Source organism: Mirounga angustirostris, unplaced genomic scaffold, assembly GCF_029215605.1.
Source record: "Mirounga angustirostris isolate CCGP_5_RB_7025 unplaced genomic scaffold, mMirAng1.0.hap1 SCAF_9, whole genome shotgun sequence".
NCBI classification, from domain to species: domain Eukaryota; kingdom Metazoa; phylum Chordata; class Mammalia; order Carnivora; family Phocidae; genus Mirounga; species Mirounga angustirostris.
This window is the reverse complement of record NW_026991717.1, coordinates 21,553,109-21,841,466: the sequence shown is the minus strand read 5'-3', so window position 1 is coordinate 21,841,466 and position 288,358 is coordinate 21,553,109. Positions and strand designations below refer to the sequence as shown.

Sequence of the window (288,358 nt, the reverse complement as noted above, 5' to 3'; positions counted from 1 at the left end):
TGTGGGGTAATGTGCAAGCCAACTCTCCCTCAGGGTCACAGATGCCCTGCACCTGCTTGTAAAGGAGATGGAGGGAGCACTCCGTGATGGAGGCATTTAAATGCCGCCTGAGACAGAACAGACATTAATAAAAACAAGCACTCTCCTCTGGTCTTTCATGTCTAGTTGTACTTGACCACGATGGAAGCCCCAAGTCCTTCATCAACCTCAGCATATTAAATCCTGTTGGGCAGGTGACATTTCCCCTTTTGATGATGTGGGACCTGAGCCTAGGCCTCCAGGAGCCGGACATTGGTTTTCTCATTGCCAACTGCGTTGCCACAGGTTTCCTAGAAGTGCCCGCCGGCTGGTTCGTTAGGCGAGGGCAGCTGAGAGGGAGGACCTATGGGGCAGGCAGAGAGGGCGGGGCCTAGCAGGGAGCAGGGGGCGGGGCCTAGAGAGGGAGCAGGGGAGGAGCTGAGAGGATCGAGCCGAGAGGGCAGGGCCAAGAGATGGGAGGGCGTTCCATGGCCCTGTGTCTATAGCCTCTAGAACCATTCCTGGCCTTTCCTTGTCTTTCATGGCCTTGACATTTTTGCAGAGTACGGGTCAGTTATTTTGTAGGATGCCCCTCAGTTTGGGTTGTCTGAGGCTTCCTCCTGATTACATCCAGGTTATGTAATTTTGGCATTTTTGCATTTTATCGGGAGGCTCAAGGTGAGTATATGTTCCATTACTGGGGATGCTCACTTGGTTTTAGGTGGTGTTCCCCATATTTCTCCACTGTTAAGCCATTAATTTCCTCTTTGTAATTAGTAAATATCTGTGAGAGATTCTATGAGATTATGTAAGTGCCCTGTTACCTATTATGTAAGTGCCCTGTTACTCTTCAAACTTTTAGCCTCAACTTTTAGCATTCTGAAACATTTGTGATATCCTGATATTCATGCCTTTGAAATTGTTGTGTTGGTCCCAGCCTATTGCTAGTGATGCTCCTGGCTCGGAATATCCGAGGCACTTGCCAGGGCCTGTGTTACTTACAGCAAGCCTGCACAGATGTTCCCTCCCATGGGACTAATGTTGTGGCTGGACCAGCCCTTGTCATTCTTATCATGACTGCACTATGCACTTCAGCAAAAACCAACAAGAAACTTTGAGGAATGAGATTTATTACTCACAAGCCTGGAGGATATATGGCACACCTAAGGACCACACAGCAAGGTCACAGATAGAGATTGAGGGCAGACCTAGAACTCTACCTTTATTAGAGTCCAAAGGTGGGGTGTCTAGGGTTTTGAGGGTTTACTCTCTATGTCTAATTTCAAGCATGCAAGTGAGAACTAGGGCACAGGAAGGGCAATGGTCAGGTATCTAGGTCACCCAGGGCTTTCTGAAAGAGGGAGCTTGGTGAGTGGGGGGAGCCCAGTTCTTTATTTGGTTGTTTTGCTAGTTGCTGTGTCACGCACCTGGCAATATGTTTATTCGAGATGGATGTCTTTAACATGGAAGCCTCAGCACTCAAAGGCTTAATGTCAGGCACTCACACTGTAATAGAAAAAGTTTAATGTCCACTTATCCTACAGTAATCCTTTCCATCTGAGTGTGAGGGGCAAGACTGGGGGACTCTCTTCCAATGCATGGAATATAGCAAAAGTGATGAGATATCACTCTTTAAAGAGACTGTGGCTTCTGTCTTGTGTGACTCTTATGCTCCCCCCTCTGATGGAAGTCACTCACCATGTTGTGAGGCACCCTGTGGAGAGGCTCACATGGTAAGAAACTGAGTGAGGTGCTGGGCCACAACCCTTGAGAGGAACTGGATCTTGCCAACAGCCATGTGAAGGAGCTAGGAATGGGTCCTCCCCAGTGGATTTCCTTCGGATGAGACCACAACCCCCACCCAGGGCTTGATTGAATCCCTGAGAGAGACACAGAGTCAGAAGCACCCAGCTAAGTCTCATCCAATTCCTGGTCTGCAGAAACTGTGGGATAATAAATTTTATTGTTTTAAGCCCCCAAGTTTGGGGACAATTTGTTATATTAAGCAATAGGTAACTAATACAATATGTTATATATACTCAGTGTGTGTGTGTGTGTGTGTGTGTGTGTGTGTGTGTGTGTGGAGAGAGGGACCACACACACTTATATCTATATAAATTTTTCTCTCTCTACACATTAAAAAACCATGGGTTCATACTGATCATCTCGATTTCAATCCCCTGCTACAGGGATTTGTTCTAACCTTCCCCACTTCCCATGTTTGTAATCCTTCTCCAGTAGTGAGGAACCCAGCTCCCATTATCCACAATATACTGATTTCTTTGTTCTGTCCTAGAATACACAGAAAGTAATTTCAGAATTGCTATCTTATGTCTCTGTGAAAAACTAGCCTACTCATAGGAGTTCAATATTTGTTAGAGCTTATTGTCTTTAACTGAAGGCATATAGTCCAAATACTGTGAACTCTATATAAAAAGTGGGGGGCCCTCCAACCCTCTCTGGGAAGTGAGGAGGGACATACAAAAGGGAAAGCATATTTTCTCTCCAGACAGCAGATTCTCTGCTTAGCTATTTTGCAGGATTGTTAGAACACTCCACATGAGAAGGGGTGGGGCCAGGGCTTGCCACTCTGAACTTTCTCCTCTGGGCTGATGTGGCCACTTTCCCCTCATTAGCAATGTAATTTTCAAGTTTTAAATTATTTGGAGAGAAAGGCATACAGCACCGCTTTTTTGAAGGCCCCTAGGGAAGATTTTGAATTATAATCCTTCCTATTACTTAAAAAGAAGCCAAGTGACCGGCTGACTCTACGATCTTCCCAGAAAGGCTTGGGGCCCCATAGGTCCCTCCAGAAGGATGAAAATCCTGATTAGACTGTCTCTGTATGCCTAAGACTGGGGCTAGGACTCCCTGTGGAGCAACCAATGTGGCATTGGGTCCTTGACATGACCTCATTGGGGAGAGCCTCTGTGACGCGTGGGTGTTGCTGCTACCCTCTGAGGAGGTGACATCCATGGACACGAGGGAACCCCTAAATCAGCACTGCTGCCCAGGCGGGTGAGGGCCACTAGACCCTCAGGTCATAAGTCACCCTGTGATGCTCCCTGGACTGTGGGACAGCGGCCAAGAACATGAGGCTCTGCCCTCCATGGTTTCTCCAAGATCTGGCTCAGGATTCTCCAGCTTTCACATGCTAGACTGTTCCATTTCCCTGTGCCTGCCAGCCCACCCTCAGGGACACACTCATATTATATACACACCACGTGATACATAGCATACATGCCACATGCCTGACACACACCACACACATTGTGCATATCACACCACACACACACACACATGCACCATACACTCTACACTCATATGCCACACATACATCCTACACGTGCACAAATACATCACACAAGCACACACGTCGCACATACACAAATGTCACAACGCACATTGAGCCAGGCCTCGAGGAGATACAGAGAAGGAGGCTGGCTCCCCGGTAAAGTGGTCAGGTCTTCTTCCTGCCTCCCTCGGCTCCAGAAAGCCACCCCGGGCTGCCAACCTCCTTCAGCACATGCGGGCGCTACCCTGTCCAAGACTCAGCACAGCACCTTGCACAAAAAACACGTTCCACAAACGGACATAGATGAATAAGAGGTTGGCAAATGAAAAATGACAGCAACCCAACTGTTAGAGGGGCACAGGGGCTTTTCTCTTTCTAAAAATTTGCTTTATTTTACTTTTGCATTTCAGACAAACTTTTTCTATTTTTAAATAGTTAATACATTGACATACTTCAGAAATTTTAAGGGGAAAAACCCCAAAATTTTAAAAGGGAAAACTTAAGTCCACCCCAAAACCTACACATAGGTGTTTACTGCATCTTTATTTGTGTTTGCCAAAACTCGGAAGCCACCAGCCTCAGTGGGTGAAGGGATAAACGGTGTTCATCCAGACAATGAAATCTTACTCTGCATGAGAAAGAAATGAACTATCAAGCACGGAAAGGCATAGGAGAATCTTAAATGCATATAAGTAAGTAAAAGAGGCCAATCTGAAAAGGCTACCTACATATGATTCCAACTATATCACATTCTGGAAAGGGCAAAACCATGGAGACAGTAAAAAGATGAATGGTTGCCAGGGGCTGGGGTGGGGGAGGAAGGGATGAAAAGCAGAGCACAGAGGATGTTTAGGGCAGTGAAACTGCTCAGTATGATAGTGTGATGGTGGATATGTGTCATTATACATTTGTCAAATCTATAGGGTATATGACACCAAGAGTGAATCCTTCAGTAAACTATGGGTTTGGGGTGATTATGAAATGTCGGTGTAGGTTCAACCTTGGTAAACAACCAACTTTGGTGGACAGTGCTGATAATGACAGAAGCTATGCATGTGTGGGAACAAGGAACTGTGGTTAAAAAATAAAGTCTTTTTCAAGAATTTAAAAGAGCACCCAGTCTGTGAGTGTCTCCTTTTCACCCATGTCCCCCAGGCTTCCAGATCCCCCACCCCCTGGAGGAACCGTGTTAGCTGCTCCTTGTGAACCCTTCCTAGGATATTGTGTCTATCTTCAAGCAAGTGTATTTTCATATATGTATTTCTTCCCCGTAACAGAGTGACAATACCCTAGAGATTATTCCATGTCTTCCTTTTTCACTTACTATAGCTTGGTGATCTTTCCCTATTGATACAGAGAAAAAGTCTTATTTTTTTTTTTTGATAGCCACAGAGAATTCCACAGATGACTCTTCCATAACACAGGTAACAATTCCTTACCGGTAGAGAGTAGGTGATGTCCAGTCTTTTGATATCATAAATAATGAATGCAATAAATGAACTTGAACGTGTATCATTTTGCATGTGTTCAGGCATATCAGTAGAGTAAAATACAAAGTGTCCAAAGATATATGCTTTGTAATTTTGATATTATTGCCAAATTGCCCTTGATAGAGACTGTACCAATGTCCAGCTGCAGCAGCAGTGTTATATGAGTGCCCATTTCCTTACAACTTTCAATAGTTTTAATTATAAAAGTAACATTCAGTGAATCTGAGCATGAGTTAGAGTGCACTTGTAAAATTACTATGGTGTGTGGGTGCCTAGAAGCCCACAGAAGATGAGGTTCTTGACAGCAAAATGAAGTCTTAATCAGAGACTCGCAGAATTTGTTGGCTTCACCAATAACTCACATTCACACCAGGGCTTGTCGGGGCACTGGCTTACTCCAGGGTGGCATCATGCCCCCTTTGCAGACTCTGACTTGCATGCAAAGCCTAGGTTTTGTAGCCCTAAGGAAACCATGAATACATACCTCCAAGCCATTTCTCTGAAAAGGAACCAGAGCTAAAATCCTTGAAGAATTGCATCCACCATTACTGGAGGCGTCTATTCAGATGTTTTGGGCAGAATTCCGGGTAGTGGCACAGTGGTCTTATAAAAGTAGAAGAAAGAACTCTGACTATAGTTTGGGAACATATCAGTCTAATTTTCATTTCTTTCTCTTCCAGGGACAGAAAGCTTGGATAGAGAAAACCTTTTGCAAACGAGAATGTATCTTTGTAATTCCCAGCACTAAAGACCCTAACAGGTAAATTGGAAGTCACAACTAAGACATTATCCAAACCAGCACTTGTCTACCAGGCACCAGCAACTATTCTTTGTGTGTTTGTGGGAGGGGGGAGAGGATACAAGAAGAATGGCCAGAATCCATTCCCCATGGGAGGCATTAACTGGGGAATACTTCAGCTAAGAAGCTTCTCTGTTAAGATGCAGAAAAGATTGCTGTCCAGCCCTCATCCTAATCTAGCATGAGCTCTCATAACCAGATGGGCCCACAGTGTTCCTCCTAGTCTTAGGGAGATCGAGATGCTGACAACTTTAGACAGGTTTCCAGGGTAACTTCATAGCCTCCTGTTAGAGTTTCATAATGTTATTTAGATAAACAGGTACCTCCACCATGGGAAAGATCTGAGTGGTTAAATGAACTAGATGTAACTCTATGAAAAGGCTGACTTTGTACACAAAATGTCAATTTCATTCACCTACATGAAAATGAATCTGTTATAAACAGTATGTCTTCTGAAGCTGTGAAAGTAACAGGAGATGAATTTAGCTAAAGCTTCCCATCTCTTAGGACAATAGCTATGAGCGGAGTTTGGAGAGCCAGGGAAGGACGATTTATCCATATGTTCACCCAATATGAAATCCATGCATGTAGGATCACTGACACAGAGCGCACTTAGGTCAAATTTGATGCATACATCCTCAGCCCTGCCATGTCCCCAAGCTCGCCCTTTCCACCACCACCCCATAGATTGCTCTCCCTGCTTAAACCCCAGTGATTACTCCCCAGGGCAAGAAATATGCATTAGGGGAACAATGCCAAAGATCTTAAAAGTCTTCCTTTTGTTGCACATAAATGTCCTTTCTTATTTCAGTGGCACCTAGATCCTCCTTGATGGAAACTACCTATGCCAGCCCTCTTTAGCACCTGCTGCTTTGCAGTCCCCCACACAGCCAAGTGGCTACGCAGGGGAAGAAGCAGAATGGGCCTCAGGGACTCACACATGAGAGTCCTCTGTGAGTTGCATGCATTCTCTAGCATGGGCTAAAAAAAACCCTGGAGTGAATAAACAACCATTTAAAGTCCCTGGAAATGGTCCCAAGGGCCAATAGGAAATAAAGAAATATCTATTCAAAAAAGCCAACAAAAATTCAGTAAGAAAGGCTAGACTCTGTTTGTACCAAAAGAGCTCTGCTCCTTCCCCCTCTGGGACCAGTAAGAGCAAATTAAATCTTAAGGAAGCAGAAGGAAATAATAAAGAATAAAATGGAAGGTAATAAAATAGAAAATTTTAAAACAATAGAGAAAAATAAATGAAATCAAAAGCTAGTTCGTGGAAAAGATCAACAAAGTTCATAAACCTTTAACTAACTTGATGAAGAAACAAAGAGAGAAAACTCAAATTACTAAGATCAGAAATGAAAGGACATTACTACCAATCTTACAGAAATAGAAATGTATACAGAGAAATGCTATGATTTATACACCGATGACAATAAATTAAATAACTTAGGTGAAATGGACAAATTCCTAGAAAGACACAAACTACCAGACTAACTCAGGAAGAAATACACAATCTGAATAGACCTATAAGAAATGAAGACATAGGATTAGTATCAAAAATTAGCCACAAAGTAATGGCTTCACTGCTGAATTTTACCAAATATTTTTAAAAGAATTAATACCAGTTTTTCACAAAAAATTAAAAAAATAGAAGATGAGAGAACACTCCCCAACTCAGTTTCCAGTTTCATGAGGCCAATACTACCTGGATATTAAAACCAGACAATCACAAGAAAGGAAAGCTATACAACAATATCTTGTGAGTATGGATGCAGAAATCCTGAACAAATATTATCAAACCAAATCTAGCATCATATAAAAAGAATTATACACCATAATCAACTGGGATTTATCCTAGGGACACAAGGTTGGTTTCACATCAGAAAACCAATTAATGCAATACATCACATCAATAGAATAAAAAACAAAAATCACATGATCATCTCAGTTGACAGCAAAAAAGCATTTGACAAAATGCAACACCTTTTATGATTAAAAAAAAAACCCTAGGAAATAGGTATAGAACTTCTTCAGTCCAATAAAGGACATCTATGAAAATCCATAGTTAACATCCTACTTAATGGTGAAAGATTGGATGCTTTGCCCCTAACATCAGAGAAAGACAAGATGTCCACTCTCACCACTTCTATTCAAAATTGTATAAGAGATCCTAGCCAAGGTAATTAGAAGAAAGACATAAAAGGCATCCATAGTGGAAAGGAAGAAGTAAAGCTATCTTTATTGGCAGATGACATTATGTTATATATAGAAAATCCTAAGGAATCACTAAAAAAAAATTGTAACTTACAAGCAAGTTCAGTAAGGTTGCAGTGTAAAAAACAAAATCAATATACAAAAATCATATGTATTTCTATCTACTTGCAATGAACAATAAGAAAGTGAAACTAACAAAACAATTTCATTCACAGTATCATCAAAAGGAATAAGATACTGGGGTGCCTGGCTGGCTCAGTTGGTTAGGCGTTGGACTCTTGATCTCAGCTCAGGTCTCGATCTCAGGGTTGTGAGTTCAAGCCCCACCCTGGGCTCCACACTGGGCCTGGAGCCTACTTTAAATTTAAAAAAAATTAAAAATAAATAAATAAAAGAATAAGATACTTTGGAATCAACTTAGAAAAGAAGTGCAAAACCTCTACTCTGAAAAGTACAAGACACTATTGAAAGAAATTAACAAAGATTTAAATAATTGGAAAATATAGCCCATATTCATGGGTCAGAACAGGTTAACATTGTTAAGATGACAATATTCACAAAATGATCTACAGATTCAGTGCAGTCCCTATCAGAATCTTAGCTCACTTCTTTGTAGAAATTGACAAGCCAGCTGATACGGAACTGCAAGAGATGCAGAATAGCCAAAGCAATCTTATTTAAAAAAGAACAAAGTAGGGCGCCTGGGTGGCTCAGTTGGTTAAGCGACTGCCTTCGGCTCAGGTCATGATCCTGGAGTCCCAGGATCGAGTCCCACGTCGGGCTCCCTGCTCAGTGGGGAGTCTGCTTCTCCCTCTGACCCTCCTCCCTCTCATGCTCTCTGTCTCTCATTCTTTCTCTCTCAAATAAATAAATAAAATCTTTAAAAAAAAAAAAAAAGAACAAAGTAGGAGGACTCACAGTACTTAATTTCCAAACTTACTATAAAGCTACAGTAATCAAAGTAGTGTGGTAGTGACATACTGAAAGACATACAGATCAATGGAATAGAATTGAGAATCCAGAAATACCCATACAACTATGGACAATCAATGCTTCAGCAAGGTTGCCAAAACAAATGGAGAAAGAATAGCCTATTCATCAAATGGAAACGGAAACAACTGGATATCAAGATGCAAAAGAATGTATTTACACCCTTACTTCACATCGTATATAAAAATTAGTTCAAAAGGTCTCAAAAACCTAAATGAAGAGGCTAAAACTATAAAACTCTTAGGCAAAAACGTAGGAGCAAATCTTCATGACTTTGGATTTAGCAAAAGATTCTTAAATATGATAATAAAAGTATAAGCAGCAAAAGAAATATATTCTCAATGTGACTTATGTAGAGAAATGTTTTACAGAACAACAGAAGAATTCAACAATATTGAAAAATCCTGGGAGGTCATCTCTATATCTGGAAGGCATGGTTATACTTTGTCACAGAATGTTCAACAATTGATGCCCATATTGATGTTTTCAAGACATCAAAAAGAGTTAAAATATCTTCAGTAAGGAAGGGCAACCATCCAATATATTTTAAACAGACTGGTGTATAAATAGATACATGTTGGTTATCTGGAAAAGGCCATCATAAGGGGCATTTCTATCCCTACAAAGCCAGGTAAGTAAGGTGTTAGTCTGCCCCTATTCGGGTGCTACCCTTCTGTTTAGATTAACTCATCTTAAGGAGGAAAATGTTATAGAAATACTGTTTTACCTTTGTTTTCAGGTGTTGCTGCGGCCAGCTTACCAACCAGCATATCCCCCCTCTGCCAAGTATAACATCCAGCAAAAATGAAGAGGAAAGTAAACAAGTGGAGACTCAGCCCGAAAAATGGTCTGTCAGCAAACACACCCAGAGCTACCCAACAGATTCCTATGGAACTCTTGAATTCCAGGGTGGCGGATACTCTAATAAAGCCATGGTAAGAGAGGCCTTCGGAAGGGATGCTGCTGAGCCCACAGTCTCCATCAGAGGCCCAGCCTCCCAGACCCCCAGACACGCAGACACCTGGGTCTTCTTTCAGGGATGTGGCTCAGTCTTCCTAGATATTTCATTGCAAAGGCAAGAAATATATCTGCACATTCAACTTTTTAGTCATGAGATTTGGAAACTGAGCACTATTATAAAAATAACAACAACAACAACAACAAACATGTAGTGTCACTAAATTCATACCAGAATTGTGAATCCACAAATCATGCTCCGGCCCAAGTCTGCAACCATACTCATCACTCCATCTCCAGTGATGAGTGAGAAATTATGCTATTTGTTTTTTGGGGTTGTTTGGGGTTTTGTTTTGTTTTTTTATGGCTGTGGACCTTCAAGCCCCCACCCCCCTTAAATAGGTTAGGAGTGTCTGGAAATAAAAAAAACTTCCCTCTGAAGTCCATCCACAGCCTCCCTGGGCCGGCATTCAGCTGGCCCAAGAAGACTAAGGTCTTTCACATTTGCCTGTAAACAGGGAGTGCCCTCTGCCTTTCTGATGAGCCCTGCCAGAGAGGGGAGGCGTTAACACTGTGAGTCCTTTCAGCTAATTCTGAATAATACTCCCACATGCCCAGTCAGATCATTTTTGCAATTTCATTTTATTCCACTTGCCCAACATCATTGTGCATAAAATTCATTTGTATTCCAAATAGCACAACATAGGGACTTCTGGAATGGCACCTTACATATCGGCATGGACACAAAGAAGTGGTTCATAGGGGTCAAGGCAGATACCTGACCATTAACCTCTTCTTCACCTTGGGGGGAAGGTCAAGTCCAGAGGTTGGCCCAGGATCCCCTTTCTCAGCACCCACTCAGTGTGGCCAGTGGACCACTCCCTCAGCATTGCTCTGTCCGACCTCTGGAGCCATGGTTCTAGCTGAGTCAAATTTAGAATTGATTTCTTCAAGATCAAGGGTTGCCAGGTAAAACACAGGACACCCAGTTATATTTGAATTTCAGAAGAACATAACTTCTTAGTATAAGTATGTCCCAAATATGGCATTAAGTCATACTTACAATAAAACATTTCTCAATGTTCACATGAAATTCAAATTTAACTGAGTGTCCTATATTTTTATTTGCTAAATCTGGCAACTCTTCCAAAGTTTCCTTCCCTCACTTGGCCACAGACTCACACAGAGGAACAGAAAGCCAAGATAGCTTTTGCTTGGACAAGAGCAGTAGCCCTGTTTCCCTGTGCTACGAGAGGAAAACCAAGCACGGGGCTGAGTGTCACATACTCTTTTGCAGTTTATCAGAGTATCCTATGACACCAAGCCAGATTCACTGCTGCATCTTATGGTGAAAGACTGGCAGCTGGAACTTCCCAAGCTCTTAATATCTGTGCACGGAGGCCTCCAGAACTTTGAGATGCAACCCAAGCTGAAACAGGTCTTTGGGAGAGGTCTGATCAAGGCTGCCATGACCACTGGAGCCTGGATCTTCACTGGGGGCGTCAGTACCGGTAAGAGCAGCCTTATTCCCTTGCAATAAACATACAAACCCAGAAGTCATAGTGGTTCCCATAGAGCTTTCAAATAATTAAGATAAAAAAATGAAACGTATTGCAACCTAACAATATTTATGACAGAAGTGAAATCTTTATCCAGTAGTTCGTTTGTTATTTTGATATGATTGTGATAATGGTCAACCTTTCTGGCACCCATGATGTGCCATTCCTTAAACTGAGCCCTGAGGCCCTTGACAATCCTTTCCACTGTCCTATGGGAGAGGAAACTGAGGCAGGGAGAGGTTAGGGACATGCCAGGCAGTCTGACTCCCAATTTTAGCTAAATGCAGCCAAGAATTGCCAAGGAACCCCACTTACTTCCATCTTTAGGCCTCAGAAATTTGTAAAGGAAGTCCATGCACCATTGCTTTGGTTTTTGGGTTTTGGTTTTTGGTTTCCCTTTTCTAAGAGCTAATGCAGAATGACTAGTATTATGAACTCAGACTTTCGATATACTTTCTTTTAATGATGAAGATCATTATGCTTCAACCCTATTCCATAGGGAATGGAGTGGCTCAGAGAAGGGGTCCCTAAAGTTCATAAATAAAGATATGATGGGAGGTAATGGGTCTAAAAATATGATTCATGGCTGCTTACAGGTGTTATCAGCCACGTAGGGGATGCCTTAAAAGACCACTCCTCCAAGTCCAGAGGCCGGGTTTGTGCTATAGGAATTGCTCCATGGGGCATCGTGGAAAATAAGGAAGACCTGGTTGGAAAGGATGTAAGTGTTTTCTTCCCAGATATTGGCAATTTTTTTTAAAATCAAAGTCCTTATTTTCAGATAATTGTGGATTCCCCTGCAGTTGTAAGAAATAATAGAGGTCCCATATGCCCTTGCCCCCCTTTCCCAGTGGTAACATCTTACAAAACTATGGTACAGTATCACAGGCAGGATACTGACAATGATACAGCCAAGATGCAGAACATTTCCATCACCACTAGGATCACTCATGTTGCCCTTTAATATCCATACCTAATTCATTCCCAGCCCTATTACCTCCTTAACCCCTGGCAGCCACCAATCTGCCCCTTATATCTATAATTTTATTATTCCAATAATGTTCTATAAATGGGATCATGTACTCGTAACCTTAAGGATTTTTTTTTTTACTCCACATTCCTAGAAATCCATCCAGGTGGTCGTGTGTATCAATAGTTCATTCCTTTTTATTGCTGAGTGGTATTCCATGGTATGGATGTACCATTGTTTGTTTAGCCACATACCTGTTCAAGTGCATCTGAGTTGTTTCCAGTTTGTCTATCACCAATGAAGCTACCACAAACATCCATGTACAGGATTTTGTGTTACTGTCAGTTTTCATTTCTCTGCAGTAAATGCCCAGGAATGCAAGTGCTGGGCCATCACTATCTAAAATGCTGGGTTGTCGTTATCTAAAATAACTTATTTTTTTCTAATGTAATATAGAAATTTACAAAAAGAAATTCTTCAATAGAGAGGACAGGGAAGTGGAAGTCGGTTTAAGTGCACGATCAGACCCAGCAGCCACTGTACACATATCTGTTCTTCCTGCTTCCCCTGTGGGTCTTCACGTCTGAGTTCTGCAGCTCGGATTTGTGTTGTGCATTTTGTCAGGTAACGAGAGTGTACCAGACCATGTCCAACCCCCTGAGCAAGCTCTCATTGCTCAACAACTCGCACACTCACTTCATCCTGGCTGACAACGGTACCCTGGGCAAATACGGTGCTGAGGTGAAGCTGCGGAGGCAGCTGGAAAAGCACATCTCTCTGCAGAAGATTAACACAAGTAAGTTCCAGGGAAGGCCATGGGCACTGGGCTGCCGCTGTTGTCATGAAACCTGGGCTAAAAGGAAACTTCCCAAGGGTGTTGAGAGCTTTCACCTTGCTTCTTATCAGATCAACAGATCAACAGACTTGTCTAGCCCCCTCACCCTGGCCACCTGTCAAATCACAATCCCTGAGCTGTATGGTGATGCTCTGCCCCAGGTTCACAGGGAGGGACGGTGCAAGAAACAGCCCTGCAGCGGTTGCCATGGTGATGGCATTGCCCACCACGTTGCCCAGTATAATTACCGTAGTTATTTTTGTAATGTCTGAACAGGAAGAAAACTTGTCACTCAAAGACATAGTAGGATTCCTTCCATCAACTAAGTGTTAGTGTGATCGTTACATTAGATAGCTGTGTAGACTAAGGCGGGCTGGGTGGGGAAACCTGTAGACACGGTTGCAGGAACCGTCTGCTCCTCAGGGCTCCACCTGTGCTGGTCCAGATGGTACAGCCCTGCAGTGGAGCTGCCGCCCACAGGGAGATGGTGAGCTCAAGCTCAAGAGAAAGGAACAAACCGCAACCAGATGAAACAATACCAGTTAGAATGAAAATAACTGGTGTCATCTCTTGGAACACGTTCATACTCCAGCGGTTCTTATTGCCAAAATATTACGAAAAGATTTTAAAGAGTATTTTGTTTTTACCATTACTGATAAGATTTTTGTGAAAGCCACTCTAAGCCCTGGAGATGGTCATCGTCAAGGTTAATGAGGGGGCCTATAGTGGTTAGAACACTTGCCTGCTAAGGGGACTGTGGATTTCCAAGATTCAAATCTCAATTGATAAACTGCTTGAAGACTGACTTTTTTGTCCTCACATTTTTCATTGTCTTGGACTTGTAAGTTTTCACACTACCCAACTTCATCTGGCCATGTGACTTGTGGGCTTCCCTTTGTCATCCTTTGCCTAGGGCTCTGAGTGGGGCAGGGACAGCAAAGGGGTGCTCAGTCGTCACCTCTCACAGCTTGGAGCTTTGGGGAGTCCAGTGTAAACCAAGAAGAACCAATTTTACCCCGTTTCAAGAAAATAAAGTGATTTGGCTACCCTATTCCTGAGGATCTAGAATGGCAAGCCTTGATTGGGTTGGGAATCTCAAAGGCAGGGTCCACATCATCTTGATCCATTTTTCCAGTATCTGTTGGCCAGGGCCTGGCACAAGGCAGACCCTAAGTGCATATTCACTGAAATGAACTTAACTGAGATTATCCTGGTGGGAGAAGACAAAGGTGTTCAAAAAATTTTTAAGACTTCCTGACTATAGAAATGCGTCATGGAAGCAAACCAGAAACTCTGAATTTGGCCACTTGAAATGTTTAGATTTCCTCCTCCTATGCTAGCAGATTTTATCTGAAGGCCTTCAGAACTATGAGACAAAGGACATTTCTCCTACTTGCCATTCATTAAAATGCTTGTCAAGTAACTCCCATCACAACCAAGGGACCCTGGGTGAAACATGCTCAACATATAACCTTGTCCTGCCCAGTCTGGGGTAAAATTGTTAAGTAGACAAATGTGTCTTGGTGGTTCCTCCACTCCCACTGTCTTTGCTCTCCAGAATCTCCGGTTCTTGAAGTCCTCCAGCTACCTCCTGCTTTTCAGAGTTCACCCTGTGGGTTCTGCCTCCCTAAGTTAGCCTATTCCTCCTGGGTTCTTGAAGAGTCCTATTATCTGACGGAGACAGAGGGAGGACTCGGGGAACATGTTAGTCACTGACGGACTGATGATGGTGGCCCAAGTTCGCCCTCCCACATAACGTGTGCTGTGACATCGGTCTCTACGATGAATGTGTTTTATGTTGCAGGACTGGGGCAGGGTGTGCCCCTCGTGGGTCTGGTGGTGGAAGGAGGCCCTAACGTGGTTTCCATTGTCTTGGAGTATCTCCGAGAAGACCCTCCGGTCCCCGTGGTGGTTTGTGATGGCAGTGGACGAGCCTCGGACATTCTGTCTTTTGCACACAAGTACTGTGAAGAAGGAGGGTAGGATTTCTGATGTGCTACAGAGGGTGGGTTTTTAACTGCCTTCTTGTCAGGCCAAGAAGAAAACTTTAATGATACATTTAGCCATTCCAAAAATGCTAAATAATGAAGATTTACTAGAGCTCTGCCTTTTTCTGAGGTCAGCATGTGAGGGAGCCGTCAAGAGCCTGATGTTTCTTACGGAATTCTTTCTCTAGGGGGAATACACTCTCCTCCAACTGCATTTTCCCTTATAAGGTTTTCAACAAGCCTGGAATTTAGGACACGTGTGAATGCAGTTTTTGACTGCAGTCCCTTTTTGTCTACTACCCTGGGATTCCCTCCAATGGTAAAGATTCAAGTCAAAGACACCAGACGGACATAGAGCTGTCTGATTTACTCCCGTACAGATTTAACTCGTGCTGTTTTCTTCCCTTTCGCGTTTCCTTTGAACAGGGTAATAAGTGAATCCCTCAAGGATCAGCTTCTAGTTACCATTCAGAAAACATTTAATTACGACAAGACCCAATCGCATCAGCTGTTTGCAATTATAATGGAGTGCATGAAAAAGAAAGAACTCGTAAGTGTCTTGAGTTTATTTCCAAACCAGCTCCACAGAGAGAGTTATGTTTCCTTGCTAATTCTACCCATGTGTGCATGATGGACTTGTTCATATTTTAGTTTAGGCTTCGCCAAGGGGCAGTTCACAAATCCCTACCACACTGGCTGTTTTGCCCACGTGATGGAAGCAGAACACGCATGCGCAGAGGAGGGACCCGGGTGCTTTCAGATCTTAGCAAACGTCAGCTGACACCATGCCACCCACATCACACCCGTTCTGAGGTTTATGACATTAGTCATATGTAAAGGCTTGAGGGGTGACAGACACACCCTCTTAGGTGTGCTTACAAAATTCTGTTCCTTCACTTTCCAAATACAGTAATTATTTCCCACTCCTTGCCCTCCCGAATTATGCTGGTAGGAGAAGACACTCATAAGGCAGCCCCTTAAAATTCTAAATCTACAAATTTCCTACGAATGGAGCATGTTTCTGAGTAGAAATGATTGTGTCATCTCTGGTAGCGATTTAGAGATTGGAGTACATAGATCCTGAATGGGCTTTTTCCTCTTGAGGGTGTTGAAGCAGATTGGGTAAAATAATAAAATAGGGATCCAGGCAAGGACTCAGAGCCTGGATGGGCAATGCTGGCCCTCGTGGAAATGAAAAGCACCTGGTTTAAAATTATTGCACTCTCAGAATCATTGCATCACACGTCAGGCTCTATGGTCCTTTTTTTTTTTTTTTTAAGATTTTATTTATTTATTTGACAGAGAGAGACACAGCGAGAGAGGGAACACAAGCAGGGGGAGTGGGAGAGGGAGAAGCAGGCTTCCGCCGAGCAGGGAGCCCAACGCCGGGCTCCATCCCAGGACCCCGGGATCATGATCTGAGCCAAAGGCAGATGCTCAATGACTGAGCCATCCAGGCGCCCTTCTATGGTCCTTTTTTTAAAAAACACCCCAGTTCTCCCTTTCATTTTCAACTTGGCTTTACCTAGTCTTTTCATGATTAACCCGTTTTCAGGTCACCGTGTTTAGGATGGGTGCCGAGGGTCAGCAAGACATCGAGATGGCAATTTTAACTGCCCTGTTGAAAGGTGAGCTCTCAGGAAAGAGTGACTCCTGGCCTCTTGGTGCTGGCCTAGCCTGGGGCTTTGCTCATGGCCAGGAAACCCCACTCCCTCTTCTGCCAGGAACTGTGTCTATTGGTAGATAGAATCCCCAGCCCACCAGGCTGCCTAGAGTTATCTCAGTATAATGTCATGGAGAATGACAAAGTTCATGATGGGTTTCCCGGGAAGGTGTGTTTTTTGTTGGTGCCAATGGCCCGTGATGGCTGAAGGCAGACCAGTTTCTATTCGTCTATCATTAAAGGGTTTCCTCATAGAGGTGACCACGAACCATTTTTCATTTGTTATCACTGCATCCCACAGGGTTGTGTTCAATTTCCCCATCCCGCTCCTAATAACAGGCTGCGACCTGGCCACTCATGGGGTCGCTTTAGGACACACATTTCCTCCATGCCTCTTGGCTATTCTGGGACAATAAGGGAGCAGGGAGGAGAGAGGAGAATGTCACCATCAGGCCAGAGGCCTGGTAGTCCTGTGCTGGTCTCCCTGCCGCTGGGGGCTCTTGCTCTTGGCCTGTACTCACCTTTGGTTTGGAGGGGCAACACCTCTTGCCCTGGCCTGGCAGATGCCAGGGCAGTCCCAGGGCTCCTGCCCTCTTGCAGATGAGGGTCCTGGAGTCACCGGGTACCTCCTCTGTCCCTTCTAGGGAGACCAAGCCAAGTAGGCGTGGAAAGAGGTTGCCCCCAACCTCCTCCCAGGCAACTCTTTGAGAACATGAACTTCTTAGCTTTGGGGCCTGAGTAGTCACTCAGGCACAAGAGAAAAGACAAGAGTGCTTGGTTCCAGGCTGGTGTGAGCCAACCCAGGGAAGCCCGTGCTTACCACCCAGCACCTGCCAAACCAGGGCGGTCCAGGCCTGGAGTGAGAAAAGCCTCGTTTCTTGCCTTTCCAGGAACAAACGCATCGGCCCCAGACCAGCTGAGCTTGGCACTGGCTTGGAACCGCGTCGACATAGCACGAAGCCAGATCTTTGTCTTTGGGCCCCACTGGCCGGTGAAAATAAGTGTTTTTCGTGTTATACCATTTACCATGACCTTGTACAGATGATATATTAGTATATTCTCCCTCATGACACAGATCTTAGGAAATTATCTGGGGTTTCTGATGATCCCATGTATAATCATTAGAATCATTAGGAGCTGTTGCTGTTTAACTTCAAAGAACCAGCAAGAAGAGCCTACTAGCAGTAGTTACAGATTCAAATCAGTGCTCTTGAAGAAATAAAGAGTAAATATTTTATCTTCGCTGGTGAAAAGTGGGGCTTACCCTTTTCAAGAAAAAGAAGAAAGAAGATAGCCCATTAAAATTAAATACAATGATTGCATTGACAGCATTTTTTTAAAAATTCAGTTCCATGGTACCCTGGAGGCCTAGAGAATCCTCTGTGTGTGTGTGTGTGTGTGTGTGTGGTCTTTGGGGTGTGGGGTGTATGAGTCTGTGTGTAGCATGTATGTGGGTGTATGTTATGTGGGTGTGGTGTGCTATGTAGTGTGATGTGCATGTATGGTTTAGTGTGTGTGTGGTATATATCTGGGGTATCTGTGTGTGTGTGATATGTGTAATGTGTGAGAGGATGTTCGTGTGTGTGATATGGTTGTATATGTGGGGGTGGTGGGGGGATGTGTGCAGAATAAGCATATGTGGTAAACAGCTCTAGGCTTTCTTACTTCCTGATGGTTCCATTCTCATGCCAGCCTATTTTCATCTCATGAATGCAATACCTGAGGATACAAATTGGATTTTTGTAAGTCCTCTTCTGTTCCCTAAATTATCTCTGTTTTTCTCCCTGGTCAGCTGCTCCCATGAAGTTCATTTTGTCTTTTTCTGTTGCAGACCTTGGCCTGTCCATCCCCATTTCAGAGTGAGGGATGAGACTAATTAGTGTAGGAAGCCTACTTTGTCACCGAACAGCTTTGCTTTGCCCTGTGCAGATTGGAACAGACTAGTGAAGCTCTGGGCCTCTCTAAGCAGGTCCCTCCAATTCTTTAGCAGCTATTCTTGAGTTTCTGCCTGGGGATGAAGCCCAGGAATGCTATTATTCTGCACCTGCCCACTGAGCTGGTGGCCTGGCACACAAGAGGGGATGAGTGGTCTCCTGCTCTGTAGACAGTCCCTCCACTAATCACCATGCTTTCCACCCATCACTAACTCTCATTCTTTAAAAATCTGGTCCCACCTCGACTGCTACCTCCACGTTACTCCTTCTGGGCTTCAGCTTCCTCTCCATGGTTTTCACTGCCCATCAGTATTTCCAGAAATTTGCTTTTTTTTGTTTTTAAGATTTTATTTATTTATTTGAGAGAGAGAGAATGAGAGACAGAGAGCATGAGAGGGAGGAGGGTCAGAGGGAGAAGCAGACTCCCCACCGAGCAGGGAGCCCGATGCGGGACTCGATCCCAGGACTCCAGGATCATGACCTGAGCCGAAGGCAGTCGCTTAACCAACTGAGCCACCCAGGCGCCCTCCAGAAATTTGTTAATAGCTCTTGTCTGCCTATTCTTGAAATATATTTTTCTCTCTCATTTTCTCTCTTCTGCAGTCATTTCCATGGGGAGAGAGTGCAAGCAGGAGACGTGATCAAGACTGCAACCTGGAACCAAAATCCTTCTGTCTCCCCACAATGCAGTATATGGTCTCCAAAATCTTCCTTTAATGGTTGAAGCACTCGATTAACTATGTGGCTGTGAATCTATAGTTTTTCTAGAATTCTTGACATAATAGAGAACTCATGGTAGGGAGGACTTGATAATTACTACATGACAAAGCAATCTTAGGTCTGATTTGTTATATTTTACTAGTCAATATTCTTCTATCTAGATTTTTTGTTAAGTACAAAAATCAAAACTGTCCCAACAAAACTCTTTGTTAAAAGGTTTTGTTAAAAACAACAACAGCAGAGAGAGAGGGAGTATTTTGATATGTACATATAACAAGGTAATTTATTTATATTGAGTCTCAAAAACTTAGACTAGCAATTTTTTTAAGGGAATAGGCCAAACTCAGTCTGAGCATCCAAGAGCAAGGTTTGGGGTGTGGGATGTGGGGATCTCTAGACCACTGCCCATTTTAAAGACAAAAATCTACAAGCCTTAGCCAGCCTCACCGAGATTTTTGAAACAGAAAGAAATGTCTGCTTAATTTTCAGGATGAGAACTATTTAATTGGCTACCATCTGTAGGCAAGGGCTTGCCCTTGGTAAAACACATGAACTAGAATCTTAAATTCAAAGTAGAAATTGATAATAATGCCTGATGTTTAGATCATACACTGTGCTTTACCCCATGTGTTCACATCCATAAGCATTACAGCCTTCACAACTCTGAAATAGATCTGATTGTCCTCATTTTATAGTTTGGAAAAAAATTGGTGCTCCCAAGAGGTTAAACGTATTTTCCCAAGTTTACTCATCATACTTCTAAATAGCATATAGATCAGAGAAGAAGTCTCAAGAGAAATTTTAAAATATTTTCAACTAAATGAAAATGAAAATACAACTTACCAAAATTTGTGGGAAGCAGCAAAGGCACTGCTTAGAGGGAAATTTCTAGCATTGAATGCATATATTAGAATAAAAGTTAAAGCACAAATCAATAACATTGAAAACATGAAATCAATAGAGAAAATCAACAAAACCAAATCTAGTTATTTGAAAAGATCAATAAAATTAATAAGCCTCTAGCCAGGCTAACGGAGAATACTAATATCAAAAATGAAAGCAGGAACATCAATACAGACCCCATGGACATTAAAAGGATAATAAATGAATATTATGAACAACATCCCCAGCAAGTGATTGTTTAACCTGTATTTGAGGCTGCTAAGAGGAATTTCCTCTCTCCAGTCATGGTCCATGCCATCCCATATCCTTTTAAAAGAGTAGTGCCTTGGGGCGCCTGGGTGGCTCAGTCGTTAAGCGTTTGCCTTTGGCTCAGGTCATGATCCCAGCGTCCTGGGATCAAGCCCCACATCGGGCTCTCTGCTCCGCAGGAAGCCTGCTTCTCCCTCTCCCATTCCCCATGCTTGTGTTCCCTCTCTCGCTGTGTCTCTCTCTGTCAAATAAATAAATAAAATCTTAAAAAAAAAAAAAAAAGAGTAGTACCCACAAATTAACACCTTGTGCAGCCCAGAGTATGACTGCCACTTGCCTTGTTCTGAAGCTACACTTCTGGTAATACAGCAATATATAATCATTCACTTGTACTAAGTTTCCACCTGCAGAAATTCCCAAGAGTTGTATCATGCTCACACCTGATAAACCACACCTTGCAGTTCTGAGGTTAGCTGTTCTTGGGCCCAGGTGGACCCGGGTGGAAGACATCATTCCTTGTTACATCTCAACTTGATAGATTCAGTCCATCTTGTCAACCTATCAAAATATTTAAAATTGAAATTATGTCACTCAATGTACTTACTATCTCACTTTCCTCTCAGCCTACTCAAATGCTACAAGACCTTACCTACCCTGATTCCTCCAGAATGGCTGTTTTTAAGGTATTCTAGTTAGAAGAGCCCTTTCTACAAGTGGCATCTTGAGTAGAGCAGCAACATACATAGTAGGTAAGAGCCCACCCAGTTGGCAACCTCCCCCCAGGCAGCGCCTGAAGCCTGTCCTCAAAATAAAGAATTCTACTGCCTCAGGCTAAAAGCTACCCCTCTAAGATTACCAACCATGCTCTTAGAATCCTAGGGTATAACCCTTGAAGGAAGAATGGGTGAGCTTGTTTGAGCATCTAGGAATTCTCTCACGATGCCTGACCACATCTACTCCATCTTTAATTCTCTCCAGTGGCAAAGACAGAAGTTAAAAGAGAAGAGGAGGGATTCTGCTCTTCTCATTCACCCAGCAGCAACAAATGGTAGAACTAATCTCTTCTTTGGCTTTCTTGAACCAAACCAAACTTTTTTTTTAAAAAAAATCTATGTTTTTACTCATTCATTTACTTAACAAATTTTGTTCAACAACTTCTGGTGTGCCAGGCCACTGTGCTAAGTTCTGGGGACACAGGGATGAATAAAACAGACCTGCCACAGCCCTTACAGAACTCTCTGTGTGGTGTTGGTAAGGACATGGTGTGGGAGGGAGGACAAGAAAAGGGAGGCAGACAAGAAACACATAATCAAATGAATAAATATTGGATCATAAATTATAGTAATTGCTAAGAAGGAAAAATGCACATTTCCATGAGACAGAACGTGGGGGATGGGAGGGCTACTTTTTTATTGAGACACCAGGCAAGACCTTGCTGGAAAAGTAAAACTAACACTGAGACCTAACAGGTGACTAGATGCTGGCTGGTGAAGACTGAGGGGTGAGCCCCTTCCATACAGAGAGAAGAGCATGTAAAGGGCCTGAGGCAAGAAAGAACTGGACATTTTCAAATAATTTATTGAAGAGAGAAAAAAGGCCAGTGTGGCTGAAATGCAGAGTGAGCAGGGGGTGACTCGGGAGGAGGCTGCAAGTCAACCAGGAGCAGTGCATTACAGAGTACTGCAGACCAGGTATAGGACAGAGGCTGGGGCCAAGAGCTTGGGGAACAACTTAAGGACTTTTCTTTTTTTGAGCAACAATAAATATTATCTCACACATTGTCCATGGGTCAGGAATTTGGGAATGGCTCAGCTGGATAGTTCAGGCTCAGGGGCTCTCATGAGATTGTAATTAAGCAATAGACTTGGGCTGCTGTAATTTGAAGGCTTGACTGGGGCTGGAGGATCCTCTTCAGGATGGCTCACAGAATAGTTGGCAAGCTGATGCTGGTTGTTGACCTCAGTTTCTCCCCACATGAACTCTCCATAGGGATGCTTGAAGCTCTTCACAATAGGATGGCTGGCAATTTTTGCTCTTCCTTCCAGTCTTTCACCCTTTGTTACCTCAACTGCTATATCATCCTGTTTTTGCTTTTTTTTTTTTTCACCCAATCTGCTTATTGTGGTAAAATACATTTTTTTTTAAGATTTTATTTATTTATTTGAAAGAGAGAGAGCACAAGTAGGGGGAGCAGCAAGGGGAAGGAGAGGGAGAAGCAGGCTCACCGAGCAGGGAGGCCAATGCAGGGCTCAATCCCAGGACCCTGGGATCATGACCTGAGCCAAAGGCAGACGCTTAATGACTGAACCACCCAGGAGCCCCTATTGTGGTAAAAGACATTTAAATAAAATTTAGCATCTTAAACCTTTTGAAGAGTACAGTTCAGTGGCATTAAATACATGCCCATTGTGGTACAAACATCACCATCCATCCACAGATTCTTCATCTTGTAAAACTAAAATTCTATACTTGGGAAACAATAACTCCCCATTTCCTATTTCCCCCAGCCCCTGGCACCCCATTCTACTGTCACTATGAATTTGACCACTTTAAATACCTCATACAAGTGAAACCATACAGTATTTATCCTTTTGTGACTGACATATTTCACTTAGCTTAATATACTCAAGGTTCATTTCTGTTCTGGTATGTATTAGGATTTCGTTCCTTTCCAAGGCTTAATCATATTCTGTTGTATGTATAGACCACATTTTCTTATCCATTCATCCATCAGTGGACACTTGGGTTACTTCCACATTTTGGCTATTTTTAATAACACTGCTGTGAACATGGGTGCACAAATACCTCTTTGAGACCCTGTTTTCAATTATTTTGGATATATACCCAGAAATGGAATTGCTGGATCATATGGTTATTTTATTTTTAATTTTCTTGAGGAGCTGCCAAACTTTTTGATGGCAGCTGCACCATTTTACATTTCCTCCAACAGTGCACAAGGTTTCCAGTTTTGCCACATTCTTGCCATCACTTGTTTTTGATAGGGGTCCTCTCATTGTGGTTTTGATTTGCATTTCTTTAATGATTAATGATGTTGAGCATCTTTTCTTGTACTTGGGCATTTGCAGATATTCTTTTAAGAAATGCCTATTCAAGTTCTTTTCTTGATTTTGAGTCAGTCTGGATTTTGTTGTTGTCGAGTTTTAGGAGTTTTCTATAAATTCTAGATATTAATCTCTTATCAGATATGTGATTTGCAAATATGTTCTTCATTAGGTGTGTTGCCTTTACTTCGTTGATACTCTCTGTGAATGCACAAGTTGTTAATTTTGATGAAGTCTCATTTGCCTATTTTTTCTTTCACTGCCTTTGGCACCATATCCAAGAAGTCATTGCCACATCCAATGTCATGAAGCTTTGCCTTAGTTTTTCTTCCAGAAGATTTGTAGTTTTAACTTTTACATTTAGATTTTTGACCCATTTTGGGTTAATTTTTATATAGGACGTTAGATAGGGTCCAGCTTCATTCTTTTATGTGTGAATGTCCAGTTTTCCCAGCACCATTTGTTGAATGCTGTGTCACAGTTTCCCTGAGGATTATAATAGTCTTGTCTGCATGAGGAATCAGCCAGGACATTCATCCACATCTATGTGCTGACCAGGAACCACACAAACATGCATGGTGTCCTCAATATGATCTCTGCCCTGCCCTACTTAAGGATTTTAAGCAGAAGAGTTACATGGTCTCATTTACATTTTTAGGATCATTCTGGATTTAATGCGGAAAATGCATTGGATGGGTACAATGGCAGATGGGAGGAGCCCTGTTAATAGGCTACTGAAGTAATTCAGGAGAGAGACATCACCTTGGGCTGGAGCAGAGGCAGGGAAGTCAAGAATGGGACAGAATAAAGCAATATTTAGCATTAAACACAATTGCACTTCGAGATAGATTAATCATGGAGGAGGGCAGTGTGGGGAGTGAGATGTCAGCAATCACCCTCAATTCTCTGGCTTGCCACTTCACTGAGTTAAAGGACACTGGAAGATGAACAGGTTGAAGGGAGTGGTTTTGAGTGTGGATTTGGACATTATGAGCTGAAAGATCAGGCTGGGAGACATCCAGGTGGAGGTGCTAAGTTGGCAGCAGGAACTCTAGGAAGAGACGCGGACTGAGGCTAGAAAGGACAGGTCATGTGCAAATACATGGGGACCAGCAGTATGGGCCTCGATAAGGTTGTTGAGGGAGAGTACGGAAGAAAGGAAGGCAGCTGAGGACAGAGCCCTAAAGAGCCTCAGCATTTACAGCCTGTGCTAAGAAGCAGTGGCCTGATAGGAAAGCCGGAGCATGCAGACAGCAGAGTCAGATGCGCTAAGAGCCCAGCATAAGGACTGGGAAACACTCGTGGGGTGGCACCAGAACAACCATCCATGGCCATGGCCAGAGCCATGGACAGATGGGAAGAAGCAGCATGGAGTACATGGAGCAGAGCGTGGGAAGGGACGGGATGGAGATTTGCATGCAGTTCACCAGAAGAGCTTGGCCAGAGGCCACGGCGAGTCTGGCGAGATATGACAGCAGGTGGGAGTCAGCTTTGTTTCAATGTTGGTGTCTGCACCAGGGCCAGATCCCCCATCACCACATGCATGTTCTCCAGGTGACCGGAAGACAGGCCCAGGGGCCAGCTCCCACTTCTGCACTCCTTCCTGTTCTCTGAGTGGAGCACATTCTTCCCTTGATGCGTTCAGCATATCACCACATTGCACACACCTCAGTAACACCCAGGAGGACTTTTTCATCCACCAGTAAGCTCAGTCACAGTTCTACGCAAACAGGCCTCCTCAGGTATACCAGATGTACCCATTGTCTGAGATCCCTTCACAGGCATTTTCTCCTCTCTATTAGCAACTTCCCTTTGGTGCATACCTCTCAGCAATAACACGCCTGAATCAAAATGTCAACCACTTTAAGTACATAAGTGTGCTTCATCAAGCCCGTAAGTAACAGTGGTTCATGGTATCAGGGCCTCCTGCAGGCGGCAGGCCTGCAATGGCTGAGTGTGTGCATGCACGTATATGTATGTGTGTGCACGTGTGTGCATGTTTGTGCCTGGGTGCCTGTGTGCTTCTATGTGCATGCAGGCGCATGTGCACGTGCGTGTGCACCCAGAGGTGAGGGGGGCCCGTGGGACAAGGGGCAGCTTTAACATCTTTTCCCATCTCTGCTGTGGACTGCAGCCCCTGGGAAGCCTGGCGCCCCCGACGGATAACAAGGTCGCGGAGAAGGATAAGAAGCCTCCAACAGCAACCACCAAGGGGGGAAGAGGGAAAGGAAAAGGCAAGAAGAAAGGGAAAGTGAAAGAGGAGGTGGAGGAAGAAACCGACCCCCGGAAGATCGAGCTGCTGAACTGGGTATGTGCAGCCTTTGCTCCCCTTTCCCAGGATCACAGCAGTCACAAGTGGGTCACCCTCTTTCTCCAGGGAAAGGGGCAGTCCCTGTCGCCTTTGCTTCAGCCCCACACAGGCCCTGGGTCCCGGGAGGCAGTAGCAGGGCACTAATGGGATATGTCAATATTTCAAAAGGCAATGGTAGGTTTCACAAACACCAGACTTTCCTGCTCTGTGGGAGAACGAAGCCACTCAGGGAGGTGCCCAACATGGGCTCGCTCTGCCTGGCAGACACGTAGATGTTTGATGCCTGAAAATATGGAAAAAAACCCAATTATTATAAAACAAACACAGTTCAGGGAACAGAAGAAGGAGCCCACGACTGGGATGTGCAGGTAACAGCACTCATCTGGGCCGGGAGGCTGAACCACACACTGCACAGTGCTCCTGGCTTGCTGCTCTGAGGACACAGTCAGGAAGGTGCTGGGCTTCTGCGGTGACATGTGACGGGCATTGTCACGGCCACTAACCCTGGTGGCATGCTGCATGCCCCCAAGTTCCAGCCGGCTACCATGCAGTCATCCTCAGTCGGAAGACAAACTCTCCCCAGCTGCTCTCTCCAGAAGGCTCCACATTACACTGAATGCTGTCGGTTCCATCATTTTTAAAGGACAGAGGCACACGCAATAGATAATGGTGTATAAAATATTACAATCCACCGCCTCAAAATACATCGTTTATGGAGTCCAGAGCTTGGAGGTTCAAGTACTGACTGTCGTTGCATTTTGCAAAGAATGCTACAGCTTATGTGGTTTTTCTTTCCCATCTTTATTTCAAAAGAGAAGCAAATAAATTCAATTTTAATTAAAACAAAACTGAAACTGGGGAGAGCAGCCATTTTGGCTGTAATTTTGAATCCCCTTCAATTTGTTTTAAAGAGGAGAGAAGGATTTACTTTTCTCCTTTTATCAAGCTTTGATACTTTGATAGGCAAGGTAGGGGCCAAACGGAGAAAAAAGAGGGGAGATGGGGTGTATTTACTCAAGACAAACAGCAAAGAGAACCAGGTTCAGCATGCTCTAGGGTCTGGGGGAGGGGGGTCAGACTGCGTTTTCCCAGATGCTTCCAGTCTGCCTCTTGCTGGAGTCCCTCTGAGAAGCCACTCAGCAGCTCCCTCTTGTTGCTTCGTTCAGGTCAATGCTCTGGAACAAGCCATGCTGGATGCTTTAGTCTTAGATCGAGTGGACTTCGTGAAGCTCTTGATTGAAAACGGAGTGAATATGCAGCACTTTCTCACCATTCCAAGGCTGGAAGAGCTTTACAATACAGTGAGTGTTCTAGAAGGAGGGAGGGCAGAGGGGGAGCTAGCCATCTGATTATATTTATCACCAGTGCATATTTTGCATAAATGCCCTTAGATAAGCGCAGACTCCCTGGAACACTAGTTTCAGCTGGGAGGCCCATCATTTAATGGCAGGTGGCTATTCTCACCCATGCTGGCCACTGCTTAGGTTCACGCCACGCCTCACCAGACAGCTGCAGTAAGAACTCAGGTGCGGTATATGAAGACTAGTTTATACAAAGAGGGAATCTAGCTTCCTAAATCATTAGCAGAGTGAAAAGTTACCAGGGTGAGCAGTTCCTTGGGACCCCCACTTTTTTAAGCAGCTTCAGTGAAAAATGTACAAATAAGCTTTCACAGCAAAGAGCTCCACTATCTGAGAATGCAAGTATACGGGCGAAATCCTCTTGGCGTATGTTATTACAATGTGATTTTGAGAATTTACATTCCCTGTCTCCATTCTAAAATTTCCCATAGTGAAAATGGTCCTCAGCAGTTGTTTGATCCTTGCTGAAGTTTTCACACAATATTGCACACCATAAGATGCTCTTTAAAATAATTCAATAGAAAGTAGTTAACATATTTTTGAACGTGTTGATACTTCTTAACCACAACCAGTCCTATCTTGTAAAATAAATATACTGATAGTGGGTTACATTCCAGTTCTCACAAGTCATTAATTCTATAGAGTAGGGTAGGATTTAGCTCCAAGAGTTCAAGAGAAACATGTATTTAATATGGCTGAATGCTTCTCTTTCAGAGGCTGGGTCCACCAAACACACTTCATTTGCTGGTGAGGGATGTGAAAAAGGTCAGTCTGCCATTTTGATATTCTTACCCAATGGCATCTTTCAATAAGACATTTTATAAAGCAATTTTTACATTTCTAAAATGTGTTGTCATCTTATTGACGTCATCAGAAATAATGAACTCCTCTCTCCATAAAAGAGTTTACTTAAAACTAATATATATATATTTATCTTTTCTAAGTTTCACGTTCATCCCCACACATGTAAGGCTCGTGTTGAATGACAGTTTGGTTATGGCACCTTGGCACCATCTCCAACGCCTGGGGCAACAGCCCAGGGAGATGTCATCTTACCGCTGACCTGAGTCTCCATCTGTCCGTGGAGCCTCATGTTCTGTATCTACTTTAAGATCCGCTGCTCACTCCTTCACTGAGCCAGTTTCCAGAAGGAACATGCGTCCTGTCACTGTGTGTGTTCTGCGGAGTGAAGCGGTTGTTCTTCCTGTCCTTTCATTAGTGAGTGATAGATGTTTTCCCCCCTTTCCACTGCTACTAACTACTTACAGTCCGTGTTCTTGTAGGATCTCGTTCACTCACTGTCCTGTCATGTCGCCACAGGCTAGAGGATTAGATTGAGTTATCGTGTGAGTGATTCATTTCTCTAGGATGCTGTCCCTGGCTTGCAAAGTGTGGGACATGTATTCATATTCTGAGCAAGAGAAAATAATTCAAATGAAAGAATAGAGTTTCCAGAGTCCTAGATAGTCTGGCCATCCTTTACACAAATGTCTACTTCTAAGAATACAAGAATTCAGCTTCTACAGATACTCACTGGATCAGTGCCTTATCAGTGGATCCCGGAACCAAGAGGGACTAGTGCCCTTGCTTCCTCCATTAGGAATCTGATTTCCCAGATTTCTTAGATTAGGAAGAGCACACATTCAAAAGCCACAGCTACCCAAGTTCAGACCCAACCATTTCTCACCTAAATGGCTTTAAGAATCCTCTTTCCCCCTCCAACCCCACACCCCCTGACCATCCCAGTCACAGGACTCCCTGATTTAAAATCCTCCAAAATCTCATGAAATTCAAGGTCTTCTAAGAAAATAGTACCCCACTGGGCCTAGGTCCATCAATATCCCCTACTCTTTCCCGTCACATCCCCACCATGGGGTACACATGCCAGACTCTCTGGGGCTCACAGAGTGGGCTATGCCTTGCTCCTGTCTGCAGGGCCCTTCCTCTTTGTCCCCTGCAGTTTCTGCTCCTCCTGCTCCTAGCTACCTCAGATGTGCCTCCTACAGGAAGTCCCTGCTTACCCTCCCACCCGCCCAGAGTTCAGGAGTTCAGGCCCAAACTCGCTGTTTGTGGCTTTGCCCCTCCTCTGGAACAGTGAGCTCCCTGAGGGCAGAGCTGCATCTCCTTGTGTCTGCAAATGGAATCCCTGACATGGGGAAGGATCACGATAGGAGCTGAACAAACTTGTTAATGCCTGAGTGGAGTATTTGGTAAATGTGGCCAGTTCTAAAGTAAAGGGAGGACATTTGGAATGTGTAATCTCCATGCAATGGACCCTGGGTTCCCACCATCATTTCAGCCATGTGAAATTAAACAAGCAATAATACATAGCACCCCCCCCCCAAAAAAAATCCTTACAATCGACTGGTCCTGGGTAAGTCAGCTGTCCAGGGACATGAATGACTGGCCAACATCGTCTCAACATACCCTGTTGTATTTTGTTGCAACCCTCCGCCCCTTCACTGACTCCCAGTCACACCAGATATTTTGTGGAGTTTGTGTTCTTACTGAAATCGGAGGGGGTCCCGCAGAAATTCACAGGGCACCATGTGGAGCTTTCTCTAAGAAATTCCCAGCCCCAGGGATACTCTGTCTTCCCACTGCCTCCCGTGGAGTCCTCCTTCCTGTCATGTGGGTCACTTCCTCCGTTAGCATGAAATCTGGACTCCAGGCTCCTGAAGCAGGCTTCTCCCCTGCAAGCAGCTATGAAAACACCTTCTCAACACAACTCATCTGCTCTCACAAAGGAGGTCCCAGGCCAGGTGCACCATATCTCCTCTACATCTGCACGTGCACACTGCAGGCCGTTTTGAATCAGCCCACGGACAAGCCTAGGGCTCTACCCTGCAGTCTCATGGGTTTCTAACTCTTCTCACTGAGAAAGTTAAAACCATTTTCTGAAGTATGGCTTGCCCCTTCTTCTCCCTCAGTCATATGGTAATGGACTGAATATTGTTTAATGCTCCATTCCATATATCAACACCCAAGTGGTGGCCAGGAATGGCCCCTTACGCCCAAGGTGTGTGATGAAGACCACACTTGGAATGCATTCTTGCAGGGCCTGAGACACGGCTTCTTTTCTTCCAGGGCAACCTGCCACCGGATTACCATATCAGCCTCATCGACATAGGGCTTGTGCTGGAGTACCTCATGGGCGGGGCGTACCGCTGCAATTATACTCGGAAGAGCTTTCGGACCCTTTACAACAACTTGTTTGGACCTAAGAGGGTAGAACAAAATGAACTTGTGATGTTCTTGCCTTTCTTTCCAATATAACTCAGCCTGTTCAAAGCCAAGTTCAAGCGTTGGTGGTATAGTGGTTAGCATAGCTGCCTTCCAAAGCCAAGTTCATCACCCCATCCCCAAGTGCACCTGTCCTTCCTCCTCTAGGGGGAGGGGCTAGGGGTGAGGCTGCACAGTCCCTAGAGTTGCCCATGTTTCACCCAGAGCCTTTACCCTCTTAGCAAGGCAGGCCCTCGCCCATCAATTACATCTGCCTCCTGTCCTTTGTCTATAACAGGCTTCCTCCCGGACTCCCTTGTCTCTGCCCTCTCCAATCCATCCTACTGCTGTAGTCACCTTCATCTTCCAAAGCAAGGGACCGTGCCCTCCCTGCTCAGATACTTACAGTGCTCCCCACCACCTGAGGAATCACCACCAACCTCATTATTACAGCATCCAAGGCTCTCTGATAGCCTGAGAACTGTCCCACACTGTCATGGGAGACCACAAACCTCTGCCAAAATCAAATTGTACTACTGTACCAGCCATGTCTTTCCCCTGATCAAAATTCCACGCATATCGCAAGCCCAACTCAAATGTCAGATCTTCCATGAAGGCCTCCTCTCTCGCCCCCCACATAGAGCCCCGTAAGCTCCGTTAGTTAGTGAACCTCTGGTTCTACCTGGAATAAGGATCACGTGTCTGCACATCTTTCTCCTTAACTGATTTTGCCTGTCCAGAAGCAGTTTCCATATTATAGCATTTCCTTTCCTTGGGTATTGCCCTTCATTGTTAATGATGCAAAGTACTTTTTAACCCAGGATTCTGTCCCTTACTAACAACACAGCTAACGTACTACTAACGTGACCACTGCTACCATTACTTATCTGATTAAATGAATGTTTTTTCCTCTTTTATTATGCAGCCTAAAGCTCTTAAACTTCTCGGAATGGAAGTAAGTAAGATACGTTTTCATTGGCTTTGTATCTTCATCAAATATATTTAGTCCTCTTTGTGTTGTATTTGTTTAATTTAAAATTGAGGTTGCTTTCCATCTAATGGATCAATCCACTACCCCACACACCAACATGTATTTAGTGTAGTCAAACTATACAAAAGGATAATAAACATTCCAAAAAAGGTAAAAACTACTTAATTCATTTTATAGAGTTAGCAAAACCATAGTTTCAAAAGCAGAGATTAAACATACAAAAAAAAAACGCAAAATCATAAATAATAGCAAAAGGAATTCAGTGGCATATTTTAAAAGTTCCAAATAAGTAATTAAACTCTTCTAAGAATGCGAATATTATTTAATGTTAGTAAGTTTTTAGTATATTGCATCACATCAAGAAGTAAAAGAAGGAAAACAGTGTAACAGCATTTTTCAATAGATGCTAAAGAGGAATTGAAAAACAGATTCCTATTATGTCATGTTAGTCACCATACAATACATCATTAGTTTTTGACGTAGTGATCCACGATTCATTGTTTTTGTATAACACCCAAAATTTTAAAAAATAAAAAAATTAAAAAGTAAATAAACAAAAAGATTTTGGAAAGTTTGGAAGGAAGCTTGAGAGTAATGTGAATCAGTTATTTAATAATAAATAGTAAAGAATACTAATTATAAACTATTAGAAACTGGTGAGTCTTGCTCAATTAAAGAAAGGGTATAACATTAAAAAAAAGAAAAACAGATTCCTTAAACCTGTTTAAAAAGTTTACTAGAAAGAGAGTGAAAAAATAGAATGATAAAATAAAAATACCCTCTGATATGATTAAAATACATGTATACTTCATAGTAAGAGGAAATCTACTACTGAATAGTGGTGCCCTGGCATCATTTTTATTAAAATCAAGAACAGGGCAAGCATGCCCATTATCGTTGGCATCATAATGAACCCCATTAGTTTTTTAAAATCTTCTAGAAATTGTACCACATGAAAAATAAATGTTACAGAAAGAATAAGTAAAAAGTGGAGAAAATAATTACTTAAAAAGAATAGTTAAGAGGGAGAGAAAATGATTAGAGCTTGGGGCGCCTGGATGGCTCAGTCGGTTAAGCATCTGCCTTTGGCTCAGGGCATGATCCCACGTCGGGATCGAGCCCTGCATTGGGCTCCCTGCTCAGTGGGGAGTCTGATTCTCCCTCTCCCTCTGCCCCTCCTCCCTGCTCGTGCGCACTCTCTCTCTCACTCACTCTCAAATAAATAAATAAAATCTTTAGACTTTCCTAGAAAGTCTAAATTTATTTCATCTAGACTTTCAAATTCATTGGTATAAACCTTTATATTATATTGTTTCAATCTCCTCAATATCTTAGTTATGCACCCTTCTGATTTTTTAAAATTATATCTTCCTTCTTTTTTTATTAACCAAACTGGTCTACATATTTGATTGGTATTTTCGCTGTATCAAGCAACTTTCTTTTTTTTGTTTTTGTTCTTATTGTTTGCTTCATCTTTATTCATTCCTTCCATATACTTTCTATAGTTACTGTATTGTTTTTATTGACTCCATTTGAAAGTGAGGTTCACTCATTTTCAATCTTCCCTTTATTGCAATAAACGCATGAAAGGTACAAATTTTTCTCTGAGCATTGTTTTCATGATATCTCACACATTTAGGTAAGTAGAACCTTCATTGCCATTCATTTCTAAATTGTTTATAATTTCCTCTTTAATCCAAGAGCATTTAAAGATTTTTTTTTATTTGAAAGAAAGAGAATACAGGGGGAGGGGTGGGAGGGAGGGGCAGAGGGAGTGGGAGAAGCAGACTCCCCACTGAGCAGGGAGCCCCACTAGGGACTCAATCCCAGGACCCTGGGATCATGCCCTGAGCCAAAGACGCTTAACCGACTGAGCCACCCAGGCGCCCCTAATCCAAGAGCATTTAAAATCCATAAGTGTATTTAAATTTTTCCAGATGCAGACTTTGTTTGTTGTTATCCTACTGTTGTTGATTTCTGGTTTTATTCCTTGATATGTAGACTATATGATTTCTAGTATCTGGAATCTGTTGAGGTAGACAGTCTCAAAGGACTTGGGGTATAATGCCTGGTGGAGTTTTGTTAATGATCCACATATGCTGGAAATATATGTGTATTCTTGGTTTGTTGGGAACATTTCTTACATTTAGCTGTCAGATCAAACTTGGTAATTATGTAATTTAATTTGCTTCTATATTTAGGAACTTTTCAAGTTCATTTCTAAGTGAGGTACGTTCAGGGACTCTTACTGTGATTGTGGATGTATCCATTTCTCTTTATACTTCCAGTTCATATCTTTTGTTATTTTATTGAGTTGTTTCTCTTTTTCTTGTTGATTTGTAGCAGTTTAGGAAAATTAACTCCTTGTTTGTTATATCCTCTCTTTAGCAATCTTAAAACTATTTTAAGAGAATTTACATGCAATTAGTATTTTGATAATATTATATATTATTGAAAGGTAAGCTTAAAGGGCTTCTGTTCTTTAACATTTCAGAGCCGTTTGTGGGTTTTTATTTAATTTGGTATATTATACATATGTATATATATTTTTTAGAGGTGGGGGAGGGCAGAGGGAAAGTCTTAAGCAAGCTCCACTCCCAACATGGAGCCTGACACAGGGCTAATTTGGTATATTCTTGAAAATAAAGCTATGTTTATTTTTAAATTTCTATATGGCAATTTTTAACCTATATAAAACAACCTTCCCTAAATTGCTGTAACTATGGTTTTACTGTGACAAATTAGAAAATTAGAACAAAAATATTTAAATCCAGGGCAAGGTATGGCAGTTTCAATAGAAATGTTACAACTCATTAAGAGACTACAACAATTAGGTCAGTCATGAATAACACATGATAGGAATTGGGAAAGCCAGGCCCCTAGCCCAACCACTCCAATTGTGTGAATGTGGGCAAGTTATTCAGTCTTTGGGCCACAACTTCCTCATCGGAGGGAATGGAAGAAATTCACAACCTCTGAGTCATTGAAGAATAAGTGTAGGTAATTGATGGGAAAGCTGTTTGCAAAAGAATAAATAGCCATGTCTATTATTCCACTGAGTACTGAAGTCTTAGCCTGCAATAAGCTGAGCCCCACATATTTTCATTTTGCTCCCATGTTTCACCCCCAGTTCTCCCTGTCATGACCCACCTTTCTTTCGGATCCTGTTCTATTTTCAGAACTGCCCCTCATCATCCCTTTAGAAAATGGAAATTTTGGCTTTCCCTTTGCACCACACACATGAAAGGACAAAGCTCATTTAAAAGGGAATGTTTGCTTCCTTTAAACATTGATAGGGAAACCTAACGACGTTTTTCTCTATCCCCTTCTACATTTTCCCATTAATCTCTGCTTCACTTATGTCTGATATTGATATTGGGAGACTTCTCCGAGGAAATAAACTTTACCTCTCCCGTGGTGCTGTTTGTATTTTAGTGTATTCTTTCAGTTTTGCAGCGTGTCCTCAGGCTTTTTTTTTTTTAATATTTATTATTGACATACAATGTGATATTAATTTCAAGTGTACGACAGATTCAACAATTCTGTATATGACTCAGTGCTCACCCTGATAAGTGTAGTCACCATCAGTCACCATACAATGTTATTGCAATGTTATTGACTATATTCCCTATACTGTACTTTTCATCTCTATGACTTGTTTATTTTATGACTGGAAGTTTGTACCCCTGAGTCCCCTTCACTTAGTTCACCCACCCCTCCACACTTCGCCTCTGGCAACAACCAGATTTTTCTCTGTATCTAAGTCTGCGGCTTTTTTTTGTTTGTCTGCTTATTTATTTGTTTTGTTTTCTAGGTTCCACGTGTAAGTGAAGTCATGTGGCATTAGTCTTTCTCTGTCTGACTTATTTCACTTAGCATAATATCCTCTAAGTCCATCCATGTTGTTGCAAATGGCAAGATCTCATTCTTTTTGATGGCTGAGTAATATTGCATTATGTGTAAATACCACATCTTTATTCATTAATCTATTGACGGGCACTGTGTTGCTTTCACATCTTAGCTATTGTAAATAATACTGCAATAAATGTAGGGGCTCATGTATCTTTTCAAATTAGTGCTTTTGTTTTCTTTGAGTAAATGCCCAGCAGTGGAATTACTAGATCATAGAGGAGTTCTTTTTTTTAATTTTTTGAGGAACCTCCATACTGTTTTCCATAGTGGCTGCACCAGCTTGCATTCCCACCAACAGTGTAAGAGGGTTTCTTTTCCTTCATATCCCCACCTATTTTGTTATTTGTATCCCCTCAGTTTTTAAAGGCTTGTGGAAAACAAAACAAAAACCTGTCAACCCAGGAGTATAAATTCATCAAACTGTAGCATGCCTTTTCAGTCCATTTGGGTTTAGATGGTTTACTTATTATAATAAACATGTGCTTCTTTTCACAAGAATTAATATACTGAGTGGGAACCGCAGATGTATTTACAAAATCTCTTTATTACCGATGACAAAGGGGTTTTCCTTTTTTTGGTAGTCATAAAATCCTTTGTTGTGCACTTATGGCAGAACCGTGAAAAAATGTGCTTGTCTCCCCTCAGGATGATGAGCCTCCAACCAAAGGGAAAAAGAAGAAAAAGAAGAAGGAGGAAGAGATTGACATTGACGTGGATGACCCTGCTGTGAGTCGGTTCCAGTACCCCTTCCATGAGCTGATGGTGTGGGCCGTGCTCATGAAGCGCCAGAAAATGGCGGTCTTCCTCTGGCAGCGAGGTGAGGAGAGCATGGCCAAGGCCCTGGTGGCCTGTAAGCTCTACAAGTCCATGGCCCACGAGTCCTCCGAGAGTGAGCTGGTGGACGATATCTCCCAGGATTTGGACAACAACTCCAAGTTAGTGTCTCGAGGGAATTTAAGAACCAGGAGAGACTATTGTCCTGAGGACCTGTCCCTTTGGGGGAGGGTGGTAAATGTATTTCTCACTTAAGTCCAATTATGTGTAAAGCTTGATCATAAACTCCTGTTGTCCATCATGTCGATATTTTTTCTTCTGTCTCTCTGAGGTATTTCTAGACTGCCACTGTTTTGTTTTTTTACTGCCCTCTCATGGGAACTATTGAAACATAGTTTTAATGCAGACAGTGAAACAGATTTCCATACAGAAACACACAGAAGAGTATAACTGTGCCTCTGAACTTGACTTTCCCAAGTGCTCCTCTCTTTTTCTCCCCTTTAGGTGGGACAGGACAGCTAGAGGGTCGTGCACTTGGGTATCTCCCTTCTGCCAGGCCACTTAGGCTCTGATCATACCCCAATAAGTGAGGCTGGGGCTAACTCATTTCTCCTTTGGGCAGGCCTTGTTAAGAAGAACAGAGTACACGGACATATTTCTCTGTCTGTCTCTGCAGTTTTGGGAGCAGTAGTTTGCCCTGTGACCTCAATTCCCTGATAAATTTAGAAGAATTGTCAATTTTCAGTTTGTCCAGATTTCCACTTATCTTTAGGACAGAGTGGTCACTTCCAAGCCCCTTACATGCAGAACCAAAAACCAGAAGTCCCAGTACAACTTTATAGACCCATGAACTTGAGGCCTACATAAGCAATTCTGCCGACATCTGACATTTTTGTTTTCCGAGGCACACTGCTTTTATTTTCTAAGTAAAATTAGATTTAGTGATTTCCAAAGTCATTAGCTGATTTCTAAACATTGGGAATGCAAGGTTATCTAAAAAAATGGAGCGGTATTCCCCTGTCTCAGTGGGTTGGTAAACAACATCCCTCTGCTTCCTTGAGGATTCTCGTGGTGATATGTCACCCCACAGCCTCTAGGACCTGAGGCCAGAGAGCATTCCTCTTCAGGGACAGAGAAGGCCATTCCCCCAGACATAATTCCTCCCTTCTGCAACCTTCAGTTCATCATTGGAATGAAATCTTACAAAAAAATGGAGACACAAAAACTTCATGAAGGGTGATCACTATGGAACTTTATCTTAACCACATTCCATGAAAAATGTTGAAGGAACAGGGAATGTTTATGACTGTCACTGAATATTTGAATGAGGGTCATGCAGAAAATGGAATAAATTTTATGTTTACAGGGGCGCCTGGGTGGCTCAGTCAGTTAAGCGTCTGCCTTCAGCTCAGGTCATGATCTCAGGGTCCTGGGATCGAGCCCCGCATCGGGCTCCCTGCTCAGTGAGGAGTCTGATTCTTCCTCTCCCTCTGTGCATGTTCTCTCTCTCTCTTTTTCTCTCAAGTAAATACATTTTTTAAAAATCTTTAAAAAAATTTTATGTTTACAATTCAACTTATGTCATCCTCTCCTCCCCTCTCCCCAACCTGGCTCCCATTACTTTCTTGTCCTCCACCTCCAACGACTAGGCCCTCGCTGCTCTAGGCCCCCATGACAGCTAGAACCTGTCTCTTTCATAGCGCTGAGAGTGTTGAATTCTCTTGTGACCAGTGTGTTATTGAAGTATTGCTCACAAGCTGAGAAAGGCATCCATACAAATGTATGTGTTCACATACAGAACACACTGGTATGACCAGAACCTAGATCAAAGAATAGGACCTTACCCAGACCCGCCAGCCCTGCTGGTGTCCCCTTGCAATGTCTACCTGTACCCTCCAAAAAGGGTAGTCATAATCTGACTTTCATTGCCACAGGGGCTTTGCTGTCCTCTCTGTCTTCTATGAACACTCGAGGGAAAGAACTTTGTCTTCTCATCTCCGTGTCCCCAGGGCTTGAGGGGGCAGATGTGGGGTCCATCTAAACTCCATTTGCAGCAGGAGGAGTCAGACCCCCAACATGACTGAGCACAGAGCCCTGGTCCCAGCCATTCCCATCTGGGGACATACCCTGTGAGCTTCCTGACTGCAGAGGACTGGAAATCAAGGATTCTGTGTCCTGTAGCTCCGTGATGGCCCTGTGGACACGTCTCTCTAACAAAGAGTGCGTGGCCACTGCAGCTTCAGCCCTGATTGCGTTTCTTTCCCTCCAGAGACTTTGGCCAGCTTGCCGTGGAGTTGTTAGACCAGTCCTATAAGCACGACGAGCAGATCGCCATGAAACTGCTGACCTACGAGCTCAAGAACTGGAGCAACTCCACCTGCCTCAAACTGGCGGTGGCGGCCAAACACCGGGACTTCATCGCTCACACCTGCAGCCAGATGCTGCTGACTGACATGTGGATGGGAAGGCTGCGAATGAGGAAAAACCCCGGCCTAAAAGTACGTATGACTTGTTGTGAGCTCTTACTCTGCACCTTGCTGAGCTGGGCACTTCCTGTGGGATTATTTCATTTATTCCTCGAACAACCCCACCAGAGAGATGCTTGTCTTACAGATGAAAATCTGATGCTTCAATATTAAGTAACTTGCCTAGAGTCTGAGCCAGTAAGGCGTGGGTCCAGTACCTGAACCCAGGAGGTCTAATGCCCGACCTAACCAGCGTGCCTGGCTTACAGAGCTTGGAGTCCACCCTAACTAAGCACATTCCCCTGGACAGGCCATCTACCTGCCATTAAAGCAGGCACCTGAACTCTTTCTATAGATCCCCTTACAATTCTGAAGTTGGGTGATACTATTTTAATTGGCGATGTTTTCATTACATGGGGTTTATAAGAGAATATGAAGTTATGAATGGGTTTGAAAAGGATGTAGTGGGTAGAAAAGTGTATTGTGATCAAATCCTAGCTCTGCTGTTTACTACTGTTAATGATAGGTTACCTTTCTTTCTTTCTTTCTTTCTTTCTTTCTTTCTTTCTTTCTTTCTTTCTTTCTTTCTTTCTTTCAAGTAGGCTTCACACCCAGCATGGAGCCCAATGCAGGGCTTGAACTCATGACCCTGAGCTCAAGACCTGAGTTGAGATCAAGAGTTGGATGCTTAACCAACTGAGCCACCGGGCACCCCAACTATTAGGTTATCTTGAGAAGGGATTCTAATCTTCAGATAACCTAGTCCCTAGTGGTAGTATTTTATCAATCTCATGGGATTGCCATGAGGGTAAAGAAAAGACATTGTATGTTATGCTGGGTGGTTCTGGCAAATAGAAAGCATTCCATGTCTTGAAAATACAAAGGTGATGTTTTATCTCTGAAAACTGAGCAGCAGGATTAAAAGTCAGTCAGATTAAATGAGTTTAAGGAGTCAGTGAGATCCAAGAGGAAAGTGCTGAAGAGGAACAGAAATGAGTCCAATAAATAGATGGAGTTACTGAGGAACTCTAAGTATCAGAGATATAGGTTAAGGCAACAAGAACAGTTTCTTAACAAGAAAATCCTTCATGAGAACATAGAAGGGGAATCAAATTTCAGGAAGAAAAAAATTGCACACAAAAGTTAAGGTTCAGTTATGATTCAAATTAAAATTCGGAATGATTCTGAGCAACTGGTAGAATGTAAAAAAAGACCATTTGACCTCTGATGCCAAGAACATGATCCTTTAGCGGTGCCAGATTTCTACATTAAAATTGCCATATGGCTTTGCAATAAACAATATTTATATAGTAATAAAAACGGAAATGCTTTCTCTTGGTTTTCAGCTTTTAGAATAGTCCCATAGGCAAAGCACTGAAAACTCAAGTATGATTCCTTAACAGGATACAAATGCCACCAAGTATGAAAAGACAAAGCAAAGGCACAGCTGGGGAAAACTGGGTGGTGGAAGGCAGAAGGAAGGGTAGTAAGAAGGATAATGTCCCATATTATAAAGAGGGCAATTGAGACTATCAAAAGTTGTTGAGACAAGAGATGAAGATTTCAGTTTATGATGTAAAGTTACAAAGGCAACTTTGTAGGAACTGAAAATATTCCTGTGCCTATTAAAAATGGAGCAGAGGAATAGGATGTCAATAGGTAATACATTAACAAAGAAATAGCAATATAAAATATCACTCGGGTTGTTCAAAATGTGAAATTATCAGTAAGGACTAAAATCAGAAATAGTTCAAAGTGATTATCTCAAAATATAATTCAAAGATTTCTCTTGAAGACAAATGATTTGACATTATATATTGAAAAAACACATTCCAAGCCTGAGTATATCAACCCAGAACAACCAACATCAACACACATTTTAAAATTACTGGGTATGGGCTATGGTGAGCGCTGTGAATTGTGTAAGACTGATGAATCACAGAGCTGTACTCCTGAAACAAATAATACATTATATGTTAATAAAAAAATAAAATAAAATTACTGGATTTTAGTGAAAAAAAAAAAAACTATCTGGGTATCCAGGCAAAACACAACAACAACAAAAGTGACTTACAAGGGAAAAAAATTAGATTATTGCCAGACTTTCAACAGCAACCACTTGTGTCAGGGAGAAAAAAATGGAGTGTATTATATAAAGATACTCCCAGAAGAAAAATGACAGGCCAGGATTTTATATCCAAAAAAGTGACTATTAAATATAAAGGGTACACACAAACTTTTACCAACAGGCAAGAACCCCAGGAAATATTGTTCCTAGGAGCCCTTTCTGAAGATTCTATTAGAATGAGCTTTCAAGAGCCAAAATAACCAGAGAGGCATCAGTATAAGGACTAATGGTAAGCTTCAAATAGATATTTATTTGCAATACTGAGACTAGGGGAAGGCTAAGAGGAAGAGAGCAGTAGTATGTAATGGCTGTGTGTTCTGATAATGTAGATATAATATAACCATTTTCAAAGGGAGAGATAATCAGAGCACCTACACAAAAGAAAAAAAAGTAACTGTTTTCAGTAATCATGATTGATTGTAGTAGTATTAACATTGTTATTCTGAAACTATAAAGTTAAAGCAACTGTGAGTAACAAGGGACATTTTAATTGTAACATCATGTCAGTCCTTGAGAAATAGGACTCGGTGTGGAACAAAAGGAAACACAGCTAGAATCTAGAAAGGGGTAAGCAGAAGGTCTATAGCACTTAACTGGAAGCATCAATATGAACTCACTCTATTTCTGACCAATGAAAAGTCTAGAAACAATGACCTACCCCAAAGCCACAAACATCTCCAATGCCCTCACCATTTCCCACAAACTGGAGCCAGAATTTCTTAGAGAAATGGTTCATTCCAGATCTGGAGCAAGAAATGTACAAGATAAGCCTGGAACATCTTCACACATCAGATGGCAAAGAAGCTATCAAAGACCAGTAGGGTAAGAACAGGGAGACCCAGGAGCCCACTTGAAGAGACTTCCACTGGCCAAAGATGGGACAATTTGACTTTCAATAATATTACTAATAGCAATAGGTGGAAACATATCATACATGTTTAAATCCATGAGTTTATAATGATATTTTAATACCTTCAGTGGATGATAAGAAACCAATTCATTATCTGGAAGATAATTAAATAAGAATCAAGCATTTAACATGCATTTCCTACATGAACTCAACCATGGGTAAACACTGAGTAGATGAAGGCAAATGTGAAAGTCTTCATGAATTTATTCCAACTAAGAAATGAAAAATAAGGGGTACCTGGGTGGCTCAGTTGGTTAAGTGTCTACCTTTGGCTCAGGTCATGATCTTGGATCCTAGATGGAGCTCTGCCTCAGGCTCCCTGCTCAGCAGGGAGTCTGCTTCTCCCTCTCCCTCTGCCCCTCCCCGCTGCCTGTGCTCACACTCTCTCTTTCAAATAAATGAATAAAATCTTTAAAAAAAAATAAATGATAGAGTTAGAACACCACCAATTCCCAACACCAAGCAAGTTAATGAATCTAACAAGCATAAATGGCTGCTAACATCACCAAGAGCTTCCTGATGAAAGAACACACTATCTACCTTCTCAGCAAGGTTCTTGAACCTGGGTCTGGTCAGGCCTCTGCATCCAGCTGCCAAGTGGACAGAGGAACACCTTGAATAGCACAGGAGTCATATAATCCCCTAATCCACTCTGTGATCAACTCTACAGGTCCAAATCCTCTAGCTCTTCAACAGATAAACAGCCAGAAGACACGCATATTAAAAAAACAATTTAAAAACATACCAGAATTTTAAAGAGCAAGATTAAACTGTACTCTCTACCACAGCACTGTCCAATAGAAATAACATGCAAGCCATATATGTCATCTAAAATTTTCTAGTTACAAAAAGTAAAACTTTTAATAGTTATAAAAAGCTTTTTAAAAATGCATTGTAATTAAAGAGTACACTTACCATGATGAGCCCTGAGTAATGTAGAGAAGTGTTAAATCACTATATTGTACACCTGGAACTAATATAGCAGTGTATGTTAGCTATACCAGAATTAAAATTAAAAATATAATAAATTAAAAAATAAAAGTATATTGTGAAAAGTAAAAAAGAAACAGTTGAAATTAATTTTAGTATTTATTTAAACCAGTATATACAAAATATTATCGTTTCAACATATCAATAGGAAAAAAATCATTAATGAGACAGTTAATATTCTGTTTCTGTACTAAGTCTTTGAAATCTGATGGGTACTTTGTACTTCCAATTTAGACCAGCCACATTTCAAATGCTCCATAGCAACATGTGACTCATAGACCCTAAACTGGACAACCCAGGTCTAGGGATGCACGCTCAGGAGACAAAGCTATAAAAGGACAGAAGGAAATTGTTCCTTTAGAGGCAGGATGGAGGTCCCTTTTGGAGATGGGCTTGTGATGGAGATGGGGTACATGAAGGGGCTTCTGCAATGGCTGACACCAGCCAATTTTATACCTTGCATGGATTGCAAGGGTGCTCACCTTATGATGATTCATTAATCTCTGCCTTTGTGTGTGTGTTTTTGTACCTGTGTTTTATGATTAAAAAAAAATACTTACAAGAGTTTGCCTCTGGGGAACAGGATTTGAGAAGCAGAGAGATGTGGGGACCTTCTCTTTTCACTCTGAGTCCATCCAGGCCATTCAGATGTTCAACCACGTGCCCATGTTTCTTTGATTTTTAAAATATGAATAAATAAAATTCAGAAAAGAGACCCAAGAAAGTTGATTAAGTTGCAATCGCTTCCTTTTTTCACCTAATGCTTCTCTTAAATATTATGTATGCCAAGAGGTATACATATTTTTAAGCACCCAATTTCCTTCAAAGCATTTCTACATTTGCAGCATGAAAATATACTTATTTTAAAGCAATAATTGTCTGGATCATTCTTTCTTGTTTTTGTTCTTTTTAACTAACTTTTTAAAGTAGGTAATATGATATGCACAAAAATTAAAATAAAACTATTTAAAAGGGTAAATGAAAAGTCTCCCTCCCACACCTGTCCCCCATCTGCCCTGTTCCCAGCCAGCAGCAACCACTGATACGTTCCTTGGGTGTCCTTCCATATATAAAGCTACTAGGAGTGACCATTCTCTTTGCATCCTCTTTTTCACATGAGTTGGCGTACTATTTAGTACCTTGCTTTTTCACCTAATCTGGGAGCTCTTTCCATATCATTATATAGGAAGCTCTCATTCTTTCCCAGCTGGGTCGTATCCCATTATTTCAGATCAATATTTAGCCAGTCCCCACTGAGGCTATGGAGGTCATTCCCGTCTTGTGGTATTATACCCACTGCCACAGCAAATCCTCTTGGACACAAATGGTATCTCACATATCTGTTAGATAAATGTCCAGAAGTGGAATTGGCGGCCCCGTGGGGATGTGTGCTTGCACTTTTGATAGGTTCAACCAGCCTCCCTCTGTGGGGATTATTCCAATTTACACTTTCACAACAATGTAGGAGAATGTCTGTTTTCCCACAGTCTCCCCAACACAGGGGAAGAGGAAACTTTTGAATTTTTCCAGTCTGATGGTAAACAACAACATCCTTGTGTACTGTGTACTTACCTCATTATGAGTGAGGGTGAGAACATTTTCCTCTTTTATTTTTAATTTTTTATTGTTATGTTAATCACCATACATTACATCATTAGTTTTAGATGTAGTGTTCCATGGTTCATTGTTTGTGCATAACACCCAGTGTTCCATGCAGAACGTGCCCTCTTTAATACCCATCACCAGGCTAACCTATCCTCCCGCCACCCCCCTCTAGAACCCTCCATTTGTTTCTCAGAGTCCATAGTCTCTCATGGTTCGTCTCCCCCTCCGATTCCCCCCTTCATTCTTCCCCTCCTGCTATCTTCTTCTTTTTTTTTTTTCTTAACATATATTGCATTATTTGTTTCAGAGGTACAGATCTGTGATTCAACAGTCTTGCACAATTCACAGTGCTAACCATAGCACATACCCTCCCCAGTGTCTATCACACACCCACCCATCCCTCCCACCCCACCCCCACTCCAGTAACCCTCAGTTTGTTTCCTGAGATTAAGAATTCCTCATATCAGTGAGGTCATATGATACATGTCTTTCTCTGATTGACTTATTTCGCTCAGCATAACGCCCTCCAGTTCCATCCATGTCGTTGCAAATGGCAAGATCTCATTCCTTTTGATGGCTGCGTAATATTCCATTGTATATATACACCACATCGTCTTTATCCATTCATCTGTTGACGGACATCTTGGCTCTTTCCACAGTTTGGCTATTGTGGACATTGCTGCATAAACATCGGGGTGCACCCCTTCGGATCCCTACATTTATATCTTTGGGGTAAATACCCAGTAGTGCAATTGCTGGGTCATATGGTAGCTCTATTTTCAACTTTTTGAGGAACCTCCATACTGTTTTCCAGAATGGCTGCACCATCTTGCATTCCCACCAACAGTGTAGGAGGGTGCCCCTTTCTCTGCATCCCCGCCAACATCTGTCTTTTCCTGAATTGTTAATTTTAGCCATTCTGACTGGTGTGAGGTGGTATCTCACTGAGGTTTTGATTTGGATTTCCCTGATGCCGAGCGATATTGAACACTTTTTCATGTGTCTGTTGGCCATTTGGATGTCTTCTTTGGAAAAATGTCTGTTCATGTCTTCTGCCCATTTCTTGATTGGATTCCTTGTTCTTTGGGTGTTGAGTTTGATAAGTTCTTTATAGATTTTGGATACTAGCCCTTTATCTGATATGTCATTTGCAAATATCTTCTCCCATTCTGTCGGTTGTCTTTTGGTTTTGTTGACTGTTTCCTTTGCTTTGCAAAAGCTTTTTATCTTGATGAAGTCCCAATAGTTCATTTTTGCCCTTGCTTCCCTTGCCTTTGGCGATGTTTCTAGGAAGAAGTTGCTGCGGCTGAGGTCGAAGAGGTTGCTGCCTGTGTTCTCCTTTAGGATTTTGATGGACTCCTGTCTCAAATTGAGGTCTTTCAACCATTTGGAGTCTATTTTTGTGTGTGGTGTAAGGAAATGGTCCAGTTTCATTCTTCTGCATGTGGCTATCCAATTTTCCCAACACCATTTGTTAAAGAGACTGTCTTTGTTCCATTGGACATTCTTTCCTGCTTTGTCAAAGATTAGTTGCCCATAGAGTTGAGGGTCCATTCCTGGGCTCTCTATTCTGTTCCATTGATCTATGTGTCTATTTTTGTGCCAGTACCATACTGTCTTGATGATCACAGCTTTGTAATAGAGCTGGAAGTCCGGAATTGTGATGCCGCCAGCTTTGCTTTTCTTTTTCAACATTCCTCTGGCTATGCGGGGTCTTTTCTGGTTCCATACACATTTTAGGATGATTTGTTCCATTTCTTTGAAAAAAGTGGATGGTATTTTGATGGGGATTGCATTGAATGTGTGGATTGCTCTAGGTAGCATTGACATCTTCACAATATTTGTTCTTCGAATCCATGAGCATGGAACGTTTTTCCATTTCTTTGTGTCTTCCTCAATTTCTTTCATGAGTATTTTATAGTTTTCTGAGTACAGATCCTTTGCCTCTTTGGTTAGATTTATTCCTAGGTATCTTATGGTTTTGGGTGCAATTGTAAATGGGATCGACTCCTTAATTTCTCTTTCTTCTGTCTTGCTGTGGGTGTATAGGAATGCCACTGACTTCTGTGCATTGATTTTATATCCTGCCACTTTACTGAATTCCTTTATGAGTTCTTGCAGTTTTGGGGTGGAGTCTTTTGGGTTTTCCACATAAAGTATCATATCATCTGCAAAGAGTGAGAGTTTGACTTCTTCTTTTCCAATTTGGATGCCTTTGATTTCTTTTTGTTGTCTGACTGCTGTGGCTAGGACTTCTAATACTATGTTGAATAGCAGTGGTGATAGTGGACATCCCTGCTGCGTTCCTGACCTTAGGGGGAAAGCTCTCAGTTTTTCCCCATTGAGAATGATATTCACTATAGGTTTTTCATAGATGGCTTTTATGATATTGAGGTATGTACCCTCTATGCCTATACTCTGAAGAGTTTTGATCAAGAAAGGATGCTGTACTTTGTCAAATGCTTTTTCTGCATCTATTGAGAGGATCCTATGATTCTTGTTCTTTCTCTTGTTAATGTATTTTATCACGTTGATTGATTTGCAGATGTTGAACCAACCTTGCAGCCCAGGGATAAATCCCACTTGGTCGGGGTGAATAATCCTTTTAATGGACTGTTGGATCCTATTGGCTAGTATTTTGGTGAGAATTTTTGCATCCATGTTCATCAGGGATATTGGTCTGTAATTCTCCTTTTTGATGGGGTCTTTGTCTGGTTTGGGGATCAAGGTAATGGTGGCCTCATAAAATGAGTTTGGAAGTTTTCCTTCCATTTCTATTTTTTGGAACAGTTTCAGAAGAATAGGTATTAATTCTTCTTGAAATGTTTGGTAGAATTCCCCTGGGAAGCCATCTGGCCCTGGGCTTTTGTTTGTTGGGAGATTTTTGATGACTGCTTCAATTTCCTTAGTGGTTATAGGTCTGTTCAGGTTTTCTATTTCTTCCTGGTTCAGTTTTGGTAGTTGATACATGTCTAGAAATGCATCCATTTCTTCCAGGTTATCTAATTTGCTGGCATAGAGTTGCTCATAATATGATCTTATAATTGTTTGTATTTCTTTGGTGTTGGTTGTGATGTCTCCTCTTTCATTCATGATTTTGTTGACTTGGGTAATTTCTCTTTTCTTTTTGATAAGTCTGGCCAGGGGTTTATCAATCCTGTTAATTCTTTCAAAGAACCAGCTCTTAGTTTCGTTGATCTGTTCTACTGTTCTTTTGGTTTCTATTTCATTGATTTCTGCTCTGATCTTTATTATTTCTCTTCTCCTGCTGGGTTTAGGCTCTATTTGCTGTTCTTTCTCCAGCTCCTTTAGGTGTAGGGTTAGGTTGTGTACTTGAGACCTTTCTTGTTTCTTGAGAAAGGCTTGTATTGCTATATACTTTCCTCTTAGGCTGCCTTTGCTGCAACCCAGCGATTTTGAATAGTTGTGTTTTCATTTTCATTGGTTTCCATGAATTTTTTTAATTCTTCTTTAATTTCCTGGTTGACCCATTCATTCTTTAGTAGGATGCTCTTTAGCCTCCATGTATTTGAGTTCTTTCCAACTTTCCTCTTGTCATTGAGTTCTAGTTTCAAAGCATTGTGGTCTGAAAATAGGCAGGGAATGATCCCAATCTTTTGGTACCTGTTGAGACCTGATTTGTGACCTAGGATGTGATCGATTCTGGAGAATGTTCCATGGGCACTAGAGAAGAATGTGTATTCCGTTGCTTTGGGATTGAATGTTCTGAATATGTCTGTGAAGTCCATTTGGTCCAGTGTGTCATTTAAAGTCTTTATTTCCTTGCTGATCTTTTGCTTAGACGATCTGTCCATTTCAGTGAGGGGGGTGTTAAAGTCCCCCAGTATTATTGTATTGTTGTTGATGTGTTTCTTTGCTTTTGTTATTAATTGCCTTATATAATTGGCTGCTCCCATGTTAGGGGCATAGATATTTACAATTGTCAGATCTTCTTGTTGGATAGACCCTTTAGTAGGATATAGTGTCCTTCCTCATCTCTTGTTACAGTCTTTGGTTTAAAATCTAACTTGTCTGATAAAAGGATTGCCACCCCAGCTTTCTTTTGGTGTCCATTAGCATGGTAAATGGTTTTCCACCCCTTCACTTTCAATCTGGGGGTGTCTTTGGTTCTAAAATGAATCTCTTGCAGACAGTCTTGTTTTTTAATCCAATCTGATAGCCTGTGACTTTTGATTGGGGCATTGAGCCCATTTACATTCAGGGTAACTATTGAAAGATAGGAATTTCGTGCCATTGTATTGCCTGTAAGGTGACTGTTACCATATATTTTCTGTGTTCCTTTCTGGTCTATGTTGCTTTTAGGGTCTCTCTTTGCTTAGAGGACCCCTTTCAAGATTTCTTGTAGGGCTGGTTTTGTGTTTGCAAATTCCTTTAGTTTTTGTTTGTCCTGGAAGCTTTTTATCTCTCCTTCAATTTTCAATGACAGCCTAGCTGGATATAGTATTCTTGGCTGCATATTTTTCTCATTTAGTGCTCTGAAGATACCCTGCCAGTCCTTTCTGGCCTGCCAGGTCTCTGTGGATAGGTCTGTTGCCAGTCTAAAATTTCTACCATTGTAGGTTACATATCTCTTCTCCCAAGTTGCTTTCAGGATTTTCTCTTTATCTCTGAGACTCGTAAGTTTTACTATTAGATGTCGGGGTGTTGACCTATTTTTATTGATTTTGAGAGGGGTTCTCTGTGCTTCCTGGATTTTGATGCCTGCTTCCTTCCCCAAATTAGGGAATTTCTCTGCTATAATTTGCTCCATTATACCTTCTGCCCCTCTCTCTCTTTCTTCTTCTTCTGGGATCCCAATTATTCTAATGTTGTTTCGTCTTATGGTATCGCTAATCTCTCAAATTCTGCCCTGTGATCCAGTAGTTGTTTATCTCTCTTTTTCTCAGCTTCTTTATTTTCCATCATTTGGTCTTCTATATCACTGATTCTCTCTTTTGCCTCATTTATCCTAGCAGTTAGCACCCCCATATTTGATTGCACCTCATTAATAGCCTTTTTGATTTCAACTTGGTTGGATTTTAGTTCTTTTACTTCTCCAGAAAGGGTTTCTCTAATAACTTCCATGCTTTTTTCAAGCCCAGCTAGTATCTTTAAAGTGATGATTCTGAACTCTAGATCTGACATCATACTAATGTCTGTATTGAGTAGGTCCCTGGCAGTCGGTACTGCCTCTTGTTCTTTTTGTTGAGGTGATTTTTTCCATCTTGTCATTTTGTCCAGAGGAGAATAGATTAATGAGAGAACAAAATGCTAACAGGGTAACAACGTTCCCAGAAAATATACTCTAAACAAATCAGAAAAGACCTGAAACAGTGGGAAAAGAAAGGGAAAGAGAGAAAAAAGAAAAAGTAAAAAAAGAAAAAGATAAAGATAAAAACAAACAAAAACAGAACAAAACAAACAAAAAAAAACAGAATGTGATCAAATATGATCAGGCTGGTATATAGATCAGTGCCACACACTAGATTTTGGGTGTATTTTGGTCTGTTAGAAGAAAGTGCCTCCCAAAATTTTAAAGAAAGAAAAACTTATATATGTACAAAAATAAGGGTTGATATGATGAAGGGATGGAATATGACTGTAAAGATGTAAATTATAAAAAATTTTATAAAAGGAATTGATAAGAAGTTGTTTGAAAAAAGAAAGAAGAGGATTAAAAAAAAAAAGAAGAAAAAAAGGGAAAGAATGTGATCAGGCAGGGGAGTAGAAAAAAAACCATACACTAGAGTTTTAGGGTATATTTTGATCTGTTAGAAGAAACTATCTCAAAATTTTAAAGAGAGAACAACTTATATATATATGCCAAAAATACAGGTAACTACTATGAAGGGATAGAATATGACTCTAAAAATTAAAAATAAAAATGTTTTTTAAAAAAGGGATTGATAAGGTGTTGGTTGAAAAAAGGGAAAAAGAAAAATTCAAAAAAAAAAGACAGTTAAAAAAAATAATAATAACTTTTTAGAAAGACTAAAGAATCATGGTTAAAAAGCCATGAATTCTATGTGCATTATTCCCCTAGCGCTGGAGTTCCGCCGTTCTCATTGATCGATAAACTTGGTCTTGGCTGGCTGTTCTCGCTGATCTTCTGGGGGAGGGGCCTGTTGCCGTGGTTTCCAAATGTCTTTGCCGGAGGCGGAATTGCCCCACCCTTGTCCGGTCCAGCTAAGTAATCCGCTCAGGTTTGCTCTCGGGAGCCTTTGTTCCCTGCAAGCTTTCCGTACAGCTTTGGAGGATGAGAGTGAAAATGGTGGCCTCCCAATCTCGCCCCGGAGGAGCCCAGCAGTCGGGGCCCCGCTCCTCAGTGCGCCCCCAGAGAAAAGCAGTCAGTCACTCCCGTCTCCCTGGTCTCCGGCCGCACTCCGTGCTCACCCGGCCTGCGACCGCGCGTTTCTATCTCTGGCACCCGACCCCGGGTGGAGTCTCCAAACCCAGCAGATCCCTGCGGTGCGCTCCCGCGCTGCTCCTCCCGGGGGAGGAAGGGGAGTCTCCCCGGATCTGCCGCTTGTTGGGTCCCTGCTGGAGGAGCAGTGGCCCGACTGTGCCGCGGATCACGGTCTATGGCCACCCCGAGCTGAGAGCCCGCGCCTGGGCTCCGCCTCTGCAGCCGGCTTCCCTGCTCCGTTACCTGGGAGCTCTACCACACTCAGGCACCCCTGTCTTTCTGTGACCCCAAGGGTCCTGAGACCACACTGTCCCACGAGGGTTCCACCCCCCGCTTAGCCACCAGAGTGACGTCCCTGAGCGGAGCAGACTTCTAAAAGTTCCAATTTTGTGCTCCACGGCTCTATCACTTGCCAGAAGCGGCCGACAGAGGCCCCTCCCCCACCGTCTATCCTCCCAAATATCGCCTCAGATTCACTTCTCCGCACGTCCTACCTTCCAGAAAGTGGTGGCTTTTCTGATGAGAGAGGTGCTGCTATTCTTTTCTTCAATCTCCTGTTGAGTTTGTAGGGGTTCAGAATGGTTTGATCCCTATCCAGCTGAATTCCTGGGACCAGACGAAATCCAGGTCTCCTACTCCTCCGCCATCTTGCTCCACCCCCCCTGTGGTGGTCTTAATAATGGATCACTGAGAGAAATTTTTGAAATTCAGCACTGAACATTGGGAACAGATATCCATATTGGAGACACACATCACAGCACTGATAAAAATGACAACAAAGTTTTCCATCCAAGAGCTAGGCCATCCTTTTGTCTAGATCCAGCCCAAATTAGATTTGTCTTTTAATTCTTGATCCATACATTCACATTTACATCTAATTTATTTCTATATAAAACATTTTCTATCTACTTCACTAAAGGTATTATTATATTTTATGTATTTATTTTCACTCATATTATTATATTTTAATTTAAAGATTTACCTGCTCTGAAACTCAATGGAAGCTCACTGCTTTTTAAGACAGGATTCCACACAATACTGCTTGCTGTCTATCTGAAATAATTTGGTGCAAGTTCTTAAATTTTTCACAGTTGTGACTCTACCAATGTATCAAACCGAATAAGCTACAGAACATCATAGCAGTGATAAACTTGTTCTAGGACTGCTCAATGTATTGAGTAACACCAAAGGTCATAATTTTAAAATTTCACATATACTAAGAAACTTATCTAGAATTGCCATAGCTTAAAAATCTAAAAATCTTAAAAAAATTTTTTTCTCATTCTATGTAGGTTATAATGGGGATTCTTCTTCCCCCTACCATTTTGTTTTTGGAGTTTCGCACCTATGATGACCTCTCATATCAGACATCCAAGGAGAATGAAGATGGCAAAGAGAAAGAAGAGGAGAACATGGTCAGTACTACCCTTGATCATAACAGTATCAATTCACTCTCATTCTCAAAATTGTTGAGATTTCTCTTACCATGAGTTTAGAAACCACAATAATGGGGGAACTCTGTATAATTCTTTATTCTTGAAGACACCTGTCTGTTAAATGCTGTGCATTTCCCATTTGGCAACCTGCTTGCCGTGTGCCATTCTGTTTTCCAGGACGCGAATGCAGACGCTGGTTCAAAAAAGGGTGATGAGGAGAATGAGCACAAAAAGCAAAGAAGCATCCCCATTGGAACGAAGATCTGTGAATTCTATAATGCTCCCATTGTCAAGTTCTGGTTTTACACGGTAAGGCTTCCTCCTCAGCATTTGCCACATAACTTGTTTTGAACACACAGAATTGTGAGACCCAAGAAACATGTCAAAGGCTTTTAAAAATATTTTAAAATTCACAGAATTAAAATGAATTGTGAAAACAAAACTGGAACTAATTCAGATCTTCAGCTAAAATTGTATCTGGGTATCTTGTCCTATATTTACATGCATGTAGGAATGTGGCCATCATAGCCCCAAATACACCACTTCATAAAGCAAAACAGTCCTGTTTCCTTAAGATGAAGGATTCTTTTTTAATGCCTTCAGTAATACAAACTTAGAGAAATACAGTTTTATTTTTAAATGAACATAGATGTCTTGTGATTTAAAGAGCAAACTCACAGACGCCATTTTTTTTCCCATAATACCAGTGGGCTTACCAAAGGAGTGTGGTTGAACCCAGATCATAAACTCCTAGAACAGGGGAGCAAATCAAGGCCTCTCTACTCTGAAATGCACACCAAACTGACCACTGCTTGGCTGCACACTCTCCTCCAGATGCCTTTGGTGGCCACTGTCTCCACATCCCCAAGAGTGAGGCACCATCTGTAACAAGAGTGGCCTTGACCTTACACATGCATGCTATGACTTCTGCAGATAGGCTCTGGCTTCAGGAGGTCCCAGCAAGCATGCAGAGGCTCCCACAACCATTGAAGTCTGGGGAAGGTGGGACAAGACTACTCATGAAGTCCCAAGCACCAAGCTACAGCCTACACCAGGCAGGTCCTGGCATGGGGTTCCATTTGTAACTAGGCAGGAGCAGGCGATGGGAGATGAGAAGATGTGTCCAAGGTTGTGAATGGGGCATTAGGCAATGGGGTAGGCCGTAGGCAGAGGAAGGCTTCATGGGGACCTAGATCAACCGTGGGCCTGGACACCCAATTTTTTGGTGGCCACGACTGGTAATATGGAGAAGCCACTGCTACCCACCTGCTCTGGTCAGAACCAGCTGAACACCACTGATGCCCCTGTCCTGCAGGAGAGCTCAGCACAGGGCCGAGCCAGGAGGCAGAGGAGCCCCAGTGTCACCCCGCACCTATGAATACTACCTCTGGCCTGTGGGAGGACATTGCACATTTTACAGCTTCCCAGGGGATTCTGATACAACCCAATTTTGAGAACTCTGGTTCTAATCCTTCTGCAAGGAACAGATCATGGATGCAAGGGATTTTACCTATGTTACTGGTAAATATTATACAACTGGGAGGGGGTGGAAGGTGAATCTTAAAAAAAACCCTGCTGAATCACAAATACACAATTGCTAGAACACCCCATCCCCACTCCTCAACCCCACCCCCATAACTCCTGAAGGGGCCTGGACCAGCAAGAGTGAAGATGATTCATCAGCTCCACAGTGAATCAACCTCAGACAATCAACTTCAGACTACCTCCCTCCACCCCATACCTCGCTTCCATATATCTCCAAACTCTGCATCTTTTCTTGCCACAAAGATAAGAGGCATGCTATGCCCACAGCAAACCATAGATATGTCAATCCTAATTGTGGGGACTCAGGACAGCTCTGTGCACCTGGGCAGACAGCTCTCACCCCCGCCCCCCACCCCCACCTTCTAACCTCCCACATCCATCAGCAGTGAAAAGATTCAAGAGGAAAATTTGCAAAGCAGGGAGAGTAAGTAACATTTTCCAACTTCCAGGAATGTAGAAGACACGTTAGTGAAATATTAAAATTTTCCTTATTATTTATCATAATTTTATGCAGCTCCATAATTCCCCCATGAGGGTGACAGTAGCCACAAATACATCTTCATTTATAAAATGAAATGCCAGTGTCCACATCATCCTAAAGTATAAAATGCCTCCCAACCTGCCCCAAAGTTGGTTAGATGAGTCAGTCCAGTTGGAAAGGCAAATTTGTTTTAGAAGAACTGTCAACCTGAAAATAGGATTTTCAAAAGTTTGTGTTTTTTTTTTCCAGTGCGTGTTATCTCCCCAAACACTGCTAATAGTTGTTCTGCCCTTCAGATATCATACTTGGGCTACCTACTGCTATTCAACTATGTCATCCTGGTGCGGATGGAGCGCTGGCCTTGTCTACAGGAGTGGATTGTCATCTCCTACATCGTGAGCCTGGCCTTAGAGAAAATACGAGAGGTGATTACTCCAAAGACCTGTCCCAGCCCCACTGAACACTGACTTTAGTTCAGATATAGCTTCTTATTGCAAAAACACTTCATGCAAATCATGAGTGCCATGGTACTTTTTTCTCTTTGGGGCTATCACAATCCCAAGTTTATTCCATTCCCTTGCTTAAGGTTTCTATGTCTTCTGCTTCCAACTGAAATTTGAATTTGCAAATCAAAACACAAAGCAAAATAAATGATGTTTAGTAATAAAAACAGTCTCAGTGCCTGTAAAAGCAATAGTAAATGCTGCCAGGAGATAAACCAATTACTACAACTGGGTACAAATTTTGGCTCTGTTTACTGCGAGATGAAACTAAAAACAGAGAGAGACACAAGATGATGTTTTACCTACAATTTAGGACTCAGAATCATGGCTCCCTACCACCTGCAATGGGGATTCTTCCTTCTTATTAAGGAAGGAGTCTCAGGAGACTCTGAAAAGTGGCTGAGGAAATAGAGCCAGGTACTTTTCTACAGGTTTTAATTCACTATATTAGCTTGTAGAGGGAAAGCTTATATCCAAGAAAAAATGAATCTGAACTGAAAAAGCACACAGAAGGATTTCACGTGCTTCTTCCAACGGATATAGACCCAGTACTATTATTTTGCAATTGTTATTAACCCTTTCACTGAACTGAAAAAAAAAAATATTACTGGCAATTTCTTCCCAATAGAGTGAGTTTGATAGTGGCAGTCTAACGAGAGCCCGAGGAACCAAAAAAGTGCCAAATCCAACATTTTGCAACCCATCTCCTTTGCTACTAGTCTTTCTTTTATAGTTGGGCTTCATCAGACTACAAATGTTACAACTGGGATTCCCCAAGCGGCCTGCCATGCCATCCCTATGCCACCGTGATCCCGCTGAGCATCAGCCATGTGCTAAGATACTGTTCTTTATTCTAGGAGCTCACCCTCTAGTTACAGCTCACCCTCCAGGCTACATTGTACATGGGTGGTTAAACTAGTGAATCCCTTCTGTGTTGGCCAAAAAATAGACACCACCCCATCCCACTTGTGGGGTCTCCAGGACCCCCACAGTCTCCATAACTAAAGGGGTACCACAGCAGACCCCCACCTTACTGCACACCATAGCTGCATCCATGGGGTTCACTCTCTGTGTACCTGTGCATGCTGTTTGTTAAAAATTTTTAATTTTACCCTGAGGAAGTAGTGATTTTTAATCAGTGGGGTTTTTTTTTTAAAGATTTATTTATTTGAGAAAAAGAGAGTGTGCATTGGAGGAGAGGCAGAGGGAGAGGGAAAGAACGTCTCAAGCAGACTTCCCACAGAGCACAGAGCCTGAGGTGGGGCTAGATCTCATGACCCTGAGATCATGACCTGAGCCAAAATCCAGAGTAAGATGCTTAACTGACTGAGCCACCCAGGCACCCCAAATCAATGGTCATTTTTAAAGGGTAATATCTCAAATAGGAGAAAAATCATTTAAGTTTCCCCTGACTTCTCATATCTAAGTTGCAAAGGAATTGTGGCAAACAAACATCTCCTAGCCCAATTCTGCCATCTCCAACAGGTCCCCTTTTGTGGGACCACATGGGTGTATCTCTGCTCTAGACTTTTCCTCCTGGACTAACTCTGGAACGTGGGCTGATGGGCACATATCCAGAGAATTAAAAAAGAAATCAAGAGGCAGCTGCTTTAATTTCACCCAGAAGGACATAATTTAGAAGGCATTTCCTGAGAATTTGTGAAACACTGCATCTAGGAATATAGAGGATTCCATGGAATTTCCCTTTCGAGATATCTTTCTCTGTCTGAGAAGATTAGTGTTTAAAGGTCTTAGGCAGGAAATGGGACCAGATGCCCTGGAATGTTCCACCAGTCCTATCTTTCCAAGATTCTAAGAGGCTTCCAATACAGCACTCCCTGTTTATTGTTCTTTGGCATTTGTTTTCAGATCCTCATGTCAGAACCAGGCAAACTCAGCCAGAAAATAAAAGTTTGGCTTCAGGAGTACTGGAACATCACGGATCTCGTGGCCATTTCCATGTTCATGATTGGAGCAATCCTTCGCCTACAGAAGCAGCCATATATGGGCTATGGCCGAGTGATCTACTGTGTGGATATCATCTTCTGGTACATCCGTGTCCTGGACATCTTTGGTGTCAACAAGTATCTGGGGCCCTATGTGATGATGATTGGAAAGATGGTTAGTACCGACACCCCATTAGGACCTAGAGATGCTGAGGTTATGGTTAAGACTTGAGACCAGGCCTTGGGTGTGGCTTTGTTAGACTTCATTTGGTCTTTCCTTTGCAGTTGGTTTCCTGCAGGAAACATTTTTGCTTTAAGATACATAGTTCTCTTACATGTTAATACTGTGTGTATATGTATATACACAGTATATACTACTTTATATAGGGAAATATATATACTGTATATATGTACAATACTCATACTGTGTGTGTGTGTATATATATATATATTTATAAATATAGCAATAACCTGGTTCATAACATAGGATGAAAGCCAGAAACAAATAGGGCCCAGGGTCACTCCCCCACCCGTATTCCAAACGGTCTTCAGCCCATGTACTCTGGCCTGGAGTGGACATAGTCAATTTATGTTATTAAGGCCAAAACAAATCCATGGCAACATTTCTTTCAGAGTAAATCATACAATATGAAACAAAAAAAAAATGAGTAAGCAGATCATCCTTGCATCACTTAAAATAGCTTCAGTGTTACAACTCACCCCGGAAGAAAGGAAGTTTCTTAAGTTTAGGAATAACTCTTTATATCGCAAGCCACTTTGAGTGAAGGGATATATGGTTTAGCTTATCCTGGCAAGGGCTGTCATCTTCAGGGATATCCAAAATTAGGAATTATACCAGTTCGGTACCCACAGTAACAGAGCATTGCTCACTGTAACCACTCAGCATTTGTGTAATGAATGAATAAATATTCTGTACTCTTAATTCATTATCTTGTTCCTTTCTTAGATATCTCCTCCTCTGTTTCCCTTACAAATTCCCATGTTTACCCCATAAGTCTTCCCTTTCTCCATTTGTTGTTGTAGTTATGAGAGGAATATTTGTTTATGGGCAACAATAGAGGAGAAGAAAGAGTAAGAGCAAATGAGGGAGTCAATGTTCTAGAATAAGATGTATGCATTGCATGGCATATAAAAACAAGGAGCCCATGGATGGGATAGAGAGAAGGGAAAGAGGCTCTCTTCATCCTAATTAAACACTCATGAAGTTATCAGGGAGAGCAATAGCAAGAGAACCTGGTCCATGAGTCAACACAGTAAGAGACACATTTTCTCTCTACTCAGATGATTGACATGCTGTATTTTGTGGTCATCATGCTGGTTGTGCTGATGAGTTTTGGAGTAGCCCGTCAAGCCATTTTGCACCCAGATGAGGAGCCTTCTTGGAAACTGGCCCGAAACATCTTCTACATGCCCTACTGGATGATTTATGGAGAGGTGTTCGCAGACCAGATAGACCGTAAGAATAGAATTGATAGTAAGATTCTCTTCCCTGCTTCTGAGGCAGATGATCAGTTCCAAATTAATGGAAGAGCGTGTGTTAATTTGGAAATAAATTATTTTTTATTCTGGCATGAGCATCAAATTATTTTATGAAGGAATAAGTGCAGAATATGAAATGTAGATTTTTAAGACATCAGTCATTTCTTCTATTCTAAAAACCATTAATCAGAATTTTGAAAGAGTCTCCCATTCCTTTAGCTGGACCTGGTGAACATCTTATCACATGAATGTAGTCCCAGTGTCAATATCCCAATATTTCTTCAACCTAAAATTCTTTCTACCCCAAGACAGAGTGGGTAGTGTTATTCCAATAGAATGAGATAGTAAGCATGACAGGGTGACTGGTGCCTTGTGTCATCCTCATCTTCAAGTCTCTTCTCCAAAGCCCATTATCCACATGGCTATCAATTTCCTCTTCACTTATGGAGTTCAACTTTTTAAAATTATTATTATAAACAATAATCTGGATGTTAGCAGAGGAAATGAGCCATAATCCTGTGTGGATTTCTGAGGGATATAGGACCCAGCTCCTCTCCAGGCTAAGCTGGCAGGTCATGCTGTCTCGTGTTGTAGGAAGCGAAGCTCAAATGTTCTTATACCTATTTCACCTGGCCAGTTAATGTCCCACCAATGAATGAGGCTCTTCAGATCCATTTTTATGTCCATACCCATACCTTCATTTGCATGTTGTGCTCTGTCACAAAGATACAGATACAACAGCATGTCTGCTCTTTCCAGTATTCTGCTTCTTGGGGATAGATGGTCTTGAACATCCTCCTCTTGTATGAAATGCAGGGTTCTCAGTACATCTTCTGCTACTGGGTTAGACTGATAACTAGTTCACACAATGCCTTCCATCTAGCTTTTATAATATGATTCCAAACATATCATTATCACCGGTATCTCAAAGTCAATTGTTGAATGTGTTTGTAGCTTGGTAAACTGGAACATAAAAATCTAACTTGCTTTCAAAAGAATATTTGCTTTGGTAAACATATGATCCAGACATAAATTGTAATATTTTTATTTTTTTTAATTATTAAATTGGATAATGAGAAGATAAAGAGGCAAAAGAGGCTATTTTCAGTAACACCGTTAAATGTTGGTTTTTGACTTTTGGTCTGACTATTGCATAATAATTTTTCATTTATTTGTGCCTATGAGATATTTGAATTGGGATATAGAGAATGCCTGATTGGCTAATCAGTTGGTTAAAATGATCATCTGCCAGTAGCCTCATATCTTTTTCACAGTATTTTTAACTAGTGAACTTTTTATTGCTTATGACATGGTAAAACCAATATTCATGAAATATATATGTACTTCTTAAAATTAATAATGTATACAGTTTCTTCTAAATAGACCACGGTTTCTAAGCATGAATCTATAATTCCCAAACTTGAGTACGTTGCATTTCTTGACACCCAAAACCGTTCTGTGTTGCTAATCATTTGTTTTACTTTTTTCTCGACTGTCATCTTATTTTCTTTCCTCCCTTCCTGTCACAACTAAAAAAAATAAAATCCTGCTTTCCAACTGCTATATAGTCTACGCCATGGAAATTAATCGTAAGTTTACACAGAATTGATGACTCTACTCCATGAAATGTGTGTACTAGTCAATCTTTCCCTTAGCTAATTAGTGACAGCCTTACACTTGTTTTAAATACTTCTCTTGTTTTCTGGGGTCAATACTTTTCTAAACTGTAAGTAAGTAAAAAGTAGGTAGACTATAAATTCATGGAAGTTACTTCACTGATCACTGTTGGGATCATTCTATTTTTTAGTTCAGGACATAGGTCCCAAAGGATCAGAGTGGCATTTTGAATGAGCTGAGAGAGAGAAAAGATGATTTTCCAAACATGACACCAGAACCAGTGATTAATGGATTTGAAGGTAGAGGGCACCCGTACCTCCTTCCTCATAACAAAATTATTTCCAAAGTTCATGTACAAGTGAGACCAAGGAGACAACATAAGTTGATGTTAAATTATCAGAAGACACAATAGCTTTCTAATGGATAACAGTACAGAAAAAAATATAAAGATAGATTTAGCTGCTTAGAAATTAAGAACTTCTGTATATGAAAAACACAAATACAGAAATGGGAAAATGTTTATAAATATGACAAGTCAAGTTTCTTGTTTTCTTTCTATGAGTTGATATTTTTCACATGGAAAATTATTGCTTATGGAATCAGGAAAAAAATCATCTTAAAAAGGAAATAGATCACGTAATGGCATATGTAAGTTATTCTATTCATTTTATGTAAAAAGTACAAAAAGAAAAACTTTTGTTTCAGCTCCTTGTGGCGACAACCAGTATGATGAGGAAGGCAAGCGGCTCCCTCCATGTATTCCGGGTGCCTGGCTCACACCCGCCATCATGGCATGCTACCTACTGGTGGCCAACATCCTGCTGGTGAACTTGCTTATTGCAGTTTTCAAGTATGTATCAAGGCGATGACCGGGTGCCTATTATTTATTACATTACAAATTTCCAGTTTAATCTTGGAACACTCATGCGGCCATGGATTTACACAGAATTTCAGTAGGGCTTTTAAATGTGTAGAATTTTTGCAATCTCTTTCATTCAAACTTAATCAGCCTTCATGTATTCATGAATCAAAAGTTGACACTTAAATACATTTAAAAATTTTTTAATGGTTCAATATTTTATTTTTTTATTTAAGTATAATTAACATACAGTGTTGTATCAGTTTCGGGTATAGAGTACAATGATTCAATAATTCTGTACATTATTCAGTGCTCAACAGGATGCATTAGTGTACTCTTAATCCCCTTTATCTATTTCACCCACCACCCCCCACCTCCCCTCTGACAACCACCAGTTTGTTCTCTGTGTTTAAGAGTCTGGTTTGTTGTTTTGTTTTTTCTTTCCTCTGTTTTTTCTTTGTTTGTTTTGTTTCTTATATTCCACATATAAATGAAATCATATGGTATTTGTCTTTGTCTTAAATACATTTAAACTTAATCTTGGTTAGTATTTTAACACTTTAACATGTATTTTAATCTAATGAAAATATTTCCTTAGATGAAAGTCTCCTGGAGTAGGGAAGATTTGATTAAGACATGCCTTCAATTCATTATCAGAGGCACAGAAAGCAATGTTAATTCCATAAGCTGTGACAATTACTGTAATTATATAAAATATTTTCCTAATTACAGAATAGAAGATAAAATGGCCTAGGAAAGACATGGCTTAAACTATAAAATCAAGTTTCTGGTAAAACTTGTCCATTTTGGCATGATGTGTTGAGCATGTGACTGTGCTTAATAAATGTTCAAAAAAAATTCTAGCTTCTAAGATGAAAAACATGAGGGAAAAATCCTTCCCAGAAATATAGAATCTTAGAGCTGACCAGGGCTTTGGAAAGAATCTGGTTCAAACTCTTGTTCAAGTGTATTGCAGGTTTAAATACTTCAAAATGCTTAACTGAATAGCTCCTACCTTTAAAAATATGAAATAAAATTTTCCTGAGCATATGAATCAGTAGGCTGTAGTATGGTGTTTCAAGAGAGCAGTAGGCAGCAGTTTCAATATACTTAATTCTTAATTATTTATATGCGTAAAATGTCCTTGGGTGTAGATAATCCACATTGATAGATAAACCGAAAGGGTAATCTAGGAGTCAGTACTAAGGGGCACTAAAAGGCCATTTCACTGTTTATTTTCATTTCAATGTGAGTGACCAATTGCCCTGGGAAATCAAAATGAAAAGTAAAATAACTAAATCTTTATTCTTTTTAAAGCAATACTTTCTTTGAAGTAAAGTCAATATCCAACCAGGTGTGGAAATTCCAGCGATATCAGCTGATAATGACATTTCATGACCGGCCAGTCCTACCTCCACCAATGATCATTTTAAGCCACATCTATATAATCATTATGCGTCTCAGTGGCCGCTATAGGAAAAAAAGAGAAGGGGACCAAGATGAACAGGATCGTGGACTGAGTATGTGCAGGACTCTTTCATTTCTATCTTGGGCGAATTTCAAGAGTGTTCCAACTGGACACCCTCATGGAAATCTCACTAAACTACTTAAATTGTGTGAAAACATAACACTCTAGTCCAACTGTTGTTCTTCACAAATGCTTCTCATTTTATGTTGATTTTATTCCAGTTCTGTTAGTTTATGAGTAATTAGTGTTACAGAAAGCCTGCTCATGAAGAGATCAGAAATTGAGAGAGTTCTTGAAAATGACTCCTCTATATAAACTCAATGTTCCTTTAAGAACGTTTCCACTTGTTGCATCTCAAGAGGATAGGAAAATAATTCTGTCCACCCGACTCCATAAAATACATGCAAAATGTTCTCCAGAAAATAGTACTTGGTTTCACCTTGCAAAAGCTATAATAGTGTTGTTTTGTGTTAAAAAGTAAGCCATTTTGCTCCAACGGAAAGATGATTGCTGCATATTACAACCTGTTTGAGTAATAAACAATTGGAATAGTCAGAGAATTGCCCACAAGTGACCGGCAAGGGAGCGTAATTCCGGTTGGGGTGTGAAATTCGCAATGGCGCAACTAAATTGATTCTTCATGGACAGGGCTCATTTCTCACTTGGCAAACCGTTCTCCCTTCACGCAGAGCTGTTTCTCAGCGACGAGGAGCTGAAGAGGCTGCACGAGTTCGAGGAGCAGTGTGTTCAGGAGCACTTCCAGGAGAAGGAGGATGAGCAGCAGTCGTCCAGCGATGAGCGCATCCGTGTCACTTGTGAGAGGTGTGCCCAGGGCGGGGCCAGTGCCAAGGGTGTGCGGGCTCCTCCGCCCCATTCTAAGGGGGATGCCAACGTTCGTATAAATGTTCACTCCAGGTTCTCTTGTTTGTTCAAACTTTGGATTCTTTACGTGTTTCCCCCCCGAAATAGTGTGAAAATATCTAACGTGAAATGGTGATTGTAAATTGTATATAGAAGGGAACGATGACATGTATTGCAAAAATTCCAGACCCCAAATAAACCAAACCAAACCAAAAACCCCTGACAGTTCCTGCCCACCCCCAGAGTGGGAGATTTTACTGCAATACCCTGCATCAATGAAGAGAAAAATCAGCTGCAGGCTGTGTAAATACTAGGGAAGCGGTCTTTTGACTTGTGGTTGACTTTGTCAAGGATGGTATCCCCCTAGGGACTGACCTGTCCATCCTACCTTAATGTTCTTGTTGCTCCGTTCCCAAACTGGCAGGGCAGAGGTAAAGGCTCCCTCCTCTTTGCTTCTATGAGACCAGGAACTACGGGAGAGGCAGAGGTGTCTGTCTCCCATGAGGATGGAAACTTCTAAACTAGGGCAGGGTGTGTTTTTCACACCTTTGCATCCCCGGTCCCAACAAAAGCAGCAGCATCCATATGGTAGTGCTTAATAAATGTAGAATGAACGAATACATGTGTGCACGAATCTGTGAATGAGCAAATGAAGGCAGGTGAGGGAGAGCCATTAAAGGGTGACATTTTCCGAACTTTTCAGTATTGCTCTTCCTGCAGCTGGGAACGAGTAACCAGCAAAGGGTAGACAGGAACAATAAAACTACACTCTCTATATTTTTCTAATCATATAATTTTTAAGAACATTTATCACTTAATAAAAGCAATGTAAGCTTTTATTATTATTATTTAAAGATTGTGATAATCGATAAAACATCGTTCCAAAGAGTTTAACCAACACTGCAGGTAGAAGGATGATGCCTACGGGGATTCTAGCTTATCATTCTGTCCTTCAGTACTCAGAATTAAAGTTTCCTGGTACAGCTGCATGTATATATTGATAAACATAAAGACATTCACAAGAACACAACAACTACAACAGAATTCACAGTACACCTCGAAGTGCACATTCAGGCCAGTGACTCTGCCACAGTCCACAGGAGAGACAATGCCCCTGGCAGCTCCAGGTCTCTTGTCCCTCTCCCCTCCTAGCCCTAGTCACCTTGTAATCCAGCCTACCAAATTCAAGGGTTATCTGCACCAACTTTTGGCCTTAATAAGGCACATTAAAAAAAAAAAAAACTTTTAAATACATCTTTGCTGTCTTAATAGTAATTGCTAAGCTTTCAAGATATAAAAATTATTTCTTCCTGAGAAAGATAAGCTACTCCCATTTTATAATCTAAAATCTCAACTTTTTAGTTAGACATTAACTTGGATTTAATCACAGCCAGTAATTTACAATGGAAATTGTGTTTTGTTTCACTCTGCCTCTTCCCTTTTGCCCTTCCCCCAGCATTGTTTGGATTTTTACCATTCTTGGAGCAAGCCTCCAAGAATGTGGTTATCAGGTCACTACCAAACTGCATTTTCCTCTTGGGGCTCTGTGCACACGTAATAGGAATGAAAGTGTGCTGGGCAGTAAAAACATCTACTTCCCGTTTCCCTTGGCTGAGATCTCCAAGAGTGATGGCAGTACATTCCTGCCCCTCCGGTTCCCTTGTTGACCCTTTCTAGGCTGAATCACAGGTGAATATTGGAGACAAATGGAGGAGGAGGTTTGAGAAGAAGGTACTTTTCCTTCTCCCTTAACCAGGACAGCTGAGGAGCAGGAAAGAGGGTGGAAGAATAGAAATAAAATTAGTTATTTTTACCTAAATTTAACACCAGTGATTACTTTTAAAATCAAATTTTTGAGTACTCAGATATTTCTGCCATTTTTAAAAAATCTTCTTTATATATTGGATTGTTTTTATTTTCCATGTCACCATTTGCCATTTGATGATTCTCCTGTCATCCCCAGCACCATTCGATCTGCGGGATCTGGGTAGGAGTGAGCCTCCATGAAAGGTGCACTTGGCATTAGTCCCTGCCTGGCCTCCCTGTTGTCTGGTACCTTTCAAAACCTGGGCCAGCAATTTGCATGACTCAATCTCACAAACGTGTTCACACAGGACGTTTACATACTTGTGCTCCTCCATGCAGGGTGTTTTGAGGGCTTACGTGCAGGAACCAAATTCATGCTCTTCCCTTAACATTTGGAAAGTAATAGATGAAATTCTAACAATTTCACCCAACTTCACCATTTTGTGAGATCCAACATTTAATCCCTCAATCAGAGATTTGTAATATGATTCAGTTTTTAGTTAGCACAACCCTGCAGCAGGGTATTTAACCCAAAGCCCCACCCAGCATGCCCACTTAGCTGATTTAGGGCACTGCACTCATGGTTTTCCTCCCAAATTTGGACATCCTCTTCCGTGCTCTGAGCTCTGAGAGCATCTGAGCACTCCGTAATCATTTCTGCTCTTCCAATTCATTTTGCACTCACTAGACTCTAATCTGGTTGCATCGCTCCCCGCTAAAAGTCTTCCAGTGGCTCCCATTGCTCCCAGGTCCAGCCTCACCCTGGACTGTCCTCCCTTCATGCTTGGTACTCCAGTCTTGTTGGCCTCCTTTCATTTCCTCAAAGCCACCACTCCCTTCCTGCCATAGGGGTTTTTGCACATGTTGTAACCTCTGTCTACTCATCCTTTGGATCTCTGCTCAAATGTCAATTCCTTATGGGAAACTTCCCTGACCACCCACACCTTAGACTATGTCAAGAAGCCTGCACATCTCCACACAGCAGGAGCTTGAGTTTTTGAATGAATGGATGATTAAAAAGTTCATGTCCTGACTTGAATGCAAATTTCCATCCTATCCTTAATGAATATCAAATAGAATGTCAACTATGCTCCCTCTGGGTTTGCAACTTTGACTTTGCTATCAGCAACTAGGAACAGTCTCAATACACAAATGATTCTGCTACCCATAACTCTCAGGAAGATCTTTAATATCAGCAACACCAAAACAACTGGTGGTGTTGACAGGTGTTGACAGGTGTTGTTTCTTTGCTTGAAAGGTTAATATCAGATAACCAAGAGGGCTTGTGGAAGAACATTTTACAAATAACTTCTGCCAGCACAACCAAGGTAGAATTTGTCAACCTAGATATTCATCATACCAGGCTAATCCCTAGTAACATGTATCTTTATCAATCAGAACTTGAAGGCCATCTCCGTGTGTCTTGAAAATTCACTGTTGAGTACATCATTCCTTTTGTGGTTTGGCATCCCTTGGTTCACAGGTTCAAGAGCAACTGAGTTGAAAAGAATCTTTTCTAAAAAAACTTTGTCAGAGATTCAACTTCCTTTTCTTGATCAATGAGATTATGTAATCCAGTGTGTTTTCCTTTTTTCCATGGCATCAAGGAAGCTTCACACCAAACTTAATATTTAATTGATACAGGTATATTATTATAGGTTTTTGGAATGCATGGTATACATTTCCTCCTTATTATCTCTTCTTCATTCATATCTTCCATTTACATAAATTTTTATTTTGCATATATGATATTTTCAAGTATGCAGGCTCTAATTCATAAACCATATATTTTAAATGCTCTTGGTCTTGTACTTAAGCATCTATGGGTCTTAGACTAGCCAAACCTATAATAGAAGATATGGATTCCCCCAAAACCTCTGGGTCAAGTGGTTTCTTGTCATATTTGTGGATCTGGGTTAAGGTGTTAGGTTTCCTCTAGGCTTGATTAGAAAAGCAGCAATTTGTGGTCTTGAGATCTTATTTGGTATCCTTTCCCTGAGTAATCAAGTAGAGATGCTGGTAACAGAGACCATAATAAGAAAGACAAGAAAGAGAGAAATGAGATAATCAGTAGAAGGAGACCTGAAAGAGAGCTGGGTCTCAGAAAGGAGGTGGGTAATTCCTCTGGTGTAGACAAGGTCATAGAAAGACAAACACACAGGGCATCTGGGTGGCTCAGTTGGTTAAGCGACTGCCTTCGGCTCAGGACATGATCCTGGAGTCCCGGGATCGAGTCCCGCATCGGGCTCCCTGCTCCGCAGGGAGTCTGCTTCTCCCTCTGACCCTCCTCCCTCTCATGCTCTCTGTCTCTCATTCTCTCTTTCTCAAATAAATAAATAAAATCTTAAAAAAAAAAAGAAAGACAAACACACAGTGATGGGAGAGACGTTTGGTGAAGATTCCATCTGAATGTCTTAATCTTAGAAATTAATAGGAGTCAAAGTTGCTTGGATTATGGGGAAGAGGTGGGATTAAATGTGGGAGTTTTAATGTTTCTAGTAAATGACAATCTTGTTCCTTACCTAACTTTGAGAGCCAATTCAAGGACAGATGGAGATATCAGGCAGATAGAGATAAAAATAGTATTGGCTGTATTAGTAATAAATGTTGTGCTAGAGGATGTGGTTCAGTTGTTGCCAAACTCACAGAATTAGCCATAGCTACTCAGTCACAGGCACCTGCAGGCCTTCGTTCTCACAGGCAGAATCAGCTTTCCCCACTAAGCTTACCATACGAACAAAACAAAGTGAGAACCCATGCTCTCTGCAGGCAGCTAGCGCCCAAACAGAGAGAGAGAGAGAGAGAGAAAACAAACTGGTGTCCTGGCCCCCAAATTCCAACCAGAAAATCAGTCCTCCTCAAGAATAAATAAAGGACTGGAGAGAGACCAAGAGTTTTACACTAAAAGAAAGTCCAGACACATAGGAAGAAATGATAGGAATGGGGAAAGAGTACCCTGAGCAATATTACAGACTTGAAGTCACTGAGGAGGATTTGAGCTCACCTTTAGGGGAAATATGATAGGAAAGGAGTTAGCCAGGAGATTGCTCAGCAGGAACAGGGAGGACATATATGAAATCAGCTAGCATGACTTTGTATTGGGCCAAGTCAAGGTGACTCCGATGACCTTCATCGGTGACTCTCTACAGCCCAAGGGCAAGAAGGCAGTTAGTGAATGAAGCATGGGGCATAGCAAAAGGGAGGCTGAAAGGGACCTATGATCCCAAGAACCAATCAGTGGGGATACCACAACGATGTTAGTGTTTGTAAATGGTAGCATAAACATTAAACTGCCTCAAGACACCATTTTACCCTGCCCAGCCGTGGAGTCCTAGTGGCAATAGAGGAAGGAGTAGAGTGGGCACTATTATGTTGAAAGTAAGGGAGAGAGAACCTAGGATATTACTAAGAGCTTCAGTGAGTGGCTGACCAGAGTCTCGCCTGAACAGAAAGTGGAATACAACCAGAAAAGTCTAATGATTTAGATGACTTGAGTTCTAGAAACCAAGGAGGTCTGAAGTGTGGCCATGCTGGTATATATAAATGATGTGGCCTAGAGCTAAAATCCTAGAGAGCTTAATATTCTTTTGGTAAGTCTTCAGTATTTTGCTTATTAAAAACAATGAGAAAGCCAGAAGATTGAAGGCTTAAGTCTTGTTCTGTGTTTAGTCTTTCACATATAAAAACTCTGTAAGTAAGCACAACCAGGTTCCATCCAGAGTGTTCTCACTATAATTACTAAACTTAAAAGGTAGCCTCATATGAAGAAGTAGATGGAAATTAAAATAGCTGGATATAAAATTTGGGCTGGATTAGACAAGTTTATGATCTGTAGACCTGGAATAAAATTACAGGGTAAGAATAGTCTTAGAACTCAATATGGAATACCACGGAACCTTGAAACATGGGTTTCTTCAAGTATAAACTGGATCTAGTTGTTCCACTAACATTATGTTTTTAGGTTAACATTGAGCTCTATCATTAAGGAAATGTTCCCATATAATTTATAAGATGCCTTGCAGGTGAAGGGTAATGATTGCACATGAAAAGATAACTGCACCTAAAACAGGTTTTGGTAACTACCATACTACACAACTCCAAATATCTAAGTTCTGCCCTTAGAAAACACACACAGGGACTCTTACCATGAGATCATGAATCTGGACCTTGTATTTAATAGATAAGAACCTATGAAACTCAATAAAGTTATGCCGTATATAGGTATTCTCTTAGAAGTTACTACAAAAGTGCCACAAATTATATATTGTTGTATCTATTAGTTGAATGAAATGCAAAACTTTATTTACAATGCCTTAACCAAAAAATGTGTTTCAATTAAGCTACTTTCAGGTTTAGTAGTATGATGTCTGAAACCAAATATCCTAAATAATAGATATAGGGAAGATACAGATGAAAGCATCTGGAGATTTGCAATCACACCTACTTCACATGGTCATGTTATTTTACACTTGCATAGCATTTACAGCTCACAGAGTGCTTTCATTTACACGATTTCACTTAATTCTCACAACACTATCATGCTATTTCTGTTGTTATTGCTGTCCTTGCTGATGTTATTTATTGTCACTGGTGACAGATACACAATAAAGAGGAGCTGGTGGAGCACTTCATCCCTAACATGAATGGGGCACATCTCAAACAGAATCCTGAAGTTGACAAAATGTTGATCCTAAACAGCCTTTCTTTTTTCTTGAAAACAAGCTAAAACAAAACGAGTACTGATATGCAATGTCAATTGCTAATCTGATACCATTATCTCTAACTTTCTTAATTTACAAAACAAGTAGAATTATATTGTGCCAGATTTTGAGACTGATTAGGGCATTGGGATGCGGCCTTTTAACAGAAAACACTGTAGGCCAATCTGTACTAATCTCTGAATCATCTTCAGATCGCATAAATCTTTTGCCTTTTACTAATCTCTGAATCAAACAAAGAGAAATGTGAGGGGGACAAATACAACTGTTATTAACTAGAACTGATAAAGCAAGTTAGGTTCTGGGTTGCCAGTGGTTTTAGTAGGAGGCACACATTAAATAGTAAAAGGCAGTGGAAATACTGTCATAAATCAAGTGCACCTTAAATTCTATTCAAAGACAGGAGAATGATTACTTTAGGCCCAGCCAGTTTATAGATTTCACTTGGTTCTAGTTTCCTCTGACATAAAAGTCTAGCCCTCACAAATTGTTCTTCTGGCCTGCCAGTTGAAACTCAGATGTTTGTAGTTAGAAAAAGGGCCTTCATGCCCTTTTCAAAAGTATTCTAAATGGAAGAATTTTTGCTGTGAAGTAAATGCTACCACAGTGTATGAAATAAAAACCTAGTGAAGTACATGTGATGTGATGAGCACTGGATGTTATACGCAACTAATGAATCACTGAACATCATATAAAAAACTAACGATGTACTATACATTGGCTAATTGAATTTAAATTGAAAAAAATTAAAACTAGTGAAACTACTTATGTGATCTATATGTAAATCCAAACACAGAAATAATTACGAGAAGCCATGAATTCAAACTGGCAAAAATAGATAGAAGTAGATCTGGTAAGAAATCAGTATTTCAGTCTAAGAAAGTGCATTTGTATAACAAAAATACTTACCATCCAGAGAAATAGTCCCTTTAAGTCAAATACTAGTCGTACTACAATAATAGTTACAAATGATTTGACCAAATGATTTGAAATAGTCAAATACTAGTCGTACTACAATAATAGTTATAAATGATTTGACCAAATGATTTGAAATAGTCAAAAGCAAATATTGACCTCTTTTATAAAATGAATATTATTTTGAAAAATAATAAACAATGCAGTCATGGTAATCTAATTAAGTAATACTAGAAGCCAGGGTAACAGCATAATTTTATATACAATGGCTGGGATCCCTGGCACCACCAAGGCAGTTTTCATTCATCTGGTTCTACAAACATCAGAGGTAGCAAGTTCTAGAACAAGTTTTCTCAAACTGAGGTCATCAAATGCCCTGGCATTTGGGGTTCTCAAGTTCTAGGAGAATTTTATTTTTCCATTTTGGTGGTGATGGAATGTTTGTGAAGCAAATTTGAGGATGAAGAACAAGATGAAACAGAAAGGGAGGATGGGGGCCAGATTCTGAAAAGTCTTGAATGTATATAAGAAACAGAAATCTTTTTTTTAAGATTTTATTTATTTATTTGAGACAGAGAGAGAGAGAGCTCAAGAGCATGCGGGGGTGGAGGGAGGAGCAGAGGGAGAGGGAGAGGGAGAAGCAGGCTCCCCACTGATCAGGGAGCCTGATGCAGGGCTCGATCCCAGAACCCTGAGATCATGACCTGAGCCGAAGGCAGATGCTTAACTGACTGAACCACCCAGGCACCCCTAAGTTTTCTTTTTAACACACTCCTTGGTACCCGACATTGCAATAAATTTGGCTTTTAATCTTAAGTGTTTTGAGAAGCTGCTGCTGTCATTAAGCAAGGAATGACATGATTGGGTACCTGTGTTAATATTTTAGATTGGAGCGAGAAGCCATTGGAGGCAAAGAGGTTATTCCTAACAGCTAATACTTTTTGCTTTATCACCCTGGGGTAAAATATGAGGTCATATCTCTTTTAATATTAAAGAAAATTATACTGAGACCTTATCCTGCTTATTCCAGGAGTGTCCTCTTTCCCTTCCTATTGTTCCCCTAACTGAGTCAATTGTAGGAGATCCAGTGGTCTATTGAAGTCCCTACCTATTGCATCAAGAATCAAGAGGGTGGGGCCAATTACTGCTTTTTGCTCTGTCTCTGTCCTCCTGCCACTTGGCCCTGGAAGGTGTGGAAGTGCAGGGCAGAGTGGATTAAAGCCCCAGATTTCTGATTGGAGGTTGGAAAGAGGGAGCTCCAGGGTACTGGAAATACCAAGCAGATTATAGAGAGGGATGAGCTGGGGAAAGTAACCCTATGAAGTTGCTTATGAACTTTAGAGCTCACCCCCAAACTGTATTTGTATGTGTATGTGTGTGCATGTGTGCATGCATGTGTGTGTGTGCGTGTGTGTGTGTGTGTGGTTCTGCTCCTTATTAGTGTACCTAAAGCACTGAGGGTGACAAAGTGAACAAAAAAATGACAGAGTAAGGAACTCTTGGATTCCATCCCTCCATAAAACTGGCAAAACTTTCAGAATCAAACTTTTTATAAAGATGGAAATGAACCAATGGCTTGCAACAATTTGTGGAGTGCTTATTCAAGAAACATAGCTGAATCTTTTTTTCTTTTTTTTTTTTTAAGGTTTTATTTATTTGACAGAGAGAGAGAGAAAGAGCACAAGCAGGGGGAGTGGCAGGCAGAGGGAGAGGGAGAAGCAGACTCCCTGCTAAGCAGGGAGCCTGATGTGGGGCTTGATCCCAGGACTCTGGGATCATGACCTGAGCTGAAGGCAGATGCTTAACTGACTGAGCCACGCAGGCACCCCTGAATCTTTTTATCTTAAGTGAGCTTTGTGGTGTTTCAATTTACCTAGTCCCATCCCCCACTCCTCAGTTCAGTGGCAGCCATGAAAATAACATTCCGAATTCCTGGTACCAGTGGAAGCAGAAAGGACCTCGTCCACAAAGAATTGTAATTCTTTGTCTTGACCCATCTGGTGACCCCCTAAAAGACTGGCTTACAAGACTTGTCTTAATTTCCCCTGACTTGGAACTAGCCCAGTGCTAAAACTGCTAGCCAGAGGTGGGGATGGGGAGAGGGCATTCATCAAAAACATTTACAGGCAAATGTTTTAGTCCCTACTCCCCAGGTGATAAATAACAGAATTGGGGCAAATGAGACTAACCAAAAAGCTTCAGAGAAAAGGCTGGGAAATGAGATATCCATAGGACTTTGAAAAGCTCTGACATATTCCTGGGAATCTAGAAGGCCATGTGCATGCATACAGCTGTGCACATGCTCATAAAATACCTGAGAAGGCAGAAAGCTTCCAATTCTAGCTGACCTAAAGTCTCTGTGCAAATAGGAAGTGAAGGCTAAGACAAAGATACAAACTCTGGATGAGTGTTGAAGATGTGCTTGCACAGAGCTCCTCAGCAAAGACTGGGAAATTTTTTTATTCCAGAGATTGAAGGAAATCTCTGTTCAATCATCAGCTGACCACTGAGCTAAAAGAACAGGATTTCAGTGACCACGCACAACAAAGAATACAGCTTTATAGAATCATTTCAGAAAAATTACTAAATAAGCAAAAACTACTACAATATGAAGCAATAATAACAAACCCTGGGGAGGAGAGAGAATCTGACTTCCAGAGTCGCCATGCTATATTACTCAAAATGCCCAGTTTTAAATAAAAAGACATGCAAAGAAACAAGACAGTAAGGTCCACACCTAGGGAAAAGGCAATAAAAAAAAAAAAAACTGGCCCTAAGAAATCCCAGATATTGGACTTTCTGACAAAGACTTTAAATCGGTTATTTTAAACACATTCAAAGAGCTAAAGAAAACCATCTCTAAAGATTTACAGGGAGGTATGAGAATGATGTCTCACCATATAGAGAATATGAATAAAGAGACAGAAATTATGTTTAAAAAGAGGAAGAAGTAGAAGGAGGAGGAGGAGGAAGAGAAGGAGGCGGGGGGGGGAGGAGGGGAAGGAGAAAGAGAAGGAGAAGGACAACCAAACAAATTCTGGAATTGTAAAGTACAAAAACTGAGATGAAAATTTTACTATAGAGTCTCAAAATCAGATTTGAGCAGGTGGAAGAAAGAATCAGTGAACTGGAAGATAAGTTGAGATTATCCAGTCTAAGGAAGAGAAATATAAAAGAATGAACAGAGTCTCAGAGACCTGTGGAACACCATAAGCATAACAGCATACACATGATGGGAGTGCCAGAAGGAGACAAAAGAGAAAGTGGCAGAAAATATCTGAAGAAATAAAGGCCAAAATCTCCCCAAATTTGATGAAAAATATGAATCTACACATATAAGAAATTTAATGAACTCCAAGTAAAATAAACTCAAAGACATCCACACTTATTCAAATCATATTCAAACTGTCATAAGCCAAAGGAAAAAAATCTTGAAAGCAGCAAGAAAGAAGGAACTCATCACATACAAAATGGCCTCAATAAAATAAAAGGCTTACCTCTCATTGGAAATCAGGGAGTCAGTAAGGAGTAGGATGAAATATTTAAAGTGCTGAGAGAAAAATACTATCAACCAAGAATACTATATCTAGCAAAACAGTGTTTCAAAAAATGAAGGAGAAATTAAGATTTTCCCAGAGAGCAAAAACTGAAAGAATTTGTTGCTACTAGACCTGCCTTAGGAGAGATACTAAGAAGTCCTTTGGGCAGAAATGAAAGGTCACCAGACAGTAACTAAAATCTACATGAAGAAATAAAGAGCACTAGTAAAGGTAACTACATACATAAGTATAAAAGACATTATAAATGTATTTTTTTGTTTGTAACTTCTTTTTATTCTCTATATAATTTAAAAGATAACTGCAGAAAAGCAATAATTACAAGTCTATATTGATGGGCACAAAACATATAAAGGTGCAATCTGTGATAACAGCATAAAGTAGAGGAAGAAGGAATAAACTTTAAAAAGGCAAATTTTTGTATACTATTGAAATTAAATTGACATTAATCTGAATTAGACTGTCATAAATTAAGATGTTCATTGTAAGGTGCCTTCTTAGCGCAGTAGGCAGCACGTCAGTCTCATAAGATGTTCATTGCAGTCTCTAGGGCAACCACCAAGAAAATAACTCAAAAATATATAATAAAAGAAATGGAAAGGGAATTAAAAAGGTACACTAGAAAATGTCTATTTAACACAGAAGGAGGTAGTAATGGAGGAATTGAGCAAAAAAAGACATAAGACATGTGGAAAACGAATAGTAAAATGATAGGTGTAAATTCTTCCACATCAGGCTCCACCCTTAGTGGGGAGTCTGTTTGAGATTCCTTCTCCCTGTCCCTTTGCCCTTCCTCCCTCTTGCTCTCTCTGTCTCTCTCTCTCTCTCAAATAAATAAGTCTTTAAAAACATTAGTATAGCTGTGGTGGGTATACTAATATCAGACAAAATAGATTTTAAGACAAAAATTGTTATTAGAAACAAAAAAGGACATTAAATCATGATAAAATGGTCAGTCTATCTAGGAGATAGAATAATTATAAACATATATGCACCTAATAGCAGAGCCTCATAATATATGAAGCAGAAACTGACACAATTAAAGGCAGAAACAGACAGTTCTACAATAATAGTTGGAGACTCTAATATCTCATTTACATTAATAATAGGACAACTAGAAAGAAGATAATAAAAACATAAAAGACTTGAATAATACTATATGCCAATTCAACCTAACAGAACACTACTCAACAACAGCAGAATATACATTCTTCTCAAGACCATATGGAACATTATCCAGGATAGACCATATGTTAGACCATATAACAAATCTAAACAAATCTTTAAAAGACTGAAATTAATCAAAGTGTGTTCTCTGACCACACTGAAATAAGATGATAAATTAATAACAAAAGGAAATTTGGAAAATTCACGAATATATGAAAATTAAACAACACAGTCCTAAATAACCAATCAGTCAAAGAAGAAATCACAAGTGAAATTAGAAAGTACTTTGAGGCTTCACAACAGTGTGAATGTACTAAATGCCACTGAAATGTACATTTAAAAATAGTTAAGATGGTAAATTTTATATTATATGTATTTTACCACAATTTAACATTTTTTAAGAGAAAAGAAAGAAAATACTTCATGAATAAAAATGAAAACACAACATAACCAAAACTTATACAATGCAGCAAAAACGGTACTCAAAATAATTATAACAGTGAACGCCTGTATTAAGAAAGAAGAAAGATCTCAAAGGCATTGAGTACTGAACTAATGAATAGACCACTACCAAGGTCCCAAACTGATCACTGGGCTATACATACACAGGACAGATTCCAAAAGCACTGCCAAGTCTTTGAAAATTGAACTGAAATTGGACCACAGCCCACAAAAATCATGGTGGAACTTGCAGCTCGAACCTAACTAGGTCAGTCAATTGCTAAAAGAAAAATATCAACATTTTTCATGGGATTTATACAAGACTCTGTCACATGACATGATATTCAAAATGTCCATGATATAATGTAAAATAATTTAGAATATGAAGAATTCAGAAAAATCTCAGTTTACCTGGTGAAAAAAAAATCAATAAATGTCAGGCCAAGGTAGTGAAGATGTTTGAATTATTTGACAGACTTTATTTTTTTTTTAAGATTTTATTTATTTATTTGACAGAGAAAGACACAGTGAGAGAGAGAACACAAGCAGAGAGAGTGAGAGAGGGAGAAGCAGACCTCCCACTGAATAGGGAGCCCGATGTGGGGCTCCATGTGGGCCTCCATCCCAGGACAGTAGGATCATGACCTGAGCCTAAGCCGAAGGCAGACGCTTAACAACTGAGCTACTCGGGTATCCCTATTTGACAGATTTTAAAGCAACTGTTATAAAACTGCTTGAACAAAATTGCAAAGAATGTTAAAACTAATGGAAAAATAGAAAGTCTTAGAAAAAATAGAAGATATAAAGAAGAACCAATGAAAAGTTTAGAACTGAAAATACAATAAGTGAAATTAAAATTTCACTGGCTAGGTTCAATAGCATAATAGAGATGACAGAGGAAGGAATCTGTAAACTTGAAGATATATATATAGAGAGAGAGAGAGATTTATCTATATATCTATATCTATATATAGGTATATATAGATATATATGTAGAAGTTACCTAATTTGAGCTAAAGAGAGTAAGTAAACTGGGGGAAAAAAGGAACCTCATGGAACTATGGGACAATAACAAAAGGTGTAACACTGTGCCATCAGAGTCTCAGTAGGAGAAGAGAAAAAATGTGATGCAGAAAATAATATTTTAAGAAATAATAACTGAAAAATTCCCAAATTGGGTGAAAGACATAAATTTACACATTAAAGAAATTTAGCAAACCGCAAACAGGAATAACTCAAAGAAATCCACACCCAGGTACATGTTAGAATCTTCTGAAAACAAAAGACAAAAAAAAAATTACATATAATGACATTATTTATAGGGGAACAGCTATTGAAATAAGGGCAGATTTCTCATGAGAAACCAAGAAGGCCAGGAAAAAGCAGCATCATGGTTTTAAGGCTGAAAAAAGAACTGTCAACCCCAAAATTCTATATCCAACAAAAATTCTTCAGGAATGAATATGAAATAAAGACCTTCTTAGAGAATTCATTGTTAGCAGTTGGGGTCTAAAAGATTACTACAAGAGATTCTTCAGACAGAAGAATCTATACCAGAAGTAAACTTGGAACATCAGGAATGAAGGAATGTTGGGGTTTTCAATACGTGTCTATGTTAATATCTAAGACAACCAAAGCATAAAGGGGTGGACAGAAAATGGACCCATATGGTGGTAATGTTTTTACATCCAACTGAAGTGGTAAAATATTGATGCTAAATAGACTGTGAAATGTTACTATCACCTTGTAGTCCCTAGAACAACCACTATAAGATCTATATAGTAAATGATATTGTCATTTTCCAAATTATTTCTGAGGCCAGCATGACCCTGACACAAAAACCAAAGACAGAACTAAAAAAGAAAACTATAGATCTTATGATCATAGATATAAAACTTCACAACAAATATTAGCAAGTTGAGTCTAGCCACAACCAGGTAGAGTTTGTCTTAAGAATGAAAGGATGTTCAACATTTGAAAATCCATGTAATCCATTACATTAACAGTTGAAAGAAAACATGATAATATCAACTGGTGAAGAAAAAAAATATTTCCACAAAATTCAACATCCATTCCTGTTTGTTTTTTTTAAAGAAAGAATAAAATTAAATTAAAAACCAAAAAACAGAAAATTCTCAGCAACCCAGGAACAGAGAGGAACTTCCTCAATCTGATAAATGGCATTTATAAAAAAGCCACAGCTAACATGGTAAAAGACTGAATGGTTACTCCCCTAAAATTGAGAGCAAGGCAAGGATGTCCACTCTACCACTGCTATTGAACAACATACTACAAGTCTTAAACTTCTGGAACTTAAAATTCTATAACTCTTCTAAAATTCAAAACTCAATAATATGGGAGAAAATGACCCAATTTTAAAAATGGGCAAAAGATGAAAATAGACACACCAGAAAAGACTTAAATTTGGCAAATAAGCACATACAAAGATGCTCAACATTATTATCTACTAGTGAAATACAAATTAAAACCGTGATAACTCTACACACATATTACAATAGTTAAAATAAAAACATACTGATAATACCAAGTTCACAAGCTCAGTGCCAACAAAGACACTGAGCTTGTGGAACTCTCCTACACTGCTGGTGGGACTATAAAATGGTGCAGCCACTCTGAAAAATGGTTTGGCAGTTTCTTATAAAGTTAAACATGCACTTACTGTATTCTGTAGATATGAAATGAAAGCTTACTGGTTCAGCCACTATGAAAAACTATATGGAGGTTCCTCAAAAATTTAAAAATAGAACTACCAGATGATCCAGTAATTCTACTCCTGGGTATATATCCAAAGGAAACGAAAACAGGACATCCAAGAGATATATGTACTCCTAGGTTTATTGCAGCATTATTTGTAATAGCCAAGATATAGAAACAACCCAAGTGTCCACAACAGATGAATGGATAAAGAAGACATGGTTTATATATACAATGGAATATTATTTAGCCACGAGAAAGAAGGAAACCCTGCCATTTGTGACAACACGGATGGATCTTGAGGACATTATGCTTATGTGAAATAAGTCGCCCAGAGAAAGAGAAATGCTATATGATCTCATGTATATGTGGGATCAGAAAAAGCTAAAGTCATAAAAACAGAGAGTAGAATGGTAGCTACCCAGGTGTTACCATGGGAATTGAGGATATGTTGCAACCAGTAGATAAGTAAGCCCTGGAGATCTAATGTACCTCATAGTGGTTATAGTAAAAAATACTGTATTATTAACTTAAGCATTGCTAAAAGACTAGATCTTAATTATCCCCACCACAAAAAATAAAGGCTAATTATGTGACATTATGAAGGTGTTAGCTGACACTACAGTGGTAATCATGTTGCCATATATAAATGTATCAATACACTTGACATCTTAAAGTTACACAATGGGTGATTCATACAACTGAAAACCGAAAGAAATAAAACAAGTTACTGTATGAAAATTTCTAAAAGAAAAATTAAAAAAGGAACATATGAAATTGGAAATATGGCATGTGAGAAATATGTCTTGAAGAGCAAATCACTTAGCCTTAGAATACCTTTGTATTCTGTGCTATGCTGAAAAATACTTCACTCCATGCTGAAAGGAAAGCAGGATTAAGACTTAGAAAGTAAGAGAGTTCATGTTTTGCTGTGAGCTCTATCAGAAATGACAGACTTCTCTTGTGTGTTTTCCTGCCACTCAGTATGTGAACAGATCTGGGACTCTTGTCAAAGTGTTTCCTAGCTAGCCTGTCTTTCCGCATCTGAAATGGAAATCACTCTTTGTAGGGATGTCAAGCTCTGTGAAATGTCTTAAGTAATTGAGGGAAGTCACAAAATATGGCTAGCACAGGAGATGGTTTATTATCCATCCTTTTTGTTCATCATTTCAGATATAAGTGAACTTAAACTCATGTATTTCTTTCTCCTTTCACACATACTAAAAAAACCAATACAGTGTCCCTTGATTTGGCATAACATTTAAACTTTGTTGTCTCCAACGCTGCAGCTGTTTACAGGCTTGAAATAAGCATCTGATCATTTTTCTTAATCTAAGCCACATTGTGAAACATCGTTTCCTCCATAGTTTCAATTAAGGAAGTGGCAGTAGGAATGGGAGGAGATTTAGAGACTGCCACAGAGGAGTCCTACCGCAGGGCTTGGTAGTTTATTCAATGCAGGGGCTGGGGGGTTAGAGAAGTGGGGAGACAGAGTGCAGTAAGGGAGACTTAAGGATCAGATGACTTTGAGATTTCCTTTTTATTTTATTTTTTTTACTGAAGTGTGGTTGACACAGAGTGTTACATTAGTGTCAGGTGTACAATGGTGTTTTGACAAGTCTGTACCTTATGCTATGCTCATTACAAATGTAGCTACCATCTGTCATTTCACAACACTAGTATAACACCACTGACTATATTCCCGATGCTGTACCTTTCATCTCCTTGACCTATTCTATAACCAGAGGCCCGCACCTCCCACTCCCTCCCCTTCACCCATTTTGCCCATCCTCCCTCCCTCTCCCCTCTGGTAATACCAGTTTGTTGTCTTATTTAGGGGTCTGTTTCTGTTTTACTGTTTGTTCGTTCACAGGTTTTGTTTTTTAGATTCCACATATGAGTGAAATCATAGGGTATTTGTTTTTCTCTGTCTGGCTTATTTCATTGAGCGTAACACCCTCTAGGTCCATCCATGCTGTCACAAATAGCAAATTTCCTTTTTATGTATGAGTGGCTGGCCATGCTGTTATCTGAATTAGGTAATACAGGAAAAACATAGGCAGAGAATTATAAAAGATTTGGGAGGAAAGATATTTATATTTTAAGAGTGTATTTATTTTTCAGAGTTTGCATTATCTCTTAATGTAGTATTTATTAAAGGATCTCAAGTCTGACTTGACAGAGGATAGTGTGGATTTTAACACAAAAAGAATCATCGAGGGTAACAGATTTGAAGTAAGCAAGGAGGCATGACATTTAACGGAGAAAATCAAGTCTTACTTGAAGTAATGTAAATTAATAGCTAACGTTCTGTTGGTCCCCGAAATGCAAGAGGAGAAAGAACCCTTAGAACATGTAGTATGTATGGTATGGAAGTCAGGACTTCTCATACACAGTGAACTTGGTCCTCCTGGTGGCAAATTTCCAGGAAGCCAGACCCTTCCTGCTAAAATGATGTGGTTTCCTAGGGGACATATAAATAGTCTTTTCCCCACAAAAAAAGTTAAGAATAGAAGCCAAGGACCCTCCCACACATCAGAGCGTGGCTGTCAATGTGACCAACAGAAGCGCAGCTTGGCAAAAGCAGCGCTGGGAGAATGCAGGGAAGGGTAACCACAGAGGTAGCAGGGGGGTGAGGAAAGCTCAGGAGACGTGGTCAGAGAGCAGAAACTTAGTGTAGAAAAGAGCAGTGGGTGCTCAGGAAGTAGGTAAGAGGAAAGCAAGGAGAACAAGTGAAAGGATTTATAAGGATATGTAAGAAGGTAGCAAAGATCTGCTAGAAACAGACTCAATGCAAACTGGGTGACCCTGGAGACTGCCAGTATGTTTCTTAGAAAAGATCGGAAGGTGGGAGAAAACAAAGCATGACAGAATCAGACCGAAGTATTGGTCTTCACCCAGGGATGAACTTGCCGGAATGGCCCCCCATACCACTGGTTCAGAGGGCCCAGAGGCTTCCAGCTGGGAGCCGTGATCCCCACTGCCCAACCCCACCATGTCCTGGGGGGCAAATTCAACTTTTATTTTTATTTTTTTAAGTTTTTTGTTTTTTGTTTTTTTTGAGAGAGAGAGCACACGCGCATGTGAGTGCGGAATGAGGGAGAGAGAGAATCCCAAGCAGACTCCCTGCTGAGTGTGAGCCTGAGGAGGGGCTTGAGCTCATGACCCTGAGATCATGACCTGAGCCAGAACCAAGAGTCAGACTCTCAACCAACTGAGCTACCCCAGGTGCCCTCAATTCACCTTTTAGAAGGCAGTGCTAGGTCCTGGGCATACCTCACTGCCTCTTAGAGTTAAATTTCACAAACCAGTTGAAAAAATTCATGTTGTACGTATTCTTGAAATATAAAACATAGTCTATACCAGCAGGTTTTAGTTCAGACAACATTATGGTTTCATAAGTTGTTGCCTGATCTTCTAGCAGTTAAAAATCTAACAGCAGATATTTATAATCTACCATGGTCTTTTTTTAAACACCCATTAAGGGAATACTAATTATTAAATATAATGAGCAATTTAAAGTTAGTGGCATTCTTCAGATAATTAAATGACCTTTTGTCCCTTAAGTAAACCGTCTGATAATCTGTACTTAATTACTAACAATTCGTCGTTTGAATCCCCTGAACTTCAAATAAGGACTTTAATTAGTTTTATCATTATAACCATTAATTGCTGACAGCTATAATCAAGCCTCAAAAACCTAAGTGCTAGTATCTTCCTTTATTCTCAGAGGCAATGCGATGTACCAGCTAAGAGACAAAAGCTGGAGCAAATGCTAGAATAGATTGTGTGCATTCAAATTGTACAGCCCCACTGCTTACCAGCCATGTGACTTTGGGCAAATTATTTACACGATGACTTGATTTCCTCATTAAAATGGGGATGATAATAGTGCTTACCTTATAAGGCTGTTATGAGGATTAAACCAGCCTAGAATAGTACCTCAGTAAGTACTTATTAATGAATACATAAGACACTTGGAGCCATGAATGGTAAATAATATGCACTGTATGCGTTAACTGTAATTCTATTACTTTCTGATACTCCTCACAGTCATTTTTAGTAGTTTGAAGTATGAAGTAGTATGAAGTTTGAAAACATGCCCAATGAGCTCCATGATTCTCAAAAGACCTGAAAATCACATAACAATAATAACATTATACTTTTGTTTTTAATATTCAGTTAATCTCAGCTTAATAAATCCATCCCTCTGTGTTCACCAGAGTTGAAAACATGTCAATAAGATTGGAAGAGATCAACGAAAGAGAAAATTTTATGAAAACTTCCCTGCAGACGGTTGACATTCGACTTTCCCAGCTGGAGGAATTGTCTAACAGAATGGTGAATGCTCTTGAAAATCTCGCGGGAATTGACAAGTCTGACCTGATACAGACACGGTCCCGAGCTTCTTCTGAATGTGATGCAACTTATCTTCTAAGACAAAGCAGTATCAATAGCTCTGATGGCTACAGCATGTATAGATACCATTTTAATGGAGAGGAGTTGCTCTATGAGGATGCTTCTCTCTCCATGCCACCAGGGACAGGATTCAGGAAAAAAGCCTGTTCCTTCCGAATGAAGGAAGAGAAGGAGTCAAAAATGCATCTGATACCAGAGCGTCAGGGCAGCCTTCACCTTTTATCCAGCACAAGCCCACCAGCAACACCAGACTGCAGTCAACTTGCATTAGACAGTGTCAAGAACTCTTCAGAGCTGACATTAGGTCCAGATATTGGGATTTCAGCCGAAGATGATAGAAGGCAGGCCGACTCTAAACGGGAAGAAGCTGTTCCCCCAAGTGTAAATCAAACAGATGTTATGCATGGACAGAACAAATCGGATTTTCAAAACCCACAGCTCACAGTGGAAACACCACACATAGAAGGCACAATTTCCTATCCCCTGGAAGAAGCAAAGTTGACACGCTATCATCCTGATGAAACGTTCAGTGCTTATAAAACAATGAAGTCCAGAAGCTTTGTATATTCCCGGGGACGAAAGCTGGTCAGTGGGGTTAACAACTGGAGCACAGAGTACAGTTCAATCATGGACCCAGCACGCCCCTCTACAGTTCAACAGTGGACAACAGAATGGAAGTATCAAGTTCAAAAGATCACACGTTCTCGCAGTACCGACATCCCTTACATTGTGTCAGAAGCTGCAATGCAAGCCGAGCATAAAGAGCAATTCGCAGACACCGAAGATGAAAACTGTGTGTCTGAAAGAGTCCCTCAGATCTCTCGTTTATCTCTAGCTGTCACTGACAGAACTGAAAAGGAAAATTTACTGTCTGTGAAACCAGACCAAACTCTGGGATTCCCATCTTTAAGGTCAAAAAGTTTACACGGCCATCCTAGGAAAGCTAAAGCCAGTCAGGACAAACCAGACAGACCTGGACACGCTGGCAGCGTAAGTAACTTAGCAGTTGTGTCTGGGATTACAACAGAAGAACAGAAGCCCAGGCAAGAGAAAACTTCCACAGAAACTCAAAGTTGACATGTTCTGTTTCTTTGACTTTTAAATCAAAACCACTGATGAATACCATCTTGGTCATCTAAATATCATCAATTTCTGGAAACATTTTCATTAAAAATGTTTGGCAATTTGGACTTAAGATTTAAAATTGAATGCACTAAATGTAAAGTAATATTTTGCTAGCATATGTTAGGAAACTTAGGTTGTGTTTAGTTGGAGTAGGATCAGATGAAAGTGACAGTACTCCAGTTGAAATAAATCACTTAATCAGTAAACGATTCTACAATCTCTTTATTTCTCTTTACTTCCGCCAAGTAGCCTAAGAAATGCCTTTGGGTGCCACCAATAGGTTACTAAAGGAGTAAACAGCTATGTAAAAAGAGAAATTAAAGAGAAAGCAAACATGAAAAAAAGAAGGGGAAGAAGAAAAACAAAATTGTGAGGTGCAAGAAGTAAGGAGTGGAAAGGAACCATCAGCATCATATTTTTTATGGGTTTTTGTTTTCTGTTTCAATGTTTTATGTTTTATAATTACACAGTGGAAGCAAAAATACACGATTATATCAAAGATAACACATAGTTAAGGGGGACCAGGAGTTTTATTAATGTGTAAAAATAAAGTATCCAATGTGCATTTTCCTGTTGTCATTGAGTCCTTGATTGCAAACACAAATAAATTGTACCTCTGCCTATTCAATGGTTTGTGCAAAGCTGTGGCTAAAACCTGAAAGATACATCATCAAGGTGGAACTGTTGAGAATAGAGGAGACCATTCATGGCTGAGAATACAAGGTGTTATGCTTCAACTTGTAAGTTCAAACACCCATCAGACGGCTGAGCCACCCAAGCTCAGGTCAGGGGCCACTCTCTAGAGCCCTTAATGTCACCCCTACTCTTGACTATACAAACAGGGGCAGAGAGGGGCAGAAAGGGACCTTCTCTGGCTAGTGCAGAGGCCACCAACACTCATAGAGGTTAAAAGTTGGATCGTGGGCCCTTACCATCTCGCAAAGCATCTCTTGGGAGGACTCAAGGGTCTCTGGAGCACACGGAGAAGGCCAGCCTCATGCCTGGAGTTACATGCCGACTGCTACTTTACTGAAGTGCCTCATGGGGGGACGCAGGTCAGACAGAAATGGGGATAACCACAAAATAACCACTACACCCATTCATGTGAGACCCAGACTGTCACATTGTCATAAACTGGCAAGGGAAGAGAAAGAGAGAGAGAGAGAGAGATTCACTGTAGTCATGCCAGTTATATAGTTATGTTAGTTATAAAGATAGTGATCAGAGATAGTTAACAACTAAATGAGACTGAAGTTTTGTTTGTTTGTTTTAAGATTTTATTTATTCATTTGAGACACAGAGATAGAGAGAGAAAGCGCATGAGCAGGGGGGAGAGGCAGAGGGTGAGGGAGAAGCAGACTCCCCGTTGAGCAGGGAGCCCTACGAGGGGCTCAATCCCAGGACCCTGGGATCATGACCTGAGCCGAAGGCAGACGCTCAACCATCTGAGCCACCCAGGCACCCCAGACTGAAGTTTTTAATAATCAGGTCTGAATCCCTGAACTGGGCTGAATTTATCAAAGAGCACTGGATAACTCTGCGTGGATGATGGGCTTTGAAATGTAAGAAATGATAATATTTATTTAATAAATAAAGCTACTACTACATGGAGACTGTTTACTCAATCCCGCCACATGTGTTATTTTAGCCAATGCTTAACCCATTACATTTTACCTCATTCCTAAATCTTTCCTTTTGGTGCCAAGAAATCTTTCAGCACTTTGCCACATTCTAGGAAAAAAGGTTTCTCAGAATAAGCTGGAAAACCTATGACTGCTCAACAGAGTGGGTGTGAAGAAGGCAAAGCTTATCTTTGGAACTCCCACCTCGCCATTCCACAGCTTCCCCCCTCCCTTTCTGAGGTCTCTGCTACCCTGCCATGGGGCCAAGTACATTCCCGTAAGTCTCATGAGATTTGTGACATCTGCCTCCTGTAGAGGTGTTGGCTGAAAGGGATGTGATATTTAGACCCAAGGAAATACATTCTAATGGTGGAATTTCAGAACCTGTGGCAAGGACCTTTCCTGCACACCTGAAATCATACTCTATGACTACGCACTCTACCATCTCAATACAGCTCAAATATTGAGGGCCTATTATGTAGGGTTTATGATATTATTATCACTGTCATTCTAAGTTTGCTAAATATGGGGCCCCACATGTTAGGAACAAATATCCAATCTGATCAAATCTAGTGATATCTAATACAATTAAAACAGGAACACTGTGTATGTTCAAAGCATTTAATATAAAGTTGTCTTAGTAGGGGCGCCTGGGATAGCTCCGTCAGTTAAACACCTGTCTTCGGCTCAGGTCATGATCCCGGGGTCCTGGGTTTGAGCCCTGCATTGGGCTCCTTGCTCAACAGGTAGTCTGCTTCTTTCCCTCCCTCTCCCTGCTCAGGCTTTCTCTCTTGTTCTCTCTCTCTCTTTCTCAAATAAATAAAATTTTTAAAAGTTGTCTTAGTAAATAAATTATAAGCATATTCCCTGTTCTATGTAAAACACAGTAAGAAACATACTAAGAAGGCTTTATTCTTATATCCCATAAATTCTGGCACACTCATAAATGTTATGATAGTTGTATAAGCTGAAAGTAAGCTCATTTTTTACTTTGATCAAGAGGAATTAAGAACTGAACTCATTATAAGTGGCTTTCTCCTTTGAGACTATACGATTGTTTATTTTCTGAATATATATTGCATCACCTTGAGGCTCCTATAGGCTTACACAATTTAGGTTTCAAAATTTTAAAATTTAACTCTTAGCATTGTCCTAGAGTTATTTCATATCAAAAAATGCATTTTGGGGGCACCTGGCTGGCTCAGTCGATAGAGCATGCAACTCTTGATCACAAGTTCATGAGTTCAAGCCCCACGTTGGGTATAGAGCTTACATTAAAAAAAAAAAAAGGTTAAAAAATGTATTTTAGGGACACTGGGGTGGCTCATTCAGTTAAGCGTCTGCCTTTGGCTCAGGTCATGATCCCGGGGTCCTGGCATCGAGCTTTGCGTCAGGCTCCCTGCTCAGTGGGGAGTCTGTTTCTCCCTCTGCCCCCCTCCCCACTTATACTCTCTCACTTTTTCTCTCTCTCTCAAATAAATTTAAAAAAAATAAAATCTTTTAAAAAATGCATTTTGCTGGATATATATTGGAAATAAAGACAAATGAAGTAATCACCCTACTATCTCCAACATAAAAAAGACTGTTGTAGAGAAATGTTTATTATAAAGGACACAGAAAATCACACAAAACAAATATGACTTAATTATTTTAAGATGAACATCTTTATAGCCACCACCCATATTAATAGAATTTCCAGCTACCCCAGAAGTTTCAATCTCAATCACCTTCCTCCCCACAAAAGTGACTACTATCTATTTACAGTAATCATTTCCTTGTTGTAAAAAAATGACTCTGAACCTAGATAGCTTGAAACACCTACGTTATTATGCTCATGGATGTTGTGGGTCAGGAATTCAGACAAGGCACAGAGGAATGCCCCTGATTTGTAGTATTTGCTGATTTCCATGGGGTAAATACTCCTCCCACGACCAACTGCAAGGTACATGTGACATCAGTGAATGCGGAGTTGGGAAAAGATGTTGTCAATTGGCTCCTGCAAGCCAGTACGAACTGGCTAGGGTACACCGCTGTCTTTATTTCATGGTGTTTGAGCTGAGAAGACTCAGTGTCTGGAGATGATTCAACAGCCGGAGGCTGACGTCATCTAGAAGCATCTTCCCTCACATGTCTGGGAGAGGATCCTGTCTGTCAGCTGTGATCTGAACCTCAGCTAGGACTATCCACCAGAGGACCCATGCATGGTCTCTGCATGTGGCCTGGGCTTTCTCCCAGCACGGCAGCCTCCTAGAAATCAGATTTCTTACACAGTAAGTAGCTCAGGGCTCCAAAAGTGAGTGTCCCAGTGAGCGAGGAGGAAATGTCATTGCTTTTTATAACTTAGTCTCAGAAGTCATGCAGAGTCACTTCCATTGCATTCTCTTGGTTACAGGTGAGTCACAAAGGCTAGTCCAGATTCAAGGAGAGGGAGGAGTGTTTAGAATTTTGCAGACATGGAGCGTCTGGGTGGTGTAGTCAGTTAAGCATCTGACTCTTGGTTTTGGTTCGGGTCATCATCTCAGGGTCACAAGATTGAACCCTATGTCTGGCTCTGTGCTCAACATGAAGTCTGCTTGGGTTTCTCTCTGCCCCTCCCCCTCCCACCACCCTTTCTTTCACAAATAAATAAATCTTTAAAATAAAATAAAATGAAATTCTGCAGACATGTTTTAAAATCACCACACTTGCATTTCATTATAGCTTCATCACCTGAATGTCCTTTAGCACTATATTTGTGCTTTGCTCTCTCTCTCTTTTTTTTTTTTTTTTTACTTACTGACTCTCGTTCCTTTCTCTTCCTTATATCTGTTGAAGAACATGGGCCATTTGTCTTGCACAGTTTCCCACAATCTGATTTTTACTAGTTGAATATTCATGCAGTTTGACATGTTTCACTGTTTCTGCAAGTTGGCAAAATTTAGAGGCTCAGGCTTGGATTCAATTTTTTTAGCAAGGCTATTTGGGTGGTGTTGCTTCCTTTCTCATGAGGCACATATGTCTATTTGCTTCTATTTTTGGGATGTCTGTAGCTGCTGATACTGCTTGATAGTATGAACTAAGGTTTCTTAATTCATAGGAAGCTAAAAATCATAATAATCTACCCTATGATTTCTTTTTCCTTTATTAGTTAGAATACTTTATAAAGAAATGATTCCTTTCACCTGCTATTTGGTTTCATAGTAGTATAGTTCATACCATAAGCAAGGACAATGATTGACTTTTCCCATTTATTTGCCAGTTTTTAGGATATTGAATTGGTTCCCTATCATCCTCTAATGGTGACCAATAGATTGAAATATATGTATAAATACATATTTATACCATCATTACCTCATGGATTTTTAACATATGGATATGTTTCAATTCCTTGCAATTATCATATCCTCACATTTTTTTCCCTTGAGTATATTAAATATGTTGCTCCATTTTCTTCTGGCATAAAGTATTGCTGCCAAAAAGTCTGAGGATAATCTAATTCTCTTTCATCTAAGTCACTTGCTCTTTTTGTCTAGATACCCAAAGAAATTTGCATTATTTTTTCTTTAAAGTCCAGTATTTTTACAAGAATGTGTCTTAGTGTTGATAATTCTAGGTCAATTTTCTCAGGTGCAATGTGTTCTCTCAATGCCTAGATGCAAACATATATATTTTTTTATTTCAAGAGGGCTTTCTTGAAGTCTAGTTTGAAGTATTTGTTTTCTTATCCCTGCCTCCTTTTTCCCCCCATGGGACTCCTTTGCCTAGCTTCAATATTTGCCATTTTCTCTCTGATTTTTTTTAAACCTCTCATTGATTTTTAAAATCTTCCTCCTCTTCATCTTAAAGCATAATCAAATGCGTTTACTAACCTTGGGTTTCTTTTAATTTAGTCTTCATTTCCAAAGTAATTTTTTTCTTATTTCAATTTCTATTCTGAGTTTGTTCATTTCATTTTGATTGTTTCTAACTCTGATTTATATAGTTTGTTCATGTCTCATATCATTTTCTTAGTGTCTTTTAAGTAGCGTGTGTTAGTTTTGATCTACCCTGTGTGCATGTCTTTCTGCCGTGCTTTTATTGTCTATAGAAGTGCTATTCGGTTCTTATTCTCTTTTTCACTACAGTAGTCTCCTATGGGATTTGACTTCCATACTTTCTTGTTGCTTGTGTGTATGTGAAGTGGGTTTTCTTGAACTTTTTGAAGGAGGCAGTTTTCAGGATAGCTTTTCTGACTTCACAGAGAACCTTTTTCTGTTTTTACAGTGCAGTATTAACATTTTTAAAAGCTTACTTTCAGAGACTTTCTGGTCCTATTTTTTTTTTTTTTTTTTTCTGGACCTCCTCTTTCCTTTGTCTTTATCTGGTTCAATTTTGTTTCCCTGCCCATAAGTCTGTCCTCAGTGTGGGCCCCTTTCCTAAGGAAGCCTTGGTAGGTCAATTTCAAGAGTTCCTACAGCTCTATTGCTCCAATCTCCTCAGACCTTACCGTGAGTCCCTTGCACTCTGATGACCTTAGAGATAACAAACACCCTTTCCTATTTCAGCGGCTCTTCTCAACTTGACTGGCCAGGCCTTCCAGTGAATACCTTCTGGCTATTTTGGAATTTTCCAGATGCCTCACTGATTCCCTTTGCTGATACCATAAAGATCTTGTGAGGGCTATTGCTTTGTCCTCTCTTGCCTGTCCTGGAGATCATAGGGATACCATTTCACTTAGGCTTGTTGTTGACGCCATCCATGGGTTTTGGTTTTGCTTTAGAACTGCTTTGCCTGTTTTTATGTGGAGCAAAAAATAATGCTGCTGCTGTCATTTTCCCAGAATCTCCTCTCAAGAAACAGATTTTTTTGTTGTTGTTGTTGTTGTTTTTTGTTTTGTTTTTTGGTTTTAAACAAATTACCTAATAGTCATCTTAAAGGTCCACATACCCAGGCAATGGCATAGTTTTGTAGACAGTATGTGTAACCATGTCTTACCTTTCCCACTGCTTCCACCATTAGCTTCTTTTATCTGGACTATTCTAGTAGCTCCCAACTAGTCTCTCGGCTTCTACCGTGTGGTACCTCTACAGCAGTAGGAGTGATTTTATTTTTTATTTATTTTATTTATTTTTTATTTATTTTATTTATTTATTTTTTTAAGATTTTATTTATTTATTTGAGACAGAGAGAATGAGAGAGAGAGCACATGAGACGGGGGAGGGTCAGAGGGAGAAGCAGGCTCCATGCTGAGCAGGGAGCCCAATGCGGGACTCGATCCAGGGACTCCAGGATCATGACCTGAGCCGAAGGCAGTCGCTTAACCAACTGAGCCACCCAGGCGCCCAGTAGGAGTGATTTTAAAATATCAGCCAGATCATGTCACTCTCCGCTCAAAATATTGCAAAAGCTTTTCTCAACTTTCAGGCCCTCTGAGATCTGGCCCTTCTTTCTCTCCGACTTTCTCTCCCAGTGGCTCAGGCTGCGTCAGCCAGCTGCATTGGCCTCAAACACACCAGGCAGGCTTTCACCCCAGGGCATTTGCACTTCCATCCCCTCTGTTCCCAAGCTTTTCCTTCTGATTTCCACCTGGCTTGCTCCCTCACTACTTTGGTCTCTGCTCAAATGTCATCTTATCAGAAAGGCCTTCAATGACCTCCCCTCCCATCACAAAATGGAACTCTCATCCTCTTCCCATGTTTTATTTTTCTTCATGGCTCTTTCTACCATCTGACCTGTTATATATTCATTTTTTATGTATCGTTCTACCCATAATGCCATGAAAGTAGGAACTTTGTCTTCTTGGCAACCTGAACAGTTTTTTTTTTAGCACAAAGGTAGCACTTGATACAAATTTGGTAACTGAATGAATATATAAAATACCTAGCACCTAACAGGTATTCAAGAAATGTTTGCACTTTTTTTTTCTTCATAGGGGAAAGGAAGTGATCTGTAGGGAATACCACTATCTGCCATGATAGAACCAATAATGGAACAAAGTGAGAAAACTAAGAGAATAGAATAGTGGCATTAAAGCCAAAAGAAGGGGTAGTCGAAGTATCAAGGAGGTCAGAGCTGAATAGAGGCCATAAGACTGGTGCTATAGACTGTGCTGTATCCTCCCAAAATTCATACGTTGAAGCCCCGACCCCTAATGTGACTACATTTGGAGACCCTTTAGGAGGTAATTAAGTTTAAGGGAGATAGATCGTTAAGGGTGGGATCCTGATCCAACAGGATCAGTGCCCTTAAAAGAAGAGATACCAGAGCACATGTGCTCACTGTCTCTCTCTCTCTGTCTCCCCCTCTCTCTTGCTCTCTCCCTCTCTCCCTCTCTCTCTCTCTCCTTCTCCCACCCTCAGGCCTACGAAAACACAGCCACCATTGGCAAGCAAGTCAAAGAGCTCTTAGGAGAAACCTATCTTGTCTGTACCTTGATCTTGGACTTCCCACCCTCTAGAACTCTGAGAAATAAATTTCTGTTGTTTAAGCATAGAGTCTGTAATATTTTGTTATGGCAGCCCAAGCCGACTAATACAATTAGGTATCTAAAAAGGTCATAAAATTTAGCATTAGGTTAATAAGAAATCTGGAAATCAAAGTTTTTCTACTTTTCAATTGTAGGGTCACATCTTAGAGTTGTAGATCCTAAGAAAATCAATATGACAAAACTTAAACCACAAAGTCACTTAAGTATAAAGAAAAGCCCATATATTGCTTGAAGAGTATTTGTGGGGGAAAAAAAGTCCATTTTCCCCCGGTTTTGAGATATAATTGACATATACCTCTGTATAAGTTTAAGGTGTACAGCATAATGGTTTGAATTACATATACTGTGAAATGATTACTGCAATAGGTCTAGCATTGATCAACTTACACAGACACAATAAAGAGAAAGCAAACAAAGAAAAAACTTTTTTTCTGGTGATGGAAACTCACAGGATTTACTCTCTTAACAGCTTTCCTATCTACCATACAGCTGTATTAACTATACATTACACCATGCTATACATTACATCCCTAACATTCATGTATCTTGTAACCAGAAGTTTGTACCTTTTGACCACCTTCCTCCAATTTCCACCTCTGTTAACCACAAATCTGATCTTTTTTGCATGACTTTTTTTTTTTAATCCACTTAAGGAAGAAAAGTCACAGACTATTCATAAAAATTTTAAAAATATATGTTCACAAGTGTTTTTAACACCTATGACCACATGACCTTAACATTTTAAAGTACAATTGTGGTTCCTGAGCAAATGAAATCATGTGTTACCCAAATTAACAACAAAGATCTGTAGGGTTCTGAATCCAGGATAAATTATTTTCAGATAAAAAGCAAACTTTTGAATCTTAAAATTTTTTAATGTTTCCATTAGCAACACTTGTCAGTATGATTGTGATTCATATGATCACATTGCAGCTTCCTTGTGACATTAGTTATAAAATGTTGGATTAGGGTTTTATTCTTCAAAGCAGAAGAAGAATCAAGTCTCAACTAATAGACTCACCAAAATGATACATCACTGGCCCCCTTCCACCAAAGGCTGCTCCAGTTTAGAGTTAAGAAATGCCCTGTGCTCGATCTGCTGAAGTTCATCTGTTCTATACAATTAATGGGTGGATTATTTGCCCCATAGCCTATTGAAGGCCCCCACACTGTTAGTGCCTCACTCTCACTGGGCTTTTGATCATGTTCCCGCTCACTAGTATCTTCACCTGTGAGGATGGGCAAGAAAAGAAAGGGAGGGAACTTGCTTAATGTCTTTTTCTACATTAAATTTTAATAAGGAGGGTAGAAGTTAATAAACTAAGTTGAGGAGTCTGGATTGCCTGCCAATGTCATCTGCCGATAGTCCCCAGGCCCGCGCATCCCATGGAAATCAGCAGTCGGCTCGGCTGGTAGGACAGACATCCCAGCCTCCAAGCTTTGCGCAAAGACAGCAGACGGGATGATGGAAGAAAATCTTCCCCAATCGTGGGGCCTTTGAGCTTTATCACATGCGGTACAGACCGCGCTGGACGTTCGATCCTGGTCATTGCTGGCAGCACCGGTCCACTTTCCCAGCGCGGGTCCCTCACACGCTGGATGCACAGTGTGACTGAGTCCGGGGCACCAGAGGCCCCTTCCCCAATGTCCCGGGCTCCTCCGGACGACTTAAAACCACAATGATCGCGCGAGCTGGGTGACAAAGGAGCAGCAGTGCAGAGAGCTGGCCCAGGAAAAGAGCGCACGGAGCAGCCGAAAAGAGAGGGCTCAGAGCCAAGATCGCCGGCCCCCTCCAGCCTCAGCCATGACCCCCGCGGGCCGCCGTAGGTCCCCGCGAGCCGCCGTGAGTCCTGCGGGCCGCCGTAGGAGCGCCGTCCCTCGGCTGCGCTCTCAAGATGGCTGCCGAGCCCCGCTCCCCCCGGCGCCCTCGCTGAGGTCCCGGCAGCAGGCGAGCGGGGCGAGCCCTGCCTTCCGGCACCAGCGCGGCCTAGAGGCCGGGAGAGGCCGGCCGCCGGCTCCGCACGCACCGTCTCGCGGGGCGGGGCGCCGGGCCCCTTCCGGGGATGGGCCCCGGCGCCCGAGTCGACCCGACTTGGCCCCGGCTCCTCCCCGCTCGGGCGGGCGCTCCGCCGTGTCCCCGCCCGTCAGTCCGCCCGGCCCGGCTGGCCGCAGACGGGGCCTGGGCGGCCGCACGGGCAGCTCCGAACCCCCGGGCGTCGGGAGGCGTCGGCGCTACCGCCGACCGGCGGCGGGTCCCGGGTTGCGACCCGGCCAGAGCGGAAAGGCGACGACACCATGTTCTCCCTCAAGCCTCCCAGACCCACCTTCAGGTCCTACCTCCTGCCGCCGCCCCAGGTAAACAACCCCCTCCCCGCGAGCGCCCCTCTCCTTGGCGCTTCCTGGGAGCCGCCGGGCCGACCCCCGGAGGCTCCCCCGGTCTCCCTGTTCCCGGCCGCGCGATTGCCAGAGCCCGACGCCGGGAAAAGCGCCTTCTCGGGAGCCCCCGCTGGCTCGGTGGAAACTTGTAAAACTTCGCCGCAGCCATTCTCAGCCCGGAGACCTGTGATCCGTCGTTTTGCCGTGTGATGGGACTCAAGGGAGTGTTTGGAGTTGGGTTTATTTAGTTCTTCGCCTGGCAGTTGTCCGCACTGTGGCCGCCAGCACGATTGCATCGCTTGTGGGCTCTGGTGGAGGAGGTTACCTGTCATAAATGTGAACACCTGGAAGCGGCAGAGGCCGTTTTAATATTTTTGTCAGACTCCCAATTGATAATGAAGAGATCTTTAAAAGATCTGGTAAAACGTGAAAGATTTTAAGGGGGCGGGGGAAATATGTGTCTGTTGCATGTGTCATCACTTAGAAAACAAAAATTGCTTTCGTATCTCTCACGGGGAGAAAAAGTTTTGATCTTGATTTATTTTGCTGATGTATTTCAGACTGACGATAAGATTAATTCGGAACCGAAGATTAAAAAACTGGAGCCAGTCCTTTTGCCAGGTAAACATCAGAGTTTCAACAGATACTTTAGGAATGTGTTTTGGTCCAAGATTATTCTACCAACTAGTACTATGTGGCTAACTTCTCCCTTGTATTTACGTTAAACTTTACCTGGTTAAAAATCTAACGACTGAGATGACAGAAAAACTTGGTCAGAACTAAATAACAGCAACAAAAAGTAGTGATTAATTTGGTGTTTGTCCTTGAAAATGTAAGCACCCTAGAAAGCTCTCAAGAATATCACTACCTCATTTCCTTTTTTGTCTCCTGAAATGTTCATTTTTGAAGCAATCATTAATTGGTTAGGTAGGGAGAGTACTCTTTGCCCTTCTTGTCTGCAACTTCATGCATTAATGATTAATAGGTCATCGTTTTAGTAGTATGAAAAGCAACTTTTATTATGTTTGGCTCGCTATACCAATAACAAAGCTTAGTGAACATTGAATTACTTACTTGGCAGTTGTTTTTTTGAAGGTGTCAGCTGTGTTTGCAGATTGTTTCAGTTTAGAATGGGGTTTCACGACAGAGGCTCTGCGAAACATTTTGGGCCCAGCAATCCTTTGGTATAGGGACTGTCCCGTGCATTTTAGGACGTTTAGCAGTATCCTTGGCCTCTACTCACCAGATGCCAGGAGTACCTCCTTCTCCACCTCCTAATGTGACCACCAGAATGTCTCCAGACGTTGCCAAAACTTATTTTTTGTCTTTTGCGTCCAGGAGCAAAATCTCCTCCCAGTGGAGAAGCACTGGTTTAGAACAAAATTTACCTTGAAACACCTTAAGAGGTAGAGGTAGGAATTGGTGAGAGATAGGAGTTAAGTTTTAAAGCATATAAAATACTATTTAATTGGTGTTTTGAATTGTATAACAATTATGTAATAATTAGGAAAATTTGGTTGTTTAATACGATTCTTGCGTGGAGTAGCCAGATACCTAGGAAAGCCTGTTATCTAATCAAATACCAATTTGTGCTACTTTCAACATTTAAAAATCTTAGTCATTACTTAATGCTAAATCTAGTAAAGGGATTAGAACTTTATAGGTAGTAATTGAATATGGAAACTTTATTTTGTGCTTCAAATTTTAAATGTTAAGTAGGAACAAACATATTACAATCAACCTGTGGTTCAGTATTATAGATGCTAACTCTTAAAAATTGTTTTCAGCTTTATTATGGAACTTAGTTATAAATATTTTGCCTTTATTTTGTTAATGTTTTTTATCCAGCCAGTGTGTACTAAAATAATCCTTTGTACTTTTCCTGAGAGTGAACAATAGAAATAATAAGTAACCTTTGCTCCCTGTGCATGCTCTTGTTTTAGCCTTAGTCACTCCAGGCATTTAAAAGTCAGCTGTGGGAAACAGTACTCATCTTAATTGAGTGAGTGCCTGTGAGCTATTGAACTTTGGCTTCCTTTACTTTGTCTGAATAGGCCCTGTTCATAGGCCTTGATTTCCTTCCCTCTTCTGATATTATGATTTGGCGTTAATAAACCACAGGTCTTAGATATAAATGATAGTGCTTGATTTTTTAGGATTGCCTTTTATATTTAAGATATGCTTATGAAAGAGTTACTAAATATCAGTGAGCAGGAAGAACTACAGAATTAACTAAAAACTTACCTTTCTACTAAAAAGTCACAGTTCTCTGGGGAAGGTATGAACTCATTTCCTGCCTGTAAGTGGTTTGTGAGTCCTAGAAAGGGCAGCTAAATGTAGATACTCTGATCCGTGTTACTTTTTCTTATATTGGCTCTGGGTATGCAAACATGATGGCTCTGGTACGCTGGATTCTGTTTGCAGCTAACCTGTTTCTTACAAAACATTTAGCCAATCCTGGATGAGTGTGTCTTTTGCCTTCCTTCCTCACTCCTTTTCTTTCTCATCTTGGCCTTCCCATACACTCCCCAGTTTCTTTCTACCCGGCCACCCCGTTTTGGTCTCTGTTTCCTGCTTCCCCTCTTGAGCCACCTGTCTGACTACCACCAGAACCTCCGTTGCTCCTCCTTTGGCCTGCGTCCTACTACTTGACCTGTGAAATCTGGAAGACAGGTGGAAAGTAATTGAGGCATTGGTCATCTAAAGACCTGGGCTAGGTTAGGGTTTTTACTAAGAGGGCTTAATAATATAGTTCTTGCCTTACTTATAGTCAGAAACCAAGAGGAAGCTTGGCCAAGTCAGCTGTGGCTTTACACAGGCACACGGAACAAGAAGTAATTGTTCAGAGATATAGTATTGCATGTTATACTTTGGCATAGTGCCTTGGGTTCAAGGATATCCTACTTTAGTTGCCCAAAGTTTGAACTTTTACAAGCAGATGAAAATTAGACACGAAATGAATTGTGTGCAGTTACTGTGTGTTCCTTTGGAACTTAACAAGACTAAATTTAAAATGATCTTCGTCTTTTATTAAGTGAAGAAAATAGAAGAAACTGGTAATTTAATTCCGATTGTGCTTTGTGGTAGTAATTTTCAGTTTGCCTGGTTCATGAATCTCCTTGAGGTAGAAGTTGTGTCTAATTCGGCTTTGTGGACTTGATGTCTAGTGCGATGCATTGAGCTGCTGCTTGAGTGTCTGACCAAATGAAAGGACCCCTAGAACACCAGTTTGAATTGTTACCGTAGCCATACACACAGGCAGACAGACCAGCTCTCAGATTGAGTAGTGGAAGACTGTTACTTTCTGCCATGTGTCTCTGCTGTCTCCCAGAGCCACACTTCTTAAGAGAATTATTATCTGAGCCTGGAATTGAGATACAGTGCCCTGTCAAGGCAGCTAGCTTTGCCTGGGCTTTCTCTTCATCTTCCCATCATTACAGGAATCTTGTTCTTTTAATGATTGTGTTGTATATGTGTAAAATCACCCCAATCCTTTTGAAAATAGGGAGAGTTTGAATTTTTAAATACACGTGTGTGTGTGTATGTTCCAGCATATATTTGTTAAGGGCAAGTACTGCCAGGCTATGTTCATATATTTTGGAGGGGAGGGCAGAGAGAGAGAGAGAGAGAATCTTAGGCAGGCTCCACACCCAGGACGGAGCCTGATGTGGGGCTTTATCTCAGAACCCCGAGATCATGATCTGAGCCAAAATCAGGAATTGGCCACTTAACTGACTGAGCCACCCAGGCACCCCAGACTATGCTCATATCTTTTTCAGAGAGCTGCTGGACTGGTGAAGCAGTTCACTGAGCACCTGAGCTGGGTGCCTGGCTCTGTGCCAGATGGGGAAAGTGCTAGAGGAGTGTGTGCCTGCATCACAGCAACGCCTTTGGACAAGGGAGAAGATAGTGACCTATATTACTCTTTTCCAGGATCTGGCTGGCATCAGATCTGGATGAAGTTTTTACCAGCCCTTGGTCCAGTTGAGAAAATTAGGAAAAATGCAGCTTTTGCCCACAGAGCTAAGCTGATTTGAAGGATTGTCCTGTATTCTGAGATTTTGTTCTTCCAGCTTCCTCGTTATAGATATATTCTCTGTTAAATGATGGTGGTAGTAGCTACGGCTTTAAAGAAGTTTTTAAGTTAGCAATATAAAAGGTTAAGAACTCTGTGTTGGTTGCCTGAATTGTTTTTATAGTATACCTGATTTGTGGAATCTGAACTAGAAACCATTTGATAAGGTTTTTATAATATCATAGATATAATTTCTTAAAAAGATTTATTTATTTTAGAGAGAGAGAGAGAGAGCACACAAGTGGGAGGGGCAGAGGGAGAGGAAGAGAGAATCCCAAGCAGATTCCTCGCTGAGCAGGGAGCCCAATGTGGGGCTGGATCCCAGGACCATGAGATTATGACTTGAGCTGAAACCAAGAGTCAATGCTTAACCGACTGCACCACCCAGGTGACCCCATAGGTACAATTTAATGAGCACTTACACAGAGATCATCAGTAATTTTGTCTGCCTAGGAATCATTTCACTGTCTTCTGAAAAACTCACCCTCTCTCCTTTGACACATTGATCTTCCCCATCCCCACACTGCCTTGGGTTCTAGTGTGGCCAGCAAGGATAATAACCCACCCCCAGACTGCAAGAATGGGCACAGTTCTGCCTCTGGATATTTTCAGATTCCTTTTTGGTAATTCTGCCAGTGGCCGTAGTTCCAGGAAACCTGCCCCAAAGAGTGAAGTCCCATGTTTTAGAGAGAGGCAGAGGCGTAACACTAAGGAGGACTTCCGAATGTGTTCAGGCTCCTGGGCTCCATTTTCCTTGAAGTCCAGCTAACACAAAAGCCACAGATTTCTTTTTACTTAGCTAGCTCCAGGCACACTTCTGATACTTTCAGCTAAAATCTTTAATATGTAGCTTTCAGGTTACTCTTCATAACAGCTTTCTCGGGGAGGCACCCATTTATCTTCGTGTGCCCAATGAGATGACTGTAGTTGCACACGGTAGGTAACTTGCCCAGTACGCACAGGTAGCAAGGGCAGAGCCGGGATTCTGAGCCCCACTCCCAGGCTGTGCCTTTAACCACTAAGCAACAGGGCCTACCTGGCCGCACTGGTGACATGAGGGTACAGATTTATGCTTTGGAACTGGAGAGGGGGTGGATTGGATGTCTGCCTGGAAGTTCTCTAGTGAGGTAAAAAGAGCTCTGTCCTTGGCTGTGCCCTTTCCACAGCAGTGACAGATTTTGACCCAACTTGAGGAACAACTTTCAATTTCAGCTGCCAGAAAACGGACTGCCTTGGTGGCAGTGGACTTTCTGTCACTGGCCGTGCCGAAGCAGAGGCTGGTGGAATGCCAGCGGCTTTGTCATGAGGTGGTGAGCTTTGCAGTAAGTGGGCTTGCTGGCCTTTTCTCTCTTCTAACTCTAGGGCAGGATCTGATTAAGGATCTGTGAGGTGGGAGGGAGGATGGCTTGAAACACCGTGGCTAACAGTAACGAGTTCACTGTTCCACAGGTATCTAATGCATGTTCGTGCTGAAAAGCTGAAAAAGTTGGGGTCCTGCCCTTAGATGGTTTCAGTTCACTGGAGGAAATGCTTCAGGAGAGCAGAGGTGGCGAGGGCTCCGAGGAAGGTCACCGAAGCGAGATTGGGGGTTGGGGAGGTGTCAGGAAATGACTTCTGCCCTGCATCTTGAGTGCCTGCTGAGCCTCAGCCACCGTGTAAGGCTGTGTGTCCGCTCAGCTCTTTCCCCCTTCCCATCTGTAATGCCAGCAGCGCTTTCAGCATCAAGATTAACTGTTAGATGGATAATGAATGCACTCATTGTCAGAGTCTTTTGTAATCGGATCAGGAAAGCATACGACCCTGGGCCATCTGGAAAATGAACATAGCCATTGTTGGGTAGATGTCTTGTTTATTTTTTTACATATTCACTGTTTAGACCATTTGCGTACTGTTCTTGTTTTCTGCCTCACTGTAATTCTTACTTCGTCACTTGCACGGTAAATCCCTTAAAGGTAGACGTTCTCTTTTGGGTGTTTTACGATTTGTGTTGTTTTTTAATACTTTTTTGTAGATCGGCTTTGAAGATGATTGTAGGCTGATTTTTTGCAGTATTTTAATTCATACATACGTTGCTTTTGAAAGCACCGAAGGACTTGTGACTCCATTTGGGAACAGTGAGGCATGTAACTGTTCTGTTTGTCCCTCACCTGTGGAGCCTTCAGAACAGTCCTCAGGTTGCTGCCGCAGGACCCACAGGCCAGCATTTCGTTACTCGCTTCCTCACTTCTGACCGTCAGTCTCTCTGCACCTTAGCTCCTGCTCAGAATATCTCCGGATACTTGCACAAGTAAAATCCTACTTACCCAAGATAAAAATCCAAATTCGGTAACCCCTGTAATTTGCCAGCACTCCACCTTGCTGACCTCTGTACTGTTTCCTAGTGTTGATACTTGCCTCAGTCAGGCTGGTTCCTTTCTCTCTCCCAGATGCCTGATTCTTTATTTAGGCCTTTGTCACTGTTGTCATCACATGTTCTCTCGATCTCAGTCTTCTTCTGCCTTCAAGATTTCCTTCTGGTGGGCGCCTGGGAGGCTCAGTCGTTAAGCGTCTGCGTGGCTCAGTCGTTAAGCGTCTGCCTTCGGCTTAGGTCATAATCCCAGGGTCCTGGGATCGAGCCCCGCATTGGGCTCCCTGCTCGGCGGGAAGCCTGCTTCTCCCTCTCCCTCTCCCCCTGCTTGTGGTCCGTCTCTCACTGTGTCTCTCTCTGTCAAATAAATAAATAAAATCTTAAAAAAAAAAAAAAAGATTTCTTTCTGGTTTCTTCCCAGGGTCTGCACTTCTAACCCTCCTTCAGCCCACTTACTGGACGTGCTACTTGATTACATGCTTTTCTGTATTGTGTGACCTGCAAAACTGGACCCTTAGTACCCACGATGGCATTAGACGTTTTGTGTTTGTCTTCCATATAGTTTCAACCTCCCTTCATAATTTTTAGGCCACTTTAATTCCTGAATTTATCTACAGCTAGGGTGACAACTGGTCCCACTTTGCCTGTGACCGTCCTGGTATTAGTGCTGAAAGTCCCGCATGCCAAGAATCCCCTCCATTGCAGACAGCCAGTCACCATATGTAAAGCCATATATTGAATTCTTTGTTGGCCTAAACACATTCCGTAGGTTAATTAGCCACTGTATACGGTAAGGCTTTGTCTTATCTTCCAAACTAAAATGTATTATGGGAAAATTTATTTTTATTCATCAAACATGTATTGACTTTCTAAATGTATTGACTTTCTAAATGTGAAAGATACTATGAAAGATGACATTTTTTGGTTCTCTGGAAGTTAAAAACTTTCTTAGCTATACCATTTTTGAAGATTTATTAATTTTAATTCTATTTCCTTTCATTATTTTTATGGGTGGAAGGGTCTTGCGAAAACAAATTTTGATGATTTCTTGATCCCTTTCCAGGTTGTAGTAGAAACTCTTGACTCATCATCTGATTTAGATAGCTTTTTCTGCGGTGCTTTTTGCTTACCCCACAGTGAAACAAATTTCCTACTTTATCTTCCATGAGGCCTCCCCGTGGCTTCCCTCCAGTGGTGTGCTGGAAAGTGCTTGGTGGTGAAAATCCTCCCACCAGGGCTGATTGCAGGCTGTCAACTTGAGGGCCCAGAGCCCGGACTGGGGGGGGCGGGTGGCGCGGGGAACTGGAGATTGTCCTGAGCCAGTGCAGGCCGGCTAGCACAGCACAGCTCTGCCACCTGACAGGCGCAGGACTGGTCTCTAGGAAAACTTCATGGCCCTCTGGAGTTCTGAAGCTTTTGATAGACGCTTTCTTTCTTAGGGCTCACTAATTCAAGATGAAGCAAGGACAGCCTCAGTACTCTTCTATTTATGTATCTATCCTCTCTAGGAAGAGGCCATATCGTATCTTTTTCTTTCCTGTCTCTAAGCTAGTGTTCAGGCCCCCCGGACCGTAGTACTTGCAGTAGCTTTAACAGTCCCTACCCAGTGTTACTGCTTTTTTATGGAGTATGAGCGGAAAATTATTATGAGAGTGGACAGCTGTACTACCTGAGCCAAACATTTTAAAGCCTGGTTCCACGTGAACATAATTTAATGTTATCAAATAAAACTCAAGCCAGGTTAACTTGACGCTTACTTAATTATATGCTTATAATAGGACCCAAACAGAGCATCTCTCCAGCAGTGCCCTCCTTTTCATCCTGCCCTCCATCCCGCCCGACTTCTCTTTCTCTCCCAAAGCCTTGTTCCCATTTTCCGCTCTCAGCACTGTTTGACGCTTCAGTTTCCTTAAAAGACCACAGCCCAGAGAGTCCCTATTCAACTTTTGTTGTTACTTTTCTATTTCTTGTCCAGTTTTTTCTCAGTAGTTTTATTTTTAAATACACTTGGATTTATAAGAGTTGTCTAAAAGAGTGCAGGTAGTTAACGTACACTGTTCACCCAGCTGCCCCTGATGTTAATATCTTGCATGACCTTTTTAAATTTAGCTAAATTAAGAAATTAGCAATGCAAGTTTTATTCACATTTCCCTAGTTTTTCCACTAATGTCCATTAGCTGTTCCAAGATGCCACCAGGGATACCATATTGCATTTAGTCATTATGTCTCCTTAGCGTCTTTAGTCTGACAGTTTCTCCATTTTTACTGATGGACTGATGCATTCTTTCATGTTGGAGCCTGTATCCTTTTGAAATATCCTCCCCGCCCCCCTACCCCCCGCCGACTCTTTCTCTTTCCTTCCTTTCTGGCATTCTGGAACTACCAGAGACTCCCTACTTATGTTGTGTTTCCTCTGCCCCGGCTCTGGAATTAGCTGTTTTTGCAAGGATCTCAGGTTCCTGTCATTGGAGAATGGTCTTTAAAGACCAAGATCCATGTGCTCAATATGCTTTGTTGCTGGAGTGTCACGCCTTAGGCCTATAGGGGCCAAAGTAGAAAATATGCCCCTGTGATATTAACCCACGAATAGACACATCTCTCTCTGTTTCTGTATCCATCTGAATATATGTAAAACTTCTTAAGAAGCCATGTCTAGCAAACCTTCTGTAAGGTATCAGGCAGTAAATGTTTTGGACTTTGAAGGCCATAAAGTCTCTGTCGCAAGTATTCAGCTCTGTCTTTGTCCCGTGAAAGCAGTCATAGCCAGTACACAAATAAGTATGGATATGTTTCAGTAGAATGTTACTTACAAAAACCAGGTCTGGACTTGGTCTGTGGGCTGTGCCCAGCCATCCCCTGGACTCATGAAATGATTAAATGCATTCTCCTTTTATCTTTGTCTCATTCTCAGTGCATTCATGGGCTTGACATTTTACATTTGTGCCGTAAATAAGAGGATCATGTTGCTAGAGAAGAAGGGCTGTCCTTGAGCGTGTGCTTTATAAATACAGTTGGCTGATGGTACTATGAGGCTGCCATGTCCTGTCTAATAAGACCTCCATCTCTTTCCGTTATCACTTCTCCCCTTCTCCGGAACCTAAAATCCTGTGGTATGGCTTTTTTTTTTTTTTTTTAAGTAAACTTTTGAGTATAACATACATAAAAAATACATATGAATCTTTAGAGTTACAACTGAATGAATATTTATAGCGTTGGTTTGAGAGTCCTTGGGCGGATGAGTTTGCTAGTCAAGAAAAGTGGCGTAGCATGAAGTGATGTAGGTTATACTTTGTGAGCCAGTAGTTTTAGTATGAAGAAATCAGTGTTACAGGAGTACGACATCTAACTGTGTGAAATGTGAATAATTAATTTAGGGTTTTGTTTTTATTTTCAAGTTAAGGGCTGTCTTATAATTGGTAGCTAAGATTTCTTGGTGGGAAGAAAGGATTGAGTATTCACTAGCCCACATTCTGATATTGGGGGAGGCATTGGGTTCAAAGAGCTATTGAAGATTTAAATTTTATGTATTCGAATTATTTGATGAGTTTCAATGTATAGTTTTGTCATTTAAAATTTTTTTCTCATTAGAATCCAGTTAAGACTAGTACTTTGAATCTTTAATTCAGTTTTGGTGCTTCCTGTTTCTGGAAACAGTACATTTAATTTTATGTAAGCGTAGAGAAACAAATACTGGATTTGATATCAGAACACTTGGTTATAAGTTGAAAACTTCTTATTTTTTTTTTAAGATTTTATTTTATTTATTTGAGAGAGAGAGTGAGAGAGAGAGAACACAAGAGGGGGTGGTAGGGTCAGAGGGAGAAGCAGACTCCCCGCCGAGCAGGGAGCCCAATGCGGGACTCAGTCCTGGGACTCCAGGATCATGACCTGAGCCGAAGGCGGTCGCTTAACCAACTGAGCCACCCAGGCGCCCAACTTCTTATTATTTTTTAAATCTTAGGAAAGTGATTCTTTGGGTCCAAGTCCGTTATCTGCCATACCTTACAGGTTGTTGAAAGAATCAAATGGGAAAAATTTTGAGAAACTCCCAATATAGCTCCCTGTGTATGTGGTAGGCAAGCACAGCAGTTCTATTCCTTTTTTCTAACTTCATGTGAGTATACGCACGCAGCTTATCTCCACACCCTCTTGGCTGCTTGGCCATATTAAATTCCTGGTTTTTGTTCTGTCTGGAGCACCCTCTCTTCTATTGGTGGTAGTTGCCTGATAAACCAGGGAGCAGTGAAGTGATTTAATTCATTCACATGTTCAACACTCATTTAATAGACACCTACCTTGTGCTAGGCATTTGTCTAGGAACTGAAATTTCAGCATTGAGGAAAAATCAGACCACCTTCTGCCCTCATGAACATATGATCCTAAGGGTGGGACGGGCAGTAATTTAAAAATATATGTATAATTGTAGCTGTGTAAATGCTAGGGATTACAAGTATATGATGCTGGGGTTGAGGGATTTAATCTAGGTGGGGACATTTAAAAAAAAAAAAGGCATTTCTGAGAAAGTGATTAGGCTAAGGGAGAATATTCCAGGAAATGGGAACAACATGTGCAAACACCGCATCCAGTGGAAGCAGTATGATCCCTAGGAGGGATTAAAAGAGCACTATGGTGTGAGGGTGAGGAGGACAGTGGCAGAGGGTGAGGGGCGCAGGGCCTCACAGGCCATGTGAAGGAGGTTTGTCTTCGGGATGGAAAATTACTCAGATGGTTTAAGCTGAGAATTTGACCTGAGTAAATTTGAATTAAATCCTCAAGTAAATGGTAGGTTGCTGTTCTTAAAATAATCTTGTGTATTTTTAAGAACTTCGAATAAAAGTTATTATTACAACTCAAATTTATCAGAACAGTTTTGTTGAGCGAAAGGATCGTTTTGAGACTATAGTTGCATTCTTGAATTGGTAGGTATTTGGGGCTTGTCAGCAAACAGGTTCTATCCACCACTGTTAAGGTTTTTACAGTGATAAATATGGATGAAGTAGATCAGTACCCTCACTCTTCTACCATTGACCCTGGAGACGGAATGTTTAAAAATGTCCCTGGGTCTAGTTGAATTTTAGATCTTGAAATTAAGGTTTATTTTAATGAAGACCACGCTTTAAATAAATTACTCCTTTCAAAGCACATTATAAATTTTGTTTTGACATCTTACGTTTCTTTCTTTAGTCTTCTCTTTTAACTCTGAAACTATATTTTAAAGTTTTATTGCCAAGTACTCTGAAACTATATTTTAAAGTTTTATTGCCAAGTAAGTTATAATTTGGGTGCAGAGGGAAACTCACTTTGGCTTTATGGAATATACCTTATTTAAATTTTTTTAAAAATCAATTTATTTAAACTTAAAAAAAAACCAAATCAGTTCACCCATTTCTTCATCCTCCACCTCTGGCAAACACTAAGTTGCTCTCCATATCTAAGACCTTGGATTGTTTTTGTTTGTTTATTTTTTAGATTCCACATATAAGAGAGATTATACAGTATTTGTCTGACTAATTTCAGTTAGCATAATGCCCCCAAGGTGCATCCATGTTGTTGCAAATGGCAAGATTTCATTTTCTTTTATGACTGAATAATATTCCTGTGTGGGGGAGGGGGGCATAATATGTGCCACGTCTTCTCTATCTGTTCATCCACTGATGGATACTTATGTTGTTTCCATATTTTGGCTTTTGTAAATAATGCTGCAGTGATATGTGGGTGCATATATTTTTTCATGTTAATGTTCTCATTTTCTTTGGATAAATACCCAGAAGTGGAATTGTTGGATCATATGGTAGTTCTGTTTTTAATTTTTAAGGAACTTTTACACTGTTTTCTAGTGTCTGCACCAATTTACATTCCCACCAACAGTGTAGAAGGATTGCCTTTTCTCCACATCCTTGCCAACACTTATTTCTAATCTTTTTGATAATAGCCATTCCAGCAGGTGTGAGGTGATGTATCATTGTACTCTTGATTTGCATTTCCTTGACATATAGAGCACCTCTTCCTGTACCTATTGGCCATCTGTATGTCTTCTTTGGAGAAATATTTATTCAGATCTTCTGCCCATTTTTAAAATCAGGTTTTATGTTTGTTTTAGCTGTTGAGTTTTATGAGTTTTTTATATATTTTGGATGTTAGCCTCTTCTATAATTTCAGAGTATTTTCTTTCATTCAGTAGGTTGCCTTTTCATTCTGTTGATGGTTTCTTTTGCTGGGCAGAAGCTTTTTAGTTTGATGAAGTCCCACTTGTTTGTTTCTGCTTTTGTTAAAAGCTTTTGCTTTTGGTGTCAGAATCAAAAAATTATCACCAAGACCTGTGTTAAGGAGTGTACCACCTGTGTTTTCTTCTAGGAGTTTTATGGTTTTAGGTCTAACATTCGAGTCTTTAATCCATTTTAAGTTAATTTTTGTGTATGATGTAAGATAGTGGTCTAATTTCATGCTCTTGCATATGACTATCTAATTTTCTAAATACCATTTATTAAAGAGACTGTCATTTCCCCCATTGTATACTCTTGGCTCCTTTGTTCGAAATTAATTGGCCAAATACATGTGGGTGGGTTTATTTCTGGGCTGTCTATTCTGTTCCATTGATCTATGTGTCTGTTTACCAATGGCCATATTGTTTTAATTACCATAGCTTTATAATATAGCTTGAAATCAGGGAGCATGGTGCCTTCAGTTTTTCTTTTTCAAGATTGCTTTGGCTATTTGGGTCTTTTATGGTTCCATACAGATTTTAAGATTGTTCTATTTCTGTGATAAATGCCACTGGAATTTTGGTAGAGATTGCATTGAATTTATATATTGCTTTGGGTAGAATGGACGTTTTAACAATATTAATTCTTCAGGTCATGGGCATGGGATATCTTTCCATTTATTTGTGTCCTCTTTAATTTTTTTCACTAATACCTCATCTTCAATATACAGGGTTTTGGTTTGTTTTTTTTTTCCATCTTGGTTAAATGAGTTCTGGGTATTTTATTCTTTTTGATACAGTTGTAAATGGGTTTCCTTAATTTCATCATAAATGGATGTTGAATTTTGTCAAATGCTTTTTCTGTATCTATTGAAATGATCATAGGATTTTTACCCTTCAGTGTGTTAATGGGATGTATCACATTGACTGATTTGCAGATGTTGAACCATCCTTGCATGCCTGGAATAAATCCTATTCCCTCATGGTATATGATGGTTTTAATGTATTATTGAGTTTTTCTGTTTGCAAGTATTTTGTTGAGGATTTTTGCGTCTATGTTCATCAGGGAAATTAGCCTGTTATTTTGTGCTTTTGGTAATTTATTCAAACTGTTGACAGTAATAGAGTCCCCAACCGTTATTGTATTGCTGTCTTATTTCTCCCTTTAGGTCTGTTAATATTTCCTTTTTATATTTAGGTACTCCAATGTTGGGTGTGTAAGTATTTACAAATGTTACATCTTCTTGTTGGATCGACCCTTTTACCATTATGTAGCACCCTTCTTTGTCGGTTATCACAGTCTTTGTTTTAAAGTCTGTTTTGTCTGATGTAAGTATAGATACACCAGCTTTGCTTTCCATTTGCATGGAAAATCCCTTGTTCCATCCTTCTTTTTCAGTCTGTGTGTCCATACATCTAAAGCGAGTCTCTTAGAGGTAGCATATAGATGGGTCTTGTTTTTTTATCCATTCACCCACTCTGTATCTTTTGATTGGAACATTTAGTCCATTTACATTTAAAGTAATTATTGAGAGGTTTGTGCTTATTGCCATTTTATTACTTGTTTTCTGGCAGTTTTTGTAGTTCCTCTCTGTTCCTTTCTTCCATTGCTTTCTTCCTTTGTGGTTTGATGGCTTTCTTTAGTGGTATCTTATATTCTTTTCTCTTTATCTTTTGTATATGTACTATAGGTTTTTGCTTTGTTTTGCAACCATGAGGCTTGCCTATAACAACTTCTATCTGTTGCAGTCTATTTTAAGTTGATAACAATTTAAGTTTTATCCCATTGTAAAGCTCAAGATAATTACTCTTCCCACCCACACTTCATAGTTTCTCATGTCACATTTTACATCTTTTTATCTTCTGTATCCTGTAACCAAATATTGTAGTTTTAGGTCATTTCTTTTGTCTTTTAACCTTCTTAATAGCTTTAGACATAATTAATCCGCTACCTTTACTATATGTGTATCTTTCCAGTGAGATGTAATCCTTCATATGTGTTCTTGTAATTAATTAGTGCCCTTTCTTTTCAGTGTAAAGAAGTCTTTTTTAACATTTCTTGTAAAGCCAGTTTAGTGGTGATAAACTTCTTTAGCTTTTGCTTGTCTGGAAAATTTTTTATTTCCTCTCCACTTCTGAATAATTTTGCTGTGTAGAGGGTTTTTTTCTTTCAGCACTTTGAATATATAGTCACCGTCTCCTGGCCTGTGCAGTTTCTGCTGAAAGGTCTGCTGATAGCCTTGTGGGGCTTCCTTGTCTGTAATAAGTTGTTTTTCTCTTTCCACTTTTAATATTTTCTCCTTGTCTTTAACTTTTAACATTTTAATTACAGTGTGTCTTGGTGTGGGTCTCTTTGGGTTGCTCTTCTTGGGAACTTCCTGAGCTTCCTGGATCTGGATGTCTGTTCCCCAGGTTAGGGAAGTTTTCAGAAATTATTTCTTCCAATAAGATTTCTCCCCCTTTCCCTTCTCCTGGGAGCCCTATGATGCAAATGTTAGTTCATTTGATGTTGTCCAGTAAGTCCTTTAAACTATCCTCAGATTTTCCATTCTTTTTTTCTTTTTACTATCCTGATTTGGGCTGGGTTCTATTGCCTTGTTTTGAAGTTGACTGATTCTTTTTTTTTCATCTAGTCTGTTATTGAACCCCCTTGGGGCGTTTTTGGTTCAGTTACTGTATTCGACAACCCTGTGACTTCTGTTCAGTATCTTCTTACATCTTCCATCTTTTTGTTCTCATTGTGTTCGTACATTTTTTTTCCCCAGTTCTGTGAGCATCTTTTTTTTTTTAATTTAAATGCAATTTTAAAAATCTGTGAAGTCAGAAAAGCTATCCTGAAAACTGCCTCCTTCAAACAGTTCAAGAAAACTCATTGTGCTTGACACACCATGTTACATTAGTTTCAGGTATACAACTTAGTGATTTGACAGCTTTACACATTATGTTCTGCTCACAAGTGTAGCTACCATCTGTCCTATTGCATAGCTATTACAATATCAACAATGTATTCCTTATGTTCTGCTTTTTATTCCTCTAAGTTACTCATTCCATAACTGGAGCCCTGTATCTCCTGCTCCTTTGCCCAACCACCCGCTCTCTTCCCCTCTGGCAACCATCAGTTTGCTCTATTTATGGTTCTGATTTTGACTTTTGTCTATTTATTTTTTTAGATTATACTTACGAGTGGAATCATATGGTATTTGTCTTTCTCAATCTGACTTACTTTTAGTTAGCATGATACCCTCTAGGCCCATCCATGTTGTCTCAAATGGCATGATCTCATCCTTTATGGCTGTGTAATATTCCATTGTGTATATATACCACATTTTCCTTATCCATTTGTCTATTGATGGATACTTATGTTGCTTCCATGTCTTAACTGTTGTAAATAATGCTGCAATAAACAGGGGCACTTTTATCTTTTTGAGTTAGTGTTTTCATTTTCGATGAGCATCTTTACCACCATTATTTTGAACTCTTTATCAGGTAAATTACTTATTTCTATTTAAGTTTTTTCTCTGAGGTTTTATCTTGTTCTGTCATTTGGAACATACTCCTCTGTTTCTTCACTTTGCTTGACTCTCTGTGTTGGTTTCTATATAGTAGATGAAACAACAACCTCTCACAGTCTTGAAGGAGGGGCCTTGTGTCAGAGATGAACCTTATTGTTCAGCCCTCCCCCAGCTCTTTGTTCAAACCATCCTGCTTGTCCAATCAGCCTATTATATTTTTAATAGTTCCCAGTAGTTCAGGATGTGCCAAATCAGTCAGTGTTGCAGAGGGGAGGATCTCAGCACCTAGATTCCAGCTGACTGGAAGCCAGACCCTCAGGCATCAACTTTTTAAGGTATGCAATATATAGATAGTCTTGTGGGACCACAAACGTAAGCCCTACTGGCCACGAGAGCCAGGAGAGCTGGAGGTGTCTCCTGGGTAGAAGTTAGAAAAATCAGTGCTCCAGACAAGTGTATGAGCTCTTTTCTGGGTGATACTAGTAAGCTGGTGAAAGGCAGAGGGAGAACATCAAGATGGCCTCCACAGCCCACTTTCTTTGACAGCAGTTCTCTAGACCACTAAATATATGCCAGACCTGAAGCCTGCTCTAGCATAAGCAGAGAGGCCTCCTTCGGAGAGACTGGGGAGAGGGGCGGGGGTGGTGGTCCCTGTCTCCTGTCTGTGCAGCACCCTAGGGGTGGTTGCCTGCCAAGAACCATCTCTCTCATTGCCATAGGGTCATGGTATCCAGAATGCAAACCCCCCTGGGGGCCACTAGAGCCAGATGATCAAGGGGTGTCCCCTGGGCAGCAGTGCAAAAACTAGGACTCCAGACATAAAAGCCAGGACATGAGAGGCACGTAAAGTGCCCCTCCAGGAGACCCTGATGCCCTGGAGTGCTGCAGAGCGTGAGCACAAAGAGAGCACACACCCTCCGAGGTTTCTCGAAAGGATTACAGTCAGACCCTAGATGTGTGTGTCATTAGAAACTTGCCCCTCAGGCCACGGTTGTGATGTTTAGCTAATGGTCTTCCTTCACAGAAGGACTGTGCTCCTGGGTCTGTTGCCTCTTGCTGTACCTTGGGGGTGGTAGCTGCTTAAGAACTCTTTCTCTGGTGGTTACAGTCCTGTGGGACTTATAAGTGAAAATCTCCTCCTAGAGCCACATGATGGAGAGATGTCCCCTGGCAGCAGGCACAAAAATCAGAGCTCCAGGCAGGGGTACAAGCTCCTTTCTGGGTGACACGATTATTACAGTCCCAAGGGACAAAGAACAGAAGCTCCCCTGGCCTTCAGAGCCAGGTGATCAGGAGGTGCTCCCTAGTTGGCAGCCACAAAAATCAGGGTAATAGATGTATGTAAAAGCTCCCTTCTGAGAGATCCTGGTGCTCTGGAGCACAGCAGAGGGAGTGTGTGAATGTGGTATCCACTAGTCTCGGTCCCCAGAGAGTGTTCCAACAGGCTCCTAGATACATGTGTTAAATAACACACCTGTCCTTCAGGCCAGTGCTTTAATATACACAGGTAAGCCTCCTTCACTTTAAGTCTGGGCACCATCACTGCCTCCGACTTGGGCCCCCGGGTTTGTGAGTCTAAGTGTCTGAGCCTTTTAAGAGCAGTTTCTCAGATCTGTAGGGTCTTGGGACACAAGCCTCATTGGTTTTCAAAGTTCCATGTTTTGAGGGCTTGTCTCTCAAGGTATGTGTTAAAACTTGGGATGCCTTATGTACCATTTGAACCCTTCACTCCTTTGGGTTTTGAGTTGCATGCTGGTTGTGGGTCACCATGCAGCGATGGGGTTTATAGTGAGATTATGTCCCAGCCTCTCCTACCCGCTTGCAATATGGTTTAGTTCTCATTTGCCCAGTGGGTAGCCATCACTCAGCTAGCCTTAAGGGTTTTTTTTTTAAGAGGAAATTGTCTGTATGTAGCTATAGACTCAGTACGTCCACGAGAGGAGATGAGTTCAGGGTCTTCCTAGCTCACCATCCGGAACCCTATTTACCAATAATAGATTGTATTAATTTTGAGGTTAAACCCAAACTCTGTTTCTCATCACTTAGTAAAGGAATCAAAGAAATTGGTTTGGGATGTAAAGTCACATGTTAATAAAACACAAATATCCCCTCAAGCAGTACTCTGAAGAAGAGAGAGTAGTTTCTCTCTTCTCCAGAATGCGTTTCAGTAAAAGATAACGAGAGGCAGTATCACGTAGCACTAAAGAATGCAGACTCAGTTTGAGCCTTTCTGTTTGAACCATTTCAGACCCCTCAGCTCTTCGGGCCTCAGTTTCTGTGTCTCACAAATGGTGGGCAGCACCTTGCTGTTGTGAGGATGAAAGCATCCGTGGTGCCTGGCACCTGGTGGGCCTCCAGGGTTTGTTCTTACTCTTGTCACCATGAAGTAGTCCTTGTAGGCCACACGGTGACTGTAGACATTTTATGGTATAATTATAGCTCACACAATATTTTTCTTTTTTAAAAGGAGAAATTGTCGTAAATGAAGTCAATTTTGTGAGAAAATGCATTGCAACGGACACAAGTCAGTACGATCTGTGGGGAAAGCTGATCTGCAGTAACTTCAAAATTTCCTTTATTACGGATGACCCGCTGCCGTTACAGGTGTGTGTTATTTGTGTGCTGTTTTATTGGATCAAGGATTTGACTCTGAGCGGTACATGTAATTACATAAAGCACAGGTATGGAAAATTATAATAAAATCATTAAGTGATTAACAATGTTGGGAACGTATTATATTAAACTTCAAAATCGTAAGGAGGATGTTGGGATTCAAGGAGTAGAATTTGTGAGATGGTTGGTCACCTTGCTTTTTTATCTCCTGTGATTTTTGCTTGGATATTCTTTCAATAATGGGAGTTAGTATTTTCTTTCTTCTGCATATTTTAAATTGCTTTTAAAAATGAAGCTGTCCTTTTTTTTTTTTTTTTTTACTAGTCCTAAAGAGAAAAGCTTAAGTATTTATAGCAAATAATTGTATAAACACAGCACGTTTTATAGATTTCCTAGTTTTTTTTTTTTTTAAAGATTTTATTTATTTATTTGAGAGAGAGAGAATGAGAGAGAGCAAGCACATGAGAGGGGGGAGGGTCAGAGGGAGAAGCAGACTCCCTGCTGAGCAGGGAGCCCGATGCAGGACTCGATCCAGGGACTCCAGGATCATGACCTGAGCCGAAGGCAGTCGCTTAACCAACTGAGCCACCCAGGCGCCCCTAGATTTCCTAGTATTTTTAACCAATTCCTTTTCTGAAACATCAAATTCTAGTTTGAAATTTCAAATTTCCAGTACAATTAGAATGAAGAAAAATATTAATAAAATTTGTCTTTAATAACCCTCTTGCCATTTTATGGTCTCACTGGAAAACAGTAGTACCGTTGAATTTTGGTTTTTAAAAGTTCAGGTATTTGTATGATTAACTTAAAAATTCTGGACTTTTCCTTGGCTCTTCTATTTTGGTTTGTAAAGTGTTACGTACTTTTATCCCCTAGATTTTTATTTGTAATAGGAATTGTTCTCTAATCAAATATTTGGATAATTAATGTAAACTTTTGACAGAAGTGTCTGACTCCGGATACATATATTTCATATAGTCATTAGTTTGCCAAAATATTTAACTTACATTTGTGTGTTTACTGCAAACTATTGTAGGTATATTTAGACTAAAGGCATTTACAGATACCTAGTATATAGACATACTGATTTATTTGGCTATAGACTTGGGTTTTTCCCCTTTGTTTTTAGCTTCATTTTTATCTGTGGCTGCAGACTTCACTGTAAATGAGATGCATATATTTAAAATAGCTCACATCTCATACCACTGATAGGGGAAATAAACCAGTACTCTACTGACAGCAGGTTAATGTGTCACCTGTGTTCTCAGTTTAAAAATGGGTATAAAGTGTTTGTTGACACGTTAAAAGAAAAAAAGCTGTAGTTTGCCTGAAGATTTTTATTTCTAGTAGAACTTCTGCTCTAAAAATTACTTTCTAAAGACTGATTTTCTAAAGTCTCCTTTGTAAAATCAAGCCATGATTTTACCCATTAAAAACTGATGACTTAAGAGTCTCTTTTTCTTTATTATTTTATTGACGGTTTAACCAGAACTAGACGTGCAAATGGTTGCCTATGAAGTGATTGATAATATTACATATCTTGGATATTATAATGGTATTACCGCATACAATTTAACCTCATTTCATATTTAAAAGTATGGAGAGAAAGGTGGAGAGAGTGTGAACACAGCATGTGTTTCTTTTTCCTTTTCATGACTGAAGTGTGTTCTAAGATACTCCCTCCTTAGAACTGTCATAGTTCTGCAGACAAAAGCTTTTTATTCTTCTTAGAGATAGTCATCATAGTTTTTTATCACATGTAAGAGTAAATCTGTTACTCACCCTTTGAGGTTGTTGGGGAAAGACTTAACGTGAACATAATTTTTATTTCAGAAATTCCATTACAGAAACCTTCTTCTTGGTGAACATGATGTCCCTTTAACATGTATTGAGCAAATTGTCACAGGTATGTAGTATTCTTTACTCAGTCCATAAAAAGCTGATTCTCCTCAGGAAGTATTGCTTGAAGAATCACACCTCTCAAATATTTAGGTTGGAATTTTATTTCTGTAGGTTTATGTCCCCCCCCACTTTTTTTTTTGAGTCCCAAGAATATTAAAGTCAATAAATTATTTTTTAAAACGTTTATTTATTTTAGAGAGGGAGAGCAAGCGTGAACAGGGGGAAGGGAGGAGGGAGAGGGAGAGAGAGAATCTTAAACAGACTCCCGGTTGAGTGCCGAGCCCGACGCGGGGGAGCTCAATCCCATGACCCTGAGATCATGACCTGAGCTGAAATCAAGAGTCAGACACCAACTGACTGAGCCACTCAGGTGCCCCGAAGTCAATAAGTTATTTTTAAATGGAAATATAGTGTATTTAGCTTTTTATGTTTTCTAAGTATTTGTCTTCTTTTTAATTAAAAAAGACATTAAATGTGTCTAGCTGGTGGTGATTTTGGGCAAGGATCACTTAAAATATAGTCAAAAGCAAAGTTAAAACCGATCCCCTTTCCAAGTTCTGTAAATTGTAGAAAATATGAAAGATTCCACAGAAGCAGTGGGTAACCTTCTAATTATTTACAGTAATAATTTGTTAAGGTATACTAAAGAGTGAGTAACAAAAAGAATTTTTACACATATTTTCTTTATTTTTTCATTTTTAGTAAATGACCACAAGAGGAAGCAGAAAGTCCTAGGTCCCAACCAGAAACTGAAATTTAATCCAACAGAGTTAATTATTTACTGTAAAGATTTCAGAATTGTCAGATTTCGCTTTGATGAATCAGGTCCTGAAAGTGCCAAAAAGGTAATACTATTAAGCTTTTTCAAGTTTTCGGTTTCATACTATATTTACCAATATCAGTTCTGTATGGAAGTTCTTTTTCCTCAGTTGCTCAGATTTTTTTTTTAGGGGAAGTCATCAGATACTTCCTTAGGTAAAATAAAAGCCAAGAATGTTAATAGAACTATTTCTTTGGACTAATTTATGGTTTGGCTGCTTTAAAGTATTCTATATAGGTTTTTAGGTTTGTTTGTTTGTTTGTTTGTTTGTTTTTTAATCAGCTCCTACAATACTAGAAACTATGATGTGGAAATTAGTGTATCTTTTGCATTTAGACCATTACCAGCTTGTTTCTTTCTCGGTTAGAAATTCAGAAAATACCTCAGAACGTCATCAATGAACTAAAAGTTAGACTTAAGTTATGTAAGGATTAGGTAAAGGTATAGTTATGGGAGAGGCCTAATAATTATTAGTGCTTTAAAGAAATCTTAGTGAATTAATTTGAGTGCTATTCCACAGGAACAGCTAAAAGCTAGGGACTTTTTAATTGGCTTTGTTTTTCTCCTGCCTTCCGGGGAATGTTTATTGCCTGCTGGTGGAGTAAGATTCACGGGCAGAAATTCCCACTTCCTTGATCCCACATTTTGGCTGTGGCAGAGGAGTGAAGCTGGTGGACCTATTGCCCTACTGGTCCAGTCTATGATGCAGCAATGCAGAGAATCTTAACACTTTCCAGGAGTCTGCTCCCACACATTGGAAATAAAGGAACAGTTTCTTAGTGAAGTGGAACCTTCTCTCAGAAATGAGTCTGCTTTTGCACCACCCCAGAATGCACTGCTGCATTTGGTTTCCATGGTTAGTAGACTTACTGCAGTGAATTTTCTGTTGATATCCAAATGAGGCTGTCAAAAATATTTAAGGCAGCTGTTTTCATACACTTTGGTGAGGACATTGTAGATTTATTTTTAGAACTTAGAATCAACAGTTTCCTCACAGGAAGGCAAGCATAAGATAAATATCTGAACATGCTGGACCTTGAGGACTAGATGATCTAGCAGAGTGATAGCGGGCTCTCTGGCTAAAAGTTTTCAGGTAGAGTCTGTAAAGCCATCTTTCAGCATGCTGCGTTACCAAAAATTCAGCTAGGTAGCTGTAACTCATTGGTTCACATTTTGTAGGCCCCTTTCATCTGTTTAGTTCTGCCATTTGTGATTTTGGCATTTTACTAACTTGAGATGCCTACTCTTCTATAGAAAGACTTTAAGACTCGTTAGGTTGTAGGCTGTATATAAAACATTTTAGCTGAGTTACTTTCTTGAGCTTAAATATATACTTGTAATTTAATCAGTCAAAACATCAAGAATCTGCTTATGAAAATCTTAATTTCAGGATATATAGCATTTCAAGAATAGCGACACCATGGAATGTAAGAGATTTAGTTAGGACAGGATTTTTTTTAAGTAAGGAATTGATACAGTTGCCCAATATTCTTTCAGAAAGTTTCCCTCTCTCCCACTCTCAACTATATTTTTCAGATGACTCTATTTCAGTAATTGGAAATCATAATTATTTGGCTTCATTCTTGAGCCTTCTAATAAACACCTGCTGGTCATTTTTAATGTGTGAGGCAGTGTGCTTAGTGGAGAAGATAGAGCATGAACAAATGAAAATTGAACAGTGGTACAAAGTAGTGGCATAAAAGATGTTGCCACGTAAGTGATTAGTTGCCAGATGAATGAAACAGTTAAGTGCTCTGGAAATTCAGGATCTCCCTTGTCTGTTGTGCTGCTGGTAAGTGATGAAGGGGGCTGCGCTGAACTGTCTGCATGAAACAGCCTAGTCCAACTGTTTATGCCCTTTCCCAAGACTGGATTTCTGGCACAAATCCTTTCCCCTCTGTCTTAAAATATTAAAAGCCTATAAGCTCAGGCCTGAAAGAAATGCTTTTTTTTGTCTTTTGTACAGTCCTGTTGTGGGGAGGGGCAGGTGCAGGAAAGAAAATTAGAGGCAATAAGAATATAAACAGAGAAATTTTCCCCCGATTTACGTTTCAAACACAGAGGTTAGGGCATGTGTGCTGCCAAAGCTTACTGGCTTCATGAGTTAAAAACAAGAATTCTAGCATTTTTTTTTATTTCAAGTGAAAGTTTTCATCTAAAATTAGGTAACAGTTGGGAAGTTACAGCTTGATTTTACCTCCCGGAAATTTTGAAAGCTAAATTTTCTCTGGAAATGCTCTGATTTTATAAGTCGTTTTAAAATGACCAGATGCACATTCAGAGTTCTCTGGTGGGTAAACCACTGATTAGCTTTGAAATACCAGAAGCATTTATATTTCTGTTTGAAATATGAAATCTCGAAATGCTAAATGGGTTGACATTTTGTTAAATATTACTCTATAACCTTCTGGTAGTCTGGTTGGTGTTGCCTAAATTGTGTTATGACAAAATTAGATGACACTGTGCTCCTGCATCCGTTAGCATTCATCCTCATCCTTGGTCTGTCACAAATAAATGAGGATGTTTGGGACAGATCTGTATAAAGCAAGAAGGAATTTTATATTGCAGAACTGGATGTCTAGCCTCAAAGCAACTGGGAGCCACCCTTTCCTTTTGAAGAACCTCTTTTCGAAATGGAGGGGCAAAAAAAAATCATTTTTAATGATTTATCGCTTATAAAATATATATATATGTGTGTGTACATGTATATAAAGATGGTAAGTGAAACGTATGCCCTTTGTTTCTACTTTATTCTCAGATTGTGAGAATCTAGTTGATTGTGAACCACTTGTCAGGCATACTTTCTAAAAGTGAAAATTCAGCCCACCTATTTAAAGAATAAGTTGGCTTTTTGTGAACTGTCTTTTTTTTTTTTTTCCCCTTGAATCTGAGACTTACTCCTTGGTGACTTTCAGACCACAAAATATAGGAAACCAGTTTTGTTTGCCAGTGTGCTAGAACTTGATTAGTTTGAGCTTCTCCAGTGCTGCGCCCCCAGCTGGTCTTAGAGGAGAAACCAGCTGTGGGTACTTCTGGCTTCTGTCCACAAGATTGTTCTTGGTCCAGAAATCACTTCAGAAGTAGTTTACTTTTTTTCCTCCAATGAAATATTTACCATCATTGAATGTCTTTAATCCCAAGATAGTCTTTGTTCCCTATGACAGCCAGGGCAGAGGAACTATTTTCAGAAGCAGTTTTTAAAGAGGTAGAGTTTTTCTAAAAATTTTTAATGCTTATGGAGTACATTGCAAAATTAGGATAATTTTACATGAAAATGAGACCTTCTTTTTTAAGTCTTTCAAGCTCTTAGTGACAGAAGCTAAGAATGTGGACATAAGCTTTTTAAGGGGTTGTGTATGGAAAAGCTTGAGGGAAAGGATTCTTGGCTTTATTTCCCTTCTCAAAATGTCCTATATAACAACAGCATGAATGTAACCCAGATAGCACAAGTGGTATGTGCCTTTATCTGGGTCCCCAAAGATGCCCCTTGCTTAGGTTACATAGAAAGAAGTTATACACACTTGTAATTACACTACTCAGCACCAGCTTTAGTTCATTCTGTGCCCCCCCCCCGCCCCCATCAGCCATTGTGCAGGTGATTGAACAGTTTCGGTTTCACAAGATTGTTACAGTCTTCTTGCAATGGAGATGCTATTAGACATACTCATTTGTTTCCTAACCTTTATAAATGTGATGTGCTATTCTAAAGGGCTTTTTAGAAATGGGCTACGTTGGGTTTGCCTAGCAGATAGGCTTTGTTTGTTTTTGCTTTGTGACCATAAACAACATACTCCATAATGATCTGTGAATTTCTTTTGTGTAAACAAGGCCTGTGGCTGCTTTCTAAATGTGTTAGACAACGTGATATGCTCGTTTCATTGGCTTAGAGCATTTTCCTTACTATGTTAGTAAATAATTTTGTCAACTAGTATTTTTAGCACAGCTGCTGTTGTGCACAAAGCACCTTCAGAAAGCTACTGAGGAAAAGCAAAAATGCAGAAGTCTTCAGGTCTTCACTCAGCTCTGCACAGAGAGGTCTTTCCTGGTCTCCTTCTCTAAATTATTAACCCACTCCCTTCTCTGCCTCACCATAACACCTCGTATCCCTCCCCTGCTGGACTTTTTTTTTTTCCTTTAGCACTTACAGTGATGTCACTTACTATCATTTCTTGTTTATTTCGTTTCATGTCTGTCTTCCCCCCTCATGATGCCGGGGATCTGCGCCTGTGTTGTTCATTGCTGCAGCCCCAGGGCTTTGGATGTGGTGGATGCACAGGAAATACCTGTCGAATGAATGACAGAGGCAGCATCTCCCCTTGAGGGATTGAATTTAATGGTGGAAGTAAAACGAAGAGCCCCTATGCCCCTTTCAGCTACACTCAGAACTATGTCATGAATACTCTGAAACTCATTCAGCTACACAAGCACAGTAACGGAAGAGACCCTTTATATCAGAGCGGTGGTTGTTCAGAGAGAGCAGAAGGGTTTCTGCAGTTGATACTGTGAAATTGGCTCGGGCTAGGAGGGCCTGTGAAGAGATTGGAGTTGAACAGAGCAGGTAGTTTCCAGAGACAGCGTGGTTGGCTCCGCAGTGCGGAAGGATTTCCCGGGCAGAGTGTGGCGGAGGAGGCGGCTGGGAGTAAGGCAGGCAGTACGTGCAAATGTGTTGTTCTCTGACAGAAGACCACTGAGGGAAGGGATGTCTGGTAGAGGAGAGCCAGCTTGGTGAAGAATCAAGAATGAGAAGATTTCTTTTATTAGGCAGGTATCTGGGAACCACAGCAGGTTATCTGGGGAGCAAACTTGTTGGTCAGAATTTCATTTTTAGAAGATACTTCTTAGGCATTGTGGATTTTTTTTTTTTTCTTCCCAAAATGTAGGGAAGCTCACAGAGATGCCGAAAGGTGAGTATGGCTTAAGAATATGGCTGTGGTAGTGCAGAGAAATGGAACAAAAATGAATGATAATCTTGAGGAAAGTACAACGAAGCTTATAAACTACGTATGGTGCCGAGAGGAATAAGAAGTGGTCGAGGACTTCTTCAAGTACAGATTTCAGTACTTTGGCCGCTAGAAGAAGCTCTCTAGGGAAGACTTGGACAGATTAAGGATGGGAATGCAGATCACTGCCTCCTAATTGCATAAATGGGACTGTTCTGGAAAGCTTTCCTTGTAGTCAGTTAAATTGAGGTATTACATAAAAGTTTCAGGAATCTTTTGTTACTGTTTTTAGTCAAAACTAAAACTAGTGATAAACTCTGTCCTCTTATTTGTATATATATTCTAATTTAGTAAGACAGGAAACATTTATTCTATAGAAGTCTTTTAATAATATATTTTAAACAAGAACTTGACACATAGTTACCTGTTACTAGAATTTGCACCAACCCTCTCAAACACCACTAATCGACATGGACTAACAATGAACTAAACTTTTCCTGCTTGCTCACTGTCAAAAGTATATTGTTCTGGCTTAATGCTTTTCCTTCTAAATGATATTTAACCTTTTTAAGTAAGATCCTCTCTTCTCTCCTTTCGTATGTCTTAAATTTCTTCTTTCTGCTCCAATCATTTAAGAGTATTTTCTTCTGCAGTCTAGTCCAGGGCATTGTCAACATAGGGCACTGTCCATCCTTCCTTCTCTCCAACGGCAGTTGGGAATAATATCAACCGTATTTCCATGTATGGAGCTTCTGCAGAGGCCAGGCACGCATTAAGACAATTAATCCTTACCATAGCCATAGGTATTATCTTCATTTTACAGTTGCATAAACCAAGGCTCAGAGAGATGAACTGATTTCATACCATTTACAGGGCAGGTGTTTGGTAGACCATGGGATTCAGTTCCTGATCTATTCGATTGAGCACTTTCTCCACCCTAGATGTAGTCTCAAACCATTTTCTTAAACACAGTTGTTTTTTTGTGTGTTTGTTTTTTTTTTTAATTTACCTCTTTGAGCCACCCTGTACTTTTGGGTTTCTTGCTAATTTTCATTTTTTGTGATTGTAGCTTTCCTATTAAGTCTAGGTTTTTTTTAATCCATGAGGTATGAACATTAAAATTTCATACCTTACATTAAGCCTTCAAGATTGCTGGTATTAAATCATTATAGTCCACCAAAAATGAAACTTTTTTTAATCCTTTCTTTAGGAATACATATGTATATATATATATACACACGTCACTGCCTTTTTGGAGAATGCTTCTTTAGGTTTCAGGTTTCTTTTTTTGAATAAAACTACTTTCCTGTTGAAATTCAACTCAGCAAACACTTACTAAATACCATGTACTCCCTAAAGATTATAAACAGTGTCCTGGGGGCACAACAATGAATGAGATACCTGGCCTTAAGGAGCTCTTTCACATTCTAGGTTTAACAGAAAAAACATGTAAATAAGTATCTATAATCACCAGCCCACCCAGGATGATGCTCCCAGTAATCAAGGCCTTATTGTACATTTCATTTAAATAAGTGTGTTAAAATCAAATTCTAAATGTAGAATTTTTCCTAGGTATGCCTTGCAATAGCTCATTATTCCCAGCCAACAGACCTCCAGCTACTCTTTGCATTTGAATATGTTGGGAAAAAATACCACAATTCAGGTAAATATGAAAATATTAAATATTGTGACTAACTTTACATTGTTTAAATTTTATTCTTATGTTTATCAGAGGCTTCCAAGTACATGAGCTTTAATGATTGAAGAATTATTAGCTTCATAACTGCTAGAGAAGAAAGCACTATATACTAAAAGAGACAATATTTGTTAGATTATTTCTTAGAAAGGGACCAGGAAGAACCTGTAAGCAGCTATAAACATAGGCTTATAAGAATCATGTGAGGTCTAGGGGCGCCTGGGTGGCTCAGTCGTTAAGCGTCTGCCTTCGGCTCAGGTCATGATCCCAGGGTCCTGGGATTGAGCCCCGCATCAGACTCCCTGCTCTTTGGGAAGCCCGCTTCTCCCTCCCACTCCCCCTGCTTGTGTTCCCTCTCTTGCTCTGTCTCTCTCTGTCAAATAAACAAAATCTTAAAAAAAAAAAAAAAAAAGAATCCTGTCAGATCTTTTACCTATGGTCCCTGGCTTATATTTTATGGTGAAGAAAGATCCCCCTCCTCCCACTTTTAATTGATAGCTTGAGTTGAAATAATCTCATCTTTTAAAGAAAACTGACAGAAAATTAAAAGGTACTTGAAATGCATGATGTTTTCTGACAGTGTGATTTCATGCAAAAGCTAAAGTGGTTAAACTTTTTAGTGGAGAGATCATCGAGATCATCAAAATACTGACTTTATATTTCTTAATAAGATTGATGAAAGGAAGAGGAGTGTTTGTCCAAAGGACAAGTATATTCTAGGCAGTTTTTGTAAAAGTAAAGTAGTACTGTTCATATGCTTACTGAATATGTAATTACTCAGTGATGACATCACCAAGGAAGATTCCAGATGATCATGTAATTCTGTACATTTCTTATATGCAAATGTAATTTTAATCAGCCATTTTTAAAAAACCTCATAAAAGGATAGAGGAGAAAAACAAAGGGGTCATGTCTCTTATTAGCCACTTGTGGATTAGGGACCACACATCGACTCAACCTACTAAGGTACATGTTCTCCCACTATTATGGAAGAAAAATAATTATGTATTTACAAGGAAAGATCAGTTCACTCCAACATGGTCTGAACAGGGATCTTACAAATTATTAATTGTACTGGTCTTTCATTTTATTATCTCAAAACATACTGTAGTAATTTAATCTATGAAATAAAAGCATATTTGAGTATCACTGTATTGTAAATACATTAAGATGTAGGAACAATACAGAGTATCTGCAGGTGCATATGGTATAAGTGTATTTTCACTACTTTAAAAGATACTTGTAAACACCATAGAGATGGTATGTGAAAGTCATGCTTTGCAGAAGGAGTAGCTTTTACCATACGGTGCTCTATTTGTAGAAATTGGAAGACAAAGTATTTGTAACTTAATTTTTCTTAGCAAAATGTAACCAATTGTAACTTAGGCTTGAGCAAAATAATTAATTTTTGAAGTTTATTTCTTAATATAAATTATAAAATTTACTTATTGTCTAAACATAAAAGTATTGTAGATCCTGCACTACTCATTAGGTGAATATTTCTTTGGATCATCATCAAGCTACAGACCATGATCATCAAGGTTATTTTCAATAAGATCCTCACCCACACTTGCAAGAGAGTAGCTGAAATGAAAGTTTCAAGAGGTCCAAGAGTTCTAAGAGTCTTTGATTCTCACTTAAATTTATTATACAGATCAATTCTTCATGCTATTTTTTTTTTCTAATAGAAATGATTCCGTCCAGGATATAGATCTATGATTTCCGCAGTAATGTAATGACCTGAGCTCAGCAAAGGCAGTAAACTTCATCATGCGTTTGGGAACCTGATGCCTCCTCTAGTTATTTTTCAGTTTTCCTCATCCATTCCTTATGGGCATCTCTGGGTTAATAATACTGCGAATAGTTATTCTACCCATAGCTCTTCTACTACTGGGTTTTCTTATTTACATGAGTCAGTTCTGTATGTCTTCTTATATGTAGCTTGTTGATAAAATTTGATAATTAATACTTAAAATATTCAGGAACACTTTTTTTATTACATCCTTCAGTCACCTCCTGCTTTGATAGGTACTTCATAAACCTAACACTGGGCCAGAGTTTTGTTAAGATTCCTCCTAGGGTAACACCCTTTAATATCCTTCCGTGCTGTTGCAGAAGCATAAACTGCATCCTTAAGATCAAAAGAAGCCTGAACTGTCCACACACTGCAGTCAGAATTCATTAATTTGTGAGTGAAAGATGCCCAATAATCCACTCTTGAACTTCTGGATGCCACCTTGATTCATTGGCTGGATTAAAGAATAAAGAAGTCCTTTTTGCAGGCAGGTAGGTGACAAAGCTGTTTCCACGAATAAGATCTGAAGTTAAAGGATGTCCCCTGCAGTTACCTAAGGAAAGAATCTTTGAGATGGCCTTAGGCACTCTGAGGGTTTCTTCCATGTTCGGCATCCCTTGAGTGAGAACACCATCTCTGCAGAGCTCACCAGTCATCCAAGTAGTTCTGTGAGGATCCCGAAGTAAAGGGACGGTGCATAGCACTGGGACCCCAGGCTTGGAGCCCCTCAGGGGGTGCTGGCACAGACAAGCACAGTGGTTCTGGTTTTTTTCTTTTATAACTTGAAAGAAACCACAAGAACTCTGCTTTCCGCAGTCAGGTTATTATTGGGCAAATAATGTCACAAAAGTACAGACTGATCTTTGTGATAAAATTGATAAGATGTCAGATTATGCTTTCAGTCTGAAAAAGTTGGGACGCCTGGGGGGCTTAGTCAGTTAAGTGTCTACTCTTGATTTTCCGCTCAGGTCATGATCTCAGCATGGTGAGATCGCGAGCCCCACATCAGGCTCTGCCCTGGGCGTGGAGCCTGCGTAAGATTCTCTCTCCCTCTTCCACTGCCCCTCCCCCTCTCTAAAAAGAAATAAAAGACAACCTCATGAAGTTATCTGCAGCCTCAGTGTTAGCAGCTCTACTCCATGGCAGACATTGAGCTTGCAAATGCTGTGATGTAATCTCAAGTTGTGTAGTCTCATGACAGAAGATGTACATTTTCAGTGGTTTATTTTATTTTGTAATTTTATCTTTTTTATTAACAAAGACCTTGGTATTAGATTTTCCATTAAATGCTTATTTGAAAACCACTTACGGAGTATATAGTCCATTTGAAACTGTAGAAATTTTTGAAGTTTGTTGCCTGTCAGTTCTTTGAAGATTCTCAAGTGTAGCTATACATGGTTGTGACTGATCCTTTGATCTCTTGAATACTGGTGGTTCCCATCCAGCCTCCTGTATCAGAATCCCTGGAGGAACTTTTAGAAATGCAGCCGTCCCAGCTCTTCCCCAGGCCCAAAGTCCAAGTCCCCCAGTTAGAACCACTAAGTTGACTCACCCTGTTGAACTGAACATCGCAGCTTTGTTTTTACCCTTGTCATCCTTTATGACTTGATTTCTGCAGTATCATCAAAGTGATAGGCTTTCTTCTCATTTGTTGACCACTTTTATTGTCTTTGCTGTTGTTTGAGGCCATTCTAAATATAGATGGGGCTAGTTAAGTGGATAATTTCAGCACAGCATGGGATTAGACTTCTGAACTGTGTCGCAGAAGATAGCCAGGGTGGGGCGCCTGGGTGACTCAGTCGGTTGAGCGCATTCAAATACTCTTGATTTTAGTTTAGGTCATGATCTCAGGGTCCAGGGATCAAGCTCTGTGTTGGGCTCCGAGCTCAGTGGGAAGTCTGTGTGAGGATTCTTTCTCCCTCTCCCTCTGCACTCCCCCCCCCCCCCCGCCCCCGGCTTATGCGCACGTGTGCACGTGCTCGCTCTCTCTCTCTCACTCTTGCTCTCAGACAAATAAATAAATCTTAAAGAAGAAGAAGAGGAAGATAGCCAAGGTCAGGAGTGCTCACGATCTAGTTTTCACGTTTAGTTGGCTGAGGAGCTGTCCTAAAAGCTCAGGTACCTCTCAGGAAAGCTGGATCTTCCTGCGATGACTGATTTTGCCAGTTTGTTGCTGCACCTGTTAGTAACCCACTTGTAGAGCAGCCACAGGCATCAGGCCTCTGGGACTTTCTGGAAGGCATTAGAATGTCCAGACTCTCTAATGCCAGATTAAGTATCTGCCATACATTCTCTAATAAGCTCTCACTGAAGACGATGTAGAATATGTAACCTAGTCCTGGTTGTTGAGAAACGGACAACCAAAACCTGTAAAATAGTAAAACAGTGCAATATCCTGTAGTTTTTCCTCACCTGATGTTCAGAAAATTTGTCTTTTTGTGGTTAGATCTTGAGATTAAATCTTGGCTAGAGAAACAGTCTCATAAACTGTATGTTCTCAGCCTGGCTTACTAAAGTCTGTAACTTCAACACACTCAAAGTATTCAGTTCTAGACTCCTAGTCGAGGGTATCCTGCCAAACTATTTACACAGCTCTTTAATAATGATGAATGTGCTCTTTATACTTCTTTTTTGGTGGTGGTTGTCTCATTGCGTGGCAAGGACCTCTGGTACAATGTTGAATAGTAATCAGGATAGCAGGCATCATTTCTGTTCCGGATTTTGATGAGGATGATGTTTACTGTGTGTTTCTGGTAATTACCCTTTATCAAGTAAGGAATTTCCCTTTTATTCCCAATTTACTGAAGTTTGTTTTTTTAAATTATGAGTAGGTGTTGAACTTGATCAAATATTTCTCTGCACTTTGAACTGATCATATGGGGTGTTTTTTTCCCCTTTAATTTGATCATATGATGAATTACTTACATTTTCTAATGTTGAATAGCTTTCTGTGGTTTTGGTGTTCTGGAACACTGTGTAAAGTGACAGTTGCCTGGACATTCCAGGAAGGTTCTTCATCCGGGAGAGATTACAGCTCTCAAGTTCCTCAGCATACTTTCCAGTTGTAGCTACTCTGGAGAAGGCTTTAAGATGGAGTGGCACTCCAGGATATGTGCTTGGCTTTAGCCTTTTAATATTAAACAAGCTCTGCTGAAATCAGAATCACTGGGTAATTCTGATGCCACTTAAAGTATAAAATTCAGAATTCCTAGCATGGTGCGTAAGACCCTTTCTAATCTAGAGTAGCACTGTCCAGGGAGGGAAATGTTCTCTCCTCTGCACTGTCTGGTATAGGACCCACTAGCCACATGCGGCTGTTGAGCACTGGAAATGTGGCTGGTACAACTGAGGACCTGCATTTTTTTATCTTGTTTCAATTTAAATCCCACATGTGGCTAGTGGCTACTGTTTGGGCAGCAGAGGCCAAGGGTCTTGGCCCCACCTCTTTTTCCAGCCTCTCTTCCACCATCCCTTGCATCCCTCATGCTCTAGCTGTATTTCATTACTTGATGTTATACAGTTATACCGTGTTTTTTGTGTTCTGCTCTGCCCAGCATGCCTACCTCCTCCTCATCTCACCAGCCACCTGGCAACATTTGGCTCATTCCTTATGTCTCTGTTCAGGTGTGGTCAGATCCTGGGGCCTCTCCTGCCCCAGCCTCCATCTCCAATGAGCGCTCTCATTGCGCTTGTACATCCAGCTCACTGTGACCGGGGCTGAGCTTACCCTCCACTGTCTTGTTGGTGCTTTCAAGATACAGATAAAACCTTACTCATTTTTTAATTTTCAGGCCTTAGCACATGGGAGGCTCTCCAAAAATACCGGTCTTGCACCAGGTATTAATAAATGGTCCACAGAAGTGGGCATGGCATGTTCGTGGGACAAGGAAGGGGTTTCCGTGGCTATGGGGGAGCATGGGGTTTAGGCAGTAATGAAAGGTCAGGTTGATTAAGAGCTTTTTAAGCAAAATTGTTTTGCTTCAGGAAGTTGGAAAATGAGCCTGAGGGAAAGTTTGGGACAAGGGTATAGCATCATGAAAGCATGATTTTGGGGCATTGTGTCCTGTGCAGGCTGCGGGCTGGTTTGAGTGCTGCAGAACGTCGTGTCGCGGAGGTCAGGCCGGAGACTTGCCACCACCGTTGCGACCTGTAGCCGTGAGACGCAGGACCAGGAAAGATTGTGCCGTCTGTCACCCCAGTTTGCCAGGGTACATCAGGCTGACTGCTGAGACGCTCTCTTTCCCTCTGGTCACTCTGCTGGCCTTCCTGAGGCTGTGGGCATCTCCCAGAGGACAGCAGTTCTCAGTGAGAGAGGGCTCCTTGCTAAGGAAGTTCAAGTGTAGGCCCTCTGCTGAAATCCCCAGGTGGGAGTGGCCCTCTGGTGGAGTACAAGGAACCCTTGTGAGCTTATCAAAGGAAAATTGAGTAGATATAGGAGACCAAGAATTTTATAATGAGCCGTAGAAAAGAGTGGGGCATCAATATTAGAAGGATGAAAGATTTGGTCGAGAACAGACATGATCGGATGCGTTCATTGCTCCAGGCAAAACATGTGGAAAAAATGAACAGTGATTTGAATTTACCCCACAGTTTAGGGCAGGGGGATGAGGGAGGCTCATGAGTGGCTTCCGTGGAATGGTAGGGATAGAAGATCATGGAAAAGGAGAAAATCTGGCCAGCAGGCATTGTTCATCATTTTGGGAAGATGATCAGTAACAGGGAGGAGGGAAAAATGCATGTAGATGGCACAGTAGCTGGAGTGGTGCAGCTTGGTCAAATGAAAGTCTCTTCAGAATCAAGGTGACCTGTGTTTGAAGGTAGGCGAGAGAGAGCCAGTAGAAGGACAGAAAAGTTAACGGTGCTGAAGGAGTCAGGCAAGAGCTGGATGAGGACGAGACAAAATGAGTTCTGACAAGAGGAGGCTGCCTCTTCCTCAGGAGCGTCGGGAGCAGTCGGAACATCTGAGGGAGACTGGAAAGACGCGCAGGGAGGAGCCGTCCCATCCGAGTGTGTTCCTGACAGGAGGCGCTGAGAGAGGAGAGGGCATGTGGGACGAAATGTGACCGTGAAACAAAACTAATAATACTGCTTTTTCTCGTAGCCAGTAAAATTAATGGAATGCCCTCAGGAGGTGGCCGGGGGGCTGGTGGTGGCAGCATCCAAAACACTCCGCTCTTCGAAACGTACTCAGACTGGGACCGAGAAATGAAGCGGACAGGTGCTTCCGGATGGAGAGTTTGTTCTATTAACGAGGGTTACATGATATCCACTTGGTAAGTCCAGTTTTAACAACCTTATTTATAGCTGGGAATGACTTCTTATGAATAAGAATCAAACTCTGCTCTCTGATAACTTTATCACGTTACCGTGAATGGAATATTTGTTTTTAGTAGTGCTTTCATGAATATTTTAAAGATAAGGGAAGAAGAGAGAAAGGAGGATGTGTTACGGCGCAGTGAGCCTGCCCACTAGGAATTGCTGTCCAGACACCCAGACTCCACCCTGGAGTCTGGGTGTCTTTTGGGGATGAGAACGGTTAGAAGAGGGAGATAAGGAACTAAAGCTCCTTGGATTTGTGGGTCTGGTTTGGTTTTGTCTTTTGTGCCGTTTGTCCTTACCCATAGAGAACAAAGGTGGATATGTTTTTCAGAAACTGAATACATCTTTGATTAAAAATCACTTCGGAGAATATTTCAGACATCTCCTTTGGATAGTTTCCTCTGCTATAATTATAAGTTTTGTGGTAATTGACCAAATGATACAGGTTTTAGAGCTGTCTAGGGTCAGCCTTGTCTTCCATGGTAGATGCCATGTGGCCGCCAAGTAGGGTACACATTAAATGGGGATAAATGTGTATATATGGGATCTGCAGAGCACACTTATCTGCCTAAAGCACAGGAACGGTTTGCTTTTTCTTCTCCAGCCTTCCAGAATACTTTGTAGTGCCAAGTTCTTTAGCAGACCAAGACCTGAAGATCTTTTCCCATTCTTTTGTTGGAAGAAGGATGCCAGTAAGTGATGTCTGTTGGGTTTCATTCACGTCAATGTCCTTTTCTTCTCCCGGTCAAGTAAAGGCTCTGCTTCCCTCCTAGCTCTGGTGCTGGAGCCACTCTAATGGCAGCGCTCTTGTGCGAATGGCCCTCATAAAGGACGTGCTGCAACAGAGGAAAATTGACCAGAGGTAACCAAGACATGGCCATTGTTACTTTGGACATTTTTAGTTGTCATAAATGAGTAAACTCCTGACTGCTTGAAAATAGTTGGAAAACGGCATAGTTTTATTAGTTAGCACCGTATATTCTATATAAGAATTACCATTTTTGAAAAAAATGTACATATATTAAAATTAACATTTAAGTTATACTAAATATAACTTAACTCTTTGGCTTATAAGACACTGGAAAATCGGGACGCCTGGGTGGCTCAGTCGGTTAAGCGTCTGCCTTCGGCTCGGGATATGATCCCAGGGTCCTGGGATCAAGCCTCACGTCGGGCTCCCTGCTCAGAGGGGAGCCTGCTTCTCCCTCTCCCTCTACCCGTCCCCCTGCTCTGTCTCTCTTTCTCTCAAATAAATAAAACCTTAAAAAAAAAAAGACCCTGGAGGATCTTAACATTGCTGACATCTTGTTATAACAGTGTCGCCTTTAGCATACTTCCAAAGTGCAGTGATTTCCAGTTGAGATATTTCAGGATAAATCAGACTTTTCTATTAGTTCAGTGTGTCTTAGGTCTTAGAGTCACAGTAGCTTAGATGGTGGTTTTAATTAGCTACCACAAACAAGTTTGGCGTCGCCTGCTGAAGTCACCAGTGATCTCCGTGTCATTAAAGCAATAGGCATTGGGCAGTCGGTGGGCATCACTGCTGGTCTGTCTGTCCCTAAAGCGCTCTGAGTCCTAGGCGCCTGCTCCTTCCCACTCTCCTGCAGCCCCTCTTCCTCACCGGCGCTCTGTGCCCTCTGCAGCCCTGGCTCTGCAAACATGACCTAGAATCTGTCTGAGGCCACTGCTTCCCAGTCTGTATTTCCTTCCTACAGAAGCCCATCTGTGGCTGTGGCTTCAGTGACCATCAAATTTATCTCTCTAATGGGACATCTTCCGTGGAAGTCTCAAAGGCCCTTGAAACTCATGATGTTCAAACTCAGACTCTAGCATACAGGCACCACGCCTTCTCCCAGCCATTGTTCATTCAGCACTCAGGAAATACCTGCCATATCAGCATACTTGTTCAGTACTCTATAAACGAGGAGCAAAGGAACAGATCTTAGAAAACTGGCTCAGAGAGCCTCAAATTGTGTATCACACCCTGTTATGAGTAGAGCCAGGTCTTAGGGTGTTTTCCACACTGCCATACCTAAGAAAGCCATGTTTGCTGAAGCAAATAGCTGGCAAGTGACCCGCAAACGAGCCTTCAGGTTTCTGGAAGGGACGGTGACTGGCTTCACGTCATCTCTGACGGAGTTTTTACCTTGGTCCTGTTGAAACTGACCTGTCTGTTGTGTCGGGGGCGCTGCTGGGCCAGAGTTCATTCTGGACCCTCACAGCCAGTGCACGTTTCGTCTTTTAACTTTATTAAGTGCGAATTGTTTTAATTCCTTTGTTTTTCCAGCTGTGCCACCCTTCATAAGTAAGACACGTTCTCTGCGCTGTCCAAGCTCTCTCCAGCCCTTTCTCCTTAGACACATCAGCTCAGCTCCACTGGCCTTCTCTAGGTTTCTGCACAGCCAAGCTTGGGTCCACCACAGGACTTTTGCCCTTACTGTCCCTCTGCGTTTAGAACACTTACCCACAGATCTTGCATGGCTCCTAGGCATTTGGGTTTTGGCTTCAGTGTTGTTTTCACAGAAAAGCCTTCCCAGCCACGTGACTTGAACTAGCCTGCTTCCACTCGGTGGCGCCACCATGGCATTCACGCCAGCCTGTGACTTTCTCATCTACCCTCCCACCACCACCAGGCTCGGAAGCCCCGTGAGAGCAGAGGCCCCACCGGTCTTGTTCATCTGTCTCCAGCTCTTAGAGTAGTGCCTTAGCCCATAATAAATCTTCAAAAAATATGTGTGGCATGAATGAATGACTCAAGGATTTTGTCTTTACTAGGATTTGTAATGCAATTACTAAAAGTCATCCACAGAGAAGTGATGTTTACAAATCAGATTTGGATAAGACCTTGCCCAATATCCACGAAATACAGGCGGCTTTTGTGAAACTTAAGCAACTATGCGTTAATGGTAATTTCATTTTTATTTGTGTGTGTGTGTGTGTATGTATGTATGTATGTATATAGTGAACTGGGGATACAGCATTGCATGAGATATGTCAGAAAAAGTGACATTCCTTGAAAATATAGAAATAGATATATTTAGGTAGAGGCTCATTGAAATATCTGTACAAATTATTGTATGTGACAATATCAGAAGCTCTCAGAAAATGAAGTTTAAACTGCTTTTTGTTTTGGAGGAAAGAAAGAAACCAATGAAATCGCTTTCAAAGCGTGAACTGTTGTGGTAGGATCCTTTTTTAAAAGTGCCAAGAGAACGACGAGCTACCTTACGGACAAACATATTAAGATTTTAATGCAGACAGTTGCGTTTTGAGATACGGGACTTGACACGGATTTCAGACAGCCGTGTTGTAATCTGTGCGGCCTTGGAGTTCTAATCATGTGTTTGAGCAGGTGCTTCTCAGGTGCTTTCAGTGTGTCCCGGGGTGGGTGTGACTCACACAAAAGCATCTTTGGCGAGAAGTGAGTCCTCCCTGAAGGGCACCCAGAGCCTCCCGTTACCCAGGAGCCAGGAAAGGCGGTCACTGGGGCGGGTCTGCAACAACGAGGGGGCACTGGCCTGGAAGGAGAGCTGGCGGGGGGTTGTTAAAAAAGTACAGTGACATGAATGATTATCAGCCGTCTGATAAGTGGAATGTGAGTAGAGCCTGGAGTTCGTGAGGTGAGAGACACCTTGAGACAGGCCAGGCAGGACTGGGGAGGGCATGCAGGCCCTGCCAGGAAGGTGCCCTCATTCCTGCCGTGGTCACGGAAACCATGCGCGGGAGGCAGTGCGGGCAGCAGGGGAGGGGGAGAGAAGCAGGGAGGGCAGGGCTTGCAGGCAGGAAGCTGTGAGTGGGGGCTCCAGAATCCAGGCATGGGCTCATCAGGAAAGCGGGAACCACTGGCTCTTAGGAGGATTTCCCTGAGAGCCAGAGTGAAGGAAACCAAGGCCCAGGGGAATCCTTGTTTTGTTTTTTATAGAATCATAACATGTCTCTTCATGTTTATATTGTTAAATGAAAATGCATAATACTTTCTTAAAGCCAGCTTTTAAATATGGAAAATCTGTGACATGTATCGCTTAAAACGTGACCACATCAAATTGTTTAAAAAGCCTAAACGTGTGTATACATACGTTATATGTATGTGTGTATGTATATATAATTGGCATATTTATTGCAGAGCCTTTTGAAGAAACTGAAGAAAAATGGTTGTCTTCACTGGAAAATACTCGGTGGTTAGAATATGTAAGGTTTGTACAACTACTTTCCTTTTTTTTCCCCTTAACTTTTATTTTGAAATAATGACAGACTCCCAGGAGGTACAAAAACAGTACAGCCCTCCATGTACTCCTCACCACCTTCTCCCAATGGTAACATCTTCCATAACTAGAATATGCTATCAAAACCAAGGGGGACAGGGGCGCCTGGGTGGCTCAGTCGGTTAAGCGTCTGCCTTCGGCTCAGGTCATGATCCCAGGGTCCTGGGATCGAGCCCCGCATCGGGCTCCCTGCTCAGCAGGGAGTCTGCTTCTCCCTCTCCCACTCCCCCTGCTTGTGTTCCTGCTCTCGCTGTGTCTCTCTGTCAAACAAATAAAATCTTTAAAAAAAAAAAATCTTGGGCGCCTGGGTGGCTCAGTTGGTTAAGCGACTGCCTTCGGCTCAGGTCATGATCCTGGAGTCCCTGGATCGAGTCCCGCATCGGGCTCCCTGCTCGGCGGGGAGTCTGCTTCTCCCTCTGACCCTCCCCCCTCTCATGTGCTTGCTCTCTCTCATTCTCTCTCTCTCTCAAATAAATAAAATCTTTTAAAAAATAAAAAATCTTAAACAACAAAACAAAACCCAAGTCATAACAATATATAGACCTTACTCAGATTTCACGCATTTGTACGTGTTTCCGTGTGTGTGTGTGTGTGTGTGTGTGTGTGTGTGTGTGTGGCGTTCCGTGCATCTTTATTGCGCACACAGGTCATGCAGGCACCACGGCAGTCACGATGGAGAACTGCTCCGTCACCACAGGGCCCTCCGTGCTGCCCCTTCAGAGTCGCATCGCCACCCCCACCGCTTGGCAACCACTGATCTCTGCTCCATCTCTGTGTTTTGTGATTATGATTTCAAGAATGTCATGTAAATCACCCCCCCTTTTGATAAAAGGGTTCATGAACTTCCCTGATGTAAAAATCAAAATGTACTCTGTTGAAGAATCACATAAACACTGATGAAATTCATAAAGGTTATTGAGAATACAGTATAGAGAAAGATTAGGTGTGTTTGATTTCAAGTACTTCGAAAGGAATATTTATAGTGGAAATCTGATTTTTTTAATAGTATTCTTCCCTTTCTCTTTTCAGGGCATTCCTTAAACATTCAGCAGAGCTCGTGTACGTTCTAGAAAGCCGACACCTCTCCGTCATCCTACAAGGTAATTCGTTACTGAAAACACTGGTCGCCACGCCAGGCAGCTTGGTGACTGTCGCATTCCAGGCAGTCACACGACTCCTGGCCGTCTCTTACTGACGACGGTGCCACCAGACACAGTACAGCGTCCGCACCTCCGTTGAGGACAGCCCTGCTAACGGCTGCAGGCAGGAGACTAGAACGGAGTCCAGTTTTCTGCCCTGTGTTAAACCTTCCATCCTGTAGTGTGAGAAGGGCGGGTCACAGCTCTGCTGGAGTCGTACAAAGTGTTAATCTTGGCAGAGCGTCCTTTCTCTCTAACCTTGCTACGTTTCAAATTCATACAAATTTTAGTTCATATGCCTTTGGATCACACTGGATTGGACTCTAAAGAAATAGTTTGGTATCAAAAAATTGAGTTGAATAGCTAATGTGAATTTTGTCTGATGTTTAGGGAGGAGTGAATCGTGCAATATAAAAATATTTCAGTTAAGTAAAGGATAATTATATGTGAAATAACTTTACAGCTAAGAGAATTTCTAAGCTTACTGATAATAAAGTTTCATAAACCATGAACTACCTTATTTTATGATATATTCACATTGCATAGTTTATGAATATGCTACGCTACTGAAGCTTACAGAAGTATTTTTACCAACTGTCAAATTTAACTGACTTGAGCAAAGTAAAGGATATTTAAAACCCTTAGGGGGAGAAAAGAATAGTGATGCACTATTTCAAGTAATCCTTAACCGATGCAATCAGTGTTATTTAATTCACAAATGCATGCAGAGCCCAGCAACCCAGTAATCTCTCCTCTCAGCCAGTGGGTGTTCTCATCCTATTGCAGAATCCTACTTTGCACATGTCTTGAAGCATTTGTTATAATACATAAGGCTTAGAAGAGATCCTGAGGCTGCATTTTACTAACACTTTCTTTTAGAACCTGTTTTTGAAATAGCTTATTGAGGTATAATTCACATATTGTAAAATTCACCCATTCTGAGTGTGGGAATCAATAATTTTTAGTAAATATACAGAGTACATGTAGAGTTCAGAGTCCAGTTCTAGAAATTTTTTATCACACCAAAAAGATTCCTTGTGGGCGCCTGGGTGGCTCAGTTGGTTAAGCGACTGCCTTCGGCTCAGGTCATGATCCTGGAGTCCCGGGATTGAGTCCCACATCGGGCTCCCTGCTCAGCAGGGAGTCTGCTTCTCCCTCTGACCCTCTTCCCTCTCATGCTCTCTGTCGCTCATTCTCTCTCTCGCAAATAAATAAAAAAATCTGAAAAAAAAAAAAAAAAAAAAAGATTCCTTGTGTCCCAGCCCCAGACAGCCACTAATCTGCTTTCTGTCTCTGTAGATTTGCTCTTTCTGGATGTCTCATATAAACAGACTCATACAGTATGTGATCTGTTGCTTCTTGCTTCTTTCATTTAACATACATGTTTTTGAGGTTCATTCATGTAGCATGTATCAGCAGCTTGTTTCTTTTTATTTCTGAGTAGTAGTCGTTTGTGTCAATACCACATTTTATTTATACATTTAGTTATTGATAGACATGGGGTTGTTTCCATGTTGTGGCTATTACGAATTCTGCTGTGAACATTCATGTAAAAGTCTTCATGGGGAACATACGTGTTTCTTGTGGGGAGGTGCTTAGAAGTGGCATTGCTCAGTTCTAGGAGTTACCATCCTTAAAGAATGATGTTGGTTGTGGGTTTTCATAGATTCCTCTTACCAGGTTGAAGTACCCTTCTATATTCCTAGTTTGCTCAGAGTTTTCATCCAGAATGAACTTGGAATATCACATAGATGATTTTTATGCATCTGATGAGATGATTATGTTATTTCTATCATTTATTTTATTTATATGAAGTACTACTTTGATTGTTAGATAGATGTTAAACCAACCTTGCATTCCTGGAATAAATTCTTGTGTTCATGAGATAATTTGATTTGCTCATATTTTGTTGATGATTTTATAATCTAATTACAAGGGATACTGGTGGACAGTTTTTTTCTGATTTCTTTGGCTGGCTTTGATATCAGGATATTTACTGGCATCATTGAAAAGGACACCAGCTATAAAAGATGGGAGGAAAATGTTTGCCACCGTTTCAGATGATGGTGGGCAGTCCCATCCCCCTCATTCACTTCGGAGTCACCATGTGGAGTTGCCAGTAGAAAGATTACATTATATTTAATATTCTTAGGAAACAGAAGTAGAATGGACTCATGAAAGAGTTCCACCACAAGCCACTGAAATGTAAAAAGTGTGAGGGCTGTGCTCTAGTTTCTGGAAAATACTCATGTATAAAAGACTATCTCCCATTAAACACTAATTGATCTGAAAGTCTGTAGTGTTTTAGAGTTGCTGGAATCCAGTGAACTTTCCTAACTTGGATTATTTTGAAGGAGCCTAAGCACAGAGTACTGTATTATCCACTTTACCCTTTCTCTCAGCATTTTTCTATGTAGTAGTCATTTTCTTTCCATTTTCTTGACAGAGGAGGAGGGAAGAGACTTGAGCTGTATTGTAGCTTCTCTTGTTCAAGTGATGCTGGATCCCCATTTTAGGACAATTACAGGATTTCAGAGTCTGATCCAGAAGGAGTGGGTCATGGCCGGATATCAGTTCCTAGACAGATGCAACCACTTAAAGAGATCCGAGAAAGAGGTAACGGAATCGTAATGCTCATTGGGAGGGAGTCTTTAAGTGTGCACAAGATAAAACTCATGTCATCGTGTGAAGAGGTGTTCTGTCTGTAAAGAGACGAGGAGCCTTTTTAAATACTACATTTGGTACCCCTTAGCTTCTTAGTCTAACGTTGGGTTCCAAATTGATGCACTTACGAAGATGACTGTAACTATATAGGTAAAATTCAAAAAAAATTGTTGCATTTCTCCAAGTTGAAAACTACTTAAAAAATCTGTATTATCTCTTCTGCAAAGCAGATAACGAGCACATTAGGTATTTTGAAAAATCAGATTTGGAATATCACATTTTCTTAAAATGGGGCATATGTGTGGAGAATGGAAAGTTGGCGAGGGACATCTTTGTAACAGCTGTGGGCGTAGTGGCCACCGTGGGTGCAGAGGTGAGAAAGCTGTGAACAAGCCTCTCCCGGACATGCTTGTTTCAGAGAGCACAGTCTGACTCATAGGGTCTCCGTAGGGTCTCGTGTTTAACAACAAGCCGCACCATCTGAGGAAATCTCAGCAGTGACTACTTCACTTTTAAATTGCTGGGACTCCCAGATACAGTCATTGATCATCAGCTGCTGTACTTGGGGGTCCACCGTGTGACCTAGAGGCTAATGCCAACCGCTTCCTGAAACTCTGGGGAGTTTTCTGGTTGCTGAGCCTGCACCAGGTCCACCAGAAGTGAATTACAGAAGTCGTTTCTTGCTTTGGGATTATTGTTTCTTTTTTTCTGTGTTCTAAAGAATTATTTCCAGGACAGACTTAATCACATCTTTTAGTGTCCCCCATTCATACAGTGACACCTGCCTGTTGACTTTGCCATTTCAACTTGATAGGCTTCTTTGGCAAGCAAGGGCTGTGATGTTCATGGCCGTTGAACCTACTTCTGAGCTTTGACATAAGCCGTGTTTAATCTGTCTGCATATCCTTGGCTCAGGTTAGGAGCCAAGTGTTTTAGCTGAGATATTTTCTTAGTAATCTCTTCCTTAACATGAGCCATAAATTTGGAAATAAATGGGAACCGAAGGACAGCATTAAATGTTCCCACTTTCTGTCTCTGTCTGCCAGTGTCCCTTATTTCTGCTGTTCTTGGATGCCACATGGCAGCTCCTGGAACAGTACCCGGCGGCCTTCGAGTTCTCGGAGACGTACTTAGCAGTGCTATACGACAGCACCCGTATCTCCCTCTTCGGCACCTTCCTCTTCAACTCTCCTCACCAGCGGGTGAAACAAAGCACGGTAAGCGAGGTTGTGGCGATAGCAACTTCTCTGTTTGTCTTACCCAGCTTTATTGAGGTAGAATTAAAGTACACTCAGCTGCATATTTAAACTATGTAAATTAAAACTGTCGTAGCTACCATTTTAAGCTGCAGTTTCTGAATGAATTATTTAAAGACATAAAAAATCTAGGAACCTGTTTCATTTTTATGAGTGAGCACTTCAGGTATTTTTCTCTGATGTACATTGTTCATAATAAACCAGTTTTTAGGGGCGCTGGGCTGGCTAAGTCGGTAGAGCATGCAGCTCTTAATCTCAGGGTCAGGAGTTCAAGCCCCTTGTTGGATGTGGAGCCTACTTAAAAAAGAGAGAGAGAAAGAAAGAAAAAGAAAATGTGATATGTAACAATTAAAAAAATAATAACCAGTTTTTAAAGATGTAAATTATTTTAACCACCGTAAATGTTGTGCTTTTATATTTATGTTTTCACATTTGGGCTGTCTGGGTGGATAATTGAAAAGGTCCTGTTAGAGGACTTTTATTTCCTAGAATAAAAGCTGTACAAAGCAGGATTATTTTCTTTAAGAGTTCTGTGGAGAAGGACTGTCAGAGATGAAGGGTAGCCGTGGTGCTAGACGGATTCTCAGTGGGTGCTGGCTTACCCAGTAATCTCAGAATCTGTCCCACCTGCCATACAGCGTCCCTTTGGGGTAGGATTATCAGTTTCTAGTCACATTTCATTGACCTAGAGGAAGAATCATGGCTAAGGAGGGTCTAAAGCCAAACTTGAGAATAACTTCCAATTGCCACTGGTAGAACCTTCTGGAACTACAGGTTCTGGCTCACCCACATTTGAACCAACAATGGGAATAGCTGGTAAACGCTGCGATAACCATTGAGAGAAACAGAAAGGGCAGCTCTTGTGGGCCTCTAGAAAGACTTTCTAAGAAGGGGGTTGCCTTCACAGGGAGCTGCGGGGTCCTCAGCCTTGGCGGTAAGGCCCTCGTCCAGGCGATGTGACCTGGATTAACCTGAGTCCCGCCCAAGGTCTGGGAGAATGGTGAGCCCAGGTTCCTCAGCTGTAAAAATGGATCCACCAAACTTAACAGTATTACCTTTGGCCTCAGTCTGTGAATTGAAGACATTTTGTAAACTGTGAAGCATTATGCTACACTATTTCCTAAAGAAATGAATCGTTCTAGATGTGGATATGAAAGACAAAGTGCACTGGACATTTAAGGAGGTGATTTCATTCAGGCTGTTGCAATAGGAGGAACCTTATTAGTGAGGAACATCCCAAAGTAAAGGAGGGGACCTGGGGGCTTGTTATGAAGGCAGGAGACAGGAGACATGAGGGAGCAGGTCCAACCTCAGAGTAGGTGAGCCGTGTCTCAGCCGTGCTCTCCAGGGGCTCAGGGTCGGAGAAACTCAACACTGTCATAGGGTATTTATTTTAGGTTGGAGAGTTCGGGAAGGAGATTTTCATAAAATATATTCTCTGCTTCCCTAGAAGAACGTAACCTATCCCAGTCCCGTGCTGAGACCAGCAGTGGGCTTGGCTCCTGAAGTGTGGGAAACTTTGTTCCTAAACTAAGTGGTCTGCGGGTTGCTCCTTTTCATTTCTTGTCCACTGAGCCGCCTCAGTGTTGGGCCCCTTGCTGTGCTGTGGGCAGTACTGCGCATGGCGGTGCTCGCCTCCTCTCCCTGCGGTGCCCCTCGAGCACACCCGTGCTTGCACCCAGGGATGCGTGCGCACGCACACACATGCACACACACACACATGCACACACACACACACACCATTTGAGCCTTCAGAATGTACACGAGGCTAGGAAATCAAACAGCCTTGTTGGACATAAAACCTTAGATGTAAAATGCCAGTCCATCAGCCTGGCGGTCCCAGTGACCGCAGTGCCTTGGGTGGGCGCTGCGGGGTGCGGGTCTCTGTGGAGCCCAGGTTGGCCTCCTGGAGACACTCACTCCTCACCCTGCTTCTTGGCTGGATTCTGGATGTGCCGACGTATGTTTACAAATAGATTTCTCTACAGGGATAAAAGTTAACAAATATTTTTTTAAAGTGTATCATCTGTTTTTCCTGGTCTGTGTTCCAGTGCTGTATTTTTTTAACTTGGCTTTTTTCAAAAGCTTTTTCTGGCAAATACTAACATTGGATGCCTCCCTCCCTCGGCACTTCCTATTCATGATTTGGTGTAACAGCCAGACTGGAGGCCGTCGGTGCCTCCCCTGCCCTCCCTGAGAAACTGTCCTGATTTTTAGCATGACCACTGTTCTTAGTCCCTGCCACAAAGACGTTTCCTTCTTTCCTCCATTCTGAGGCCACCTTAGATACTCATGGTCAGGTACTGTTCGTGGAAAATCTGATTTCTTCCTTGGAGATATTTTTAGTTTTCACATTTAAAAACAAAACAAAAAGGTAACTGATTTCTATATATTTTCCTAAGGGCCATTAAAATAGTTTGGGGGTTTTGTTTTACTAGATTTCAGCTCTTAACAATACTTTTTTTTTTTTAAGCAAATGGGTGGTTTCTTTTTTTTTTTAAGATTTTTATTTATTTGTCAGAGAGAGAGAGAGAGAGCACAAGCAGGGGGAGCGGCAGGCAGAGGGAGAAGCAGGCTCCCTGCTGAACAAGGAGCCCCGATGTGGGACTCGATCCCAGGACCTGTGATCATGACCTGAGCTGAAGGCAGACGCTTAACGACTGAGCCACCCAGGCGTCCCAAATGGGTGGTTTCTACATGCACATATATGATGAAATCTCAAATAACTAAAAAAAATTTTTTTTAATATATTTCGTGCTTAATGAGTTCAGTTTTACTCATTTGGAGTAGACAGTGTTGTAAACTGCCCTGTGCTGTTGGCTAGCTTCCCTGTTCCCTGCTGGTCCCCAGCCTGTGGCGGGGAGCCGGCCACCTCACTGCAGCGCTGCTTTTCTGATGACAGTCTTTGCCTTTTTTTCTAATTTCCAAAGAAATTCTTGTTTTTTTGGAGAATACTGAAAGGTACAAAGCAGGAAATAAGAACCCATCATCTCCCACCATCCACAAAGTCGGTATCTTGAGAGATTTCCTCCGGAGAGCTAATAATCTGCATACACCTGCTTGTGTCACTTGCCGAGATGAGAGTCATGGTTTGAGATGCTCCTCACCTCCTCCCCGCGGAAGCGGTGGGCTGTCACCCCGCAGCGTTGTGCCGCTGGCTCACCGGGCTGCCTGAGCCCAGAGCGGGCTGGAGGGGGACTCCGGGGAGCAGGGGGCCCGGCCCCCGAGCGTGGTCTTCGTGGGCTTGGCCAGACGCCGGGACTGTGCACGGTGGGGGGCGGATTCCCTCCTCTGTGCCCCTGGGCTGTGGTTCAGATACCGAAGGTCACTGGGTAAGTGAAGGGTGGCTGTCCACTTGGAAAAACGGGGTAAAATGGACGGCAGTGATTGCCATCCGCAGATTGTCCTGCATGTCCGTTCACCATGTTTTATGCCCCGCGGGTAAATGCATAAGTGTGCGATCGATCATGTGCTCAGAAAGTAAAATGCGCCAAGTATAGAAGTAACTGCGTTGTAATGACGTACTCGTTGCTCGGAGGGCCCAGCTTCCTTGGTGGCTTCCAGAAGAAAACGCCCTGTCCTCGCTCACACAGCGTGCGGGGTGTCTTTCTGATCGTGGTGCCGAGAATGTCTCTTCTCTCAAAGCAAAACATGCTGCTCTCGGGGGCTAGAGTTGCTGCAGTCCAGAAAATGCAACTTAAATAGTGATGAATGGCTCGTCCCAAAAAAGGAATGTACTTAAACTCTTTTCATTTGGTATCTTTTCACAGATGTTCAAATATTTTGTTTTGCAGGAATTTGCTATCAGCAAGAATATCCAGTTGGGTGATGAAAAGGGTCTGAAATTCCCCTCGGTTTGGGACTGGTCTCTCCAGTTCACAGCGAAGGACCGCACCCTTTTCCATAACCCCTTGTACATCGGGAAGAGCACGCCCTGCGTCCAAAACGGTTCTGTGAAATCTTTCAAACGGACAAAGGTAAAGTACACAAACGCACTGACGCTGAAAACCTGGTATCTGCTCACACCGCACACGAGGCGTGTTTTCAGAACACCGAGTATTAGGAGCCAGGTCACTTCCCTTGACAGCGCTGCCGGTGCAGATTTTGAGGGATCATTCGCTTTGTAACGGAAATGACCCTGCCCTGCCTTTTCTTCTTGGTGCCTGAGGCCCGCAGAGCTCGCTCAGCCTCTAGGATTTGGCCGATAGGAGCTCGGAGCCTGGGAGGCCCCATTCCCGAAACCCTATCCCCTCGCCTGCTCTTTCTAGGAGGAGCCAGATGTACATTTTTTCCTAACCGAGAAGTCTTAGAAATTTGCACTTAAGCGAATCACTGAACAGTAGGGATCCGGTCCGCACCCGACGCAGGCGAGAGCTAACAGCCGGAGTCCGGTCCTAGAGGCTGGAACCGCAGGGGACGAGGACTGGGAGGAGCGTCGCAAGGGAAGGGACAAAGAGTTGCGTTTTTCGTAGCGCCAGGCTTCCCTTTACTGCCTTCCCAGAACGGGGCGCCCCGGAGAGGTAATGCTGAACTCTCTCTCCCCCCAGAAAAGCTACAGCTCCACGCTGAGAGGAATGCCCGCTGCCTTCAAGAACGGCGTCCTCGGCGACCCAGACTTAGTCCCCAGGAGAAATTCGTTAATCCTACCGGCAAAGCCCGAGCGCCCTCAGCCCCCCGACGGCCGGCAGAGCGGGCTGGAGCGCTACTTCACCGAGTGGTGCTCCCGACCGGCCGACCTGCACGGCGTCCTTCTGCCGCACGTGTCCGGGCCGCGCGTGAAGCTCTGGAAACTCTGCTACTTCCGCTGGCTGCCGGAGGCGCAGATCAAGCTGGGCGGCTTCATCACTGCCTTTCACAAGCTCTCCGTGCTGGCCGACGAGGTGGACGCGCTCAGCAGGACGCTGCGGCAGCCCCGGGCCGGCCCCCCGCAAGCCTGCCCTCCGGGGCTGGACAAGAGCAGGATGTACTTCCGGGCCGGCGGCCCGCACGACGCCCCGGGGACGCCGGACTTCCTCTCCTCCTCCTTTCCCTTCTCCCCCGTAGGCAACCTGTGCAGGCGAAGCATTTCAGGAACGCCACTAAGCAAATTTTTAAGTGGGGCCAAAATATGGTTATCTACTGAGACACTAGTAAACGAAGACTGAAGGGTCCGATTTGCTGAACGTTGGGAGGGAAGCCACAGACTTCTCCTCTGAATTAAAATTGCTAACCTAGGCATTTGAGGCTCTAAGAATTTTCTATGTCAGAATAACAGTGGAAATTTGCACTAATATTTGGAAACCTGTTGAATTAGGCTTCCTTCGTAATTTTTTTTTTTAGAAACAGGCAGAACTTCTCTTTTTGATGGCCTCTTTTTGCCATTGCAGGTCTGGCCAGTTGTAGGTGATCTGGAGGCAGACCTTCCCCCACTCTTACTACTGTGAGCAAACCAGTTAACAGGAAAGTTAGGAAATTAGTGTGTAGTAGGTTTTCAAGATGCATCCGGTAAGCTCCCCCCACAGGCATTAGGAGGTATTCATAGATTTTTCCGGTCACTGTCCATTCTCTGCGATCACCGGAGGGCTCAGTATTTCCAAGGCCATAATTTATTGTAGATCACCTTGTTTGGGACCGTAGATCACTGTGTTTTAAAATCCTGAGTTTGCTTTCACCTTCATAGGACTAATATGCACGGTTGACTTCGAAAGCATTTGCTGTAGGTAATACCAACTTAGAAGTGCCTTTGACATTAATATTAATTAAGGTACGCATTAACACAAAGTAAACCACAGTTGCAGTTTTTAAAATAAGGGTGTTAAAAGCCTGCGTATTGGAAACAGGCTTTTCGCCTCGGAGCTTCCTGCCGGTAGCCAGGAGTCCCCCAGAGCACATTGCCTTCCCTCTGAGAGTCAGCGAGGACAAGCGGCCGTGGGGGGGCAGGTGCGCGTTGGTGGGACCGCGGCCAGGGAGAGTGCTGTCCGCCAAAACCCTCCCGCAGAAAGAGCCCGCTTGCTCCCGGGCGTTTGGGGCGTCGCCGTCTAGGCCCAGGGTGGTAGGGGGTCGCGGACACTTGCCCTTGGCGATCACTAAGGTGGCCGTGAGTCCGCTCGTCTGTGCGGAAGGCCCTCCTCCCCCCGACGAAGTGCCTGGCGGCGCCGTAGAGCCAACAGGGCAAATGACAGGGCACTTCTCTCAAAAGACCGCCATTTCCGTGTGGAGAGAACCCCCCGCCCCCCGGCCTCTGCCAGCCGTGCGGAGAGGGAGAAGCGTGCACGCAGGTGTGTGGGGGTCACCCCGTGGGACCGGACGCAAGCGAGCGCTGCGGGCTCCTTAGGGCGGTGGCCTTCACCCCTCCCTCCGATGCGCACCCCCAGGCCCTGTTGACAGGTGGATGTTTTCAAATTGGGCTGTTACTTAGAGTTTCTTCATTAAATGCCGTCTTAAGCTTTACAGAAGTTTTGCAGTGAAGTGGTTAATATTTTCTAAAACAAGTTTTTTCAGAGCAGTGTCTTACTGTCACGTGTAATGAATAGCGGTTTCTGTTTGAATTATTCGCCTTTTTAAGATTGATGTCTCTGGACTTTGAGGACAGAAGTTTTCATAGAATGTCTTCGGAAATTCATCTGTGGATAAGCCCAATGTTTTTGCCAACCTAGGCCTGGAAAGTCGGGGCTTTTCTCAGTAGCACTGTTACTACTAAACGTTTTATAGTCCCTGATTGGAAACCAGTCCCAGGCGCCTTAAAATCCCACAGCGTATCCTGCCACAGAAAGTGTCATAATTCTCCCTTTTTGATTAAGCTGCCTTTTTATTATTACAAATTATTCTAAACTAGGGGGGTTTTGGAGATGGATTGTTGAGCATTTGTATCTTTATACTTATCTTTCCTCACACATTTATCTCAACTCCTTGAGCAATTTTTTTGTTAATTTACAAGCTTAAAGGAGATTAGGTACTATCAATACTGTTTTAAAATAGAAAATGTGCATATTTTTGTATGATAAACGTAGTAAAATACGGTTTTTCGTTTTATTTTCGCTGGACAGTTGTATCATGATTACCGTGCCGCAGGTTACCGCGCACAACATGATGTACAGCTGTAACGACGTCAAGTCGTAGCCGTCGTGAGGCTGCCGGCACCTCTGCTGGCCCGGGGCGGGGGGGGGGGGGGCGGGGGAGGGGGGCCGGCGGTGGGCCCGGCGCAGGCGCGTGCAGGAGCCGAAGCCACACCGGAGGGCGCCTCCCGCTCTGGCTCCGGCCCCGCTGCCCTGCGAGCCAGGTTCGTGCCGCACGGGCCCGACCGCTTGGGACTCCTAGTACTGGTGAAAGATGTACAATGTCTTACTGTTATTTTATGATGGAGACCGGTTCTAAAACCAAAAATGTCTTAACTTTATTTAAGAAAAGTGTATTAATTTGTGCTAACGGGGAAAATCAGCCAGCATACCTTCAACGAAACCTGCTTGCCGTAGCCGTAACCTCAAGTAGTTAGAACTTGATTTTGAGAGAAAACTAAAAACCTTTGTGCCTAAAATTGATGGACTTCAGTTAAAGTAGGATGAGCAGGAAGATGAGAGAGCCTGCTCAACAGTGATGACTGTGAAGGAAATTTTGACTGCTAAATAAAATTCCCACAGAACTTGGTGGTTGTAGTTGTTATCAATATGAGATCATCTACAAGAACGTCGTGATTCAAGAAGCGAAGGCGTCTTCTTCCAACTCTACTTGTGTGGGTGTCATCCACTCAGGTTTTTTTGCCTGCTCTAAAGCAAGACAGTGATAGGTAACATTTTTAACATCGATTCAGAACTGGCTGTAGTTAAGGCCACGTGGGTATTAATGGACCATGCCCTAACCTGTCCTTCCGTTCAGTAAATCACCAAGCTGGGGAGTAACATTTCCCTAAGAAGGTCTCCGAACCAGTCTGTGGGGACTGGGGTCCCCATCCCGGACTCCTGGTCCTATAGTTCTGGTTAGTTGCCTTCCTACCGTATACCTTCCTCAGCCTAGGGCTCTTACGAACAGCCCTGTTGCAGTGACACCGTGTATACAGAAAATTGCCCCTCTAGTCATGAGGGAGGGACAGTTGCCTTTGATAAAGACTGTTCATTCCTTTGATGATCTAGGCCCAATTAGTAAGAGCAAGTTAAAAGGTAAGGAATTTAATGAGAATTTATTTTTAATTCCCAGAGAAAGAATTTCATCTGTTTGTGCCCTTCTTAGATAATCATAAAACAAGAATGTTTAACAGCTGCGTATATCCGGGCAGTATAGAAAACCTTAAATACAGGTCTCTCCAGTATACTAAACTAGAGACATTGGGTATGCTACTTTTATAAAAGACCAAAAGCTATGAAACATCCCATTTGTTTGGATTTTTTCCAGCTGTTTTGCAAGTGTAGCTTAGTAACATAGATGCATCCCTTTCCTAAAATGGCCACCAAGGTTATAAGCTTCTAGAAAGTTCATTACCTGCTATGTGGAATCAATGAGTACATTCAAGCCAAGACCAAGTTTTATGACACACAGACACTGGACAATGATGAGTCGTAAACTCTCAGGTTTATTACTGACATAACAAAGTTAAATAAAATGTAATGATGCTTTATGCTTTTGAAAATCAATCCATGTGTCACCAGACTCCCCCAACTCGACAGCTCTTAGGTGAGGCTTTTGCTCTTAGCTCCAACAGCAACCACGTGGCAGACTTCTACGTCGGCCCCCAACTTCTGCAGTTCATCCAACCAGAGCATTTGCTTATGTGAAAGACGATCACTGGGGCCTTTAACTTCCACCAGCTGGAATGTAAGTTTTAAAAAAGTTATTTAGTGGGCGCCTGGGTGGCTCAGTTGGTTAAGCGACTGCCTTCGGCTCAGGTCACGATCCTGGAGTCCCGGGATCGAGTTCCGCCTCGGGCTCCCTGCTCGGCGAGGAGCCTGCTTCTCCCTCTGACCCTCCCCCCTCTCATGTACTCCCTCTCTCTCATTCTCTCTCTCTCAAATAATAATAAATCTTTAAAAAACAACAACAACAAGTTATTTAGTATCTTACTGAAACAGAATAGCCAAGTATGCTATAGTAGTTTTCACTGACACTGCTCTACTTACATATATAAAACAAAGATACATGTATGAAGTTCACTTGAGAATTATTCTGTAGAAAGTAGGCAGTTCTTCAGAGAATTACTACATTGTTTCTGAATAGACAGTTGACAAATAGTTTTAAAGCATACACTAGATTATTGCTCCCCTGCTTAGAAATTATTTACTTTCTAATCACAGAGCTTACTTTGTTATATTTGCAGTTAAATCCAAACTTTTGTCATGACTTACAAAACTATCATCTGGACCCTGCCAACCACTCCAAAGTTCCTGAGAAAGACCAACCTCTTCCCAACCGAAGGGCCCTTCCATACGCTTGCTGTTCCCTCTGCCCAGGACACTTCTTCCTGTTCTTCACATGTCTGACTTCTTACTTTCAATGCTCAGCTTAAATCCCCCTCCTAGATGTCCAGCACATCTCAAAGCAGGGTCCTTCTATGCACTTCCTCCACGGCATTTATCAGAAGACAAAACTGTTCATTACATACCAGCTCCATGAAGGCAGGAACTGTGTCAGTTTTATTCACTGCAGATTACTGAACTTCAAAATGGCAATAAAAACTATCCAGATTTTCCAAATTTGATAGAAACTACAAACCCAAAGATCAATGAACCCCAGGCACAGAAACATAACACTATACAAAGAAACATAATGAAGTTGCATAATTGGTGATAAAGGGAATATTCTAAAAGCAGCTAGAATTTTTTAAAGCCTAAAGGGAAAGACTACACATTTATCATTAAAAAACAATGCAAGCTAGAGGACAATGGACCAGTATTTCAAATTACTGAAAGGAAAAAACTATCAACATAGAATTTTTTCCTCAGAGAAAATATCTTTCAAAAGCAAAGATGAAATGAAGACTTAGACATAGAAAACCTAAATTATTCATTACTAGCAGGCCTCCATTTCAAGAAGTGTTAAATTCTTTAAGCAGGAGGACTACAGTACGTGGAGGACTACAGTACGTGGAAATCTGGATCTTTACAAAGGAATAACAAGCAGTAAGAATTTCTATCTAGGGGGAGACCTGGATGGCTCAGTCAGTTGAGCATCCGACTCTTGATTTCGGCTCAGGTCATGATCTCAGGGTCCTAGGATCAGGCCCTGCATCGGGCTCCGGGCTCAGCAGAGGCTTGAGGATTCTCTCCCTCCCTCTCCCTCTTCCTCTACCTCTCCCGCTGCCTGTGTTCTCTCTCTCTCAAACCAATCAATCTTTGGGAAAAAAAAAAAAAAAAATTTTGTACCTAGGGGAGGAAAACTAATTTCTATCTATGTGAGTAATTATAAAGATTCTTAAATCAACTGTAGAAAGCAAAAAAATGTAGAATTTAGAACATATAGAAAAATGATGTATGAACAGTACAAAGGCCAAGAGAGGAGATATAAAAACATGTTTTTTATACTATACATGTAATAGCATAACATCACTTGAAAGACAGGAAGCTTAAGATCTACACTGGAGCAACCACTTACAACAATTATAGCTAACAAGTCAACAAAGGACTAGAATACAATCTTTAAAAAAAAAAAAGGTAGAAAAAGGTGAGAAAAGGAGAACAAGAGAGCTGAGACAAACAGAAAACAAGTATCAAGATGGTAGCTTTAAAGCCAGTCATCAATAAGCACATCAAATGTAAATGGTCCAAAAACCTAATTAAATGGCAAGAGGTTGTCAAACTGAATTAAAAAGTCAGACCCAGCTATAATGCTGCCTACAAGAAACCCATTAAAGATGAAATAAGTTAAAAGTAAGAGAAAAAGATATGTCCTGTTAGCACTAATCAAAAGAAAGCTGGAGTGGCTATTTATTAATATCAGTTGATTTCAGAGTGGAGAACACTACCAGAAATAAAGGAGGGTCATTTCACAATGATGAAGAGATCAACTCATCAAGAGGATGTGACAGGCCTTCAAGTTTATACATCTAATCACAGAGCTTCAAAATATATGAAGCAAACTGGATAGAACTGCAAGGAGAAACACACAAATCCACAGTTCCAGTCCGAGATGTCCCATGACCCCAAAAGTATGATCCATTAAAGAACAGAGAAGTTGGGACTTGGCCAAAATAAAAATTTCTGCTCTTCAAAAGACACTATTATGAGAATGAAAAGACAAGCCACAGCCTGGGATGAAATATATTTGATACAGGGCTTGTATCCAGAATTTTTTTAATCTCAGAACTCAGTAATAAAAACCAACCTGGGATGGGCAGCAGGGGAACACCAGGGTGAGGCAAGGTGGCCCTGAGCCGAGAACACATGATGAGGAGCTAACTCCTGGGGAGCTTAGAGAACGGCTTCCTGTCATCTCAGCCTCCTGGTGTTCACACCTGCAGAATCCCATCCCTTGCCAGGGGGGAGTGGGGGCGGGGGGCACGCACTGGAATCTGTGACTTGCTTCTAACAGAATAATACGGCCAAAGTGATGGAACGTCCCTTCCGCGATCAGGTCATAGGAGCCCGACTCCCGTCTTGCTCACACTCTGGCTCTTCTCCCCAGCCTGCCCTGATGAATGAGCCGCCAAGTGGCGCGCTGCATGGCGGAAAGGAGAGGCCCCCACACCAGGGGTGCGGAGGAGGCCCCCGCCAATAGCCACTGGGGAACCATGGCCCTCGGTCCCACAGCCGACAATCATGCAAGAAATGCCTGGATCGGAGCCTCTGATTAAGTTGCGAATGAAACTTTCCACTGTGGCGCAACTGACCTTACAGCGACGACTCCGGGAGTCCCACACCACCAGGTCAGGGAGGCCCCCTCGGCAGTGTCGGAAGTCCACAGCCAGGCGCCGGCACACACCACTGAGGATGGGGCCGCCCAAGCAGGAAACGAGATCCTGAACCCAAAACACAGGGCTGGTTAGCCATGTCTTACGACAGAGATCCTGCAATACTTTCACTGGCCACGAGACGCAGAAAACTGTAATTCCACAGAAATGGGTTCCAAGGACACCAGGGGTCATTCTGCTGCTTGGGCCACAGGGCCACTGAGCCACCGGCCAAATGCCCACCGGCAAGCTCTGGGAAATCAGGTTTCCTTCGCTCAGTCAGACTCCTGTCTAGTCGGCAAAGCCCTGGGGAACAGCTGAGGAAGAGGGAATTTGGGGTGAATCTTCAGGAAAAGGACAGTGATGAAGGGCAGCCGTTGCAGGGACAGGAACAGCATCCTTCCTGCTGAGGGTCACAGGCCAGGCAAAGGGAAGCTGTCAACTAAGGGGAAGAAGGCAGCCCTGGGCTTATTTTGTGCCCTGACCTGGTCCCACCGGTTACAGTGGCATCCGGACTAGGGGCCTATCATCTACATAAATGTATGCATAGCACCATCACATACAGAAATACGTGTGCATATGCACACATGTGCACACACGTAGGTGTGGATACACATATATACACGCACACGCACACACGTACACACACGTATACAGATCTTGCCAAAGCAGACCCAGCACTGGGAGGCGTTGCTCTCTGACCAACTCCCGCGCAGGGTTTCACCTGAGCTTGCTGAAGAGAAGCAAAGCGATCCCAGCTGACGAGGGAAGCCACTCTGCCCTGCTGGGCCTGCCACGCGGCTGCCACCCAGGCCCGCAGGCTCTCCGCGGGCGCGCTGTGAATCCGCCGCAGCCGGGCCTCCACGGCCAGCCGCCGGCTGGTGCAGAAGCCGTCCGTGCACAAGTCCAGCGGGAAGGCCTATGTCGCGGGAAACAAGCCTCGTTCGGTGCCTGGACAGAACCGGTTCATCAGAAGAACATTCCATACCCATAAAATTTGGGAACTGGCCAACCTGATTAAATCGACACATTCTTCTTCTCAGAAGGTAAGTAAAAATTATCTAAGTAATCTAACATAAAAGCAACTCATTGCCCTGGTTTGTCAGCGTCGTAACTGGTGGAAAGAGCTCCCAGGTTACAGCGGTGGTGCCCTCGGCGGGCCCGGGCACCAGCATACACAGGGGCACCGGGCCCAACAGGAGACCGGTCAAGGTCAAAGCTGAAGAAACCTACGCTACAAGTTTTGAGTGGAACGAAGGTAAAGTAGGTTCAAGATGAAAATTTAACAGATTTACATTTTAAAATCTATGAATCCGGATGTAAAATGAAAGACTATTCTAAGAGAGACTCAGCACCACCCCCAAGACCGTCATTGGCAGGCTTCTGATGGCCGCAGACCCACACGCACAAGGGTGGGAATGAGTCACAAAGTGCAGAAGCATCTGCTTGCCTAAAAAGCACCCGCCAGGCACGGCGTAACCTGAGCACCTGGTAGGCGTTTCTGAAGACATCTGGTATCCCGTCCATGAAGATGATATCCCACAGGAGGAGGCCATACAGCGTGCTGAAGGTGGACCCTTCCCCATGAATCCCTAAGGCAAAGCCAAAGCACAGGAAAATCAAGTTTTTCTGTTTTTTAAAAACCCCCACCATAACCCACTGCTTACTCAATTTGAAGGAAATAGATTTTAGTTTCAAATGCAAAAGCTGTTTTCTTGCCATTCCTAGCTCATTTGTTTACATTACATTGCTTATATACAGAAGACTCGTTTAAAAGCAAAAATCTTAGTAATTATGGGGAAAACTTAAATACACATTTCAGAGTCATAAAGTAGCAGTTCTCTAACTTTAGTGAGAAATGTAAGGAACGTGTTTAAAGATAAGTAAGTAAAAGCAGATTCCCTCCTCAGGCTCCAGGGGTTCGATTCAGTGGGTGTGGGTGGGCCGAGACCCCCGCGGGTCCTCTGGTGTAGGGCCCCTTGGCCACACCTGCAGAAAGGCTTCCCAGAACAGATCTATCGGAGAAAAACTAGTACCTTGGAGCCTGCGCCCTCTGACCTGGCGGGTGCTATCTCCATCCACCTCACTGGACCTTGCGTTCCACTGCTTTGTCCTGGACAAGCGTGCCCAGTGTTTCTGAGATTTGGGCTCTTCTAGAAACCTTCCACCTCCGAGACCACCTAGCTCAGACCCTGGCCTGACACCCCATACAACTGTACTGACTGGGCCACGAGCTCCATCGACCACGCAGGTGTCCTAGCAGAGTTGAGACCAGGGGCTCGATCTCGGCTTAGCACGCAGACCTGTCTCCCAGGCAAGTGCTCTGCACTTCCACACACCTGACTGGGGATGGGGGCCATGTGGGGGCTTCTCTCCCCGCATTATGGCCTTGGCCAAAGGAGGTGCTGACCCCCACGACCCTGTCCCAGTAGGCAGGCAGAAGGGCTCTTCTGGCTGGTTGGCCCTGTTCCAGTCTGTGCAAGGGCATGGTGCTGCACAGGCCCCAGAGGGCAGAGACCAGGCCGAGGCTGCACGTGTGTCCCGTACGAAAGTACACAGACCAGAGCCTGTGAGAAGCGGCACGGCCAGGCCCCCTCCGTCCTGCCTCCCTGAGGCTGTGCCTTTCGTCCCCATCTCAGTTCTAGCCCCTCGTCCTCGCAGCCTGTCTCAGAGATGCAAAAGGACAGAGCGGGAACAACCGGAACTCACTCAGGCCTCTGGGCTGGAGCTGAGCCCTTTTCACCAGCAAGCTTTACACTGGGCTCCCGGGCTCCTGCCCAGCCAGGGGGTACTGCTGGGTCTCAATTTCCAGCCTGCTTACTGCCCGGGAGTGCACACTGTCCACTGTCCAGGCAGGAACACTGGCGGTCAGAATTCCCACGCTCCTAAGCGGTCTACACCATGCGTTTGTATCGGAAGTGAAATCATTTTTGGTAAGCTCCTTCTGAGTGATTCTGAAATAATCTTCTCTGAAGGGAGCTTGAGATTGCCCTTAGTCCCAAATCTCCTCTCAAAGAGACTGACAGCAAGGGTTCCACTCATTTTCACTGCATCCATTTTAATAAATGAAGAAAATATTTTATATAAAAATATTTTATACTCTGGAAATGGAATCGTCTGTCCGTTTTTCAGGCTCATGGTTAAACCGAAAGCATTCCACTGTGTTCGCCTCACAGCGGGCCCGCCACACGCCCTCATATCCGCGCCCTCCACCCTCGACTGCCCAGTTTACTGTCTCCCAGTTTACTTCTCTGGGGATAGCTGCTCATTCTATTTTTTTATTTCTAACCTTTCAGGTCTGTGCTATCTCTGTCTTCACTGGGGTTTGTACTTCTTCCCTTATAGCATCTCCCTTCCCTGTGAGTAATAAAGATACCACACAGATTAATCTTAGCCGTTCTCATACTCATCGTCGTTTCATGGTCCTCATTAATCTTCTGAATGCTGACATAATACTCAAGAGAAATAATGTCCTGATTTTCACGGATTTAAAGGTGTCAGAATGTTTTTAATCCTCGTGACCCTTCAGCCTGGGCAGAGGGGAGTCCTGCCTGGATGGAGGATGGGCGTGGTGGGCCCCTCCGGAGTGAGCACGCGGGCCACTGTCCGGGGTCGGCTTCTGAGGTCCGAGGGCGGGGAGGGTGGAAGGAACGCCGCAGCGGGCCGGTACACGGGGCTCACTGCACCTCCCCACTTTTGTACAAAGGCACATTCGATAGCTTCCCTAATACATAGTTTTTAAAAAGGAAGAACGGCTAGGGCGCCTGGGTGGCTCAGTTGGTTAAGCGACTGCCTTCGGCTCAGGTCATGATCCTGGAGTCCCGGGATCGAGTCCCGCATCGGGCTCCCTGCTCGGCAGGGAGCCTGCTTCTCCCTCTGATCCTCCCCCCTCTCATGCTGTCTCTCATTCTCTCTCTCTCAAATAAATAAATAAAATCTTAAAAAAAAAAAAAAAAAAGGAAGAACGGCTAGAGTGGGCCTCTCCAGAACTGCCTTGCCCTCCCCCTTCCTCTGTAATTCCTCTCTCACAGCGTTTGATTTTACTTTTTCTAGTCAGTACTACATTTCGCTAAGGACAGACTGACAAGCTCATCAGAAGGCAAATTCCCAACGTCTCCTCTTTTCCTGGGCCTCAGATAAAGCATTCATTCTCTGCAATAAAAAACGCACAAAAAAGAAAACAAAAACAAAGCACTGCTCTTTCTAGCAATTTCTCCGGTTCCTCTGGTGCTATGCCATCCCAGGACTTGGTCCTTCAATCCCCTTAAAGTTGTTAGCTGTGAGGCCCGCTCGCTCTTTCCAGAACAGCCTGGCCCAGCTCCACGGCTCCTACCTCCTCTAACGGGCTTCGCTGCCAGGCAGCCCTCCTGGGAGTCCTCTGCCTCCCGAACTCCCAGGCCCAACATAAGCTCTCTGAGAGCAAAACCAGTTCCACTTGCTTCTAACATCCCACCAGAAAGCGCTGTTCCTCCCAGGCCTTGGGTGGTAGATGCTGCTTCAATGGAAGAAGGCGGCCTTCAGCAACTATCGGGAGTAAAACCCCTTCCCACACCCTCCAGGTCAGCAGCATCGCCCACCGGGCCGGACGGAGAGACGGCGGCCACCCGCTGCTGCCGAACCATCCCCGGGGGCCCGGCGGCCCGGGAGAAACACCGCGCGTTACCCTGGTCGAAGCCGTTGCGTCTGTAGTAGGCCAGCGCCACCTCCTCCACAGAGCACAGGACTGCGGCGGGGGCGGCGGGCCCCCCAGCCTCCAGCACAAACACGGACTTGCCCGTCCCACGCTGCGGGCACAGCCGGCCCGTGATGGTCACCTGACACAGCAGGACAACACCCATCAGCCTCCCTCGAGCTGCAGTCCCCGCAAACCTGACTGCCACGTCACCTTCCGACGTCCCCCCTCCAGCCACCTATTCTCAGCAGAGCGCGAGGCCACGTGACCCATGCTCCGTGCCTGCGAGGGTGTGGACCGGCCACTGCCCCGGCCCCGGGTGTGTGTGGGGGCGGGGGGGGGGACACGGACCCCAAAGCTGCTCTCCAGGTGCCCTGACCAAGCAGGAGACACTGGCGAGGGCTGTGAGCTCCTGACCCAGGAGTTTTACAGGGAGTCACTCAACCCAGCGCACGAGCAGCCCAACCCCCCGGCCAGCCCAGCTTCTGATGTAGGAGGCGCTGGTGTGAAAACGGAGTCCTGTCCTACACGCGCACTAGGGTTTTCTAAGTCTACAAGAAAATGCACACAAAAACTGTTCTTAGGCTGCTTCCATTCAGGAAGAAAACCAGCATATGCGCTGAAGTCCAAAGTGCCCAAAGGATATCGACTTACATGTTTAACGTCATCCACAGTTATTTCTGGTAGCTGATGGAAGAGGTGCCTGTACTTCTGACAGTTCGGAGACTCTCTCAGGCGCAGAGCTCTCTGGTACAGTGAGAGACGGTGTCCTGTTCGGACTTCCGGATCTGCCAGCCCTTCTGTGATGCACTTGATAGCCTAGCGAAGAACACAGCCCCACATCAGCATCCTGAAAGACCTGAGGGCAGCAGCTGCTCACTGAACGTGCCAGGAAACCCCTGTTAATTATCCAATATCGCTAACTAGCAAATGGGCAAAGCAATACTTCCAGAGATAAAGGATATTCCTTAGATCTCATGCTGCTACATTTCTCCCTTTCTCTCTCTCCCTTTCTTTCTCTCTCTCTCTCTCTCTCTAAGTAGGCTCCATGCCCAACATGGGGCTTGAACTCCCCACGTGAGATCAAGAGTCGCATGCTCTACTGACGGAGCCAGCCAGGCTGCCCCATCATTCTGCTACTTTTAATGATCAGGTGCACTCAGGAACCACAGAGCTGGCCCAGAGTCCTCATTTCCAGGGAGAAGAATCTTGGGTTTGGAGAAGTTAAATGCATTTCCTAAGGCTATTCAGAGTTGGACCAAAAAAACCAAAAGTACTGAAAATACCATAGCATACTACTTCACGCCTAATAGGATGACTATAATCAGAAACAAGGAAAACAGTAAGTGCTGACAAGGATGTGGGAGAAACTGGAACCCACATGCACTGCTGGCAGGAATGAAAGAATGACTCAACACTGTGAAAGTCAATGTGCGGTTCCTCAAAAAGCTCAACACAGAATTACCGCATGACCCAGCAACGCCAAATCTGGGGACGTACCCAGAAGAACTGAAAGCAGCGTTTTGAACAGATATTTGTACACCATGTTCATAAGCAGGATTATTCATAATAGCCAAAAGTGGAAGCGAGCCAAGTGTCCATGTTGAGATGACTGGATAGATAAAACGTGGTCTGTCCATACAATGGAATGTTATTCAGCCTTGAAGAGGAAGGAAATTCTTATACTTTCTACAACGTGGATGAACCTGGAGAACAAGCTGCTGAGTGAGATAAGCCAGAGACACGAAAGACCAAATACAGGACATATCTAGAACAGGCAAATTCAGGCTGTAGGGGGAGGGACCAAGGAGCAATGACTAGCTGGCTACAGAGTTTCTGTTTGGAGTGATGACAAAGTCTAGAAATAGACAGTGGTGATGTTGGCACAAACACTGTGATTGTAACTAATGCCACCAAATTGTTATATATTAGTTACTACAATAAGAGAATAAAAAGTAAAAACAAACAACACCCTGAAAATCAGTGAAAGATCCGGCCATCAAGAGCGGAATGGTCAAAGGAACAAGGAAGGGCGAAGGAGACCCGGCCCCGACTGCTGACCACCCTGCTGATAGATTCCTTCACCGGAGACTGATGTAAAGAAATGAACGCGGGCACCTGGGTGGCTCAGTTGGTTAAGCGACTGCCTTCGGCTCAGGTCATGATCCCAGAGTCCTGGGATCGAGTCCCGCATCGGGCTCCCTGCTCAGCGGGGAGCCTGCTTCTCCCTCTGACCCTCTCCCCTCTCATGCTGTTTCTCTGTCTCTCTCTCTCTCAAATAAATAAATAAAATCTTTAAAAAAAGAAAAAGAAATGAACGGGACAGTAACAAAATGATGAAGACTATGAGTGTGGCCAGGAAGATCTTTGAGAAAAGGCTAAAAGGAATGAGTATTTTCTGTCAATCTCAAAAATATCTCAACGGCTCGTCTACCTCTGTGCGCCTGAGTCAGTGCTCCTATTAGTGGAACTGTGAACAAGGGGGAAATCCAAACCCTTTCGAACTTCTATTTCAATGAAAGAAAGAGGCAGCATAAACACAGGCTTTCTCTGCGTTCGGCTGTGGGCTACCAGACGCTCTCTCTCGCTATTTCAGCTGAGTACACACCGAGAGGTAAGGAAGCACCACACCCACCTCCAAGAAAACAGACAGCTTTCACCAGCTTGAAGCACTTTAGGTAACAAGGCACTTTTCAATTTAAGGTAATAAAAATAGTCTGTCATATTTCCACACCCATGGTCAACTTTTCCACCTCCAAATCACCCTGATTCACTTCATGTTGCCACTGGAAAAAAACAAAAGCTTCCAGAGCCCCAGTCCCCTGCGTTCAAGGCAAAGGCAAGGCTGGCAGGGAGGAACCCCAGGCAGCCACACAAAGAGCCACTGTCACCTCTGGGCTCAGCACAAGCGGCCTTCGGAGGCCCCGCCCTGCTCAGCCCTGGTGGCAACCAGGATCCTAGACTCCCAAGATCCCTGCCACGGAGAACACCAGTGCCCGGAGGAGAAGGTGGCCTGCTCAGCATTGGCCAGACAACACACTTCCCAGTGGAAGGAAACATCTTTCATCAGACTTTCTACCTGGAGGCCCCATGCAACAAATGAGTAAAATCACCATTTCCAAAACAAAAAGCACCTTCCTTAAAAGCACCTGCTGAGGACGGGGACCTCTAACTCTCCTGCTCCTGTAATTCCTAAACCCCAACACAAAGCCCACTACCAACCCATCTCCCAAATCAGTGAAAAGTCTCCTGCCCTCCTTGTAATGCTTCTGTTAGCATTTGGGGGGTTGGAAGAACACAGACAAAAGAATGTTAAAAAAAAAAAAATTCTCATTATACTTAGGTTTCTAAGGTATTAAAAGTTGGCTATGTATTTTCACTTATGCAGAAGTTAAAGGCTCAGGTGTATCTAGTTACTGAATACCGGTTCAAGGCGTTTCAAGTGCTGGTGTAAGTTGAGTGCCAGTCTATCCCACCACCGGCCTCTGCTGTCAGGACAATACACTCTCTGGGACAAGAGGCTTTCAAGCTCCTTGACTGCTTCCTGTTCCAACAACAACAAAGAAAGTACATTACATTCATACACTCCAAAAAAAGGAACTGCATTTAGTAACCAATAAGGTTGGCAAAGTACATTTAAAAAGCCCATCTGCCATTCTATAAGGAGGCCAAGGACCCCTTTGGGGTCCAGACCTCTGGAGCAGGCCCGAGCCCCCGAGGCATCCCTACTTTTCTCCTGCCAACTGGTGAGTGAGTGTACGGAGCTCTGTGAACACTGCATGATCCTCTCTGCACAGCCAGTCAACGGGTGCAGGGCTGCACACAATCAAGTTCTAGGCAGCCAAGCACTGGTCCGGGGCTGCAAGCCCACATGCTTCTGGGAACACAGCAGGTCACAGGGCCAATGGTGTGAGGAATGGGGTGGGCAGACAGTAATGAGCAGTGTCTTCGTCCAAACACCCCACCTTAACAGGAAGACTTTCTGGTCTAGATTTATACACAAACTGTTCAGTTTTTGTGGTTCAAGGATCTCTTTCAACATCTAGTGATTCCCCTCAGAAAGGGCAGCACAAACCCCCACATACTTGCAACTGTGGGGTTCACAGACTCCCCAAAGCAATCCCATGGATCCTCTTGGGTTTCGTGGGCCCACGTCAAGAAGCCAAGTTCTGTGTATCCTCTTTGTAAAATGGCATTTTTCCATATAGAAATGTTAACATAATAAAAGTTAACTCTAGCAACCACACAATGTTTTGTATAGGGAGGGATGGGACCAAATCTCTGATTTGTGATTTTAAATTATTTCCAGGCAGACCATGCCAGTTGTCGGGCAAACACAAGCAGATGTAAGGTTTCCACCTCAGAGATTTCTGGAGACCTCCCAAGTCACATGTGGAGTCCTGACAGAGACTCAGGCTCAGGCTGCAGAGACTTAGTCTGGGGCTCCCTGCATGGCTCCGTCCAGGACCCCCAGGCTCTGCTGGTGAATGCACAGCAACTCACGAGCAGATGAGACGCTGGTCCTCTTCGGCCGTCTCCCCACTAACCCTGGAGACAGCAGGCTGCCCACATCAAGCCTGCTTTCGTGACATTACTGTATGCTGACCAAATACGTGGAAAATGCTGACGGGCAGGCTCTCCTGCACAGCTTACCGATGACCTATCAGTAAGCCGGGGGTCGGGGCTTGTGCTCTAACCTCATACATGTGAAGTCGCTGCAATATTTCAACAGTCCGAGACAAAATCCGTGTATAAATCCACCCAACAGTAAAACAGCGCAGAAAGAGTGGTAAATTCTCATGGTATCTAAAATGAAGACGGACACCAGCAGCTTAGCAATCTGATTTATTCGTGGCAAGACAATTATAAAAAGTGACAAAGCAGATCGAATTCGTAGCTTTTAAAAAGATATATTCCAAATACTGTCAGTTGTACACAATTTCCTACACCACAAACCTGCATTCTTCTAGCCAGCCACCATTTCCTAGCGCACTTGCTGGGGTAAAGTAAGAACAACCGGAAATCTTCTAAGCTGGAGGTCAGCAAACCAAGGCCAAATCCTGGGCCCGCCAGCTGATTTTGTATGTCCTGCAGACTAAGCATGGTTTTCGCATTTTGCAATGGTTAAAATAAATGAAAAGGAGAATAACAGTCTGTGGCATGTGAAAATTATATGAAACTCAAATTTCAGTCCATAAATAGTGTTGGCATACTGCCCCTCTGGCTCGTTCACATTCCTCCTGGGGCTGCTTCTGCCCAGGGGCAGCTGAGGTCAGCAGCTGCCACAGAAGCCAACGGACGGACCAGCTGACCTTCTACGAAAGTCGTCTACCAACCTCGGGTCTACAGTCATCTAACTTCCTGGCTATGACTTCTTTTCTTTCTTTGATGAAGAAAATCACCTATTAACTCATTTTAACCATTTGTCTTGCTGTTTGGTGTGAGAAATGTTAATAAATTTACCTAACCTGTCATAAAATCTTCCAATGTACACGGATATCACAGGAGTAGCGACTCTACATTGGTTATCTCGTTTCTAGAAGGGCTTTCAAGTGAATGGTTCAATTTTCTGTGTGAAATACTGAATACTTCTAAAGGAAATATGGGCAAAATATGCAGTTATTTTTTTTTTCCCCTAACTTTAAAGGTCATTTTCCCGGCAATGATTTTTAAGTCATTATCATTTCTGTATGAACTTTAAATCCGAAAGGTTTTTTTGAAAGAACTATTTAATAACACAAATTTTTCTCATCCCTATGTGAAAACAAAGGAATAAAATTTCTTAATACAGAATATATTTAACATTGATCAAGCAAAAAAATAACCATGTGCTGTGTACTTGAACTTTTAAAGAAAATGTTAATTTAGTTTTCTTTTTCAGATTACCACCTACTTGAATTTCCATTGGAAGAACACATCTAGCATGGCTCTCACCACCTCTGTCCTGCTGCTGGGTTTCCCCCACATTTAAATTCAGCTGATCAGTACTCAGAGAAGACAACGTACCAAAAGACGGTGAGTTAAGGGGATTGGGGGGGTGTGCACAAAAAGGGTGAAGGGAATTAAAAGGTACGGACTTTCAGTTATAAAATAAGTAAGCCATGGGGATGTAATGTACAGCATGAGGACCACAGTTTATAATACTGTATTGTATAACTGAAATTTGCTGAGAGTAGAAAAAGATTTTGTAACTATGGTGATGGATGTTAACTAGACTTACTGTGATGATCATTTTGCAAGACAGAAATATCAAATCATCATGTTGTATACCTGAAACTAATATAATGTTATATGTCAATTATATCTCAATTTAAAAGAAAAAAAAAAGAAGGCAAGCGAAAAGCCATTTGTCTGCTCCCATGCCTGTTGCACAGCGATCTGAGTTATAGAAAATTCACTTCAGACTTGCAGACATTTCCTTCTACGTCATACAACACTGACTATGCAAAGCAAGTGGGGAATTCAACTGCAGAGCTGATTTGACCACAGCACAAAAGGACTAAGTTCTTCATGAAGAGATTTACCTCAAGTGGTCGAAACAACTTGGTAGGTAAGTAAATTTTGACAGGTACCTGGAAAAGATCTCACCTCAAGGAAGGGTGGCTTTTCAGTTTGTTCCAATCACTTTTTGCGCACTGAGAGAGCTCGTGAGCTTCTTTCCAGTTCCCATTGGCCATCGCGGTAGAAATGTCACTCAGCATGTGTGCGGCGGCTGCGTATCTGGGGGAAAAACCCCACAGCATCTAAGTTTCAAATGTGAATGAACATTCACGTAACAAATACCACATCCTATCCTCGAGATCTACTTCTGAAGGGTAAAAGTAAAAACACAGTACTACTGGGCGCCTGGGTGGCTCAGCCGGTTAAGTGACTGCCTTCGGCTCAGGTCATGGTCCTGGAGTCCCGGGATCGAGTCCCGCATCGGGCTCCCTGCTCGGCAGGGAGCCTGCTTCTCCCTCTGACCCTCCCCCCTCTCATGTGCTCTCTCTCTCTCTCAAATAAATAAAATAAAATAAAATAAAAAAACGCAGTACGACTGCCCTGAAGTAGCCTGAAACACTAAATACAGGCCAGCCAGCTAGAAAGACAAAAACCTTCGCACCGTATTATTACATAACATGTTCCATTATATAAATGTACTATTGACCAGCTCATCAGTTCTGATTCTTGGTACTCATTCGTTCATTCAACAATCTGGCAGCAACCCCAGAAACACGGAACTGACGGCGACATCACATTAGGGCGTAGATCTGGTAACAATCATTTGGTCAGAGAGAGCCCGGCAAATGCTACCCAAAAAGACACTCTTTGGGAGACAGCAATGCTGAAAGGTTATGAAACCACTTAGCTGAACAAAGACAACTTCTCATTGCATCTTTAGGTACCAAAACAAAGACATTTGCCCAAGTGACACTTTGAGTGCCTGGTCATTGTATTTTGGGCTCACACCTAAAAGAAAGGCATGAAATATCATTATGGGCAAGTGTGCTCAAATAAGAATAAAAGAAATTGCTTCTCAATGTAAAAATTTGCGCACTAACTCTTAGATCTAATTCTCTTATAAAATGCTACTGGATAATTCTAAGGTTGATAAGAAAATGCAACAGGCAGAATTGTCCGGAGGCTGGCCCAGGCCCACAGGAGCTCCTCCATGGTCAGGAGTGGCCCCCACGCTCCCAGCCCTATGGCCCCGACCAAGCCCCACCTTCGAGGGGCCACTGAGACCAACCCCATCGTGCCTCATCTCCTGGTCCACCTCCAGCACCACTGGAAAAGGTTACCAGCTCTCGTCTCCTCCGTACCTCCCCGGTGCTGCTGGGAACTGCCCCTTCAGCAGCACCCCCCAGTCTCTTGCCTCCTCTAAACCCCGGCTGAGAACACAGCTTCCCCCTCCCTGCCGCACCCCCAGCGCTCTCACATGGGGGATGGCTCTTCTCACAGCCCTCCTACCCGGGGACGGCGGAGACGCCTCTTCCTCCCAGCTGCTTCCAAATCTCACTCTCCCCTTCCTGAAAGCCCCCCATTCCTTGGAAGCCTGTGCTCCCTCCTTGCAGGCAGCACCCGCCTCCTGTCTTCTGTCTTGCTCTGCCTCATGTCTCCAGCCACAAGGGCCCGAGACGTCAACGTCTGAGGATGAAGAGCACGCTCCGCTTCGAGACCTCCTGGCCCATAACCCTTTCTCCACCTCCCTTCTGCTACCCACATGCCCACGGCCGCTCGGACCCGCTGTCTCCAAGGCACTGCATCACCCTTAAAATCTTCCCTTTGGGCATTTCATTCACTGACCTCCGCCTCCGATCCTTCCGGCTCACTTACGGCCACATTCTCCAACTCCACCGAGAGCCACCGGCACCTCCTTCTCCAGCCATCGCGCCTCCTGTCCTGCAGGCCTCCGTGCCCTGCCCGGACGTGATTCGCACTGGATGTCGGGCCCGTGCTCATCACGGCGTCCATGCCAACCACTTCCTCTGAGCCCGCACCCAGCTCCCTGAACCGCGCGGACGAAAGCAACAGGGCCAGGCCGGTGGGCTTCCAGGCCTCAGGCCAGCCCTGCTCCCCTGGGGAGCCTGCCCAGCTGCCCACCCTGCGGGACCGCTGAGCCTTCCTTTGCTGGCCCGGCCACACACACACCGCCCCCCCCCCCCCCCGCAAGCTTCCCCATCAGACCTCGCCCACAGGGACAGAGGCCACGCGAGGGGCCCTCTCGGCTTCCCGTCACGGCAGCCTCCCGCCAGTGCTCCGCACCCCAGGCCCTCCGGTCTGGCCGCGGCTCGCCCTCCTCTGGCTGTCCCCTCTTCCCTTGCGGTCAAGCCCTCCTTTCCCACCGGCTGTCAGGGCGGGAGCAAACCGCACCGTGGCGCCGCCGCGCCCTCAGAGAGCAGAACAACACTGCTTGCCTCACACTCCCCTGCGGCAGCAACTGATTCAGGGCCAACCCCTGACTCCCCCTCCTCCCAGAACTGCCACTGTCCTCACCGTCACCCTCCACCAGTTTCCCTGAAGCACCTCTCACCAAATCCAACGGTCTACTTCCGGCCGCACATCTACTCAGCCTCCGAGCGAAGGCGGACCGGCGACCACCCCTCCCTGAGCCACTCTCCTAAGGCTTCCATGTCACACGCGCTCCTGGCCACCCCGCACCCAACTTTCCGGGCTGTCCCTGCTCTCTCCCTGACCTCTGAACGCTGGCTGCCACAGCTCAGGCCGCCTCCTCCCCCTCAGGGGTCCCTCCAGTTCCAGGGCTTCCAACACCGTCCACGTGCCGGTGACTCTCTCCAGGCTGGAGCTCCTCCCTGAGCTCCTGCCAGTAGGTCCCGTGCCAGACCTGAACGGCTAGGGGGCATCCCAAACGGCGATCCCCACCCAGTGCCCGCGCCCCTCCCGCCATCCCTCTCCTGATCCCCTGGCTCAGGGATGGTACCACCAGCCCAGTCAGAACACCAGAGCCACCCATGACTCACGCCTGTCCTTCTCCCACTGTATCTAGTCAGAATCATAATCAAGGCTTGTCACTCCTCCTTCCAAAATAGCTCGTACATATTCACCTCGCCGCTGCCACCAGCCAGTCAAGACCTTTGCCTGGGCCACCAAGGTTAGGTCAGCCTTCTTGTGGCTTCCCTTGCTTCCTTTCACCCCCTATTCCATGGGATGCTTTTGGAAAATGTGAAACAGATCACTGGCCTGCCTAAACCTCTTCATCGGCTGCCCATTGCTCAGAGAACACCACTGAGTCCACTTATGGGGCTTCTGAGGCTGAGCATCCCCGGCCCTGCATTCCTGTCTAACTACTCCCTCTGGGGCTGTGGCCACACGGGTCTTCTGAGTTTCTCCACCTCAGCAAGCTCGCTCCTGCCTCAGGGCCCAGAGGCACACACCCTGCATGGCTAGCTCCCCCTCAATCCTGAGTCTCAATCCAAACGTCACCTCTCCAGGGACACTCTCTACAAAGTGGAACTTGCCCAGCCTGCCCCTCAGTCATACATGCTACAATTCTTCTGTCTTATTTTCTATCTCCCCCAGAAAACATAAACCCATGGTGGCAAAGACCCTCTCTGTTCTTGCTGCAACCCACCACCTAAGCACATAATAGGTTCCCAGCACTCAACTCAGGTATATTGAATAAATGAGGAAAAAGAAAAGACAGGATAAATTATTTCAAGTACCATCGTGGCCAGTAAGAGTTCTCAGACCAGGTATCGTATTACCAGGTATCATATAATTACCATTCTTGAAGTCAGTTAAATCCAATTTCATTTACATGTTAAGGCCCTTTGGGTGACAAAAGGAGTTTTAGTTATTATTTACAGGATACCTACTTTCTCAAAGGAATCTGGCATGGTTTATTTTTTTCTCCTAGCTCCCCACTTTTGAACTTGTCAACCATGGTTTTGTCATTCATAGAACTAAAAAGTAATCTCCCTTAGATATGCCAGTAATCAGGACAATTATAATGCTAACTAAGACATACTAAGCCATCCCCAGGGGCCAGGCTCTAAGCACTTTACATGTATTAATACAGATCTGGAGGAATATACTATTATTCTCCCCATTCACAGATGAGGAAACTGAGGCCCAGGGTGGTTTCACAGTTCATTAGTACAGAGAGATTGGAACTTGGCTTCAGGGTACACAGTCTCATGAAGGAGAACAGCATAAAGTCACTAAAAATGAAAAGGTAAAAAGATATGAGACAACTCAAAACAGAGTAAGGACATATTCTTATTATTAGAATGTATTCCAATCAGACACAAATAAGACCGCGAGCTTCCTGAGAGCTAAGCAAACTGGGCTGGAGTCCATTTATATGAACGCTGCTTTGATTCAATAATTTCAATGTTATTTTTTAAAGCACACATTAGATAAACATAAACGACTCTCCTAAAATCAAATATCAGAATCAATTTCAGTTACATTTGAGTCATAAACTTTAAGTCAAGAATCAAAAGTGCCATTTTAGGAATCTGAATTAATCTTTCTTATAAATGATGGGTTTTTAAAAGAAATCCAAGTATTTTTTTCCTCTAAGACCAAACCATTCTTTACCAAAACCTACCTTTGCCAGTCAAACCAAACATTAACTGAGTGCATTAACTGATTGGCACCAAAACAGAGGTGACAATCTCTAATCAAGCATGTGCATGATTCGAGTATACACACACAAATTAGTATTAGCTTTATCTGAAGCGCTATTTGTTAAGAAAACATTCATCTTTAGCCTTGTTCGTGCCAACAACATATTCACAAGGCAGGTTTGTTCAAATGTCTGTATTTACAAAATGTTTCCTGCTAAAGCTATTTGGGAATATGAGCCAGGGAAAATTTTTATAGTTCTAACTCAAAACTCATTGGTTTTGGCAACCTTAATCTAAGCACATTTCTACATTCTCCTTATAGTCTCAAAAACGTATACAAGTAAGGCAGAAAGACAACAAAAAACAAAAAACTTCAAAAACTGCTCTGGCTATGGACTTAGGTTTCTACTGTAACTGGCAAGTAATAATAATGAAACCTTTTACGTACATGTAAAGTGACACAGTTATTATTACGAGCTAATATGATCTTACCTGATGAGATCGTCTCTGTCTTGGAAGATTTGGGTTTTCCGATTGATGGTGTATCTAGGAAACTCCATCCGGCCAAGACTGACCAACAGCACAGGAAAAAGCTGCCCCTGACCACCACAGGCGGCTTCCTCATCTTCCAGCGAGTCCGTCAATGTAAACAGTAGCAAGACCCGGGAGAAAACAGCTCGAGGACCTTTACAGACTCGCAGTGACTGTCCCGCCAAGCCTTTAGCTCTGAAAAATATACAGTAGAGAAATGACTTTCTGGTTTTTTTAAGAAGCATTTGGATGTTAGATTTTACAAATTATTTTCAGAAAAAAATAAAGAGAAGTGGCATTCATTATTCTAAGCCTAAAGTAAATCTACCACTTCCAGCTGTGTGACCCTGGAGCCTCGCTTAACCTCTTTGGGGCTCAAAGCCCACCTAGGGACATGGTGAAGATTAAATGAAATTCTATCTCCAAATGGTTTCACACATGGTTTGGCTCATAAAAGAGCAACACAGATTTACACTGGTCGAGAATGTGTAAAATACCAGGAAAACTCCCCAAAAGTATTACCTGTTTGACATTAGCCATTCTCACCTCTTGACAAGTGACATCCAGATTAAATAATAGTTCTTTATTTTAAATGTCATTATTTGGGTGCCTGGCTGGCTCAGTCGGCGGTAGAGCATGTAACTCTTGATCTTGGGGTTGTGAGTTTGAGTCCCGTGTTGGACACAGAGATTACATAATAAAAAATTTTTTTGGAAAATATAAAATAAAACAAAATGTCATTATCAAAAGCTGTTGATCAGGTAGCATGACTTTGTGAACCAAGAAGTGGTACCAAGATTTGGTGCTGTTCTGTGATGTGCAAAGTGGTCCAGAAACATCTCCACTCCAGGGTAACCTCAGAGTAAATTCAGTTTGATTCTGGATGCCTTCGAGGTAGGCCTGGAGGTCTGAATTAAATTCAGGGCCACATGGGCCCTCCGGCTCTTGCAACTTGGATACCATCCAGAACAGGGTTTCTCAAACTTGGCACTACTGATATCCGGGCAGGGTAATTCTTTGTGGGGGAGGAGGCTGCTGGCCTGTGCATTACAGGGCATTCGGCAGCATCACTGGCCTCTACTCGCTAAATGCCAGCAGTACCCACCTCCCTCTTCATCATGACCATCCAAGATACCATGTTCCCTGGAGTGCAAAGTCGCCCCCAGCTGAGAACCACTGGCCTGGTGGAAGACCTCTCTTTCCTATCCATCCCAGAAGCTATGAACCCAAAAGCAGTGCTGCATCTCTAGGCTGTTGTAGAAATCAGTGCCACCATCAGATATATGAGGGTGACAGGGGTGAGATTCCTACCACACCACTACTGAATTGAGAACCACTCATGTACGAAGACTGATACAAAGTGTCCACTTCCTCCATCTCCATTCAGAGCCCCAGGGATGCCCCAGGTGGCCAAATCTCTGAGTTCAGAAGGAACTATTAAACATGGTAAGATAAACAATGATTATCTACTGGGATTAAGAAAGTATAAATAATGTGCCTTTTTCTGTTTCTTCCTAATAACACAGAGCACAGTAACAACGCACTGCCCTCCTGTGGGGCTGTCAGAGACTCGGGTTCCATTGCTAGGATCTACAACCAAATGAAGAAATAAAGTATAATCTTGAAGGGAAGTGATTTTAGCACGACTAAAATAGCCCTGAGAATCTTATGTTCCTACAAGTCCAAAGTCAGGGATAAAAAAAAAGTTAACCTTATTTCTTTTATTTCTGTTCAAATGCTTAGTGCTTATGCTGAGAAAGGGCTGCTAATTTTATTTTTTTATTTATTTTTTCCTTTTTTTTTTTTAAAGATTTTTTATTTATTTATTTGAGAGAGAGAATGAGATAGAGAGCATGAGGGGGGGGAGGGTCAGAGAGAGAGGCAGACTCCCTGCTGAGCAGGGAGCCCGACGTGGGACTCGATCCCAGGACTCCAGGATCATGACCTGAGCCGAAGGCAGTCGCTTAACCAACTGAGCCACCCAGGTGCCCAGGGCTGCTAATTTTAATGTTCACTTACTTATAAAATGTTATATAAGGATAACATAAAATACTTAAATACAATTAAAGAAAGGACTTAGACAGGGCACCTGGGTGACTCAGTCGTTAAGCGTCTGCCTTCAGCTCAGGGCATGATCCCAGGGTCCTGGCTGGATCAAGCCCCATATCGGGCTCCCCCTGCTCGACAGGAACCCTGCTTCTCCCTCTCCCATTCCCCGTGCTTGTGTTCCCTCTCTCGCTCTCTGTGTCAAATAAATAAATAAAATCTTTAAAAAAAATTAAATAGGGGCGCCTGGGTGGCTCAGTCGGTTAAGCGTCTGCCTTCGGCTCGGGTCGTGGTCCCAGGGTCCTGGGATCGAGCCCCGCGTCGGGCTCCCTGCTCAGCAGGGAGTCTGCTTCTCCCTCTGCCACCCCCCTCCACTTATGCTCTCTCTGGCTCGCTCTCTCTCAAATAAATAAAATCTTAAAAATAAAATAAAAAGAAAGAAAAGAAAGAAAGGACTTAGAATGCAGGATACAAAATCAATGTACAGAAATCTGTTGCATTTCTATACACCATTAATGAAGCAACAGAAAGATAAATTAAGAAAACAATCTCATTTACAATTGCACCAAAAATAGTAAGATACCTAGAAATAAATCTAGGAGCGCCTGGGTGGCTCAGTCATTAAGCGTCTGCCTTCGGCTCAGGTCATGATCCCAGGGTCCTGGGATCGAGCCCCACATCAGGCTCCCTGCTCAGCGGGGAGCCTGCTTCTCCCTCTCCCAGTCCCCCTGCTTGTGTTCCCTCTCTCACTGTGTCTTTCTCTGTCAAAATAAATAAATAAAATCTTTAAAAAAAGAAAAAGAAAAAAAAAGAAATAAACCTAACCAAAGAGGTGAAAGACCTGTACTCTAAAAACTTAAAACGCTGATAAAAGAAACTAAAGATGACACAAAGAAATGGAAAGACATTCCATCCTCACAGAATGGAAGAACAAATATTGTTAAAATGTCTATACTACCCAAAGCAATCTGCACATTTAATGCAATCCCTGTCAAAATACTAATAGCATTTTTCACAGAACTAGAACAAACAAGCCTAAAATTTGTATGGAACCACAGAAGACCCAAAATAGCCAAGGCACAATTCCAGGCTTCAAGTTGTATTACAAAGCTGTAGTAATCAGTTATCTCTACACCCAACATAGGGCTCGAACTCACAACCCCAAGATCAAGAGTCCCATGCTCTACCAACTAAGCCAGCCAGGCTCCCACAGAGCTGCAGTCATCAAAACTGTATGGTGCTGGCACAAAAATAGACACATAGATCAGTGGAACAGAACAGAAATTCCAGAAATGAACCCATAATTATATGGTCAATTAATCTTCAATAAAGCAGGAAAGAATATCCAATGGGAAAAAGTCTCTTGAACAAATGATGTTAGGAAAACTGCACAGCAACTTGCAGAAGAATGAAACTGGACCACTTCCTTACACCATACACAAAAACAAATTCAAAATAGATTCAAGACCTAAATGTGAGTCAGAAAACCATAAAAATCCTAGAGGAGAGCACAGGCAGTAACCTCTTTGACAGCAACTATAGCGACTTCTTACTAGATATGTTTCCTAAGGCAGGAAAAAAAAAGCAAAAATAAACTATCAGGACATCAAAATAAAAAGTTTCTGCACAGTGAAGGAAATAATCAACAAAACTAAAAGACAACCTGTGGGATGGGAGAAGATATTTGCAAATAACATATCCAATAAAGGGTTAGTATCCAAAATATATAAAGAACTTACAAAACTCAACACCCAAAAAACAAATAATCCAATTTAAAAAATGGACAGAAGACATGAACAGACATTTCTCCAAAGAAGACGTCGAAATGGCCAACAGACTCATCAGGAAAAGATACTCATCATCAGGGAAATGCAAATCAAAACTACAATGAGATACCACCTCACAGAATGACTGTCAGAATGACTAAAATCAAAAACGTAAGAAACAACAGGTGTTGGCAAGGATGTGGAGAAAGGGGAAACCTCTCGCACTGTTGGTGGGAACGCAAAGTGGTGCAGACACTCTGGAAAACAGTATGGAGGTTCCTCAAAAAGTTAAAAATAGAATTATCCTATGATCCAGCAATTGCACTACTAGGTATTTACTCAAAGAATACAAAAATACTAATTCGAAGGTATACATGTACCCTGATGTTTATAACAGCTTTATTTACAATAGCCAACTTATGGAAGCAGCCCAGGTGTCCATTACCATTAACTGATGAATGGATAAAGATGTGGTACACACACACACACACACACACACACATATACACACTGGAATATTACTCAGCCATAAAAAAGAATGAAATCTTGCCATTTGCAATGACATGGATGGAGCCAGAGAATATTATGCTAAGTGAAATAAGTCAGAGAAAGACGAATTCCATATGATTTCACTCATGTAGAATTTAAGAAACAAAACAAACAAACAAAGGGAAAAAAGAGAGAGAGAAATCAAGAAACAGACTTAATTACAGAGAACAAACTGATGGTTACCAGAGGGGAAAGGAGTACGGGGTTGGGTTAAATAGGTGATGGGGAGTAAGGAGTACACTTGTCATGACGAGCAATGGGTGTTGTACAGAAGTGTTGAATCACTATATTATACATCTGAAGCTAACATGATACTGTATACTAACTGACTGGAATTAAAATAAACTTTAAAATAAAAAAATTTAAAAAGAAAGGACTTAGAAGACATTTAACTATAAATAATTAAAACATTTTTTAAAAATCTATGGTATAAACTTTTCGAAGTGTTAGTGAAAATTTTCTTAATAACGCATGCCTTTTTTATACCTATGTTTTATAAAAGATTAGTATTTGGAGTATCTTCCCAATAGACGGGCTCTTGGCACGTAACAGCTGAAAGTTCCTTGTGCACATGCACACATATGTCTGTGTGTATATTCAGATATACACATAATATATTAGACAAAATAAATAACACTGATATTGTTTTAAAGTGTTTTCAAAAGCATCACTCACTTCATCCTCAACAACTCCAGAACAGTGGATTCCCAAACTAAAGTTAATATTGTTGTATTTTATAGATAATGTGAGTAGAAGAAATAAATTCTCGAAGTTTTTATATCTTTCCCCAAATTGAAACAGTTCAACATCTTCACAAAAGCAAAAGAAACAAACCACAGTTTTTGGTAAATTTTATGTCCTAAACTGAAAAAAAGTTGCATATTAAGACTGACAGATTACACTTCAATAAAATGTTGACTAAAATAAATATTTGACCAAATATATTACCCTTAAATCCTTTAGGAATAGTAATTAAAACTGCATTTTTCTTGAGTAATAAAATATTAGAATTTACCAAATACCTACTGCCTCCTGATGTTTCTTGGTCCTAGTATAGTATTACAAGAATTATTAATAAGAAACCAAGAAAGAATCCAGGCTATTGTTATAAGGCTCTTCTGCCTTCTCAATCTAACTACAAATGAAATAAGCAATTATAATTCAAAAAATGTACCATCTGTTATCATAAATTAATCTGCACTATCAACATTTTATATGTTTTTACTGTAATAATATCCAACAAAACCTTTTTAAAATCACTGCACCGATTCCAGGCTGATTCTTGCCCCACATGCAAACTGAAGGCTGTTTGGCCAATTTGAGAAAGGTGTCCACCAGCCGCTGTTTCTGTCCATTGGGATTCACCAAGTGGAAGGTCTTCGCCAGGGTTTTTAGTTCAGGAGCAGAAAGCAGTTCAAGCACTTCAGAGAGTTCTTGCAACTCAGACTCTGAAATGGATTTGAAAAAAAACAAAAACAAAAACAAAACCAGAGTTTTAAAGATTTTACTATTTTCTAGCTCTATTTAAGAAGAATGAAGCTTAGTTAGATGCAAATATAATGAAATTCTACTGTAAAATTGTAATTAGTAGAGGCACTGGGTGGCTCCATTGTCTAAGCATCCTACTCTTGATTTCTGGCTCTGGTCATGATCTCAGGGTTGTGAGACTGAGCCCCGCATCAGGCTCTGCATTGGGCATGGTGCCTGCTTAAGATTCTCTCTCCCCCTCTCCCACTGCCCCGCCCCCCTCCCTCTCTTAAAAAGACATTGTGATTAGTTTGCCAAACCAATTATTACAGAATATGGAAAATAGGTATCTCATAAAAGTTAGAAAATAGAATTTCCCACTAAAAAGCAAAGGAAAGTCTGAATAAAATAAAGACACATACGGATAGCTACTATGTTTTGGAAATCCTCCTAAAAAACTCACTGGTGTATTTGCTCTCTGATTACAAGGCCTCCAACCCCGTCTCTCCCAAACAGGTCAGAGAGTAAACTTGACCATCAGCTCTCCTCCCTCCCCACAGGCTCCGGCTGGACACCCTTTCATGGGTTCACTCACTCAGCATACATCGACATGTCTGCCATTATGGGAGCCAGACACCATGCTAGACCCGGGATTCAGCTGAGTCAGACCTGGCTGGTGTCTGCCTTCAAGGCATTTACAACTTAGGGCAGTGTCTTTTTCCTCCATTTGGTAACTAATTATTGGGTGCACACTGCATACCAAGTAATGTTCGATGGCCTTGGGCACACTATAATGAACAAACAAAGTCCTGACCCATCAGGAGTTCACCTCCTTGCATAATAAGCAAGTCTACGTGTCATGTGCTGATAACTATTATAAAGAAAGACAAAACTGACGAAGGCAAAGCGAACGTGGTGGGAGGGCTGGCTATGTATGCAGGGCAGTCAGGCAAATCTCTGATGAGCTGACACAGAGCAGAGTGAGATGAAATGAGGGAGCACGTGCAGGGAGCCAGGGAGCGTGGGGCAGCAAGTATGAGGCTCCGAGAGGGGAGTGCACCGAGCACGCTGAGGAACACCAAGGGCTCTGCAGCGCTGGTGGAGTGAGCAGGAAGGGCAGCAGAGCCCGGGCCCACGGGCTCGTGCACATCGACGGCAGGACTTGGACTTGATTGAGTGCAACAATGAGCCACTGGGGTTCTGGTTTTGTTGCTTAAAGGTCATTTAAAGGTAAGTCAAGGCTCCCCTGGGATGCCTAGCAAACTTGTGAATTTATGAATCTGTCCAAGTCAGGTAAGGACAGAAGCTCCCAGGTGACCCTTAGGGCACTGACATGCGGGAAGCAGTGCTCCAAGCAGGGCCCCGCGTCCCGCTGCCTAGTCCCTCACATTCGAACTTCTTCACGGCACCTCTCTGCTTTGCCCCCAGCCCCACCACCGCACCTAACCTCGCCTTACTAACCGCTCTCCTCAACAAACTTCCACACAGACACCACCTGGCTTTTGCCTGATTTGCTTATTTCGGTCTAAACTGTCAGCAATTACCCAAGACTCCCATTCTCCCTCCACCTACATTTCCAGTACAATACTACATTCAGTATGGGTAGGTGCTCAAAGACAAGACCAGCAAGGCTACCTAACAGTCTCCTCGGCTTAAATCAACGAACTTCGAAACTCTAAGAGCTCTATGTGTGTTCAGGAGGGGGTGGATGAAGCTTGCAGAGGCAATATTAGCTGCAAGCAAACGAGCTTTATTCTATCACAAAGATGAGGTGTCTGAATGAATCAGATTCCTGCTGGAAGGTGAGAGCTGAGAAGGAGGAGTTTCTCTGGTGGCCCACAGCCACATAGCTATCCAGAGAGGACTTTATCGTCCTAAACATGAGTCAAGAAAACAACAGTAGTCTTCATCCAGGCTAATAATGGCTTTAACATGAATAATGTGTTGTCCTAAGGTTAAAAACTCAACTAAAACAAAAACAAAAACAATTACTATTTACCAGGCACCAACTGGGAGAGGACACCATACTAGTTATCACCACTGTTCTGCAGGAACTTAGTTCTTCATGTCCTATTTTCATTTTACATTTCCTTTGACTAATCATACCTGTCTGCAGAAAGCCTGCTTGCTGCAATTCTCCAACCACAGGTGTTAGGTCAGAGGCAATCTCTTCGTATTCCAATTTATTCATCTTAATCCAGCCGAATTTACGTTGAAAAAGTCTTACATATAACTTCTGACCACTAGCTGCAATAAAGTTAAGAAAAATAGTGAAAAATCTCTCTCTTCTCAACACAACCAATATTCACGTTTTAAAACTGAGTTTAAAAGTAAAATACATTCTATTAAAAATACACTTATGCTGAGGCACCTGGGTGGTTCAGTCGGTTAAGCATCTGACTCTTGGTTTTGGCTCAGGTCATGATTTCATGGGTCATGAGAGCAAGCCCCGCATGGGGCTCCACAGAGAGTCTGCTCGAGAGTCTCTCCCTCTCTGCCTCTCCCCCCATCAACACGCACACTTGTGCTCTCTCTTAAAATACATCTTAAAAAAGTAAGTAAATACACTCAATGCTTGCTCAAATGATCTTCCAAGAAAATCTTTCTCTTCCTTTGGAAAATATAATTTATTTCAGATAGAAGTCCCCATGGAGACATCTCCTTGCCCTGTGTGCCTGTCACCACAGGACAGGAAGAGCATCCAGGGTGGGAAGCCCTGGGCCAGCTCTGCCACTTCTGAACTATACATGTCTATGAACCTCACTGAGACTCCATTTTCTCTTCTGTTAAAAAAAAAGGGGGTCTGGGGCAATAACACCATCTTCCCAAAGTTGGTGAAAAAATTAAACAAGATGAGGTATTCGATTATTGGTGGATCAACCACTAAAAAGTTCCAATATTGATAGTGGTTATTGGCCATTTCAAAAGTTCGAAGAACCAGGATTCCCATTTTCCAGCCACCACCGTTTTTCCTCCCTTAGAGAAGCCCTGCCCAGAATTCCAGTTATTCTGTTCTCTGCTTTCAGTTTAATAGGCATGATTCTATTGTTGGCTGAAAATAATCTGAAAAGATTTTCAAAATATGTGTAGCTTTGGTAAGGCAGCCATCCCTAACTCAAGTGATCTTGGTAAAGTTATTTAATTAACCTGATCACAGTTTTCCTGTTATCTGGATTATCTTTAAATTCATGCCAATTTAAAATGCTATAATTATACTTCTTAAATCTTCAACTTTTAAAATCCCCCTTTTTTCTTTAAAGAGGCCAACTCGATTAGCACTTATTTTCACACAGAGACATTGCAAATGGTATCTGTGGGGAGCCACACACAAGAATCTACAGAACTTGCACTAGGTAAACTAGTCATACTTCTCAATTATACAGAAGCACAGAGCCATGGAGTACTCGAATGCTCACACGAATGCAAGCAGCATCCAACCAAAGATCTGTGACTTCTGTAGTTAGAAGAGTCAATGTGGTGTCATTTATGCCCATGTTCTGGTGAGGACAGCGCAAGTGGAGATGGAGGCTGTGTGGATAATTTATGCAACTGTGCCCAGAGAAGTATCACTCACATGTTAAAAAGTAATACAAAGACTGTAATTCCACTGTTTACTTAAAACAAAAACCCTCCTCTTGAACATTACTGGTAATGTTTATTTTTTTTAACTCAAGAGTCAGACCTGACTGCAAACCATGAGAGATCAGTGTAGCCCCCAAGTAAGCTTTTCCTACCTCAGGGGGAACTTGGCTCCATAAAGCCATCATGGCCCGTTGGATTAGCAGTGCAACAAGGGTGACTTTTGCTCCAAATCTGCACTGTCAGCACAGAACCACCACCGGCTGCCAAGGAACTGAGCATAGACCAATATTTTTAAATGCACCAATTTAGCCTGAAAGTTTCCAATTCCTCCACACCCTGACCTTAAAAGGCAGGGCCCAGAAACCTAAAATATTATCGGAGGAAAAAAATATGCCTTAATATACCTTGGTTTGTTCTTTCCTGTATTTTACTTCATTCTTGAGAAAATGGTATGTGAAAACAACAGAACCTAAGTTAAGCTTGATTACATGCTCAGAATGCAAAGGACCCTTTTCTAAATCACTGTATTTTTTTTAACCTGGAAAAGGCTGTTTTACAACCTTCAAATATACATATAAAGGAAAAACAGCTGCTTCCATTAAAACCAAATACAGCTTGTAAGGAGATGATACCACAGAAGCAGACATTACCAGACACAAAATCCTGTCTCTTTTTCAAGCATATTCTTCTCAAACCTTGTAGCTGGCTGATTTCCCTGAGTATTCCCAGAGGACTCACAGAACCACACTGACTCCTTGTGGTCATTAGATTACTGGCCAAATCAGGACAGCAAATGGAAAACAAAAACTTGGAAGCACACAAGGTTAAGATACCTGATAACTGATAAAATTTAGTTACAATTTCCTGCTCATGTTCATCGAAGAGCATCCTATCCTCTTCGTTCTCAAATACAGCTTTCAGCACCACCAGGAAACTCTGAAGGTAGTAAGGATGACTTGGTGGTACTGTAATTGTTCTATCAGGAACATCACAGCTTGACCCCTGCTCCGAAGGAATTCTGCAAGTGATTTCATTCTTTAAGTCACTGTCACCTTCCAGAAGGTCCTGGATGTTACAACCTTTAGAATCATCATGTGTAGAACTATGAGATTTTGCCTCCCAATCTGACAACTGTGTTTTAGCATCTGAAGCAACAGTCATTTTTACTTCTTCACAACTACCTGCCTCACATTTTTCAACATCTTTACCATCTATTCCTGTGATAGTCTCGCACTCAAGACTGTCCTCTGAAGTAGATCTCAATGGATTCCCAGGAGTTAAATTTGGTGAAAATAACACAGAAGCGTTATCTGAGAAGGCAGGGGTGAGGGGTGATCTCCCACATTCCTGGGTAGCCTTTTGGCTTTCAGCTTCCAGTACTTTAGTGCCTTCTACAGTATGTTCAGAAGTTCTCTGTTCCTTAAGAGAGTCACAGGTAAACACGTTTTCCTTTTGAGAACTGTTCTCCAAAATTTGATCCTCGTCCTCAGTCTCTGAACACTTATCAACTGGGCTCCTAACCACTGTGGACGAGGGACTCTGTGGACTCTTACTGGCAAATTCTTCATTCCCCTTACATATTGATCTTTTAGCCTCTATGTATCTTCTGGACAATTTAGATGATAGGCTTCCCAAAGTAATGACTTTCACATTATGATGTCTCAGCTTATCTGGACTTTTGCATGCCAAGTCATTATTATTTTTAAAGTAGGGGCTGGTCTGTTTTTTCCCCTTTTTTGCTGAATCACTTTGCTCAGGGGTTAAACTGGTCTTTGATGGTGACAACTTTTCTGGCGTTACATTTTCTAAGACAGTATTGGTTAAATTTACTGGGGACCCATTTGAATTCTCTAAGCCAACATGCCTCAGATCAACTGGGGCAATGTCATCATTGTTAGCACACTTTTCATCAAGATGCCGGTTTAAGTCGTATCTCAGCACCATTTTACTACAAATGGGGCAGGCAAGTTTAGCAGGCGGGACATTGTTAAAAAACGAAATAATAGAGTTACACTCATTTTTTTTAGTTTTACTGATTGATAAACTCCTACGAGCTTTTTTCTTCACAGGAGATTTCCCTCCGGACATAATGAGTATTAGAAAAATGGGGTGTTTCCAGGAATAAAACCCAGGATATCACTGGGGAAAGACAGCACTGGTATACTTTTACGTCCCTGACTTGAAATAATAGCAAGTGGGATTCTAATTCTATTTGACTTCATGTTTTTCATTTAGTCAATTTCTTCTCCCTACAAAATAAAACAACACGTGGATTAAAAACGGTTATGAATTCAACAACGTGGCGGCGGGGGGGGTGTAAAGTAAAACATGCAAAGGCAGTATCCCTTGAGATAAGGAGGAAAATCCTGGACTTGGGACAGGGCTCTACTTCCAGGTCTACATGCAATCTCGGTGTGACCCTTAGCCATAAAACGAGCCCAACCCTGCTCCGCAGGGATAATTTCTGAGACTTCTTACGCTCTAAAATTATCCATTTTTTTTTAAAAAGGGAAAATCCAACTATTCCAGATCCCTTTTTAAAACCACTGCATCAGTAACTGTTTCCGGGCGAAGAGAATGCCTATCTGCACGATCCCCAGAGTCCCTTCAGTCTCACAGGCCGGTAGAGAGGAACCCTCCAAGTCGCGGGCATCTGTCAACACGCTTGGGGTCCCCAGTGCAGCTTCGGCCACCGAACTTCCGAGGCTCTGGGGAGCACGGCCTGCCCCTCCCCCTGGGGCCGCGTGCGCGCACCTGGGACTCGCACCTGGGACTCGCACCTGGGCTCCGCCACCACGCCCTCCCGTCCGCCCTTCCTCCCCCCTCCCCGCCCGGCCGCCTCGACCCGCCCGCGCGATCCCCTCGAGCCCGCAGCGCCCACCAGAAAGCCAGCCCGCGACCCCAGCGGGCCGCCCCGCGCTTCCCACCGGGCTCCGCGCGCCCAGGCATTCCCAGCCGATCCCCGCGTCTCGGCTCGGCACAGGCTCGGCAAATGGAGGCCCGAGTGATCGATCCTCCTCCCTTCCACAGTAAAGGCTTTCCCCCCCCATCCAGAGGGGCCGAAGCGGGCCGAGCTGTCCGGAGGCCCCCCCGTGCAGCCCCTCCTCCACACCTGGAGACATGCACTCGGAGGGAACCCCTGTCCCGAGCCGGTGGGAAGGTGGCCTGTGGCGGGGCGCACTCAGTGTCACGACGAAGCGGCCTCCTGCGGGCAGATGCACGCGGGGGCGCCAGTGGCCCCGCGCCCGCGAGTCCGCGAGGAGGGCTCAGCGCGGCGCTGGACTTTCCCGTGGATGTGCTGCCCGCCGCCTTGCTGCAGTACCTGTGACTAACCTCAGGAGCAAAGGAACAATAAAATGTAGTCAAGGAGTTAGGAGTAGTGAGTGTGGAGTAGTCATTATTCCTGGTTTTCATATGGCTTCATTGTGAAGTTATACAGTTTAGTGTATAATGCTGCTTAACAACGGAAAATTTTACCTGAAACAGAAAGTGTATCACTCAGCTCTTGAGCACCGACACCAGCTGGTGCCGTCCAGCATCCCCATGAATGATCCAGAATGCCTGAGCGCAGGGGCCCCGGGTTGCCCTTTACCAGTGCTTATATCTGGGGCCAGCACGGTGTAATTACTCCGTAAATACGTGTGAGATGAATGCATGAATAAATGAGCAGGCCACAGAGAAAAGGGACATGAATAGGGAATTCACCAACAAATATGTATTGAGTGCCTACCTCCTGTCACGTAATGTCCTTGATGCTCGAAATATGGCAGTGAACAGAATGAGGAATGGGAGAAAAATCCCTGCCTTCGGGTGGAGGATGCATTCTGGTGGAGGAAGACAGAGAAAAAACAAAAAAATCAACGATGTAGACAATTAAAAGATGAATACTTTGACGAGAAAGCCAGGAACCTCAGGGGGAGGGCAGGGAGGAGGATTACAATATGAAAGAGTGGTAAGGAAAGGCTTCGCTGAAGAAGGTAATCTTTGAGCAGACTTGAAGGAGGTAAAGCAGTGAATACTTGAGAGAAGGGAATTGCAAGCAGATGAAACAGCAACAGGTAGTGTTCCCTGAGGTAGAAACTTGCCTAACAAATCTAAAAACACCAAGAAAGCCGAGACAAGTCACTGGAGCAGAAGGGAAGTGAGCGAGGTAGCAGAGGGCAGATCATGTAGGGTACCAAACATTTTCTGTAAAGGGCAGGTAATAAATGTTTTAGGCTTTGCTGGCCATAGGGCCTCTGGTCACACTGCTGTTGTAGTGCGAAAGCAGCCATAGAGGATATGTAATATGAGTGTGACTGTGTTACAATAAAACTTTATTTACAAAGAGCTGACCACATTTGGCCTCTGGCTATAGTCTGCTGACATTTGATAAAAGGCCTGGCTGGTCACACGGATTTTAGCATTTACTGTGAGTGATATGGAGGAACCACTCCCCCTGTTAAGCATAGATGATGGGGAGAGATGATAGCGGCTTGGGTCAGAGGGCTAATGTTGCAGTTGTAAGAAATAGCCAAGATTCTGGATACATTGAGTAGGTATAACCAACAGAATTTGTTCATGGTAGGGGCGCCTGGGTAGCTCAGTTGGTTGAGCGTCTGCCTTTGGCTCAGGTCATGATCCCAGGGTCCTGGGATGGAGCCCCTCATTGGGCTCCCTGCTCAGCGGGAAGCCTGCTTCTCCCTCTCCCTCTGCTGCTCCCCCTGCTTGTGCTCTCTATCTCTCTGTCAAATAAATAAATAAAATCTTAAAAAAAAAGAATTTGTTTATGGTAAAAGATGTAAGGTATGAGGGAAAGAAAAACTTTGGCCCATCAACTAGAAGGATGGAGGGGGAAAAAAATCAAGAGTTCAGTTTCAGACACATGTCAGTCCACTCACAGACTGGATGGCTTACAAATAACAGAAATTTACTTCTCACATTTCTCTTGGCTAGAAGTCCAAGATCAGGGTGCCAGCATGGTCAGGTGCTTCTTCTGGATCCCCGGCTTCTCGTTGTATCCTCACAGGGTGAAAGGGGCTAGGGAGCCCTGTACGGTCTGTTTTATAAGAGCACAATTCCCATTCACAAGGGCTCCACTCTCATGACCTAATCACCTCTCAAAGGCCTCACCTCCTAATGCCATTACATTGGGGGTTAGCATTTCAACATGAATTTGGGGCAGGAGGGGTGGGGCATACACAAATGTTCAAACCATGGCAACATGTAAGTCTGAAATGCCAATCAGACATTGTTGTGGATGAAGACACTTGAATTTATTAATTAAATCAGGTCAGGAAATAAAAATTCGGTAATCATCAGGCTTTATATGGTATCAATATATGATACCACAGAGTGACTACAAATAGAGAATTAAAAGGTCAGGAAGACTGGACAGTGCAATAAAAAGAAGGGAGATGAGAGTGAGCCAGCAAACGAGTCTGTGAAGTTACTGGTGAGAAAGAAGGAAAAGAGCTAGCTTCCAGAAAACCAGGTGAATGATGTGTGTTGAGGATTGGGGGGGGGGGTGTCAGATACAGCTGGAATGGAAGATGAGCATTGAAGGCAACCATTAGATCTAACAATGTGGAGGGTATTTGGTGCCTTTGACAAAAGCTATTGTGGAACAGTGGGATGATTGAATAGGATTCAAGAAAGATGGGGAGACAGGAATTGGAGACAATACAGGGACCCATTCAAAACCCGAGTTGGTATGAAGATTATTTTAAGCTGAAGGCATTTGGGATTCAACAGATACAGAAAGAAGCCTTCTTGGAGCTTCCCTTGTCTGACTAAAAGAAACTTCTAGGAAATAAGGCTGCCATAAATTCCCTCTTTGGGGAGGGGGGTGGATGGGGGTGGCTTTTATTACCAGGAAGGAGACCTAGAGAATATCTACCATAAATTCTCTCTCCAGGGAAATCTTATGGCCACAAAAATTGAAAAACCACCCCCACCTGCATGAACAACCATTATCACAAACTTTCTGATCTCCCATTTGTTCTTCTAGAAACTCATGTGCTCTTCCCCAAAGACCTCTTCTAGCCCCTTCCTTTCCCTAACTTTAACCATTTATCAAGCTACTTCTTTTGTAAGCTCCCATAAGTATATGAATAATTTTTCCTGTTCATCTTCTTTTGTCAGTTTAATTCACAGGCCCCCAGGCACTAAATCTAAGAGGGCAGAGGAAAAGTTTTTCCTCTCCAACAACAGGAGGTGTAGACTTCCAGAGGTTTTGTAATGAAGGAAAGCAGAGAGGTATAGCAGAGCTAAAAGGGGAGGTGGGGCTAAGAGTTTTGTTTATTTAAGATGGGAAAAAAACCAGTATGTTTATATGCTGATAGGAACATTCAGGCAGAATGAAATCTGAAGCAGGAGAGAGAAAGGAGACTTGCTGGAGTAATATTCTTAGGTAGGTGAGGGGATGGGATACAGTTCACAAGTGAAGGGGTTGGCCAAGTAATGAAATAAATAGCATAGCACAAGAAAATCCCAAACTATTTATGGGAATGCAATAAATCCAGTCCCCAACACAGTAAATGTTGTAGGGAACTGAGGGAAATCTGACTGTTCAATAAATGGCTTTTGAGAATAGGTTACCTATGTGGAAAAATGAAATTGGATCCCTACCTCACACCAAATAAATACAAAGATTAAAAGGCTAACGAGATTAAAGTTAACAATTGTGAAAAGCAAACTTCAAAACTTTTAGAATTCAGGCATTCCTCAGAGATATGGGTTTGGTTCCAGGCCACAATAAAGTATCACAATAAAGCAAATCAAATGAATTTTTTGGTTTCTCAGTGCATATAAAAATTATGTTTATACTACACTGCAGTCCATTAAGTGTGCAACAGCATTATGTCTAAAAAAAAAAAAACTATGTATGTGCCTTAATTTAAAAATACTTTATGGCTAAAAAATGCTAACCATCATCTGAGCTTTCAGCAAATCACTGATCACAGATCACCATAACAAATACAATAATGAAAAAGTTTGAAATATTGCAAAAATTACCAAAATGCGACCCAGAGACATGAAATGAGCAAATGCTGTTGGAAAAATTGTGCCTATAGACTTGCTCAACACAGGGTTGCCACAAACCTTCAATTTGTAAAAACGCAGTATCCAAACAATGAATCATGGAACACTACATCAAAAACTAATGATGTAGTGTATGGTGATTAACATAACATAATAAAATTACATTTTAAAAAAAACGCAGTATCTGCAAAGCACAATAAAGTAAAATACAATAACATGAGATATGCCTGCATAAGAGATAATTTTATTATCTTGAAGGTATTATAGGATTCCTTAAATAAGAGAAAAAGTGCTACCATAAAATAAGAGATTGATAAACACAACTATAGTTAAATTAAAAACTTTCTAGTAATGGCTTTGTAGCTTATATTTTATTGGGCTAAAAATCTTGCATATAACAAGTATAAACAATATAAAAATTATAAACAATATAAAAATTACAGAAACAAATGTTTCATTACAATTTTAAATTATAAACAATTATAAAGTGTAAAAAAAAAGTCTACTTGAAAACATTGGAGAATGACCAAAAGTAGGCAGAAACTGGAGGGCCAGCAGCAAAAATAGTAACAATGCATCACAGGATTTTAACATACCTAGATGAATTATAGATGACAACAATAGCAAAAAGGATGAGATTGTAAATGTAAATATATCACTACAAAGGTCTTACATCTTATATGAAGTGGTAAAATATTAACTCTAAGTAGACTGTTTTAAGTTAAGGATGCATATTGTAATTCCTAAACAACTGAAAATCAATGCAATGTAGAGCTAATACATTAAGAGATATTCAAGTAGAATATTGACAGATTTTTTTATTTTAAAAACAGAAAAAGAGGATGAGAAAATAATTAGAATAAAGAGAAAATAAATAGCAAAATGGTAAAACCAAGTACAACCAAACCAATAATTACATTAAATGTGCATGGACTAAAAGCTCCAATTAAAAGATAGAACCAGAGGAACCTGGGTGTCGTTGGTTAGGCATCGGACTTCAGCTCAGGTAGTGATCTCAGGCTCTCTGTTCAGCGGGGAGTCTGCTTGTCCCTCTGTCCCTCCCCCTCCCCCTGCTCGTGCTTTCTCTCTCTCTCTCTCAAATAAATAAATAAAATCTTTAAAAATAAATAAAAGATAGAATGTGTCAGATTAGACTTAACAAGCAATTCCTAACTATGTGATATATGTAAAAGACACAGGCAATTGGGAAGTCAGAGAATGGGAAATAATATATTATTGAAACAAATATCAAAAGAGCCATAGTATTATATTGAAAATAGACTTCAAGACAGGGAGTACTACCAGAGAAAAAGACATCACTTTATAGTCAAAAGGGTCAATTTGTGAGAAAGACATAAAAAATCATAAATGGGTATATACCTAATAATAGGTCTTCAAAATGCATTAAGCAGAAACTGACACAATAATAGGAAGAGAAAAATCCACAATCATAATTAGAGATTTTAATAAAAAAAAGAAAAAACATAATTAGAGATTTTACATGCTTCTCTAATTGACAGAACTAAACAAAAAAAAATCACTAAGGATACATAATAACTGAACAAAAATATCAAAGCTTAGGACTAACTGAAATATAGAACACTATATTCAACAAGTGTAGAACACGTATTTTTTCCTTCTCCTAGTGGTATAAGTTTACTAGTTCTAAAAACTTCTTGTATATTCTAGGCTTGAGTAAATGAATAAATATACTAACAATGGGAGCAAGATTTCTCACTGTTGGAAAAGGCATTATAAATAAGGAAAGAGTGAATACTAGAATTTAATCTGCAGGGGTATTAGATTAGAATCAGAGGTTTTGGTATGAACTCATATATGGAATACATGTAACACACACACACCACACAACCACAATTTTCTAGCCCTGGTGAGTGGTGCTGGGGCAACAGCAGCAATGAGCACATCTGTTTGAAAATATCATTTTCCAAGAGGAACCAGGGTTCTGTGGGAAAATGGCCAATTCCAGGGAAAAGACAGGATAAGCCTGGAACATTTATTAGCCCCGGAAAATAAGAAAGTGCTCAGAGAATAATGGGAACATATCAGAACTCAGAAATTAGTTTGAAGGGCCTTCCACTGTACTGGCCCGGAACAACTGGAAAATCAAAATTCGTAATAAAAGGATTAAAAAACACTGAATAATATAAAAATCAGTCAAGGGGGCGCCTGGGTGGCTCAGTCGTTAAGCGTCTGCCTTTGGCTCAGGTCATGATCCCAGGGTCCGGGGATCGAGCCCCGCATCGGGCTCCCTGCTTAGCGGGAAGCCTGCTTCTCCCTCTCCCACTCCCCCTGCTTGTGTTCCCTCTCTTGCTATGTCTCTCTGTGTCAAATAAATAAAATCTTTAAAAAAAAAAAAATCAGTCAATACTGAAATAAATGAGAAGGGAAAACTTTCCTTACAGAATGCCAAGTAATAGATATAGAAGAAATTAAGTTAGAAAATCATCAATGGATGCCAAAACTGGTGAGTTTGTTGAGGAATGGGATATTCAGAGTATCAAAGTATCTCCCTGATTATTAAGTAAAAAGGAAAAGCAGTAACTTTATAGTGGGGAAACCTGGTGGTCATCACTGTAACAAACTCGAAATGTTTTCAGCACCAGCTTCACCGAAACAAACGGATTATCCTGACCCTCTGTACTGGAGGTACTAAAGACACACCTCTGCTTTGGCTTTCCTGCCAAAAATGTATAACCTCAATCTAATCCTGAGAAAACAGACAAATCCAATTTTGTGAGACGGTCTATATAACTGGCCTGTATGCCTCAAAAATGTTAGTCAAGACAGAGAAAGGCTCAGGAATTGGAAATTAAACAGACATAACACCTAAATACAATGAGGAATCTTAGAATTACTTGATCCTGGACCAGGGGGAAAGAGCTAGAAAGGACATTATTGGGACTATTGACAAAATTTGAATATGGACTACAGATTAATAGCATCATATTGATGCTAAATTTCCTGATTTTGATCATTATACTGCAGCTCTATGTTCGTGAATATTCGTATTCTTAGGAAATACATACTGAAGTATTCAGGGGAAAAGGCCACAATGTCTCTAACTTCTCAAATTGTTCAGAAGAAAACAAGGATAATAAAGCAAATGGAGCTAAATTTCCTGGAATTTTTCTGTAAAAATTATATATTTTTATTTATTTTATATATGTATACATATATTTTATATGAATTTTAAAATATTAAAAAACTAGCTAAAAATGAGACAGAGAACACACAACAAAATGCTCCATCTCATTAGCAGAGAAATATAAATTAATACCACACAGATACATCATTTTATGTCCAGCAGAAAGGCACATTTTTTAAATCCTGCCAATGCCAAGTCTGACAAAGATACGATTAAGTGCAAGTTTGTACACCTACTTTGAAGAACAAGACAGCCTTAATCTTCTGCACTTTCTACCCAGCAATTCTATTCTAAAGGGCATTAGAGGCTAAAGCATAAGAGCGACAGTGTTTGGGAACGGGATGTTCGAAATGGCATTATTCCATATGAAACGAAACAAGTATCTTCACAAGACAGGGTAAATAAAATCATGATAGATGCATACGATATTATATGGCAGCAAAAACAAATAGCATTTTGGATGAATGAGGGAAATCAAGAGTGAAAAAGCAAGCAATAGGTGAGTGTACAGTGTTCTATTTTCCTAAAATTCAAGTACTAGTAAACAATGCATTGACTAGGGATACATGTGGTCAAATATATATGAATGTAAAGAAATGATGAACACACCGCTCAGAACCATGATTTCCTCTTTACCTCCTTACATAGTCAAGCGAAGCAGATGAAGAGCACCACTGAGTATTGCTTTGTGTTTTTGAAGATTTTTTTTTTTAAGTAATCTCTACACCCAATGTAGGGCTCGAATTTAAAACCCTGAGATTTAAGAGTCCCATGCTCCACCAACTAAGCCAACCAGGGGCCCTGTTGTGTGTTTTTAGATAAAGGATGGTTTCTCCAACGTTACGTGATGCTTCTAATTTATAAAGAAGTAGTAGATAAATATTCCACCAGAATGAACACTTCTTAAGCGCAAGAATTACTGTTTTGTTCAGTTATATCCCTGGTACCGACAATACTGCCTGGCAGAGAGTAGGTATATAAAAGAATATAATCTTTAGAATGTATAAAATATTACATTAAAAAAGTGAATGAACAGATATGCCTCACCTAAAGATGGTGGGAAAAATGAAGATAAGAGGGATTCAAACTATGCAGACATCAAACTGCCCTTGGACAGGTAAAGTGAATCATCACTTCAGGATCAAACATTCTGATCCTGATGACTGATTATGAAAGAAAGACTCAAGGGCAAGAGAACTAAGCTCGCAGTTGAATGGGGACTGGCAAACTGAATTTAACAAGAAAGCAGGAACTCTTAGAGCCATATTAACACTCCCATTACTGTAAGGAAATGACACTTTCACTAAGGCTAGACGGAGACCCGGGGTTGCTCGAACTGTTCAGAAGACAAAGGCAAATAGTGAAGAGAACTCTCCTGAATAAAACTTCCAACAAATGACAATTCAGTACTGACTGGTGCTCCAGCTAGCCCCAGCCAGCCTGGTTCTACCCTGACGTGGCCAGCTTCTGTTTATTAGGAAGCAGAAATGCAGAAAGCACATGCCCACGACCTCTTCCTGCCTGCTGACCGACCCCTGTAGATGGAAAACCAGAAGGGCTTTCCCTGCTGCTTCAGGAGAAGCTGTTCTGAGCTGTCTTAGGGCAATTCCATCAAAGCATACTATGAGTTCCTATCAGACAAAAGACAGTTTTCTCTAGAGGCGGAGGTAGTCATGGAAGGCTCACCACACTGCTCACCACCACTGCTCTACCCTCCTTGCTGTGTTCACCTTCTATCACGTCTAGGTCCTGCCTGCCCTCCACGCATCTGACCGTGGGTGGTACCCTAGAGCCTGAATGAAGCCTTCATTCAGGTGGGTGGGAGATCACCTCCCAAGGGGAAGGACGGAAGGCATGTGCAGTGTTTTGTGAAAGGCTGACAGGCCAGTGGGAGAAGAACATCAGGACTCCAAAGAGTGAGGACCCCTGCTGTAAACAGCTGCCTGTGACGGGGACGGCTGGCTCCTGGGCCGTGGTCAGCCTGCAGGCCAACTCCCGCCCACCGGCCAATGCCCTGGGCTGGCCTTCACCTGCCCCAGCGAGGACACAGTGTGGAAAGGGCCTTGGGAGCTAGGTCCAGCTTCACACAGGAAGCAGTTCAGGGCTTTCCAATGACAGTTTAGAGTTTGTCTTTTCAAAATGAGGAATTCTCAAATATCTGCCATCTATGCAAGGAAAAATTCTCAAAAAATTTATTATAAAAGAGAACAATGACAGAATATAAGCTTACACATTAGTATTTACATTATATTCAAAATATATTACAGCTTTAATTTATGAACAGAAATATCCTGTCTTTTCTTCTTTTTCTTTTCTGTTTTCTTTGCATCGCTGATTTGCATTTTTACTTGATCTTGTAATTTGGAAAAGAATGCTTGAGATGACTTTAAGGCTTTGTCTTTACCTTCATCCTGCAATTAAAAATAGTAACACACTTACGCTATAAAATCTGCTTATGAGTAAAAAAAGCCAAATGATTTCAACAGTGTACAAAGTATAAAAATCCAGAAACTAAGAATAAATTATGAAAAATCACACCAGTTAGCACAGACGTATTCTATGAGCTCTATGCTGCTGTGATGTTCTTGTAACGTTAAGGGAGGAGGGAGTGGAAGACAAGGGCTGCCAGGCCCCAGGTGCCGTGAGGGCCCAGAGTTCAGGCTGTTATCCTCGCCAGGCGCCAGTGGTCTCGCACCGTCAGGCGGGCGGTGTCACCCACTGCTTGCCACCGCCTTCCCCACGAGGGCCCCCTGCAGTGGTTTTCTTTCCTGCATCCTTACCTTTAGTAGTGAAGCTCTGCCTGTTTTGGTCAGCTGTTTTAACTTCTCAGAAGCCACTGCCTTCGTGTATTTCTTCGCTTGGTCTGGGTGGTTCTTTTCAAGCAGTTTTCTCCGCTTTTCCTTCTCTTTTAGTTTCATATGCTTCTGATATTTCTTTTTCCTCCTTTCTCGTTTCTTGTCTGTAGCTGTTTTTTCAGCAGCTGTTTTTACATCTCCGGCTTTATTTTTTTCCTATTAAAGGTAACCACCAGCATACCAGTTAATCCAACTTAACACAACTCGGAAATGGGAGGAGTAGCAATTCCACAGAGCATGGCCAATGGGCTATACCTATCGCCAAGAGTTGAGTAACCAGTACCCATCTGCACCCCATAGAGCTTTGGGAGCTCAGCTCTTTAAGACCTGGAATGCATTCTTTGACAAAGCAGACTCTTACAGTGGCAGTTCAGCTCCCAAACTACATCGCAAAGGCAGCCTGGAGAGCTGGTTTATCCTGCTGACAGTCCCAGAAGCAAGCCCCCTCCAGCACTTAAGACTCCAGATGGGGGGGCGCCTGGGTGGCTCAGTCGTTACGCGTCTGCCTTCGGCTCGGGTCATGGTCCCAGGGTCCTGGGATCGAGCCCCGCATCGGGCTCCCTGCTCCGCGGGAAGCCTGCTTCTCCCTCTCCCGCTCCCCCTGCTTGTGCTCCCTCTCTTGCTGTGTCTCTCTGTCATATAAATAAATAAAATCTTAAAAAAAAAAAAAAAAAAAATCCTTAAAAAAAAAAAAAAAAAGACTCCAGATGGGCTTTAGGGACAACCTCGGAGCTAAGCTGCAGAGGACAGCCACTGGCTGGCAGGAGGGGCTCCCAGAAATGGAAGGGAAACATCTATCCAGGAGGATCAATGTCCTCTCTCTTCCCCCCAGCTGCCAGCTTATCCTGCCAGGGCCGTCACCTGCAGAGCTGGCAGAGGTCCTGAAGGGGTGGGTGTGGGTGCAGCAAAGCAAGTGCAGAGGGACAAACAGCCGTGCTGCCAGGCCTGCCGGGAAGATGAGACCTGGCAGAAACCACTGTTTCTGTGTGTAATGCATGAGCTCCAATGTTCATGAGCCAGGGACTGCCTACATTTGGTTGCATCCAACTTCTTCTAATAACCCAAATGTTCTATTCTAGACACTGATTCCAGTGTTGATAAGCATTAAACGGATACAATAATGGGGGAAAATGCTGATATTAAAGGACTGCTAGCATATGAGCAACATAAACCATTTATTTTAACCCAACATCACTGCTAGTATTCAAGTTGGATTGTAACAAGATACAGACATCGGATATTTACAAGAAGCTTTTATAATAATTCTCATACCTGTACCTCATAATATCTGATTACAGAAGACTGATATTTCAATACTGTGTAATACTATTAGTTTGACTATACTTAGAAACTGCTGATACATTAGAATAAAAGCTACAAACTCCAGGATAATGACACTGAATAGAAATCTAGCTATAAACAACTAATTTATATATATATATATATATATATATATATATATATATATATGGCTAAATGTTTCAACACTGGTTTCTTACCTTGACTTCCTCTGGGGCCAGGAGAGCTGCGTCACTCACGCTCACTGGGGCTACCTCCTCCATGGTAATGGCCGGCAGATTTGACACAACTTTAATCTCTGGAACAGGCTAGAAAAGTGACAGTACGTTTAAGAGGAAGTCAGAAATAGTCCTAATATAAAATATTTATATTGCGAAACTACTTTTCTTACTATCCTTTAAAATTGACTTTACTATTATTTTTATGTAGTGGTTCATCACTTACATACAACACCCAGTGCTCATCACAACAAGTACCCTCCCTAATAGCCATCATCTATTTAGCCCACCCCCCATCCACCTCTCCTCCAGAAACCCTCAGTTTGTTCTCTATTGTTAAGGTGTGACCCTATTAATTTAAAGCATAATACATAAAATACTTTATGGCGGGGCGCCTTGGTGGTTCAGTTGGTTAAAAGTCTGACTCAGTTTTGGCTCAGGTCATGATCTCGTGAGTCATGAGATTAAGTGCCCTATAGGGCTCCTTGCTCCGTAGGGAGTCTGCTTGAAGATTCTCTCTGCCCCTCCCCCCACTCACTCACTCACTCTCATATAAATAAATCTTTTACAAAAGCTCTCCTAGGTTTAAAAAAAATAAAAGTTTATGGAGATTATTTAAAATGTGAGATGGCTGATAGCAAAAATCTTAAGCTAACTGGAATGATGGCAGTGTTGGTGGGCATTCCTGCTTGAGGAATCTTGGTATCTGAGTACTTGAGGGTCTTCTCTGTCTCACTGCTGCACCAAGAAGACCTATTTCTACACGTTTGCAGGACATTCCTGCCATATTCAAACACCAGTTCTTTTGCCTACTGCACTAAACTATTCCCATCTGCCACGGATGTGGACATTTTCCAACAATCCTATCTAATGTTAAATAAATAGATTTTTGTGAATATTATCCTGCCTTTGGTCATAGAAAAAAGGCCAGCTATAAGAAATATATAGAAAAAGATGCAAGGAAAAATGCTTATCAGAACAAGAGTCAAAAATAGGCTACTTGATAAACAAATTTCCTCATCTTCCAGCTACTGAAAACCTAGCTTTACAAACAAATGTGAGATGATACAGAACTGCTTTGGAAAACTAAAACAGTATTGAAGTAAATCAAACCTATTAATTGTAAAAAGGAGAAATGTTATGCAATATTAACTGAAGAGCCTTTTTTTTTTTGTGGAAAGAAATGCCCAGGAAAGACAGAAATTAAAACAAGCTTCATACTGATCATGGTAATAACAGGACACCAGTGATTATTTACCTAACACTTACACTAATGCTCTTTGCATTTAATTCTTGCACATCTCTGAGGAGCACCAGGGGGCAGGGACAGGGGCTCTGTCGCTTAAGTGGAGTAAAAGATGGAAGTGTGCCCTGGAAAGAACACAGGACTGAAGAGAGAGGGGCTCTACTGCAGAGAGTGTCACTGACTCCTTCACACACCCTTTTTCCTTACCGCAGTCCTGGCCATATGACAATCAACTAGCAGATGTGTGCCCCAGGAAATTTCAGAGAGAACAACAAGTCATTCACACAACAGGATCCTGGATTCTAACAGGAAAAAATGTCAGAGTCTGAAAGAAATAATTTCTTCCATTGGACCACTGTTTACTTATTTATTAGGAACATTGTATTCCATTCTACAATTTAAAGAGAAATATAAAGAAAATGGAGATAGCCCAGAAAATAACAACAACACAAAAAATGATGAATGGTCAACAGGGTTTAAGGAGATCATGAAATATGAAACTGAATATGAAAAAAAAAGTTCATATTAAGGGGAACCTGTACCGAAAATTCTGTATTTCTGAAGAGGAATAAGAAAGGCTTTCAAACTGGGTCATGTAGGCCCAAATACATTCCCTCCTTCTTCAATTCCCAAGGTTCCAAGGAAGGTCTGAGTACTTCCCCATGTCAGGCTCCGTGTTAGTGTGATGGACACAGCAGGGAAACAGCGGTGAACAAAATACGTTTGTGCAGGCTTGGAAACGAGTAGAGAACGATCGTCAATCGACCAATGGCGATCACAGTGCTATGAGGGAAATGAATGCAGGGAGGAGGGAGATGGCATTCAACCTGACACCCCAGAGATAGGAAGGAGCCAGCCATGGAAATAAGGAAGTACAGCCTAACAAGCAGAGGAGAACCCAGCAGGAAGGTGTGAGGAAGGGGGCGTCCTGCCCCACTGAAGGCACTGGAAGAAGACCAGTGTGGCTGGGGGCAGAAAGCTGTGGAGACCAGAGGGGTGAGAGGGAGCCAGATCACGTGGGGCCTTTAAGGCACAGGAAGGGATCATGTTCTTCACATCAATAACTTTTTCACAGTAAGACCTGCTGGCCAAGAGGGGTTGAGAATTCCTATTTTTTCTTCATCTATTACCTAGCCTACACTAGGAGCTTTGGTATCTAAAGATGGCTCCTGCCACCAAAAACTTACTGTCATAAATTACACCTGATTAACCAAAAACAAAAAAAAAAAGCAGGTGATAAATGCTGAGTGTCTGAAAAGACAAGATACTCACACATGACAGAACACCTAGCCATCAAAGAATCAGAAGGATTTTGGTGATTACCTTTTCTGTATAGATGAAAAGTGAAGCAATTTGCCTAATTCACAAAGCTAGTTAGGGGCAGAATCAAATTCAGGTTTCTGACTTCTAGACTAGTCCCTGAAATTCACGATACCTCATTTCTAGAAAACACAAGGGACACAAAGGGGCAATAGGTGAGCAAGTACCAAAAGGATGGCACAGCATGTTTTATGGGTTCACAGAGGATAGTGAGAAGGAAAGGAAGCTCTAAAAAGTATAGAAGCACTGAGCCAAGCGTGGGGGAGTCAGACAGACAGACAAGATCACTGGAGATCTGGGCCTGGTGCGGGGAACATGATGCAACGGGGAGAACACGGACCCAGTTAGATCCAACCCTCCCAATGTCCTAATAAGCCTTGGTTTCCTCATCTGCAAAACAGAAAGACTACTATCTGCCTTAGTGTTTTGTGGATGAAGAGTTAATGGGCAGGGCCACTACCATCATCAATCCCAACTTTAGTCCTCCTCACAAGACAAACTAACTAGCAACTATCCATAGATGAGATAGCACTGGGAAAATCCCAGAACCGGAGGGTGAGGCTGAAGCAACCCTCCGGACCACAGAGACTGAGAAGGACTACATTAGAAGGGTAGGAGAGGCTACACTCTCACCATATCTCCCTCTCCCAGGCCAGCACCGTGCCCCATTGAGAGAGACCTGGCCTATGGTTTCTCCAGTGGGAAGGGAGCCCAAGGTGGCATTCTACTCCCCATAATTGCAGGACACTTCTGGGCAGGCCCAATCACGTCTGTGTCACGGGGATTGTGGAGGGAATCTGTGGGGCTTGACCACTGAGAATCAGACTGGGATGAAGAACAAGGGCAGGGCTTCTAGCAACCAGTGCTTGGATCTTGGCAGACTGTTGCTCCTCGCAGGAGTGTTCAAGTCGAGATCCCAGCCTGCAGCCTTGCCCATCTGTAGAGCCAAGCTGGTGCTCCTGTCTGGCTCAAAGAGATATCTCCACCCCCAAGATCACTGCAGCATTATTTACAACAGCCAAGTCATGGAAACAATAGAAGTGTCCATCAACAGATGAAAACAAAGATACTATGGTGCATATATAAATACACGCGCAGGGACGCGCAGTGGAATACCATTTAGCCATAAAAAGAAGGAAATCCTACCATTTGTGATAACACTGATGGACCCTGAGGGCATTATGCTAAGTGAGATAAGTCAAACAGAGAAAGACAAATACTGTGTGATCTTGTTAGGCAGGAAACTAGGCACGCGACAGGAGGATGGACCTTAGATGTCCTGCCAGAGCCCTGCCCAGGGACCGCCACATTCTACCCATCTAGCAGTAGGTTTAGTCTTTATTTGACCTATGTCTCTAGAATAGAAATAATGTTGTGGTTGCCCACTCTTGCAGGCACTTAGAAAACATTTTGGAAAGGACATGAATACCTGGCTAATTATTAATAATCCAGGCCTATCACTCAAATGTTGCCACCCTAGGACCCTCCCAAAAGAAAAAAATTATATAAGCCCACACCCCAGAGTTTCTGGGGCCTTTGTCTCTCTTGACTGGCCCGCTCCTCCCTTGGAGTGTATTTTAATAAAACTCTGGGACCCTGGGATCATGACCTGAGCCGAAGGCAGACACCCAATGACTGAGCCACCCAGGCGCCCCTAACTAAACTTACCATGGTAATCATTCCCCAATATACACACCCAGGTATGCCATGCCTTTCAAAAGTTCACACTAGGCCACGTTGCTTTCACAAAAAGACCTACGTTAGTACCTGTTTTTGTTAACTGACAGATATCTGAAAAGAATTTTCACTTTTATAAAAAAAGTGAAAGCAAAAATAGCATTCAGCATCTGTTCTGCAGTGAGCGGCCCTGCCCAGCTCCTTCCTCAGGAACTACACCTGGTATCTCAGCATCAAGCCACCATAGCTTTAAACAGTGTCTGTGAGCATCTGTGCTTTATCTCGATTTATTTGTACATCCATTACAAGACTGGTCCTAAAGTATCAGAAAAGCCTAGAACAGGTTATTTTTGGGGTCTGAAAAGCTAAAAAAAAATTCCATTTAATTAATGGTAATCGCTTTTTTGCTTTACCCCATTTAGGTTTGTGAAAGGTTTTATAGGAACATTTTGCTTTCTGGTGGTGGGGGAACCTATATTATCAAGCCACTGTTGTACATCTTAAACTTACACAGTGTTACATGTCAATTATATCTTAATAAAATTGGGGAAAAGGGGTTAACATACATAAAGGACTTAATATGGCAAATAGCAGGTATTCAGAAAATACCAGGTACAGACATTACAAGTCTCCAGACGAACCACAGGAGGAAAATACAACTGAAGGCTGAACAACAAGAAAAGAGTGAGAAATGAAGAGACCCCGTGGCTAAGACTTTAGGTCTGGCAAGGGCCCATCTGGAGATCAGGGTCGATCAGCAGAGGAAGCCAGAACTGTCTAGGACTAGAAATTCCTACAGGTTTATATCCTAAAACCAAACAAAGAGCTAGCCCCACAGAAGCTCAAAGAGGAATTAAGGTCATATCTGCTCTGACTACACACAAAATTGTTAACACACTTACTGGTTTAGGGATGAAGTGAAAGTTTGAGAGGGCATCCAATTTTAAGAAGAGGGAATCCATCATCTTCTGAATTTCTTTGTGCTCTGGATTTTCTTCTTCTGCTGTTTTTTGCTTAGGAAATAAGTTTAACAACATCAGACTGAGCAGCTTAATACACATCATAGACAAAACACAAGGGTCAATAAGGGTATGTCCCCACTTCTCATCATCAAGGCTTTGGCTTCAAGACACATTACAAGGCAGAACCAAAGTTATCAATACCATGACAGTGCCAGCACCAGCCAAAGAAGCAATGTGGTGTGCATTTTAGGAGCTGCAGCAGCCCCTCCCTCTATGATTCAGAACTTACAATTTAATCCCCTTGGCATTTACTTCTGTCAAGAACTAAGCCACTCCCACTCAGACGGCTACCATTAAAAGAAAGGGGAGCTGGGTAACAAGAGTTGGATGTTGAGGAATTGGGAACTGTTGTGCACTGCTGGGGATGATGTAAATGGTGCAGTCACAATGGAAATGAATAAGGCAGCTCCTCAGAAAGTTAAACAGAGAACTGCCATATGACCTGGCAATTCCATCCTTAGGTAAATACCCAAGAGAATTTAAAAAGAGGTTCTCAAACACATGTAAACATCTGTTCAGAGCAACATTATTCCCAATAGCCAAAAGGTAGAAACAACCCAAATGCTCACAATCCCCTTTTCCCTTTGCCCATAATGCTTATTCTAAAAGGCTAAGACTGTTTTTATTTGTTTTATTAAGGCATAACAAAAACAAAACAAAACACACCAGAATGGGGAAGTGACTGGCTCTTTGCCTCCACAACCCTGATGCCAGAGACGCACTGGAGTCTGTTTCCAATGTCTGTCATCAGAGCCCGCCTTCAGCCACATCTAAGCACTTGCCAGTGCTTCTTTATTTTAACTTAACTCATTTTTTTATCCTGAACATGTTGCTTGCCTCATCCCAGATAGTAATGGCTGTGAAATCATACACATACAACTAGAAGTTCATTCACGTGCTGCGTACCATCAGCTTGCTTACTACCTCCAGGATGGATACAAAACTTTGGAAAATACTCATCATCATCCCCAGATGAACTCTTAATGGAATGGCTCTAGAATTAGCCTAAATTAAGTTCATGCTCAAAAACTTGTGAACTGGGGGCACCTGGGTGGCTCAGTTGGTTAAGCGAATGACTTCGGCTCAGGTCATGATCTTGGAGTCCCAGAATCGAGTCCCGCATCGGGCTCCCTGCTCAGCAGGGAGTCTGTTTCTCCCTCTGACCCTCCCCCCTCTCAGGCTCTCTATCTCATTCTCTCTCAAATAAATAAATAAAATTAAAAAAAAACAAAAACAAAAAACCTTGTGAACTGGCTGCTGAATTCTGAGACATAAATAAAACTAGTATGTACAGGGCTGGTATAGCTGTCGTGTTACATATTTAATTTTTAACTCTCATCATTACAAAATGCTTTCTCTATTTACTGAACCCTCTCAAAGTAGCCAGGCAATGTTCAATGACATGTTCCTTCAACTACCACTTTGGGTTGCAAAGCAGCCAGGAAGAATTAATTCAAATCTTTCCAGATCTTCAACTTAACAGTGGCATCCAGGGCACTGATGGCTATTGCTGCTAAAGTGACATTAATTAATCAAATCTGGCAGGAATCTTAAATGGCTTTTGCAAATAAAAACGCCATCTCATCCCCAAGCACATACTGACCACATCCTCAATAAATCAAGTGTGAAGAAATAATTCAATCACTATACTGGTAATATATTATTATTGGAAATACGACTTTGTCCTATTTAACCAGGTATTTTTTTAAGAATCTAAGTGAAAAGAAACAAGAATCAAAAACCAAATAACCCACCAGACCAAAAATCTGAATGAATTTCACAGATAATGTTCTATCAGTAACTTCTAAAGTATTAATGAAAACTGATTTTAAAATTGTAGGACTACTATAATAATTGCTGGAGAGTAATTAGCTGTGGAACAATTAGGTGACCAATGAATAATTGCAAAATAAGCTCTCCTACCCCCTCAAATTCAGTGGCAATATTATAACCCCTCTATCCCTAACATACTTTCTCACATTTAAATGAGGTGAACCAAGAGCTCAAGATTTATTTCATGAATTTCAGCCATCAGGGTGGAACCAGTAGAACTGATTCTCTACTTCTCTTTTTTTAATAATGATGGCTTTGCCTTCTGGGCTTCCTTACCTGGTTGAGTTTGATGTACTCCTGCTCATAAATTTCAGCGAGGCTCAATTTGCTCTTCTCATGGTCTAACGCTAAACGTTTTTTATATTCATATGCATCCTCTTTAGGTCTTTCTTTACGTACTACATCATCCCAAGCCTGCAATGTACAAGTTGGAAGGCACATAAATTAACAGAATCTATCATTTCATTCTAGGCTCACATAAGACTCTTCCCCTGGAATATTTATGGTCAATCCAGAGTAAGCAAATTATAGCAAAAAGTAATTAATTTCAACCTGCAAAATGACTATTCAAGTCACAAAAAAATAAGTACTAATGAAAAGCAAAGAGAGCATTACTTAAGTTTCCTTTTTGTTTTTGTTTTAAATGCATCTTTCTCCTGGTTACCAACTTTAATTCCCCATTTCCCCATCACGGTTTGTTTAGAAGTCAATACTTTTTGTTTGTCTTGTTGCATTCAAATTTAAGGATAGTCCACATATAGTATCTACCCTTCAAACTCTTCCTATTTGGAGCAAACATACACGTTTTAAAGCCATCCCTTATTGTACATGTCACACACCCTGTTTTATTCTAAGTTCACAAAATAAGATCAATTCTTTCTTTTCCCATGTGATTGATATTTATTGAACACCTCTGTAGCAGAGTGTGTAGATGCCCTGCTTCATATCCCCGGCCCATCTCTGAGTTCACCTGTAGCTGCAGGGAAATCATGTCTGTACATGCTGACAGCTTCCCATATCAAGCTGGGACTCTGCTTATCCTGTGGGTTTCTGGAATGCCAGGGGATCTTGCCTGCCTGTGCTCAAGACAGCTCTGAGGTGTCTAGCACGTAACACCTCCAGAGGCTGCTCCTGACCCATTAAGGACTGAGTTTAGTGGATAAATATTCCAGCAGATCCATTCCTGGTGGGGTAAATCTGAGACAAATTCTACATAGATCCTCAGGGGTCCCCAGCAGGTTTCATTCCCAGTTGCCCACTGTGATGGTTAATTTCACATGTCAATTTGACCGGGTGAAGCGATGCCTAGATGGTAACACATTATATCTGAGTATGTCTGTGTGGATGTCTCTGGAAGAGATCAGTATCTGAACTAGTAGACTGAGTAAAGAAGATGCCTTCACTAACGCAGGTGGACATCATCCAATCTACCGAGGGCCCAAACAGAACAAAAAGTGGGAGGGAGGGTGAATCTGCTCTCTACTTGAGCTGGGACATCCATCTTCTCCAGTCCCTGGACATCAGTGCTTCTAGTTTTCAGACCTTTGGGCTCGGATTGGAACTTTATCACCAGCTCCCCTGGTCCTCAGGTCTTGGGATACAGCATTCCTGGTTTTCTGCTTGCGGATGGCAAACCATGGGACTTCTCAACCTCCATCATCACATGCATCCTTTCCTTCCTCATTTGGGGTTATTGAAACACTTTTCAGTATTCGATTTTAATGTATCAATTGTGTTTTTGATTATCTTCCTATACTTTTTAAGTGGTTGCTCTAGGGATCTAAGATCAATCCTTAAACAAAAACTTTGCTAGGTTTTTTTTTTTTAAGATTTTATTTATTCATTTGACACAGAGAGAGAGAGAGAGAGCACAAGCAGGGGGAGCAGCAGGTAGAGGAAGAAGCAGACTCCTCGCTGAGCAGGGAGCCCAATGCAGGGCTTGATCCCAGGACCCTGGGATCATGACCTCAGCTGAAGGCAGACGCTTAACCCACTGAGCCACCCAGATGCCCTTTTGCTAGGTTTTTAACATTTGAAAAAAAATAAACCCTTTATTTGTCCCAGCAGATACTGTGCCTAGGTGAAAGGTCCCAAGTATGACCACATCAGGTAAGAACCAGTCACCATACCTATCACCCTCCACCAGCTTCACCAGGCACCAACAGACAGGTGAACAAGGGGCAAGGAAGATCAGCAGTGGCTCTGGCCGCCCCCTTCTCCTCATGAACAACTGCCCATCTTTCCAGAGCACTAGTGAAAGGCAGTGTCTCACACAACAAAAGCAACAACAAAAAATGTGGATAGTGTATACTTAGTAGTAGACTTCAGGGTAGATTTAGGGCTTTAAATGAAGAATTGATGGGCACCTGGGTGGCTCAGATGGTTAAGCAGCTGCCTTCGGCTCAGGTCATGATCCCAGGGTCCTGGGATCGAGTCCCGCATCGGGCTCCCTGCTCCTTGGGAGCCTGCTTCTCCCTCTGCTTCTCTCTCTCTCTCTCTCTGTCACTCATGAATAAATAAAATCTTTAAAAAATAATAAAAAATAAAAAATAAATGAAGAATTGATACAAACAAAATTTCTATGAAAACAAAGAGTGATGGTCCCAAAATAGTCTCATACTATTTCTAAAAATTTCAGTGAATTTTAAATTAAGTTTCATTCTTACTGACCTGATCTCTTATCCTCTGCTTAATGATATCTTCCAGTTGAAGGGTGGTTTCCTCTGTGATCACAGGTGCTAAGGGAAATATAACATGTACTCATTAGGTAGGTATAAATTAGGCCAGTGGTTCTCAAAGGGTGGTTCTTGAACCAACAGCATCAACACCTGGAAACTACTAATTGCTGGGTGAATTAATAGTACTGTGGCTATGTAAGAGAATGTCCTAATTCTTAGAAGATACATGTAAAAGTACTTAGAGGAGTGAAGAATCATGATATTGGTAAGTTATTTTCAAGTGATTCAGGGGAGAAAAGTACACACACTCGATCACATACATACCCAAGGCAGGGAAAGCAAATATATCAAAATGTTAACTGGTGAATCCAGCTCAACAGCATCTATATGTCTGCTGTACTGTTTTTTCAACTTTTCTGTATGTTTACAAGTTTTTTTTACATTTTTTAAATTACTTTTATTATGTTAGTCACCATACATTACATCATTAGTTTTTGATGTAGTGTTCCATGATTCATTGTTTGCATATAACATCCAGTGCTCCATGCAGAACGGGCCCTCTTTATACCCATCACCAGGCTAACCCATCCTCCCACCCCCCTCCCCTCTAAAACCCTGTTTGTTTCTCAGAGTCCATAATCTCTCATGGTTCATCTCCCTCTCCAATTTCCCCCCCTTCATTTTTTTCCTTCCTACTATCTTTGTTGTTTTTTGTTTTTTTTTAACATATAATGTATTATTTGTTTCAGAGGTACAGGTCTGTGATTCACCAGTCTTACACAATTCACAGCACTCACCATAGCACATACCCTCCCAATGTGCATCACCCAGCCACCCCATCCCTCCCACCCCCCACCACTCCAGCAACCCTCAGTTTGTTTCCTGAGATTAAGAATTCCTCATATCGGGCGCCTGGGTGGCTCAGTTGGTTAAGCGATTGCCTTCGGCTCAGGTCATGATCCCAGGGTCCTGGGATCGAGTCCCGCATCGGGCTCCCTGCTCTGCGGGGAGCCTGCTTCTCCCTCTCCCACTCCCCCTGCTTGTGTTCCCTCTCTCGCTGTGTGTCTCTCTCTGTCAAATAAATAAATAAAATCTTTAAAAAAAAAAAAAAAAGAATTCCTCATATCAGTGAGATCATATGATACAAGTTTTTAAAACGAAAAGTTGGAGGGAAATAAATAAAACTTCTCTTTCTATGAAATAGAACCGTAGAAAAAGCGAGGAAACACACACTTGCAGGAGCCCAGTGGGCTCACGTACCCATGCGGACTGCGTGGTCAAAGTGCAGAGTCTCCTCTAGGAGGCTGTTCTCTGGGCGCTTTTGAGCTGTCACTTCCCCTTGAAGCTGCCAAGGTTTTTTTTCCAACAACTCTTTTTCTAAAAATGCAATTTTTTCATTCATCTAAGAAAGAGAAAAAGTTATTACACATTTAGGAAACAAAATCAGGATTATAGCTAAATAAAAGCAACTGACTTTTTTTTTTTTTTGACAGAGGGAGAGACAGAGAGAGAGGGAACACAAGCAGGGGGACTGGGAGAGGGAGAGTAGGCTTCCCGCTGAACAGAGAGCCTGATGTAGGGCTCGATCCCAGGACCCTGGGATCATGACCTGAGCCGAAGGCAGACACTTTTAACGACTGAGCCGCCTAGTGCCCCTCAACTAACATCTTTAAAAGCACAGAAACAAGAAACGCATTATTCCTCAATACGCTTGTTTTAATCTTGCCACCGTTTTATTACTAAGCCAACAGTGACCTCCTATTCCTGACACTTGAGGTGGGGTAACACGCTGCAGATGACCCTCCTCTTTCCCTCCCTGATTTGAAATGCCATGTTTATAATATACTGAATTCCCCCAGAAGAATTTGGGTAGATTTCTGGGCTCTATTCTAATCTAATGGTCTATCTATTCACAAGCCACTATCAATTTTAATTATTAGAGCATTACAAGATTAATTTATTAGAACATTAGTAACTGAAGGAGCCTCTTTTGACCCCACACTCCCAAATCCAAATTATCTCTAACTACTAAAAGACATCTATAATGACTTTATAGCGTACAGAATGCCAGCCTTCTCAGTCACTTTACTGAGTTCTCATATTTTTCCTAATAGCTTTCAATTCATCTGCTTAGGTTTTTCCAGTATCTTTTGCAAATATTAACACTCACTTTAGTTTTTCTTACCTCTTATCTTTCTCTTTCGTAGTTGCACTAATACTTCTACAAGGATGTTAAAAAACAGTGGTAACGGTAATTGTGGACGTTCTTATTCTTCATTTTAAAAGGGTATTTCTAGAATTTCACCACTGAGCATGACAGCACTTTCTGGCTAGATGGGTTTGTATTTCACTACAAGTGAAAATTAGGAATGGATACTGAATTTCATCAAATGTCTTTTTGACATATAAAAGAACCGTATGGTTTTCTCCTTATTCTGTTATTCTGTTAAAACCAAGAATTATAGTAATAGATTTTCTAATCCTGAAATCAAGAAAATGAGGCCCATTTAGTTGTGGTGTTGTTAGTCTTCCACTGTGTTATTTTGGATATTTACATCACTATTCATAAATGAAACTGTGTGTGAGTGTTTTAACGTCAGGTTTGGGTATCATGTTATAATAGCTTCACAAAAAAAAAGTTTAGAAGGTGTACTCTTTATACGTGGGAATTGATCAAACAACATTCAATCATGTATTTCTTGAAAGTCTGATATAATTCTCCAGTAAAACTAAACCTTTTTTTTCTTCTTTTTTTTTTAAGAAGACACAGGGAGGTTAGGACACTAACTCAATGCAATTTCACATTTTCTTTCCCAATGCTGCCCACCCCCTTTTAAATCTTCTCTCTCTTCTAGGAACAATCTGACAATCATGGATTTAACTCATTCTCTTTTTCTAATAATTCTTTTGATATCCATGATATAACTGATTATTTGCCTAGCCTCGTTTCTAATTGTGTGATATAATTTTAATGTGATTAAATGGCAAAGACAAATAATTGGAACCAGGCTATATCTATTTTTGCAAATGGCACTTCATTTGTCTGAAATCATTTCATAAGGAAATAATTTTTATCAACTTTGGAAGATGTGTTTGAGATGGAATTAATTAACATTCAGACTATGTGGAGCCATCTACAAATTATCTCAAAGAAGCAGTATCCTTATGAGCAGTTGAAACAGCTACAAAGAGAGGTTCACAGGACAGCTAATTTAAAAAAAAAAATGCCATTAGTATAAAGAAACCAGGGACAGAGGGAAAAAACAGGTTTTTACACAAATCGAAAGCCACACGTTGGGAAATACAGCACTTTTGCAAATTAGCTACCTTCCACATGGGGATTTTTATACAGTGTCTGGTAGAGAGTAGCACCAAGATTTTTGTTTTTTATCGTTTTTTAAAGATTTTATTTATTTATTTGAGCAAGCGAGAAAGAGAGAGAGAGCACATGAGAGGGGGGAGGGTCAGAGGGAGAAGCAGACTCCCTGCTGAGCAGGGAGCCCAATACGGAACTCAATCCTGGGACTCCAGGATCATGACCTGAGCCGAAGGCAGTCGCTTAACCAACTGAGCCACCCAAGCGCCCAGATTTTTGTTTTTTAAGCATCTGCCTTCGGCTCAGGTCATGATCCCCTCCCCCATCCTGGGATCAAGCCCCATATCGGGCTCTGTGCTCAGCAGGAAGCCTGCTTCTCCCTCTGCCCGCCTGTCTGCCTACTTGTGATCTCTCTCTGTCAAATAAATAAAATCTTTTAAAAAATAAATATATAAATAAAGGATAAGTAAGCATTCCACCAAGAAAAAGAGTAGATTAGTTATCTGTGAGTTGCACAGTTCTGGTAAACATATAAAAAATTCCTTAAATTCCCAATTCTTACCTTTTCCTGTCTTTTTTCAAAAGAGGATTTAACTTCATCAGAATCTTTCTGTACATTTAAGATATTTGTATCCTCACTTTCCTCATCATCTGGCAAAGCAAAGGTCACTCTTTTCGAGGTTTCTTTATGTTGTTTACTGTCTTCACTCTCTTCAAGGTCATTATCTTCATCACTATAGTACCAAAACACTTATGAAAGGATAATACACTATTTTTCATTAGGAAAACAAAACCAATTCTCTAGAAAAGATATTCTGTATACCTTATGCAAATAGTCAGAATTCCAGTCATTCAATTAAGGAACAGAAGGTATTATTTAGGTGAAACGGAACAAAAAGTATGCAATATATAAAAAATAAATTATTCCTCAATCTATAATACAAATGTATCTCACAATAATAACAGTATTTTTATTGGCACAAAAAGCAAACAAAAGCTCCTTGTAATAAAGGTTTGATTGCCACTGCCAGCGATATTTATCTTCATCAGATTATCTCTAAAGCCCCTTTAAACTCGGAGACTTTCTTCTGGCTACCTTGTGACTATCTGATCTTAGAGAATGTAACTTCTTAGGACAAACGTATTTGACAATTATGAGTACACACATATAATTGGATGGTTCTAGCTTACAGGATTCAAAATACTCACGTTTCAGAAATGCTCCCTTCTCCTTCTTCGTCAGCAATTTCTTCCTCATCTTCATCTGAACCCAGTTCATCATCATGAACACTTGCTAGTTCTTCATCACTTTCAACTGGATCAAAGAAGTCTTTGTATTTCAAGTTTCTGGAACTTTTACCTGACTAAAGTAAAAAGACTTTTCAAACTTTCAATTAAGAACAGAAGAACACATTAAATCATGCATATATGTGAATGCCTATTACATACAGGGAACTGGTAACTGGCAACACTACCATAAAACTGTAAGAACTACTAGACTTGAACAAACTGGAAGGAAGCATAGATTCATTTATAAATGGTAAGACAGAGCACAATATTCCTAACTCTAAAGCTTCTAACTATAATTATTTCCAAAATATCCCTGCCTAAAGTATACAAATGCCTTCCTCTCCCTGTTATTTTTAGCGTTTGGTGAGAATATGTTTGAGGGAAATTCTGAATACCTCTAACGTGTGATTATGGTTCTTACGCTACAAAACAATGTGGTAAGGAAATGATAGCTTCAGTTTAATTTTTCTAGTCCATTGTTTTCAACTGATCTAAATATTTCATTTACACCCTGGTAAGTTTTGAGGTATTTTAAACCTCTTCTCAAGAAATAAAACAAAATCTAATTTAAGGAGGTAGAAAGTCCTCTCTCTCTTCTCCCAAAACTTTACCTTAGGTTTTTGACTTCTAAGCAGTTCTCCCTCATCTTCATCAGAATCAACGTCTTCAAAAAAATCAATGTCTTCCTCTTCCTCATCATCTTTTTGTTCTTCTTCCTTTTCCATGTTTTCTAAAAAGGTCTCCATTTCAGACAGTTTGAAAAATTTATCATCTACTATGGACTTCTCTCTTGGTTTCCTAGGCACTTTGTCTTGCACCTTGCTCTGTTGCTCCAATTTGCTGATATCAAAATCAAGATCAGAATCCTCATCACTGAAAACTGGACTTTTCCTCAGATCAACTTTGCTCAAGTTTTTAGCTCTCTCATCCACTTTAGAATCATCAACACTCAGGTCAGCCACTTCCTCCTCCTCCAGATCTTGTATGAGGGCCTCCTGGCCATCAGACTCCACCTCTGAGCCATCCTCTTCACACTCCTGCTCTTCAATCTCTGGAAGAAGACTGATGTCTTTGTCTTTAATGGTTTTACTAACTGCATCCTGGAAGTACTGTAAAATTGGTTCATTTTGCAATTCTAGTTGTTGCCAAATCTGCTCATCATCAAAATTGTCTATCACCAGTTTTTTTAACGGACTTCCGTGGATCCTGTCATTCTCTAATATTTTATTAAAATCATAAAGTACTTTTGTTAATGAAGTGAAGTTTGATGCCAATTCATCTTGAATCCTATTAAGGGAGCACAAGGAGGAAGTTTAAAGAGATTTATAATTATAGGCAATAATTTCACAGCACTGTGAATTAAAAGGAAAAAGAAGCCCAACTCTTGTGCAAAATCAAACTTGAATGAAATATCAATTTTAAGTATAGATTCTGGCCCCTAACAGTGTATTATCTTGCTGAGGCACCACACTAATATATAACTAAGTCTGTGATCTGCTATATGGATTTTAGGCAGGCAAACTATTACACACCTCTTTGCTTAAAGATATATAGTGAATCTTAGCCTTAAATGCTCAACTCTGCTATATTATATGCCACTCCATTCAGTCAGCCAATGGTTAACACTTGCTTTGGCAAGAGTGGTCAGAGAATACCTCTGAAGATGTAACATCTGAAATGAGACCTGTATATAAGGAGACAGTCTTACAAAGACCTGGAAACATGTATTTCAAGCAGAAAAAACAGTGAGAACAAATTTCCTAAGATAGAAATGAACTTGGTGAGTTTGAGGAACAGAAATGCCAGCATAGCTGGAGTGTGTGAAGGAGGCAGAAGGCCAGGGAGGTAGATGGGAGCTGTATCATGCAGGGCTCAGAGGTAAGAGTTCGCTGTTTTAAATGTAAAGAGAAGCCATCAGGTGATTTTAAGCAAAGGAGGAAAATGATGTAATTTACACTTTGGAAAGATGGCCAACTGAAGGAAAGGAACGAAAGTACAGTAATTAGGTTGACACAGCCATCCAGGCAAAGGATGATAAACAACTGTGCAGGGGTTAGAGCAGCAGATACTGCGACAAGCAAATTTAGAATATAGTTTGAAGATAGAACCAACAAAATTTGCTGATGAATTAGAGGTAGAAAGGAGAAAAAGGAAGATATCAAGGAAGCAGCTTAGTTATATGTCTGAACGACTGAAAAACCAGAGGTGCCAGTTACTCAGGTAGGGAAGGCAGGTGCATGTGGAAAAGATTTCAGGGAGGGCAGAGTATAAGAGAGTAAAACAGAAACAACAGGTCATTTCGGACATAGGAAATTTGAGATGCTGAGAGCGTACATGGCTGTAGCTGCTGTGCGCCTGAAGCTCAAGGGAAAGGTCGGGTATGAAACACAAATCTGAGAGCCACACTTTCATAGATCATACTTAAAGTCCTTCAACAAAATACGAAGAGCTTGTGTTGGGAAGAGAGATGAAAGTCCTAATTCTCAAGAAGCTCATCGTGGGGGGGGGGGGGTGATAGACAACAAATTTAATACTTTCAATAAAGTATGATGAGTAAGTAAGCACTGGGTGGTTTGGGAGCGTGTTGGAGAAAAGAGCAACCAACCTAGTGCACGCGCACCTGAAGAGTAGGGGGGTGCGTAAGACTCAATGGAAGGCTCTGGGCGTTCCTAATTGAGCTTAGTTTGGTTACTACACGACTGGGAGATCTGCACTGCACAGCATTTAACAATTTAAAATTTTTTGATAGGCTAGGGGAGCGTAACTATCTGAAATCTGGGGGAAACAGATGTACGCTTCCCTTCACCTTCCCCCTACTCCAGAATTTGCTGGGGGCCAGCAGTCCGCGCCCACGTGAGACCCGGGCCGCACCCCGAGCCCGGGTTCCGTTCACTTACGTGAGAAAGCACTCTGGCTGGCCGGTGGCTTTACCAACCTCCTTCACACACCGCTCCAAGGTCCGTCGACGCCAGGCGCGCGGGGCCATTGCTGTCTACAACTCGGGACACAGCGCCGCATGCACAGGAAAAGGGCCGCCCGGAAACCGCGCCACAAAGACGCGCCTCGCACAACCTGGACCCTGGAGACAAAGGTTCCGCGGCGTACAGGTTCCGGACCCACCCCCTGCCAGGGCCAATGGCAGCGCAAGAACTTTCACTGGGCCATTGGTCAGTTCTAGCGCCTTTCTCTAAACTTTCTGTTTTGTATTCCTGAGGGGCCCACAGGGGTGACGCGTCCTTCGTTTAAGTTCCTGCTTTAGATGCACTGGGTGGCTTCAATACGTAAAATAAGAACAAGCCCACCCGCGGCAGCATAGGAACGCAGCAACGCTCGCCACGCCCCCTAACCTCGTAGGCCCCGCCCCCGGCCGCGTTGACCTGCGCGTCGACTGAGCGCCTTTCCCCGGGAGAAGCACGTCGGGCTTCAGTGGGTCACTTCCCACGATGGCGCGCGTGTTGAAGGCGGCGGCGGCGGCAGTGGCGGTGGCGGTGGCGGCCGAGAGCGCAGTAGGTGAATACCCCGCGCGGTCGGGGCTCTTCGGGGGGCGGGGCGCGCGGGACGCGAGGCCTGGAGCTGGAGGAGGCGGCCGGCGGCCAGAGCACCTACGTCCACTGCGCTCTGTCCCCCGGTCACACCGTAGGCAGAAGGGATCTCCCAGGAACGCCTCAGGTTAGCGTGAGGGTTCTAGTATTCGATTCTCACAGCCACCTGAGGAGGTGTGTGCAGTTGACCTTGCCCCTCTATATAGGTGGCCTCAGAGAGGCGAGGGACCTGCCCAAGGGGACAGACAGCAAGGCTGGGACAGAAGTAGATGAAGTAAATGGCAGAGAGACAGTGAGTGTTCATTTCCAGTACACCGTAGGAGATGCGAGAAACCAGAAAAAAGGGCAAGTCCTTTAAAAAACGTAAGCTGAACTCCCAAGTACTTCCAGTATCCCTCTGGAAACACTCGGAGGCCAGTTGTGTGAAGAATACCAAGGGAGTGTTTTTTCCCTCCTGTCTTACTATGTTTATTATTCCGTATATAAACAGGAAAGACAAAGGCAGACGGATTTGGAAGGTTCCTTGAGTCCTCTACACCTCCCTTAAAAAAAAAAAAAAAGCTGGATAGACTCAGTAATGACAGAAACTCAAGTTTTCTGACTCTCAAGCCACCCACTTTCTCCTCTTTCTTTTTCCTCTTCTTCATCAGAGGGCCACTATTTCAATTAATCTGAAATTCCCTGTTAGGAAGAGTGCCAGGTGGTAATGTCTCAAGAGTTACTCCTGAACATTTGCCATAAAGCCTTCAGCTTAGAACCTTCAGAAAGTGTTCAGGGATGAACCTTTAGTAATGTTAGATCGGCTTGCTAGATAATGCTCTCTCTATTCCACCCATTCAAATTTACAGTTCTAGCCATCCTTTGAAGTCCCGTCTCCAACTAACCAGTTCTTTATTGATCACTATAGTCTTCCTTACCAGTCACAACATTTCTTACACATTTATCATTGCAAGTCCCCAGGGCTAAGTGATGAGCCACATACAAAGAAGTGCACCATAGTAGTTTTCGTTGTCTCCACACTTTATCAGTTTGAAGAGGTGATATGTATACATGAAAAAACATTAAAATAGGCTGAGCAGAGCTTGTTGAAATGAATCTAATAGGTGATTCTCGAGTTTTTATAGTAACACACCCTTCTGGTCCCTCCTTCCTCTCCCTGGTAAGATACAAGCAGCATCTTAGCTCACACACAGTTGCAAGTAACCCTTTGCAAAAAAACAAAGATAAGAAAAATAAGACAGAGTCATCTCTTACTATCTCTTAGAAAGCCATCTGTTAGAATGTAGATATTGTTCATAAAACATACACTGAAGATATTAAAAGTTGAAAAAAGAATGGTAAAAATTTTAGAGGAAAGAGAAGATTCAACATTATGGTTTAGTAACATCAACTTTGATGTCAGACAGACCTGGGCTTGAGGCCCAGCTTAGTGTGACCTTGAAGAAATTACTTAATCAGGCCTATTTTCCTTGCCTGCAAATGGGAAAAATAATATTGTCTGATGCACAGAGTTATGGTGAAGATTGAAGTGCTCACTGAACTATTACTGGTATGTCTGTTTTATGGCCATGAGAACTAATAAGCAGAGCTACGCTAGCGCATGATGTACTCCCACTTCAGAATTCATGATGTCACAGTTTGCTTAGGCAAGATTACAGACTTAGGCAAGCTTACAGGGCAGATTGTTGCATAACTCTAAATGAAATAAAGCCATGGGTCTCTACTGGTAATGAGGTCGAATCAACAAGATGGTACATGATGGTATGCCATAGGATTCAGTTCTCTACTGTTGGTAAATCCCAGCAGTATGGAGAATGCCTAGAGACTAGGGAGTATCTGCATTGGGGATAATAGCTAGCTTATACAGTTCTTGAAAGGCAGAACTGTTACATAGTTTCCACTTCTATATGATATTAAAAGGAGTTCTCAAAGCAATCTTCGTGAGCAGTGTGGGTGAGTCAGAGGGTTACTATAAACAACTAATTTTAACTTGAAAAAATTGTAAATCACTATTCTTTATCAAAAAGCAAAAGGAGAACTATGCCTATAATACCTTCCAGCAGCATTATTCCACCAGGGTGTTAGTAGTCACTAAATACTGAAATACTACCAAAGATCTTCTAAAATCACAGCCCACACCGTAAGTTTTCCAGAGTAAAAGGAGACTAGTCCCCTTGTCATAAAAAGTAGTAAGTTGTGGATTGATGAAATGATGCAGGGAATACAGAAATACTATGTGTGTCAAAACATAAATACAAGTAATACAAGTAATCTTTAGTGTTTGAGAAAGATTTTTAATATAAGTCTAGTATCATATATAGGGTAGGTGCACAGTCAGTTTTTTCCTTTAAAAGCGTAAAATTATGTTAGAAATCAGAGATGCTTACATTTATAAGCAAGTTATGGATGTAACCTTTCTGTAAGTGCTAATAATGATCGTTCTTGGAATTTGTTATGTACTTTGTGCCAGGTACTTTCGTAAACCCTTTATATGTATTATTCATTTTAGTCTCATGACAATTCTATGAGGTAGGTATTATCTTCCTATATGAGAAAAGAAAGACACAGAGAGGGTACGTAACTAGCCCAAGTTAGAGAACTAATGGTAGGGTCAAGATTTTAACCAGGGCAGCTTAACACTGGAGCCCACATTCTTAACCATAAGGCATGCTGCTTCTCATATGATACTTAGACACAAAACCTGAAAGTGAACATATAAATAATAATTTGAATATTAGAGAAGATACATTTTTATATGTGTATTTTTAGAAATACTTTTATTCAGTAGTTGATGGGGGGAAACCAAGAGGAAGGGAATGTAACTTCCAAAGAGTCATACATTTATTGCAAGAACTGAATGCTAATAAAGATACATTTTTTTTGGTAAACTGTATAGACATCTTGTCATAAGGGAAAAGTAAAATGAAAAAAGTGTATTCTAAAGGCCAGCTCTGATTTATCCTCTTGTTTTAGATGCTTGAACCTTAAATAACCCCACTTTTTCTTTTATTGTGGTTAAATATACATAACATAAAATTTGCCATTTTAACCATATTTAGGTGTACAGTTCAGTGGCATTAAATACAGTTGACCCTTGAACAACACAGGTTTGAACTGCATAGATCCAATTATACTCACAATTTTTCAGTAAAGTACTGTAGATATATTTTCTCTTATGATTGTCTTAACATTTTCTTTTCTGTAGCTTACTTTACTGTAAGAATATAGCATATATATTACAAATAACGTGCAAAATATGTGTTAATCAACTGTCTATGTTATCAGTAAGACTTCTGGTCAACAGTTAAGATTTTGGGTAGTTATATGTGGATTTTTGACTCTGTCGGGGGTTGGCACTCTTAACCCCCCATTTTGTTCAAGAGTCAACTGTATATTCATATTGCGCAGCCATCACCATCATCCATCCCCGGAACTTTTTCATCATCCCAACCTGAACCTCCGTGCCTATTCAACAATAGCCCCCGTTATCCTCTACCCCCAATCCGTGGTAATCATTATTCTACTTGCTATGAATTGGACTACTCCAGGTGCTGTACATATGTGGAATTATACAATATTTGTCCTTTTGTGAGTGGCTGTTTCTCTAAGCATGTTTTTAAAGTTCATCCATGTTGTACCATGTGTCAGAACTTCATTCCTTTTTAAGGTTGAATAATAGTCCATTGTATGTGTCCACAACATTTTATCTTTTCATCTGTCAGTGGACACTTAAGTTATTCCCAGATTTTGGCTATTGTGAACAATACATCTATGAACATGGATATATAAATATATCCTTGAAACCCTATTTTCAGTTCTTTTGGCTATATACCCAGAAGTGGTATCGCTGGATAGTGTGGTCATCTCATGTTATGACCCCACCTTTAAGGAACGTAATACTTTACAGAAAAACAGGAGAAGCTTAGAAAAATGAATTCTATTAAGCACACACAGTAAGTTCCAATTTGGCTTGCAAAGGATTAACTTCATGAAAAAAGGTAGTTTTGAAAATAGAAGATGATCCTAATAGGAGACAACAGTGGTCAAGTTATAGGACTGTGAGGAGAGATTTACTTTTTTAATGGAGTCATATGTAAGTGGGGTAAAAAAAACATGGTCTATTTACTGACTGTGCTGAGTAAAAAGTTATTCCTACCAGAGTTTTAAACAGGTTGAAAATATGTATATGGTGCTGTGAATCCACTGGTTGAATGCTGAAAATATATGGGCCTCTTACCAAACAACTTGAAGGCACTTCTGATGAATGGCTGTCTAAGTATGTTATGTCTCCTCAAATAAGGTATACAAAAGTTCAGACTTGAAAACTTATTACATGCTCTAAAATTAGATTATGTAAAATTTGCACAACTTTGCAAATATATAAGAAAACATTGAATTGTACACTTCAAATGAGGGAACCTTATAGTGTGTAAATTATAGGAAGACCTTATTACAAGTGACTGTTCACAGTTTTGTGACCCCTTATGTACAAATTTAACATAATTTCTTTTAAACAGTCAGTACCCTTAGTGCATTTGAGTATAGACCCTTGCAGCTAAGCCTTTAGTTGTTTGGAGCCAGTATTGGAAAGACTGGTCTGAGATAAATGCAATCTAGATGGAAGGAAATGCAATGTTATTTTTAAGTCAAGGCACTGAAAGTATTTAGTAAGAGCCAATATTGAGGGAAAGATAGGAATCAGAGTTAACACACACACCAGATTTGGTAACATATCTCTTTCTTATATATCAGATTCCTGATTTGTGGAAGTCAGTTGTTTCTTAAATCTGTAGACACTCATCTTTGCAATCCTTTTGTGTTTTACACTCCTGTTTGGTTGGTTTTTGTTTTTTGTTTTTTTAAGATTTATTTATTTATTTGAGAGAGAGAGAGCAGCACGTGCAAGCAGAGAGGAGGGGCAGAGGGAGAGGGAGGGAGAAAATCCCAAGCACACTCCACGCCAAGTGCAGAGCCCAACATGGGGCTTGATCTCACCACCCTGAGATCTTGACCTGAGCCAAAATCAAGTCAGCCGCTTAACTGACTAAGCCACCCAGGCACTCCAACACTCCTGTTTTTAAATATCTGATACATTTATTCACATATTTATACATTGTAGTTTATTGTGAAGCGATGTGGAATAGTCACAAATTACACATTATGGAGTTCAAAGTAATGTAGTTGTACCTTTCTGAGATGGGAGGCAGAGAAACCTAAAACTAGAATTGTGAATTCCTGCCAGTCAGAGGGCAAACTAATTAAAAATATCTTCTAAAAGTTGCCAAAGTCAAAGGAGAAAGTATAATTTTTTAAATGTTGACAGCAAACTTTTCAGAAATTTTTTTATTAAGTACCTATAAGGGTCTATATCACAGTACCCCTTTATTCCATGTTTCCTGCCCCAGTTTGCTTGGTCTACAGGATTTCACTTTAGACTTTTTTTTTTTTAATATTTTATTTATTTATTTGACAGAGAGAGAGAGAGCAAGAGCAGGAACACAAGCAGGGGGAGTGGGAGAGGGAGAAGCAGGGAGCCCGATGTGGGGCTCGATCCCAGGACCCTGGGATCATGACCTGAGCTGAAGGCAGACACTTAACCCACTGAGCCACCCAGGTGCCCCCACTTTAGACTTTTAGCTAAAGTCATCCCATTGTTGTTGTTTGTCCTTGTTGTTTTAAGGTAATTCACATAACGTACCATTTTAAAATGTACAATTTAGCAGCATTTGTTACATTCACCATGTTGTGCAACCATAATCTTTATTTAATTGCAAGACTTTTTTTTTTTTAAGATTTTATTTATTTGACAGAGAGAGACACAACGAGAGAGGGAACACAGCAGGGGGAGTGGGAGAGAGAAGCAGGCCTCCTGCGGAGCAGGGAGCCCGATGCAGGGCTCAATCCCAGGACCCTGGGATCATGACCTGAGCCGAAGGCAGTTGCTTAACCAGCTGAGCCACCCAGGCGCCCCTAATTCCAAGACATTTTCATCACCCCAAAAGGAAATCTCGTGCCAGTTAAGCAGTCAGTCCCCATTCCCACCTCCATCCAGCCCTTGGCAACCACTGTCCTGCTTCTTGTCTGTGGACTTACCCATTCTGGATATTTCCTATAAATGGAGTCATATAGCATATGACCTTTTATGTCTGGCTGCTGTCATTTAGCATAATGTTGTCACTTGGTATAGTGTTTTCAAGGTTCATCCATGTTGTATCATTGCTTCAAATCCACTTTATGGATAATATTCCACCGTACGAATATGAATCATTTTCCATGGCTATTGGGAATAGTGCTGTCATAAAAATTTGTGTACAAGTTTTTGTTTAAGTACATGTTTTCAATTATTTTAGGGACCTAGGAGTGGAATTTTTGAGTCACATGCTAATTGTATGTTTAACTTTCTGAGTTTTCCGAACTGTTTCATGGCAGCTCTATCATTTTACATTCTTGCCAGCAATGTACAAGGATTCCAGTTTTTCCACATCCTCATCAACACTTTTAGTTGTGGGTGTGAAGTGGTATCCTGTTGTGTTTTTGATTTGCCTTTCCCTAATGGCTATGATATTGAGTATCTTATGTGCTTTTTGGCTATTTTTATCTTCTTAACCCTTTATTTTTTAAGTTTATTTATTCAGGTAATCTCTACACCCAATGGGGACCTCATGACCCCAAAATCAAGAGCCTCATGCTCTACCAACTGAGCCAGCCAGGTGCCCCTCTTAACGCTTCATTTTAAAGAATTATTGAATTCTCACCAGTATCACTGGGTTTATTTTTGTTCTATTCCAAGAGACCAAATAAGACCAATAAAGTGATATTTTTTTCTCAAGCTAGTTTACATTTCTAGAGATAAGATAAACCTGTAACCACAAAGTCTTGATTTTTACATTATATAAAGATGTTATTATCTTTCTATTTTCCTAACATATAAAGAAGATTTTGTGTTCCATTAAAAAGAAAAAGAACCAGTCATTCTAATAACTCTTTCCTCATGATAAAATGGTTGTGGAGAAAGGTAGACCACAGGGAGGCTTCCAATAGCATGAGTTGCTTGGGCTTCCTTTTCAGTGTCAGAGATTTTGGAATGTCCCCCAACAAACTGGAACAGTATATAAAACTTCACCTTCACTTGGACATCTTGTAATTTCTTCCTTTGATATTTCCATGTGTTCCATTGCTGGTAATAGGATGCCTGCCAAAGAACCACCAGTTAGCTGCCCCAATTCTTTTTTTTTTTTTTTAAGATTTATTTATTTATTTATTTGACAGAGCGAGAGAGCACAAGCAGGGAGAACAGTAGAGGGAGAGGGAGAAGCAGGCTCCCCACCAAGCAGGGAGCCCGATGTGGGGCTCGATCCCAGGACCCTGAGATCATGACCTGAGCCGAAGGCATACGCCCAACCATCTGAGCCACCCAGGCGCCCCTAGCTGCCCCAATTCTTATAAAGATAACACTGATAAGGATAGGGTACCTGGGTGGCTCAGTCATTAAGTGTCTGCCTTCGGCTCAGGTCATGATCTCAGGGTCCTGGGATTGAGCCCTTCATTGGGCTCCCTGCTCGGCAGGAGGCCTGCTTCTCCCTCTCCCACTCCCCCTGCTTGTGTTCCCTCTCTCGCTGTGTCTCTCTCTCTCAAATAAATAAATAAAATCTAAAAAAACCCAAAAAAACAAAAAACCACTGATAAAGAGAATTCAGAAATACCTAGAATCAATATTTGATACCCTTAAGATTTCACAGAGCAAACGACTTCTTTTGATGTGCATTTTACTCTAAAGATCATTGCCCTTACCTACAATGTTGGGTTTTTTTTAATACAAATACGTTCTGTATTGAACTTTCATTGCAGATGCACAGATAGTAGAGATGCAAGGGAAGAACAGTTTGTTGGTGGTTAGCATTTTTAAAATTCACTGTCACCATGCTCTTGAGATGGTTACTTGGTCTCCACAGATTACCCTGCATACCACTCAGTTAGCAAATGATCATCATGAGAGTGGCTGAATTTATTATGTACCCATTATGTATGTCTGGCACCGTATTGTATTTTTACACCAAATATCTAATCTTTACGGCAAACTTAGCAACATAGATATTTAGTGGGTAGTACCAGAATTTTTTTAAAAACTGAAATAAAATACAACAGAGTAGAAAATATCAGAGCACATCACATCTATTGAGGATTAGGTATGCTTTTCATGAAATTTACTTTCAATTGTACATTTATGTATGTACGTACTAGTTTGGAATACACTTGAATTTCAAAATACAGTGAGTCCATAGAACTGAGCTGTGTCAACCTATTGATAATGACAACCTTTGGGTATTTCCATAATCAGTAATACAGGCTCGAGCATAGCAGAAGACTATCTTAGGCTGAATTTTGCCTTCACTTTGGTCAAGCAGTACCATACACTGGTTACCAGTCCCAGGGGAGGACTCTAAACACTTCTCCCTATTGCATCTTGGTGTCAGAGTCTTCAAAGAAAACACAAGCAGTAGATGGAACAGTGCTTTATTTACATAGAAAGGAAACAGAGCAAGATTACCTTTAATAGTGGGTGTTGGTCCACCATTGAGTTTCTCCCAGTGGCCATGCAGGACAGTTTACCTATGCACACTCCTCTTGTGCTGTCCCCTCTCTGCAGAGGACTGATATAACAGTGAGGACTCATGTAACACATGACGCACACACTTTAAGCTGAGACCTAAGAGCATTCATTGAGCCTGAAAGAGGGAAAGATACTCCCAGGGCAAGATGATAAGCCCTGCACAGGCCGTATGGGCTCTTTATCTCTTGGTAAGGAAGTTTTCATCCTTAGGCGGTTGAGTGGGGGTTGAAAGATTACACACATGAGACTGCAGTTCCCCACAAGGTTTGTGGTCTTAAATAGTGTCACTTTAATCTCATTATCAATAATTTCAGTAAAGGGGAATTAATTATTTGTTAGCTGGAGCTCTGTGATACTAAGTACTGTTTAATGTATTTTCCATTAAGAGCTAAATCTAATTGTTTAGAATATGTATTCTTCAATTTGCTATTTTGTACCTTTTTTATTAAGTGATGTAGTTTTACAAGATTATTTTTAGACTTCGTATATGTATATAGTTTTAGTTCTGGGCAGAATCTGGCTCTTAAAATCCAGTGTGTTGGGGACTGGGGAAGCAGTAATCCACAGGGAGAACACAAGTCTCTTCTGTTTCTAAATGAAAGCGATTTCTTCACATTCAGAAGCAGTTCTGCTTCTAATTCTTCAAAATTACAAAAAGAAACAGTTTTTAAAAATCTGGTTTCAGAGGGAATTCTCACAAGTTTAAGGACAATCTTAATCTTTGCTTGTTTTTCTCCCAACAATGAGATATTTTCCTTAGTAATCATTCAAAAAAAAATCACATTAGAAAGCACTGTAATGGTCATGACTTTAATACATATTACTATAAGACAAAAAAATTGGTTATAGGTAGGGAAGAAAATTACTTGTTCTCATCATTAAATGTGTGTTGTTTCACTGTCACATTCAAACTTACATCTTGTGAAATGCAGAGAATAGCAAGTAATTCTTAATGCTGTGCATTTATCCTTTAAGTGTTATCAGTAAATAGAAATTATCATGAAAAATGCCATCTTTGTTTTAAATCTATAAAGCTCAGAATTAATTTTTTGATTCCAGACAGTTGTTTCGGAGCAGAGTAATTTTGACATAGTTTTTCCATTTATCTCTATGATTTAATTTCAGTAATTAAAACCAGAATAGGTATATAAATGATTTTTACATGTATTATGCATTTAGTTTTTTAAAAAATTAATTTTATAAATCCATTAATTTTCAAAAGAAGGATATCAATGGCTGTTCCATTTTTCAGGGCTTTATTCCAGACTTAAGACTCCAGTTCCAAAAGTAAGAACTTTTTCCACATCTCAGTCCTCGCTTCAAGTGGCAGGTCCTGTGTGGAACCTGGGTCGACTCAATCATGTAGCAATTGCAGTGCCAGACTTGGAAAAAGCCGCGGCATTTTATAAGAATGTTCTGGGGGCCCAGGTAAGTGAGACGGTCCCTATTCCTGAGCACGGAGTATCTGTTGTTTTTGTCAACCTGGGAAACACCAAGATGGAGCTGCTTCATCCGTTGGGAAATGACAGTCCAATTGCAGCTTTTCTACAGAAAAACAAGGCTGGAGGAATGCATCATATCTGCATTGAGGTATTTTATTTCAATGTTTGGTGTTTCAGATTTCTCTTTTACAAAGTGTCTTTTTTTTTTTTTTTGCATTTTTAAAATTTTATTATGTTATGTTAATCACCATACATTACATCATTAGTTTTTGATGTAGTGTTCCATGATTCATTGTTTGCGTATAACACCCAGTGCTCCGTTCAATACATGCCCTCTTTAATACCCACCAGCGGGCTAACCCATCCCCCCAACCTCCTCCCCTCTAGAACCCTCGGTTTGTTTCTCAGAATCCATAGTCTCTCGTGGTTCGTCTCTCCCTCCAATTTCCCCCTCTTCATTTTTCCCTTCCTACTATCTTCTTTTTTTAACATATAATGTATTATTTGTTTCAGAGGTACAGGTCTGTGATTCAACAGTCTTGCACAATTCACAGCACTCACCATAGCACATACCCTCCCCAATGTCTGTCACCCAGCCACCCCATGCCTCCCACCCCCCACCAAACTGTCTTTTACTCTTTAAGACTACATATTGTCACTGTCATCAGAAACTGGTATTAAGTTCTTTAAAGGGAATGGTAATATTGGTCTTACTCAAAGATGGATCCATGGATATATTCTCTTTCCCTCTAGAAAACTAAATAATAATAATAATGTATTTTATTGAAGTCTGGATTTAACAGCCACAACAAAGGCCACCAAAGCTGGCCGAAATAGATTTTCATCTTTGCTATAGTATTTATTGATTATACATAACCTCCCATGTAATAGGAATATAGCTGCTTTCACTCTCACAAGGCAATTAGAAGAAGAAGGTGAAAAGACTTTATAGAGTAAGAATTTCTATATACATGCTAAATTCTTATGATTATTTACTATCCTTTAAATTCTAATAACTTGTTCCTTATTACAATAGCAATACATTTTCAATTACTGACCGTGATTTTTAAGACCTTTCAATTGCATCTGCTTACAATTCCCAAGGAAAACTTGAAATGTTAGACAAGAACATTCTCATTAGAGAGCCTGTATCTGTAGATATTCATGTTCAGATAACTGCCTTTTGTAATATCAGCAATACTAATTATGCTTCACTTTAAATTATTTTGATAGGACAATTCTTTTGATAGAAAGAATGGCATAATTAATTGGTAGGCCTCATTCCTAATCTAGAAGAGAAGGGGGTTGATTCTAGAGTGAATTCAAGGATTTATTTGGTTCATTTTGCAAACATATTTGAGAACCTACAATGTGTACTCCACTGAGTAGTGGGATTCAGCAATGAAGAAGAAACAGACCATGCACACAGTGAGGAGGGGGCAGCTATTTAAACAGGCACGTACACTATCCTCTGATAAAACAGAATTAATACATACGTCTTCTCTGTAACATCAATAAGGGAAAGGTTGCTCCCGGCCAGCGGAGGAGGTGAGAGGGTATCACAGAGCATGAGTTGTAATGAATGTGAAGGAATTGCCCAGATCAACAAGAGGAGAGGGCGCCTGGGTGGCTCAGTTGGTTAAGCGACTGCCTTCGGCTCAGGTCATGATCCTGGAGTCCCTGGATCGAGTCCCGCATCGGGCTCCCTGCTCAGCAGGGTGTCTGCTTCTCCCTCTGCCCTCTTCCCTCTCGTGCTCTCTGTCTCTCATTCTCTCTCTCAAATAAATAAATAATATCTTTAAAAAAAAAAAAAAACAAGAGGAGAAAGGTATTCCATGCAGAGGGACTAGCATATGCAAAGGAACAGTTACACTAACAGCTCCCATTGAATCCTCAGGCAGTATACCAAGTACTCAGTGTGTACTATCTTCTTTAATTTTTACAGCTACTCTATGAGCTATTCTACTCACCTTTGACAGTTAACTTGCCCATAGTCAAATTAGTAGTAAGTGGGAAGGCTGAGAGTCAAACCAGATTTGTTCTGATTCCAGGATCTGCACTATTAGCCATGGTACCACATTGCCTCCATTCTATTGGCTGAGTTTAAAATTTGAGGTGGGGAAGCCATAACATGTTAGTAGATAAACAAGCCTAATATTTAACCTTTACACCTTTTTTAGGAGGTTAATTTTGGCTGCAAGTCTTTATTTCTGTGGACTTGTCTAAGGGTTTGTCTAAGACACGCCCCCCCAGGATGAGAAGCAGGATCATCAACCTTTGAATTGACTCTTCCCTCTCCCACACTACAGTGTCTGTGTTCCACATCAGAGAGTCCAGGCCTTCAAAGGAAGCTGCCATGTGAGTTAGAGTTCAGTTAAGTAAAGAACAGTGGAAGTTCAGTACTGTAACAGCGAATTCAAAAGTACAGATTAAAAGGGGGAAATGAAAATGTATGTCAGTATAAAATGAAGGTGTGCAATAGGAAAAGGTGTGAAAAGTTAGTTGCTAAGTTAGTATGACACCCCCTGTCATTGTTCTCTGCTCTCTGTAAAAAATAAAGTGGCTTAACTAGGTAGATGGATAGATGGATTTTATTTTTCTCTTCTCAGTCTAAAAGTGAGGTGTCCCAGAGGGGAGGGAAGGCAGAGAGAGCATACAAGGCAAAAGAGAGGATCTAGAAATTACACATATCACTCCTGTTCATGTCCCATTGGCCCGAGCTTTGTCACATGGTACTCTGGGCTGCAAGTGTGGGCTGTAGTCAGGCGGTTAGGTACCCTCCTAAAACTTGCACTATTGCTCTAATTAAAAGGAGGAAAAGGGGAAGGCGTATTGGAGACCGCCCATCTATGCTGCACTTGGTAATTTTGAAAAAATGGTATTGCCAGAATAACGACACTTTCTCTGAATGACGATATGCTGTAGGATGGAAACATAGGAGAGTTAGTGTCGCCTGCTGCCGCAGTCTATGAAATGAAGTCATCATCACATGCAGGGGTTTGATTCCCTGACTCACCAGATAGAGCAGAATTCCTCACCTGTCCTTAAACAGGACACACTTCTGTTGAACGAAGCCACTGAGATTTCAGGGTAAATTTTCTTTTTTAATGTAAAGACATATTTAATGATTCTTATAATCACAGATACAGGATTAGGGAAATAGCAAGAAATGCATGGCATATTAAACTGGGTGATTCTAGGAGAGTTTAATAAGGGAATTCCTTATAAGACATGGGCAAAGTTTAGGTAGTCAGTAGTACATGGCACAGTATCCTTAAGGCTAGCTCTGGGATGGGATGGGGACTGTTAGAACCTCTAAGTCTGAAGGGGCAAGTGAAGGACCATTACCAGGACCTACCGAGGGAAGTGTACTGAGCAGGTCTCTAAACAAGAATGGTGGCCTTCGTTAGAGGGAGCAAGCCAGGGAAACTGGGCAGGGCGGGGGCAGGGGACTAAATATCTCCACTTCACCCGTCCCCCACCCTCCTATCTTCCTGTTAGTGGACCCAGAGGAAAAGCAAGTTTTTGAATGCAGATAAACTTCCTGACACACAGAGCATTATGAAGCAGAGTGGAACACAGCAAAGAAGGAAACCAAAGGGGCGAATGGAAGATATCTGGCATACCTTCCATCCCATTGACTCTTCAGGGTAAATTATTTGAGCACAGTATAACCTAGTCTGTTCTGGCTAATACCACTTGGGTCTGAAATTGCCTTTTACTGAAGGTACAAAAAGTAATAGAATTGGTCAGAAAAATACTTCCTTGGTCATTACAATTATTGTTGCCATTGATATGCATTATCCTACAACTTTGGGGTGGCAAACAACAACTATTTGATTTTGCTTAGCATTTTGTGGGCTGGGAGTTTGGGGGAGGGCTCTGCCAGACACTTCTAACTTGGGATCTCTCATGTGCTTACAGTCAAATGCTGGCTGGGGGTACAGTCATGTGAAGGCTCGCTTCATTTGAGGTGGCGGTTGATTCCAGCCAGCAGCTGGGTGCTTGGCCAGGCCTTCCAGTAGGAGCCCTGCATGTAACCTGTTCAGCTTCAACTGCTGATGGTAGTTTTAAGGATAGTTGTACTTCTTACTGGGCAGCTGGCTTCCCCCAGAGTGAGTGTCCCAGGAGAGCCAGGTGGGACCACATGGCCATTTCTGTCCCAGCCTCTGAAGTCCCACACCAGTCTCTTGGTCATACACAAGCTTTTCAGGCAGACCACCTGCAAGAGAAGAGGGCATAGACCCTGCCTCTTGATGGGAGGAGCAGCAAAGAATCCATGGACAAGTGTATAGCCATCAATATACTAATGTGTTCTAAGCAAAAGGAAAATGTGGGAAACTTCTGAATGCTATTGAATGATTTTATTTTCAAAGATCCAGAAGTGGGAACCAGCAGCATTCTCATATGCATGAGGAAGTAACCTATCTGGCCTTTGAAAATATAAGGAGATTCGAGATGGGTGCTTGATAAGGTAGAAAATGATAAATATCATCTACACAGTGATACTTAAAAACCAGTGACTTTGGCTTTTCCTGTTTGGGGGATAGGCAACATTCAGAAATGTGTCTTCTGAAAATGCTCACAATCTTCTATAGCTTTATGGCTCTTAGCCACTTATTTCTTAATGCCCTTCCTTCTTTTGAAACGTTAAATACACCCCATCAGAGAAGTGACTTTCTCCTCTGTAATTATCACCAGGATATTTATATTCTTTCCCACTTGGACCTCATATAAAACCTCTGGTTTAGCAGTGTGTCTGCTATGGGCAAACATCATAGCTTTTAGTTGACTTAACAGATTTTAGACAAAATGCACTTTTTTCTCATACGTGAATTAGTTTCTCACCAACTTATCAACAGCTTTCTGTCAAAGTTGGCTTTCAGTTTCATTTTCATGTACATGCACACATACACACAATTCATTAACACTTTCAGCAGGGGTCTTCCAGAACTGATCCCCAACAAGTTCCCCTCTATTCTATTTGGTTCGTGTCTTTGTCTGCATTATATTGCTCATTGTTAAGTATTTTCAGTTTCACTCTGATCCTTGCTGCCTTAGGTGCTGGAGATATGTAGCTGAACAAAACACAGAGTCCCTATCTTCCTGGAGTTGTGCGTGCCTCATTTATTCACACAAGCCCTGCATTTTCCACAGAGGATTGGTGGGTGACTGACCAAAATGTAGTTTATAAGATATAAAATAATGAACATAAGTAATAGTGCAAATTAGAACAAAAAAGAAATGTAAGGCAAAATAAAACTAAAGGCAAGATTAGGGTATCTATTTGTTTTACCCAATATCACTTTGTAGTTTCTAAAACAAGAGGGAAAATAAAGAATATTCAGAATAATTATGGCTCTTTCCCCCTTCCTTCCTTTCTCTTCTTGAACAATTCAGTATTGAAGACTTTAGGTAGGACACAGCAAAATAGTTTCCGTGTTTGTGGGGAGAGCTGGAGTAGCCCAGAGCAGGGTATTGGGGCCAGAGTTGGGTAAGAAGAGCATCTGCAAGTGGGAGCTGCCTGCCATGGGAAAGCCAGGGACTGAGTCAAATGCCCATGCATGAGGAGGTCCAGCTCAGGGTGTCAGTATCTGAACAGGATGGGGTCGGGGTGTACCTGCAGGGAGACAGCTCAGCTTCAGATATCAGCATGAGAAGGGCATCAGCATGGAAGGCTAGCCCAGTGCGGGGTGAGGCTAGTGCAGCATTAGGGTGGCATCCATGTGGGTGGGAGGGGGCGTCATGGAGTGTAAAAGTCTAAGTAGTGTGAGGGAGATATTAACACTGTGTGGGGGAGGGTGGCGGGGGAGGGTACCCTGCATGTAGAGTCAGGACCTGAGTCCTGTGAGGAGTGTATCAGTGCAGGGGGAGATGGTGACTCAGAGTGGGGAATTGAAGCCAATGGGATGGGATGGTAAATGTTCTTGCATGAGGTGGCCTGATACGGGGAGCCAGGGCCTGAGCAGGGTGAGGCAGATATCCACATGGGGTGGAAGCACGTATAGGGAATCAGAGCCCAAACAGAGTGAGAAGCATGTGTATACCTTGGGACAATTCTGTGCACAAGGTTGGGGCCCAAGCAAGGTGAGGAGGACTATTACACAGGGAGTGCCCAAACCCAAGTGGGTTAGGAGGCCTCCACATGGGAGGCCTGGTGATGTGGGGTAGTGATTGGGAGCTCAGATGGAGGGGGGAGGGGACACACGTGGTGAAGAGTACATTGCTGCGGGAAGGACAGCAGCAGGGATAAGGGCTAATTTCTTAGAAGGTTTAATCAAATAAGTATAGTGAAGATCATGGGAGTCAGGTTCGCCAGTCTGAGAAATGGCATTATAAGTACTGAAAGAATATTAGATTTCATCTAGAGGTAATCCTGCACCAGGCTGATGGGGAAAAGCGCATGATAAAAATGTTATGTAAAAAATAGGATTGGGGTGCCTGGGTGGCTCAGTGGGTTAAGTGTCTGCCTTAGGCTCAGGTCATGATCCCAGGGTCCTAGGATCGAGCTCCGCGTCCAGCTCCCTGCTCAGTGGGGAGTCTGCTTGTCCCTCTCCCTCAACCCCACCCAGTTTGTGCTCTCTCTCAAATAAATAAATAAAATCTTTAAAAAATAAAAATAAAAAATAAGATTAAAAGAAGTGTAAAGAAATGCAGCAGTTTTATTTTCTGAGTAGTCCCATAGTAGAGGGACTTTGCATACTGGGGAATGTCTATTCTTCAACCAAAAAGGCAGAAAAGTCTGCTTTTTAAAAAGACTTTTAAAAAGTTCCATTTTCTTTTTGGCTTTATGATAAACCCTAGGGGATAGCTAAGCTCCATGAGTGATCTGTATGTCACCAGTTCCCAAATGTGAGGGTTTCATAGAAAGATAACATTTCCAGAAAACAGAACAAAACAAAAAAAAGTAGACAGTTTAATGAGGTTTTAAACTTTGTGTTAAGGAAAAAAAATCTAAACTTCCAACTATTGCTAACATCATTTTGTAAAAGAAAATGCAAATTTACTACCAACAAAAAATAAGAAGGAAAAGGAGAGATCCTCTTAGAATAAAAGAATCCTGTCAGTTAAACAAATGTGGAAGTTGAGGTGATCTATGCCCTTCTGACATAATTCTGAAGAATACACAAGAACCCTGTGAGCCCCATGCAAAGTAACATTGTTAGGTTTGCATAATTTACTTAGTTTTTAGTTTGGGAGGGGGGGGAAGACAGTTGAAACAAATATTTTATCCAGACTTTTCATTTTAACTTTAATGGGTTTATGTCAATTTGAGGATTAAATTTCATTCATTATTGATACCATTTAGGATCATTCTAATATTATATAAAATAAAAAGCCTATATTTTTGGAAGTAGTCAAAATATGCACCATTGAAAGCACATTATTCTGTACATTACTCAGTGTAGAATTATTGAATCAATATAATTGTATACCTGAAATTAATATGTTGTATGTTAATTATACCTCAATAAAAAAAGTTTTTTAAGTAGCACACTATTAGTGTGAATCAAGCTAATAAATTTGCTTGTAGTTCATAAAATTTGGTCACAGAGGATTACATACCTTAAGATTTTTAAAAAGATATTACTTAGTCCAACTCCTTATCTTCAAACAAGTAAGACTGCATTGACATTTTTTAGATGAGGCAGTTCAGGATCAAAGAGAGCATAAGATTTACCTGAGGATTCTGAATTCCGATTGTGACAGTCCAAACATTTTTTATTTGGAGTACTGGCACTCTTAATTTACAGATGATAGGAGAAAATCAAAATAAATTTCCAGACACAAGGTACAACCCCTACAACCACTACCACCAAAAAAAAAAAAAAAAAAAAAAAAAGCTGATAAGAAGATGAAATAAATAGCCCAGATTTTCACTTAATGGCATTCAAGGTCATACAGAGCTATAAGATGCATAACTGTAATTGTACAAAGGACTGTAAAATTAAAAATTTGTAGATGGGTTATTATTGACTGTGTTATTTTTATTCCTTAGGGGGAAAGACTTAATTTCCCAGATCAAATTGCTTTGCATTTCTTATAACCTTAAAGTACATAATGCATCTACTTTCAATTCAGAAGATTAAGACAGTTTTCTTTCATTGTTTTTATTACTGCCAAGCAAAATATTAGGAGTACTTCTGAAGAATTGTAAATTTTATAGCAACACTCTAGCAAAAGGATGAATATGGTACAAGATCTTTAAAATCAAAATCAGTAATATAGAAATAGTAACAGAAATAGAAATAGATGCTAGTGCAATGTTAATGTAGGCATCAGAGACACAGGGGTCAACTCAAAGCACCCTGTTAAGTGTCTGTGTTAGTGTAGGCATTTTTTCAAAATATAAATCTAATTTATTAAGTCTTAGAAGTATTTCTTGAATTAAGAGATATTGAAGAGGTAGTATACTAAAAATGGAGATGCAACATCAGAATTGTAGACACTTGTACTTGGGTAGAATGTTCTATGAGAATATCCATGATTATATTTAGAGTAGAAGTTACCAAAAGGGCACTTGGAAAAAAATCATGATTCTGTTACAAATTTTTTCAAACATACAAGAAGTAGAAAAAAATAATGTAATGAACTCCCATATTCCCATCACACAGATTCAACAATTTTTAAGATCTTGGTACATTTGCTTTATTTTTTTTCTTAAAACTATTTAAGAATCACAACATGTCATTTCATCTTTATGTAGTTTGTGTCTCTAAAAAATTAACCATGATGACATTATCATATTGATCAAAATTAAAAATAAATCTTTTGTCGCCATCTTATACACAGTACATGAGGCAAATTTATTAGCTTGATTCACAAATGTCTCTAGGTTGACTTATTCTAATCAGGACTCAAACAAGGTCCACTTATTACAAATGGTTGTTAATCTCTTTAGGTCCTTTTTTAAAAAAAAAATTAATCTCTTGCTAGTATAGTACATTTGTCACGATTAATGAACCAAGTTGATAAACATTATTATTACCTAAAATCTGTATTTAGATTTTCTTAGTTTTTACCCAGTGTCCTTTTTCTGTTCTAGGATCCCATCTAGGATACCGCATTACATTTAGTTATCATGTCTCCTTAAGCTCCTCTTGCCTGTGACACTTTTTCAGAGTTTCCTTGTTTTTGATGACCTTGATATTTTTGAGGATTACCAGTTATTTTGTAAAAAGTCCCTCAATTGAGATTTTTCTCATGATTAAATAGACTAGGGCTATTGATTTGGGGGAGGAAGACCACAGAAGTAAAGTGTCATTCTCATCACATCACATCAAGGATACATATTATCAACATGACTTATTACTATTAATATTGACTTTTATCCCCTACCTGAGGAAATGTCATCATGTTTTTCCACTGTAAAGTTACACTTTTTTCCCCCTTCTCCGTATGAGGCCAACACTGAAGGGATGGAGAGAGAGGCTCCATCTCTTTGATAATTCCATAAATTATTTGGAATTTTCCTGAATGGAAGATTTGTCTGTTTTTCCCTGTTTATTTATTTAATTATTCGTTATTCAGTAAGTTACTTATCCATTAAGACATTTATATCAGTGAAGATTTATAGTTATTTATACTTTGGGCTATAATCCAATACCACTTTATTTTGTTGCTCAAATTGTTCCAGCTTTGTCAAAAGGTCACTTTGGATTGACTCCTGTGGCTCTGATGTACCCCATCTTTTTGTTTGTTTTCCTCCCACACTTCCTTATTTTCTGGCACTGCAAGATGCTCCAGACTTATTATCTATATTCCCTGCCCTAGCCTGAAACCAGACATTTCTCCAAGGAGCCCTGGTGCATTTTATTGGAGAATGGTATTAGAAACCAAGATCTGGGCTCTGGTATGCTTGTTGCTACTGGGGTGTCTGTCACTGTTAATTGGCCTTTTGAGCTAACAGAGCAAGGACATATATGTGTATATACTAGAGAGAGAGAGAGATAGATGATAGATAGATAGATATTTATTTACATAACCAGATAGAAATTTTATGATGTATATATAACATACTCATGAACTCATGAGTTCATACTGGTGTCTCTAACTATGACCCATTATCATGTGAATCCTGGAGCCTTCTTTGATATTCATAACTGCCCATTCCAACAGTGAGAAACTTGACTCCCAGCATCTGCCATGCATTTATTTACTTGTTCAATTTCAGTATGGATATATAGTGGTTGTATTTGTTTCCTAGGGATACTGTAATAAATTACCACAAACTTGGTGGCTTAAAACAGCAGAAATTTATCTTCTTAAGTTCTAGAGCCTAGAGTCCAAAATCAAGAGGAAGAAATATGGAAGGTGAAAAAAACCAGAATAGATCATAAGAGAGATGTAGAACATGGTCAAAGGTTTTATAGTTGTATAGTTGGAATCCCAGAAAAAGAGAAGAGAGAAAATAGGAAAGAAGCAATAATTGAAGAGTCTGCAAGTACACTACCAATCTGAGGTAAGACATCAACCCACAGATTCAAGAAGCTCAGCAATCCCAAGTAGGGCAAATTCAAACAAAACCATACCTAAGCACACCGTGGTCAAGCTGAAAGCCAAAGATGAAGAGAAAATATTAAAAGCAATCAGAAAAAAAAAAAAAAAAAGACAACAGAAATTATGAAATAACATAATATGTAATGACATTTTTTTAGATACTGACAAAAAACCCTGCCAATGTGGAATTTTAATTTAGCTGAGATAATATAACAGAGGCCAGATTTATCCATTTGCCTCAAACAAACAAGCAAAATATCTAAACAAAATATATGGAATGATTTTTGGCATTGGACATTAGATGGCACAACACATTCCTGAAAGAAGGGAAACAAGATGAGCCCTACTATTTCCCAGCTTACTGGCTGGAGAGAGTTTTGAGGCTGCAGTGCAGGAAGGGGAATCCAAGTGAGAGTTAGCAGTCTCCCTGAGTTGAGGAAATAGAAGTTGGGAGTCTGGGGAGGCCAGGGTGATTGAGTTTGCAGTATAAAGTATGGGAAAGAGAGCTGCATAGAGAGTGTTTTCTAGAGATCTGCAGTACCTCTCAGGTCTTCATCTGAATATTGAGCAATGCATGCATATGAGGAAGCTACTTGAGGTTGGGAATAGAACATTTTGAAAGGATTAGAGGGGACAATCCTTACACCAATTGGAATAGTTTGTGTTCTTACCCACCATAGTGGAAGTCCTTGTGATTTATGGGACATGGGGTAGAGTATTCAGGACTGACTTATCCATGAGGAGAATCAGTCATAGATTAAAGGCTGCTCTGATCCTTCAGTAAGGGAATGGGTAAATAAACTAGTACATCCAAACAGTGGATTATTTTCAACACTGGAAAGAAATAAGCTATCAAGCCATGAAAAGACATGGATGAATCTTAAATATATATTACTAGTGAAAGAAGCCAGTCTGAAAAGGCTATCTGCTATGTGGTTTAACTATATGACAGTCTGGAAAAGGCAAAACTATGGAGATGGTAAAAAGATAAGTGGTTACCAGGGGTTGGGGATGGGGGAAAGGATGAATATGCAGAGCACAGAGGATTTTTAGGGTAGTGAAAACACGTTGTGTGATATCATAATGATAAATACATTTGTCCAAACCCACAGAATGTACAACACCAAAATGACCCTAAGGTGAACTGCACTTTGGGTGATAATGCTGTCAGTATAGGTTCATCAGTTGTAACAAATATCACACTTTGATGGGATATGTTGATAATGACAGAAGCTATGCGTTTGTGGGGGCAGGGGTTATATGTATGAAATCTTTGTACCTTTGGTCAATTTTGCTTTGAGCCCAAAACTACTCTTACAAAAAGTTTAAAACAAAACAACCTGTCATCCTAGAATTTTGCAATTGATGAAACTATCCTTCAAAAATCAAAGTGAAATGGAAACATCTTACGTTGAACAAAAATGAGAGTATTCCTGTCCAGTAGACCTGCACTACAAGAAAAACCAAAGAAATATTCAGGATGTCTTTCGGTATTCATCCCTTTAGGATAAAGGGAAATAATACCAAATGAAAACTCAGATCTTTACAAGGAAAGAAGAGCACCAGAAATGGTAAATTTGTAGGTTAAAATAAAATAACTTTCTTCTTACCTTAAATTATGTAAGAGAAAATTGACTTGAAATTTTTAAAATGTAGGGTTTATAACAGAAGAAAAACTTATGATAATAGTATAAAGGAGGGGAATTGGGCAAAGGGAAGTATACTGTTGTAAGTTTCTTATATATGAAGTGGTAGACTAATAAGATTAAAATGTACATTGTAAACTCTAGAACAATCTTTAAGAAAATTAAGCAAGGGATAACTAAAATACAATTAAGATAAAATTGAATAGTACAAAAATACATGTTTTTTTCCCCAAGGTTTTATTTAAATTCCAGTTAGTTAACATACAATGTAATATTAGTTTCAGGTGTAGAATTTAGTGATTCAACACTTATATACAATACCCAGTGCTCATCCCAACAAGTTGCACTCCTTAATCCCCATCACCTATTTCACCCCTCTTCCCAGCCACCTCCCCTCTGGTAACCATCAATTCTCTATAGTTAAGAATCTGTTTCTTGGTTTTACTCACTCTCTTTTTTTTTCTTCAAAAATACATGGTTAGCCAACAGAAGTCAAGAAGGGAAGAATGAAGTATTAATGAGACAAAAAAAATAAGATGATACACAAATTCAACTATATGAATGTTAATTAAATGTAAATGGATTAAACAATTAAAATGCAAAGATTATGTATCTGGATTTTTTTTTAAAACCCTCACATCTGAAAATTGAATTAAGAAAGCAATTCCATTTATAATAGCATCAAAAACAGTGAAATACTTAGGAATAAATTGAACAGGAGAACTGCGAAAATTGTACTACAAATCATTGTTGAAAGATTAAAAAGGCCTCAATAAATGGAAAGATATTCTATGTCATGCATCATATGACTATTGTTAAAAATGGCAATATTCCCTAAAATGATCTATGGAGTTAATGCAATCCCCATCAGATTCTAGCTGGCATCTTTGTAGAAATGGACAAACTAATCCTAAAATTCATATGGAAATGCAAGGGATCCCAAATAGCCAAAGCAATCTTGAAAGAGAATAGCAAAGTTGGAGGATTTACACTTCCTGATTTCAAAACTTTATACAATGCTACAGTAATCAAAATGGCATGGTACTAGCATAAAGATAGACATAGAAATCAGTAGAACAGAGCTAAGACTCAGACATAAACCCTCATATTTACATTAAGTTTTCAACAGAGGTAGCAAGACCATCCAATGGGGAAAGACTAGTCTTTTCAACAGATGGCATTGGGACAGCTAGATAGCCACATGCAAAAGAATGCCTCACACCTTATGTTTTATAAGATTTAAAGATTCTTTTGATGGTGCGATGATGAAAAGCAAAACTCTTTGTTCCTTAGAACTCCAAATGAGAGAAAGCTGCCCTGTAGGCCACATGGGATTGCACCTGGGGACAAAGTAACAGCAAACTGGAGCTGTAGGGGGCAGCTTAGTGGGGCAAGTGGGGTGGGGTTAGGTTTCATAGGCTCCCTTTAGATTGGCTAATTTGAATAATTCTGTGGGCTCTGGGGCATAGGGACTGTACCTGGTTGTCTGGTATCTATCTCTGGGGCAATTAGAGTGGGCACATAATGGCTCAAGAGTGTAAGGCTGATAAGGGAAATGGTTGGGATGTGGACTTTATCAGTTGCTGGAGAAGAACTGACCAGCCTCGAGCTAGGGCCTCAGAACTGGGTCAAGACAGCATTTCACTACAAAGCTGTAGTACACCATATATAAAAATTAACTCAGAATGGGTCAAAGACCTAAATGTAAGAGCTAAAGCTATAAAACTCTTCGAAAAAACAGGCATAAGTTTTCATGACCTTGAATCAAGGAATGGTTTCTTAGATATAACACCAAAAGCACAAGTAATAATGCTGGGCTTCATCAGAATTAAAAAGTTTTGCGTAAAGACAGCTCACAGAATGGAAGAGAATATTTGCAAATCACATATCTGATAAGGCACATATATCCAGAGCAGACAAAGAACTACTACAGCTTGTCTTTATCCTTAATCTTTTGTCTGCTTGATGTATGAGAGACTGAGAAATATGCATGTTCGGTTTGCTTTCTATTTTTCAAGGCCGTACTATTAGGTACATGCAGAGTCAAGATTGTTTTGTCATCTTGGTGGATTGTTCATTTTATTTTTAGGATATATCTGTTTTTATTTATTTAGCGTTATTTCACCTTAAATTTTGAAGACATGGTTGAACTGTCTCCAGATCTACTGATACCATGTGACCCACAGCTCCTACCTTAAATCGCATGGTTTCTGGCATGGCCAGCCCCTACCCTAAGACTTGGGTATGGCCAGCTCTACTTTAAGAATCAATCTGGCCAGCCTCTACCCTAAACAAAGACACTCCTCTCGGGTTACTTAGATTATCTCCCAGACATTGAAGCAAGACCTCTCTTTAGACAAAGCCAATTCTTTACTAGTACACATATATGTAAGTTTATAAGTTTATTTCAGGATTTGGAGGAACATGTGCTGAACTGAGGATAATAGTTCCCTCTGGAGAGAAAAGTGATAGTGGTGGTAGTAAATGGGTACTTAACTTTATCTGGATGATTAAATTTTCAGGTACTGCATAATTTTTTAATTATTTTAAAATGAAAAGACTAATTAAGACTAACTTTGGGAAAATGGAAAGAGAAGTTACATTCAATAGAATGAAATTCATTAATTATATCCAGATATGGAAAGATAAGCCATCAGGAGGAATTCTACTGTTATGAGAGTAGACCAATTATTTCAAGATACATGAAGTAACCATGATCATAGTCTGGGCATGACTTTGATATAGCTATCAAGTTTAAAATGAAACATTGTCAGGAATGTACAAATAGGATGTATACTATTTGAAGAAATCATCATTTATTTATAGTAACATCTAGTATCCTCCTTCTCAGTTGTTTGTCAAATTTTAGAATTTAGTTTATAATCCTTGGCTCATTGAAAATCAGATTGTATAAATATGAACAATTGTTTTTGTTTTTTTCAAAGATTTTATTCATTTATTTGACAGAGACACAGCAAGAGAGGGAACACAAGCAGGGGGAGTGGGAGAGGGCAAAGCAGGCTTCCCGCTGAGCAGGGAGCCCAATGCAGGGCTCAATCCCAGGACCCTGAGATCACGACCCGAGCTGAAGGCAGACACTTAACGATTGAGCCACCCAGGTGCCCCAATATAAACAATTGTAAATCTATATGTTGGGTACATGGGTATTATATTCTCTGTGCTTTTTTTTTTATGTTTAGAATGCCATTAGATTATTAAACTCAGGGTGATTTATGACTGCCTAGGAATAGGGGATTTCATATAGCTTTCCATCCATTTACTGGGTTCTCAGTCTAAGAAGGATGACTTTTCAAGATAGAGGAGCATCATTCTTTCATCAAGTGTATAGATACAGCCACTCTGGAAAACAGTGTGGAGTTTCCTCAAAAAGTTAAAAATAAAGCTACCCTATGACCCAGCAATTGTACTACTGGACATTTACCCCAAAGATACAGATGTAGCGAAAAGAAGGGCCATATGCACCCCAATGTTCATAGCAGCAATGTCCACAATAGCCAAACTGTGGAAAGAGCCAAGATGCCCTTCAACAGACGAATGGATAAAGAAGATACGGTCCATATATACAATGGAATATTACTCAGCCATCAGAGAGGATGAATACCCAACTTTTGCATCAACATGGATGAGACTAGAGGAGATTATGCTAAGTGAAATAAGTCAAGTAGAGAAAGTCAATTATCATATGGTTTCACTTATTTGTGGAACATAAGGAATAGCATTAGGAGAAGGAAGGGAAAAATGAAGGGGGGGATTCAGAGGGGGAGACGAGCCATGAGAGACTATGGACTCTGGGAAACAAACTGAGGGTTTTAGAGGGGAGGAGGGTGGGGGGATGGGTTAGCCTGGTGATGGGTATTAAGGAGGGAACATATTGCTTGGAGCACTGGGTGTTATACACAATGAATCCTGTAACACTACATCAAAAACTAATAATGTAATGTATGGTAACATAACAAAAAAAATAGATACATATTACAAATACCCATCACCTTTTCACTCTATTAGGGGGGTCTCTGAGGAACAGAAGTTATTAATTTTAATTAAATCAAATTTATCTATCTTTAAAAAAAAGTATATAGAAACACATTTGCTCCTTTCCCAGACTGCCAATAAATATGAAGAAAATAGAAATGATTTAGAAGAGAATTATAAAAGTATAAATGTTTGGATTTTTTAGAATGGGAAAAAACATTTTGGTGGCAATTTCACAGTAATTTACATGAAAATATGAAGTTTTAATCTCAAAAGTAATAACTAGGTGGTTTGGCGGGTGGGAGGTTTGGGGATCCAGAGAAGCACTCCTATCTTTTGAATACCTACTATAACCTGTGTCATATGCTGCAAAGAGCTTCTGTTGTCTCATTTATTAGGCCTCATCTCTCTATTATAAATTAGGAACTCAGAGCTCTTAAGAAAAAACAATATGTGTAGTATTGCCAATAGTACAGCTAAAAGAAAATATTATAAAGTGTAACAAATTTTTTAGGTTATAAGGAGAAATGTTTACTAATGGTGAAAACTCTTAAGCATTGTGGTTGCTCATCTATGAAAATTTGCCAACTTCTTTTCCTTCTCTGGAAGCATTAAGCTTATTTTTGTGATGGTTTAAGAATGATTGTACCCAAAGGCCGAGGAGATGGACCTCATGAGCTTCCAAAGTTTCTTCTAAGTCTTAAGATCTTATAGTTTGGTATTTTTGTGATCTCAAAAGTGTCCTTATTTATTTCCCTTTCTCAAGGTGGATGATATAAATGCAGCTGTGATGGATTTGAAAGAGAAGAAGATTCGTAGTCTAAGTGAAGAGGCCAAAATAGGAGCACATGGAAAGCCAGTGATTTTTCTCCATCCTAAAGACTGTGGTGGTGTTCTTGTGGAATTGGAGCAAGCTTGATTTAATTTGCAAGAAACTTTAAAAATCCCCACCAAAATATACTGAAAATCCCCATTGAATTATACTCCAGCATTGAATCCTGCACTCCTTCCATCACTTAAGAGTTCACAATTAAAGGGGCACCTGACTGGCTCAGTCAGTGACTCTTTACCCCAGGGTTGTGAGTTCAAGCCTCACATTGGGTATGGAGATTACTTAAAAATAAAATCTTTTAAAAGAAGTTCAAAATTAAAAACTAAATTACAGGGGTGCCTGGGTGGCTCTGTCGATTAAGTTTCTGCCTTCGTCTCAGGTCATGATCCCAGGGTCCTGGGATCAGGCCCCACGTCAGGCTCCCTGCTCAGTGGGGAGTCTGTTTCTCTCTCTCCCTCTGCCCCTCCGCCCGCTTGTGCTCTCTTTCTCTCCCTCTCTCAAATAAATGGATAAAATCTTTTTTTAAAAAAAACTAAATTACGGAAAGAGATTTTTTAAATTGTACATATGTATAATAAATGTCAATATATATAATTGACATATTTGTTAATTACTTTGGTTTTTGTCTGATTTGGAGGAATCCTTGATTATTAAATACTTAGGGAATATTATTAAAATTATAGAAATAAATTATTCTTGTCCAAAATGGGGTCATTGACTACAGTATGTTACTGTGTGAAAGAGTGTATCTGCACGCGTGCGCATGTGTATGTGAGTTGGGGTGGAGTTAGGAAAGGGTGCCTGATAGCTGCATAGCTACATATTTGGGACAGAGTGCTTTCTGAGGATGTCATGGAGAGTTTTTTACACCGACTTTAAGGTTAAGGAGTTTTGACCTCAACGTTTTTGCTCTTCTACAACAATTCTGTTCACAGGTTCCATATGGGCAGGTATTTTTGGTGCTAGTGCTAGATATATGAATAAGAAGTTTTGTGGAAAACTTCATTCATGATCTAGTGAGTGCATAGGTAGCTGAATTTTTTTTTTTTAAGATTTTATTTATTTATTTATTTATTTGACAGAGAGAGAGACAGCGAGAGAGGGAACACAAACAAAGGGAGTGTAAGAGGGAGAAGCAGGCTTCCCGCGGAGTGAGGAGCCCGATGTGGGGCTCGATCCCAGGACCCTGAGATCATGACCCGAGCCGAAGGCAGACGCTTAATGACTGAGCCACCCAGGCGCCCCGGTAGCTGAATTTTTTTATTCTTTATTTAAATTCAGTTTAGTTAACATACTGTATTACTAGTTTCAGGGGTAGAATTTAGTGATTCATCAGTTGCATATAACACCCAGTGCTTGTGACATCAAGTGCCCTCCTTAATGCCCATCATCCAGTTACCCCATCCCCCCAGCCACATTCCCTCCAGCAACACTGTTTGTTTCCTAGAGTTCAGCATCTCTTATGGTTTGCTTCCCTCTCTATTTTCATCTTATTTTGTTTTTTCTTCACTTCCCATATTTTCATGTTTTGTTTCTTAAATTCCACGTATAAGTGAAACCATATGATAATTGTCTTTCTCTGATTGAATTATTTTGCTTAGCATAAAACCCTCCAGTTCCATCCACATCACTGCAAACGTTAAGAGTTCATCCTTTTTGATGGCTGAGTAATATTCCATTGCATATATCTATACCACATCTTCTTTTTTTTTTTTTTAAAGATTTTATTTATTTATTCATGAGAGAGAGAAACAGAGGGAGAAGCAGGCTCCCAAGGAGCGGGAAGCCTGATGCGGGACTCGATCCCAGGACCCTGGGATCATGACCTGAGCCGAAGGCAGACGCTTAACCATCTGAGCCACCCAGGCGCCCTATACCACATCTTCTTTATCCATTCATTTGTTGATGGACATCTGGGCTCTTTCCATACTTTGGCTATTATGGACATTGCTGCTATAAACATTGGGGTTCAGGTGCCCCTTCAGATCACTGTTTGTATCCTTTGGGTAAATACCTAGTGGTGCAGTCACTGGGTCATAGGGTAGCTCTATTTTTAACTTTTTGAGGAACTTCCACACTGTTTTCCAGAGTGGCTGTACCAGCTTGCATTCCCACCAGCAGTGTAAGAGGGTTCCTCTTTCTTCACATCCTTGCCAACATCTCTTGTTTCCTGAGTTGTCAATTTTAGCCATTCTGACCAGTGTGAGGTGGTATCTTACTGTGGTTTTGAGCTGTATTTCCCTGATACTGAGTGATGTTGAACATTTTTTCATGTGTCTATTGGCCATTTGTATGTCTTCTTTGGAAAAATGTGTTTGTTTCTTCTGCCCGTTTCCTGACTGGATTATTTGTTTTTTGGCTGTTGAGTTCAGTAAGTTTTTTTAATAGATTTTGGATACTAAACCCCTTATTAGATAAGTTATTTGCAAATATCTTCTCCTATTCTGTAGGTTGCCTCTTAGTTTTATTGATTGTTTCCTTTGCTGTGCAGAAGTTTTTTTTTTTATCTTGATGAAGTCCCAATAGTTCATTTTTGCTTTTGTTTCCCTTGCCTCCAATGACGTGTCTAGTAAGAAGTTGCTACAGCCGAGGTCAAAGAGGTTGCTGCCTGTGTTCACCTCTAGGGTTTTGATGGTTTCTTGTCTCACATTTAGGTCTTTCATCCCTTTTTAATTTATTTTTGGTATGGTAAGAAAGTGGTCCAGTTTCATTCTGCATGTGGCTGTCCAATTTTCCCAACACCATTTGTTGAAGAGACTGTCTTTTTCCCACTGGATATTCTTTGCTGCTTTGTTAAAGATTAGTTGACCATAAAATTGAGGGTCCATTTCTGAGTTCTCTGTTCTGTTCCATTGATCTATGTGTCTGTTTTGTGCCAGTACATACTGTCTTGATGATGACAGCTTTGTAATAGAGCTTGAAGTCTGGAATCATGATGCTTCCAGCTTTGGTTTTCTTTTTCAACATACCTATAGTTATTTGGGGTCTTTTCTGGTTTCATACAAATTTTAGGATTGTTTGTTCCAGTTCTGTGAAAAATGTTGATATTTTGATAGGGATTACATTGAATGTGTAGATTGCTTTGGGTAGTACAGACATTTTAACATTTAACAATGTTTGTTCTTCCAATTCATGAGCATGGAATGTTCTTCCATTTCTTTTTGTCCTCTTCAATTTCTTTCATAAGTGTGCTGTAGTTCTCAGAGTACATATCCTTTACGTCTTTGGTTAGGTTTGCTCCTAGGTATCTTATAGTTTCTGGTGCAATTGTAAACAGGATCGTTTCCTTGATTTCTCTTTCTTCTGCCTCATTGTTAGTGTATAGAAATGCAACAGATCTCTGTACATTGATTTTATATCCTGTGACTTTACTAAATTCCTGTATGAGTTCTAGCAATTTTGGGGTGGAGTCTTTTGGGTTTTCTACATAGAGGATCATGTCATCTGAAAATAGAGTTTGACTTCTTTGCCGATTTGGATGCCTTTTATTTCTTTTTGTTGTCTAATTGCTGAGGCTAGGACTTCTAGTACTATGTTGAACAACAGTGGTGAGAGGAAATCCCTGTCGTGTTCCTGACCTTAGGGGAAAACCTCTCAGTTTTTCCCATTGAGGAAGATATTCGCTGTGGGTTTTTCATATATGGCTTTTGTGATATTGAGGTATGTTCCCTCTATCCCTACATGGCGGGGAGTTTTTATCAAGAAAGGATACTGTAGGGTCCCCTGGGTGGCCCAGTTGGTTAAGCATCTGCCTTCAGCTCAGGTCATGATCCCAGGGTCCTGGGATTGAGCCCTGCATCAGACTCCCTGCTCAATGAGGCATCTGCTTCTCCTTCTCCTTATCCCTCTGCCCCTCCCTTCCACTTGTGCTCTCTCTCATGCACTTGCTCTCTCAAATAAATAAAATCTTTTAAAAAAGGAAAGGATGCTGTTATTTTGTTAAATGCTATTTCTACATCTATCGAGAGGCTCATATGGTTCTTGTTCTTTCTTTTATTAATGTGGTGTATCACATTGATTGATTTGTGGATGTTGAACCACCCTTGCAGCCCAGAAATAAATCCCACTTGGTTATGGTGAATAATCCTTTTAATGTACTGTTGGATCCTATTAGCTAATATCTTATTGAGAATTTTTACAACCATGTTCATAAGGGACATTGGTCTGCAATTCTCCTTTTTAGTGGGATCTTTGTCTGGTTTTGGGATCAAGGTAATGCTGGCCTCATAGAATGAGTTTGGAAGTTATCCTTCCATTTCTATTTTTGGAACAGTTTCAGAAGAATAGGTATTAATTCTTCTTAAATGTTTGGTAGAATTCCCCTGGGAAGCCATCCTGCCCTGGAATCTTGTTTGTTAGGAGATTTTTTATTACTGCTTCAATTTCTTTGCTGGTTATGGGTCTGTTCAGGTTTTCTATTTCTTCCTGTTTTAATTTGGGTAGTTTATGCATGTCTAGGAAGGCATCTATTTCTTCCAGATTGCCTAATTTGTTGTTATATAATTGCTCATAATATTCTCTTATAATATTTCCTATTTCTTCAGTGTTGGTTGTGATCTCTTCTCTTTGTGATTTTATTTATTTGGGTCCTTTCTCTTTTCTTTTTGTTAAGTCTGGCTAGGGGTTTATAGGTCTTATTAATTCTTTCAAAGAACCAGCTTCTAGTTTCATTGATCTGTTCTATTGGTTTTTAAAATTTCTATATCATTGATTTCTGCTTTAATCTTTATTATTTCTCTTCAGCTGGATTTAGGCTTTATAGCTCCTTTAGGTATAAAGTTTGGTTGTGTATTTTAGACTTTTCTTGTTTCTTAATAAAGGCCTATATTGCAATATACTTCCCTCTTAGGACTGCCTTTGTTGCATCCCAAAGGTTCTGAACTGTCGTATTTTCATTTTCATTTGCTTCCGTGTATTTTTAAATTCTTCCTTAATTTCCTGGTTGACCCATTTATTCTTTAGTAGGATGCTCTTTAACCTCCTTCCAAATTTTTTCTTGTAGTTGGCTTCAAGTTTCAAAGCATTGTGGTCTGAAAATATGCAGGGAATGATCTCATTCTTTTGGTACTGGTTGAGACCTGATTTGTGACCCAGTATGTGATGTGTTCTGGAGACTGTTCCACGTGCACTCATGAAGAATGTGTATTCTGCTGCTTTAGGATGCAGTACTCTGAATATATCTGTTAAGTCCATCTGGTCCAGTGTGTCATTCAAAGCCCTTGTTTTCCTTGTTGGTCTTCTGCTTAGATGATGTGTCCATTGCTGTGAGTGGGGTGTTAAAGTCCCCTACTCTTATTGTTATCAATGAGTTTTTTAATTTTGTTATTAATTGGTTTATATATTTAGCTGCTCCCAAGTTAGGTGCATAAATATTTACAATTGTTAGATCTTCTTGTTGGAAGACTCTTTTATTATGATATAGTGTCCTTCTACATTCCTTATTACAGTATTTGGTTTCAAATCTAGTTCATCTGATACAAGGATTGATACTCCATCTTTCTTTTGATGTCCATTGGCATGATAATGGTTCTCCATCCCCTCATTTTCAATCTGGAGGTGTCTCTTTGTCTAAAATGAGTCTCTTGTAAAATTGATGTGTCTTGTTTTGCTATCCATTCTGATACCCTCTGTCTTTCGATTGGAGCTTTTCGTTCATTTACATTCAGAGTAATTACTGAAAGATATGAATTTAGTGCCATTGTATTACCTGTAAGGTTGCTGTTCCTGTAGATTATCTCTGTTCCTTTCTGGTCTTTGTTACTTTTCATCTCTCTCTTCACTCAAAGGATCCCCTTTAATATTTCTTGCATGGCTCCATTAGTGTTCACAAATTCCTTTAGTTTGTGTTTGTCCTCGAAACTCTTTATCTCTCCTTCTATTCTGAATTACAGCCTCGCTGGATAAAGTATTCCTGGCTGCATATTTTTCCCATTTAGCATGCTGAATATATCATGCTAGTCCTTTCTGACATGCCAGGTCTCTGTGGACAGGTCTGCTAACAGCCTTATGTGTCTACTCTTGTAGGTTAAGAACCCTTTGTCCCGAGCTGCTTTCAGGATTTTCTCTTTATCTTTGAAATTTGCAAGTGTCACTATTATATGTTGAAGTGTTGACCTATTTTTATTGATTTTGAGGGGGGTTCTCTGTGCCTCCTGGACTTGAATGCCTGTTTTCTTCCCCAGATTAGGGAAGTTATCAGTTATAATTTGTTAAAATAGACCTTCTGTCCCTGTCTCCCTCTTCAACTTCTGGGACCCCTATTATCTGGATATTATTTCACTTTATGGAATCGCTGAGTTCTCTAAGTCTCCCTTCATGATCCTGTAGTTTCTCTCTTCCTTTCAGCTTCCTTATTTTCCATCATTTTATCTTTATCACTGACTCTTCTGCCTCATTTATCCTCACTCTTAAAGCCCCATTTGGGACTGCATCTCAGTAATAGCATTTTTAATTTCAGCCTGACTAGATTTTAGTTCTTTTATTTCTACAGGAAGGGATTCTCTAGTGTCTTCTATGCTTTTTTCAACCCCAGCTAGTATCTTTATAATTGTTGTTTTAAATTCTAGCTCAGACATCTTACTTATATCCATATTAATTTTATCCTTGGCAGTGAGTTTCTTTTGGAGTGAATTTCTCTGTCTCATCATTTTGTCCAGAAAAGAATAGAAGAGAGAAAGAGAAAATACAACAATAACCACAATGACAGCAGAAACAAAACAAAACAAACCAGAAAAACAAAACAAAACAAAACAAGAAACAAAACAGAACAAAACAAAAAACTAGATCCTAGGTGTGTTTTGGTCTGCTTGTTAAAAGAAACTAGATCCCAAAATAAGAAAGAAAAACTTATATATATACAAAAATTAAGAAAATAAGATAAAATACAATGAAAGGAAACAATAAAACAATATGTATATATAATGTATATAAAAATAAAAATTCAAAAGAATTGAAAAAATAAGGAAATAACTGAAAAAATAATACTGAAAGACTTAAGAATAAAAAGCCCATGGGTGCTATATACTGTTGTCCCCAAGACCTGAAGCTTTGCTATTATTATTATCAGTATACTTGGTGCAGGCCAGTTGTTCCTGCTGGTCTTCTCAGGGAGGGGCCTGTTGTGCTGATTCTTTGGTGCCCTTACCCTGGTGGAATTTTGCCTCCCTTGCCGGGGGTGGGGGTGGGAGGGGGGGGGTGAAGAGGACGGGCTCAGTGTAAGCAGCTCCAGATTCTACTATATGGTGCTCTTTTGCTCCCTGAAGTCTTTCAGCACTGATGGGTGGGATGAAAATGGTGGTGCCCCTGTCTCTAGCCCTGAAGCTGAAAGTTCATGGCCTCCACTCTTCAGGGAACCCTCACAGAAAAGCAGTCAATCACTCTTGTCTCCCTGGTTTCCATCTGAACTCTGTGTTCACCCAGGCTGTGACCAAGCATTTTTATCTCGGGCACAAGACTCAGTTTCAAAAACCAAAGTTTACAGACTCCTTTGGCGTGAACCTGAGGTATTCCTCCTGGGGGAGGGAGGGGGGGATCTCACCATGCTTCTGCCTTTTGCTGGGCCCTGGCCAGGAGAGCAGTCGTGTGACCATGCAGTCGTTCACTGTTTATGGCAACAGAAAGCAGAAAGCTGGGACCTAGACTTGCTATTTTCAGCCAACTTCCCCTCTCCCATGCCTGGGAACTCTGCTGCACTCAAGCACCCCCATTCTTCTTGTGACCTTGGGAATCCTGAGACAATGCTGTCCCACCTGGGATTCCAACCCACTCCACCACCTGTGCACCTTTAAGCCAGGGACACACCCCACTGTAGAAGACTTCTAAAAGTTTTGATTTTGCACTCCATTGTTTGTAATACTTTGTGGTAACCTTCTTAAGCAGGATCCCTCCCCTCCACTGTATCCTCCAATATATTACCCTGGATTCAAGTCTCCGCACGTCCTACCTTCCAAAAAGTGGTCACTTTTCTATTTGTAGAATTGCAGCATTTCTTTTCTCAGATTTCTGATTGATTTCACAGGTGTTCAGAATAATTTGATAACTATCTATCTATATTTGAGGGACCAGAGAAATTTAAGGTCCCCTACTCCTCTGCCATCTTAACTCTTTCCCCTCTCAATTTTTTTTTTTAGACACGGAGAGGGCAGTGAATTTGTAGGGTTATCTATCACTTCATGTGGTGGAACACCACAAATCCTAGAGGAAGATACAAAATAAATAGAAACCCATTGCCAAGAAACTTATGGTCCAGTTGGGAAAACTACTTCATGAAATAAATGTAAATACTTAAAAAGCAACATGAATGAGTTGAAAGGAAAAGAAAAGAGAAAGGAATATAGATCTCAGAGGATGGGCTTAGTGGCATATCAGGTTAAAATATAATAGAAGTAATCAGGAGGAGTTTCAAGAATCATGGGTGGGTGAAACGCATAATGTATGGGAATGTGGCTAATGTCTTCAATTCATGGATTATTGGATGTTGAGTAAATGAGTAGTTGTGTACACATTGAGCTTGTTATAGAAGACAAGTACAACATCTGGTTATACTTGTCACTTAAAAGTTAAAAGCAAAAATCATAATATCTGATGTGGTTGTATGTATGCAGAGGTAATATTTAAGACAACTGTAACATAAGGGAGGTGGGAAGGATAATGGGACTTAAGTAGTGATTAAGTACCTACATTCCACTTGAAGAGGTACTTGTTGACACTAGTGGACTGTGATAAACTGCATATGTATATTGTAATCCCTAGTGCAACCGCTGAAAAAACTATACAAAGAATTACACTAAAATATGTAGATAAATCAAAATGGAATACTAAAGAATGCCCAAATAACCCAGTTGAAGACAGATAAAGAGAAACAGGAAAAAGAAAGAAGGAAGGAAGGAAGGAAGAAAGAAAGAAAGAAAGAAAGAAAGAAAGAAAGAAAGAAAGAAAGAAAGAAAGAAAATAATAAAATGATGAACCTACATCCTAATGTATCAATAATTACATTAAATGTAAATGGTCTAAGCATACCAATTAAAAGAGATTAAGTAAATGGATAAAGTACAAGACCCAGTCATATGCTATGTATAGGAAATTCGCTTCAAATATAATGGTAGATTAAAAAATGAAAAATATATATACTCTGCAAATACTAATCTAAAGAAAGCTAGGGTGGCTGTAGGCTTCAGAACAAAAGAAAATTGCCAGGAACAAACAGGTACATAGCATATGATAAAAGTGCCAGATCATAAGAAAACATAACAATATATGTATGTGCACCAAACAACAGAGCTGAAAAATAATATGAAGCAAGAATTGAAAACAGGACTGGACAAAAATAGATTAATTCACAGTTAAAATTGGGGATTTCATCACCTCTCTTGGTATTGAATAGAACCACCAAAAAAAAGTCAACAAGTACACAGAAGAATTGAACAGTACCATCCTGTGTACAGGATACACATTCTTTTCCAGCATGTATGGGACATTCACCAAGATAGACCGTATCTTAGGTCATAAAAAGAACATTAACATATTTTTAAAAAGTAAAACCATAAAAAAATATGCTTTGTGATCATAACTGAATTAAACTAGATATCACAGATAACAGGAAAAAATCTCCAGAAATTTGTAAATTTTACAGCAAACTTCTTTTTTTAAATTTAAATTTTAGTTAACATACAGTGCAATGTTGGCTTCAGTAGTAGAATTTAGTGATTCATCTTACCTACAATCCCCAGTGCTCATCGCAAGTGCCATCTTTAATACCCATTACCCATCTAGCCCATCCCCACCCACCTCCATCCATCAGCCCTCAGTTTGTTCTCTATTGTTAAGAGTTTCTTATTTTTTTCCCTCTCTCCTTTTTTTCTTTTCCCCCTTCCCATATGTTCATCTGTTTTCTTCTTAAATTCCACAGATGAGTGAGATCATATGGTATTTGTCTTTCTCTGACTAACTTATTTCACTTAACATAATGCATTCTAGTTCCATCCAGGTCTTTGCAAATGGCAAGATTTCATTCTATATCACATCTTCTTTATCCATTCGTCAGTAATTAACATTTGGGCTCTCCATAGTTTGGCTATTGTTGATAATGGTCCTATAAACATCAGGATGAATGTATCCCTTCAAATATGTATTTTTGTATTCTTTGGGTAAATACCTAGTAGTGCAATTGCTGGATCATAGGATAGTTCTATTTTTTAACTTTTTGAGGAAACTCCATCCCGTTTTTCAGAATGAACACAGCAAACTTCTAAATAATTAATGCATCAAAGATGAAATCTCAGGGAAGTAAAAAACATTGAGCTAAATGCAAATATATAATCTTTTTAATAAAATTCACTTTGTGAATTTAATTCATCAATTGATAATTTAATACAATTCTGTTTTCATAAGCAGAATAAAATGTGGTAGCAAAAAATAGTATGTGGCAATAGTTTGATAGCTTCATAGCATCCATTCATCATTTTCTCCCTAATAGAATTCTGACTCTGCTAGGTATCAATGCTTATTTGCATGCCCCTCCCTTCCCACACACACACAGATAAGCCTCAGGTAGTCTTGTAGTTGGACTTAAATTACATCCCCCTTGCCAATGATGGGTTCCATTCCCCTTGCCAGTGATGGGTTCCATTCCTCTTGCCAATGATGGGTTCTCTAATCTGTAACATCTCATTACGTTTTTCTAAAAATTTTATTTTTTTATATTTTTCAAAGATATGGTAATATTTTGTTTTAAAATACAAAAATGCTTAAATTTTCTATAAAATTATAATTGAGACTTTATATATTGGAAATTATTGATATATCTAATTCTTCTGTGTGGAACATATATGTTTTTTCCTTTTAAGGGGCTTTCTTTTTAGAGCAGTTTTAGGTTCATAGTAATATTGAGCAGAAAGCACAGAGTACCCATATAACCCCTTCATCATAAATGCATAGCCTCCCCCCACTATCAACATCTGCATAAGAATGGTACATTTGTTAAAATTAATGAACCTACCTTAACACACCATTATCACTCAAATTTATGAAATTTGTTTCATGATTGAGTTTACCTAAGGGTTTACTCTTGGTGTTAGATCTTATACGGGTTTTGACAAATATATAATGACACGTATCCATCATTATGGTATTATACAGAATACTTTCACTGTCCTGAAAGACCTCTGTGCTGTCTATTCATCCTTCCCTCCCCCCTTTCCCCTGGCAACCACTGATATTTTTTCCGTCTCCATAGTTTTGCCTTTTTCAGAATGTCATATAAGTGGAATCATTGAGTATTTAGGGTTTTTTAATTGCCTTTTTCATTTGACAGCTCATTTCTTTTCAGTGCTGAATAGTATTCCATCATCTGGATGTAATAGAGTGTATATATCCATTCACCTAGTGAAGGATATCTTGGGTACTTCCACATTTTGGAAATTATGAATGAAGCTACTATAAATATATATGTGTACGTTTTGGTGTGGACACATTTTTCAGCTCATTTGAGTAAATACAAAGGAACATAATTGCAGAATCTTACAATAAGAGTACATTTACTTACTCTTAAGTATCTTTCTCTTAAGAAATCACCAAAATGTCTTCCAAAGTGGCTGTACTGGGCCCCTGTGTGGCTCAGTCAATTAAGAGGCTGCCTTCCACTCAGGTCATGATCTCAGGGTTCTGGGATTGAGCCCTTCATTGGACTCCCTGCTATAAGTGGGGAGTCTGCTTCTCCTTCTGCTCCTCCCCTCCTGCTTGTGCTCTCGCTCTCATATAAATAAATAAAATCTTTTAAAAGAACCCTAAAAACAGAGTGGCTGTACCATTTTATGTTACACTACATCCCTACAAGCATTTGGCATTGTCAATGTTCTCAATTTTGGCTATTCTAATAGGTATATAGTGAAATCTTGTTGCTTTAATTTGCATTGCCTTGAGGACATATTATGTGGAGCATCTTTTCATATGCTTATTTCCCGTCTATATATTCTTGATGAGGTGTCTGTTCAGGCCTTTCCCCCATTTTCAAATTGGGTTGTTTGTTTTTTTTTATTATTGAGTTTTAAGTGCTCTTTGTTTATTTTGGATAATAATCCCCTATGAGATATGTTGTTAACACCTATTTCTTTCCAGTCTGTGACTTGTCTTCTCATTCTCTTGACATTGTCTTTTGCAGAGAAGTTTTTGTTTTAATAAAGTCCAGGTAATCAACTTTTCTTCAGCTTATCAATCCTTTTTTTTTTTTTTGGATGGGTCATGCCTTTGGTGTTATATCTAAAAAGGCCCCACCATGACCAAGGTCATCTAGGTGTTCTTCTATGTTATCTTTTAGGAATTTTATAGTTTTACATTTTACATTTAGGTCTATGATTCATTTTGAGTTAATTTTTGTGAAGGGTGCAAGGCCTGCACCCAGATTCTTCTTTTTGTGTGTGTGTGTGTGTGTGTGTGTGTAGATGTCCAGTTGCTACAGTTCCAGCCTGCTTTGATGAAGTGATTATCTGCTCCATTGTATTGCTTTTGCTCCTTTGTCAAAAATCATTTGACTATATTTATATCAAATGTATACTTATACATTTGATTATACTTAAGTTCCTGGGCTCTCTATTCTGTTTCGTCTCTTCTTTTACCAATATCACACTGCTTGAGTCCTACAGGTTTACAGTACATCTTAAAATCAGGTAGTGTCAGTCCTCTGGTTTTGTTCTTCAATATTGAGTTCTCTGTACTTACTCTTTTGCCTTGGCATATAAACTTTAGAATCTCTTTATTAATCTCCACAAAATAACTTGCTTGAATTTTGATTGGAATTGAATTTAATCTATAGATCAAGTTAGGAAGAACTAACATCATGACATACTGAGTTTTCCAACCACGAATATGGAATATCTCTCCATTTTTTAGGTCATCTTTAATTTCTTTCATCAGAGCTTTGTAGTTTTTTTATTACATTTTATTATTTATTAATTTTTATTTTATTTTACCTGTCGTTCTCTTAGTTTCTCAGATCTATGGTTTGGTGTCTGACATTAATTCAGGGAAATTCCTATAATTGTCACTTTAAATATTGCGTCTATTCTATCTTTCTTTTTCTGCTATAGATCTTGTATATTTGGTAGATTTACACCAAAGTATTTCATTTTTGATGGAGCACTAATGGAAATGGTAATGTGGGGTTTTTTAAAGACTTTATTTATTTGAGAGAGAGATTGAGCATGAGCAGGGGGAAGGGGTAGAGGGAGAAGCAGGCTCCCAGCTGAGCAAGGAGCCCGATTCAGGACTCAATCCCAGGACCCCAAGGATCATGACCTGAGCCAAAGGTAGATGCTCAACTCACTGAGCCACCCAGGCACCCCCCCCCCCCATAATGTGTTTTTAATTCCAAATTCCACTTGTTCATTGCTGCTATATAGTAAGGCAATTGGCTTTTGTATATTAACCTTGTATCTTGCAACCTTGCTATAATTACTTGGTAGTTTTAGGAAGAATTCTTTGGATTTTCTACTTGGATGATTATATCATCTGTGAACAAAGACAGTTTTATTTCTTCCTTCTCAATCTGTATACTTTATTTCCTTTTCTTGTCAAATTGCATTAGCTAGAACTTCCAATACAAGTTGAAAAGGAGGGGTGAGAGGGGACATCTTTGCCATGCGCCTGATCTTAGCAGGAAAGCTTCAAGTTTCTAACCACCAAGTATGATGTTAGTGGTAGGGTTTTCATATTTTTTTTAAATCGATCAATTCTGCTCTCTTCATAGTTTACCAAGATTTCTTTTTTCTCTATCATGGATAAGTGTATTAGGGCTCTCCAGAGAAACAGAATAGAATATATATACATAGAGATAGACAGATAGATAGATGATGATAGATGATAGATAGATAGATAGATAGATAGATAGATAGATAGATAGATAGATAGATAAAAGATGATAGATAGATGATAGATAGATAGATGATAGAAAGATTTATTGTAAGAATTGGCTCATATGGTTATAAAAGTCAAGAAGTACCAAGATCTGGTATCTGCAAGATGGAGAACCTGGAAAGACTGGAGTAATTCAGTCCCAGTCCCAGGCCTGAGAATTGGGAGGCTAATGGTATAAATTCCAGTCTGAATCTAAAAGTCCAAGACCCAGGAGTGCCAATGTCTGAGGGTGTGAGAAGATGGATGCCTCAGCTGAAGCAGAGAGTGAATTTGTCCTTCTTCTACCTTTTTATTCTGTTTGGGCCCTAAAGGATTAGATAATGCCCACCCACCCAGGGAGAGCCATCTGTTTTATTAAGTTTACCAACCCACACAAATGCTAATCTCTTCCAAAAACACGCTCACAGACACACCCAGAAACAATGTTCATCAGCTATCTTGACTTCCCTTAGCCCAGTCTTGAGTTGACACATAAAATTAACCATCATAATGAGTGTTGGATTTTGTCAAATGCTTTTTTCCATATCTACTGATATGATCATGCGATTTTTCTTCTTTTGCCTGTTGATGTGATAGATTGCATTAATTCATTTTTTAGTATTCCTCCCTCTCATCCCTTATTAACATTGCTGTCATTCATTTCATTTATATATAAGCTATAATCATCAAATATATTGTTGCTATTATTATTTTGAATAAACTGTTATCTCTTAGATCAATTAAGAATAAGAAAAATAAAAGTTTTTATTCTTACTTTTCTTATTCCTTCTCTAATACTCTTTCTTTCTTTATGTAGATCTGAGTTTCTGACCTATACCATTTTCCTTCTTTCTAAAGAACTTCTTTTAATGTTTCTTGCAGGACAAGTCAATTGGCTTCAAGTTCCCTCAATTTTTGTTTGAGAAAGCCTTTATTTCTCCTTCACTTTTGCAGGATAATTTTGCAAGCTACCAGATTCTACTATGGTAGGGGTTTTTTTGTTTGTTTGTTTTTCTCTTTCTTAACACTTTATATATTTCATTTCACTTTCTTGCATGGTTTCTGGGGAGAAGTCAGTTGTAATTTTTATCTTTGCTCCTTTATAGGTGTTTTTTCCTCTGGCTTCTTTCAAGAATTTTTCTTAATTTTTAATTTTCTGTAGTTTGAACATGATATGCCCAGGTGTAGTTTTTTTTATTACATTTTATTATTTATTTTTATTTTATTTTACCTGTTGTTCTCTTAGTTTCTCAGATCTATGGTTTGGTGTCTGACATTAATTCAGGGAAATTCCTATAATTGTCACTTTAAATATTGCGTCTATTCTGTCTTTCTTTTTCTGTTATTCCAATTACACATATATTCTGTTCTTTTTTTTTTTTTTTTCAGTCTTTTTCTTTGCATTTCAGTTTTGGAAGTTTCTATTGATATATCCTCAAACTAAGAGATTATTTCCTCTGCCATGTCTAGTCTACCAATGAGCCATAAAGGCATTTTTTGGGGTGCCTTGGTGGCTCAGTCAGTTAGGTGTCTAACTCTTTTTTTAAAGATTGCATTTATTTATTTGAGAGAGAGAGTAAGCAAGAGAAAAAGAGAGAGAGCAAGCACATGAGAGGGGGAAGGGGCAGATGGAGACGGAGAAGGAGGCTCCCCGCTGAGCAGGGAGCCCGATGTGGGGCTCGATCCCAGGATCCTGAGATCATGACCTGAGCCAAAGGCAGCCGCCTAACTGACTGAGCCACCCAGGTGCCCCAGTTAATTGTCTAACTCTTGATCTCCGCTCAGGTCTTGATCTCAGGATCATGAGTTTGGGCCCCGTGTTGGGCTCTATGCTGGATGTGGAACCCACTTTAAAAAGAGAAAAGACATTCTTTATTTCTGTTACAAGGGTGTTTTTTTTTAAGATTTTATTTATTTATTTGAATGAGAGAGTGAGATATATATAGAGAGAGCATGAGCAGGGGAGGGGAAGAAGGAGAAGCAAAGCAGACTCCCTGCTGAGCAGGGAGCTCGATGTGGGGCTCGATCCCAGGACCCTGGGATCATGACCTGAGACAAAGGCAGACGCTTAACTGACTGAGGCAAACAGGTGCCTCTATAGTGTTTTTTTTTTAATCTCAAACATTTCTTTCTGTTTAATTCTTATAATTTCCATCTCTCTTCTTACATTGCCCTGTTCTTGCATGCTGTCTACTCTATTCATTAGAGTGCTTAGCATATTAATCAGAATTGTTTTAAATTCTCAGTCTGAAAATTCCAACATCTCTGACATATTTGAGTCCAGTTCTCCTGCTTGCTGCTTCTTCAAATTGTGCTTTGCCTTTTAGTATGCCTTATAATTTGTTGTTGTTGTTGAAAGCCGATTATGACACACTGGGTAAAAGAAATTCTAATAAACAGGCCTTGTGGTGGTAAAGTGTGGAAGGAGGGGAAGGGAAGCTTTCAATAGTCCTATGATTAGGTCTTTTCGTGAGCCTATGCCCCTGGGCTGTGAACTTCACAGTGCCTCTGGGTTCCTCCCTCTTCCCCCTTAAGTGAGACAGAATGGCTGGAGGGGGCTGGAGTGGGGTATTTTCTTTCCCCCAGGTTGGTTAGGGTCTGATAAAATACCAGTAAATTAGGATCTGGCAAAATTGTTTTCTCTTGTTAAAAAGAGTAAAATGCCCTGGTCTGTTTCAAAATGGGTACTTTCCCCCTGTCCAGGGCTGTTTTTGTTCTCTTACATTCACTGAGAGAACATGGTGGAACTTCTGGAGCTAAAGCGTACAGAAGTGTGCGGCTTCTAACTCACGGACTTGTCCACACTGAGCCTCCAACAATTCATCAGTTACAGTTTACATTTTCCCCTGGTTCCCACAGTGGTTTCTGACCGTGGATTTCTGCTCTGGTAAGTTGTGGTTCTCAGCATCTGCCTGTCTGGGCCTCCAATTTTGGGGCCCTGGAAATGACCTCACCTCTCTAATGGCTGTAAAAAGAGTTATTAATTTTTTTTGTTTCTTTAGCTTTTCACTTGTTGTGAGGATGGACTGGTGAATTCCAAGCTCCTTATATGCCAGACCAGAAACTGGAAGTCTACAGTTTTCAAAGACATTTTTAACTGCTGGATTATTCAGTTCTGAAATCACTCTTCTTCCTCTGAACTGCCTTTTATATGAGTTAATTAATATCCTTAGTTTTTAAGCCAGTTTGATTTGAGTTTTTTGCTACTTGTAGCTGAAAGCGTCCTGCTAAAGTACAATTGACCGTAAAAGTGAAACAAACTAAAGCCGCCAGAACTACATGAAGAAGCTCTAATTAGTTTCAAGTATAGAAAAGAAAAGATTAAGTGTTCATAATTCATGTCAAGAATAACCCAAAAGTATATCATTGGGGAGAAAAGCTAATGGTCAAATAGATTTTAAAATATTATATTTTATCTTGTTTAACTATTTGAACAGTTAGTTAGTAGTGATTGCATGACCTCGTGAGACGTTGTGAGAATGGTTTAGGGTGTAAGCCGTTTTGCTCACTACTGTGTCCCAGTGCCTCACACAATACTTTGCATTTAGTTGGTGCTCCGTAAATTGTTGAACAAATTACTTTGGTTGGTTTAACCTCTTTAGAAAGCAGTTTAATAAAATATAAAATAAGGGCTTCTTAATCCTGATAAGTTTCCTCATAGCCCGCATGGGCAACTAAACCACATCTTTGACCTACTTGAACTTCAAATTAGCGTTGCAGGTGCGCGCCTTGTTACTGTAAATGGGGGTGATGACACTAATCTCAGAGTGTTAGGGTTGCGGAGTTCAGATCAAATACGGCCCCCAGAAAAGACAAATACTTGTGAGCCGTTCCACTTGACACTTGCTTGGTGGCTATCAGATACTTCACTGTCTAGGGAATACATAAAGGCATGAGGGTTTTGAAGCAGTTTTTTTCAAAGGAGTTTCCGAATATCTTGCTCCAGAGTTACATATCTTTCTTGCCCTTCCATGCTGAGACTTCAGAGAAAGCCAGCTGGATTAAAGATTCATGATAAACAAAATTAACGGACAAATTCATTAACTAATGGCTCAGGAATAGTGACATGTGAAGAAGCACAAAGCGGTGACTGCCTTCACGTTGCTTTCACAATGGATATAAGCCAATGCCTATTGGTTTTACCAAATCTAGATGCTTATATATTTGAGTTTTCAAATTTTGCAAAAATTTGGTCACCAAAATCTAAAGAACCTGTGGGGAAGCTGGAGAAGCATTTTTTTAAAAACATTTTATTTTTTTATGATTTTATTTATTTATTTGAGAGAGAGAGAATGAAAGAGAGAGAGAGAGCATGAGTGAGGGGAGGGTCAGAGGGAGAAGCAGACTCCCCACTGAGCAGGTAGCCTGATGCGGGACTCCATCCCGAGACTCCAGGATCATGACCTGAGTCGAAGGCAGTCGCTTAACCAACTGAGCCACCCAGGCACCCTAAAAACATTTTATTTTTTAAAGTTATCTCTGCACCCAATGTGGGACTCAAACCTACAACCCTGAGATTAAGAGTCACTTGCTTCACTGACTGAGCCAGCCAGGCACCCTGGAGAAGCATTTTAAAGACATGGCAAAATGGTTCTTTGGTGGAAAGACTAGACTTGAATTTCCAAGCCCAGTTCAAGTTTCCTTAAAGTTCCCATTACTATAACTTTTTCTTAGTCTGAAGTTAGTGTTTCTTAATCTGAAGTTGGGGAGGGGGGGGAGGTGGAATCCCCAGAGTTTTACATTGTGCATTAGACAATCCACTGGAATGCAGAAAGGTTTTTTCTTTCCATTTTTTCCCATTTTTTTTTCATTTTTTTCCATTTCCATTTTCATTTTTCTTTTATGTCATTGGAAATTTTCTGCTTTTATGTTACATAATATACATACTAATATTTACATAGAGATATAATAATTATACCTATATAGGGAGGTGTACTCAAGATGTTTTTATCAAAAATGTAATTAAGAAAGTCTAAAGACCATTACACTCTCTGGTCCTATCTGTGTCCTCTCTGTCTGTTGAGGACAAAAGGGAAAGGTGAAGGAACAGGGGTTGCCTGGAGTGGGTTCACTTGCCATTGGCCCCCTTAGTGTTGGCAAAGGAAGGAGACCACTAGGAGTGTGGAGATCTAGGTGGCTTCATGCCACTGGGCAGATGAACCAACAAATGGAAGTTTTTCTCTCTGAACTCTGAGGAGAAAACTGTCCTGGAGTCTATTTCATCTTGCAGTGGCTTGCCGAGTCTTCTCCACTCTACTTAGTATAGGCATTATGACAGGTGAAAGCTTAACTGTCAGTCCCAGCTGTCAGAGCCTTCAGTCTGGGGGCAGGGGGACTATCTTGTCCCTCCTCTGTCCCAAGGGTTTGTTCCACCTATCTTCTCTCTGAGTTCCCTCCCTGGGTAGATGATTCTCACCTCCTCCTAAAGATAATTTTTTTATGTGGGCACAATCTCCATCCCTCAACTTATGCTAAATATTTTAAACTCCCAACAGCTCTATCAGACTGGGCTCTAACATGAACCCTCCTTTACAAATGCAGAAATAGCTGGGGGTAAAAACCCACTTCTGCGTGATCTCCCCAAAGCATACTCCCTCCACTATTTCTGCCTCCAAGGAATAAATAATTAAATGTCTTAGGGGACTCTACACCTGCATAGAGCCCAGAATCTGGACTTGCACATTTCTAGATATTTCATCTAAATCTGTGGTTCCTTGCTCTGTTTACATTGACAGTGGGCACAGAGTGCATGTGGGTACTTAGGCAACAAGCACATTCCTAGAAAAGAACAGGACCAGAGTGATGTCCTAGTGAAAGAGAAGATCTAGTTTTGAAAATTATTCTTGGGGGGCGCCTGGGTGGCTCAGATGGTTAAGCGTCTGCCTTCGGCTCAGGTCATGATCCCAGGGTCCTGGGATCGAGTCCCACATCAGGCTCCCTGCTCCTTGGGAGCCTGCTTCTCCCTCTGCCTCTCTCTCTCTGTCTCTCATGAATAAATAAATAAAATCTTTAAAAAAAAAAAAAAGAAAATTATTCTTGGAATAGGAGAGTAAACTTTTTTTTCTGTATCTCTCTACCAAAGCATTTTCTAATTTCCTTTTCTCAGAGCTTTGAATGAACTGAGAGTTTTATGGGCTTCTATGTACCTGCAGGTCAGGAAACCATGCTCAGCTTGCAGCCACAGAAACAACAGGCTTCTGTGTCTCAGGGTGACTTACAGATGTGACACAGGTTCCCCAACATCCACAAGGTATGAGTGTGGATGGTGTCACCTTGCTGAGTTTAAAGCAACAGTAGGTGTTAGTTCTGAGCCTTTCGTCAGTTGGACAAGTATTTCATCTTTAAATGCTTATTGTGTATAGAAAGCTGCCTCTGTTTTAGTTCAAATCTTAGTTGTTCAAAAGCCAAAATATAGTCTTCATTTCTATAAATCAAAAGAATTGGCTTTTGAAAATGAGGAAGGCTGCCATGTTTTTACGAAAAGAAGCTCCTTTCGAGAATGAAGAGATAAGGAAAATAGGGTTGACCTCTGCAAGATACACAAACAAAATCCACAGGTAGCGGATATCATTGGCAATCTTTTCCAGAAAACAAACTAAGATACTGTTTTCAGATGTATAATTAAGCAGTTATCCCCAAAATGAATAGAGACTGAAGCTCAGAGTGGAAAACAGGAATGCAAACATAATTTACTAACTAAAATTTTAATTGTTTGTAACAAGGCTATGGACATAACAAGGAAGATTGAGAACAGGGAAAAGGGATGGTCAATGAGCTGGAGATTAGCAGAACCTTTCTAATCATCATCCCAGAGCATACCATCCCAGCTATGTATGCTGGGCCTTAGGGTTTATTTATTGTTGTTTTGGGGCATAAAATTAACTCTCTTGGTTGTCATTACATGTTCATAAAACATGTCCATGCCAGCATCTAAAGTCTACATGATGAATATATTTTTCACCCATAATTAATAATATGAAGTTCTGACTCACATATCAGTTTCTATTGGTTTGGTTAATGTATGTCTGCCCCTATAAGACAGGTTCATTTAAGTTATGCCCAAATCAATCTTTTGATCTGCGCAGGCTGGGAGACAGACCAAAGTAAATGTCACTTCTAAGCCTCTTGGCAGAGAGCTGGCCTTTCGACATCAGTATCCATTGTTGCAAGATAGCCTGATATGAGCTGCAGCAAAAGACAATGGAAATGAATTTCAACATTTCATTTGTTTTTGACTTGGAATTCATTTTATGCAATTCATTTGAAAGCAACACCACACACACACACACACACACACATATAATCTACACATATGTGTGTGTGTTACAAAGATACATATAAAATGACAGAATTAAATAGATTTTAAAATTTACAGTAAATGAGGGATGCCTGGGTGGCTCAGTCGGTTGAGCATCTGCCTATGGCTCAGGTTGTGATCTCAGGGTCCTGGGATTGAGCCCCACATGGAGCTCTACACTCAGGGAGAGTCTGCTTATCGCTCTCCCCCTGCTCCTTCCCCCACTTGTGCACTCTCTCTCTCTTTCAAATAAATAAGTGAAATCTTTTAAAAAATAAAAATCACAGTAAATGGAAATTTAGGGTATAATAGTAAAATAGTGAAGTAATGCACATCATTAGTTCCTGTGCAATTTCCAGAGGTCAACCACACATTTATTTCTGATTTTCTTAGTAGCCAAACAGCACAAGAAAACAACCAGTTGCAAATTGCCTGGGTTCCAGAAGATAAAACCTCACGCATAATCTAAAACAATCAGGTCTCCTAGTAGTGACACCTGAGAGAAATTTTTCTGTAGGTTCTCATAAAGAAAACACTTTGACTTTATGGAAAATGTTCTCAACAGTATCCCCATGATAAATAAGGAGGAAATTTCAAACAGCTATTTCCCGTAATGTCTCTCTATGCAGACTAATGGAATAATGCCAGAAGGCAGTCCAGTAAAAAGCAATTAGATGAGGAACTAAGACTCCTTAATCCATATGAAATAAAATGAACTGAGACCTTCAGTCCTGTTGCTTGTAAACCAAAGAATATCCGTACACTCATATCATTGTGGCATTATTCACAATAGCCAAGATATAGAAACAATGTAAATGTCCATCAGCAGATGAATGGATAAAGTAGATTATATCTATATCTATATATCTTCACAATGAAATATTATTCAGCCATGAGAAAGGAGGAACTCCTGCCATTTGTGACAATATGCATGGATCTTGAGGACATTATGCTAAGTGAAATAAGTCAGACAGAGAAAGACAAATATTGTATTATATGTGGAGTCTTACAAAACTAAACTCAGAAATAGAGAGTAGAATGATGGTTACCAGGGACTGGTGGAGGAGGGAGTTTGTGGAGGAATTGGGGAAATGTTGATTGAAGGACAAACTTGCAACTAAATGATGAATAGGTTCTGGAGATCTAACGCACAGCACAGTGATTATGGTGAACAATACTGTATTACATTCTTCAAAGTTGCTAAGAGACGAGATCTTAAATGTTCTCACCACAGAAAACAAATGATAATCATGTGATGTGATGTGATGTGATGTGATAGAGATATTAACGATTGCTATGGTGGTAAACATATTGCAAATACAAGTGTATCAAATCAACACATGGTACCTCTTAAACTTACACAATTATATCTCAATAAACAAAAAGTCCAGGAGAAAATTTTACAATTTTGGGAAGAGTTAAGATGATGGAGGAGTAGGGGGACCCCATGCTTCCCTCGTCCCTCGAACACAGACAGATAAATATCAAATCATTCTGAACACCTAAAAAATTGATCTGAAGGACCGAGAGAATAAACTGCACATCTGGAGGGAGAAAAATGACCACATCATGGATGATAGGAGCTGCAGAGAGTTGATTTGGGGGAGAAAAGAACTGTGGGTGCTGCAGAGGGAAGGGAGCCCTGATCATGAAGAAAGGAGCAAGAGAGATAGAGAAAGAGATAGAGGGAATGAAAGCAGCATGAAGGGGACTGAACAAGAAAAACTTTTCCCTAAGATCACTGGCTGCGAAAAAGGGAGGGGCTGACTACCACAAGTCTTTATAAGCAGTAGAGCACAGTCTGAAGTTCTAGAATTCTGCACCAAAACCAGGGTTGTGCCTTGTGGGCTTATCAGTGTTCCTGTGGGGAAGGAGGGTGGAGGTCCGGGAGCAGACAATGTGGTTGAAGGATCCCCTGGGTCACACAGGAAGAGATAGTCTCCCTTCTTGGAGTGCATTTGGGGGAGGTGGCACTGCCTCTCAGGGGACAAAAGAGCTGGTGGGCACCAACGTGCTGCCCCGCTCATTAGCATAGGAACAGAGACACTTGTTGACGGCAGGAAACCTTGGTGCCAACTTTTAGCTGCACTTTACCACAAACTCCAAACCACTATGTGGTCACACAACTGCTTTTCTTGGACAAACCAGCACTGGCCACAGCCTGGGGAGACCCTGCCCCAGAGGATCAGTGTGGGTCCACACTGCGCCAGGTCCCTAAAATTTGGAGTTTTGAAACCCAGCCAAACACTTGAGATAAAACACAGGGGAACTGTGCTGCCTGGCAGGCAGACAGCTTGGACACAGAGTATAGGCAAGGATCTGATGGAAGCCAGGCACACAAGATGGGAGAATGTTTGCTCTCCTGTGAGGGCTTCCTGAAGAGTGGCAGGCACAAACTCCCCTGTCCAGGAGGAGAGAGCTGGGTGATTCCACTCCCCTCATCCCACCTCCCCACCCCTCCCACCCCCCTGCCATCAGTACTGACCAACTTCAGTGAGCAACACAGCACCCCTCAGTGGAAACTGGAGCCACTCACACCAAGCCCCATCCCCTTAACACTCTGCAGGTGCATCTCCATTAGGGCAAGTCCAAGTGAGAATCAGGGCAGCAGACCCCTCCCCCAGAAGACCAACACAAAGCCCTTGCATGAACCAAGTCTACAGATCATAGAGTGCTGCAAAGCTTCAGCTCTAGGGGAAATAGGATCTAGCTTCTTTTTCTTTTTCTTTTTTTTTTAAGATTTTATTTATTTATTTCAGAGCGAGAGAGAGCATGAGGGGGAGGGGCAGGGGGAGAGGGAGAAGCAGGCTCCTCATGGATCAGGGAGCCCAATGCAAGGCTCAATCCCAGGACCCTGGGATCATGACCTGAGCCAAAGGCAGTCGCTTAACTGACTGAGCCACCCAGGGACCCCAGACCTAGCTTCTTTTAACAAGCAGACCAGAATACAGCTAGTTAAAACTTGCCACATGCTGGATAAGGTCCAAACACTCCCCACTGCAGAGTACTGACCTGAGGGAAAGAGCAGCCAAAACAAAACAGCAGAGTGCACACTCTGAAGCACTTCCTGAAGCACCAGGCCCAAAACAGTACAGGACCTCTTCTTAATATAGCCATTACTCTCAGGAGCAGGAATATAACAGGCTTAACACACACACACACACACACACAGTGACCTACACAAAATGACAAGACAGAGCACCCCAAAAGAAAGAATAGGAAGAAGTCTCAGCCAAGGATTTAATCAACACAGATATAAGTAAGATGCCTGGACAGAATTTAAAACAATAATCATAAGGATACTAGCTGGACTTGAGGAAAGCATTGAAGACACTAGAGAATCCCTTACTGCAAAGATGAAAGAACTAAACTAGTCAGGCCAAAATAAAAAAACGCTATAATTCAGATGCAAAACTGACAAGATGCAATGACAATGAGGATGGATGAAACAGAGGAACAAATCAGTGATATAGAAGATAAAATTATGGAAAATAATGAAACTGAAAATAAGAGGGAAAGAAAAGTATTAGATTATGGATGTAGACTTAGAGAACTCAGTGACTCCTTAAAGCATAATAACATTTGTATCATAGGAGTCAAAGAAGAAGAAGAAGAGAGGGGGGAAAGGGCAGAAGATTTATTTGAGCAAATTATAGCTGAAAGCTTCCTAATCTGGGTAAGAAAACAGACACTGAAATCCAAGAAGCACAGAGAACTCCCGTCAAAATCAACAAAAGCTGGCCGACACCAAGACATACCATAGTCAAATTCAAAAAATACACAAATAAGGCAAGAATCATGAAAGCAGCAAGGGAAAAAAAGTCCTTAACCTACAAGGGAAGACAAATCAGGGTTGCAGCAGATCTGTCCACAGAAACTTGGCAGGCCAGAAGAGAGTGACATGATATATTCAACATGCTGAATGAGAAAAATATGCAGCCAAGAATGCTTTATCTAGCAAGGCTGTCATTCAGAATAGAAGGAGAGATAAAGAGTTTCCCAGACAGACAAAAACTAAAGGAGTTCATGACCACTAAACCAGCCATTCAAGAAATATTAAAGGGGACCCTTTGAGTAGGAAAGACCAAAAACAACAAAGACCAGAAAGGAACAGAGAACATCACCAGAAACACCACATTTACAAGTAACACAATGGCACTAAATTCATATCTATCAATAGTCACTCTGAATGTAAATGGACTAAATGCTCCAATCAAAAGACATAGGGTATTAGAATGGTTAAAAAAAAAAAGAAAAGAAAGAAAGAACCATCGATATGCTGCTTACAAGAGACTCATTTTTTGACATAAAGACACCTGCAGATTGAAAGTGAGGGGATGGAGAGCCATCTATCATGCTAAGGGACATCAAAAGAAAGCCAGACTAGCCATACTTATATCAGACAAACTAGATTTTAAATAAAAAACTGTATGAAGAAGGGCACTATCTCATAATTAAGGGGTCTATCCTCAAGAAGATCTAACAATTTCAAATATTTATACCCCCAACTTGGGAGCACCCAAATATATAAATCAATTAATAACAAACATAAAGAAACTCATTGATAATAATACAATAATAGTAAGGAACTTTAACACCCTACTCACAGCAAATGGATAGATCATCTAAGCAGAAGATCAACAAGGAGACAAGGGTTTTGAAGGACACACTGTACCAGATGGTCTCAACAGATATATTCAGAACATTTCATCTTAAAGAAGCAAAATACACATTCTTTTCAGGTGCACATGGAACATTCTCTAGAATAGATCACATACTGGTCACAGATCAGCCCTCAACAAGTACAAAAAGTTTGAGATCATACCATGTGTATTTTCAGACCACAACACTATAAAACTTGAAGTCAGCCACAAGAAAAAATCTGGAAGGACCACAAATACATGGAAGTTAAGAGTATCCTACTAGGGGTGCCTGGGTGGCTCAGTTAGTTAAGCATCTGCCTTCAGCTCAGGTCATGATCCCAGGGTCCCGGGATCGAGCCCCACGTTGGGTCCCTTGCTCAGTGGGGAGTCTGCTTCTCCCTTTCCCTCTGCCTGTTGCTCCCCTTTGCTTGTGCATGCTCTCTCTCTCTGTCAAATAAATAAATAAATAAATAAATAAATAAATAAATAAATAAATCCTAAAAAAAAAAAAAAAAGAACATCCTACTAAAGAATGAATGGGTTAACCAGGAAATTAAAGAAGAAATAAAAAATACATGGAAGCAAATGAAAATGAAAACATGACAGTCCACAACCTTTGAGATGCAGCAAAGGCGGTCCTAGGAGGGAAGTATATAGCAATACTGGCCAGCCTCAAGAAACAAGAAAAGTCCCAAATACACAACCTAACCTTGCATCTAAAAGAGCTAGAAAAGGAACAGCAAATAAAGCCTAAAGCCAGCAGAAGAAGGGAAATAATAAAGATTAGAGCAGAAATAAATGATATAGAAACCAAAAAATAGAGCAGGTCAACAAAAGTAAGAGCTTGTTCTTTGAAAGAACTAATAAAATTGATAACCCCCTAGCCAGACTGATCAAAAAGAAGAGAAGGGACCCAAATAAATAAAATCATGAATGAAAGAGGGGACATCGCAATCAAAACCACAGAAATACAAAAAATTATAATAAGATTAGTTGACCATATAGTAGTGGGTCCATTTCTGGGTTTTGTATTCTGTTGTACTGATCTGTGCATCAGTTTTTATGCTAGTACCATACTGTCTTGATGACTACAGCTTTATAATATAACTTGAAGTCTGGAATCATGATGCCCCCAGGTTTACTTTTCTTTTTCAGGATTGCTTTCCTATTTAGGGTCTTTTCTAGTTCCATACAAATTTTAGGATTGTTCGTTCTAGCTCTGTGAAAAATGTTGATGGTATTTAGATAGGCATTGCATTAAATGTGCAGATTGCTTTGAGTAGTATGGACATTTTAACAATGTTTATTCTTCCAATCAATGAGCATGGAATGTTTTTCCATTTCTTTTTGTCCTCTTCAATTTCTTTCGTAAGTGTGCTATAGTTTTCAGAATACAGATCTTTTATCTCATTGGTTAGGTTTATTCCTAGGTATCTTATTGTTTTGGGTGCAATTATATATGGGATCAATTCCTTGATTTATTTTTCTGCTGCTTCATTATTGGTGTATAGAAATGCAACAGATTTCTGTACATTGATTTTATATCTTGCAACTTTGCTGAATTCATGTGTTAGTTCTAGCAATTTTTTGGTAGAGTCTTCTGGGTTTTCTACCTAGAGTATCATGTCATCTGCAAATAGTGAAAGTTTGACTTCTTCCTTGATGATTTGGATGCCTTCTATTTCTTTTTGTCATCTGATTGCTGAGGTGAAGACTTCCAATACTGTGTTAAATAACAAACTCCACTCATATGTAGAATTTAAGAAACAAAACAGATGAACCTATGGGAGGGGGAAAAAAGAGAGAAGCAAACCATAAGAGACTCATAACTATCAAGAACAAACTGAGGATTTATGGAGGGAGGTAGATGGGGGATGGCTAAATGGGTGATGAGTATAAAAGAGAGCACTTGTTATGATGAGCACTGGGTGTTATATGTAAGTGATGAATCACTAAATTCTACTCCTGAAACCAATATTATACTATTTGTTAGCTAATTAGAATTTAGATAAAAATTTGAAATAAAAAAAAGAAAAGAAAATTTTACAATTAAAAAAAAAAAAAGTCCAGTTGTCTGTGAGGAGCTGAATCCTGCCAATGACCATCTGAGTGAGCTTAAGAAGCAATCCTCCTTCATTTGAGCCTTTAGATGAGACCCTAGCTCCAGCCAACACCTTGATAGCAGACCTGAGATTACATTCAGATTCCTGACCCACAGAAAATCTGTGATAAGTTTGTTGCTCTAAGCTGCGGTTTTAGGGTAATCCGATACATAGATATAGAAAGCTAATATGCAAATTAATAGAAATTGAGATGTATCCATTCTTAGGTTGTTATAAGGAATACTACAGTGAGAATCCTTGCATTTATAACATGTTTTTGTGCAAAGTATCTGAGGGTTAACTCCTGGTATTGAAATTGCAGGATCAAATAGAATGTGTAATACTAAATGAAAAAAAATCAAAACTTGCTTATGATTATGATTATGATGAAGTTAAAATTCAATTATAATAAAAATGTATCACATATGAGGTGAGACCTCTCCACATTTACCCCAGGATAACTACTCAAAAATTTATTGTATATGCCTCCAACTATTTTTTCAAATACACATTTTAAGATATCTTTGTGGGATCTTATTATGTGAGGTTTTTTTTCTCTTAGTTCTATATCTTAAGGAGATTTTTCAATATCAGGACATGTAAAGCTATTGTATTCTTTTAGAAACAGCTTTATTATAATGTATGCAATTAAAATACAATAAATAGCATGTACTTAATTGCAATTGATAAAGTTTTTTCATTCTGAAATCAAGTCCTCCACCAAATATGTGACTTTTAAATATTTGTCTCTTAGTCCTGTGGCTTGTCTTTTGATCTTCTTAACAGTGTCTTCCATAGAGAAGAAGTTTTAAATTTTTATGAAGTGCAATTTATCAATTCTTTTTTTTATGGCTCATGATTTCCTTATTAGAAATATTTGCCTAACCGAAGGTCACAAAGATTTTCTCATATGATTTCTTCTAGAATTTCTATATTTTTAAGTTTTACATCTAGGTCTATGACCCATTTGAGCTAATTTTTGTATATGGTGAAAATATGGAGTAAAGTTCATTTTTTAAAACATAGATATGCACTTATTCCAGTATTGTATCTTTTTTCCGCTGAATTACCTTTGTACCTTTTTGAAAATTAATTGTCCATATATGTGTGGGCCTACTTTTACACTCTTTATTCAGTTGTATTGATCTTTTTGTCTATATGTCTATATGTTTATATATCTTTATATCTATCTTTTGTCTATAAAACCTTTTTTGTTGATTTTGTACTAAGTCTTGAAATGAAGTAATACAAAGCCTCCAACTTTATTCTTCTCTTTAAAAGTTGTTTTGACTATTGCAGTACCTTTTCCTAAAGCTTTAGAATCAGCAGTTAATTCCTACAAAAAGCCCGATAGGGCTTTGTTTGGTTCATATTGACTCCATATATTAATTTGGGGAGAATCAACATGTTGACAATACTGAATCTTTTGATCTATGAATGAAGTATATCTCTCTATTTGGGTCTTCGTTAATGTCTCTCAGCAATGTTTTTTTTTTTTTTTTTTTAAGATTTTATTTATTTATTTGGGAGAGGGAGAATGAGAGAGAACACATGAGAGGGGATAGGGTCAGAGGGCAAAGCAGACTCCCTGCTGAGCAGGGAGCCCGATGCGGGACTCGATCCAGGGACTCCAGGATCATGACCTGAGCCGAAGGCAGTCGCTTAACCAACTGAGCCACCCAGGCGCCCATCAGCAATGTTTTTTTGTCAGTGTATATCTTTTATCAGATTTATCCCTAAGTATTTACTATTTTTGGTGCTATGGTAAAGGTCTGTTTTATTTCAATTTCTGATTTGTTACAGGGTAATATTTGCTTCATAGAATGTGTTGGTAACCACTGTCTCCTTTTAAACTTTCTGGAAGAGTTCATAATATTTCCTTATTATCCTTTTAATATCTGTAGGACCTGTAATGATGTCACCTCTATCATTCTTGATATTTGTAATATGTGTTTTCTTTTTTCCTCATCAGTCTAATGGTTTATCCATTTTATTGATCTTTTCAAAGAACCAGCTTTGGATTTTACTGATTCTATTATTTTTCTGTTTTCTATTTCACTGACTTTCACTTGATCTTTATTATTTCCTTGCCTCTTCTTATTTTGGGTTTAATTTGCTCTCCTTTTTCTAGTTTTTTAAGGTGGAAATTGAGTTAATTGATTTGAGACTTTTCAAATATAGGCATTTAGTAATGTACTGCTTTAATTGTATCCCATGAGGGAAAATTATAAACTATCTAGAAACAATGAAGAGTCAGACATTCCATGCCCAAACCTATGGGACACAGTGAAAGGCTTATGTAAAAGAAACGTTATAAACTTAAATGCCTTAATAATTAAAGATGCTGAAAAATAAATATGTACTCATCTTTAAGATGGATAACACAAAACTATATATTAATGAGAATAAGAATTAGAAAGAGGACATAATAAAAGTCCAGGGAGAATTTTTTTTTTCTAGTGAAGTATGAATTACCAGAATTAAGAAGTGAAAAACATAAATAGACCAATATCAAATACAAGAGATTGAAATTGTGATTAAAATTTGACCACTGAAAAGTCACCAAGAACAGATGGGTTCATAACTGAATTTTATATAAACTAAAGAACAGTTAATTAACATGTTATTTAAACAAGTCCAGGAACAAGAAAATGATGTAAAGCTCTTCCAGCTCATTTTACACTGCCCTATAACTTAAATTCAAAACCTAAGAACATTGACAAAAGAAAATTATAAATGTATAAATTCTAAATAAAAAATAAGCACATAAAATCCAGGAATATATCAAAGAAAAACCAGGTGCTCTATCCGCATAATCCATTACATTTAGGATGATTAGGGTTATGTCCAAGTGCCCCATTAAGACATTACTCCAAAGCATGCTGTGAGAAGAGTCATTAAAACTCTAATTTGATCATTGAGGGTTGGACTTCATTTGTTTTACAATTTTATCACTCTAGAAACCAGAAACACAAATTTTCTTTATTGTTACTGGTTGCCCGACCCTACTTTAGTGTGAAACGTCAAAAATATATGTCCCCAAATTAGAAAATGGGCAGTTTGATCCTCCAACTTTATTTACAGCATGTACGTTCAGTGTGCAAAGTCAGCCCTCCTCCACAATCTGCTTCTAACTTCTGTTTGGGGACCACTCATGCTTCCCTGTTGGGCCATCTGGGGGGCAAAGCTTTGTTATTCATTTAATGACCACAGACGATCCCTTATCATCTGTTCTTTTTTTCCTAAGCTTTCTGCTCCTGATTTCCTCTCTCAGAACTGACACAAACATGGTGTTTCTATGACCATGTGACAGAAAACTGCATTTTTTACTTAATTAGTTATTTACTTTTTAAAAACTAGCTGCTTATGTATGTATTCTATCTCCCAAATATATAACCCCACATTGTCCATACCCTCTTGGACCTGGCACCAGGCACTCTTTCACCCTCTCACTGATTCTCTTGTTAGCAAGTTAATAAGCTTTGACATGCGCTCAAGATCAATTTGTTTAAGAAAGTTTGTGACAGAAGATGTGGTAAAAGTGGGTCAAAAATAATTAGACCACACATAGTTTAAATCATACACTTCTCAAGAGTTTTAGTGAAAAACAGCAGTCCTCCAGTACCAACACCCCATTTGCCCATTTCCCTCTCTCCAGACACAGGCCCTTTAAAATATCATAGCTGATTCTTTTAATATTTACCTTCATATCACTAAATAACATACTTCTATTCCTAGTTCTTGCTTTTCCAGTTTAACGTTTTTTAATGGAAGATAAAATCAATCTCTTCAATATCTCCCTTGGCACCTAGTGTGCTTTCACACATATGTACCCCATTCTCTTCCCATCATGCAAACATAATAATTTTGGTTAGATTATTATTAGGCAATTATATTATTACACTCCATTGTTATGGCCATGTATGATTATGGCAGAGTTATGTAGTGTCTATGATTTCCTTCCTTGCAAAATGCTTTGCTTTTTCTTGAGTAAATAATTGAATTTTGTTTCTTTGCTTGATTAGTTATATATGACTCTAAAGCCCTGAATTGCCTTATCATATATCAAAAGTTGAAACAGCTTTAAGATGTTTCTTAAAGGGTGCTTAATTTTCATCTTCAGCATGCCTCTCCTAAAACCTTTGACCTGCTCCAGTATGGTTAAATTGTCCTCTGCACTCAGCAGGGAGGACTCAGTCAAAATTCTTTCCTATGCCTATAGTAAACATAACTGGGATATGGCAAAATAACTTATTGCTTACTTCAGGAAACACTTTCTCTGGGAGTGAACCAACAAAAATAGTTTACTTATCAGGACTCACAAGGTACTCATCAAGACCACAGGAACCCTACTTTATGGTGCCCAGTGATCCAAAGCCATCAGGTCATAAACTTTACTCATCCACCCACTTTCTCACCTTGTAAGACCCTCCTGAAAATCATCCAGCTCAGGCCCTAAAACTCTATAAATATCCTTCACTGATTTCCCCACTTTTGAGACATTACTAAGATCTGTCAATATGATTTTCTTCCCTACTGCAGTAGGCCTAAGGTATGTTTTTTTAAAAATTTTTTATTGTTATGTTAATCACCATACATTACATCATTGGTTTTTGATGTAGTGTTCCATGATTCATTGTTTGTGCATAACACCCAGTGCTCCATGCAGAATGTGCCCTCTTTAATACCCATCACCAGGCTAACCCATCCCCCCACCCCCCTCCCCTCTAGCACCCTCGGTTTGTTTTTCAGAGTCCATCATCTTTCATGGTTCATCTCCCCCTCCGATTTCCCCCCCTTCATTCTTCCCTTCCTGCTATCTTCTTCTTTTTTTTTTTTTTTAACATACACTGTACTATTTGTTTCAGAGGTACAGATCTGTGATTCAACAGTATTGCACAAGTCACAGTGCTCACCATAGCACATGCCCTCCCCAGTGTCTACACCCAGCCACCCCATCCCTCCCACCCCAACCCCCACTCCAGCAACCCTCAGTTTGTTTCCTGAGATTAAGAAGTCCTCATATTACTGAGGTCATATGATACATGTCTTTCTCTGATTGACTTATTTCACTCAGCATAACACCCTCCAGTTTCATCCACGTTGTTGCAAATGGCAAGATCTCATTCTTTTCGATGGCTGCATAATATTCCATTGTATATATATACCACTTCTTCTTTATCCATTCATCTGTCGATGGACATCTTGGCTCTTTCCACAGTTTGGCTATTGTGGACATTGCTGCTATAAACATCGGGGTGAACGTACCCCTTCGGATCCCTACATTTGTATCTTTGGGGTAAATACCCAGTAGTGCAATTGCTGGATCATATGGTAGCTCTATTTTCAACTTTTTGAGGAACCTCCATACTGTTTTCCAGAGTGTTTGCACCAGCTTGCATTCCCACCAACAGTGTAGGAGGGTTCCCTTTTCTCCGCATCCCCGCCAACATCTGTCGTTTCCTGACTTGTTCATTTTAGCCATTCTGACTGGTGTAAGGTGGTATCTCATTGGGGTTTTGATTTGGATTTCCCTGATGTTTCCGAGTGATGTTGAGCACTTTTTCATGTGTCTGTTGGCCATTTGGATGTCTTCTTTGGAAAAGTGTCTGTTCATGTCTTCTGCCCATTTCTTGATTGGATCATTTGTTTTTTGGGTGTTGAGTTTAAGAAGTTCTTTATAGATTTTGGATACTAGCCCTTTATCTGATATGTCATTTGCAAATATCTTCTCCCATTCTGTCGGTTGTCTTTTGGTTTTGTTGACTGTTTCTTTTGCTATGCAAAAGCTTTTTATCTTTTTTTTTTTAATTTGAGCCAGAGAGAATGAGAGAGAGAGAGAGAGAGCACATGAGAGGGGGTAGGGTCAGAGGGAGAAGCAGGCTCCCCGCCGAGCAGGGAGCCCTATGCGGGACTCGATCCCGGGACTCCAGGATCATGACCTGAGCTGAAGGCAGTCGCTTAACCAACTGAGCCACCCAGGCGCCCAAAAGCTTTTTATCTTGATGAAGTCCCAATAGTTCATTTTTGCCCTTGCTTCCCTTGCCTTGGCGATGTTTCTAGGAGGAAGTTGCTGTGGCTGAGGTCGAAGAGGTTGCTGCCTGTGTTCTCCCTTACGATTTTGATGGACTCCTGTCTCACATTGAGGTCTTTCAACCATTTTGAGTCTATTTTTGTGTGTGGTGTAAGGAAATGGTCCAGTTTCATCCTTCTGCATGTGGCTGTCCAATTTTCCCAACACCATTTGTTGAAGAGACTGCCTTTTTGGCCTAAGGTATGTTTAATCAACAGGATTTTCTGGTAGTAGTTTGCGGGGGTCAACAGTCAACAACTTTACTTGAGATTTTCATCATCATATGGGGGGTTCCTTTTGCTTCTCTTTTGTGATGGTCATACTTTAAAAATACTTTATGCTAAATCAGTTGGGAATGATTTGAGCAGCAAGGAAGAGAAAACCTAACTACAGTGGCTTAAATAAATAGAGTAAATTTCTCTGATGTAATTTGAGGTGGACATTTGCAGTCATTGGTTGAGAGGCTTCATAATGTCAGGGTCAACCATCTCTGATTCTTTCAGCCTATCCTGCATGATGAGAAGATGTCTGTGTAGCCATTCCATTTGCATGGAGAGCAGGAAGACAGAAAAAGGGGACACATAAGCAATGTCTTTCTGTTTATTAGGAAAGCCACAGAACAAGCACTCCACACTCAGCAGACCTCCTCTTTTGTCTCATTGGTCACATCTGCATCCCATGGGTCCCCCTAAAAGGAAAGAAGTCTTGGAAAGTTTGCACTCAGCTATTCAGTCTCTATCATGGTGACTCATAGTGTTATATATTCCCTGAACTGTATTCTAAACCTTTGTGTCTTACACTCTTGTTTTCTCTACCTAGAATACACTTCACCCCATTTTCCTGCCCATAGAAATCCCCAATTGTCCTTCAAGTATTTGCTCAAATTGTATCTCATCATGAAGCTTCTCCTCAATACTCATAGTTAAAATTCATTTCTTCCAACGTACTCACAACGTACCTCTGTAAACAAGACCACTTGGCATACTCTGCTTACTGGTTCACCATGTCTTAGGTGTTTCCCTATTAAGCAGTTCTGTTATCACCAGTGTTTCATTGTTTCATACAATGCTGCAGAGAACATCTTCTACAAATCTCCTTAGCAATATGTGTTTTTCTAGGGCAGACCCTTAGAGATGTCATTATTGACCATGTGAAATGGTCATACCATTTCACATTAATTCTTTTTAAATTTGAGTATAGTTGATACACAATGTTACATTATTTTCAGTGGTACAAGATACTGATTCAACTTTTCTATACATTACACCATGCTCACCACAAGTGTAGCTAACACCTATCACCATACAACACTATTACAATATCATTGACTATATTCCCTATAATGTGCCTTTTATTCCTGTGACTTATTCATCCCTTAATTGGAAGACTGTTTCTCCTACTCCCCTTCACTCATTCTGCCCATTCTCCCTCTCCCTACCCTTCTGGAAATGATGTGTTTATTCTCTGTATTTATAGGCCTGATTCTGCTTTTTGTTTGTTTGTTTATTCATTTGTTTTTATTTTAGATTCCACTTATGAGTAGAATCTTATAGAATTTGTCTTTCTCAGTCTAATTTATTTCACTTAGCACAGAATTGAGAGCCCTATGAAATAAATCCATACTTATGTGGTCAATTAATCTATGGCAAAGAAGTCAAGAATATGCTATGGGGAAAAGACAGTCTTTTCAATGAATGGTCCTGGGAAGACTGTATGTAATTTAAGGTGGACATTGTACATGTAAAAGAATGAAACTGGACCACTTTCTAACACCATACACAAAAACAAACTCAAGTTGAATTAAAGACCTAAATGTGAGACATGAAACCATTAACATCCTAGAGGAGAAGTACAGGCAGTCATTTCTCTGACATTGGCCATAGAAACATTTTTCTAGATATGTCTCCTAACATAAGAGAGACAAAAGCAAAAATAAACTATTGGGACTACATAAAATTAAAAGGTTTTTGCACAGTGAGGGAAACTACCAACAAAAAAAGGCAACCTACTGAATGGAAGAAGATATTTGCAAATGCCATATCAATAAGGGGTTAGTATCCAAAATACATAAAGAACTTATACAACTCACACACACACACACACACACACACACACACACAAAACCAATCTGATTGAAAAATGGGCAGAGGACCTGAGTGGACTTTTTTTTCAAAGTATTTCACATTTTTATTTTTAACAGATACTACAAAGTGGTCATCCTTACTTTTCCACTAGCCATTTGTAAGGGTAACTGTTTACCCAAAATCTATCAATGCTTAATCTTATCAAGCTTAATTATTTTCCAATTTAATGGAGGGGAACAATATTTATTTTTTTGTTTTAACTTGCATGTCTATGGTTACTAGTAAGTTTGAATAACTTTCATAAGATTATTGAACACTTCAATTTTTCTTTCATTAATTGCCAGTCATGTCACTCGTCCACTTTTTCTATTGGCAGGCCTTCCTTTTCTTATTGATTTGTAGGAGGTTTTGTTGTTGTTGTTTTGTTTTCTTTCTTTCTTTCTTTCTTTTCTTTCTTTTTTTTTTTTTTACATGTTTGGAGCACTAATCATTGACCAGTAATGTATGTTGAAAATATTTCTCCCTTTTTTGTGATGTTATTTCCTCCATTGTGTTTTCTGTCATACTGAAGTTTTAAAGATTTTTGTAGTCAGATTTATCAGTCATTTCCTTTAAGTCATTTTTTCTTTTTCTTTTTTTCCATTTAGGTGTCTGGTACTAGAGACATTCTCTTCATTTGAGTTGAATTAAGTGATATCCCTAATAAATTTAAGGGCACTCTCCTATATTTTCTTTTAATAATTTAAAATTATTTTTACTGATTTATTTTCTCTGGATTTTATTTTAAGCTGTTTTTCTTCTTCTTTTCTTTTAGTTCCCATACAGTTAACATACAGTGTTACACTAATTTCAGGTGGACAATATATTTTTCCAAATGGGTGGCTAATTTTCCCAGAATCATTTACAAAATAACTAGTCCTCGCTCTCCTGAATTAAACTTCCCCTTCCATCACATACAAAATTTCCACATAAATGTGTATCTGATCCTGGGTGCTTTATTATTTTTTTGTTGAACCAGCCTCTCCCAGAGCCAGTTTAACACTGCTTGATTATTCTGACACCAACTGGCAAATTCTCCCACTTTCTTATTCTTTTTCAGAATTATTTTGATTATTCTTGAAACTGCATTCATACTTCTGAATATTAAGATAATTTGTTTCATGCAAACATCATTAGATTTTAATTGTGATTGCATTGAGTATGTAGGTTAATTTGGGGGTATTGACATCTTAACATAGTAGATGCTTCCCATCCACGAACATGGTACATCTCTCCATTTATTCAGTCATTCTTCCCCTTCATTGTCTTTTTTAAAAAAAATTTCAGTATAGTTGAAACTCAATGTCACATTAGTCTCAGGGGTACAACTTAGTGATTTGTTGAGTTTATACATCATGCTATGCTCACCACAGTGTTGTTACCATCTATCTCACAACATTGCTATTACAATGTCATTGACTATATTCCTTATGTGGTGACTTTTATTCTTGTGACTTATTCATTTCATAACAAGAAGCCTGTATCTCCCACTCCTCTTCACCCATTTTGCCCACTTCCCCACCTTCCTCCTTTCTAGCAGTCATCAGTTTGTTCTCTGTATTTATAGGTCTGATTCTGCTTTTTTTTTTTAGATTTCACTTATGAGTGGAATCATATGGTATTTGTCTTGCTCAGTCTGACTTATTTCACTTAGCATAATACCCTTTAGATCCATAGATCCATCCATGTTGTCTCAAATGGCACAATCTCATCCTTTTTTATGGCTGCATAATATTCCATGATATATCTATATATCTCTCATTTTCCTTATCCATTTGTCTGTTGATGGACACTTAGGTTGCCTTCATGTCTTGGCTATTGTAAATAATGCTGCAATAAACACAGGGATGAATATATCATTTCAAATTAGTGTTTTCATTTTCTCTTTGGGTAAATACCCAATAGTGGAATTATTGTATCATATGGTACTTTTATTTTTAATTTTTTGAGGAACATCCATACTGTTTCCCACAGTGGCTATACCATTTATATTCCCACCAACAGGGCACAAGAGTTTCTTTTTCTCCACCTCCTCGCCACCTCCTCACCTCATTATTTCATGTCATTTTTTTTTTTTTAAGATTTTATTTATTTGACATAGAGAGACACAGCGAGAGAGGGAACACAAGCAGGGGGAGTGGGAGAGGGAGAAGCAGGCTTCTTGCTGAGCAGGGAGCCCAATGGGGGGCTTGATCCCAGGACCCTGGGATCATGACCTGAGCCAAAGACAGATGCTTAACAACTGAGCCACCCAGGCGCCCCTCATGTCATTTTTATTTCAGCCATTCTAATTGCTGTAAGGTGATATTTCATTGTATTTTTGATTTGGAGTTCCCTGATGATTAGTGGTGTTGAGCATCTTTTCATGTGTCTGTTGGCCATCTGTATGTCTTCTTTGGAAAAATGCCTATTCAGGTCCTCTATTTTTTAATCAATTGTTTAGGTTTTGTTTTTCTTTGTGTGTGTGTGTGTGTGTGTGTGTGTGTAGAGTTGCATAAGTTCTTTATATATTTTGGATATTAACTCCTTACCAGATGTATCATTTGCAAATATCTTCTCCCATTCACTAGGTTGCCTTTTTGTTTTGTTGGTAGTTTCCTTCACTGTGCAAAACCTTTTATTTTGATGTATTTTTATTTTTGTTTTCCTTGCCTTAAGAGACATATCTCTAGAAAAATATTTTTATGGCCAATGTCAGAGAAATGACTGCCTGTACTTCTCCTCTAGGATGTTAATGGTTTCATGTCTCACATTTAGGTCTTTAATTCAATTTGAGTTTGTTTTTGTGTATGGTGTTAGAAAGTGGTCCAGTTTCATTCTTTTACATGTAACTGTGCAGTTTTCCCAGCACCATTCATTGAAGAGACTGTCTTTTCCCTATTGTATATTCTTGTTTCCTTTGTCATAGATTAATTGACCATATGAGTATGGTTTATTTCTGGGGGTCTCTAGTCTGTTCCATTGCTCTATTGGTCTATTTTTGTGCCAGTACCATGCAGTTTTGATTAGTACAGATTTGTACTGTATCTTGAAGTCTGGTATTGTGATACCTCCAGCTTTGTTCTTATTTCTCAGGACTCTTTTGGCTATTCAGTCATTCTTTTATGTCCTTCAATTAAATGTTATATTCTATTACTAATATCACCATCCTTCCTTTTTAGTTTTTTGATTAATTAAAGATGTAATATATGAAAACTTTTTATTTTTGTATGCTTGGTATTGTATCTGATCACCTTGCTGAATTATTTTAACAGGTTAAGAGTTCCTTAGTTGGTTTTTCTAGGATGCTAGGGAGGCAATCATATAGTCTGCAAATAATAATAGTTATTCACCTTCCTTTCTAACATTTATATATTATGTATTTTTCTTGTCTGACTTTATCATATAGAATAGTCATCCAATGTTACTTAACAGCAGTAAAAAGAGGCATCATTGTATTATTACTAAACTTAATGCTCTTATTATTTATTAAGCATGATGCTTGCTATAGATTTTTGGTAGAATAATCAGGATAGCATTTAGCTGCATAAAAAAGAAACCTGGTTCAATGACTTAAAGAAAGAAATATAGGTTTCATTTTTGTAACCTCAAATATGCAGAGGAAGGTAGTCCAGGTCTCTTTCCAGCTTCCCAATATCATCTTTACTGTGTGGTTTTTGTTCTTACAGTCACAATATGGCTGCCATTCCTCCAGGCCTGGGTTGCATTCCAGGTAGAAAAAGTGGGAAGAGCAAAAGGCTGAGTCTTTCTTCTTTTATCTGAAAAACATAGATTTCTCAGAAGTTTCAGGATTAGACTTCCATTTTCATCTTTTTGGCTGCAACTAGGTTTTGTCACAATCCTCGGCTGCAAGCAGTGAGTATTTATAACTGGGCATGCTGCTACCTCTTCCATTAATAAGGAAGAAGGGGATAATGGATAACAAGTAAGCAACAAGTAGTATCTTCAATTATGCCCGTATCACGTTATAAATTTCACTTTTATTCTCACTGGATGAACAGGTATGAAATCCTATTGATTTTATTTAGAGGGGCTAATATGGTTTTTAATCTTTTACTACAATTTTTTTAAGATTTTATTTATTTATTTGAGAGAGAGAGAGTACAAGCTGGGGAACAGCAGAGGGAGAGGGAGAAGCAGGCTCTCCATCGAGCAGGGAGCCTGATGCGGGGCTTGATCCCAGGACCCTGGGATCATGACCTGAGCCGAAGCAGACACTTAACTGACTGAGCCACCCAGGCGTCCCTTACTACAATTTTATAATGTTAAATTATCCTTAAATTTCTGGACTAAACCCTACTCTGTCATCTTATAGTATTGAAATACAATATGCATAAAGAAACATGCATACATCATAAGTTTACACTTTGAGGAACTTGACAAAGTGAACTTGCCTCATAACTATCAGCCAGATTTTTTAAAAAGAACTCTATAAACACCCAGCAGTCCCTTTCATATCCTTTCCCAATCTTTTTCCCCTTTCTCCACTGCAGAGGTAACCAATACCTTAGTTGTTAATATAGATAGTTTTTCCTAATTTTGTACTTTGTATGACTGAAATTATACAAGATGTATTAATTTGGTTCTGGCTTCTTCTTTTGGTCATAAATATATTCATGGTGTTCATCCATGTTATTGTGTGAAACTATAGTTTGTTTTCATGCGATGAAACAAACATGCTTTCACTGTATACATATATCAAAATGTATTAATTAGTGCTACCACTGATGGACATTTAGGTTGTTTTCAGATAATGTCTATTACAAATAGTATTACCATAAACATTCTTATATATGTTTTTGGTTTTGAGTAATAGGGTATGTGATCCTTCAGCTTTAGTAGGTATTGAAAAATAGTTTTCAAAAAGGCTGCACAAGCTCATATTCCTGCCAGCAGTGTATGGCAGTTCCATTTGATTCACATCCTGGCCAACAGTTAGTATTGTTTATCTTTTACATTTTAACTGTTCAGATAAGTGAGTGTTGTTGTGATTTTAATATATACTTTATTTATTTGTAATGAGATTGGAAATATGTTTTTCATATATTTTTAAATTATTTGAATATTCTTTTTGTGATGTGTTTTTTCAAGTCCTTTACCCAGTTTTTCTATTGGGTGTCTGCCTTTTTCTCATTGAATTTTAGGAATTCCTTATATATTTATATAATCTGGACAGAACTCTTTTGCTAGAAGATATATATATATATATATATAATCTTTTCCCACTCTGTGTCTTGCCTTTTTGCTTCCTTAATGATTATTTTTTGATAACAGAAGTTCTTAATTTTTAATTATAAGATTTATCTATTGCTTCCTTAATTTATAGTACTTTTTGCATCCTTCTTAAGAATTTTGTCTACCTCAAGATCAGGAAGATAAGTTTTACAACAGATTCAATTATAGATCCAACTTCTTGTGCAACTATGACTCTTCATCTGGGTAAGTTGTGTTTTTCATAGGATTTGTTCATTTTATCAAAAGTTTCAAACTTCTTTATAATATCAATTTACATTTTTAATGCCCATAATGTCCGCCAGTGATGTGCTCCTTTTCATTCTTCATATTAGAAATGTGTAATTTGTGTCTTTTTTCTTAATCAGTAGTGCTAGGGCTAATCAATTTTTTTAGTGTTTTCAAAAAAGCAAACCTTGACCTTTTAAATATTTTATTTATTTTTTGACAGAGAGAGAGACAGCAAGACAGAAAGAATACAAGCAGTGGGAGTGGGAGAGGGAGAAGCAGGCTTCCTGCTGAGCAGGGAGCCCAATGCAGGGCTTGATCCCGGGACCCTGGGATCAAGACCTGAGCCAAAAGTAGACAATGACTGAGCCACCCAAGCACCCCCAAACCTTGACCTTTTAAAAAAAAATCTCTTTACCATACTGTATTTTCTATGTCATTAATTTAATTAATATGCTCGTGTTGATTCTTTTCTATTTTCTTTGACTTTTATCTGATTTTCAGGCTCTCACTTTTTCTAACATATACATTTAAGACCAAAAATTCACTCTGGTTATGGCTTTAGCTGCATCTCACAAATTATAATGTGTTGTATTTTCATTATTATTGACTACAAAATATTTTGTAATTTACCTTGCATCTTATTTGACAGATAGGTTATTAAAAATTATTTGCTTAATTTCCAAACATTTAATTATTGTGTGACTACATAATATTTTTATGATTAAAACTCTTTGGAATTTGTCATGATGTGCTTAGTGACCTGGTAGGATATGATTAATTTTTATAAATGTTGCATGTGTACTTGAAAGGAATGTGTGTTCTGGATGTTCAATGTGTACCGCATATTTTAATTAGATCAAGTTTGCTAAATGTATTGTTCAAAGATTCTATTACTTTACTGGTATTTTTGTCAGTTTTATCAATTACTGAGAAAGATATATTAAAATTCCCCACAGTTATCATTAATTTACTTCTTTTAGTTTTGTTAATGTTTGCTCTGTGTGTTTTAATTAGGTATAAACAAATTTAGAATTACCATTTCTTACTAGTGGCGTCATCCTTTTATCATTATGAAATACTCTCTTTATCTTGAATAGTGATCTTTCATTAAAGATTACTTGATATTAATATAGTTACACCTGTTTTCACTTAGTCTTTGCTTGGTCAGTCCAATTTTTCTGTATCTGCATTTTTAACATGTCTTTTATAAGCAGAAGGTAAATAAATTTACTTTTTTTTCTTTAAGTCCAATCTGACAACCTTTTTTTAATTTGGAAAATTTATTATATAAATTTAGATAAATATGATATATATATGATATATTTATGCATATATATTCCTATACTGTGGTTGAGGATTGGAGATGTCTCCTTTAGTTGAAATAGATTTCATATTTCTGTTTCTTGGTGTTTTAATTTTTCAGAGTGATTTGTAACAGGAGAAGGAGGCAGATAAATCTTTTTTTTTAAAGATTTTATTTATTTATTTGATAGAGACAGAGATAGCGAGAGCAGGAACACAACCAGGGAGAGTGGGAGAGGGAGAAGCAGGCCTCCCCTCGAGGAGGGAACCCGATGTGGGACTCGATCCCAGGACCCTGAGATCATGACCTGAGCCGAAGGCAGACGCTTAACAACCGAGCCACCCAGGCGCCCCAAGGCAGATAAATCTTAACCCCCTCCTCTTAAAACCAGCAATAAACCTTTTATGTATTATGACTTAGAATAGCATCTCTGCAGCCATAGTCTCTCATCCCTTTTTGGCCCTAATGTTGATTTTTCTTATCATACTTGCAAAAGGTTTATTTTATTGTTTCTTTCAAATAGTGTTTATAAACTCTTTTCAAATTACCCAGGTTGAGTGGATCATCAACTTCCTGTCAAGTATATAATAATTATATAAATGTATTCTATTGTTAAATTAGTATATAAATATATTTTTGAAAACATTCAATATGGGAGTCTTTGTCTTATAATAGGTGAATTTAATCCATTTATATTTACTATGATTAAAGATATGTTTGGACTCTTTCCTGATATCTTATTTTCTGTTGTGTATTTATTATACTTTGCTTATGTTTCTCTTTTTTTAATACTCTTTTCCTGCCCATAGCAGAAAATTGTCATGCTTTTGGGGGCTATTCGACATCTTCCTTTTTTTTTTTTTTAAGATTTTATTTATTTATTCATGAGAGACAGAGACAGAGAGAGAGGCAGAGGGAGAAGCAGGCTGCCAAGGAGCAGGGAGCCCGATGTGGGACTCGATCCCAGGACCCTGGGATCATGACCTGAGCCGAAGGCAGACGCTTAACCATCTGAGCCACCCAGGTGCCCTATTCGACATCTTCTTAAGTTTCTAAGTTTGAAGGAACTTCTTTTTTTGAGTCCATGTCTCCCCAAGGCAGGAGCCAGAAACTCACATCTCAGCCTCCCTAGCATCCAGGTTATAAGCATGCAATCAGTCAGACTCCTTAAGATTTTATTGAAGGGAGAGAGATCAAGAAGTAAGCATTATGCAGAATCCATTATGGTCTCAGTGGTAGACATCTAGCTTCCAAGGGCTGTAGTGGTAGTAGTATGAACTATGGAGAGTGACTTGCCTATGACTAGGAGAAGTAGAAACAGGCATAGCAGGAATTATCCTGTGGTGTCCTGAAGTATAATCTGAGCACTGTTTCTGCCATCTAGCTCCTGCCATGAGTCTCTGGCCCACCTGCAGATTCTGTGATCTATCCCATGTCATTTAATAGGTTCCTTTTCTTTTTTTTCTTTTTTTCTTTTTTATTTATTTATTTATTTTTTAAAGATTTTATTTATTTATTTGACAGAGAGAGACACAGCGAGAGAGGGAACACAAGCAGGGGGAGTGGGAGAGGGAGAAGCAGGCTCCCCACAGAGCAGGGAGCCCGATGCGGGACTCGATCCCAGGACCCTGGGATCATGACTTGAGCTGAAGGCAGTCGCTTAACCAACTGAGCCACCCAGGCGCCCCTTCTTTTCTTTTTTTTAAAGATTTTATTTATTTATTTGACACACAGAGAGAAAGCACAAGTAGGCAGAGAGGCCGGCAGAGAGAGAGGCAGAAGCAGGCTCTCCACTGAGCAGGGAGCCCGATGCGGGACTCGATCCCAGGACTCCAGGATCATGACCTGAGCCGAAGGCAGTCGCTTAACCAACTGAGCCACCCAGGCACCCTAATAGGTTCCTTTTCTACTTCAAGTAACCAGGAGAGATTCTGTTGTTCCTGCCCAATGAATTTTACTCCCAGTCTGTTGTTCAAAGACATTCTCCCAATTCCATCAGATCAAAATTTATTTAAATTTACTAAAGTGTTTTACTGACTTATGTGCTCACTAATATTTCTGGAATTCTATTACTTCCTCCTGGGTTCACTTTTTTCCATGCATTATCCTTTAGTAGTTCTTTGTACAAAGATATCTGGGTGAAAATTTTTCTTTTTTTTTTTTTTTTTAAGATTTTATTTATTTATTTGACAGAGAGAAACACAGCGAGAGAGAGAACACAAGCAGGGGGAGTGGGAGAGGGAGAAGCAGGCTTCCTGCTGAGCAGGGAGCCCTATGTGGGGCTCGATCCAAGGACCCTGGGATCATAACCCAAGCCGAAGGCAGACGCTTAACGACTGAGCCACCCAGGCGCCCCTGGGTGGAAAATTTTCTAAGTATGCCTGAAAGTTTGTTTCATTCTCAGTCTGGAAAGATAATTTTCTGGGTTTGGAATTCTGGGCTCAAAGTTATGCAGGTATTTTCCCTCAGCACTTTGAAACTCTTATTTATCATCTTTGTGTATCAAAGGTTGCTAATAAGAAATCTGATGTTGCCAAATTTTTATTTCTCTATAACAGTTTATAATCTACTTTTTCTCTCTGGAAGTTTTTCTCTTTTTTCTTTATCCTCGATGTGTTGAAGATTCACTGTGTGTGTCTAGGTATGTGTATGTGTGTGTATGGCATGATTCTTTTCAAGTTCTGTTCAGCACCTTGCCTGTTCATCCACTGTATTTGTTAATTTCAGTAATTGCTTTTTTTCTTAATTTCCAAGGATCGAAATTGGTTCTTGTATGAGTTCCTCCTTTATTTCTCTAAGGTATATGTATTTTAAAGTTGTTTTTTTTTTTCAGATGCTCTACTATCACTATACCCTTGGTTATTCCATTAATTGTATTGTTTTGCATTTGTGGTATAAAACTTCCTCGGTATTTGTTAATATTTGGTTCTGCACTTATCTTCTATGAGAAAATTCTCCCCAGTGTGTTCTGAGCTGTGAACGGCTCCTTGCAGGCAGCCAGCTGGAGGCATCTCCGTGAAGCCAGTATCAGTCCTGGCCTCCTGGCTACAGATGGCTACAGCCTCTCCTAGTTCCCATATGCATTTTCTTTTCTTTTCTTTTCTTTTCTTTTCTTTCTTTCTTTTTTTTTTTAAGAAAAACTTTACCATTTCAAGGAAGTTCCCTCTTTTGATTTCAGTCTTAGCTATGAATTTATTGCTCTGATTTTACATATATTTTCTACCATGTCTAAAGATGTTATGTAGAAGGAAGAAATTTTAGCATGTAGTCAAGCTGCTCCCTTGAGAGAAGACACTCACGTCTAGCCCAATCTGGCACCAGACTGGAGTGGAGGTGGCAGGGGCAGGACAACATCCGGGCCTCATTAGGGGTCCTCTGTCTCATGCTGGTAACAGTGTAGTGTCTTCTCTTGTGCCTACTCGGCCCTCCCTGCCTGCATCCACTGAGGTGTCTGCGACTCCTCTCTGGGCCCTGGATTTCTGGTCAAGCTCCATGTCCCAGTTCAATCTGTCATGGGTCAGAGTACCCAGCTGGGTGTGTACCATCTGCATCCACCAGGCCTCCAGGCCTTGTGGGGAGACATTTGGCTGTTCCCCAGGGAGTTCTGTGCAGCTGCTGCCTTAGACCCCACTGCTCAGGTAACCCGTTTACTACCTTTAATCCACTCTTCCACATTGTGACCTGGTAACTCTCTCAGCTTGTAGTTCCCAAACTTTACTGTGCATCACAATCACATGGAGGGTGTCAAAAGATAGATTTCTGGGCCCCACACATGAGAGCTTCTGATTTTGTAGGTCTGGGGTGAAGCCCGAGATTTTCATTTCTAACCAGGTGCCAGGGGATGCTAATGCTGCTGGTTGGGAGAGCACAATTTGAGAATCATTGTCCTAGACAGAGGAGCAGAGACCTATTCTTTCTCTCTTATACACAGACCTGACTAGGAAGTAGAAAAGCCAGGAATTTGACTGATGTATTCTCTGATTTTGGTGGCTTGGGGACAACTTTTACAGCTAGGGGTCTGAGCTGCGTTAGGAGAAGCGTGGGGTCATGGGGTAAAAAATGACATGGATTATCATAATATCATCTGTCCAGTGTAGTTGGTATTTTAGATGATAGTCTTTGTTTTTTTCCTCCAAGAAGATATATACATATGTAATTGTAAACAACATTTTTTTGTTTTGGTAGTTAGTCTCTCCTCCACCTGGCATAACACACTCTAAGAACTGGATGACACCTGGAGAACATTAATATTACACACCCTGGATCAGAAGTCTCTTCAGAAGTGAAAAATTGAAGAACTTCGGATACTTCAGCTGGCTTCACATGCACAGACAGGAGAAAAGCAATTTCAGGGAGCCCTGTTCACCTGCATCTTTTGTCTGAGTTTATATTGAAGCAGCTACATCCGGCTCTGAACACCGTTCCAAGTGATTCTCAGCCTCCGCCACTTTCTTCCGCACCTGATTCCTCAGCACATGGTAGAAGACCAGAGAAATAATTAACATTTTATAGATGGACTGACATATCTCTTTGCACGTGTGATTTACTCGCTTGGCATTTTAAGTATGTTAAATCCAAGATACATGCTGAAATTTAAAACTCCACCAAGGTGTAGGAGTAACTAACTCGTAGCATTTAGTAAAGGAACGAAGTTAGTGGTTCTCATAGCAACAGTGGAAAACATAGTTGATCTTCCCCAACAAACCTGGCCCTCCTTCAGCATTGCCTGTCTCAGTGAAGGGCACCATCTCTGCTCGAGTCGCACAAGCCAGAGACTGAACAGAAATCCTGGCACTGCCTCTCCCCAACCAACCGGCTTCCTAAGTGCGCATGTGCGCGTGCACACACACCGCTCACAAAGGCCTCTTTATTTAGTCTTTCAAAGAGCTCCGGGTCCATCTGCTGCACTCCCTTCCCCTTTGTTTGGGCTCCTTGCATCAGCTCTGGTCCCACAGTCTTTCTACACTCTGGTAGCCAGAGTGTTTTTTGTTTAATTTTATTATTATTGCTATTATTATTATTACAACACACCGGTAATCATGCCCCAGCTTCTAAATGTCAAAGGAGTCTCAACCTCATGCAGAATACAGGAAGGATAACTTCAAGCCTTACTGAGATACCATTTCCCACTGATCAGATGGGCAAAGACAAAAACGTTTGATAACACTGTTGACAATTGTGGGGAAGCAGAAGCTCTTACTGTTACTGATGGCCCGGCACATTAGGAAGCCTCTATCCTGCTTTACCACTGCCATGGTAGTTTGGCAATAATTATCAAAATTAGGCATTTGCATACTTTTGTATTCATTTTTACAAATTTACCCAATAGGGGAAAATATTGTATGGTGATCGTTATTTGTTGCACCATTGTTCGTAATAGCAAATGATTGGAAATTAACAAAGGGTTTATCAATAGGGGACAGGTTAAGGGGTACATTCATATAATGGGATTCTATATGGCAGTGAAAAGCAATGAGGCAATTCCCTATGTATAGACATAGAATGTTCCTTAAGATAACGGTTTTGTGGGGAAAAAAACCCCACAAACAAGTTGTAGTATAGTGTTGTGAACCAATGTAGACACTTAAACAATGCCAGGGTTTGGGTGTCAACTCCTTCCTTCCCATGGGGTCAAAAATCTGTGTATAACTTTTGACTCCCCAAAAACCTAACTGCCAGTAGCCTGCTGTGGACCAGAAGCCTTACCAATAGCATAAACAATCGATTAACATATTTCGGATGTATGTATTATATACTGTGTTTTTATAATAAAGTAAGCTAGAGAAAAGGAAATGTTATTGAGGCAATCATAAGGAAAATACATTTACAGTACTGTACTATAAAAATCCACATATAAGTGGATGCATTCAGTTCAAACCCATGTTGTTCAAGGGTCAACTGTATATTTGTTTGTACATGCATAAAATCTTTCTGGAAGAGTACACTGGAAACTGATAACATTAAGTAAGCCGTGGTAAAGGAGCTGAGGGTCTGTGGGGAGAGATTTTTCCTTATGTCACCTATTGTTACTTTGGAATTTTTTAAACCATGTTACATTGTTACCTACTCAAAAATTACATAAAAGTTTACAAAATGTATCATGTCAGCACTTACAACATGCCTAGTATATAGTAGCTCCTCCTTATTTGCTGAATGAATGAAATATACCAACCCCCTAAGGAATATGCTCTGTATTAATGACTTTTTGCTATGTAACAGATTACCCCAAAACTTGCCCGTATAAAACAACAACATTTATCATCCCCTGGTTTCTGTGAGTCAGGAACCTGGGCGTGGCTTAGCTGGCTGCCCCTGGTCACGGTCTCTCATGAGACTGTAGTTGAGCTACAGTTACCTGAAGGCTCAGCGGGGGCTGGGGCATCTGCTTGCAGGTGCTCACTTGTGGATGTTGGCAATGACCTCACCTGGGCTCCTCACCACATAGGCCACCCATAGGCTGCCTGAGTGTCCTTCCAATATGGCAGCTGGTGAACCAAGAGACAGAAAACAAGAGAAGGCATCCAAAATGGAAGCCCCAGTCTTTTTTGTAAATCAGTCTCAGAAGTGACCTCCCATCACTTCTTCTGTGTTCTGTTCATTAGAAGCAAGCCAATGAGTCCACCCACACTCAAAGGGAGAGGAATCATAGGGCATGAATCTCAAGAGATGTGGATCATCCAGGCTGTCTAAAAAAAGGCCACAGATCACATGCTCTGATGATGTCTTTACTTATTCTTCATTAGGAAAGACTTTGATGAGGCCTAGTAGGCTTGGCCTCCCACCTGCACATACCCTCCTGTCTGTCCTTCCAGCCTCTTCTTATTAAGCCTTTCTTAAATTCCTCAAACATGCTGTGCTTCTGACAGTTCTGAGACCTTCACACATGCTGTTCCCACTACCTGGAATGTCAACTCAACTATAAGGGAGAAACACTACCTTCTCCCACTATGAGATTTTGTAGCACCATGTGTGTATCCTTCCCTCTTTTTAATTTGTAATTTTCCTTAGTTTGTGTGATTGTTGGACTAATGCCTGTCCCTCCCAGAAAGCTCTGAGAGGGCAGAGAGTGTATCTGGTTTTATTTCAATGGTTTCCCCAGTGCCTAACACTAATTACATGGTAACTACTCAATAAATATTAGGTGAATGAATTAATCCTTGTCCTTAAATTGCTCAGGGTCCCAGTAGGAAAGAGATGGTACCATCAGAAGAAATAAATGAGAAGAATTTAGGGAAAGGACTATCTACAAAGGTGGGGCAAAGGTAAGAGAAATCAACAATGTAGCACTCTGGGGCCGGCAACACTTGCAAGCTGTTAGTGCCCCAGGAGCAAGTTGAGGGATCAGTTATGGCAATCCAGTGAGACCGGCAGTTGTGGGAAAGGCCTGTGAGGTAGGAGATGTGTGGTCTTTGCTAGAAGAACATGGCCAGTTCATGGAGCTCTGGAAGGAAGAGCGCTGGGGGGAATCCACCAACATCACCCTTTTTATTCCCTCCAATGTCCTGCCAGTATCTCGCATTGAACAAACCCAACTGAAAGCTAGGGGGCCAGGGAGCCCATGGACAGCTACAGAGGTCAGCTTCCTGGGCATAGAGCAGGGCAGGAAGAGTACACAGTGAGTCCGGAGGGGCAGGCAAGGAGCTATTCCATGCAGTCCACTGTTTTCCCCTACTGTCCTTTGTCTGCATGAAGAAGTCTCATCAGCTACCATATGACTGTCAGACCATGACAACTCAGTCACATTCTCCGTTGGAACCTAAAATGTTAAGCCGTGTTGTTCATGTGGGAAAGTAGAGGGGCGAGGAGAAAAGAAACAGCCGGTTAACCTAAAACATACCAGGTGCCAGGCACTATGTTGTGCTGCAGTCAGGACACACATCTGGACTATTTCCAGACCACATCGGGGACAGCAACTGCAGGTGGAGTCACCACCAGATGAAATTTATGACAATCTGTGGTCATTTTCCAAGATCCATATGCCATCTACGCAGGCTGAAGAGGCAAATCAAACGGGGCTGTGACAGACCTCCAGCCCTGCCCCTTCCAGTCTCTGATGGTGACTGTGGTCTCTGCAGCTTCCCCGGATGCAGTGCTCCTTCTGGTTTGCTATCCCGGGAGGGGAGAGCAGTTCCTTACCCCTTCTTCCTACAGCGGTCCTCATCCCATGGGTCAAGGGAGCCGATCTGGGGACTCTGCAAGATGCCACGTAGGTCTGTTCCAATGACCTCTTCTGGAACTGGGGGGATAACTACACTGTGGGTCTGCAGGCCTGTTAGGCCCACTCTGAGTCAGACTTGGGCCCAAGCTCCATTTAGCTGACCACCACGAACCCCCACTTTGACAGGGAGAGCACAGTGGCACTTTGATTTCCTAAACAATTTTTTATAACATGTCCTCAGAATTAATGTCACTGCAGAGCCAATGTCCAGAAATCTCCAAAAGGTCTCGCATTTCCCTTTTCCCACTGTATACGTGACCCTAGTAAATGGCCAAAAGTCGCAGGAGGGAAGAGCATGTATTTTGGGCAATGTTGCAGGGTCGTTCCTCCAGATGCTCAGTCTCCCCTTTAATCAAGAGAGTCTGGGTCTGGGAACTGGCTTCAGTCTGGAAATTTGGCTGCTATTAATTTCATTCTCCAGGGTCCATTAGCCACTGTCACAAGTTATGTGGGTCAAAGCATTCTGGTTTCCTCTGTCTTGCTGCTTATTATGACAAATACACACCCTTGTCTTTGGTTTCTGCCCCTGTGGAATCCCACCATCACCAAGGACACCAGGGGGAGCATCTCAGTAGTGAGATTTCCCACCGTCAGACCTGGTCTACAGGAGGCCAAGCACCTTCTCTTTAAGCAAGAGAAGGCTAGTCTCCTTAGACACAAGAGGGCAGGCCCTTCCACTAGCTGGAAAAAGACTTAGACTCAGAAAGACTCAAGGTTCAAGATTCTCAACTTCATCTGAGTCTACTGACATGTTGCCTCCCAAACCTCAAGGCCATACTCCTTCCCGTGTTCGCTTAGATACCCGTCAAGTCTTTGAATTCAAGTGACATTGTAATTCTGCAATGTTCACATCATCTGTACCTGACTGCAGGCCGAGGTAACTCTCTGGCTATAGCACAGAAAATGCCTGAAGTTCTCCGGTTCCCTGACTGGGACATGAGCTCTAAGTTTCAACTCCAGATTTGTCATTTTCCTTCTGGAGGGGCTCTGGTGTAGTAAGAAGAGCCACCCAGCCCCACATTCCTTGAGGCCATCCTTGCCACGGTTAAGGGCAGCGGTCACCTGGTCCCCCGGGGCTCTGGCTGCGGTAAGGACTTCACCCAAGGCGACCACAGGAAGGAATTTGACCAGTTGTGTGCCCAGCATGGCGTGGATTACTAGCACCATATTTTCCGCCATCAAGGAGCTTAGCGCTGTGGTCCACGCCTGAGACATGACCAGACTAACCTTAGAATCTGTCAAGGAGTGTCTGTTTCCGGGGAACATGACTAGTACTGACTGTGTTAGGATCCAGGCTGGGAAACAAAACCCACACTGGCTATTTTAAAAGAGAGATTTTATACACAACCCATGAATCATGGAACACTACATCAAAAGCTAATGATGTAACGTATGGTGATTAACATAATAAAATAACAT

At 41.0% G+C, this 288,358-nt stretch overlaps 5 protein-coding genes across 12 annotated transcripts; 3 read left to right on the top strand and 2 right to left on the bottom strand.

Moving 5' to 3' along the window:
• The first annotated feature begins 5,369 nt into the window (after window positions 1-5,369).
• On the top strand, window positions 5,370-84,312 carry TRPM1 (transient receptor potential cation channel subfamily M member 1). The gene is made up of 26 exons (XM_045901700.3): window positions 5,370-5,563; window positions 9,546-9,741; window positions 11,061-11,274; window positions 11,919-12,043; window positions 12,917-13,088; window positions 14,932-15,106; window positions 15,542-15,665; window positions 16,671-16,743; window positions 17,669-17,769; window positions 25,781-25,954; window positions 27,124-27,258; window positions 28,033-28,083; window positions 30,406-30,546; window positions 31,466-31,495; window positions 36,089-36,378; window positions 38,487-38,715; window positions 52,014-52,136; window positions 52,335-52,466; window positions 54,480-54,608; window positions 56,556-56,807; window positions 57,935-58,109; window positions 59,701-59,721; window positions 60,455-60,599; window positions 61,926-62,128; window positions 62,766-62,898; window positions 82,480-84,312. The coding sequence occupies exons 1-26, from the start codon at window positions 5,370-5,372 to the stop codon at window positions 83,750-83,752; spliced, it is 5,010 nt and encodes a 1,669-aa protein (XP_045757656.2). The 3' UTR covers window positions 83,753-84,312.
• Window positions 84,313-92,728: 8,416 nt separating this feature from the next.
• MTMR10 (myotubularin related protein 10) lies at window positions 92,729-149,411 on the top strand. Its single transcript, XM_045899557.3, has 16 exons — window positions 92,729-94,222; window positions 94,804-94,864; window positions 112,847-112,983; window positions 114,826-114,898; window positions 115,597-115,739; window positions 122,227-122,317; window positions 129,247-129,418; window positions 130,069-130,156; window positions 130,238-130,326; window positions 132,240-132,370; window positions 133,588-133,657; window positions 134,756-134,826; window positions 137,312-137,481; window positions 138,576-138,746; window positions 142,580-142,762; window positions 143,333-149,411. Exons 1-16 carry the CDS (start codon window positions 94,163-94,165, stop codon window positions 143,927-143,929), a joined length of 2,307 nt encoding a protein of 768 aa, XP_045755513.1. The 5' UTR covers window positions 92,729-94,162; the 3' UTR covers window positions 143,930-149,411.
• FAN1 (FANCD2 and FANCI associated nuclease 1) lies at window positions 147,307-179,297 on the bottom strand. 5 transcript variants are annotated; one of them, XM_054513368.2, is made up of 14 exons: window positions 179,203-179,297; window positions 177,155-178,570; window positions 174,846-174,986; window positions 172,519-172,720; window positions 166,873-167,106; window positions 161,897-162,028; window positions 160,006-160,114; window positions 158,733-158,852; window positions 155,963-156,127; window positions 155,300-155,450; window positions 152,087-152,228; window positions 151,361-151,555; window positions 150,577-150,705; window positions 147,307-147,562 (listed from the first exon to the last, which is right to left on the bottom strand). In XM_054513368.2, exons 2-14 carry the CDS (start codon window positions 178,407-178,409, stop codon window positions 147,475-147,477), a joined length of 3,063 nt encoding a protein of 1,020 aa, XP_054369343.1. In that variant the 5' UTR covers window positions 178,410-178,570; window positions 179,203-179,297; the 3' UTR covers window positions 147,307-147,474. The 5 variants fall into 5 exon arrangements, 4 of the variants coding, with proteins under 4 accessions (XP_054369343.1, XP_045755512.1, XP_045755511.1 ...); XM_045899556.3 differs by having other exon boundaries at window positions 151,361-151,587; window positions 152,125-152,228; XM_045899555.2 differs by having other exon boundaries at window positions 152,125-152,228.
• A 4,399-nt stretch (window positions 179,298-183,696) lies between these two features.
• MPHOSPH10 (M-phase phosphoprotein 10) lies at window positions 183,697-208,335 on the bottom strand. Its single transcript, XM_064570022.1, has 11 exons — window positions 208,162-208,335; window positions 205,876-206,551; window positions 205,184-205,338; window positions 204,537-204,708; window positions 201,919-202,060; window positions 200,651-200,718; window positions 198,257-198,394; window positions 196,028-196,138; window positions 190,865-190,972; window positions 189,291-189,521; window positions 183,697-188,921 (listed from the first exon to the last, which is right to left on the bottom strand). The coding sequence occupies exons 1-11, from the start codon at window positions 208,248-208,250 to the stop codon at window positions 188,772-188,774; spliced, it is 2,040 nt and encodes a 679-aa protein (XP_064426092.1). The 5' UTR covers window positions 208,251-208,335; the 3' UTR covers window positions 183,697-188,771.
• Window positions 208,336-208,614: 279 nt separating this feature from the next.
• On the top strand, window positions 208,615-284,819 carry MCEE (methylmalonyl-CoA epimerase). Of its 4 annotated transcripts, XM_064570025.1 has the most exons (5): window positions 208,615-208,774; window positions 218,670-219,007; window positions 277,304-277,394; window positions 281,476-281,520; window positions 282,907-284,819. In XM_064570025.1, the coding sequence occupies exons 1-4, from the start codon at window positions 208,708-208,710 to the stop codon at window positions 281,496-281,498; spliced, it is 519 nt and encodes a 172-aa protein (XP_064426095.1). In that variant the 5' UTR covers window positions 208,615-208,707; the 3' UTR covers window positions 281,499-281,520; window positions 282,907-284,819. The 4 variants fall into 4 exon arrangements, with proteins under 4 accessions (XP_064426095.1, XP_064426094.1, XP_064426096.1 ...); XM_064570024.1 differs by lacking the exon at window positions 281,476-281,520; XM_064570026.1 differs by lacking the exons at window positions 277,304-277,394; window positions 281,476-281,520.
• The last annotated feature ends 3,539 nt before the right edge of the window (window positions 284,820-288,358 follow it).

What these genes read in the sequence shown, in the direction of transcription:
- TRPM1 (XM_045901700.3), top strand. Translation starts at nt 5,370, where the DNA reads ATGTTTTGGGCAGAATTCCGGGTAGTGGCACAGTGGTCTTATAAAAGT. An exon ending in TTAAACTTCTCGGAATGGAA is followed by an intron (nt 31,496 to 36,088) that starts GTAAGTAAGATA and finishes GTCTCCCCTCAG; the next exon opens with GATGATGAGCCTCCAACCAA. An exon ending in CTACGCCATGGAAATTAATC is followed by an intron (nt 59,722 to 60,454) that starts GTAAGTTTACAC and finishes CTTTTGTTTCAG; the next exon opens with CTCCTTGTGGCGACAACCAG.
- FAN1 (XM_045899555.2), bottom strand. Translation starts at nt 178,409, where the DNA reads ATGTCCGGAGGGAAATCTCCTGTGAAGAAAAAAGCTCGTAGGAGTTTA. An exon ending in GGTGCAGTGATTTTAAAAAG is followed by an intron (nt 167,107 to 172,518) that starts GTTTTGTTGGAT and finishes TATATTTTTCAG; the next exon opens with AGCTAAAGGCTTGGCGGGAC. An exon ending in AGCGACTTCACATGTATGAG is followed by an intron (nt 158,853 to 160,005) that starts GTTAGAGCACAA and finishes TTGTTGGAACAG; the next exon opens with GAAGCAGTCAAGGAGCTTGA.
- MTMR10 (XM_045899557.3), top strand. Translation starts at nt 94,163, where the DNA reads ATGTTCTCCCTCAAGCCTCCCAGACCCACCTTCAGGTCCTACCTCCTG. An exon ending in TTGTTGGAAGAAGGATGCCA is followed by an intron (nt 130,157 to 130,237) that starts GTAAGTGATGTC and finishes CTTCCCTCCTAG; the next exon opens with CTCTGGTGCTGGAGCCACTC. An exon ending in AGCGGGTGAAACAAAGCACG is followed by an intron (nt 138,747 to 142,579) that starts GTAAGCGAGGTT and finishes TTTGTTTTGCAG; the next exon opens with GAATTTGCTATCAGCAAGAA.
- MPHOSPH10 (XM_064570022.1), bottom strand. Translation starts at nt 208,250, where the DNA reads ATGGCCCCGCGCGCCTGGCGTCGACGGACCTTGGAGCGGTGTGTGAAG. An exon ending in GAAGGGAGCATTTCTGAAAC is followed by an intron (nt 204,709 to 205,183) that starts GTGAGTATTTTG and finishes TTGGTACTATAG; the next exon opens with TGATGAAGATAATGACCTTG. An exon ending in AGCAGAGGATAAGAGATCAG is followed by an intron (nt 198,395 to 200,650) that starts GTCAGTAAGAAT and finishes TGTACATTGCAG; the next exon opens with GCTTGGGATGATGTAGTACG.
- MCEE (XM_064570023.1), top strand. Translation starts at nt 208,708, where the DNA reads ATGGCGCGCGTGTTGAAGGCGGCGGCGGCGGCAGTGGCGGTGGCGGTG. An exon ending in GGCGGCCGAGAGCGCAGTAG is followed by an intron (nt 208,775 to 218,669) that starts GTGAATACCCCG and finishes TCCATTTTTCAG; the next exon opens with GGCTTTATTCCAGACTTAAG. An exon ending in TGCATCATATCTGCATTGAG is followed by an intron (nt 219,008 to 235,764) that starts GTATTTTATTTC and finishes CCCTTTCTCAAG; the next exon opens with GTGGATGATATAAATGCAGC.